Source organism: Leucopleurus acutus, assembly GCF_964270905.1.
Source record: "Leucopleurus acutus genome assembly, chromosome: 14".
Lineage (NCBI taxonomy): Eukaryota > Metazoa > Chordata > Mammalia > Artiodactyla > Delphinidae > Leucopleurus > Leucopleurus acutus.
In genome coordinates this window covers 25881061-26087626 of record NC_139156.1, presented here as the reverse complement: position 1 = coordinate 26087626, position 206566 = coordinate 25881061, and the positions used below count along the sequence as shown (strand labels likewise).

Sequence of the window (206566 nt, the reverse complement as noted above, 5' to 3'; positions counted from 1 at the left end):
CTTAAAACAGAACAAAAAAGAGATTGTCATCTTAACCATGTCATTTTAACCATGTATTAAATAATCACCAAGTCCATACAGAGTGAAGTCAGAAAGAGAAAAACAAATATCATATAATATCGCTTATATGTGGAATCTAGAAAAATGGTACAGATGAACTTATAGGCAAAGCAGAAATAGAGTCACAGATGTAGAGAACAAACTTATGGTTACCAAGGGGGGAAGAGGAGGGTGGGATGAATTGGGAGATTGGGATCAACATATATACACTACTATGTATAAAATAGATAACTAATGAGAAACAATTGTTTAGCACAGGGAACCCTGCTCAATGATCTGTGGTGACCTAAACGGGAAGGAAATCTAAAAAAGAGTGGATATACGTATACTTATAACTGATTCACTTTGCTGTACAGCAGAAACGAACACAACATTGAAAAGCAATTATACTCCAATAAAAATAAATAATCACCATGTCTATTTAACTGATCCTAGTTTAAGTCTTGCTACTTTCTAACAGAACTCCAAAATAGGTATTTCAACATATGACCCCCGAATTTGGCGGTGTTAGTGTCAGTCAATACGGTCAATGGATATTCAAAGACGGTAGGAAACATTTACATTTATAATCTATTAAAACTAACGCTACATGGCCGAATGAATCAATCCATTGTAAGACATTTTTTTAAGGTTTTTAAACAATATTTATTTTAGGCTGTGTTGGGTCTTCATTGCGCTTGCGGCGAATGGAGGCTTCCCTTGCGTAGCTGGGGTTCTAGGCGAACAGGCTTCAGTAGTTGTGACGCACGGGCTTAACTGCTCCACAGCATGTGAGATTTTCTCGGTCCAGGGCTCGAACCTGTGCCCGCTGCACTAATATGCGGATTCTTAACCACTGCGCCACCTGGGAAGTCCCCGGCAAGTATATGTTTAAATCCTTCTGAGCAGCGTGTCACCATAACAGTGACAAGCCCTTTGCGCACTTCCCAGTGCTTTCATGGGACCCTAGCACTTCAGAACGATGCCCCTATATCTCTATTTAAACCTGGGTTCCTCCTAACACTAGGGGGAGGCCAAGAGCCTTGGGACACCCCCGCAACCCTGGGAGAGGGAGGCGGGACCTATTGTCAACTCATGCCTTACCCACCTGTGACTGGCACAGACACTAGCCAATGGGTGCCTGAATAGGGCAGGCCGGCGCCCCGCCCCCTGAGCGCCCCGCGGCCCCCGAGGCACCCTCTGGCCGTCTCTGCCGCGGCTACGGCCTGGGCGGACGGTGCGCCTTGCGCAGGCGCGAAGCCTAGACCTCGCTGCAGCCCCCCCATCGCCTCCGGGAGTCGCACCCAGGGAGGTCGCCTGCTGGCGCGTCAGTGCTCTCCCCCTCGTCTGCCCTCCCCGGTCCCCCTACGCGCCCCGATGGCGGAGTTGCGGCCTAGCTGCGCCCCCGCTCCCACCGCGCCCCCGGCCCCTGGCCCTACAGCCCCTCCGGCCTTCGCCTCGCTCTTCCCCCCGGGACTGCACGCCATCTACGGAGAGTGCCGCCGCCTTTACCCAGACCAGCCGAACCCGCTCCAGGTTACCGCTATCGTCAAGTACTGGTATGCCTTGGGCCGCGGGGAGACGGACAGGGGCGGGCTGAGAAGGGTTAAAGCGCTGGGGCCAAGTCATTTGTGCGGGAATAGGAGGGGGAAGGAGAATGGTTAAAGCACTTGGAAGAAGGGCTTTCTGCTGCGAGGGAAGAAGTTAAGGCTCAAGTTAGGAATGGGGACAAAGGGGTTAAAGAAGCCTGTGGGTAGCGAAGGGTTAGCGAGGGAGGAGGGGAATGAAGGGTTAATTGGGATTAGGAGAATAGAGTGAATTGGGGGTGTGAGTAGGAGCGGCGGAGGGAACGATAGGAGAGAAGGAACTGTAAACGTGGTGAAAGGAGGGGGCGCCTGTAGGGGGTCATTAGTGGGCGAGGGGAAGCCGTGGGGGGGGGCGGCTGCTGAAGTGGGATGGGGGAGGCGAGGCGGGGCCTGGGGAGCATCTGAGAAGGCTTTGGAGCCGCGCGGCTGGAGGAGCTCAGAGGGCACGAGACTGCACAGGGTAGTGACGGGTGTGGGTCTGTGGGTTAGGAGGGGAGCAAGTTGTGAGCGTTGTGCTTGTGAAGGGATGAGGAGGAGGCCTCTTTTTGATCCCTTCCCGATGAGCTCAGACATTGATATCAGTGCAGTGCTTTTGCGTTTGAAGTTTGGCGGAGCAATTTTTCCTGATAAACTTTCTGCTTACTCTGCACAGTTCTGTTTCTCCATGCAGAGCTGCTTCTGGCTCTGCAGCTGCTTTGCTTTAGGTCACCGGCTAGAACAGAGGCAGACAGGGTCAGGGAGATCCATGGTTTGGCTCAGAATTGAAGAAGACTGCAGTAAATGATGAAGACCTGGGACTTGGACACGGAGGATCCTGCAGTGAGATGTTAAGAGGAGCTTGGTGGTCCAGAGCTTCCAGATTTAGGCAGCAGTTCCTCAGGCAAGCTGAGGGTAATGCTCAAGTAGCTCTGTTAAGATCAGACCTGTGTACAGATGGGCTGCCCCTGGGGAGGGGATGGTCTTTTCTAGTTTCACATTTCTTTTGCAACTTGTCTCTTCCTGCCCCCTCTGGGCAAAACGTGTTATAGGGACTCTTCTTCATGGTGTTTCTGGACCAAAAGTTGACTGAGAATTAATTGAATCTGTCCAAAACCACATTCGTGCAGGCACTGTATTAGATGAGCCCCTTCATTGACTCCTGAAATTCTGTTCAGGCAGCTGCTTGGGATGTGGCCAAAGGGGAGGTACACTCAAAGGGGGAAGTGAATAGAGTGGATGTCTTCGCTGGTTACCTTTCCCTTTAAGAGTGAGTCTTTTTCCTCTGTGACAACCTCTTTCTTCTTCTGGAGATGGCAGAAGCTAGGCTGTGTAGGGCTGAGGCCAGCTCCCTGTGTCTATGGGAGGATGTGAAGAGGCTGACCGTGTGAAGGGCCTGGGGAGCAGCCACCTGCTCCTTAGGGAGAGCCACGGGAGCAGCCTGCCTCTGTCTGGTAGCCAGGAGGAGGGGTGGCCAGTGGTACAGTTCTCTCCGGCAGGCACACTGTTCTTTGGTTGAGAGGAGTTTTTCAAGAGAGCTTCTGAGTACAAAGCAGTTCTTGATAACTTAATCACCCATATTTAAATATATTGTACCACTATATTTAAATATGTATAGTGATGGACTCTATTGGGATGTGTCATGAGAAAAAGGGGACCTGCCACTGCCGTGCTGTTTGTTCAGGCCTCATTTGAGTATAAGGAGAAATCCCTACGCAGACTTGGGCAACAGTTATTATGTCACTCAAGTGGCCATGAAGGATAGAGTTGTGTGTAAAAGGTATTGAACAGGTGCAAAGGACTAAGACTGGTTTGGGAACCCTTTATTTTCCCCCCATCCCCCCAGGAACCTTTCTTTTTTCATCTTGTTGCAAGTTTCTTAACCAGGCCAGGACTTATCTTAAAAGATGGGCCAGCATCTAATGACAAATAAAAAGGATTGCATAGCACTTTGTGGAATTAGAAATGCTGCCTAGATGCAGAATTTTTGAGAGGGAACAGCTCAGTGACTGGTTCTTTCTAAGATTTGGAGGGGGTTGCATAATTAAGATCCTGAAATTAATTTACTGATAACCTCACAATTGGGATCCCACAGTCCCGCTTCAATTTTCATAGCAGGATGGCTGACTGAGGCTGCCTCAGTTTGGCTGTGGCCCAGGGTACCTTGGGATTCTTTTTCTTGTGACAGAAGGGTGACTCTTTGACTAGTGGTCCCTAGCCAACCGGGACATCCTGCTTGAAAGCTGAGACGTGAGTGATCAGGTTGCTGAAGTAGAACCAGTGCCCTAGGGCCAGTTCACTCTGGCAACCTCCCTGTGGAGTGAATGAAGTCAGGTGTTCAAGGACTTAAGTTGAGGGATGATCTGGGTCCTGGGATAACATCTTTTTCTAAGATGTATTTTCCACATACTCTTCTGCTTCCCATCAGGTCTCTGAGTGAGTATAACAGAACGCTCTGTGCTTAGAGATGAGGCTGATTTTGTCTGACTCTTGGTCATTCTCTGCAGTTGGAGTTTTAAGGTAAAGCCTCTCTCTTTGATGAAATACCCTCTGGGAGACTTGGCCACAAAGAGGGCTGCCAGGGGTGTGGTAGATGGAGCATGGAAGAGCGGATGCAGTTTTGCCACTTGTTGCTGGATGGACCTAGGCTGAAGGATGGGCAGATATGGAGCCTGTAATCATTCCCACCTGTTCCAGGGTTCTGCAGTTATCATGAGGTCCTTGCAGGGGTAGCTGTCCTTTCTTTCCTCTTTTCCCCGACAAACTTTTCTAAATCTAACTGGTTGTGGAATTAGTCAGACGAGTTGGCGAAAGCAGAGTTAAGGAAAGACATGGAGATTTGTCCCTTTTCCTAATCCACTCAGTTGAGATCCTAAGCTATTTGTAGCAACTTTCTTACAAGTCCTATAAATAACTTAGCATTTCCTAGCAGAGACTAAGGATTTCTACAAAGGCAAATAACATCCTGCCAAAAGAGGGTGAAACCAGACCTACTGGTTTTAAATAGTGTTTGAATTGCATGGTACTGGCATGCTTGCTGGGATCACATACATGTAACATGTCTTTTATTTGGTTGTTGGCATTCCTTCAGCATATGATCCCAAATGTAAAGTGTACCCCATCCTTGTCCCAGGAGCAGGCAAAGTTTTTGCAGTCTGTGGAACAGTCAGATGTCCGAGGCAGCTCAAGTGCAGTGTTTGTGGGCTAGATGCAGACTTCCTTCTGCTGATGGTTTCCCTTTAGTCTTGTTTCTCAAGTCTACCAAGTTTCCCTATCCATTCTGAAGAAAAGCAGGGTTTTTTTTTTTTTTTTAAAGAACACTAATTACTCTACTAAAGGGAACCCTTATTGAATTAAATCCTTAGAGTGAGCTAATGGCTGAATCTCTTCCTCAACTGCCTCTCTGTTGGAATTATGGGGGAAGTCTAATGTGGTTCTCAGAGGCCCCAAATCATTTAATGTTCCAGCTCTACCTTAGAGGCAGCTGTGTCCTGGGATCATCTTCCAGATGCAAGAGCTCATAGGGCTCTCAGCCTGGCTCCTGCTTCATTTCTCTGCAGAGCCGAGCTAGCCTAAGTTTGGCCTTTGTCACTTCCATGATAAAAGACCAGCTTTGGTCTGGGGGGTGCGGGCTGGGGTCTGGAGGCATTGGGTCTGTTTAGAACAAACTGTAATTAACATAGGGCACAATATAGTCTTTCAGGAATTAGCTGTCTAAGAGGCAGGAGTGGAGCTGAGCCTCTGCTTCCAGTAACAATGCCCATTGGGGATGATCAGGATGGTATTTCAACAGAGGCCAATTGATTGACTGATGCGCTTCTTGCCTTGAAGCTTGGCGTGTTTATAGGCACCATGGAAGAGAGATAATCCCTGCCAATCCCACTTGGGGTTGGTAATTTGAAACAGAAGGAAGCCAAAGGGTCAACCAATCAGTCTTTTTTATTTCTTTTTTTTTTTGAATTTTATTTTATTTACTTTTTTATACAGCAGGTTCTTATTAGTTATCCATTTTATACATATTAATAAGTCTGTTTTATTTCTGAAGGAGGTTCTACCTGTTGGAGATAGGAGAAGGGAGTCTCTTGTGCTTATGGAATTGGGCTGCCTCCAGATGCCCATCCTTTGGTCTTATCCTGGAGAGGTGTGGCCTCCCTTTAGTTATCTTTTACCCCAGGTTCCTCTAGGATGGGGTCTTTAGGTTTGTAAGGTAGAGCCCCTCAACTTCACATTCTCTGATTTCAGGCTCACACTGACACTCCTGTGTTTTGTCTTTTGCAGGTTGGGTGGCCCAGACCCCTTGGACTATGTTAGCATGTACAGGAATGTGGGGAGCCCTTCGGCCAACATCCCTGAGCACTGGCACTACATCAGCTTTGGCCTGAGTGATCTCTATGGCGACAACAGAGTCCATGAGTGAGTGTGTACACTTGCCCTTCCATCTCCCTGTTCCTTAGCCTTGAGCCTTATTTCTGAGGTTTTCCTGAGCAGGGATGATAATGTCATTGTCCCTTGAGATTGGCATTTCTCACATGGAACATCTGGGTTTCTGCCTTCTGCCTGTACCTCCTTGTGCCAAGGTGGTCCAGGTCATCACCTGAGCTCTGCTCATCTGGTGCAGGAAAGTGTTGGTGAGCAAGAGTTCCAAAACCATCAGGTTTTTCCAAGCTTTTTCTGACGTTTGAGCTCAAATGACAGGCAGCACAGCTATGACCCAGATGTTGGGCTGATTCCTCTAGGTCTACTTCCTTTTTTCCCCTCTAGCTTATTATGAAAAATTTTAAACAAGAAACAACGTTGAAAGAATTTTACAGTGAACACTCATGTACCACTACCTAGATTCTACCATTAACATTTTATTCTACTTGCTTTATCATGACTATATCCATCTCTATCCCTCTGTCGATCTTACCTACTTCCTTTTAACCTGCGGTTATCTGTGCTCAGATCAGCTGCAGTACATTTATTTATTTCTGGCTGCGTTGGGTCTTCGTTGCTGCGCATGGGCTTTCTCTAGTTGCAGCAAGCAGGGGCTACTCTTCGTTGTGGTGCGGGAGCTGCTCATTGCAGTGGCTTCTCTTGTTGCGGAGCCTGGGCTCTAGGCGCGCGGGCTTCAGTAGTTGTGGCTCACGGGCTCAGTAGTTGTGGCGCATAGGCTTAGTTGCTCCACTGCATATGGGATCTCCCCGGACCAGGGCTTGAACCCGTGTCCCCTGCGTTGGTAGGTGGATTCTTAACCACCGCACCACCAGGGAAGTCCCTGCAGTACATTTTTTATCCTAGTCTTTCTTCCATTTGCTGCCCTGTAATACTTATAATTCCTACCTGCCTCCCCTACTTCCCTCTATAATCACTGAATTTAAACACATTCTAATATTAAGTTAAACATTGTCAGTTGAAAAAATAGCAACAGTAATAATAAAAGCTAACAGTTAAGCATTGGTTATGAGACAGGTACTCTTCTAATCACTTTATATATATATGTATTAACTAATTTTATTTTCACCACAACCCTAAAATACTGGTAGGTACTAACATTTGCCCCATTTTACAGTTGAGGAAAGTGAGACGCAAAGAGATTCTATAATTTGCTTAAGGTCACACAGATTGGAAGTGGTGGAGCCAGGATTCTAACACAGGCAGTCTGGCTCCAGAGTCCATACTCTTTTTTTAAAATTAATTAATTAATTAATTAATTAATTAAGGCTGTGTTGGGTTTTCATTGCTGGACGTGGGCTTTCTCTAGTTGCGGCGAGCAGGGGCTACTCTTCGTTGTGGTGTGCAGGCTTCTCATTGTGATGGCTTCTCTTGTTGAGGAGCACGGGCTCTAGACACGTGGGCTTCAGTAGTTGTGGCACGCAGGCTCAGTAGTTGTGGCTTGCAGGCTCTAGAGCGCAGGCTCAGTAGTTGTGGCACATGGGCTTAGTTGCTCCGCGGCATGTGGGATCTTCCGGGACCAGGAATGTCCCCTCCATTGGCAGGCGGATTCTTAACCACTGCGCCACCAGGGAAGTCCATGATTTCTCTTTCTGTTATGTCCTTTTCTGTTTTTTGTTTTGCATACTATCTTTTTTTTACCTCTTATACTATCTTTTTGGTATCTTGGTGGTGGCTGCTTAGCGTGTGTAGATTGAAAGAGTAGCAGGGCTCTTCCTACCTTGCCTCAACATTAAGAGGTTGATTCTAGAGATGATGATGCTATGATGAGGAAGAAGATGATAATAGTCTTTTTCTTTTTTTTTTTTGTCTTTGTTTTCGTTCTTACTATCTTTCATCATCCTGTCAAATGCTTTACAATCTTATCAGGTTCTTTTGTTATCTCTGTTTTATATGTGGGGAAACTGAGTCCCTTGAGGGGTTAAATAAATTGTCTAAAGTCTCGCCTGTAGGCTGTAAAAGAGCTAGGATTGAATTGAGCTGTTCAGAGTCTGAGCTCTTAACCACTAGGCTATACCACAGCTCTGATCACAGGCCCAACCCAACTTCCTCTTTTCTCTTGTTAATCTTGGAGGCCCAGGCCCCATCTCCTCACTGATCACGTGTCAGGAGCAATTCCTGGGCCTGCCTTTATAGCCTTCCAAACATATCCATTGCAATGTCAGCCTAAGGCTTTGGGAACAAGGAATTAATCTTGCGTGAATCAAGACCCTGCATTACATTATTAATAATGGAGATAGAATAGCAAACAGATGCAGGGAGTAGAGGGACTATGCTGGACTTTAATTTATATTTTTAATAAGGACCTGCAGAGGATATTTAGTGCAGCTAGCCTGTACCTTTTTGTTGACAGATTTATTCCAGTTAAAAGAATACTGTTTTCTATGTGGCCTAAAGATTCTTACAGTCTACCTGCTTATGAGGTATGAGTCTAAGGCCCAAATGACATGAAGAACATAATTGAGGAAGTCCCATATTTCACAAAGGGCAACCTCTGAATTTGAAAAAGGGCCTTTCTTTGTTTAGCAGTACCCTCATATATGTGTGTCATTTCTATGTGATAAAACACTTTGATATTCAGATGTCATTCATGACAATAGTGAGACCTCCATTTGAGGTGAGGTCTCACACTCGAGCCTCGTATTTTCTGGTATTAAAACCTGCCACTAGAAGGATGTGGAAGGAATGTTCTTGGATATTTACCCAGTTCTGGTCTATGTTGCAGAAGTCAAAAGTACCTTTGTAATTGGCCTTGTGCTGGTGTGACTGGTCTCTTCTCGATCCTGGTAAGTTTCTTGAAGAAAAGTTTGCTTTTCCAAACATTTCATGTGGTGAGCCCTCTTTAAAACTGATTCATTGATTCTCATATAATTTAGGGCTTGAAACTGAGGTCAGAAAGATGAGTGTTCTATCACCCAGCTTAAGTGCTAAGAGGTGTTGAATTGGAATTATGGCAAATGACTCTCTGGCAACATTCTTCTTACACTGCCTTTGACTTCTCATTCAGTGAAAAAAAAGGGCAGAAGCCTTGGTTCATTTATTCAGCACTTATCAAGTGCTGAAGTCCTATTTTGTATCGGACACAGAGCACCATAATAGATGTCTTGGGGATAAGATGCCAAGACAAAATTCCTGTCTTAAGGAGCACATGTTGTAGAGGGAGGATAAATGTAAAGAGATAGTTACAGTACTGGGTAAATAAATGCTGCAATCCATGATGTAGAACATGTTCTGGGAGCACAGTGGAGTGAGTGACTTATAGTCAGGCTGCTGGTTTGGAAGAAGCTCCAGGGAGGAAGTGAAGTTTGAGAGGAACCTTGTAGGAAGGGGCTGGGGTGAGATCTGCAGTCTGACACCTCTAGGGCACAAACATTCACTTTTGGAAAGGAGAGGAGATTTCAAAATCTTCTAGCCCAGTATTTCCAAAATTTTTAGTGCTGCCTTCATAACCTTTGCCACCTGTAGTATATTATCTACTTTATGTTTTCTTTAAATTAACCTCCCCTGATATAAATATATTTTTTAAAGTTAAATCAGGGCTTCCCTGGTGGCGCAGTGGTTGAGAGTCCGCCTGCCGATGCAGGGGACACGGGTTCGTGCCCTGGTCCGGGAAGATCCCACATGCCGCAGAGCGGCTGGGCCCGTGAGCCATGGCCGCTGAGCCTGCGCGTCTGGAGCTTGTGCTCCGCAACAGGAGAGGCCACAACAGTGAGAGGCCCGCGTACCGCAAAAAAAAAAAAGTTAAATCACTACCATATATGGAAACCAATATCACTTGCTGTAATTTAAAGGTAGTTATGGAAGTAAACACAGTGATAACAAAGCAATATTATTAAATTCTAGCTTAATACAGTGGCCTGTCACAGAAGATTCTGAGCCTGAGGCCAGCTTTCTCTTTGTTCAAGAGATTAGTAAGTACGAGCGAGGTATTAAAAAAGACATGCTAACACCAAATAGAACCTGGCCCTAGCTATGATTTAAAAAATTGAAAGACAGTTGAGAAGGGAATTTTTTTTAAAGTATGATTCAGTATTATTTCTTGTCGCAGACAAATGGGAAACACTGATCTAGTCCATCTCCCTTAAATTGTGCAGTTTAGAAAGTACAGTAGCCTGCCAAAGGCCATACAGCAAGGTAATGAGAGCAGCAGGGTCTCCTAACATCTAAAATGTTCTATGCTAGATAAACAACAAGGTCCTACTGTATAGCACAGGGAACTATATTCAATATCCTGTAATAAACCATAGTGGAAAAGAATATGAAAAAAGAACGTATATATATAAAACTGAATCACTTTGCTGTATACCAGAAACTAACACAACAATGTAAGTCAACTATACTTCAATTTTTAAAAAGTGTAAAAAATAAAATGTTCTATGCTTTCTTTCAATGTACAGGGCATTGTTCGTCTTTAAGGTAATAATTTAAGCAAACTTTTTCTTTTTAGTTTCTTTTTAGTTTTTTTTTTTTTTGCGGTACGTGGGCCTCTCACTGCTGTGGCCTCTCCCGTTGCGGAGCACAGGCTCCGGAGGCGCAGGCTCAGCGGCCATGGCTCACGGGCCCAGCCGCTCCGCAGCATGTGGGATCTTCCTGGACCAGGGCACGAACCCGTGTCCCCTGCATCGGCAGGTGGACTCTCAACCACTGCGCCACCAGGGAAGCCCTCTTTTTAGTTTTTACTATATTGCAGGTTAGTGCTAAGTTCTTTTTTTTTTTTTAATGTCTTTGTTGGAGTATAATTGCTTTACAATGTTGTGTTAGTTTCTGCTGTATAACAAAGTGAATCAGCTATACATATACATATATCCCCATTTTTCCTCCCTCTTGTGTCTCCTTCCCACCCTCCCTATCCCATTCCTCTAGGTGGTCACAAACCACCGAGCTGATCTCCCTGTGCTATGCGGCTGCTTCCCACTAGCTATCTATTTTACATTTGGTAGTGTGTATATGTCCATACCACTCTCTCACTTCATCCCACCTTACCCTTCCCCCTCCATGTGTCCTCAAGTCCATTCTCTACATCTGTGTCTTTATTCCTGTCCTGAGTGCTAAGTTCTTTATATAAAATTATCACTTTATATTATCCTCATAGTAATTCTATGACATAAGGAATTCTTATTACCTCTTGCTCATAGATATAGAAATTTAGGCTTAGAGAACTTACTGCACAGGTGGTAAATTGACAGTCAGTTCTAGCAACCCCAAAGCCTATATTCTTAGCTACTGTTCTGTATTGCCTTTCCATTTTAATCAGTCAACAGCATTTATTAAATGCCTACTGTGTACTTCTTCCCATTAAGATCTTTCTTTATCCTCACAGCTTGTTGAGGACAGGGACAGGCAGAAGCCTAGGGGTCCCCTGCGTTTCTTCTTGCTCCTGGCAGGCTTGCTTCAGCGAGCAGAAGGGGAGCGGCCCCACCCTGGTAGCCCGGAGAGGGGAGAAGGGTAAGCTGACTGGATGAGCCCTGGTTTGGCCAGTTCCATCCAAGTTCTTTCCCTATTCACAGTCACTAAAGGAAATAGGGCAAGAGAGCACTTGTTTGGATTAAAGGTTCTTAAGAGGCTGTTTCTAAAGTTGGAGAGATGGAGCAAGTTGCAGTTCGGGGCAGCCACACGGGAGATCAACGTGCTTTTCTAGGAACCCTAAGGCCACCGCCAACTGACTTCAGCGGGAGAGACTGTCCTGGTGCTCTTCCCCCCAGCTTGGGAGGTGTGAGACAGCTGAGCTTCAGCTGCCAAGTGCTTGTCGGAAGACTGCAGCTCTGGCCCTTCCCTTTGTGGCCGGGCAGCTGTGGACTGGAATGTGCGGATTTGCAGAGCTGTGGAAGAGGGGGGCTTCAGCACCACTCTCCGTGAGGATTTCTGGCTGTCCCCGGTCCTGCCAGCAGCCCTGGCTAGACCCAGACTACAGGGGGCCTAACCAAGGCACAGGAGGCTGGCTAGTTGCAGAGTGTGTTTGTGATCTCAGGCAGACTTCCCTGGTGGGATCCCACTGCGCAGGTCATCTGCTGTATGCGCCAGGCTGGTTCCAAAGACAGCCTTTGTGTGGTGTTGGCCTGCAGGCTGGCAGCTCCACAGGGTAGAGCCCACACCTCAGCTCTACCTCCATGGTCGATCTGGGCTCTGCCCCACAAACGCTGGCCTCTTGGCAGGTATGTCCACGGAGTGTAGAGTAGTTCTTGCTCCCTTGGGGCCTGGAACTGCTGCTGACTGGCTCCCCGTGGCTGCCTCTGCTGGGCTGGTGGATAATCTCTTTTTCCCTTTGGGTTTCTCCCATCTGGGCTCTGCACTAAATGAGTTATTTATTAAAACACTGGATACAGATTAACTTTTCCACTCGTTGTTTTGTGTGGCCTTGGTCCCCTGCAGTTGGGAAATGCTAATTTGCCTTCCTCAAAGCTTGGTTGGCAGGAACCTTTTAACATGCCATTTCATTCCCTGGGGTTTCCAGTGGAGATTTTGCCTTTGCCATAACATACCTGCCCAGGAGTGTGGTCTCTCCTCTGGTTGGCCTTTGCTTTCTTTCCAAAGCTCTCTGGAGACTGACAAGTGGAATTCCTCTCTAAGCCACCCACAGATGGCAGGTCCCAGCCCTCCCCCTAGCTGGGCACAGCAGGCCGAGGAAGAGCTTTGTAGGTTCACTGGAAGGCAGGCCTCCCTGAAGCTTTGGTCCCTCCCTCTGTCTTTCATCTCAGAGGGTTTAGTTTCAGGATGATTGTGTGAATTGGTGGTGCTCTCTGCTAAGGACACGTGGCCTGGCCTACCTAGAAAGAGTGGGGCATCCTTGGTCTTGGCCTGGGGTGGGAATGAGGGCCAGGAGTGGGGATAGAGCTCTCCCTGAGGCTGAAACCACCACTCTGGGCTGGATTTCAGGCCCCCAATCTCTGAATTTTGAAATGTTGAGAATTCCTTTTCTTTTGTAACCACAGGAAGACCTGAGGCATTGTGGGGTTCCTAGCAGATCTGTGTGGGTGTGTGGCCTCATCCTTTGTAAAGCATTTCATTTGCAGCATGGATTCTCTCTTCCTCCATGGAGTAGAGATGCTAAATTCTCCGATTCAAGGAGTCCTTCGGCAGTAAGGGGGCAGTTGGGAGGAGATTCCTTGAGCTGGCCCAGTCAAACTGACTTAAAAGTCCGAGAGGCCTGGTTGTTCAGGAGTGACTGCCAGGCTGTCAGCACTGGGAGAGTTCTTCCTCTTCCTGCAGAGAGAGGCAGAAACTTGGAAGCCTTCATGGGTTTGATGTGATCAGATCTCTCAGCCCCAGGATTCTTCCCTGCCAGCCCACCCTTTTAGACTCCCATCTTCCACGCCGCAGCTTTTCCCATGCGTGCTCGTCCTCACACCTGCCGTGTTCTGGGTCTGGGTTTGCCAGCATCTCCTTTGCCCAGCATTCTGACTCAGAGGTCCTGACTCAGGACTTTGGCCTTTGGCTCCTAAATTCATTCCTCTGTCCTGCCTTTGAGGTCTCCCAGTCAACTACGTTTCCTGTTTCAGTAGCTCCGTTCTGATGTCTGGTCCTAAGAAGTGTGTGGAGAGGTCTTGTCCTCTCTGACCTGAGCCCCATGGGAATGGTCTCCTCACCCCTGCACATACTTTCGAAGCTCGCTGACCTGCTGCCGAGCTCTCCACAGAGCACCAGGCTGCGCGGCACACCCCACCAGCAGAGATATATTGAGTCCCAGTACAGGCAGAACACTGGAGAAGGTGATGTGTTTGGGTGGGGGACAATGAGAAGTCATACCGAGCTTCTGTCCTTGAAAAAACCCAAGATCTGCTTGATAAGAGATGGCAGAGTCCCTGGGAAAGAAGGCGACAGTGAGGATTGGGGCTGGAAGCAACTTAAGGCTTTGCCTGACTTCTGTGACTTTGTGGCTGTCTCCCCTCACCCTGTGGTCCTCAGTGCTTCATTAAAACATGTAATAATAATTGCAAACTACTCGTAGCTCTTACTGTGTGCAAGGCACTATTCTAAGTGTTTTATATAAATTCATTTCATCCTTACACCAGCTCCATGGGGTAGATATTATTAATCTTATTTTACAAGGAAACTGAGGCACAGAGATGTTAAGGAAATAATCACCCAGCCAGGGAATGCTGGAGCTGGGCTATCAACCTGGGCAGTCTGGCTCCAACAGTCCTCACCCTTCCCTTTCTCTACCTGTGTGGGCGTGTGGAGGAAGGTCCCTCCTTGGACCTCTATTACTATCGTGCGCCTCAGTTCAAAGGTATCTTGGATTAATGGAGTGTGAATAGTTAAGCAGGAAGAGCTTTGTAGGGGAAATGTTGAGCTGGGTGTTGAAGCAACTTTGTAGAGAAGAAAGAGTTCTGTCGGGAATTGGCAAGAGGGTAGGTGATAGGATCCTGTGTCAAATTCAAGTCAAGGCTTCTGCAGCCTTACTGTGGTCATTTTTAGTAAGTTGCCAGGAAAGTCTGCTCTTAAGAGTACAAAGGTGATGCTTCTGGCTTGGATGTTAAGTTCACACGGTCATGCTTCCTATGTGGTCAAGGATGTGCCCCAGCATTCCCCCAACCCAGAGCATATGTTGCCCAGAATGTGTGGACTATCTGATCCTTCTCTCTGGGGAGGAGGTATAGAAATGAGGAACACTTCAAAGCTGGGAGTACCCATACCTTCTAGCTGAGCTGTCTGTAGGGCCAACATGGGAAGGATTTTTATTCTGAAATAAAGTTGTCTTGTCATCCTGCAGAGTGATATAACCAGCAGAGGATATATTTTTCCTCTGTCCTTATATCGATGCAGACTGTCACATCATTTTTTTTTTTTTGCGGTACGCGGACCTCTCACTGTTGTGGTCTCTCCCGTTGCGGAGCACAGGCTCCGGATGCGCAGGCTCAGCGGCCATGGCTCACGGACCCAGCCACTCCACGGCATGTGGGATCCTCCCGGACCGGGGCACGAACCCATATCCCCTGCATCGGCAGGCGGACTCTCAACCACTGCGCCACCAGGGAAGCCCCACATCATTTTTTAAAACATTTTAATTCCTGTATAGTAGGTCCCCTACATATGAACGAGTTCCACTCCGAGAGCACATTCATAAGTCCAATTTGTTTTTAAGTCCAACAAAGTTAGCCTAGGTACCAAACTTTTACAGATAACACCAGACACGTGAACTAACTTACATGATCAGACATGCAAACACACGTTCGCATCTTAGAAAGTTCACAACTTGAAGGTTCGTATGTAGGGGACTTACTGTAATGGTTTTTTAAAATTAATAGGCTTTATATTTTAGAGCAGTTTTAGGTTTATAGAAAATTGAACAGACAGCCCAAAGAGTTCTCATATACCCTTTCTCTCCTCTGCTTATAGTTTCCCTTGTTACTAATTACCTTGCATTAGTGGTATATTGGTTACAATTGATGATCCAGTATGGTACATTATTACTAGCTAATGCCTTCTAGTTTACATTATGGTTCACTCTTTTTTTTTTTTCTTTTGCTGTACGTGGGCCTCTCCCGTTGTGGAGCATGGGCTCCGGACGCGCAGGATCAGCGGCCATGGCTCACGGGCCCAGCCGCTCTGCAGCATGTGGGATCTTCCCAGACCGGGGCACAAACCCGTGTCTCCTGCATCGGCAGGCGGACTCTCAACCACTGCGCCACCAGGGAAGCCCTATGGTTCACTCTTTTTGTTACATAGTTCTGTGTGTTTTGACAAATACATGTCCTGTATCCACCATTAGAGTATCATACAGAATAGTTTCACTGCCCTAAAAATGCCCTGTGCTTTTTATTCTTTCTTCCCTCCTCCCAGACCCCTGGCAACCACTGATTGTTTTACTGTCTCTTTAGTTTTGCCTTTTCTGAAATGTCATGTAGTTGGAATCATACAGTATATAGCCTTTTCAGGTTGACTTCTTTCACTAAGCAATATGCATTTAAGTTTCTTCTATGTCTTTTTGTGGCTTGATAGCTTATTCCTTTTATCACTGAACAGTATTCCATTGTGTGTATATACCATAGTTTATCCATTCACTTATTGAAGGATATCTTGATTGCTTCCAGTTTTTGGCGATTTTGAATAAAGCTGCCATAAACGTTCATATGTGGGTTTTCTGTGGACATAAGTTTTCAACTCATTTGGGTAAAATTGCTGGATCACATGGTAAGACTATGTTTAGCTTTGTAAGAAACTACCAAACTGTCTTCCAAAGTGGCTGCACCATTTTGCATTCCCATCAGCAATGAATAAGAATTTCTCTTATTCTGTGTCCTCACCAGCATTTGGTATTGTCAGTTTTTTGGATTTTAGCCATTCTAACGGGTGGAGTGATATCTCATTGTTATATCAATTTGCAATTCCCCAGTGACACATGATGTTGAGCATCTTTTCATGTGCTTATCTGACATCTGTATCTCTTCTCCAGTGATATATCTTTGTTTTTGTTCTTCGCCTCCTCCCCCTCCCCATTCTACCCCCCGAACACAAAACCCCTTTTTCTTACATCATGGGTTCAGACAGTGTTTTCTGGCATATTTTCCTTTTGGTCACTTCTCAAGCCATTAAGTGAGTTAGTTCCCCTGAGTAGGTACTGAGTCCACATCTGAATCCCTCCATCTCGGTGGGTTTTAACTGGGGTTGGCCCGTGTGTTCTGTACCTTCTTTTCCCTAGTGGTGGTGTCTTTCATAAAGTCTGTAGCTGGTACTGGGTAGGCTGGTAGCCTACAACTTCAATCCCAAGGTTCAAGATTGATATGCCCTCCAGTACAGACACTACAAAGACTGGTGTGCAAGCTTGTCCAACAGCAGACCCTGGCAAGCTTAATCTTGTCTTAGATGAGAAATGAGTACATCAGGCTCCTTAAGGCCCCAGCCAGACCTCAAACTCTGTTTTAGCTGAACCAGCATCAAGAAGACTCTTTAAAGTCCAAAACTTTGCTGGCCTGTACTTTTCCTGTTCCATCCATTATTGTTGTCACTTTTTAGTTATAAATTTGCGTTTTTTCATTTACAAAGACAGACAGTTGAACCATTTTACCAAAAATGTTGGAAATTAGAGAAGGAAGAAAAAAAATCATCCATAATCCTATCACCTTTTGTTTGCGATCCTGCGTCTGTCCTTACGATGATTTCTGTAAGCAGTTCATTGTGAGTGATGCTGTGCCCAGTGTATGCAGGGCTTCTGTCTTATGTGAGTTTCTCAGTTTGAGACTAACATCTTCCAAGGCTTCCCTAGTACTTGGCTCATGCTATTTTCTAAATTCATCTGGCCCACGGCTGCTAGGATTTCCAAATTCTGAAAACAGCACTTTTGCTTGGGATGATGGCTCCTACCCATTGTCATGTTGCATTAACTACATCCGTTTCTCTTGCTGCTTGACTTCTCATGGAAGTGAAGAGCGGTTGAGGTAGTATATGTACCAACTGTGCTGGCCACCCACCTCTCAGTTAATACCTCCATCCTTTTAATGCAAATCACCGTGCATGGTGGTGGTAGTCCTCAGAGTGTGTGCTGTTCCTCTTGTTGTTTGCCCCTTAGAAAGTTGATCAGTGATTAGATTTGGTGATCACTGTCACCTGGAAATTAATACCGGAAGCCTCCTTGTCTCTCCCTTTCTCGGGTGTGTGGATACAGAAGACTGAGACTGGGCTTACAGAGTGCCCCAGGTTCCTGGTACCCAAGTTATACAGAAGGTTCACAAGTATAAGCACAATTGCCAAGAGACAGATAAGATCCTTCTCAGGTAATTGCCTGAAATAAATGAGCTACCATTTAGGACTTTTGAGGCTTTCTGCCATACATAGGAATCAATAATATAATAATACTGTCTGTTTGCAGCAGGATCTGATCAGTGGATCTAGGAGAAAGGATGGCCTGCTGTCCTTTCCTGGCACTGGGTCTACCAGGTGATGGGTGGGTACACTTGGTTCCCATCCAGCGTTAATCACTGGTCTGTCTTCTTCATTTGGAGGGTCAGCCGTTCACTCATTACAGGGTTAGTTGTTATTGGGGTAGTTCTGGGTATGAGGTATGTAGTAATGAAAAGCATACTCCTGGTTTGGTCTGGTCTTCATGGGGCCTCCAGTCTTTTGGCTGAAGTGTCCTTGAGCAGGGAAACAGTGCAGAGAGGTGGGCTGGTTACCGCCTCAGAACCTTAGGTATCACGCGGAACCTCCCAGCCTCCTTTTCTGCAGTCTGTCCCTTGAGGCCTAGCGTGGGGCTCTTTGCGAGCAGGAGTCCTGAGGCTCAGAAATGAGGCCAGGCCTATGTTTGGGTTTGGGCCATTTCCTCATTTGTAAGTGAGAACATGGGTTCATAGCAGCTGCTCAGAGGGATGTGGTTCACTGGACTCCAGGCCCTTAACTAGCAGGTTAGTATGAGCTGGTGGCCTTCAGAGGTCCTTTACCTTCCTACTCCCTCCCGTGTTACTCAGGCCTCTTGAGTCCCCGTCATAGAACCAGCTTTGCCATAATGAGGCCAGTCAAGATGTTTTTGTTTCTCAACTGCTGACCTCCATGTGATGCCTGGAGGTGCTTGGAGCCTTGCCTCTGACCAGCAGTTTCCCTTACTCTGATCTCAGGCCTTTCAGCATGAGGTAGGAGCTCAGGAGCCATGCCTGTGGGGAGGGGTAACTACTAGAGAATGGGGCCTGGCCCAGGCTGCCGGTCCCAGGGGATCAAGCTGGCTGGCTGCACTTTCTGCCTGTGATGGATCTGACTCCTAAATGCTTCTGAAAAGCTTGATTGGTTAGAGGACAAAACAGTGAAATCTGACAGACAACACCATGGCTTGCCCTAACCCCTTCTTCTTCCCGTTCTAGCTTTTTCAATATATCGGATTGCAGACGTGCTGGATTCCCGCCCTCCTGGAGCCAGTCTGGCAATTTTTCATTCCCGTAGCCAGGGGTTTTGCACAGAGAAAAGGCCCAGAAGGAAGGCAGTAGATGAGCAGGGAGCGTTTGGGGTTCGAGCTTTACAGGAGCATTGCTAATGTGGATCCCTTAGTTCTATGCCAGCTCTGTGGCTGGGGGCAGTGTCCACACCATGTCCCTCCTCTGCCATCCAGTGGCCTCCAGTCTCACTTTAGTAATAGCCAAAGGCCATTGCTGCCAAGATTCTTTTATCCACCTCATCCCCTGCTGCTCTCCTTCCTCACTGTGCTCCACCCACTCTAGTCTGCTGCTGTTCCTCCAAAGTGCCAGGCAGTCTCCTGCCTCAGGGCCTTTGCACCTGCTCTCCCCATGTCTAGAAAGCTCGATTCTCAGATAGCTTCATGCCTTACTCCCTCACCTCCTTAGGTCTTTCCTCAAATATCACCTTTTAGTGAGACCTTACCCGACCTCCTTATTTAGAATGGGAACCCTGAACCCCCCTCCATGAAGCAGTATCACCTGCTTAATTTTTCTTTAAAGCACTTATGACCATTTACCTTATTTTACTTAGCTGGCTTGTTTGTTGTCTGTCTGCCCTCCTTCCCACTAGAATGTAAGCTCCCTTAGGGAAAGGATGTATACCAGCTTTATGCATTGTTTCCCCGGTGCATCAACAAATATTTGTTGAAGGAATGAATAAATGAAAAACTAAAAAAACCTTGCTTTGGGATTTCTCTGGCTGCTGGGAAAGCATTCTCACAGCAGAGGCAAAGAATTCTTCTGGTCCAGCACCAAGTCTGAGCGTTTAGCTCACTCGGGGATTTCTTCAGTTTGGACCCATGTACTTGTAATAGGGTTGATACTCCATGGGCATTTTCATAGGAGTCAGAGCCTTTCTCTGGGAGGAGGTGTGTGATTTTGTTAAAAAGGTCGGAAGTTTGCTTTATCGGGGTGGGGGAGAACCCCCAGCACCTAGCACGGTGCTTGGTATATGGTAATCCCTTAATTGATTTCCTGAAGTGTGTTTAGTGCACATTACCTTTTAAATGCTGGGGCTGTCATGGGAGCAAGACAGGCAAGATTTCTGTTTTCATGGATTTTACATTTTAATAGGAAGAACATGTAAAAATAAGTACAGTTTTAGATAGCGCAGGTGCCGTGTTGAAAATAAAGCAGGGAGGATGTGCTGCAGATACCCAGGGAGAAGTAGGGGTTGAGGTGGGTGGAGAGGTTGCGTTTAGCAGGTAATCAGTGACGGCTTTTCCTTGAAGACACATTTGAACTGAGACTTCAGTGACAAAGTGGCAGCCAGGGCTGTCATGTCTTGCAACTCTAGGGGCACCGTTCATATTATTCAGGGCAATTTGTGCTCCCTGGAGTTGTACAATGCTCTGGTCGCCCAACCGTGTGAAGATTGTAGGCAGTGAAAATTGTTAGTTCAGAGGCCCTGAGGTAGGAAGGACCTTGAGGTGTTCAAGGAACAGAAAGAAGGCCAATATGCTTGGGGCTTGGTAAGAAGAGGACAGCGGAGCAAGACGAGGTTGGAGAGTTTGAAGACAATACAAAGAACGTGACATTCAACAAATTATCTGTTATCTGTTGACTGATGAGGGAAGCAAAGGGATGATATTATGGGGGCAGGAGTGGGGTTTTAGGAAACTTTTCTGGTAATTTGGGAACTCAGCACTGGTGTGAAGGCAAGAGAACAGAGTTGAGTGATGGTTTTATTTCCCTAAAAAGAAAACAGCAAAGTGGCTCAAAGGAAATACCATTAAGACATTTGAGTCTAATTTTGGCAGTGACTAAGAGGAAAGCTCATTGCTTTTTAATACTGTCTTATCTTGTTTGTCATTGAACGTCTCAGCCTAATTATCTCTTTGGACAGAAATGGGAATATTATTATCATTTAGCATTTGCTTAGCTGTGACATGATGTGCCCATGTACAGAACACAATAAGTACAATCCTTGCTCTTGGGGAACTGAGATGCTGAAAAAGATTTGTTTCTTCCCATTACCCTCTTTCAGGTGTCTCGATCTGGGGTGGCCGACTTCCCAGAGTCCTGGAGGCTAGTGGGTGGACAGAAAGTCCTTGGACAGAATGCCCTGGCTCTTGGGTCTGTAAGAAGCCCCCAGGCTGTACACCTGTGTGCAGACAGCACCTCGCTTCCCAAATCAGACTGTGATCTTGATGTCATTGGCCTAGCCTGTCTTTTTTTTTTTTTAAAAAAAAGATCTTTGTATAGATGCTGCTTTAGCCCAAAGCCAAGAGTGGGGGCTGTCATAGTGATGCCAAGAAACTCAAGCACCAGGCTCTTCCTTGGCCCAGAATTCCTATAGAGCCCGGGGCGGGCTTGGAATCCCTCTGGGGACTGACCATTGGGTTCTTTGGTGGTGGACAGGAGTAGAGGAAAGAAGGTACAGTCGGTCTCCAGTAGGGTGGGGTGATCAGCTTTCACCATTCTGCAGAGAAAGCGTCTGCTGCTCTTAGCTTGGTGCTTTTCTTAGATTCAGTTCTCAGTCTGGGAAGCTCTTTGCTCACTGAAAGCCCAGGATAGAGTTAAGCCACCCTAAGTGTTGGGAGCCAGGTAGTTTGTTTAGCTGGGTTCTCAGCTAAATCAGTCCTGGGAGCCACTGTTTTTAAACTCGAGGAATGCTGTGGGAACATGGTACTTGGCTCCCAGCAAGGGATCTCAGGAAACATCTACTTGAGTAGGCAAATGCATTCCACGAGTCTGGTTGTAGTAGAAAGAGTATCTGCTACTCAGAGTTAAAACTCAAAGGTGCCTGCCCCACATTGTAGACTCATGAGAATCCCAGCTCAGTGTGAGGGTGCAGAGTCTCAACTGATATGGTTTTTCTCTTTCTTTCTTTTTTTCCCTTCCTTTAAGATTGTGCAAAATTAATATAATATAGCTGGAAGTGTTTTAAAAATCTTAACTATCAGAATATTACCATATAAACATACTGGAAAAGAATTTTACAAAGTTTTATTAACCTCGAATAGTACTTGTATAGTCACCAAACACCATTCAAAAACAGCTCATGAAGTATCAGTAATTGTGAATTGTTCAAAATAAAAACATAATCTTTGCAAATGTTTATTTTGTAATTGTTTACTGAATTCTGTTGTAATGGCTTCACTCAAAGCATGGAAGCAGTCAGGAAGAATCTTGGGCCTGGTTTGAGGGATCCAAGGTCAGGAACTTGGGCAAAGCTGGAAGATCCAGGCAGCTCTTGAAGGATGGAGCTGATTAAGCTGCAGAGTCTAGAGGGTAGGGAAGCTAGAGGCATCTGCTGTTGTTCTCAGGGAGAAATGATGAGCAGGACTGCTTCTACTGAGCACTAAGCAAGGGAAGGATGAATACTGGCCTCTCTGTTTGTGTACTTGCTGGTGCTGGACACTGTGCCATCCATTAAAAGCCTCCCAACTGCCCTATGAAGCAAATATTCTTCTCCCAGTTTAATAGGTGAGGAGACTCCAGGGCACATGGAAATTAACTTGCCCAAGGGTCAGCTAGCAAGTGGTGGAGCTGGGCTTTGTGTCAGCTCAGGTGACCTCCACTGCCCGTATGCTTGCCTATGTCACTGGACTCTTCTCTAGCATCTTATTAGGACCCTAGGGTAGTACAATTTTATGCAATTTCTTCCCTAAGTCCACCCTGGGACCTCCAGAGGGTTCAAAGAGCCCAAGAGCCCAAGACTAAGAATCTCTTGTGTCTCCCTTCCTCACTTCCCAGCTTCCCTGCACTGCTGGGCCGGCTCACCACTCTGCCTAAGCCCTTCAGCTCATAACCTTGGGCTGGCATTTGCCTCCTTATCCCTTGCCCAGTATTCTAAATCTTGTAAAACTTTGCCTCTTTTCTCAGATTTAGTCTAGTTAGTAAATATTTCAGTCTCACTCTGTTCCCTTGTTCAGCAAGCCTTCACTGAGCACTTCTTTGCCAGTCACTGGTGGTGCAAAAAGGGGCAAATCCAGTCCTAATGGGAGAGCTAGGAAGGCAATTACAGTACAGCAAGGAGGGTCCTGTGATGGTGGTTTGCACAGGAGTAAGGAAGAGTGGTAGGTGCCCTATATGGGTCAGGGACTCAACAAGAAAGAGTTTGGTACCTTCAAAGTAGGATGACTGGGGGAGGGTTTGTTTATAAGGGAAGGGCACCATAGAGGATAGTGCACTAATGCAGGGCTAGCGGTTGGCTTGGCTGCTGCTCTCCTAGCGCTGAAGGGACCAGAGGAGGGAGTGAGGTTTGAGAACCTAGAAGGAAAGAGTTGTGTAGAGTGTCCCTCCTCACAGTGACCTTTAGCCCTAACCTTCAGTCGAGGAGCATGGCCAGCCTCAGGTAGTCTCAAAGGGAGGGAGCCCTGATCTCTCTCTCCTTCCTCCCTCTGATTTCCTTTAGGGCTTCCACTGGCTGAACCCAAGTGGAAGCCAGAAGGCTCAGAAGCCCCACAGAGGTCAGCCTTAAAGGGCAGAGAGCAAGGTGGGTGTGTTGGTTTTCTATTGCCGCAACACAAATTACCACAAATTTAGTAGCTCGAAACAGCACACATAATCTCACATCTCCTCTGGGTCAGGGGTCCAGGTGTAGCTGAGCTGAGTGTTCTGCTTAGGGTCTCAGAAGGCTGCAATCAGTGTCAGCTGGCCTGCATTCTCATCTGAGGCTCCATTGGGGAAGTATCTAGTACTTCCAAACTCCCTCAGGTTATTGGCAGAATTTCTTTCCTTGCAAGAGTCCTGGAAAGTTCTTCAGAGCCAGCAATGGTGATAGCAACTGCTAGCAAGACATGGTCTTACATAATGTAACATAATCATGAGAGTGATATTCTATCACCTAGCCATGTTCTGTTGGTTAAAAGCAAGTCCCAGGTCCTACCCGCATTCAAGGAGGGGGGATTCCGGGACTCCCCTGGTGGTTCAGCAGTTAAGACCCCGCACTCCCAATGCAGAGGGCCCAAGTTCGATCCCTGGTCAGGGAACTAGATCCCACATGCCGCAATTAAAGATCCCGCACGCTGCAACGAAGATCCCGCGTGCTGCGACTAAGACCGGTGCAGCGAAATAAATAAATAAATACTTGAAAAAAAAAATGGAGGGGGGATTCCACAAAGGCATGAACACAGGAGGCAGAGGTCGTGGGGGCCACCTCAGGATCTGTCTGCCACGGTGGGGATGGACCTAGAAGAGCAAACCGAAGATACTCAGCACAGGTACCCAGCTCAGAGAAGGTAACACCTGAGCCTTCCTGAAGATGAGCAGAGGGCAGAGAAAAAGGGAACAACCTGTGCAGAGTCTCAGAGGTGAGGAAGTCATTAGTGTGTCAGGGATCTGCCAGTCATTCATTCATTGTGAGGCCGAGGAGGTGAGGGGAACCCAGTTCCCGGTGGTCTTGTTGAGAAGTCTGCACTTTACCCTGAAGGTTTGGAGTGGGGGTGGGCATTGGAGGATTTTTTAGCAGGGTAGAGGTACATCATATCCCATTTTGAGAACATCAGAGTGAAGAACTGAATAGGGCAGGAGGCAGGAGATCAGTGAGGAAGAGCAGTGTTGGCCATCCAAGTGTAGGATGAAGAGAGTATAACCAACATATTATAATAACTTTAGATGAAATATAACCTTTAGAAATTGTAAATCACTATGTTGTACACCTGAAACTTACATAATACTGTACATCGACTCTACCTTAGGGGGAAAAAAGGCCAGCCCATGGTGTGGCAGTGAGGATGGAGAGAAGAGAACAGATTTGAGAGCTGCTGAGGAGGGAGGAGGAAATGTCAACAGACCTCAGTGACTGCCAGCCTGGCTGCACAGGAGGACAGGGAGGGCTGGAGGATGACTCCTGGGATTCTGGCTTAGTGGCTGTACTAGTTTCCTATTGCTGCCATAACAAATTACCACATTGATTTCTTACAGTTCTGGAGGTCAGATGTCTGACATGGGTCTCACTGGGCTAAAATCAAGGTGTCAGCTGGGCTATATTCCGTTTCCTTTACCAGCTTTTAGGGGCTACGTGCCTTCCTTGGCTCATGCCCCGTCTTCCAGTTTCAAAACTGGCAATGCAGGCCAAGTCCTCATGTCACATCTCTTTGACCTACTCTTCTGCCTCTCCCTTCCACTTTTAAGGACTCGTATGGTTACCTTGAGCTCACCCAGATATCATCTAGCATCTCAAGATCCTTAATCACATCTGCAAAGTCCCTTTTGCCATGAAAGGTAACATACACAGGTTCCACAGATTAGAATGTGTATATCTGGGGAGCCATTATACAGGCTACCATAGTAGTACTCGTCTTCAGTTAGAGAAAGATGGAGAAGGATCACGTTTGGGGAGATACTGAGTTCAAATTTGTATGTACTGAGTTTGCGGTGTCTGGGTTTGGTCCTTTGCTTGGGGATAGATTTGGGAATCCTCAACACAGACCTGGTGCTGGAAACCATTTTATGAGGTTACCTGGGGAAACTATGTGTGGTAAGGAGGTGGCAGGAGCTGAGCCCTGGAGAAAGCAGGGCTCTGGCTTTTGTCCCTCTTTCTTCACCTAGAAAGTCCCCTAGGGGACAGATAGAGGCCATGCATGGGGAAATGCTCACGTTCTGTTTTCCCTAGTGAAGTGGTTTCCAGTGATGCCCTCTGTTTGCCAGGCAGCTCTTTATTCTCTGCATGGGTGTAAGGGGCAGAGTAGTGGCCAATCCCAGGGCGTCATGGGGCTTGGGCCAGCACTGAGGGCCTTGGAGCAGACTGACCTTCTCAAGAAACTTGGTGCAAATAGCAAAGGCAGCTGGTGCTCCAAGCATGTGCTGGAGTTTGGATATATGGTCCTTGCACTTGCTTGGTGTTGCCCTGGAAGGCAGAGAGCTTGTGGAGAAGAGATAGGCAGCCTCCTGTGCCGAGCCCCAGAGCTACTGGAGGTCTTCGTTTCAGTTCTTTCTGTAATCGCTGGGTCCAGCTGGGGATGTGCGTGTGCACTTGGAGGGAGGACACCAAAGGAAAAGCTTTTCTGTCTGTTCCCCTGGGACGGGACCTAGAGGCTCCATTCTTCTGGGAGAGAATATCCAACTCAGTAAAGCAGGGAACAAAGCCTGATCCCAAGGAGGAGGGCTGGTTGGAAGGGAAGACCAGCCCCAGGATAAAGGCCTGTTTTTGCCCAGTTCTCCAGCCAGCCTGGAACCAGTGGGTAGGGGAGGAAGGACAACAGGAGCTTTTTTTTTTTTTTTCGGTACGCGGGCCTCTCACTGTTGTGGCCTCTCCCGTTGCGGAGCACAGGCTCCGGACGCGCAGGCTCAGCGGCCATGGCTCACGGGCCCAGCCGCTCCGCGGTATGTGGGATCCTCCTGGACCGGGGCACAAACCCGTGTCCCCTACATCGGCAGGCGGACTCTCAACCACTGCGCCACCAGGGAAGCCCAACAGGAGCTTTTGTAGGGAATGAAGTGACATCAGTCTTGATTCTGGAATTGGACTGGGCTGTCCTCCTGTGCCATATGTCTCCAGAGGAAAATGGTCCCCTCTTCCTTTTCTTCTGACACCAGCACTGAGCTTGAGACTGAGCCACAGTCTGTAGACCTGACTTCAGAGGTACTACCTTCACAAGGTCAGTGGCATTCTTAGCTGGCCCAGCGTTTCTTGCTTCAGAAGTATCCAGGCCACCCCTAGAAAAAGTGGGCACTGACCACAGGACTCTCCTGTCATACCGTGAGTGTCCAGTATGGACACTTAGCCAACAGGTTCTGTGAGAAGCCTGGCAGGCTAGATGGGCAGATACAGTAGTGAACAAGACACAGTCCTGCCCTTGTGGGGTTTACAGTCTACACTGGAGGGTATAAATGGTAGAAAACTTTGAAAATACAAAGAAGTTTGAAAAAGAAAAATTGTATTGTGATAGCCACTATAATATTCAATAATTTTATTGCATTTTCTTCCTTTTTCTCGTATATTTTTACATTGTGTCGAATATTTTGGATCACACATTATAGTAAGTTTTGTTTCATGCTTTTTTAAAACCATTTGTTTCTAGTAAAATATATATAACATGAAATTTATCATTTTAATCATTTTTGATGTATTTAGTGGAATTATTATTACCACCATCCATCTCCAGAACTTTTTCAACTTCTCAAACTGAAACTCTATACCCATTAAACAATAACATCCCATTCACCTCTTCCCATAACCCCTGGCAACCACCATTCTGTCTTCTGCCTCTCTGAATTTGACTACTCTAGGGACCTCATGTGAGTGGAATCATATAATGTTTGTTCTTTTGTGACTAGCTTACTTCACTTAGCATAATGTCTTCAAGGCTCATTCATGTTGTAGCATGTGTCAGAATTTCCTTCCTTTTTAAGGCTAAATAATTTTCCATTGTATGTATATAGCACATTTTAAAAAATCCATTCATTCGTTGATGGACATTTGGGTTATTTTCACCTTTGGGCTATTGAATAAAGCTGCTGTGAACATGGGTGTACAAAATCTGTTCAAGTACCTGCTTTCATTTCTTTCGGTTATATACCCAGAAGTGGAATTGCTAAATCATCTGATAAATCTGTGTTTAATCTTTAATCTATGTTTATTTTATTTTTTTGAGAAACCGCTATACTGTTTTCCACAGTGGCCGCACCATTTTATATTCCCACAAGTAATGCACAAAGTTTCCAATTTCATGACCATTTAAAAAAGTTATTTATATTTTTATCTTATAGTTAGAAGTAGGTGAACAGCAAACAATAGAGGATATAGAGTGGGGTTCTGACTTATACTTCCTGTTCCTCCTCACCAGTTAGAGGCGGAAAACTCTTTGCCTCTCAAAACTCAGGGATTAGTCCTCCTGCTTTCAAGAAGTCTCATTTTGGGCTTCCCTGGTGGTGCAGTGGTTGAGAATCTGCCTGCCAACGCAGAGGACACGGGTTCGAGCCCTGGTCTGGGAAGGTCCCACATGCCACGGAGCAGCTAGGCCCTTGAGCCACACTACTGAGCCTGCGCGTCTGAAGCTTGTGCTCCACAACAAGAGAGGCCGCGACAGTGAGAGGCCCGCGCACCACGATGAAGAGTGGCCCCTGCTCGCTGCAACTAGAGAAAGCCCTTGCACAGAAACGAAGACCCAACACAGCCAAAAATAAATAAATAAAGTATAAAAAAAAAAAGAAAAAGAAAATAAACTTGTTAAAAAAAAAAAGTCTCATTTTTAATGACCATGTAATGTCCCACCACACAATGCACCAGAACTGATAATACCCCTACTTGTAGAATATTTAGATTGTTTCTAAATGTTTTATAAATACCACAGAATATATTTATAGAAAAGGCTTTTTCCAAACACAAGAGGGAAAAGCTGCTACCCCTCATATATACATAAAATAAGGAATTGGCTCATGTAATTATGGAGGCTGGTAAGTCCCAAATCTATAGAGCCAATGTTACTAGGTCCATTACAATCAGTATGGAGTCATGGATTTTTACTTCAATAGGTTATAATTTGTTAATACCATTTGTTTTGATGCTCAAATTGTCCTAGATTTGGCCAGTGGGAGCCCTTCAGTTTGGCTTCTCTCTACTTTTGACATGTTCCCATCATTCTTCAAGTACTTACTTACCTTCTGGCACAACGAAAAGTTCCAGGCTCATTTCGTGCTTTCCCAACCCTGGATTCAGCCATTTCTCCAGTGAGCTCTTTTCTTTTAATGGCAGATGGTATTTAGGCACCAAAATCTGAGTGCTAGGAGTTATCATTGCTTTTGGGGTGTCACTTAGTGGAGAGAGCTAGGAAATACACACACATATATCACACCCACACCCACATCTTTATCTATTTCTATATCTATTCCTCTCTTAAATAACATATTGATACCTTTAATTCCAAAATTATACCTATGAGGCTCATTCTGTCCATCCTTTTTCATGTATTTCTAACTTTGAAATGTTTACCAGTTTTTAACATTTCTGACAATGAGAGAAACCTGGCTCTCATTATCCACAGTACATTTACACAGAAGGTAGTTTCAGAATTACCAACTCATAACACTGCAAAAAGTAAACCTACTAACCAGGGTTCAGTATTTTACTGTACTTTTTGGCTTTAGCCTGATGACATATGGTCAACATACTGTGTACGTAAGGTACTTGGGTGGCTTCTTTTTTTCCCCTCTTCAGTGTGGTTATATTGTTCATTGAAGTACAGTTAAGTTCACTAATTTATGTTTGTATTACATTTAGCATTTTCCTCCATCCTTGTTCATTTTGAGTATGTGAAAGCATTATCATTGATCCAAAAAAATGTATATTCAGAGAAATGTCATACACTCATACATCCCACACCATGCAGTACTTTCCACCTGATTCCCTCCTATTGCTATTGCCTGTAGATAACCAATCTTACTTCTGGTTTATCCTTCCTGTGTTGCTTTTTGCAGAAATGAGCAGATACACATACATTTTCCTGTCTTCCCCTTTCTGTTCCTCAAAAGGTGGCATGCTATAGTACTCGTTTGTTGTTTTTACTTAACAGTTTCCATATCAGTTTGTAGAGCTCTTCCTCATTCTTTCTTATATCTGCATAGTACTCTTCGGACCACTCTCCTATGAATGGGCATTTAGTTGCTTCCAGTATTTGGGGATCACAAATTCTTAGAGTGGGATCGCTGGGTCAGAAGGTAGACAGTATGATGGGAGTTCCCTGGTGGTCTAGTGGTTAGGATTCTGGGCTTTCACTGCCGTGGCCCAGGTTCAATCCCTGGTCAGGGAACTGAGATCCTGCAAGCTGTGCAGCATGTCCAAAAAAAAAAGGTAAACAATATGTAATTTTGTTAGATGTTGCTAACTTCCCCTCCAAAGAGGTTGTACTAATTTGTATCCCCACCAGCAACATATGAAAATACCTTTTTCATAGCCTCATCAATAGAATGTAATGTCATAACTTTAAAATTTTTGCCAATCTGATAAGTGATAATGGTATCATTGTTTTTTAAATTTGCTTTTGAGTTGCAAATGAGTGAGATTGACCATCTTGTTGTATGCTTAAGGGGAATATATCTATAGCTATAGTTTGTGAATTTTTTTTACTATTAGTTCTTTGGGTTTTTTTCCCTTCAGGTTTTAAAAACAGCTTTATTGAGATAAAATTCACATACCATGCAGTGTGTGGTTAGTGGTTTTTAGTATACGGTTTAGTGGTTTTTAGTATATTCAAGAGTTGTGTAACCATCACCATAAACTAATTTTAGAACTTTTTTTATCACCCTCAAAAGAAACCCCACACCCATTAGCAGTGACTCTGCATTTGTCCTTAGTCCTCAGCCTGAGGCAGTCACTGATCTACTTTCTGTTCCTATAGATTTGCCTATGCTTGACATTTTATGTAACATAAATATATAATAGATTACAAATTATATTATTTATCATATCACATACATGGATTCATACAACATATGGTCTTTTGTAACTGCCTTCTTTCACTTAGTGTGATATAATGCTTATAGTGTTCCAGGTGGTTTCTGAATATTTAATCCTCACAACAACTCTGAAATAGTTACTGTTATTATCCCCATTTTATAGATGAGAAAACTGAGGCATGGAGAGGTTAAATATTTTGCCTGAGGTCACACAGCAATAAGAAGATGGGCTTTGGAGTCAGGCAGACCTCAAGTCTGAAGTCCACCACTTGCTTACTGGATGACTTACAGAACATTACTTAAACTCTCTCAAGTGTCTTTTTCTCATATGTTAGTTAAATGAGGATAACAATGGCTGAGTCACAGGTTTGTTGGAGAATTAAATAATATGACATCAGAAAAGTGCTTAGTACAAGGCCTCAAACTTAGTAGGTATTCAGTTAATTGTAGTGGTTATTAGTAGATAGAGCCAGGTAAAGGCCTGGCATACTTGACATGGTTGGCCCTGCTTCCCCTAGCATTTAGGTGTATCTGAGATGCCAGCTTTTTTTTTTTGATATAATTCACATACCATGAGATTCACCCTTTTAAAGTGTACAATTCAGTGCTTTTTAGTATATTCACAAGGTTGTGCAATCATCTCAATTATTTAATTCCAGAACATTTCCATCACTCCAAAAAGAATCTCTATACCCATTAGCAGTCATTCCCCATTCTCTCCTTCTCCAACCCCTGGCAACCACTAGTCTTTCTGTCTCTGTGGAGTTGTCTATTCTGGACATTTCATATAAATGGAATCATACAATATGTGGTCTTTTGTATCTGGCTTCATTCACTTAGCATAATGTTTCCAGGGGTCACCCATGTTATAGCAAATAATCAGTACAGCATTCCTTTTTATTGCCAAATAATGTTCCATTGTATGGATATACTATGTTTTGGTTATCCGTTTATATGTTGATGACATTTTGGTTGCTTCCACTTTTTGGTTATTATGAATAATGCTACTGTGAACATTAGTGTACAAGTTTTTGTGTGAAAAATGTTTTTGGTTCTCTTGGGTATATACCTAGGAGAGGAACAGCTGTGTCATACGGTGTATTTAACTTTCTGAAGAACTGCCAAACTGTTTTCCAAAGCAGCTCTGCCATTTTACTTCCCACCAGCAAAGTGTGAGTGTTCCAGTTTCTCTACATCCTCGTCAACACTTGTTACTGTCTGTCTTTTATTTTGGCCATCCTAGAGGGTATGAAGTGGCACCTCACTGTAGTTTTGATTTGAATTTTCCTAATAATTAATGGTGTTGAGCATGAGATGCCAACTTTTAGGTCAGCTTTTTCTGCTTACCCACACTCTAGAAAGTCTCTCCCAGGTTCCTGTTTGTCTGATTGGTACCTTCTTAATCAGGTGCTTTGGGGGAGACCTTTGGGCAGGTTCCAGTGGTTGCACAACTATGTCAGGATTCAAGGCACATGTTTTTCCTGTTGGCAGGTTTAATGTTACTCTTGAGGCTGGCACAGCCATTGCCTAGGCTCACTAAACTGCTGGGACAAAGCCAGCTTCTCCCTTGAGCACCTCAGTGAGCAGGATCAGAAGTTCTTGATCTGGAAACAATCCTGAGAGGCCGTCTCATCCATCCTTCTGCAACAAGACAGTTAGAACCCCTCCCTGCCAGACTGGGGGGGATCTGTAGTATATTCCTTTAAGAATCTCTGTAGGAAGAAATTCCACTGGGCCCCTTTCCCACCAGCCAGTATTTTAGCAGCCTTTGGCGTTAGAAAGATTCTTTGCTCTGACCCAGATCCCACCTTCTGCAGCACGTGCCGATTTCCTCTCATGCTTTCCTTTCTTGGAGGATGCACGAGACAGCCGCTCTCCAGGAGGGGCTTCATCGTCTGGTCAGATAAATCTGCTTTGGCTGGAGAAGCCCTCACTTGAGGGAATGCAGACCAGGCCAGGCCTCTCCAGGGGACCTTAAAGACTGAATGACCTTGTCACTGGGCTATTGCCTGAGCAATCTGCTTTGAAGAAGAGGCCTTCTGACAGGCTCCAGGTTGTGTGTTTATCCTGAGGCTGGGCCATTCCAAACTCATGTTTCAGAGTTTAGAGGTTGCATCCAGCCAGCCTGGTGGGTGGTAATCAAACGCAGGTGGAGACCATCTGGTCAGACCTGTCTGTCTCAGCCAGCCGAGTGAGGGCCGGCCTGCCCACCGCAGAGCTGGCCCAGAAAGCACCCCGTGTGGAGGCAGATGGCGTAGAAATGCGTGTGCGTGCATGCACACCCATGCACGCGTGTGGTGTGTGCACAGCCCTCGCTGCTTGGATGCATGTGGCTACTCTCTCTGCATCTGAGGGTTCACCCCATCGCACAGTCTGAGGAGCATGTTTCTTTTAGTCTGTTTCTCAAGTTTTTGCGGTTAGAAATCATGTATTTTTCTTGGCCTGAGATGAAAGCCCTGGGAGTAATGGTCTAATACATTTTACAAAGCTGCCTCTAATTGGCGGCTGCTTGAAATCTTCCCTTTGCCCTAGTGACCCATCTCCCTTTGTAGGGTTTTAACTACTCCAAGTCAGTCTTGCATTACCCCAGGTTTTCATACCCCTCGTGAGCCTATAGCCCTTGGGAGGCAGCTCTTACAGCCTCAGCTTGCTTAGCTATTCCCTCAGCCTTTCTGCATAGAATTGCCCCCAAACAGGGCAATTCAGCAAGGAAGGAAAATAGCTTACACTGCATCCTGCCAAGCATCTTCTAGCCCGGTCTCCAAAATTCTAGGAGTGTACCCCAAAATGGAGTGTGCCTCCCACAATTATAGATACTCAGAGAAAATAGTGATTCTAAGGCTCCTTTTCAGTCCTTTAGAGGACTTAGCTTATCAGAGGTGAGCTCCTCACTGCAGCAAGTGCAGGAGGGCTGGACTAACTCGGGTACACAAGCAGGGCTAGCCCTGATGTCAGAGCTTCTGAGACGTTAGCACCTCTTTCTGCCCAGTCTCCCGGCCCGGCCCCTTGGGGACGATGGTGGTGATGATGGAGGAAAGATGCCACGTGGAATCCCAGGGTTGGGCACTGACTGCATCACTGCCCCTTCAGCATTCTCCCCTCTGACCGCCTGTTCCGGTATCTTGGCGCACAAGGAGGTGTTGGCTGTCATCTTATTTTATGGCTTGTATTCGTATGCTGAGGAGTTTAAATGTGTATAATCATTGTGGCTCATGTTTGTACAAGATATTATTACTGAAAATTATATCATGAACATAGTTTAACTTTTAGTCCTTCCCATGCTGGCAAGCCTCCTGTAACTCTCAGGAGCCCCTCCCTGAATGCTTCCCTCACCCCAGGAGGTGCCACCACCAACCAGCATTGCTCTCTCGTCCACATCATTTCCCTCTCTGGCAGAAGTCCATTTCAGGGACTCCTGTGGACACTCAGCCTCCTGGGCGTTTCCTAGCAGACAGCGAGGCAGGCACTGCTCCCCCTGCCTCATCTCCCTATGATGTTTGTGGCCATCATCATTCTGGGCCACTTGGGGATGGGAAGGGAGGGCAAACTCTGCTTCCTCAAGGTTCCAGTGATTGAAGAGTACACACAGAGTGCCAGGTTTCAGGAAGAGCATGTGCTGATTGATGAGTGCATGCGGGGTGCTGGCTTTCAGGAAGATCATGGGCCCTCCCAGTATTTGGGTATTTGGAATCTGCTTTGGGACCCATCCTCAAATGCTGAGTTTGGAGGCCAGCCAGTTTAGCCCAAGGATTGTCCCCTTGTGGGGCAGGGTGGAGGTGGGAGTGGAGGAAGGGTCCCATCCTCATAGGGCATACAGTAGGACATATATCCTTAGCAAAGTAAGTAGGTGCGTATTAATACCTTGAAGGAATAAAGAGTGTAAGGGTTATTTTCAGTAATAGAAATCTTCCCTTTGCCCTAGTGACCCATCTCCCTTTGTAGGGTTTTAACTCAATCATACAGAAAGGAATGTTCCAGAGCCACAAAACCTGGAACTCGTAATTCAGAGTACCAGCAGGGGAATTTGATTGGCGAGGCTGAGGTCACACACATGTGCTGTAGCTGGCAGGAGGGCAAGGCTAGAGTTCTTGTTCCGTATTGGCTATCGAGGTCCTTCCTCCCCTCAAGGCTCAAGATTCTTCCGACTAGGGGGTTTGGATGCCGAGCCTACCCAAAAAGGGAAAGAACTTTAATTAGACAACAAAACAGTGTTTTCCCTAAGGTAGTTAAACAAAAAACATTTGCTTTTTATTCCTTCCAGATTCACAGGAGCAGATGGACCTAGTGGTTTTGGCTTTGAGTTGACATTTCGTCTGAAGAGAGAAACAGGGGAGTCTGCGCCCCCAACATGGCCAGCAGAACTAATGCAAGGCTTGGCCAGATATGTGTTCCAGTCAGGTAAGAGCCCCAGGAGCTGGCTGGTGTGCTTGTCCTTTCACCATGAGCCTGCTTGGGTTGGGAACCTGAAGGTATATTTTGTTGTCCGTGGAAGGACCTTTCCTGGGAGTGCTATACCGCATTTGTACCATAAGGGTGGCTTGTTTCCTGGCGTTTCCTGGGTGGAAAGCTGCCTGGGCCATGGGAGGGAAGGATATGTCATATGACCTCCTGCAGCGGGAGTCCCTGACACCCTGAGCCTTGGTTGCAGTCTGCCAGCCATACTTCTGATTCCCAGGGAGCCAAAGGCCAGCTCAGCATGGAGCTGACCAGCACTTCCTCTGTCTCCCCCTTTTCCCACAGTTAGCACACTCTTTCCTCCCTGATGCCAGTGGCCTAGCCACCTCCATTTCTGGGGCACGAGCACACATGTTAATCTTGGCTAAGTCTAGTGTTCACAGTAGAGGATAGGGCAGAGAGAGAACGAATTACCTTGAACCTGCTCCCTCACAGTGTGAATGGGACGTTGGAATCAGGCAGGACCTTGACAGTCAGAAATATTGTTTGATTCACATGATTCAAGTGCCCTCCAGGGGATGGTCCTGTGCCCCTGGTGCCCTTCTGGAGACTGCTAATATGGAACCGGAAGTGGGGACTTTTGTGCTGGGAGCCTTGGTTGCATGCTCTTGACTCAGCCTGCCTCTAGTCCTCAAGTGGGATGAAATGTCGGAGTGGAATTCAGTACCTTTTATGGAGGGTTGCATATCATCTGAATGTTTCTGTGTGGTTAATTAATTGCTCAGAAACATTTCCCATATGACTTTATATTTTGTGTCTTTGGTTTGGTAAGTAGTTTTCAAATGAAAGCCAACACAATTTTATCCAACTCTTGCTCTTTGACTGTCATAGATAGGAGCAGACTAGCATCTAGGCCAGGGTCTCTCAAAGTATGGTCCATGGACCCCTGCATCAGAATCAGCTGGAGAGCTTGTTGCAAGCACACATTCCTGGGCCCCAGAGGAGATCTCTGACTTAGAATCTTTGGTGGGTGATGTTCCCAGATGCTCTGGTAGAGACTAAATTTGGAGAACCATAGATCTGGCAACTTCTCTGAGTATAGTGACTTTTTTTTCAGCCTTGAGTAGGCTATAAATTGGGGGTGCAATTGACCATGTAGGTTGAAACCCTCTGTCCTCGTTTCAGACCCCTGGGGGTCAGTTGTTGGCTGGTTGGCCATCATGTAATGGGACTGATCCTTAACTACCATCTATCATTGTGTGGCCTATGGGATAGTACCCTTTTGAAGGCTACAGTGGATCTTCTGTAAGCAAGGGTTCCCAAACCTGGCTGCTCATGAGATCCTCTGGGATCTCAACACACTGAGTCCCAAACGCTCCCGGAGGGCTCTGATTCAGTTGGTCAGAGGTGGGACTGGGGCATCTGTTTCTTAACCAGCTTCCCGGGGGATTCTAATGCAGCTGGTCTGGGGATGTTGTTTGGACTCTAAAGGACTGTTGATGGGAAGACGTATCATTCACAGGGGCAGGGGAAGCAGGCTGCTTGAAGCAGCTGGCTCATGTGATTTGGTACTATCCTAGCGTCTAGGTCTGCACAATCTTTTTTTTTTAAGATTTATTTATTATTTATTTTATTTATTTTTGGCTGCATCGGGTCTTAGTTGTGGCATGGGGCATCTTTCGTTGCGGCATGCAGGCTCTTTGTTGTGGCACGCGGGCTTCTCTCTAGTTGTGGCGTGCAGGTTTTCTCTTCACTAGTTGTGGCACGCAGGCTCCAGGGCACGTGGGCTCTGTAGTTTGCGGCAAGTGGGCTCTAGTTGAGGCACACAAGCTCAGTAGTTGTGGCACATGCATGGGCTTAGTTGCCCCGTGGCACGTGGGATCTTAGTTCCCTGACCAGGGATTGAACCCACGTCCCCTGCATTGGAAGGCAGGTTCTTTACCACTGAACCACCAGGGAAGTTCCCTGCACAATCTTTTAATGTTTTAAGATTGTGCCAGGAGTCTACTGCCTGAACCCACTGTGTCCCCTTCTCTCCCTTCTTTGATGCCTGTAACTGATGCCGATATAGAACTGTCTTTGAGAAAACAGACCTTTCTTCAGTCTAATGCTCTCCCAACTGACCTATTTCAGCTCCTGGAAAATAGACATTTCTTGACATGGAATTTGATCTACTATAGGAAATGGGGCTCTAAGGACTAGGCAACCTCTTGCTTGTATAGACAGGTAGCTTCCTGCCCAGTGCTTAAGCCAGTACCTTTATATGTTTGTTTGCACTTAATGTACCTGCTCATGTGGATCAAGATCAGAGAAATGTAGAACAGGTGTTATGAATCACTGTCAGGTGGAGTCAAGCAGATGAACCTCTGAAATAGTTCTGATGTTATAGTTCTGAAATAATAACGCAAGTGGGGAGAAAAGCGGGATTTGATTTGCAAGGGTTCATTTCAGCCACACAGTAAACATCACAGTGGCTGTTTTGCAACACTAATGTGATCATTGATTCAGGTACATTATCAACAGATGTCAAAACTATCAGATAAAAAAGATTGTTGGGGTATAACATAGTCACAAGGACTCAAAGAATCTCTCCACAGATTACTTATGTGCTACGAAGAGAAAAAGAATACCTTTACAATGGAAAAGTTTGGGTGGGCATCAGCTTAACCAAATAATCAAATGTAGCAACACAAAAATGGAACAAATGACTACTATGTACCTCCTTACATGTTACCCTGTGAAATATAAAGCACCAACCATGTAACACTTTATTTATTTATTTATTTATTTTATTTTTGGCTGCACTGGGTGTTCGTTGCTGCACGTGGGCTTTTCTCTAGTTGCAGCGAGCGGGGGCTACTCTTTGTTGGAGTGCGTGGGCTTCTCATTGTGGTGGCTTCTCTTGTTGCCGAGCACGGGCTCTAGGTGCACGGGTTTCAGTAGTTGTGGCACGTGTGCTCAGTAGTTGTGGCTCACAAGCTCTAGAGTACAGGCTCAGTAGTTGTGGTGCACGGGTTTAGTTGCTTACGGCATGTCGGATCTTCCCGGACCAAGGACTGAGCCCCTGTCCCCTGCATTGGCAGGCGATTCTTAACTACTGCGCCACCAGGGAAGCCCCCATGTAGCACTTTTCCAAAAATGTTTCACCTGAATTGAATCCTGAGCATATAGTCAGGTGAATCCAGATTGTGGGATATTTTACAAGACAGCTGCCTGGACTCTTCAAAAATGTCAGTGCTCTAGAAGAAAACATGGCAAGGGGCTGGAGCTGTCCTAGATCAAAGAAAACATGACAGTTTAAATGTATGCATGATCCTTGATTGGACCCTGAATTGGAAAAAAAAGGTTATTTTTAGGGCAATTAGAAAAAATATAGACTGTGTATTAGATAACAGTACTGTGTAACTGTGAAATTCCTTGGGTGTGATATGGTATTATGGTTATAAAGGATAGTGTCTTTGTTCCTAGGAGATAAAAGCTGAAGTATTTCTCAATAAAATGACATGATATCTGCAACTTAACTTTCGAATGACTTGGCAAAAAAAAGTGTGTCGGGGGGAGACAGAGGAGAAAGCAAATGTGGCAAAATGTTAAAGGGTGAGTCTAGGTGAAGGATGTATGGAGGTGAAGGGTATATTGTACTATCCTTCTAACTTTTCTATGGGACTGAAAATTTTGAGAATAAAAAGTTGTGGCTGTTTCTTGAGTGTATGTTGCCTGGTGCGGCTCCATAGTCCTGTCTGCTGCGACAGGCCCTTTTATGGTGTCTGTAATGTAACAGCTATAGTTTGTGCCTGTAGATCACTTCAGGCGTTTCACAGCAGCCGCAGGATGACTACACTCCCAAAAGTATAATACCTGATTTTCTGTTTTCCAGATTTTCATACTATGATTGTACTACTTGAATAATAACTAAAACAAATCTTCCTTAAATTCTTTTTGAAACATGGCAGGGAGTAGTAATTATTTAAATAATGGGAAAATGATGAAGAAAAGTGTATGGCAACTGATGTAAGAGAGAAGACCATGGCTATGAGCCTGGATAGTGAGGACAAGAGCTAAAATTTAGTGGTGTGTTCTATGTGCCAGGTGCGGTTGTAAGTGCTCGTTCAATGTGCAGTAAAGCCCTGTGAGTTAGGCGCTGTTATACCAGCTCTACAGCTGCAGAAAGGAAGACAGGCAGAGAGGGGAAGTAGCTTGTTCAAAATCACACAGCTAGTAAGTGCAAAGGACAGCCGTTGTAGTTCTTAACGCCGCTCTCTTAACCATGACACCACGTTGCTGGTGGCCCAGCTGATATTTGGGCTGCTACATGTCTCAGGCTGGACCATGAGGTTTGAGAATCATCCACATGGGTGATTGCACTTGTGCACATAGCCTCTGAGCTCCAGCATGCCTTGCTCGGGTATTCTGGAACATTTGGAAAATACATAGAGGAGGGCTAAAGCCATTCGTAATATTACCCAAATCCTCTTAAACCCACACTTTCGTCTTTTAACTCTTGTTCATGAAAATATGCATATAAAAAGTACAGCTTGCTGAGAGTTAACAAACTAAACACACCCCATGTAACCAGCACCCAGATCAAGAAACAGGCTAGTTCTCCAGAAACCTCCCTTGTGCCTCCTCTCAATCACCTTCTTACCTTTTCTTCCCTTCTCTCTTTCTCTCTTCCCTTCCCTCCCTCCCTGCCTCCCTTCCTTCCACCTTTCCTGTTTCACTGCATAGTACAGGTCCTCAGCCCAATGTCCCTGAGCTCGTTGGTAAGTTAGGTAGGTAGCTAGGCTACATAGCCCCCGTTTCCACTTCTCTCCCTGGCACTCTTCACCATCTTGCACATTACTGCTAGATCAAGGAGGACAGAATAGTATCATGGTTAAGAGCATGGCCCCTAGGCCCAGACTGCCTGCATTTTTACCTCAGCTCTGCCAGTTACTGCCTCCTGACCTTGGGCATCATAACTTATTTGCTCAACTATAAAGCAGAGATAATAACAGTAACTATACATGAAGTTCTTGAGATGATGAAATGAGTTAATACCTGCAAAGCACTTAGAACAGTGCTTGATACATAGTAAGTACTATTGATATATAAGTATCACCCACAATTATTATTATTATTCAGTCTTCAAAAACCTTATGTGAATAGAGAAGATGGGTACCTTGGTCTTTTTTTGCAGTATTAGTAAAGACCCCATTTTACAGGAAACGCTGATAGGAAGGAGAGGCATTGCTTGTCCCTGTATCAGATGCCTGCCTCACCTGATATGATAATATTTGGTGCCATTATCTTTCTCTCACACAGAAAATTAATAATAGTGACACAAATGAGGTAAAATTACCTCATTTTGTATATCACAGTGTAAACGCAAAAAGCAAATTCAGTTCAACTGTGGCTCCTTGATTTATGTAGTTGGCAGTGCCGGTAAAGTCTTATACAAATGAAATCCTATTCTATATGCAATAGAGCCCATGCAGTTTAGTGGGACCTTGTAAGTAAATCCTTTTTTATAAGGTGAAGAATCTTTTTATAGTGTGAATGATTGCCCCTTTTCGTAACTCTTTCGTAAGACTGGATTTAGGCCTTTCCAGTTTTGTCGGAGCAGAGCACACTCTCCTGATGCTGCAGAGAACCTCCCTTGTAGGCATTGCTCTGTCCCAACTGGTTACACTCTACAAGGGTTACACATATGTTATTATACAGAACATGTATTTTATGTTTGATGTATGGATAGACAGACCTACACGTGTATACCTAGCAGCATAGTTCTGTGTGGTGGTCTTGCCTCACCTGGGCTGTCCACCTTAAACTCAGTGACTTACATGGAGTACCCCGCCCATTTGCATGTGAGAACATGCTGAGCAGTATCTAGTAAGTGGAATGCTTAGACCTGCTTTTCCAGGTCTAAACAGCATCCACAGCTTTGCCATCCAGACTTAGAAACAGCATCAGGGCAGTGGGAGGCAAGGGAAAGAGACGACGAGACTCTGGGGGGTGGTGTGATGGGGAGTGGTGATGCCCACGCCCAGCCTGGGTCTGCATGAGGCTGCCTCTGACGCTTGCTCTGAAGAATGACTTGGACAGGTTCTGTAACTTAGCCCCGACCTGCTGGAGGGCAGTCACTTTTTGGTTGGTTTGCTCAGAGGTAGGAAGCTGAGCAGTAGAGAAAAGAAGTGGAAACGTGAGAGGCCTGGGAAAGAAGAGTATCCAGAGAAGGTGAAGGAGTCAGGATGTGGGGGTGAGACAGGTTAGTGTTTATTTGAGTCGGGATGCTCCTAATCATGAGCAAATGACAGAAGCCCAACAAAAACTACCTGAAATAATAAAGACTTTATTGGTCAGGTTACTGGGATGTCCAGGGTTTCAGGCATGGCTTGATCTATACGTTCGAACAGTGTCCTCAGGGCTCCGACTTGTGTGTTGGTCTTGTACTGTAGAGTGACTCTTCCCACGTGCCAGGAAAGATGAGCACCACCAGCCAGAGTTTCCAGTTCTCCCAGTTTGTAGTCCCAGCAGGCAGAAGGCTTTTTACTTCCAACATTCCTCCATCAGTCCTGGGGAAGGACCCAGATAAGTTCTGTCTAGATCAGTAGGACACCCCCCTGGTTGGGGGTGGTGGTCCGGATGGAGCACCATGATTTATGTTTAAGGTCTTCCCCCTCCTCACTTCCAACTACACGGAGTGGGAGAGAAGTCCTCTAAAGCAAAGGGTAGAAAGCACTGGCAGAAAACATGTAGGTATAGCCCTTGGTAGGCAAAATCAGTTGCTCTCACAAGCTTTAGGGGCATCTACTGCCTCAGTAACTGTGATGTGCAGTTATGCTTGGAAGTCAAATCATTAGAGAATGCATAGGTGGAGCGGACACCTTTTGTTCTGTCTTGTATCTGTTGGGATGGTTTTGACTACAGGTAATAGAACACCCTAACTAAAATGGCCTAACAATAAGGGCACTTATCTTACAGAGCGAGCCATCTGGAGGTGGGGCGTTCCAGGGGTGGTTGTCATCTGTTCAGTGGTGCTGTTAAGGACCTGAGTTCTTTCTAACTTCCTGCTCTGCCTTCCTCAGCACTTTGGATTGACTTTTTAAACGTGTTCCCTGATACTCCAAAGATGGCTGCCGCAATCCCTAGCATCCTAGAATCACACCTGACAGAATCTGCAAGTAGCAAAAAAGACACTTCTGTCCCGAGTCTCTTTTTTTTTCTTAACTGGAGTATAATTGCTTTACAATGTTGTGTTAGTTTCTGTGGTACAACGAAGTGAATCAGCGATATGTGTACATATATCCCCTCCCTCTTGGACCTCCCTCCCACCACCACCCCATTCCACCCATCTAGGTCATCACAGAGAACCGAGCTGAGCTCCCTGTGTCTTGTGTGTCTTTTCAAGACCAATCAAAGCCTCCACAGAACCGCTCTCATTGATCTCCTCTTGCATCTCATTAGCTAGAGATATGTCAGAAAAGTGAGACAAACATGTTGGCTTACCGATCAGTATCCACCTCCTAGGGCTGGGGATGGGCCCTTGTTCCCTGAAAGTCATGGCCAAGGAAAGGCAGAGGAAGAAAAGTGGGATTCTCTTAGTAAGAAGGGGAATGGCCACCAGGTGGGCAAAACAGTATCTGCTCCCCTACCCAAGAAGCCCCAAGCATTACCTGGGGTCAGAGGATCCTTGCATACTGATCAGGATGCTGGGCCGGTATAAAAGTGTCATGTGGAAAGAAAATGTGACAGGGTAGCTGTCATTGTTTCACCTGCTACATAGATTTAGAACCAAATCCAGCCACTGTCATGAACCATTTGGTAAGTTCTGCAGTAAATACATCAGTAACTTCACCAGTAGACACTTCAACTTCTTTCCTTCTTGTTTGGCAGCCAGTTTCTCTTACTTCCCCATTCCCTTTTAATTTTATTGATCAGCTCACTTGTTCTTCTCAGATTGCCAGTGACTGTTCCCCTGCCCCCTACCCTCTGGGTTTCATTAGAAATAAACCATTCCCCAGCTCAGCAGGGCTTGATTTCTGAGCTGTGCTTTAGAATTCTGCTGGAGAGGCTGCCTGCTCTCAGTTCTGCCATTGGTAAGCCTTAACCACAAATTCCAAGGCAATTTCACTTGAGTTTCAGGAGAAACATGGCCCCCCAATCTTGTAACTGACACTGTGTGGAAATTCAAGTGCCTTCGCTTGCTGCTGTTTAATGGCAACCTCATGCCATGTGCTGAGTCGGCTCACTTTGTGATTCAGGCCCAATCAGGGAGATTGGGGGGAGGGTGCTGCCTGAGCATCCTGAACTCTGTGGTATGGACAGACTAATGACAACAAGAGATTTTTTTTTTTTTTTACATTTTCTTTCCTTTTCCCGTTTATAAAAGAAATATTTGCTCATTATAAAACTGAAACATAGGGACTTCCCTGGTGGTCCAGCGGTTAAGACGCCACACTCCCCATGCAGGGGGCCCGGGGTCGATCTCTGGTCAGGGAACTAGATCCTGCATGCCGCAACTACGAGCCTGCATGCTGCAACTAAAGATCCCACACGCCACAGCGAAGACCCCACATGCTGCAACTAAGACCCAGCACAGCCAAATAAATGAATATTAAAAAAAAAAAAACCTGAAACATAGAAATATATGACACAAAGTTAAAGTCCTTCATAATTCATTCCCCCGCTGAGGAAACATTAGTGTTCTATATTTCGACTTTCTTTTCAATGCATATATCTTTTATAAAAATGGACCATGTTTTTCATAGTTTTTCAACTTAATATCTTTTGGACATCTTTCCATGTTAGTATATTCTTTCTAACTGTACACTTCATTATCTAGATATACTTTACTTTAATCACTCTCCTGGTGTTGGGCATTTGGGTGGTTTCTAATTTTTCCCTACCACAAACTTGCAGTGAGCATCCTTGTAGATGTATGTCTTTGCACTCTTGCCTAAGTATTTCTGCGGGATAAATTCCTAGAAGTTGGATTGCTAGGTTAGGGGAAATGAACATTTTACATGTTAACAGCCATTGCAGATGAATGATTATATTATTGTAACAATACTTTTGTGATCATCCATAAATGTTATAATTGTTTTCAACAAACAACAAAATGATTGTTACATAAAATTGTTTTTATAGCAACCAAGTTGTCTTCTGAGTCCTTGAGAATTGATCCCCTTTCTTAGGTTACTTGGCCTGAGGAAGCTTGTTAATACATGTTAAATGGCATGCATTTGGGGTTAGGAAAGTGAGCAAGCTCTTATGTGGTTCTCATACTGTTCAGATTTAGCACAGGAACCCATCCATCATGCTTCCTGTGTCTGAAGCTGGAAGTGGTGAGGGACACACCCTGCTGCCTGAAGTCAGAGACTTTTCCAGATACTGACAGTGGGTCGAATTTTATTAAAGAACCCCAATGAATTATGGAGTTTTTTTGAGTTTTACCTCCTCCTACCTTTTCTAAAGTTAAAATTACTAATGCAGTTAGTCTTTTCCTGTTGAGGTCCTTTTTTTTTTTTTTGCGGAACGCGGGCCTCTCACTGTTGTGGCCTCTCCCGTTGTGGAGCACAGCCTCCGGACGCGCAGGCTCAGCGGCCATGGCTCACGGGCCCAGCCGCTCCGCGGCATGTGGAATCTTCCCGGACCGGGGCACGAACCCGCGTCCCCTACATCGGCAGGTGGACTCTCAACCACTGCGCCACCAGGGAAGCCCTCCTTTTTTTTTTTTAATTTAATATTTAAAAGTAAGTAAATAAAACAGTAGCTATGGAGCACCAAGCCATCCTTAGCACTTACATTCTCTTATTTAACCTCTGCAGTAGGTGGCTAGATGAGGAAGATACTGATGTTGCCACCTTTCAGATGAGGAAATGGGCTCAGAGAGGTGGTGGGCCTTGGAGAATTTCCTGCAGCTGGTGAGTGGCAGGAGCTAGTTTCCAGGGCCACCCTAATCAGTGTTGGTTTGAGTGCTGTGGCCTCTGAGCCTCCAGCGATCCATTTTATCTATTTATCTATCTATCTATCTATCTACCTATCTATTTATTTAGGCTGCTTTGGGTGTTGGGTCTTCGTTGCTGTGCAGGCTTTCTCTAGTTGTGGCGAGCTGGGGCTACTCCTCATTGTGGTGCGTGGGCTTCTCATTGCAGTGGCTTCTCTTGTTGCAGAGCACTGGCTCTAGGCACGTGAGCTTCAGTAGTTGTGGCAACGTGGGCTCAGTAGTTGTGGCTCTTGGGCTCTAGAGCCCAGGCTCAGTAGTTGTGGTGCACGGGCTTAGTTGCTCTGCGGCATGTGAGATCTTCCCAGACCAGGGCTCGAACCCATGTCCCCTGCATTGACAGGTGGATTCTTAACCACTGTACCACCAGGGAAGTAAGTCCCAGTGATCCATTTTAAATAACAAGAGGCCTTGGGGGAAAGGAGCACTTTTTTATTAGTTGTGTTTTTTATTTAAGTACCTGCTACATGCCGAGGACTCTGTCGGATGCTGGGTAAGCCCTGTGGAACAAATAGATAGGATCCCTTCCCGTAGGTAGTGGAGAGAGACACTGAAAACACAGGTGAATAAATATTTGATTCCATAAGATCGCAGAACGGGAAAGCTCAGGGTACTTCAAAAGAATAAAGTGGTGGACTCATTTTAGGTTGTAGAGTTGGGCAAGGACAGGACTAAAGGCAAAGAATGAGGAGAAGAATTTTTTGGCAGAGGGACCAGCACGTGTAGGCCCCTGAGGAGAGAAAGAGCTTGAGGAATATGAGGAACCGGAGGGAGAGAGAGGAAAGGGCTCAGGAAAAGCTGGAGGCTTAGCAGGCATGGAAAAGTGCTGGGCTTTGTACTTGCATTTGGACTCAAAGTCTTGAGGAAGAGTCTGGATTTGATTCTAAGGGCAGTGGAGAGCTACAAAAGCATTTCAAAGAAGAAGGGGAAATGACCAGTTTGGGGAGTGAAAACACTTTTAAAAAAATTAAGATGTGTTTGGAATTGAGGTGTTCTGAGCTTTTTTTCTGCCTGTATTGTTAGAGTGGCCCTTCCCTAGAAGGTGCTGGGGCCGCTGCAGTCCTTGGAGCACAGCGTCAGAGTCATGGATTCTTCTCAGCCCTGCCATTCTAGTCCTTGGGACCTTACTGCAGTGTCATCCTGCCGCCAGCCTGCCTCTGCTAAAGCTCCCCAGCCTAAGGAGGGGAACCCCTCTTCTCTCTCAGGGGTTGTCAGCAGCCTCTGCCTCCCTGTGCCCAGCAACACACCACAGGGCTCTCTTTCCAGGTTCAAGAAGTGGATCAGGCCTTGCTTCCTCATCCCTTCTCGGCAAGTGAGTGAAGGAAGTCAGAAGATTGAGTGAGGCACTTGGAGCGTGTCCCCAGGTGTGAGACGTTGCTAGGCTGCAGTTCAGTTTCCCATCAGCAGCTTGCTTCTCTCTAGATGTCCCAGGTGTATTCCATCTTTATATCTTTGCCTCAAGTGAAGTTTTCTGAAAGGAGATGCTCCATCATTACCAATGAGAGCTATTGAGTTCTCTCGTTTCCTGGTTCCATTGCCCCAGTTAGCTAACTGAAGCCAAATGGAGCTGCCTGGTTTTATTAATATCATTTTTCTTCCTCATACTCTTTTTGATTTTCCTGACGTTTTCTTTCCCTCAGCCTGATTTATCCTCTTTTCTGGTTGCTATGGATCTGTAAAATATTTTCCCTTTCATCTGTTAGTAATACTTACCAACTATAAGGCAAAACAATCTCTGGTTTCTCTGTACTTTCTCAAGATCTTCGATTAGTGATTGAAAGATTGTATTTCTATTCCACTGAAATAAAACAGATCAACCCCTCAGAAATGGTCTTATGGCCTAAAATTTAAGTGGTTTGCATGTAAATTATAATTTATCCAATATTTAAATCTAAGTGTTTTTAGGGAAGACTTAAATCCTAAAAACAGAAGCTGACAAAGTATAGCCTGTGGGTCAAATCCTGATGGACACCTGTTTTTGTAAATAAAATTGAATTGGAATGCAGACATGCCCTTTACGTATTATCTATGGCTTTTGTGCAGCAGCAGCAGAGTTGAGTAGTTGTGACAGGGACTATATGGCCCTCAAAGCCTAAAATATTTGATATCTGGCCTTTCACTGAAAAAAATCTGCCGACCTCTGACAGAGTGTTTTCCACTTCTGAATAACTATCCAAGTAGAGAGGTGACCATCCTTCCATCTCTGTGATAGATCCAGAGGCCCTGTGAGGTGCCTCGCTTTAGCTGGGGCCTGTGCGGTGGCCCAGGACAGAGGGATCACAGTACCTAGAGGTTTGTTGGGGGAGGAAGAATTTGAGGCAGATCCCTTTATCTTCCATGGGTCTGTACCTTACTTGGAGAACTGCATGAAATGTTTTGAGCTTCTTCTCAGAAAGGAGTTATTTGATAAAGGTGGTAAGCTAGGATATTCACCCTCAGACTAATTCTCTCTTCTCCGGCCCCCTAGGGAGTCTTAGTTGTTTAGCTCTTTCAGCAGAATGCGGCTCTTTTGTCTCTAGCATCTGCATTTCAGGGACGCTCCCTGCAGGGGGCAGTGAGGGCTTCTGGCCAGTAGAACAGAGCAGCCGGTGCGTCAGGAGTAGACCCAGCACCTCTGCAGGAGGTGAAGCCTTCTGGTAACTTGAAGGGGCTCCTAATTGAATGTTCAGTGAAAGGGCTGGAGGACAGCACAGATAGGGGCAAGAGCCCAAGAGGCAGCTTGCCAGTTTGGCCATGTGGGACCTGTGGCACCTGTGGGTCAAAACGGAACATCTCTGAGACTTGGTTACTTCATCTGTGAAATGGGGTAATCAGGATATCTACTTCATAATATATTCAGTGTCCCTAGTACAGTACCTGGCATAATACATGGAAGCAGTTAATATTATTTATGTGGTCATTTAAGAAGAAACAGGCTTAAAAGAACAAAAAAGATGCACATTACAACTCTATATAGAGTTGGGTCCTAACCCTGTTAACAATATGTACATGTCCATATAGATGCCTGGAGGAGATTCATGAAGATACTCACAGAGGCCATCCTAGGGTGATGGGGTTATGAGTTATTGACATTTTCCTTTTGGTACCTTCCAGCCATTTTAGAATTTTCTGCACAGAGCATGGATTTTATGATCAGAAAAAATGAGAAGGATAACTGTGACTGAATTTTTCAAAGAACTTCCCAGAGTCGGGAACGGTGAGCCCCGAGAAGCAGTCCCAGGCCAGTACCACAGGGCCAGTCACCACCTCAGAGTGTGCTCCCTGCTGCAGTTACTGGAACACCTTTAATGCCATGCCCTGATGGACCAGTGCAGGGGTCTGCTTTCTTGCTCGGTTTCTTCATAGCTCTCTCAGTGGGGAAAAAAATGACTCTCCTAAGCCAGACACAGCTCTGCTCTGGCCCCTCTGGCATTGGGTCTCCGCAGCCAGGCCTGTCTTCTTGCTTTTCAGGGCAGACATGGTGACAGGCTTGTTGTTTGGTATCTCTCCAGGACGCAGGGGCCAGGCAACTGGCCTGCTCCTCCCTGCGGAGCTCTGATGAAGTTCCAGCAGCATTTCTGACCCCTCACAGAGCCCTTCTCCAGGAATATGACAGTTGAAACTAGAACTGGAGGAAGAAAAGAGCAAGGAGCTTGGGTGCTTTTCAAGAGTGGTTGCAGCAAGCCCAGGCCGTACGTGGCTGTGTTGCTGGCATCAGTGGGGTAGCCATCCTCAGCCTTGTCTGGCCTGGCCCAGTGGAAGCTGCAACCTGGGGCACTGCACTGGTGCAGGGCAGGCATCTCAGGGACAGGCTGCAGCCCAGTGTCTGTGCTTTCCTGAGCCCTGGGCCTAGCTCTAACAGTCCCTCTTTGGGTTTGAAGATTTAGGGAGAACAGGACACTTATCAACTTCCTGGGCCGACTGGGCACGTCTGGGTACGTCTGGATCCCCACCCGGACCGGCCAGCCTGGTGACCTGAACTTGGGAAGCCTTTGTCCTGTGCGTCTGTTTACTGGGCCACTCAGATCATACATGCATTGTAATCTGTTTTGGCTGATGCACTTTCATTCCCCCAAACAAAAATAACTTTATTGTTTTTCCAGTTAAAAAGTAATGTTTAGGGCTTCCCTGGTGGCGCAGTGGTTGAGAGTCTGCCTGCCGATGCAGGGGACGCGGGTTCGTTCCCTGGTCCGGGAAGATCCCACATGCCGCGGAGCGGCTGGGCCCGTGAGCCATGGCCGCTGAGCCTGCGCGTCCGGAGGCTGTGCTCCACAACGGGAGAGGCCACAACAGTGAGAGGCCCGCGTAACGAAAAAAAAAAAAAAAAAGTAATGTTTTAAAACATGAAAAAAGCAAGTCACAGAACAGTGGGTAGAATGGGCTTGCATTTTTACTTTAAAAAAATAAGAAAAAAGTGTGACTTTGATTATATATGCTTAGAAGAAAATTTGAAGAATGCAAGTCAAACATGAATAGTGGTTATATCTGAGAAATGGGACTGATGAGAAAAGAGAGTTTCATTTTTCACTTTATACGCTTGTCTGTTGTTTGAATTTCTTATTAAAAAAAACCTCTGTTGCTTTGTAATTTAAATAAGTATATAATCGAAAATGAAAAATAAACATTATCTGAATCCCAGCCCCTGAGATAGCTACTCTTAATATTTGCTTACCATCCTTCTAGAGATGTCTCTACACATAAAATAGACAGTTTTACTAACAATACTGTACTGTATTAGTATGCTTTCTTCACCAGCATTATGTCATAGTCTAAGTGAATAGAGATCAGTAGCAGTGTTTGTAGTGGTTGTATGGTGTCCCACTGTATAATAGTGCAAGGAAAATGCATGGTTTTCCTCTACTACCCTACTTCCTTATATGACCAGATGTCTGGGTTTTTCCATACCAAGCAATTCTCCAGTTTTCTGCAGGCACCAATTAGGTATCCTACAATTCCGTTCAGTTCTGACACTTTTTTTTTTAAAGCTCTAACTGGCTTTATTCAATGATTAATTAATTGGGCAGCATCCCATCTAGTAAATAGAAGTGTGTTCCCAGTTCTGGCACTGTTTACCTGAGTTAATGTCAGATCCCACAAGTCAGGGCACAGTCCCATAAGACTGCTCCCACTTCAGACACCAGTCACAAGTCCCAGATTGTCAACTGTCCTTCTGACCAACTATCTATAAATTGGAGTTCCCATGACCCCCTCCTAGGGTTTGATAATTTGCTAGAACAGCTCACAGAACTCAGGTTACTGGTTCATTGTAACAGAATACAACTCAGTTGCAGCATTATTTACAATAGCCAAGACATGGAAGCAACCTAAGTGTCCATCAGTGGGTGAATGGATGAAGAGAATGTGGCATATATATACAATGGAGTATTATTCAGCCATAAAAAATGAGGAAATCTTGCCATTTGCAGTAACATGGATGGACCTTGAGAATATTATGCTAAGTGAAATAAATCAGACAGAAAGACAAATAAAAGTATGATCTCACCCCTCTCCCCCCAAAAAACACTCATAGATACAGAGAACAGATTGGTAGTTGCCAGAGGCAGAGGGGTGGAGAGTGGGTGAAATGGGTGAAGGTGGTCAAAAGGTACAAACTTCCAGATATAAAATAAATGTCATGGGGATATAATGTACAACATGGTAACTATAGTTAATAATTCTGTAGTGTATTGATATATTTGAAAGTTGCTAAGAGAGTAGATCTTAAAAGTTCTCATCACAAGAAAACAAATTTAGTTACTGTGTATGGTGATGGATGTTAACTGGACTTACTGTGGTGATCATTTTGTAATATATACAGGTGTTGAACCATTATGTTGTGCACCTGAAACGAATATAATGTTATATGTCAATTTTATCTCAATAACAAGAAAGAAAGAAAAAAAGGATACTCATTGGGAACAACCATATGGAAGAGATGAATAGGGCATGGTATGTGGGAAGGGGTGCAGAACTTCCGTGCCTTTCCAGGTGTGCCATGCTCCCAGCACCTGCACATGGTCACCAACCCAGAAGATCTCTGAATCTCATACTTCAGGGATCTTTATCAAGGCTTTATCACATAGACATGATCATTTATTAACTCGGTCTCCAGAGCCTCTCCCCTCCGTGGAGGATGGGGGCAGTGAGGCTGAACATTCCAAGCTTCTAATCATGGCTTGGTCCTTTCAGTGACCAGCCCCCATCCTGCAGCTATCCAGGAGCCCACCAAGAGTCACCTTATAAGAACAAAAGATGCTCCTATCAATTCAGGAAATTCCAAGGGATTTAGGAGTTCTATGTCAAGAACTGGGGTCAAAGACCAAGAACAAAAGATGCTTCTAGCACCTTTATCACTTAAGAAATAACAAAGGTTTTAAGAGCTCTAAGAGCTGGGGACAAAAAGCAAAATATATATTTTTTATTATATCACAGTATCAACATAGTAAGATAACAGACCCCTCCAGTATAAATAGACCCTTCTTGATGAACTTTCAGAGAGTTTCCAGCTTTCCCCCACTTTCAACAATACTCTAAGGAACATTTATGTATGTACATCTTGGTGACCATGTTCAATTATCTCAGAATAAATTTCTTTGTTTTTTGGCATAAATCAGTGTTTATTTTTCTGGCTAACGTACATATTCCTCTGGCGTTTGCCATGGAAAAGACCCTGCCTAATCTTTAGGGTACAAGAAATCATTCAGTCATATAGAACTCACTTAAGTGTTTTTCTAAACCTTGCATTTTCAGCTTCTGTGATGACTCTGTCCTCACCTTCTCTGTGGGCCTTTCCTTATACATGTTTCTTGAGGCGGGCCAGAGGAGTATATCAGATTGGACATTGTCAGCAGCAGAGATTTTTCCAAATAGGAAAAATCAGAAGATAAAATAAAGGAGCCCCTGGGCTTCCCTGGTGGCGCAGTGGTTGAGAGTCCGCCTGCCGATGCAGGGGACAGGGGTTCGTGCCCCGGTCCGGGAAGATCCCACATGCCACGGAGCGGCTGGGCCCGTGAGCCATGGCCGCTGAGCCTGTGCGTCCGGGGCCTGTGCCCCACAATGGGAGAGGCCACAGCAGTGAGAGGCCCGCATACCGCAAAAAAAAATAAAAATAAAAAAATAAATAAAGGAGTCCCTTCAGAGTTGGTGAAACAGCTGCTTTTACTGGAATTCATGTCTAGGCTGGTTTTGCCTGTGCTGCCTGGAACTGGTTCTTCCAAACAGTCAGGTTACCCAGCTAGGCTTATTGGGAATTTCAGAATCCCTGCACACCCTGTCCTGGAGGAATTTGGACTTGAGCTCTGTAAAGGATAACATTGGCAGTAGAAGTGTTCAAGGTCCTTTATGCTATTGACACATTTGGATATTGACTCTTGATGTTGATGAATTTGATTATTTTCTGCTGGTCTTGGAGGGTCTCTGGGGGAGGCGGGGGGCAGCTGTGGCTCTCCCTGGGGTCACAGAAGCTGGTGGTGGAAACAGTGGGGTGTGTTCATCCGTGTGAACTCTGGCAGGAGGCAGACATCTTGGGTCCTTGGCACCCAGAAGAAATTTCTGAAGTGAAATTTCTGGGTCACAAGATCTGCACATTTTGTAGTTTGGTACATATGCCCAGCTATCCTCCATGAAGATGATTCCACAAGGCTGGGTGGCCCCTGACCATCACTGCCACTGTGTTCTCTCACCTGTAGTTGTGGTCATTTGGCAGCCCAGGCACTGGAGAAGGACTTTGTAGCTTCTGAGGTCCACAAAGTGAATCACAGGAGTCTTCCCGTTGTTGGTAACTTCAAGGCTGGCTTTATTCTAATGTTAAAGGAGTTCTTTGACACTGGGGACATATAGGCTAAGCGGACACCATAGCTCAGAAAGCCCAGCTAAATGCACTTCCAAGCTCACTGTCATGACTGAGTCCCTATTCCATCCCTTCAAGCAGGAAGAGATGTCCTGGCAAGGAGTCTGGCCTAAGTACCAAACTGTTATCACTCATAATTTATTGCTGCCTCTTCCAATAACCAGATCACCCAAAATTGGTTATCCCCAGCCCACTTTCTGTATCTGATGGGTAGGGAACTTTGGAAGTACTTGGGCAGACACTTGGATAGCTGGAGGTCTGGTCTTTACCCTTGTACTCAGAACTAAGTTTCTGTTTCATGTTCCATCTCCAACCCAGCAGTCCCTCCTGGGTGCCATATGCTATAGGGGACATTGACAACTCAGAGAGTATCCAGAGAAGAGTGACTTTCAGACTGGCAAAAGCTCGCTAAACTGTGGTCTGTGAGGAATGGCTTTAAAAGTGAGGAAACTGGAAGGAATTCCCTGGCGGTCCAGTGGTTAGGACTCAGCGCTTTCACTGCCGAGGGCCCCGTTCAATCCCTGGTTGAGGAGCTAAGATCCGGCAAGACAATAAATAAATAAATAAATAAAGTGAGGAAACTGGAAACATTTTTGGTTTGAAGAGGAAAAGACTTAGGGATGAGGTGTGGAGAGTGGTGAACTACATATGACCCACACAGGTGTTTTAAAAATATCTGAGGTCTTGCCATGTGGAAGAGGGATTTGACTTTTCTTTGTTATCCAGAGGAGAGAATTAGAAAGGTGTTGACTACTCTTTGAGATGTGGAAGCATTTCCTAACATGGATAGGCCTTGGGAGGCAGTAGACCTACCATCTCTGAAGCTGTCCTGGTCAAGTCTGGCTTTAAGAAGAGAGGCTTCAAGTGCTGGGTATGGGGTTGGTGATCTGGGAGCTCAAACCACTGAACCCAGAGGCCACTTAAGACATGCTTGTTTCCTTCTAATCCAGCTTCCAGCTGGCTCTGCTGTGCTCTGGTCTGGCTTCCTGCAAACGGCCTGCCTCCTCCCTCTTTGTGCTTTCTGTCCCAGGGCCCTCTTGGTCTGACCCAGCTGGGCGATCTCTGAGAACGCCATAAATACTGTAGCTGTGTTTCTTGATATAAACTAAGGAAGAGGGGGGGTTCATTTCCTGAGCTGAAAATTAGAATCCTGGCTCCCTGAGGAAGTTGTCTGCTCTGCCACAGTGGGTAGACTCTGAGTGTCTCACTTCCCACTGCGCCCTTCTGCCTTCATTCTTTTTCTTGTCAACAGTGGTCGTGTTTTCCAGCGGTAGAATCTTTCAAATGAGTAACAGCTACTTAATTTGTACAGTACTTTCATCTCAAGGCAATTTTTACATATTTTAATTCTTTTATTTAATTCTAGAAACTACCCTGCAAGGTAGATAGTATCATGTTTTGATACATAGGGAAACAGATGCAAAGTTAAGTGACTTGTTTAAGGTTACACAGCAAAGGAAAATGCATCAGAAATTAAAGAGAAGTACGATTACACAGAGACTCTTCACTCGAGACTCTGTTTTTGCCTTGGACAGAAGGGTAGATATAATGCATTTGGAGTGACTCTTTGTTCCCATGATCTGGTAGAAGAAAAGCAATGAGTGCTGAGTGTTGCTTTCACCTTACACCATGGTGGCCAGTGACAGAGCTAAGAGAAGTCAGTGTTTTATTAATTTATCTTTTTTGGGGTTGCCAGAGGTGAAGCCAACCAAAAAGCTCTCTGGGTTAAAAGTTGATGTTTCAAGCAAATGCCCCATAAACACATGAAAGGAAAGATGTTCGTCCCATAATAAGAAAAATGCAAGTTAAACTACCCTGAGATACCACCTCTCACTTGTCAGATTGACAGAAATCCACGTTTGGTCACATACCCTGTTGCCAAGCTGTGAGGAAACAGGCACTTCCATGCATTCAGGGTGGGATGCAAAATGGGGCTATCTCTGTGGAAGAGAACATATCACTGTCTTGCAAAATGCTTATCTATTTACCCTTTGATACAGCAATCTCACTTCTAGGAATCCCAGACATATGAGCAAAAATATGAAAAGATATTCACAAATAGCTACTAATTGAAGCATTTTTAAAATCATATTTGAAACATTACCTATTTGTAATAACTAGTGCAGGCATCTTCTCACAACAGCAGTGGGTCCATGGGAAGATGTGGAAATGTGTGCATGCTTTGTCAGGCCTCTGCTGTGTTTACTGCTGTCCCATGGGCCAAAGTAAGCCTCCTGTCCAAACCTAGGGTCAGAGAGGGAAGGGTCTACAAAGTTACAGGTAAAATATATGAATTCGGAGAGGGTATTAATTGGGGCTCCTAATACAGTCAGTTTACCACAGAGTAAAGTACAGTTACAATCTTTCTTGTAATTCGTACAGCATGGTTTATAGATTTATGATCTTGGTTATGTAAGTAGAATACACTCTGTTAACAAGATGTCTCTTAAAAATGTATAAATCCAACCATTCTATTTCAGATATTTCAATATACATTAAGACGTTATGTTTGGGAATATGAATACTCATCATTCTATCTGTGCAGTAAAAGATTTGGTGGTAATAATGATAACGTTGATGAGGATAAGCAGTGGAACTGCCTCAGTTCCTGTGCAGTGTCCTCAGAGTTGTTGCTTAAAATGCGGGCAAACGAGTCAAAGCAAAAAAGTTTCTTTTTCATATAGCCTAAAAAGTTGTTGAATACTCAGGGATACAGAATCAAATATACGGTAATGTTGTGACCAAAATAAAACTATGGCCATTGCGATCTTAAAAAAGAAAGAAAAAAAAAAAGCAATGTGGACTTCCTGGCCGTCCAGTGGTTAAGACTCTGCACTCCCAGTGCAGGGGCCACGGGTTCGATCCCTGGTCAGGGAACTAAGATCCCGCAGGCCGCACAGCGCAGCAGCCGAAAAAAAAAGCAATGTGGAGAAAAGTATGTAACGTAAGTTATTTGTATAAGAAATCATGTTTTTTCTTTATATTTTTAAGTGGAAGGGTAAACCATATTATTTTTAAAATGGTGATCTATGGGAGAAGGAGGGAACAGAATGCAGAGGACGGGAAGCCAGACTTCTCTGAATATACTTTGTTTTTAGATTTATGACTTTGGAGTGATGTAAATTTTATATAATTATAAAACAAACAAAAAAGACTATAATATTACCAAAATAGTCCTTATAAACAGATTGTGATTGATCTATATTTCACATTGTATAAATTTGATAGTTTATAACCAGATGTATAATTTGGTCCTCATTATATTCTACAAAAGCATTGAGGAAATTTGAGTAAGAAAGTGTAATAATATAGAGAAGATTTCTAGATGAGAAGATTGTCTTGTTTGTTTTGTTTAAAGATTACTAATGCATATCAATAATGGAGCAAATGACATTACTACCTAATATTGAAAAAATAAAAGATGTCTTACTTCTGAAAAAAAAAATTATAAAACAAAAACCAAAATGAACATTTTTCCTGTGTTAATTTTCTGTGCTATAAAACTGATTATCACAAAATTAATGGGTTAGAACAACACACATTTATTATTAGTTTCTTTGGGTCATTGGTCTGGACACAGCTTTGCTGGGCCCTCTGCTTAGGGTCTCACAAGGCTGGTATCGAAGTAGTTGAAGGCTGCATCCTTATTTGGAGGCTCTACTGGGGAGGGATTGCTTCCAAGTTCCCTCAGGTTGTTGGCAGAATTCCTTTCCTTATGGCTGTAGGATTCAAGGCAGCTTGCTTCTTCAAAGCTAGCAGTGCAGAAAGAGTCTCTGGGGTGTGTGTGTGTGTGTGTGTGTGTCTGTGTGTGTCTGTGTGTGTCTGTGTGTGTGTCTGTGTGTGTGTGTGTGTCTACAGTCCTTTTTTAAGGGTTTTCACCTGATTCAGTCAAGTACACCAAAAATAATCTCCCTTATAATTAACTTAAAATCATTGATTGGGCCTCATATCCATTAGGATGGCTACTATTAAAAAAAATAAAACACCAGAAAATAATGTGTTGACGAGGATGTGGAGAAATTGGAACCCTTGTGCATTGCTGGTATGAATGTAAAACCACTGTGGAAAACAGTACAGTGGTTTCTCAAAAAATTAAACATAGAATTACCGTATGATTGAGCAATTCCACTTCTGGGTATATATCCAAAAGCATTGGAAAGCAGAGTCTCCAAGAGATACCTGTACACCATGTTCATAGCAGTGTTATTCACAAGAGCCAAAAGATGGAAGCACCCCAAGTACCCATCAACAGATGAATGGATAGACAAAATGTAGTGTATATGTACAGTGGAAAATTATACAGCCTTAAAAAGGAAGGGAATTCTGACACTCTCTACAACATGGATGAACCTTGAGGACATTATGCTAACTAAGTGAAATAAGCCTGTCACAAAAAGACAAATATGGTATGATTCCACTTATATGTGGTACCTGGAGTAGTCAACTTCACAGAGACAAAAAGTAGAATGGTGGTTGCCAGGGGCTAGAGGGAGGGGGGAATGGGGAGTTGTTGTTTAATGGGTACAAAGTTTCAGTTTTGCAAGAAAAGAGTTCTGAGAGGGAAGAGATATGGGGACATATGTATATGTATAACTGATTCACTTTGTTGTAAAGCAGAAACTAACACACCACTGTAAAGCAATTATACCCCAATAAAGATGTTAAAAAAAAAAAAAAGAAAAGAGTTCTGGAGATTGGTTGCACAACAACGTGGATGTACTTAACAGTACTGAACTGTACACTTAAAGATTGTTAAGATGGTAAATTTTATTTTATGTATATTTCAACACAAGCAAAAAGTAAAAATTTAAAAATCAAATGATTAGGGATCTTAATTATCTGTAAAATCCCTTCACTTTTGCCATATTCTCTCGGCAAGGAGCAGGGTGAAGGTCTTGCCCATGCTCAAAGGGAGAGAATACAAGATGTGAACACCGGGAGGGTGGGGAATCACAGGGGCTGCCTTAAAGTTGGCCTGCCACATTTCCTAAAAATTAAAAGCAAAATGAAGCAAATGAAATTCACAGCATATCCAAATGATGTCATAACAATACACATAGGGGCTTCCCTGGTGGCACAGTGGTTGAGAGTCCGCCTGCCGATGCAGGGGACACAGGTTCATGCCCTAGTCCGGGAAGATCCCACATGCCACGGAGCGGCTAGGCCCGTGAGCCATGGCCGCTGAGGCTGCGCATCCAGAGCCTGTGCTTCGCTACGGGAGAGGCCACAACAGTGAGAGGCCCGTGTACCGCAAAAACAACAACAACAACAAAAAACACAATACACATAGATTTTAAAACAGACTTTATATCCCTAATAGATATACCACAAAGACAAAAAAAAAAGCTGTTTTCAGTATCATATTGTTCATAATACTATTGGTACTATTATTCTGAAACTAGTATATGTGTATAATAGGATAATGCAAATAATTACGTTAGAAACCAATATTTTCAGCATAAGAGAAAAAAATATAAAATCAAATAAATTAAAATGCTGTATTCTGAAATTTTAACTGAAAATACCAGGATAAACTTGAGATGTGCTTTTTTAAAAAAAGTGTATTTTATCTCTTCATTAACAAAGTCTTGAAACAATAATCAATCCAGTAGCAGTAGACACTTCTAGGTCCAGATCTTGGTCACTATATATTATTTCCCATTAAAAGAAATCAGGGCTTTTTGGAGAAGTGGCTGATTCCAGATCTGGGGCAGAAAATATACAAGACGAGCCTACAACATCTTTTTATACTAGAAAACAAGGAAGCTACCAAAGACTGTGAAGGTCATATCAACAGACTCAGGAGTCTATTGTAAAGACTTCCACCAATCAAAGAGGGGACAACATAAGTATTAATAACAATAACAACTGCAGTGATTAAAACACAGCAGATATATTAAAATCTATGTGTTCATAGTAATACTTAAAAAGGCAGACAAACAAACAACAAGGTCCTGCTGTATAGCACAGGAACTGTGTTTAATATCCTGTGATAAACCATAATGGAAAAGAATATGAAAAAGAATATATATATGTATATATATATACATGTATAACTGAATCACTTTGCTGTACAGCAGAAATTAACATTGTAAATCAACTATACTTCAAAAAATAAATTTTTAAGAAAAGGCAAACAACAGAAAAACCTCACTGATCATCTTTAGAAGACACAACAATTTATTATACTGAAAACTGGCAAATAAAGGAAAAGAACCACACATTTACTCTGCCTTTCCTGTAAAAATTACCTCAAGGTAACTTTAGAGACAATTTGCGGCTTACAAACTGTAAAGAATGATAGAATAGTTTTTGGAACTTTCCAATGAAATATTAGATCTAGGCAATTGTCATCATTGGCTGCTAACCTCACAACCTCTAGCTCTAACCTTTGGTATTTACAGGAAACACCAAGGGACAGAGCAGCATGGGGATGCAAACAGCGAAATTCAGACTGTGGGAAATTCTACTGGACAAACAACTCATTTCCTTCAACAAGGAAAAAAAAAAAGAAAGAAGAATACAATTTTGAGATTAAAAGGCTTAAAAAGTAAACCATCCAAATACACGGTGTGATCCTTGTTTGAATAGTAATTTGAACAAACTAACTGTAAAAGACATTTATGGAAGGTCAATTTGAACAGTAACTTTGATATTTGATAATATTCAGAAACTACTGTCAAAGTTTTTAGGTTTGATGCTTATAATTGTGGTTATGTTTTTTTAAAAGCATCCTTACCATTTAGAGATCAATACTAAAATATTTATGGATGAAATGATATATCCGAGGTTTGCTTCAAAATAACCGTGTGAGGTTAGGGTGGGAAGTTGGGCGGCGCGGGTTATAGATGATTTAGGACTGTCCATGAGTTGATAATTACTAAAGCCAAGTGATGGGTATATGGGAATTTATTGTATTATTTTCTCTACTTTGTTTGAAAATTCACCTTAAGTTTTGTTTGTTTCTAAAGCCTAAGTTTCAGACCAGGAGTGGCAAAAAAAATTTTTTTTTAATGTACTTTGGAGAGGTTTGAAGTACAAAGCTGTATGGTGGGCTGGCCAAGTCCTAGTGGATTAAGTAAGAGAATTCCTTGGAAACTGTGTTCTGTAGTACTCAGGTCACCTCTATACCATATGCTTTCCTTTTACCTGTTTCACCATGGTTGGTGGCTGGGAAGAGGGTGAAGTTTATTGGTTTGATTGATTGATCCATCAGTTTCCCCTGCCACCAGACTGAGTCTAGTGATTCACTCGGTGATGGCTTCTTCTTGAGAGTATTGGGGTGAAACACTGAGCTCCACCCCCGGCCTGCTATTGAATGGGTGCACTCTCGCTTACATTTGAACTCATAGTCTGGATTAGGGTAGACATTTTCTTTAATGAGGGTAGCACTTGAGATAACGTTCATTTACTTAACTTCTTACCTGGCTCCTGAAAGTTTCTCTCTTCATATTCGTTGGAAACCAAATGCTTTATGTACGTAAGGCCAGGGCAGGTTCTTCCCGTGAAAGGTTCTGAAGCCACATCCTGTCTTCACCATCCTCTCTCCTGAAGGAAAAACAAAGATGATTGTTTTGTCTGCATCTCCCTAGCCTGTATGTGCCAAGAGTACAACTCTCTACTCCCAAAGCAAACGCAAAACGACAACAAAGCAAAAAGGTATATCCTAGAGTAGTGTGTCCCTCCAGATTTCCAGACTTCTGCAAAGGGGCAAAATGCCCTTCCTTTTTGGAATTTAGGCAAAAAGAGGGCTGTGCTGAAGTTCTTTGGCTCAGAAATGCTCGGAGATACGAAGGCAGCTTTGTTCCAGAGCAAAAGTGCATCAGCTCTGTCTACCCTAAAAAATGAGAATAGCAGGTATGTGTGGTCATCTTCACCTGGGCCTATCAGGTTGTTGGTCTATAGCTATGTCTACAGATCTTAGATTTTAGATTTTTCAAAGGCAATGTTAATCCTGAGCCGTAAGAATGCTAGAAGTGCTCATAAGAAACAATGTACAGTGTACAGAAATAGGACTAAGAACAAAAATTGCAAGGGAGAGAAAGGGGATTGTTTTTTTTAATTAATTAATTTTATTTTTGGCTGCATTGGGTCTTCATTGCTGCGTGCTGGCTTTCTCTAGTTGCAGCGAGCGGGGGCTACTCTTTGTTGCGGTGCGCGGGCTTCTCATTGCAGTGGCTTCTCTTGTTGCGGAGCACGGGCTCTAGGTGCGCGGGCTTCAGTAGTTGTGGTGCATGGGCTCTGTAGTTGTGGCTTGCGGGCTCTAGAGCACAGGCTCAGTAGTTGTGGCTCGCGGGCTTAGTTGCTCCATGGCATGTGGGATCTTCCTGGACCAGGGCTTGAACCTGTGTCCCCTGCATTGGCAGGTGGATTCTTAACCACTGCGCCACCAGGGAAGCCTGAGAAGGGGGATTGTTTTTATGTAACTGACCATAACCACCAAGAGAAGAAGAAAAATAAAATAACAGCAGAAGTTTGAAGTCTATGGCAAGCGGACCAGCATCACCAGTCTGATTAATTTAGGAGAAGGTGGGGCATTTAAGAACTTAAAAGCTTGGATGGTGAAAGTGCCACTGGTGATATGTTAGATGTGAGCCAAGGGTGGCCCCCTAGCTTCCTGGCCAGTCCAGATCTGTATCACTGCACCCAGAGTGAGTGGCATGGTAGCCAGTATGGTGGCTGCCGGAGCTGCTAAGGAGTTTCCGCTGCGTGCCCGAGGTATCAAGGAGGAGTTCTTTCTAATTTTATTTTTTAAAATATACCAATAATACATAAATACATTTTGGAGGTTAAAAATTCAGATTCTACAGAAAAAGTCAAGTCCTCCTTGACCACACGACCCAATCTCAGGCCCCTCCCTAAAAGGAGCAACATATCTGTATGACCATCCAGACATTTTTTTCTGTGTATCCACCTTCTTCTAGATACCTAAAGAAATGGTTTGGGTTTTTTTTTTTCCCTTCTTTAATGTAAGTGAAACTGTACTGTTCTTCACAGTTGGATTTTTCAAGTAACAGTATGTCTTGGAGATCTTTCCATGTCAATATATGAAGCTTTATCTAATTCTTTTTTTACTGTTGCCTCTGACTTGGTAGTATGGCTAGGCCATCATTTAACCATTCTCTTGGTGATGCACATTCGGGTTGTTTCCATTTTTCCATTATCACAAACAGTGCACAGATGCTGTGAGCATCCTTGTTCATTCCTCCTTGTGCACGTTTTGTTCTAGGATAGATGCTAAGAAGTAGAATGATTGGGCTTCCCTAGTGGCGCAGCGGTTGAGAGTCCGCCTGCCGATGCAGGGGCCACGGGCTCGTGCCCCGGTCTGGGAAGATCCCACATGCCGTGGAGCGGCTGTGCCCGTGAGCCATGGCCGCTGAGCCTGTGCGTCCAGAGCCTGTGATCCGCAGTGGGAGAGGCCACAACAGTGAGAGGCCCGTGTACCACAAAAAAAAAAAAAAAACAACGAAGTAGAATGATTAAGTCAAAGGCAATGTATCTTTTTTTTTTTGGCTGTGTTGTGTCTTCGTTTCTGTGCGAGGACTTTCTCTAGTTGCGGCAAGCGGGGGCCACTCTTCTTCGCAGTGTGCGGGCCTCTCACTGTCGCGGCCTCTCTTGTTAAGGAGCACAGGTTCCAGACGCACAGGTTCAGTAGTTGTGGCGCACGGGCTTAGTTGCTCCGCAGCATGTGGGATCTTCCCAGACCAGGGCTCGAACCCGTGTCCCCTGTATTGGCAGGCAGATTCTTAACCGCTGCGCCACCAGGGAAGCCCTCTTGTGGATTTAAATAGTAGTCTCTTTAGGAAAAAGGTGGAAGGAGTAGAAGCATGTGCTTGATTTTAAAGCTCCAAATCATCTCTTGGCATTTTGAGGGATTGAAATGTACGTAGGTACTGCAAGTTTAAAACCTTTTTAGTTAATTTGGCTTTCAGAGCAGAGGAGCTTGGAATCTTCCCTGCGTGTAGGTGGCAGGCCCTCTGTGCTGGTTCAGGAGAGTGAGAGGAGCGTGGGCGGGTGTTGCCCATTTACAGGCCTCTGGGCAGAAGACTCTTCCTTTCCATACTGACAGGTGTCTAAACAGATGGAGCTGCTTTAAAAGAGAAGTGGAAGCGTCTGCCAGCTTAGGACTCAAGGCTCCCTTGAAGTGGTGAGCAAGGCCCTGAATTCCTTACAGGAGGGCATGGCCCATAGTGGGTGAAGGAACAGGCTTTGACTAGTGACAGCTGCGAGCCGTGGCGGATAAATCCCTACAAGCTCCCTTTGCAGTCAAGGTCCTCACCATCACCGGCGGGGAGAATGAGGGTGTCTGGCCAGGGCCCTGTGCGTGCGGACACAAGGCGAGTGTCTGGGATCCACAGTCAGACTCTGGGGGTATCACCACTGCCAGGTAGAGAGCCAGTCCTGAGATTCGCTTTTGGGTTAGGCCCCTGGGGGCCCCAAGCAGCCTGCCAGCCTCCTGCCTTCCCTGCAGTAGCTTTGCCGAGCTCTGCTTATAAAAGGGATCTTCCTTCCCCTGAACCATTTGCCTTTGTGTCTGTGGCTTTGAGGGAGAGGGAGGAAGGTGGAGAGACAGAGGTTGTTGAGAAAATACATAGGGAAACAATTTTGAGTCTCCTTGGACTGGCTTTCTGATCCTTGGCAATTCCTTTGTTTCTGGGAAAAACCTAGAAGGAACATCCTTTCAGTTCCCCTTCAGTTTTGTAAGAACAAACATGTCTCCTCTCGCTCTTCTTTACTTAATCAAGTGGTACAGCACGCCCACTTCCCGAGCTGTGTCTTGCAGCCACATTGAGCCAGATTGATATCACACAGAACTAGATGAGGGATGCTCTCTAACCAAACAGATTCACTTTTCCAGTCATGAAACTGCCTTCAGGACTTTTAAAAGGTGGGAGGGGGTTTTAATCCTTGCTTCCACCACTTGCCTGGGTTGGAAAAGCTTGGCAATGGGCCACCGTCCACACCATACCCTCAGCTACGAAGAGCTTTGCCTGCTAGCCACGAAGGCCCATTAACACACGGACGGAGAATCTGTCTCTCTCCCTCCTCCACATGCTGTTTGTTTTGTGGGTTTTTTTTTTTTTTCTTTTTTGAAGAAAGAATCCTGTCTCGGCCTTTCTTTGGGAGAGTTTGATTTGAAACGCTGCAGTGGGGCGATTGTGTAATCACGCTCCTGAGATCTTCCCTACAAGCATCTTGTCTGCTGTGCATGTGTGTAGAGAAGGGCAGGGGCGCCAGATTCTGCTCTTTTGTACCAATTGAAGCCTCTAAGCTCCAGAACATCCCACTCTTATTCTCTCCTTACAGCACTCGAGTGTTAAAGGGGAATTACCTGGGACAGATTTGTATTTTGCTCCTATGTGATATACATACATGTTGCTCTCAGCTGCCGTCCAGCGCTCCTAGGGTGGGCCATGCCTCACCAGGCTGCAAGGCTCTGAACCGAACTCTTAGCTTTGGCTTGGGGCTGGGGAGTCGGGGCAGGCGGGCGGGAAAGTGTTCACTCACGGCTTTATTTGGATCCCTGGAGGAAGGAGAGTTGCAGTTACCAGGGGAAGGTGAGCACTGATCTTAACCGGCAAGAAGGTGGTCTGTGCCCTTCCTTTGGTGGGTGCTGTCAGGTGGAGTTAGAGGAGTACTGGCGCTAGACAGTGAGAGCAGTGCCCTCTGTGTGATGCCTCAGGTCACTCCCTCCCCAGAATGAGCATAGCATCTCATGAGTGTGTTAAAGGCTCCAGAAATGTGATCTGTGGCAGTGACATCAGTCTGTCTACACCCTATGACCTCTTAAATTTTGTAGGCTCTTCTTTTCTGGAAATATACCATGAAAATTTGTGAGCACCAAGAAGGTGAGAGGGATGGAGACTGCTTCTTGAGAGACGGTGATGGCTACCCCATTGTTGAGAAGTTTGACCTTAAAGTTGACAGACTCCAGGACTTCCCTGGCAGTCCAGTGGTTAAGACTTCGCCTTTCAGTGCAGGGGGTGCGGGTTTGATCCCTGGTCAGGGAGCTAAGATCCCACACGCCTTGCAGCCAAAAAACTGAAACATAAAACAGAAGAAGCACTATTGTAACAAATTCAATAAAGACTTTAAAAAAAGAAAGTTGACAGACTCCAATCTACCAACCTGCTTTGATCCACCTTCCATTTTCCTGCACTCCCTAAAACACTTCTTGCAGACCCACCACCCCTTTGACACCTGGCACAGTTCAGCTGGGTTTCCTGCCCTTGCTCTCTGTCTCTGGAATGCATGTAGCCATCTCCAGACACGGGCCTCCAAGCGTCAGCCATGAGAAACCCTCTTTTTGGGGCTCCAAAAGACAACGTTAACCCTTTCTCCTCCAACCAAGTATATGGATTCTGACCACGGAGATGGAATGTTGTGGGTGGGACATTGCTTTCTGAGGTATTGTGTGAAACACCACTGGGCCTGTCCTTCCACTCAGAATGGAGACAGACAGTCACTCTCCAGAGTTGGGATGAATTAAGAACTCTTGAAGAATGCACTTGTTTCTCAGTGTTTCAAAGGCAGCACTAATTATTTTGCGAACAATAGCTGTTTTCTTCTGCAACCCATTTCCCTAGGTTTTGCTAACTTTTTATATCCGGCACAGTCCAACTTCAAACCACCATGACTAAAGCTGGATGTTTGGGAAGTGGGGTAGGGTGACAGCCAGTTCGAGGGGTCAGTTAGGATCGGCACAGCCATACAGCCCCCCACCTTTTAAGAGTTCTTGCCAGGGAGTTGTTTGTTAATGGGGAAAGAGACATTGAGTGATGAAACCTTTCTTTAAACAAAGCAAGGGGCAGAACTGAACCTAGTAGTTTTTGGACTCTCTTTGCCACCGTGGAATGGTGTGAATTTGCCAAACAGGCTGCAGCCAAGGGAGGCTTCTCATGGTGCTGGGAGGCAGAGCTCAGAGGAAGAGGGAAGAGAATGGGAAGTAAGCCTGCAGGCCTCACTTGGAACAGCCCTTGTGGCCCCTCTGCCGTGCTGTTTGGGTTGGGGTCTCAGGGACTTGCATCCTAATATCCTGGTAAGGACCCTTCAGGGAACCAGAGAGAGGAAGGGAGAGGGAGCGAGCGCCTCTGACCACTGGACTGAACAGCTGGGCCTCCAACCGAGGCAGTATTAGCATTTGAAAACCCCTCTGAAGGGTCTGAGGGCTTCCTGGGGTGGGTGCTGGGCCTGAGTGCTGAGACCCGCGGTGGCTCCGCACAGAATGGGGCTGAGCATCCGGGGCATAAAGACCAGGCTGGACTCAAGAATGAGCCCATTGTGGCTTTGTCCCAGGCTTGAAAACTGTGACCAAGGCTCTTTCATTGTTAAGAAAGACCATTTCTTGGCCATATAGCAGAGCTAATAAGTCTGGTTCCCCCACCAGGCAGGGCTGGGAGGTTGTTAGCTACATGCTCTCTGAACCTTTCTGTGGAGAGTTAACACTGTCTCCTCCCCCTCCTGCCTTAACTCACTCTGGATCCCGCAGGCTGGTGTGTTGGTCCAAGAACAGCGACTGGGACCTGTCTCCCAGCTGCCTAAATTAAGCCCCTTCCCAAATTGTCTGTACATAGGAGCTTTTGGTCATTCGTATTTCATTTCAACAGTGTGGGTTGGTACAACATTTATTTTTAAATCGATGTTATTTATGGTTAATAAAAGGTCATGACTCCAAACCTTTGTAGCCTCTTCCGTTTCCAGCTTAAGTCAGCTAGAGGTGGGGGGCGCTGGAGGGAACTAACTGGCCCAGCTCTTCCTTAAACCAGGAGCAATGGTGCCACCTACTGGCAGTTGCTGTTAGCTACAGGTTCTGTGGCCGGTCCTGTTTTCTGGTAAAGGGACTGGGACCTGGATGGGAGTAGCTATACTGTATTCCAGTACAGGAGTAATAACGTGGAGCACACACTGAGTAGGCACACTATTTCCTGCTTACAGATGAGGAAACAGGCTTATAGATTGTGATTGGGTAAGTTGCCCAGGGTCACAGCTAGTAAGGAACAGGGCCTTCCCAACGCAAGGTTAACCAGTCGGCCAGGGTTTGCCAAAGCCAGCAAGAGATTTTAAGTGATAACTGGACAAGGCATTCAGTGACATGAATAGTGAGGACTGTCTTCCCCCTTCTGATTCAATCCTGCTGAGTTTGTCATGACTCTTTAAACCTCTAACAGCTCTTTAACCCTTGTTCATTTCAGTTTTTAACAATGTTAGGTAGGCAACAGTATCAGTTATAAATTAATAACATTGTTTTTCATTGAATTATTTTGAAGTTGTTATCTTCCACTTTACGGTGAGCAACACTGATTTTCTCTCTATTTCCCTTATTATTTAGTACAGTGATATGAAGTTTCCGTTTATTTTTAATTTTTTTAAATGAATTTTCCTTTTAAAGTAAGTTTGTTTAGGTTAAAAAAAAGTGAGTCAATTTTAGGGGGAAAAATATATGTAGGTGACAGTACAGGTGTACATAGATATGTCAAAAATCCTAACAGGTGTTATGGATGACTCAAAAGTTTGGGAGGCCCAGAGAAAACCATAGTTCATAAAGACACATGCACCCCAATGTTCACTGCAGCACTATTTACAATAGCCAGGTCATGGAAGCAACCTAAATGCCCATCGACAGATGAATGGATAAAGAAGATGTGGTACATATATACAATGGAATATTACTCAGCCATAAAAAGGAATGAAACTGGGTCATTTGTAGAGACATGGATGGACTTAGAGACTGTCATACAGAGTGAAGTAAGTCAGAAAGAGAAAAACAGGTATTGTATATTAATGCATACACGTGGAACCTAGAAAAATGGTACAGAGGAACCGGTTTGCAAGCAGAAATAGACACACAGATGTAGAGAACAAGCATATGGACACTAAGGGGGGAAAGCGGGGGTGGGTGATGGTGGTGGGATGAATTGGGAGATTGGGATTGACATGTATATACTAGTATGTATAAAATAGATAACTAATAAAAACCTGCTGTATAAAAAAATAAATAAAATTCAAAAAACAAAACATGTTTGAGAGGTGTTACACTGTGCCCATCCTCACTGGCTTGCTCCCTGACGTTGGGCAGTCTTGAGGATCCTTTCCTCATTTGCAGAAAATGAAAATGCTGGAGTAGGTGATCATTGAGGTGATTTGGACTATAAAATGCTATGATGTCTGGGCATTACGACTTAGGTTTCTCCTGGGCCAGCCTGCTTAACCTGAACTGGTAGTAACAATCCAGGGCCTTGCTTCTCCCACTTTTCCTCTCCTGCAAAATTCTTCCCTTTCGCCTACTGCATTTTCTTTATTCTTTTAATATATCACCTTTACTGAGATATAATTCACATATTTTATAGTTCACAGTTGTGACACCATCACCCCAAAAAGCAACTCCAGACCAGTCACTTCCGATTCCCCCTTAACCAACCCAGGCCTAGGCAACCACTAATCTGTTTATCTCCATAGATTTGCCTACTCAGGACATTCTGTATAAATGGAGTCACACATGGCCTTTCGTGACTGGCTTCTCACTTAGTATAATGTTTTTGCTATGTTATTCATGTTGTGGCATGTATCAGTACTTCAGCACTTTGTGTTGCCAAATAATATTCCATCGTATGGATATACCACATTTTATTTATTCATTCATTAGTTGATGGACATTTGGGTTGTGTCCACCTTTGGGCTATTATGAATAATGCTGCTGTGAACATTCAGATACAAGTCCTTGTGTGGACATGTCTTCATTTCTCTTGGGTATATACTTAGTGGAATTGCTGGGTCGTATGGTAATTCCATGTTTAGTATTTCATGGAATCACCAAATTGTTTTCCAAAGCAGTTCCACTGTTTTACATCTCTACCACTATTGCACAAGGGTTCCAGTTTTTCTGCATCCTCACCAATACCTGTTATTTTCTGGGGTTTTTTGTTTGTTTTATTTTTTTATTTTTATAATGGCCATCCTAATGGATGTAAAGTGGTTATTTCATTGTGGTTTTAATTTGCATTTCTTTTCACTTTCTTGTAGCACAACAGGTTTTGATTTTAATGAAGTCCAGTTTATCTATTCTTTGTTTGCTTGTGCTTTTGGTATCTATCTAGGAACATTGCCTAATCCAAGGTCAGAAGATTTACTCTTATGTTACTTCTAAGAGTTTTAACTATTAGAGTTAGGCCTGTGATCCATTTTGAATTAAGTTCTATTTATGGTTTGAAGAAGGGATCCAACTTGATTCTTATTTTAAAATTTATTTTTATTGATATTATTTATTTTTGGATGCATTAGGTCTTTGTTGCTGTGGGCGGGCTTTCTCTAGTTGTGGCGAACGGGGGCTACTCTTCGTTGCGGTGCTTGTGCTTCTCATTGCGGTGGCTTCTCTTGTTGCAGAGCATGGGCTTTAGGCGTGCGGGCTTCAGTAGTTGTGGCACACGGGCTCAGTAGTTGTGGCTCACGAGCTCTGGAGCACAGGCTTAGTAGCTGTGGCACACAGGCTTAGCTGCTCCGCGGCATGTGGGATCTTCCCAGACCAGGGCTTGAACCCATGTCCCCCACACTGGCAGGTGGATTCTTTTTTTTTTTTAACATCTTTATTGGAGTATAATTGCTTTACAATGGTGTGTTAGTTTCTGCTTTATAACAAAGTGAATCAGTTTGGCAGGTGGATTCTTAACCACTGTGCCACCAGGGAAGCCCTGGCAGGCGGATTCTTAACCACTGCATCACCAGGGAAGTCCCTGGAATTATTTTATAAATTTTATCTTCAAATTGTTCTTGCTAGTGTATAGAAATACAAGTGACTTTTGTATATTATTCTTGTACCCTGCAATCTTGCTGAACTTGTTTTTTCTGATAGTTTTTAAGTAGATTCCTTAGGGTTTTCAATGTATAAGATCATGTCATCTTTAATAGAGATAGTTTTATTTCCTTTTCAGTCTATCCAGATTTTTATTTCTCTTTCTTGCCTTATTGCCTTGGTTAGAACCTCTAACACTACATTGAATAGAAGTGGTGAGAGGCAGCAACTCTGTCTTGTTCTTGATCTTAGAGGGAAATCATTCAGTCTTTCACCATCAAGTATGATGTTAGCTGTACGTTTTTTGTAGATACACTTAACAGGTTGAGGAAGTTCCCATCTATTCCTAGTTTGAGTGTTTTTGTCATTAAAATGTATCGGATTTTGGGACTTCCCTGGTGGCGCAGTGGTTAAGAATCCACCTGCCAATGCAGGGGACACGGGTTCAAGCCCTGGTCCAGGAGGATCCCACGTGCTGCGGAGCAAGTAAGCCCGTGCGCCACAACTACTGAGCCTGCGCTCTAGACCCTGCAAGCCGCAACTACTGAGCCCACACACCACAACTACTGAAGCCTGTGTGCCTAGAACCCATGCTCCAAAACAAGAGAAGCCACCGCAATGAGAAGCCCGCGCACCGCAATGAAGAGTAGCCCCCGCTCGCCACAACTAGAGAGAAAGCCCCACACAGCAACGAAGACCCAACACAGCCAAAACTAACTAAATACATAAATAAATTCATTAAAAAAAAAGTATTGGATTTTGGTAAATGCTTTTTCTGTGTCTATCGAGATGATCATGTGATTTTTAAAAAAATCTCTATTCTATTGATATAGTATGTAACAATTGATTTTCTTATGTTAAACCAAACTTGCATTTCTGGGATAAATCTCACTTGGTCATTGTGTATAACCCTTTTTATATGTGGCTGTATTCAGTTTGCTGGTATTTTTGTTGGAGATTTTTGTGTCTATGCATAAGTGATATTGATCCATGGCTTTCTTTTCTTGCAGTGCCTTTGTCTAGTTTTGGTATCAGGGCTTCATAGAATGAATTAGTGTTAGCTATTCTTTTAATTTTTGCAAAAGTTTATGAAGAATTGATATTAGTTCTTCTCTAAATGTTTGGTAGAATTTACAGTGAAGCCATTGGGCCTAGACTTTTTTTGTGGGGGAAGCTTTTAATTACTAATTCAGTCTTTTTACTTGTTGTATTGTTTTCTTACTTGCAGATCATGCATGCTGCTTGTAGACACACACTACTGTAAAAGGAGAGAAAATCTGGGAGGAGTGGGCCAAGCAGAAATTGGGAAATTTGGGGGTTTATGATTGGCTCTGCCTGGAGCTGTGCCTTACTTTAAATATTGATAAAAAGTCAAGAGATCTCAACAGTTGAAATTCCCAGATCATAAGTAATAGACCAGGGACCTCCCTGGTGGTCCAGTGGTTAAGAATCCACCTTCCAATGCAGGGGACGTGGGTTCAATCCCTGGTTGGGGAACTAAGATCCCACTTGCTGCAGGACAACTAAGCCCATGCGCTGCAACTACTGAGCCCATGCGCCACAACTAGAGAGCCCGCGTGTGCCGCAGCTAGAGAGCCTGTGCACTGCAACGAAGAGCCCACATGCCACAATGAAAGACCCTGCATACCACAATGAAGATCCCATGTGCTGCAACTAAGACCCAATGCAGCCAAATAAATAAATAAATAAACAAACAAATATATAAATAAAATAAGTGACAGACGATAATGAACTACTATACAGCTATATGAAAGATGAAGTAGTTGACAATTTCAGCTATTTCAGGATGAAAAATACAAACTTACTTCATGATTATTAAAAAAAAATATTGAGGTAGTTACAGTATACAAAACTATAATAACCAAAGCAGTATGGTATTGACATTAAAAACAGACATATAGGACTTCCCTGGTGGTACAGTGGTTAAGAATCTGCCTGTCAATGCAGGGAACACGGGTTCGAGCCCTGCTCTGGGACGATCCCACATGCCACGGAGCAACTAAGCCCGTGCACCGCAACTAAGCCCGTGCACCACAACTACTGAGCCTGTGCCCTACAGGCTGCGAACCACAACTACTGAGCCTGCGTGCCACAACTACTGATGCCCGTGTGCTTAGAGCCCATGCTCCGCAACAAGAGAAACCACCACAATGAGAAGCCTGCGCACTGCAATGAAGAGTAGCCCCCACTCGCCGCAACTAGAGAAAGCCTGCGCACAGCAATGAAGACCCAACGCAGCCATAAATAAATAAATTTATTTAAAAAGTAAAATAAAATAAATAAAAACAGACATATAGATCCATGGGACAGAATAAATAAACCCAGAAATAAACCCACACATATGTGGTCAATTAATTTACAACTAAGGAGCCAAGAATATACAATGGGGGAAAGGATAGTCTCTTCAATAAATGGTGTTGGAAGAACTGGACAGCCACATCCGAAAAATTGAAACTGGACCCCTATCTTACACTGTACACAGAACTCTACTCAAAATGGTGTAAAGACTTGAATGTAAGACCTGAAACCATAAAACTCCTAGGAGAAAACATTAGGGGTAAGCTTCTTCACATTGGTCTTGGCAGTGATTTTTTTTTTTTGATTTGACCCCAAAAGCAAAGACATCAAAAGCAAAAATAAATAAGTGGGACTACATTAAACTAAGAGCTTCTGCACAGAAGAGGAAACCATTGACAAAATGAAAAGACAACCTATTGAATGGGAGAAAATATTTACAAATCATACAGCTGATAAAGGATTAATGTCGAATATATAAAAATAACTCATACAAAAAAATTAAAACTCATACAACTCAGTAGCCAAAACAAACTATCTGATTTTAAAATGAGCAGAGGAACTGAATAGACCTTTTTTCAAAGAAGACATACAAATGGCCAACAGGTACATGAAGATGTGCTCAACATCACTAATCAGGGAAATGCAAGTAAAAACTACAGTGAGATATCACCTCACACCTGTTAGAACAGCTGTCATCAAAAAGACAAAAGATAACAAGTGTTGGTGGGAGCATGGAAAAAGGGAACACTTATGTACTGTTGGTGGGAATGTAACTTGGTACAGCCACTTGGAAAATAGTATGGAGGTTCCTCAAAAAATGAAATACAGAAACTACTATGTCATCCAGCAATTCCACTTCTGGGTGTATCTGAGGAAAACAAAAACATTAATTTGAAAAGATACACACACCCCCATGTTCACTTCAGTGTTGTTTACAGTAGCCAAGATATGGAGACAATCTAAGTGTCCATTGGTGGATGAATGGATAAAGAAAGTGGTATATATACACAATGGAATACTACTCAGCCATAAAAAGGAATGCAATCTTGCCACTTGGGACATGGATGGGCCTTGAGAATGTTATGCTAAGTGCAATAAGTCAGACAAAGACAGACAATACCATATGATATCACTTATATGTAGAATCTAAAAAATATATAAAACAAATGAACAAAAGAAAACACAACAAAAACCAAGCTCATAGGTACAGAGCAGACTGGTGGTTGCCAGAGGGGAGAGGAGGTGGGGGAGGGGTAGGTGAAATGGGTAAAGGGGGTTAAGAGGTACAGACTTTCAGTTATAAGTTCTGGGGAGGTAATTATACAGCATGGTGGCCTATGGTCAACAGCACTGTGTTGTATATTTGAAAGCTGCTAAGAGAGTAGATCCTAAAAGTTCTCATCACAAGAAAAAAAATTTGTAACTATGTGAGGTGATGGGCTTATTGTGGTAATAATTTAACAATATATACATATATCAAATCATTATGTTATACACCTTAAACAAAACAGTGTTATATGTCAATTATAAATAATAATTTCCCCTCAATAAAACTGGGGAAAAAAAGGAATGAGGTAACTCTTTATGTGTTGATATGAAATGATCTCCAAGATACATAATTTTAAAAGAAATGTGCAAAATGGTGTGAAGGGAAAAAAAAATGGAGAGGACCTATAGATGCTTATAGGCTAGTAAATGCAGAGTACCTGTGGAAGGACACCCAAGGCGTTGTTTTTCCCTTGTGGCTGTGATACCTTAAACATCTTTCTTTAAAGCAGCGGGCCTGTGTGAAGGGCAACAGTGAGACTACAGGGTGGCCATATTTGCACATTTCTCTTGGGCAGCCTGGGTCCAATGCCTGTGTCCTCATGGGAACAGCTGCCCCTCCAGGCTGCACATCTAGGCCGAGATGAGTGAGGCAAAGTCAGACCTCCATCTAATGAGGAACTATTCCCTGAATCTGTCTACCTGTGAGAAACTGGTGACAGATCTCAAAAGCCCTCCAAGGAAGGAAGTTCCTGTTTGAACACTGTTTCAGCCGCACAGAAATCCTGGTATGTTTTTCCAAGGTGAAGGGTTTTATTGCCCTCCAGCCTTCCTGTGGGCTTCTGGCCAGCATGGTCCCACAGTAAAGCACTTTATTCTTTCTTGGCAGACCCGATTGTGGCTGCCCCCTGCCTCCCGAATAAGTGAAGGTGCTGGGGAAGCAAAGATGCCAGAAGTCTTTGGACTTGTCAGGCCAAGCACGCAGCCACACTGGTAGCCCGTCATCTTCCACTGAAGGCTGGCAGAATTGGCGAGCAGGAACGTGTTTGGTTTGGGGGCAGTAGCCATACTCTTTGCTCCCATCCAAGTGAATGCGTCCCCTCCTTCACAGGGGCCACCTTGGAAGTCTGGGGAGCCTCCCAGCCTGGGCTTCTGAGACCCCGGGTCGGGCTCCAGGCCTGGCTGCAGGGCCTCGGTCGCTGAGGACCCTCACGTCTGTCCACAGAGAACACCTTCTGCAGCGGGGACCACGTGTCTTGGCATAGCCCTTTGGATAACAGTGAGTCGAGAATTCAGCACATGTTGCTGACAGAGGACCCGCAGATGCAGCCCGTGCAGACACCGTTTGGGGTGGTTACCTTCCTCCAGGTGAGGCACAGGTTGGACTTGGGCTTGAGCCTTTCCTGGTAGGACAGGAGGGCTTGGGTGGGGCAGTGAGGGAACAGAGATTTCCTGTGGTCTCCTTCCACTTTCTAGTCCCTCTGATGGTTTGTCGGGTAGATTCGGATGGCCTGATTTAACCTGCTGAGATGGGGTAAGGGGGCAGGGGCAGGGGCCATTTGGGTAGGAAAGGATGGCTGTACTGAGTGGATAGCAGGGAGGGTATTTCTGTGAACTCGTAAGACCCAGATAGCCACAGGCACAGGACCTCCCAGCAGGCAGCTTTGGACTGGACTTTCCCTTACCCGGAAGGGACGACGTGCACCTACCCCGGCTGCACCCGGGCTGCTTGTGATCATGGTGGGGTCTGTGTGGAAGTTCAGTTGTTTCCTTTGAGATTTACTCAAAGGCTCGGCCCCTGATAAGGAAGGGAGCTTCTCTGCAAGATGCTGGTGCCCTCTGGTCATCGTGCTAAGCTTAAAGGGTCTCAAAATCTCCTCTGTTTACAACCCCCATGATCCTAGACTGGGCAGGAGCACCTCCCTGGACCTCCCCTGCTTCCAGAGACATGGGCTGGGGACCCATCCTGAGTTGGCAGGGCCCTGATTTTCTCTTCTGCAGTCTAGGGCTAGGCTTTGTGTCGCCCAGACCCCTGAGCCATCACAGCAGGGAAAGGGTCAGACCTCAGTGCCCTGTGTGTGGACCCATCCATCTGCTAGCCAGGCCACTGTTCCCTCCTAAGGGAACCATCCCACTTTGGACACATCAGCCCCTGAGCACAGATCCTGCCTGTGGTCCCCCAACTTTGGTGATACTAAGAGAGCCTGGGTAGTTGACCTTCCAGGTGGGTTGGAGGAATGGCCATTAACGCACAATGGCATCTTTGTCCCGGGGTCTCAGATTGTTGGCGTCTGCACCGAGGAGCTCCACGCAGCCCAGCAGTGGAATGGGCAGGGCATCCTGGAGCTGCTGCGGACAGTACCCATGTGAGTACATCCCTGCACTATGAGATGGGGGCAGGGTCCCTGGGCCTGGACTTGGGAACCCCTCCTTCTCTCCACATGTGGGTGCCCCCTTACATTGCTGCTCAGGCTCTGGGTTTTCAGACTGGGGCTTCCTGATCACTCTCCCTGACTGTCTCTGGCCACTAACCGATCCCCTGTGTTCTGGGCTGGGGGCAGCAAACAGGGCAGGATGTAGACCCAGCCCATCAGCCCCAGACCCTCAGTTACCATCCTGTCCCCTTTCCTTGTCCACAGCGCTGGCGGCCCCTGGCTGATAACTGACATGAGGAGGGGAGAGACCATATTTGAGATCGATCCACACCTGCAAGTATGTCTTGAGTGAGGAAAACCTTTCTAGCACACTGTGCCTAGGCTTCTTCCAAATAACACTGGCTTTCATCCTGGGAAAACGGAGGAGATTTATTTGTGAGTGAGTAGAAATATGGCATGATTTGGAATTTGTCCTCTGAATTCTGCAGAGCACATAAGGGAGCAGAGATTTCCGGCCAGGAAAACTTGTCTTAGACATATGTTTTTTTGCATTTTAAAAGGATTGATTTTATTGAAAGCAAATTATACATCAATAAACCTGACCAGAAAATCGGATCACTAGCAAGGAAAGAAAATCAGTATAGTGGATATTTCTTGCCCAGTACTCATCCTGCCATGTTCCCCTTCTTAGAAGAACACAGAGTTTCTTTCAGGAAGCCACCCCACTGCCACCGCCACCCTGTAACAGTAGGACAGGTGATAGTGACTCCACAGCCCAGCTGCAGGGAGAAGCGCTGATTGGTCTAATGATCCCATCCCCCTTTTAGATACATTTTTCATCTTGGGTAGTCGGATACCGAGCTCCTCCCCTGGCTAGGTTGGCATCCCTTCATATATAAAAGGAAGTCTCTATACACACAGGCTTGCAGTTCTCACTCACTGTGGCCCACCTGTACAGAGTGTCAGTATTGTCTTTGGGTTTTTTAGAAGCAGCACTCTGTATGAAGGTGAATTTTGAAAGCCACGTAGAGCATAACTTCCTTTCTTATTGGCAGCTCCTGAAGCAGGAACCGCAGACAGCTAATAATGTGCCTGACATGTGCCTGCCTCCTTCTCCTTTGCCCCTGCCCATTGCGGGTCATTGCCATCTCTGAACATTTTATGCCTCTGCAAAAATCTGGTAGGCCACAGGCTGCTGCCAGGAGTTATATGTCCTTTAGGAAGGGTGGGAGGTGGCCAGGAGAGGTAGCAGGCGGACATGTAGCCAGCAGTTCCTGGGCTGTTTACTGCAGACCTGGGAGTTCTTGGGCAGAAGCCCTACTCATTCACAGATGGTGCTCCTCTGTTTTCCTAGTGCCTTGAACACTGCAGCTTTCCAATTGCTGCCAGGATATCCTCTGTTATCTGTACTTTAAACTTGGTTTCTTTGTAGCTTCTGCTTATGCAAGAACCAGGAACCACAAAGGCTATGTTTCCCTAAGCCCTTGTTCTGCAGCCACACTGGGATCCAGCACGGGGCACCATGGGCTGTTGTTTGGCCCCTGTCCTAGGTGCCAAGTGCTAAGAAAGCACCTGATCCTTTAAGCTACTAGGGTAAGCAGCCCATCCTTTCTCTGTGTGCTGAGAACAGTTCTCCTCCCTAGTCTTCAGGCGCCCCTGAGGCCAGCCAGCAGGACCCAGAGCGCCTAGTGTTCTTTAAAAGCAAGCAGGGGGGGCTTCCCTGGTGGCTCAGTGGTTAAGAATCCACCTGCCAATGCAGGGGACACAGGTTCGAGCCCTGGTCCGGGAAGATCCCACATGCTGTGGAGCAGCTAAGCCCGTGCGCCACAACTACTGAGCCTGCGCTCTGGAGCCCGTGAGCCACAGCTACTGAAGCCCACGTGCCTAGAGCCCGTGCTCCGCAACAAGAGAAGCCACCGCAATGAGAAGCCTACGCACCGCAACGAAGAGTGGCCCCCGCTCGCCGCAACTAGAGAAAGCCTGCACGCACCAACGATGACCCAACACAGCCAAAAATAAATAAATAAATAAATTTATAAAGAGAAGGATTATATTTAAAGAAAAAAAGCAAGCAGGGGCACCTTGGTGAGAAAGTCCAGCTTCCTTTCCTGGGCGCTCTGTGCACCCGTGGGAGCTCCTGTGTGCTCGCTTGTGTCTCCGGGGCTTGCTTGCAGGCCGTTTGTTTCAGAGCTGCTCCTGGTCCTTTGCTCCAAGCTCTACCACTAGCCAGCTATGTGCGTGGACAAGTCTCTGAACTCCTCTGCGTCTTCACCCTTTCTTGTTTACTCGTAAAGTAAGTGGGCTGAGCTTGTTGAGCCAAGAGGTGTCCTGAGCTCCTTGCTTAGGTGAGACGCCTCAGGGTGGCCAGTAGAGAGGGAAAAGCGTAGACTCCACCCCAAGCAAACTAGGGCTCACACGCCCCTGGTTAGAGCACAGAGAGCCACTCCCTGTCATCAGCCTCCCACGCCTCTGCTCAGAATCCCCAGCTTTGCCTAGGCTGCTGGTAGCACTGGAGAGGAGGAGGATGGGATTGATGGGAAGGAGGCATTGGACCAGGGCCACCTGCTGACTGGTCTCAAAAAATAAGGACCCTCTGTAAGCTTACCTTGTGCTTCCCTGGATGGGCTCCCTGGCCGAGCAGCAGGCCTGTTCGGAGCCTGTGGAGCCAGAAGGTCCCCCAGACAGGGAGGAGCAGACTCTTACTGAAGTACTAACTCAGGAGCTCTATTTGGCCTACATGACTGTTTATGAACAAGGTTGCGGGAGCCTCCCAGATGACCTTTCATCCAAAGCCCAACATCACAACTTTGTTTTACCAGAAATCCCAGGTGTTTGTGTTTAGCTCTTCCTTGAGGCCATTTGGAGAGTGTTTGGACTCAGAAGTGTCAAGGCCTGTGCGAAGGCAGGGCCTCTGGTGGGGTCTAAAGATGGTCACTGCCCTCCAGGCCCCCGTTTCAGTCTAAGAAATGGAAAAGAATCTCCATCCAGAATTCTTGGCCAAACAAGTCAGCAATGCAGCAAGGGGAAGTCCGGCCCTTCTGCTCTCTGGGGACTCTTCCCTGTGTGACCACACCCTCTGCTGTTGGAAGAGAAAACTGCAGGTATGGAGTTGGAGAAATTGGGCTGAGTCCCCGCCTCTCCCGCCTGTGGCCGGCGTCCACCCTGGCCTCTGGAGCAGCGACCGGGTGATCAGTTAGGAGAGGAAGGACTGTGCCTTTCCTCAGGAGGGTGGTTCCTGGCTCTGCCACATCAGCTCCACGGGCCAGCACAGGGTGGGCAGAGTCGGAGCTCTGAAGCGGGTAATGACAGTCACTTTACTGGAAGGCTGATGGGAGAGGAGACGCTTCCCTTGGGATTTTCATTCTTCCCGGCTCCCCTAATTCCTGGTTCCCCTGGAGGAGACCCGTGGCTGGCAGAGACCGCCACGCGTTAGTAACCAGGGCAGAATAAGGTCAGAGACCCTGCTCTTCCGGCCCCTGCCCCGTGCTCAGCTCTTACCAGGGCTCAGTAAACATGGGAAAGGTGGTGGTGACCTTGGGCCACCGGTTCGCTGAAGGAACTCCGGCTCTTTGACTCTTTCCAAGCAGGAGAGAGTTGACAAAGGCATTGAGACGGACGGGTCCAACCTGAGCGGTGTCAGCGCCAAGTGTGCCTGGGATGACCTGAGCCGGCCCCCCGAGGACGACGAGGACAGCCGGAGCATTTGCATCGGTACTCAGCCCCGGCGGCTCTCTGGCAAAGGTGGGAGCCGTCGCCTTCCCTTTCCCCAGGCCGGGTTTCAGTATTTCCTGGCAGGATTTAAACAGCAAGTGAGGTCTTCAGCAGGGTGGAATGAAGGGAGCTTTACTGACCCGTTTCTCCTGTGTTTCCTGTGTGTATTTCAGATCGCACTTCCAGCAGTGACCATTGTGTGTTAGATTTGCCCCTTGCTATCTGAGGTCAGGGAGGTGAGTGGAAGCCCTAGAACAGTTACAGGAAACAGCCATAGTCCACCCAAATGCAAGAGAACAAGCATCGGCCACCCACAGAATTGACACAGGGCCCAGCTCTAGCCTGAAAGCCATGCCAGACCTGCGGATCACTCTGGCCTTGGGCCCTCCCAGGCCTCAGACAAGAGAGGCCTGAGTGTAAGGCCAGTTTGCACACTTCCCCACCCCACTCTCTTGCAGAGATAACGTAAGGGGTGTAGGCAGGGCACCCTTACCTGCTGCATTTTGTCGGGGGGCCTTGGGGAAGGAGGATATGGCTCCCCTGTTGGAAGCTTACCATGCTGGTCTTGGTTAGCGAAACAGTTGTGGTTTTTAAGAAAGGGCATCCCTAACTCACTCCAAAAGAAAAGCGGCCATTTACACAGACGAGATTACAGCTGCTCTTTCTACTTCCTTTTTCAATTCTTCCACCTTTTCTTAACTTTTGAAGAGTAAGATACCTAGAATCCTGAATAAAATACCAGCGCATGTGACCGCACTTATAAAAGGTTTTCTTTCCATAAAAAACAACTTAAACCCCTAGTGCAAATATCTGACCCCTTTCTTTCCTTCCTGCTTATTCTAATGACGTGCCAAGCCCTGGGGAGATTCTGAGAGAGTGTACAGTTATTAGAATCATTCAGTTGCTTTTGACAAAAGAGCTAATTTAAGGAGGGATTCGCAGTTTTGTCCAAAATTTCAACCATCATTGGCTATTTTTAAAAAAATTATAAAAGTAAGATCCATGCCACTATAACAAGCCAAACACTAGGAAAGTGAATAATCACGTCTATCCTCAAAGCCCACCCTTTAACCAGCAAACGTTAATTTGCTTTTTTGTGTGTGTTTGCTTGCAGAAGTAAATCTTAGATGAAAATCTCAATATAGGGGACCAGACTAGTAAGCTTCACCCCAAAGACCAGAAAAGCACCTTGCAAAGAAATAATTCAACCAGGGGACTCCTTTGTCACCTCCTGGCCCTTGGCAGACCCGTGGAGAGGCAGGGTTCCCTGGGACAGTACCAAGGTGGGGAGATGACTCAGTATCCCACTGACCCGGCCCAAGGGGAAGGGGTGGCAGGGCCAGATACCAGCCGACCACCCAGAACCCAGGAACTTGTGCAAGGGATGCCTGCTCACTCATGGCAGAGCACTCGCAGCCCTTACTGGCGTCCATCAAGTGGGTAGAATCCCTGGGTGGTCTTGGGCAATGGCTGTCTTGTGAGCCACTGTCTGGAGCCATGTTAGGGGTAAGCCTAGGGCCTGTGACACAGGATGGGAAAGGACAGTGGAGGAGAGCCCTGCCTTGGAGAGTGCCCTTCTGCAGTCCAGAGGCCATTCCTTGTCTTCCTCAAGAATGGTGCTCTTCAGACCAGATGTTTCCAGAGCACACGATGCCTCGTCTGCTCTGTGTCCTCATGCTGCACTCAGATCGCACAGCTGATGCCTAGAGTGGCCTCAAGACCAGCCTTCGTGGGGGCCTTTCCCCAGCCCATCAGCAGAGCCAGGGTCCAAGGACAGGGATGGGGATGCTGGGGGCCCAGAGGGCCATCAGGTAACTTAATGGTGTCATTGCAGACACGGAGCAGATCCGGGAGACCTTGAGGAGAGGACTTGAGATCAACAGCAAACCCGTCCTTCCGCCAATCAACCCCCAGCGGCAGAACGGCCTCACCCACGACCGGGCCCCGTAAGTGCCCTGCCCACAGAGGGGTTAGTCTAGCTTCCCGACAGCAGTGTCCCGGGACTGGGACGAGGGGGCAGTTTTGTCCTTCAGGGCCTGTCCCTGTGGCTTGCATGAGAGAGAACAATGCCCAGAGGCCTTGCTGGATGGACTCAGGGTCTCTGGGGCACACAGATCTGTGGGTTGTAAGGGCCTCAGAGGGAACGCAGCGGACCAGAAATATAAACAACAGTAAATATTTACATAGGCTGTGTAAGCAGATGGGAGGCCAAGTTGGGGCAAAATCTGACTTGGGGCCTCCCAGCCTTGTGGGAGCCCATTGTGCTGAGCACGATTCCCCTCCTTATCTCGGCCTCGGCCAGAGTTGCCCTTCCTTCCTTCCTGGAGCCTGGTCTCCGGCTGATAGCTGCAACCCCAGGGGCCTCCCTGTCTGGCCAGCCCCGGACTGGACGCCTGCTGCTGAGGCCCTTCTTCCTGCCTCCCTTCCATGGGGCGCAGGGAAGGGAAGTCCTCTGCAGGCCTCTGCTGTCTGTCCAAGAGCCCCTATAGCTCTTAGGAGAGATTGTGACCACCCCAGAGGTCAGATCCACTTCCTGCTGACCTCTCTTCCTCTGATGGGGGCGAATGGTGGGCAGAGCTGGAGCTGGGCACCCCCCTCTGCCCTTAGTCCCAGGGCAACTCTAGGGAATAGCTGCTGGCAGGGGATGCCTGGGAGCTGGCAGCCCAGAGCAGGAACCCTGCCTGCCAGAGAGGAAGTTGCTGTGCCCTGGGCTAACAGGGAGGCGGACCACTCATGCAAGACCAGGGTGATCCGTCCTTCTTCTAAGAAGTCTTTATTACACACTTGCTGTGTGGCAGGCTCAGGACCCAGAGGGCCATCTGAGGTGTAGGCTCTTTTGGGGGCACATGAACTGAAACAGTTAATTAATTGGCATGATTCTGGCTGTGGGTGTAATTTGTTGGAAATAGTTCCTTTGAATTCTAGCTCCAGTTGCTCATCCACGATCCCCAGAAATGGTAATGATCTATTGTGCTACAGAAGGGTCAAGTCAGCATGATCTGGAGTAGTTAGGGAGGGCTTCTTGGAGGAGGAAGGACATGAGACGGGCCTCGAAGGAGCCCTGGAATTTTAACAAGCAGGTGAAGAAGCTGACAGGGATGGAACAGGGGAGGCCTGGCTGGTTAAAGTCGAGGCTGTAACCTGGGAGCAGATTGTGGAGTAGGGAGAGTTACTCCAGCTGCCCAAGGTGGCCAACCTGAAGAATCTGCCATCCAGAAGCCATGAGAGTAGAGGCCTTTTGCAAGAGCCTGGAGAAGCTTCCACTGCCACCTCCAAGCAGCTTTCAACTCCAGCCAGTGGATTTCTGCAGCCAGCCGCCTTGAAGGAGTTGGCTTAAGGCACCATCTTCCCCTGGCAGGAGCAGATGGCCAGGCTGAGTCGTGGGGCATCTGGAAACTCTCCACCTGTGAGTCTGGACCCTGTCCCAGGGCCATACTCCTTCGCGTGCCCTGAGCTTGGCCTCTTCCTCTGAGCCCCACTGGTACTGATGGGAGGTCGGGAGGTAATTGAAGGCTTAAAGGCTCAAGCAGATTGCCCCATAACTTGTAGTCTCAGTCCAGATGGCCCTTCCACCTCCAAAGGTCTGGGTTTCTGGGCAGAAGGGCAGGGGCTCCTGTGGAGGCAGCCCACTTGCCCCTACTATACATCTGGGACAAGTCTGAGATCTCACTCCCAGTCTAGGGCGTACTTCCAGCTGCTGCACCCCCAGACATTGTAAGGCACACAGAGTTCCTGGATGCAGACGTCCAGCCCAGACTCAGCCCACTGGGCAGTGGGGCATCGGATCTGGTCCAAGGGCTATCTGTAGACTCAGGGCGGAGGCTGCAGCCTCCTCTCTTTGGCCTGAGTTGGCTGAGCTGCAGAGAGATGGATGCGAATAGATCAGAGGTGCAGCCATCTGGGGTCATCTCCCCTCCCTGCAGCTCAAGGACCCAGTTGCATCTCCAAGGTGCTGGAATCTGCAGTCTGAAGGGAATCGGAATGTCTCCTCTAAGGTTGTCAGTGCTGGTTACCAGTTTGTTAGCAGTTGGTTGAGAAATGGTTCCTTCTTTGCCAAGAACATTTTCCAACCCTCCCTCAAGTCTCCAGCTCCCTGTCACCTCAGGATCGATGACGGCGGCCTCAGTTCAGATTAGCACGCACGACTGTAATATCTGTGCTGCCCACCCTGGGACCTGACCCGGTTTCAGATAAACCGCATGGATTGTGACTGAGAAAGCCAACCCAAAATGTGCTGGCACTAGTGTTTGCTCCTCTCCCTGTGGGGGAGTGACCGGCATGGGCCCTATTGTGTCTTCGTGTCCGATTTCCTTTAGTCAGGCTTTCTGGGCTGGGGCTCTGATGCATAGTCTTATGGGCCTGAGCGTGGTTTGAGAAGGCTGTGGAGATAGAACAGAGGTTCAGAAGAGCCAGTGGAGCCTGAGTATTAGCATCTGGGCTCTGGCCTACCTGAGAGAATCAGGCACTTGATCTTTTCCCACCTTAATGGCGACTAACACTGATCAGGTGCAAGTGCTTTATACCATCCTCATAGTCACTCTGTGAAGTAGATAATCTTATTATCCCCCTTTTATAGATGAGGAAACTGAGTGAGGTACAAAGAGGCTGATAAGTAACTTGGCCAAGGTGAGAAAAGGGTGGCACTTAGGGCAGTCCCTCAGCCATTAACATGGTGTGGTCCTCCTTACTCCATTCTCAGGGACCGTGTGAGGGACACCCCAGACTGTGTCTCTCACCCTCATAGGTGGACCTCCTCTAACTAGTCAAAGATGAGTAGAGACTGCTCCCTTGGCACCGAGGACAAGGCTAAAGCCCCATGTTAGAAGCTTGCCGTTTGTATTTAACTCTAGGGAAGACATGCCGCCAGGCTCAGTGCTTCCAAATCCGAGATAACAAGATGTGTCATAATTGTCTCATTTATACCAGAATTACTTTTTAACACAAAGCCTTGTTTTCTTCATGTTCAGAAACAAAATCAACCGTATGTCTCTGGCCCCTCCACCACTTCAGGGCTAGGGGATTTCTTTCTTTTTTGCTTGAGGCCTCACTTCCTGCTTCCCAGAAAGGCAGGGCCCTCTGGGTAACTGCTCCTCTCCCACTCCCCCTGCCAACCCTCCTCCCACCGCCTTCCGCCTTCCCGGAAGGGGAGTCCTTGGCCCTCTTTGGGGCTTCTTCCAGCGTTTCACAACCCCTGCATTCCAGCCGTGAAATTTGTATCTGGCTTTTCCCAAGATGATCAGTTGAGAAAAGCCTCCTTCGGCTTGCTGGCGCCTCCCTTCCCACGGCCTGCCCGCGTGAGTTTGGGAAGCAACTCCTCTGTGCCACTGAGGGGAGCCCGGCTTAAGGGCTGTGCCTGCCGACATTTATAAGGACCTGGGTCGAGGGAGAAAACGTCACTGGCATCCTCTGTCTGAGGTTGCCTGGTTAGACGTGGACTGTTCTGTGGAGTCTGGCCTTTGCTTCCCAGCCTCCCCACAGTGACCCCGGGGATGTGCATGGTCTGGTCAGGTGCATTGCGTGGGGAGGTTTGCATTTGTGTAAACTTGCTCTGATGCTGGGAACCTGCATCAGTGTACCAGGACCTCCTCCTCCTTTTGCCAGTGAGTCACTGATTGAGGTTGGGGGACCTTTAGGGAGCTCTCTGGGTCACATAACCCCCCCCCCCCAAAGAGGGGCAGGGCCCGTGCATGTGTGTGCACATGTGTTGGGGGGGAAGGTTCCTGGCTGTGGGAGAGACACTTTGTAGTTGAGACACCTTTAAAAAGCAAACTAGGGCTTCCCTGGTGGCGCAGTGGTTGAGAGTCCGCCTGCTGATGCAGGGGACACGGGTTCCTGCCCCGGTCCGGGAGGATCCCACATGCCGCAGAGTGGCTGGGCCTGTGAGCCATGGCTGCTGAGCCTGCGCGTCCAGAGCCTCTGCTCTGCAGCGGGAGAGGCCACAATGGTGAGAGGCCTGCGTACCACAAAAAAAAAAAAAAAAGCAAACGAACCGTCATCGCTGAGCTAAGTTTCTCAGTCTTCTGGAATTGCACCAGCAGCTTTTAAGGCTTTTTTTTTTTTTTTTTTGCTTGTTGCCTTAATTTTCTGGAAAATTAAGGTTTTGTAGCATGATTTCTCCTGTTGTGACATTTTCAGCTGCACCCTTCCCCCAACATGCACACAAAACACACATGTATTTCTCTCCACTTTTATGAGTGTCTCTGCTCCCATCTCTTTAGCCTTTTGGATGGGTAGCCGTGCTGCCTCTGTTCCCATCGTGAATAGCTTGCGGCCTGGCCAGAGTCAGCCTTTAGAGAAAATTGTGTTTTGTTTTGCTCAGCCCATGAGACCCATGAAGATTAATTAGAAGAAGAAAATATCTCGTTTGCATCCAGTGAATTGGGTGAAGGAAGGTGAGTTTCCATCTGGGAAAACAGCTGGGCTATTGCCATCACTTCCTGCATGCAGGGCAGTCTTGGGTAACCCTGCTCGAAGGGCTCTATCATGTCAGTGCAATGGCCTGCCTGGAGCCCGAGTGTGTCATGTTGGCGCCCCTCACCGCTCCCACGCTAGGGAAGTACGGTTGTTTCCACTGGAGAGAAAAACCCAAGAAGAAACAGCCCTGCTCTCAGGGCCCCAGCCAGGCCCCACAGGGCTGATGGGAGGAAGGGCCCAGGCCTCTGTGATCCACATTTGTCTTGCTAAGTGCCTGCCTTTATGTGCCTTTCTCGGAAATACACACTTGAAAGGGCAGAACAAGGGCTCCACAGCAGTCCTGCCTGGGTGAATTTCTGTTTGAACTCCATTCTCTGCTCTACTTCCCCAAAGAGGTGAAGCAGTGGCCATCGTTAACACCCCAGCCTCAGAGTTCATGGCCGGCACATTGAATTCTCAATCCAAACTGCATCTCTCTTCCTCAAGTTGCACAATCAGGAGTATTTTTATCGCCCATCCTTGATCCTCAGTGTCACCCAACACTTCAGTAGTGAGTCACTTCTCCAGGGAAGGGAAAAGGAAGGCTCAAAGGTGAGAGCTGGAGAGAGGAAATGACTCAGTGTCTCAGAAACCAGGAAGCCAAGGGCTCTGGCTAGAGCAGGCTCGTTCAGGAGAGCAGGGGTCCTAGTCTCCCACCTGAGTCAGACCACAAGGCTGCGGGTGGCGGTCCCTGGTGCCCAGAGGAGTTAATAGTTGATGAAGGAATCCACCAACCTTAACACAAGTTTTCCTCACTCTGTCTTCTTCACCCACACTCCGTCCCACTGTTCTATCATCACGTTCCATCCTTGGAATATTCACAGTGAAAATACTGCGTTTCATCGTTTGGTTGTTGGTGTTTACCAATAACCTTTTAAGGCCTTTTACTCCGTGTGTCATCCTCATCAGATAATTTTTCCAAATTCAGATGGTAGCAGTAACTGTGGAGGTGAGCTGGTGCTCTCACCCATACCCACACCCTGTCCCAGTCCTGCTCTGAAGGGAAACCTGCAAGTGGTTCTTTCTCTGGAAAGTTCAGAGCTTTCGTCAGCAATCTGAAAGCAAAAGGAATAATCTCCCAAGCTAGCGGCAGAAGCCAGAGGTTGAGCTGGGCTCAGCAGGCCAAACCCACTTCACTTCTGAATAGTTGCCAACCCGGGTGCCCTGGTTCCTGCTCCTGGGCGTCCCCAAGGAAAAGGCCCCAAGTCGTGTGGCCAGTGCAGACGTCATCACTGTCACAGGACTGGGATTGTGGCTAAAAGGAGTCTCGGTGGTTGGGCTCCTCTCCTTTCCACACCTGCTGCCATTGATAGAATGTGACCAATACCCTGAGGCTAAAATGGAAAAATTAAGACTCTTCAGTCTGTAGAGACCAGGGTGGAGAGGAAACATGGATACGGTTCTGTCAATCTGTGAAGTGTGGGTAGGGTGAACAGGGGCCTGTACTGTAAACTGTGCAGCACTAGAAATCAGGAGTCTGTCCTGACACTGGAAAGAGAAGGCGTGTTAGGATATGTAAAAAGTCCCCTTAAACAGTGGAAAGTGTAAATATAGGATGTGTTACATAGACAGATAGTAAAAAAGAAAGACATGGAAAGATTTAGATCAATTGATGAATTATTGAGGTGTGCCTCTGAGCCATCCACAAACCAGTCCTCAGTGCTCCCAATACAGGAAGAATCCTGGGCTGGACAGCTTCTGTGACCAAGCAGGCAGGTTTTTTTGTTTGTTTGTTTTTGTTTTTTTGGCCGCGCGGCACGTAGGATCTTAGCTTCCCGACCAGGGATCGAACCCCTGTCCCCTGCAGTAGAAGCACGGAGTCTTAACCACTGGACCACCAGGGAAGTCCCAAGCAAGCAGTTTTTATTAAGTATCGCCATGTGCCAGGCCCTGTGTTGTGGGCTATTTTTGTCCCCATTTTACAAACAAGAACACGGAGGCTTAGATAGATTGTATAACTTATTTTGGGTCAATGAGCCAAGATTAATAAAGTTCAGAGCCAAAATTTGAACCTTGGGTTGTTTGAATCCAGATCCAGACCTCTTCACCACTGGGTACTGCCTGTAAAAGAAGATAAAAGTGGAGGAGTTGCCTGCCAATTCACAGGAAAAAATAACGAAAGAAGGCCTTGGAAGTCTCTATACCAGTGCACAGAGTAAAGCTGGTGTTTTAATTTGCCTGAAAACCCCTGAGGGTGGCAGGTCAGAGAGAAGCATACTAAAAAAGTGAAATCTGCTAGAGGATATGCTCCATCGAAATGAGTGAGGAAGACATACGGGGAGCAGGAAATAGGATCCAACATGAGAAAGAGGCGAGAGGAATCACCAGTGTGAAGGTAAGGGGTGATCCCATGACGACAGTTGTGCTGCAAAAACGGAAGGCAGACAGTTCAGACTAGAGTCTTTTGGAAGGATCCTCTGGAGAAATGTCTTTTTTTTTTTTAATGATATTTAATTTATTTATTTAATTTGTTTTTTTTGGCTCTGTTGGGTCTTCATTGCTGCAAACGGGCTTTCTCTAGTTGTGGCGAGCAGGGGCTACTCTTTTTTTAAAAAAATAAGTTTTATTTATTTATTTATTTATTTATTTATTTATTTATTTATAGCTGTGTTGGGTCTTTGTTGCTGCATGTGGGCTTTCTCTAGTTGCAGCGAGCGGGGACTACTCTTTGTTGCAGTGCGCAGGCTTCTCGTTGTGGTGGCTTCTCTTGTTGTGGAGCATCAGCTCTAGGCCCGCGGGCTTCAGTATTTGTGGCACGTGGGCTCAGTAGTTGTGGCTCGTGGGCTCTAGAGTGCAGGCTCAGTAGTTGTGGCGCACGGGCTTAGTTGCTCCGCGGCATGTGAGACCTTCCTGGACCAGGGCTCGAACCCATCTCCTCTGCATTGGCAGACAGATTCTTAACCACTGCACCACCAAGGAAGCCCCTGGAGAAGTGTCTTTAAAAAGATAAAATTGAGGGACTTCCCTGGTGGCGCAGTGGTTGAGAATCCGCCTGCCAATGCAGGGGACACGGGTTCGAGCCCTGGTCTGGGAAGATCTCACATGCTGCGGAGCAACTAAGCCCGTGCACCACAACTACTGAGCCTGTGCTCTACAGCCCACGAGCCACTACTACTGAGCCCGTGTGCTGCAACTACTGAAGCCCACGCACCTAGGGCCTTTGCTCCACAACAAGAGAAGCCACCACAATGAGAAGCCCGCGCACCACAACAAAGAGTAGCCCCTGCTTGCCGCAACTAGACAAATCCCGCGCGCAACAACGGAGACCCAACGCAGACATAAATTAATTAATTTTTTAAAAAGAAGATAAAATTGATAAATATTTGCTCTATTTGAAAGTCTTGGGAGAATCTATAGGCCATTGGTCATTAGTTTAGGATTGAATTAGCAATAAACACATAGAAAACCAATACAGTTATTAAATACAAGGAAAATAGAAAATCACACTAGGGATTTCCCTGGTGGTCCAGTGGTTAAGAATCCGCCTTCCAATGCAGGGGATGCAGGTTTGATCCCTGGTTGGGGAACTAGGATCCCACATGCCACAGGGGAACTCAGCCCACACACCACAACTACTGAGCCCGCGTGCTCTGGAGCCCATGCACCACAACTAGAGAGAAACCTGCACGCCACAATGAAAGATCCCACGTGCTGCAACTAAGACCCGATGCAGCCAAAAATAAAATAAATAAATAATTTTAAAAATCACACTAGAAAGGAAAAGTAATCATATTATACTACATGACTCAGTTGTAAATAGCATTAGTATAATAACGTAAACAATACTTAGCCAAGCAAACTTACAATATAGTTATCTTGGGAAGGTGGGAGGGTGGGATGGAAGGGAGCTAGAAGCTCATCTTCTGTAGCAGCAAGTCAATAGATAAAGCCTGAAAAGGGAATACCAGGAAGTAGAAAGAAAGTATATTAGAGGTATTGAGGAAAATACCAAAAGAATCAGCTAACAGAGATGACAGTGGTTGTCTCCAAGGAGTGGGGAATGGGAAGACTGCTGACTATTGTAATGAACCTTATAGAACTATTTGGCTCTTTCAACTTTAAAAAAAGAATAGTAAAAAAAAAAAGTCAAAGAAGTGATATTGTAGGAGCTGTTACAGCTTGCCCTGCACAGTAAAAAGAAAGAATGACACAAAATTCCAGGTAAAAATCACAAAATTGGCACCAAGGTAAGCCCTGGTCACTCAGAAGAACTTCAGCTTCCCCGGCATCGGGCTGAGAGCTGAAGGTGAGCATCGTATAAGTGTCTGACAGGCCTCCTGAGATCATCTGTCTTGGGGTAAAGAAAATGACGAGGCGCCTCGGCTGTGCACCTGACTGACCGGCAAGGAAGCTGATGGAGTGGGAGTGACAGGGCCTTGGGAAAGAGCGCTTGGGCAGAGCAGGGTTCAGGAGGGACAACCCTGGGCCTTGTCAGAGCACTGCCTGACCAGTGGTCCCCAGAGGGAGGGTCCCCACAGCCTTTTAGGGAGGTCGGTTGGGGATTAAGTGAAAAGGGGTTCCTGTGGCTAAGGTTGGAAGAGACTGGCTTACACAAAATGAAACTGGTTCCTTTGCCCTCTGTAGTCCTCCTCAGAGTCTTCGAAATGCCAACATTTTATGAATCTTTAATCTGAGATGCAGTGTATTGCATCCAGCCTTTGCCACATCTGCTCTTCTAGAAGCTTCTCTTAAATGAAAATTCCATCAAATACCCTTTGGGAAGCCCTGCCATGGCTTCTAGGAAGCAATTCTTTTAAGAGTTCAGGGAAAAAAAAAAAATAGATGTGTCTTCATGGACTTTGAAACCCCAGAAGAAAAGACCACTCAGAGGGATGGGAGGCTCTTAAGGAAAAATATTGTGGTTACACTTTAGCTGGCGTCAGGAAGACCTGGGGTGTTTGTCTCAGCCCTTTATTTGCCCATTGTGTGATCTTGGACTAGTTATTTAAGTATCTGAGTTTTGGTTTCTTCATCTGTAAAATGGGAAAAATAATACCTATTTATAGGGTTGTTATAGAAATGAAAGGAATAAAGTATATAAAGGGTTTAGCATAGGACCTGGCATCATAGTGTGCACTCAGTTAAAGGTACCCCTTAATACTATTATTGCAGAAAGTCCCCTGAAAACTAAAAAGAGGTGTAATACCTCTGGGGACCAGTAGAGATATGTAGAGAATTCTTTACATAACTCAGAATATTTTTGAAGAATTTGAACAAAAGCTGGAGAGAGAAGTATGTTATACCAACAGACACTTTAAGGAACAGGATCAAGAAAATCTGAAACTCAAGAAGAATTAAGTCTTGCAAAAAAGGGCTATGATCAGCAAAAAGGACTTTGTTTTTCATAGTTCTGTTTGGAACAAGAAGAAGAAAACCTAGGCCCCATTGTTTGGACAGAGTAATGTTAATCAGAGGCAGAGAGGCAACAAAAATTTCCTCTACTTATATTGTGCTTCCATCTCAAAAAGAATGGTTATTAGACTAGGAAGAGTCATACAGGCATCGATAAGAGGATTGAAGCCATGATTGAAAGATCTCCTGGTCCACATGTATTGCACCCCAGAATACCAGTCAAATTGGCAGATGAGATTCAGGAAGCTGTTGTCAGTAATCTCTGAGGGAATGGGAGAGAGGTGTTGACAGACTGAAAGCACTCAAAAATTTTAAGATGCAAAAAGCATCTTGCACTCTCTAGACTAGTGAGCTTGGTGTCAACTCACAGGGAAAACTCTGGGCTAGATTATTCAGCGAGTAGGCTGTGAACACTCTCTAAGGAAAAACAGTGAGGCCTGAGAGACAGCATGCATTCACAAAGAGTCAGACCTGCCGGACCATCCTCACTGCCTTTTTAGAAACACTTAACCTATTTCTATTTGGTAGATAAAGGAAATGCTGTAGACCTTGTATAGGTGGGGGGTTAGCAAGATGTTTTGAGAGTGTCTTCTGACATCACTGCTGGCAAGACAGAGAAATGTCTATACAGAGCATCCAGGAGGGTGAGGGGCTTAGTGATGGAATGGTTGGGTGGATTATAATCAGTTGGATGAGCATACCCAAAGAGTGATGATGTCAGTCTGTCAGCTTGTCTGCCTGGCCCTGTCCTATTCACTATTTAATCAAAGCCTGGGATGAGAACATCGATGGCAAGTTTATCAGTTTTGTCAGTGATGTGAAGTCAGGGGGGAGTGCCAATATGATGGGTGCCAGAGTCAGGTTTCAGAAGTATCCAGACTGCTTGACACCCTAGCCAGATAATGCAAATCCTCTAGAGTACATACAAGCTAGGGCGGAAGAGGTCTAAGCTCAGTCCATGCGAGAAAGCCTGAGGGAGATCTTGTTGACAGAGGGAGTGTGGTATAAGTTGGTAGTATGCTGAGGTTACAAAGAATAGACAATTTGATGACAGTTTTAATAGAAATAAAGTATCCCAAACGAGAAAGCTCACAGTCCTTCTGTGATCTGCTGGTTAAACCACATACTGTATTTATTTCCACACGTGACACTTCACTTCTGGACATGACACTCGGGCTTTGACAAGCTAGAGTGAATCCAAGGGAGAGTGACTTGGATGAATGGAAGATTTCAGGACCTTATCTTAAGAATATAGTTGAAAGTTGGGGCTGCAAATACTGGAGAAGAGAAACTCCTCTTGGTCTGTGAGAGCCTCGGGGATTTACAAGGCTGTCATGGAGGATGGATTAAACTAATTCTCGGCAACTTGAGGACCAGTAGATGAGAATTGCAGGAAGGCTGATTGTGCTGATTGTGTAGGAAGGCGGTCCTGCCAGCGTGTCTCTCAGCAGAACAAAGGCCTCAAGGGGTTTTGCTGGCCTGTAGTTGGGCCTTCCCAGAACACCACCGGTTGCCTGGGGCCCACAGTGGCTGCTTCCCCATCTCAGAAGTCCCCTCTTCCAAGCCCAGGGCAAGGACCTTTGCTCAGAATGGGGGACTGGCTTGGCCAGAGGCAGTTGGATTCTGGGCCCAGGGGAAAGGCAAATAAGTCTCTATTAAGCTATCAACATTCCTGCATGAGGAGCAGGTAGAGTTCTAGAGGCAGCCAGCTAACGTTCTGAGCACCTACTATATCCCAGGCACTGTTTGATGCTTCACCTGGGTCATCTCATTTCATCCTTATAAGGAAAGGGTATTGTTATTCTTCCCGTGGAGAGGACAGAGAAGCTTAGAGAGAGGCTAAGTTATCTGCCCAAGGTCATATGGGACTCAGACCCCAAACCTATGTTGTTAGCCATTCTGCCTCCTGGAGCATCCTTCATCCCCTGGCCCCATCTTCCCAGCAGCCCCCAGCGGTTATGGGCCTCCATGCCTCCCTAGGAGCCATTCTCCCTTCCAGCCGTCTGCCTTCCCCTCTGCTAGGAACTCAGGGAGAAAACAGCCCAGCTGAAAAATTAGGCCACGCTGGCGAGCACACTACTTATTTTTTTATGACTAAGATTAAGCTGACAACCATGCAAAACATTGCAAACCTGTGTCGGCTGCAGATTTAATACCTCACCCAGCCCACACAAATAATTCATGCTTCTGCATCGATGTCCAGAAAAAACAAATCAGCAAAAAGCTGGGCTCCTGCGTGTGTGTATGTGGAGCAGCCGCGTTTCCATTGAAGCAGCATGCCGGAAATACCCAAGCTCCAGGACGGCACATCTAGCATTTTGCAATTTTTTTTTTCTTTTAAAAGATTAAAGTACGTTTTCAAATGATTGAAGGTTGGTGGGAGGTGTAAATGTGGGCACTTGTCACATTAATTCTTCAGATGATTAAGTTCTTTTCCATTTCTTTAAAGCTGTTTGCACTTGGGTTTGATGTCCTCGTTCCGGGTGAGTGTGTTGTAGCAGTTACCAAGGTGACTTTAGCTGACTTTCAACAATTTATTTTTCCCTCCAGCTTGAGACATCTCTAGCCCTGTGTGCTGTTGATTCTGCTCTCCCAACCCCCCTGCTCCCACCCCCAGTTGCTATTCATCAGCACTTTTGCCTGTGTCAGAGAGGCCCACCGGCTCGGAGGCCCCACCTGGCAGCCAGGCCTTTTGGGAGCATGGTGGTGTGTCTCAGAGGTAGCACAGGGAAGTGATGGTGAGAGTCACACCCTGGCTTTTCCTCTTAAGCTCACTCTGTGACTGTAGGCTTATCACCTCACTTCTCTGAGCCACGGGTTTCCTGACCTGTACGAGAAGCGTTAACTATAGAGGAATCTACCTGGTGTAGAGTCCTTGCTGTGAGGACTCAGTGAGTGAATCTATGGACTCCTTACTCTGGAGGAGAGTAAGGGCTCACCAAAGAGGGCTGCTGTCTTTCTTGAGTCCTGCTCTTGTCCAAGCCCCGAGGGTGGTGTTTGGTGTTGCCCTCCTCAGAAGGGAGGCGTGGCAGCCGGGGTGTAAGGGGAAGAGAGCTGGTCAGAGGTCCTAGGCTCCCACGATGGCCTGCCACAGCCCAGCTCTGTGGCCTTGGGCACATTACCGGCTCTCTTTTGTAAAGGAAAGAGGTAGATTAAACAACCTCAGAGTTTCCTTCCAGCCCTGAAATTCTGTGACCCTCTTGGCCAGCATGTTTGTCTCCTTCACAGGTCTTGTGAAAGGGTTTGTCAAAGGAGACACTAGGGCAAAGGGCAGTTTCAGAATTGGCTTTGGAAACCAGAGGAAGGGACCACTTTGTGAAAGATCAGTCACATGTCACATCTGAGGGTGGATCCCCCCAGCTGGTAGGAATAGTCCCTGTTACCTCGGGAGCTTTATAGACCACTGCCTCAGTAGGGCCCTGTGCTCTCTGATGTCACCCTCCATCCTGCCTGCTGACCTCACATCCTCCTCCCTCTGGGGAGGTGCTCTGAGTGTTGGGGTGCCTCACTGGGCCACAGGCCCCAGTGCTCAGCCCCCCAGTGTGTAAGTAGGTTGGGCCCCCACTGGCTGTGCGACTGTCAAGCCCAGATCAAGCCCGGACATCCTGGGTGGCTATTGCCGCTTCAACGATAAATAACTAAAGCTTCTCACCCAGTATTTTGTTCACTTGGGGAATTGTTCTGAGATTCACAGTCCAAACCAGGATCTGGCCTTTTGAATGAGATCAGTGGGTAACCCTCACTTCTGGCTGAGGCAGATTTGAGAGGTTGTCAGTGGGGGCAGCTGAATTTGAAAGAGCAAATCTTAGATTGTAAATGGGCCCCGTGGCCCAGCTGTGGAGTAAGCTGTGGGTGGGAAGCAGGACAGGATGGAGCGTGAGGCAGAAGCGACAGTTCGCCATGGCTGGGGCCACAGTCAGGAGGAATGTGGCCCAGGGTTCCTGGGGCCTCGTAGCCCAGCAGGGTGGTGGCCCGGTCCTGCTGCCCAGCCAGGCTCACTGATCTGACTGATGAGAGCCTGGTTTCCACCCCTCGAGGAGGACTGTGTCATTTCCTGTTGGATGAAGGGTGTGTATGTCACGGCAGCTGCGGGCCATTAGCAGGAGTGTGCATGCTCTGAGCCTGCTCTGATGTCAGCCTTTTCAGGGTCAGCAGGAAGGAAGCTCTCGGAGCCATGTCTTCTGGCACTCTAGCACCCCAGCCTTAGAGAACTTGGGGTCTGAGGCTCTAGGGCAGGGGAAGAAGGGCTCCCGGAAGCCCCTGCTGCTATCTTAGGGAAGAACAAGCCACTGTGACATAAGCTTTTATACAGAGTGTTGGCCAAAGATGAGGCTTCAGAGCCAGACCTACCTGCGACCAAATCCCAGCTCCACAGTCCCCACTTTGCGACCTGGACAAGTTAGGTCACCTCCCTGATCCCCGGCTCCTTATCTGTAAAAGGGCCATAATAATAGTGCCCACCTCACGGGGGCGCTGTGAGGAGTAATCAGCGAGAGGTGCCTCACGCAGGGCTGGCACTTGGCGAGCGTGTAGTGAGTAAATGGTGGCTGTTGTTATCTTCATCATCAATCACCATCCTTGTCGTTCCTCAGGAGCCTGGCCTGAGAGCCTTCTGTCCTGCGGTTTTCACCTTGTGCTGAACCTGTTCCTGTGCTTGCTTTGCAGGAGCCGCAAAGACAGCCTGGAAAGTGACAGCTCCACGGCCATTATTCCCCATGAGCTGATCCGCACGCGGCAGCTCGAGAGCGTACATCTGAAATTCAACCAGGAGTCAGGAGCCCTCATTCCTCTCTGCCTAAGGTAAGCCCCACAGCATACAACCTGGCCTCAAGGAGCCACCAGGCCTGTGCTTGCCCCCTACACCGAGGCAGAGTCCGGGGCCCAGGTGGGGAGGAGAGCTAGTCAGCCCGCTCCGTCTTGGGCCTTTGGGGGAGCCTGTGGACCCTGAACTCTCCAGTAGTGCTCACCGCACTGGTGAGCACTCCTTTGTCCAGAGAAGTGTCCCCCAGCCCTGCTCCCTTACGGAGGTGCAGTGACCTAGGGAGTCTCAGATGCCCTGCCATCCCACCAGCCCAGAGTCAGGGGTGGCAGGGTCCCCAGTAGCACTGGGGTAGTAGGGCAGGGGAATCTGATGGGTGGGACTCTATTTTCTCCTCCTTGCTGCTTTTCCATGCAGAAACACTCAGTTCTCCAAACCCCATGGCCCGCACAGCAGACTCCTTGAGGGACCCAGAAGCCCAGCTGTGTCCCTCCTGCTGCTGTCCACAGTGCCAGAAACCCACCCCTGTGGCCAGAATTCAGCTCTCTGCATGGGGATGCTGCACAGGGCTGAACCTGTTGCAGCTGTGGCTTCCTCCACAGCCCTCAGGGGCTCCACCCTCACTTTTAGAGCAGGAGAAGCAGCAAGGATAACTCTAAACTCAGACAGCAGTGACAAGGAAGAAGGGGGTTGCACTGGTTTGGACCGTCTCCACTGTCCCTGGAGCCTGAGGAAGGACCTTGTGTGGTGACCAGCCTTGCCCAGTAGGGCAACGAGAGCAAGTGGCCAGAGCGATCAGGGTCTGGCCAGGCCCCCGTACCCAACCCCCCTGCCAGGACCCCAACGATTTCCTCTCCAGCTCCCTCTCTGGCCCAGGCTCAGGGCCTTTAGGCTGGTGAAGGGTTAATCTGAGGCAACGTGAGAAAGCCAAGAGCAGGTTTTGCTTCCTTTGCTGACTGGCATCTCTGCCCCACTGGTTGCCCCTGCCTGCCCTTCCCCCAGGTGTATTTCCAGACTTGGGATTAACAGTAACTTCTTGTGGCTCCCTCAGAGTGACCCCACTTGGCTTCAGCTTTTTTTAAAGATGTGGCCTTGGTAGCCATTTAAATCTCGTGGGGAGCCAGGAGGAGGTGGAAGACTGTGCCCCGGACACAGGATTGTGCTGTGAGGGCACTAGGCCGTCATCCCAGGGTGTGGGAAATTCGTTTAGGTGCTTCTTCACCCCTACCCTCCAAACAAAGGTGGGGCACGATCCGCCTTTTAGCCTTGGGCCTGACCTTGGGCACATTACTAACCGGCCTCTCTGGCCTCAGTCTCCTCACCAGGACACGAAGGAGGTGGACTCCCATCCCCTTTCAGGCCCTTTGAATGCTGCTCTAGTATCTGCTAGCCTTGAGCACTTTGGAAGGATAACGGTAGAGAACTCGTAAGAGGCTTCTCTTGGGAGGTGTTGAGATGAACGTGTTTAGTTCCAGGCCCCTGTTAGTGGGCAGATGGTCGGTCAGGAGGGCATTTGCCAGACAGCCCATCCCGGGGAGTGTAGCCTCCACAGTCCCTGAGCCTTGGCCAGGCCTGCTCTCACTGTCTCATGTTCCCACCCCCAGGGGCAGGCTCCTGCACGGACGGCACTTTACATATAAAAGTATCACAGGTGACATGGCCATCACCTTTGTCTCCACGGGAGTAGAAGGCGCCTTTGCCACCGAAGAGCACCCTTACGCAGCTCATGGACCCTGGCTACAAGTGAGAAGGCTCCTTTTCTTCCCCCTCCCTCCTTTCCGTGCCCGCCCCCTCTCGGTCCTCCCTTAGCAGCTCTTGGCGGCTCCTCTTCCTGAGGGGCTGGTTGTGAGATGCCATGTGGAGTGTGGATGCTACTGCCTAGCCCACCAGCTCCAGAAGCACTTCCTGGCCTCTCCCCCAGACCCTGAGGCAGGAGCGCTAACTCTCCAGGCCCTGGCCGTTGATAATTCTGTTGGCCATGGAAATTCAGGTTTGAGGGATGTGAGACTTTCTGCACACTGGGTAAACCAAGGAACAGGAAGCGGGAGGGTGAAGCAGGATGGGAGGAAGTGTGGAAGCCACTCTCGTGCTATATGGAAAGCCCACCAGAATTCCTAGAAAGTGGGCATCTGGACCTGGATGCCTCAGCTGGGCTGAGATGCGCAGGCGTTGGCACACAGAGCCTCCCCCGTCTAATGGTTCTCCTTTTCCTCCTGATGGACACCCAGCTTCTCTGTGCAGAAACCTGCTGGCTTTTCCGGAATACTTTGTCCCTCCTTTGCTGTTCTGGCTGGAGCACAGCTTCAAGCCATTGCCAAGCGGGGTGCTGGGGCCTGAGAGCCATAGGCCTCCTTCCAGCCCCGGCCCCGTCCAGGTCTCTAATGGGTACTCGGCCCAACCCTGATTCCCACTCCCGGATGTATTAGAGGAACAACATCCTTTTCTGTTTGTTTGTTGGGGGCACGGGAGGAGGAACTCTACCTTACCTCTCTCAGAAAGGGCATCTGACCCTGATCTAACAGGTGACTCTGCCTTGTTTGTGGTGTATGGTGGAGGGTGCGGGTGGGCGGAGGGATTACTGTAAAGGGGAAGAGAATTTTGCCAGTTCTGTGGGTTTAGCCTGGTCTGTGGGGGTCTGTGAAGTGTGTATAGCATTAATGTAGGCACATTTTTAGTCTTTGAGTGTCTGTGTCTCTTCCTCAGGCCAGCTCCTCCCTGCCCCTCCCCACCAAAATACTAACCCTTAATTAAAACAAACGGCAAACAAAGGACACCAACCGCGCTCCCCAGACTAAGCTGAGGTAGAAATGGAAGCCGGTGCTTTAGGGATATTGTGTTCCATAAATTATCTTGCCTTTTTCCACTGTTGTTATTACATTGTTTCATAACAAAATTACTTTGAACCATAAAGTTATAAATACATTTTAAAAGTCCCACTTGGTAACATTAGATTTCTGTCCATGTGGTGTTGGTAGTTGCTGTAGCAAAAGCTCTGAAGTATAACATTTGAAATTAGCCCAGCACAAGTGGAAAGGGCCTCCCCCAAGCCCCAGCGTGTCCCAGGGCACCGGGCTGCCTCTGTGGAGAGCAGGGAGGGGGTAGACCTTCTGCCTGGGCAGAGCTGGGAAGGACTGGGGAACGAGGGACCGTGTAGGAGACCCCCAGCCCCTGAGAGGTCACAGGTCCTCCTTCCTAGCAGGTGACAGTGTGTTGACAGGTCTCAGCAGAAGTGTCCTCAGATAGCACTTTTGTGTATTGAAGGTTAAGCACATTTTCTTGGGAAAGTAGGAACTAGAGTCTCCCCAAACTCAAGAAGAAATTTCACCCAGTTGCCTTTCACATGCTGAACTCTGAACCTGTCCTTGGAGCCCCGCCATCCCCCTTGGAACATCTTCCTGCCCCCAGCGGAGATGGGGGGGGAGTCAGCGTCTCCAGTTCTCAGCAGCCTGGGGACCTGGGCCTCCAGAGGACTCGGCAGATGTCACGTTGCCCCCCAGTCCCCACAAAGGTCTGGGCCCAACCCTGATTCCCAAGCCCCTGATCCTCCGGCTACTGGTGTTCCCTTCCAGCCCTGCTCCCCCTCGCCTCCCTGGCAGCCCCTCAGTGAGCTTGAGCACTCGCCCTGCTGACTCCCAGCACATGGTCCCCTCCCAGGCGCCGTTGCCCCGGGAACGGGAGCTGTGGGAACCAGCCGCTGGCCTCGGCATGTTTCAATAAAGTTGCTGTGCTGGGAGCTGCTTAATCAAAGGCCTGTGTTATGGGCTCATTAGTGTGGTCCACCACAGGGGCCAGCTCACAGGGGAGCTCCCGGGAAGGCTGGCTGGGGCCCGCTCCCCAGGCACGCACCCTAACTCACCGAGGGGTTTCTCAAGGCCCTTTCCAGGGAGCCCTGGGAAACCCACTGCCCCTGCCCCTGCCCCCAGACCAGCCTGTCCTCAGCTGTGAAGCCAACACCCACACCAGCTCTCCTCCCCGCCCCGCCCCCAAAGCAGTCAGCACTTTCTGCATCTGACTGGCAGCCCGCCTTCCTCTTTAGGGTCTTGCCACTGTGGTCACAGGCAGCTCCCTAGCCTGTGGGAACCTGGGCTTGTAATTACTTGTGGGCCTCTGAGTCTCCCTGTGGGGCTGCCTGTCTCCCCGGGGAGTCTGAGGACCTCCTGGAGGCCTGGGGTCAGGCTCATAGTCACCAGTGAGGGCCCACTCCACTGGGCCAAGAGGGACCCCAGGCTCCTCTGGAGGGAGACCCCAACAGAGAGGCCTGCCCTCACCTCCTACAGGAATCTCTCACTCATGCTTCCGGGATCCAGGGTGTCTCCCTGACCCCTGTGTACCCAGGCCTGCTGGGGGCAGAGCATCAGGACGGAACTGGATGCAGCAGCCCCAGAACTGAAGAGACCCAGACTTCTGTTCTCTTGGCTGCTGCTTGAACACTCCCTGTTGGTCCCAGAGGAGTTGGGAGGGGCTAGGATGACTTTCTTGCATCAGCCTTCAACAGCCTTGGAAGCCCTCACTCCCAGCCTTGGCACCTTGTTCTGGCCTCCAGCCCAGGCCTGTTATCTCTTGGGGAAGTGGCATGGCAGAGACACCCCACATGGGAGAAGAGAGACAAAGGAGAGCCTGAGAGAAAAAGGCAGAAAGTGAGGGAATCTGGGCCCTTTCCGGAGCTTGTGGAGTGGCCCCAGACAGGCCTCCACACCCACCTGCTCCTGGGCCTGCACCTGCCCTCCAGGCTCCTCCTTGCCCCATCTCTCCAGCCCCAGGAACGTCAAGGCCCCGGCCCAGAAAGGCAGGGCTGTCTGCAACCCCAGAGTAAGCACAGTGGGCACTCCCTGCTTCCTGGAGGAGCTGGAGAGGCAGGAATCCTCCAATTCCTTAGGCTCTTCAGTTTCCATAGGTTGACGCTGGACTCCTCCGTTTGCCCTACCATTTGCTGTTTTTATCTTTTCTGAGATGGTAAAGGCTGTCCACCAACTCCAGGGTTGTACAGGAGGGTCTTCAGACCGGGGGGATGCCTGCCAGCGTCCTCTCCTGCACTCCTTCCCCCAGCATTCCTCATCCCAGTGGCTTTAACAAGCCTCTCTCCCTTGAGTCTGTCAACACCGGGCTGTTAGCCTCTGAGTGGGAGCCTGGCCCAGAGCTGAGTCGTTCATCCGTCCCCAGCCAAGGTTGATCTGAAGGGGGAGAAGTCGGCCCCAGAGGTCACACAGGGGTCACATCGCCAAATATGAGAATATTTTTTTAAGCCCTGCAATGCTTTCTCAGCTGTGTGGTGTCTGACAGCTCACCCAGGTGGCCCCCCGTTCCCAGCCATTCCCTACCAGCCCTGATGGGAGGCCCAGGGCTTGGGAGAAGACACCCAGCAGCTGTTCAAGTGGGCTTCGCTTCTCCAGGCCTGGTTTGGGGAGTCACTGCTGGGCTCTCCTCCTAGTCCAGCGGCTGACTCACCACTGTCCTCTGGACAAGCCGCTGCCTTCTCCTGTCCCCATGCACCCATTTGGATGTTGTGTGGAAGACACTTGGCGATCCCTGGCCCAGGCCCTGGGCAGCTCCTCTTCCGTGCCTCTGCTGTTTCTCCTTCCACTGGTGAACCTGGCCACGACCTGGTCCCCCTGGAGACCTTTGCTTGGGCTGCCATGGGGACCTCAGTGTCCAGGGTACAGCCGTTAGGGTTGAAATGCCAGCACTGTGCCTAGGGAGGTACAGCAGCCTCCCTTTCGGGCGAGGACTGTGACGGCCCGCTCTGCCCTCAGCGGCAGCCAGCCAGAGCAGGGGGAGTGTGAGCCTGCTCCTGGCCGCCTCAGGCAACTCCTCACCACCCAGCAAGGACAGGAAATGAAGGTGGCCTCCCTGTGCCACCACTGCAGTGGTAGCTGCCACACATACCTCTGCCCCCGAGCCTGGGGGATGGGGGTCATCTGGGCTGTTTTCTCACTTCTGTCTGGCCGGTCGGGGTTGGGGGGATGCAGACTGGCCTGCTTCCTGGTCTTGCGTCCCCCGCTGCCATTGTGAGTGCCAGAGCAGCTCCATGGCAGGCTCTGCCCCGTAAACAGCACATCTCCTTCCCTGAGAGAAGGAAAGGGAAGGAAAAAGAAAGCCAAACTTGTTGGGAAGCAAGAACAACGTGTCAACACTAAGAGCAAACAAGGCCCCAGACAAAGTGTGGCTTGTCATACTAAGGGGAAGGAGTGGGCATTGTCAGTGCTGTTTGCAGACTCAGAAATATCACTGACCGCAGACATTTGAATCAGATCTACAGCAGCTGGGCCCCTGCCTGTCCCATAGCCAGGCCTGCCCAGAGCAGGCATTGGTGAAAGATCACTTTTCAGGTTCCTTCTGGAACTTGCTGGGGCCTGGGGAATTGGGAGATTGTTGACAATCCTGCATCTTCACCAACCAGCCAGGCTGTCCTAAGGCACTGGGTGTGAGCACCTTGGAGTAAGCTGCTGGCCTGTGTTCCAAGCCTCATCAAAGGTGGAGGTTGGGAGTGGGGGGCAGGGAGCCACTGCTCCCCTCCCAGCTCTACCAGTTAGAGCTGGTAGTAGAGCTGCAGCCACTAACTCATCTGTATTGGTTAAACCTGTGCCCAAACCCACTTCCCCTGTGAGTGTATTTCCCCAGCACTCCCGCCACCATGATCTCCTGGAGGGAGGGGTTGCCTTTTAAAAATGCAGATGCCTTGGCCTTGCCTGAGCTGTTCAGCTTCAGAGGGTCTGGATTCAGAAGGTCTGGATGGGGCCTGGTATCTCTGGGTTTTCAGAATCCTTCTAGGGGAGTTTGCTGCTCAGATTGCTTGGGGGGCTTTCCCGTCTCACTAGAGAGTCTTCTCCCTCCAAGGGTTGCTTGTGCACAGACATAAGCATTTATGCCCAGCTCCTGATGAGTACTACCATCGATGAGTGCTACTTTCATTATTATTATTATTTCTACTGCTGTTTCCTGGACTAATGCAACTGTCGTCTTATGTACACATTTACCAAGCTGACCTGGAAATTTGACCTGCTGTTCCCACTTGGAAACTGTATTGGGGCATGGTTTGCCTTCCTTTCCAGTTGGCCATCCTGGTTTTTGAGCAGCTGCATGTCTGTGACGCCCAGGGTTCCAGCCCTCTTGAGCTGAGCAGGTGGCCGGGAGATGTGTCGTTGGTTTTCCAGGCCATTGGTTGAAGCCAAAGTCACCTCCACCTCCCCCATCAGAGGAGAGAGAGGAGTCAGCTCTGAGCATACAAGGCTTCTTGAATTGGGGTCCTTTCCTCAGACAGGAAAAGAGCATCTTCTACCACCATGAGGTCAGATCACTGTTCTTCTAAAGTCCAGACTTGTCTCCTCTCGACACCCGCCCATCTGCACAATGGGAATGCTGGTTACCTCCCTTGCAGGACTGCCCTAAGGATTCAGTGAGATGATACCGGTCAAGCACTTGGCCCAGTGCCTGGCACACGGGGGAGGCGCTGCTTCTGCTGTTGGCGGTATTATTACCACTCACTGTCACTATCATAACCCTTCCTGTTATTATTTGTGGCAGAGCCAGGCAGCTCCATGGGGACCCAGGGAGCTTCAAGAGCCCGAAGCCCCAGAATTGCACAGGCTTTTCCCACAGTTGCATCACAACGGCGAGTCTGTTCCTGGTGAGAGCGCCCAGGAGCTGCTCCATCATAGCTGTCTATCTCCAGTGTCCTGTTGATAAGATCTGTTAACATTCTCAGCTCCAGGTCTGAAATATACAAAGAACAGGGCCTGTTTGTTCAATCCAAGCTTCTAAGGTTTAACTCCCAAAGGAAATTAAATTAGGTGCCTGGAGCTATGACAGTCTGTCGTGTTTCTTTGCAGGGAATGTCACCCTTAATATCATGCAGATCTCATGTATAATTTTCCCCGTTTAATTCTTTTAAAATGCGAAGTTTCCAGCAGGAACCAACAAATCACCAAAAGTGAAAATTGAGGAGTGACTAGGGTTTGTCCCCTTTTTCGGTCTTACCATCCCCTCCCCCAGCTGAGTATAAAATGAGTCCACACACAGATCGTACCAAAGGCCACCATAACATACCCTCTCTCCGCCACCCGTTCCAGACCTTTGTCAGAGGAACTGGCTTAGGACTGAACTCAGTGTTGGTGGGTTTACCTTTACCATTTCTCCAGCTGTTTGGAGTCTCTCTGCGTGGTCACCGTCCCTGTGAACCCTCCCACAATCCCATCTCACCCCCAGCACTAGCTACAGTGCCAGGCCTATTTACCTCTCTGGCAGAAATGTCCTCCCTCCGAAGTATCTGTGGGTTAGAAATCAGTTCAGCCTGGCCCGGACTGGAGCCACTGTAATATAATTGGGTTTTAGGTATGCTTGTGTTTGTGCTAGCATTTGCAGAGATGGCAGCAGGCCCCGGAAATGCCAAAAATGTGAATGTGACTTTTGTACTACTCAAGCAGACTGGTGATAACTGGTAGAGAGACTCTGGGCTTTGGGGGGCAGTGGGGAGGGGAGCCCTGGGATAAAAGCAGGAGGAGCAAGGGTCAGGGTGGGATTGGGAAGGGGTCTCGGTAGTCTGTGAGAGGAGCCAGCCAGTCCTGCCTTGGGGAACCAGGAGGAAGGTGGGAGGGGGCACCTCAGGTGGGCATTTCCCTGGACTGGCTTTGCCTGTCTAAACCTTGTCTCTGTCTCCACTTGAAGCCTGAGCTCCTCAAACAGAAACCTTGGTGAGGAGTTGTGGGCCAGTGGTTGGAGCTGTTTTGTCCCTGACTGTGGGCTTGCAGCCTGAGAAGGAGATGACCTTTGGCTCCCTGTCAAGCGCGGGAAGGTGCTTGTCCAGGTGGGGAATGGACTGCCTTCATGCTTGTGTTCCTGAGGCTCCACCCAGGGCCAGGCCTAGCAGAGGCACCCAGGGAATGCTTATGGAATCAAATAGATGGATGGGCAGACGAGTGGAAGGACCAATAAATGAGGGCAAGACCTTAGGATTTGGAAGCTGTGCTCTGGGCGCTAACTTTAGAGTCCAGGCAAGACCGGGACCTGATCTTGTCTCAGCCGCTCACAAGCCACGTGACATTGGGCAAATCACATAACCCATCTGTGTCTCAGTCTCCTCATCTGGAAGGCGATAAGGTACATGAGCGGTTAGCACGGCGCCTGATGTGGTGGTGCTTTACCTGCTCACTTGGGGTAGTCTTCTCATTCCTTGCTCACACCTCCAGCCCATCAACTTCCTTCCTTCGGAGCCCTCCGTCCTGTGAGGCGCCCAGTGATCCTGCTTGCTCGCCTTCCTTTCTCTGCCATTTCACTTGATCTCACAAGCTGACTCTGTTCCAGATGTTGAAACTTAGGTTCTCGTCAGAGTGGACAACTCCCAGGGGAAACCTGATGGGTATTTTCTCAAGTCCTGGATCCTCCTCCTTGTCATAGGGGACTTTTCCTCAGAGGAGCCCCTCACCTTGGTCTTCAACTCATTGTTCTCTCCCTCCGTCCCCCCCACCCCCACCCCGGGCGTTCACAGGCTGCTGGAGAAGGCAGAACGAGGCGGGGAGAGCCACAGCCCGGGGGGACAGAAGGGTCTGCTGCAGAGGTCAGGGGGCCCCGTTGACCAGCACGGGGGTAGAGGGGTAGCGGAAGGGGTCAGGCTGGGCAGAGGAGCCAGTCGAGAAGACGGCCCACCAGGCTGAGGAAGCCCTGGGTACCCTTGAACATTGCTGCTAACTGTGAAAACTGCTTTAGGGGGTGAGGGTTTTGGTTGTGCCTGCCGCATAGTGGGAACAGGTTGTCCTCTACATCAAAGCGTGAAGCCACAAGACACCAGACTAGAACAGCAAAGTGGGATAGCTGGGAGATGCCCTGGAGAAGAGGTTTCTTAAAGGAAAGCTTGAAGAACTCAGTGGCTGAATGGGGCCAGCAGGGCAGGGGTTTGGGAGCTTCCAGTCTGGGAGGAGGTGGAGGCCACGGATGGAAGTGGGAGTTAAGGAGTCCCTTTCCCTTCTGTAAAATGAGAGAGGTTGGTGTACAATCTCCAAATTCTGCAGCTCAGACGTTCTTGGATGTACCTTCCGGGGCATTTCCAGATTCCAGACGAGGCTTGTATTCCAAATCCAGACAGATCCCTTCTGTCCTACCAAGTGAACCTGGTTGGGCAAGGACAGTGTTGGAATCTCTCTTCTCTGCCCCTCAGCTCTTCTGTCTCCCCACTACCACACTGCAGCACGCAGGAAGCCCGAACTGCCAAAACAGGGGTTCCTCCCCACCCGTTCTCGTGTCCCTTCTGGGAGCAGCACCGCCATCTCTCCAGATGTCCCCCCCTGCTTCCCATTGTCCTCTGATGTCCTTCCTCCTCTGCTCCAGTCCCTCTGATGTGGTAGGCAGGTGGTGGTGGGCATGTGGGCGACAGGCCCTTCCCTGTGTCCCTAGAACACATTGCAGTGGCCTCATAGCTCCTTAATGGCCTGAAGAAAGGTCCATAGCTTGGCAGTTAGCAAAAAGACCATATATTTTAAAAAAATAATAAAAGCCTGTCTTGTGCCTTCTTCCCAGATTCTGTTGACTGAAGAGTTTGTAGAGAAAATGTTGGAGGACTTGGAAGATTTGACTTCTCCTGAGGAAGTAAGCTGTTTGATTCTCTCTGACGGCAGGTTCCAGTCTCCAGGAGCGTGCATGTGTGTGTGTGTGTGTGTGTGTGTGTGTGTGTGTCTGTGTGTGTGTGTGTCTGACGTGTGGAGATAGGCTGGAAAGGAGATGTTAAATGACTTTACTTCTCTTCCCTGAACCACTCCCTACGCCACCGCCAGCCCTTGTAAGGACACCCAGCAAATTGTCTGAATTGCCAACTCCTGAGAACCTCATTGAAGAGGCAGCCAGGGCCTTCAGGCTCCTCATTGAGGAGCACAGAGTTCTCCTCAGTCCCTGCTGTTCCCTGGCAGGTTCTGAACAGAAAGCCCACGCCTGCTGCCAGAGAACATTCCACGGGAGAGTTCTGGTGGGCAGCGAGGGACTCCTGCTCTTGCCTCAGGCCACCCAGGAGCCACTCTCCTTCCTCCCTTCTCTGGCCATGAGCTCTCCCCTCTGGTCCATCTCTTCCAGCCCTAGCCGAGCTGGCGGGCCAGGTGGGGGCCTGTGCTTTCCCTGGCTGTTCTGCTGGGGTATAGGAATGGAGCCCATAATCCCCTTTGTTTTTCTTCCTTGTTCCCAGCATCCTCATTTGTGGGGATTTACCTCATCCTGGAAAGTCCCTTCCCCTCCCCCGGCCTCCTACCAAGCAGCACCCCAGGGTTGAGCCTTCCTGGCCTCAGTGCCCTGCCGGATAGGTTAATGGAACATTAACAAAGCTGGCTGTCCTCCTGCTCTTCTGGGCCTCCCCTGCCCCGGGGCAGAGACCCTTCCTTCGTCCTTTGTGCCAGGAAGTGTGTTTGGGGGAGAGCGCCTTCACCTCCCAGGGGCCAGGCTTCCAAGCTAGAGCGAAGTCAGGCAGGAGCCAGCTTTCAGCCAGGGCTGGAGCTTCCAGTTGCCGGGGCTTCCAGGGCCGAGTCAGCCAGGACACGGAGGGCTCCGACAGACGTCCACGGGGCGGAGGACAGTGCACAGGGCAGGACTGGCCCGTCCAGGTCTCCAGGTGAACAGGAAGTCCTCAGAGCCTGAGGTCACCCCCAAAGGGATAGTGTCTTCTCTCTCCTCTGGGATGTGGCTTAGTAAATTAACTCATGTATACGTTCAGAAGTCACCAAGTACCCAGTCTGTGCCGGCCAGTCAACCCCCGCAAGTCACCGGTCCCTGAAGCCTGGCTCCCATTCAGTCAGACCAGAGCCAGCTGCCCAGAAGTGCTTCCGGAGAGGCCATGTCGCACAGGGACGGCACCATGCCAGACTGCTGCTTTCAGCTCGGGTGCTGAGGGGGTGGAAGGGGGGTAGTCCAGGCAGGAGGGACAGGAGCCAGGAGGAGCTTAGGAAAGTAGGTCACTAAAAATGACTTTTTTTTTCTTTCCTGTCCAGAGGCTGTCCCCACACCCTGCCCTACTCTCCACTTTGGTCCTGGCTTGGACAGTCCCCCATCAGAGGGAGGGAGAGGGAGCCAGCCAGGAAGTGTCAGGCCCACCCACTGCCAGCACCAGCTCTAGGCAGGCTGAAGGCCCTGCTCTTCCCTCCTTCCCAGCCTGGCCTGCCTTCTTGCCTGGCCCTGGGGCAGCGGGAGTCATAAAAGGCAGACCCTGCTCCTAAATCGGGGAGCATCTATGAGCACCATAGGACCCATGCAGGGTCCTAGCATACAGAAGGAATAAGATAGGTCAGCCTCTTCCCTTACCCCCACCAGAAGCTCGAGAAACACAACTGTAGGCAAATCAGTGATTCCGGGGAGTCGGGTAGGAAGACCTTGGGCTCTCCTTGGCCACTGCTGGCACCTCTCTCAGGCTGGTAACCCTGGGAAGCAGGTGAGAATGGACAAGGGGGAGCAGGATGGGGGTTTACTCCACTCGAGAATGCACCAGGCCCAAGAATTCACCTTAAGCCACACTAGCCGTGCTTCTCAGCACCCACCGAGGCCGAGCCAGGACCTCCTTCTCTGGGGACCCTTTGGCAAAGGCTACAGAGGGGCAGTTCCAGCGTTCTTCCCCACCAGCCTCAGAAAGAAGCCATGGCAGGGGCAGGACCGCAGATTTCCAGACCTCAAGCCACTTCCCTGTAGCATCTGCACCCTCCCCTGCCCCCCATCCTCTAGCCCCTGGGCCTCAGGGAGCAGATTCCTTACATGCTTGAGGCAGAACCAAGGAAGTGAGCTGGAGGGAGGTCAGCACAGTCAAGAAAGTGTTAGAAAACAAGCCTCCTCCAACCCCAGTTAATTATTGGCAGGGCAAGGGGAAAGGAGGGGTCAGCGAACTCCAGCAGCTTGACCCCAGCCGCCCACCTGGGTCTAGCATTGGTGACTGAAGCCAGGCAACCAGTGGCCTGTCTTGCCCCCAGCACCCAGGGGACGGGGCCTCGGTGAGGGTCCTGGCCTCTCTCTAGGCAGCGTGGGAAGAAGGCAGAGGGTTCTGCTAACCATGTATACTCTGGCTCTGTGCTTGTTCCCCCTCCACAGTTCAAACTTCCCAAAGAGTACAGCTGGCCCGAAAAGAAGCTCAAAGTCTCCATCCTACCTGACATGGTCTTTGACAGTCCGCTGCACTAGCCTGGGCTGGGCCCTGCAGGGGCCAAGGGAGAGCCCAGCTGCTCCCCGGTGACTCCAGTGTAACAACTGCGTAAACAAGACTCCCACAAAGAAAAGGACAAGTGTGAGGATGACCACGCAGCCACTGCACCCGTAGCCCGCTGGGATGCCACGCACAGGCCACAGGCCCCCCCCCCCTCACCTGCAGCTCGGGGGCCTCCCCCGGCAGCCGGCCAAGCCATGTGACCAGGCCCTGGCCCCAGTGGGCCACAATTGGGCAAATGCCAACCTTCCCTTCCTGCCACTGCCACAGGTTCCGTTTTGAGATTTGCCTCCGGACCTCTGATGTGCTCCTAGGTGGAGACAGGCCTGGTTCTCGCCTACCCTCTGCCACACAGCCCAGCAGCAGGGAGGCGGAGTGGCCACCTGCGCTGCCCAGCTCAACTCTGGGGAGCCTTTGTTAGTCAAGCTCCTCTGGCCATGGAACGATTCCTTCGATCGTGTTTGGTTTTCTTCCTCCTTATTTTATTTTGTAGAAACCGGATGGTATTTTATTGCTCTTCAAAGATGCCCAGAAGCCATCTATATAATGTTTTTTAAACAGAACTTTATTTCCAGATGAACTTTCTCATTCTCTCAGACAAGGGCCTGGGGCCGTCTCCGCCTGAGCTGCCCCCAGAGAAGGTGCCAGTGTTCGCCTGCCAGTCCGGGGCCCTGGAGGATCCAGCTTCGCGGAGAGGCTTTTCTTCCCAGCTGGGCCTGGTGGAGCCGAGGCACTCCCCCATGCAGCCTTGAGCCCAGTTTAGCTGGGGCCAGGAAGGGCTGCTGCTGGTTCCCAGCTGGACTGGGTCCCCACAAAGTTCAAGGATCATCAGGACCTCCGAGACTTGGTGACTGCAGCCTCACCTTCCAGGCGTTTTCCTCCCAACCAGGCGTGCCTGAGAGAGGGCGAAGCCCAGCGCTTCACAGACCATCCCCACCTGCCACTCAGGGCCTGGGTCTCCAGCTCTCTGCCACTCCCATCCCATTTCCTCATCCCCTGGGCCTCCCAACCTCCAGGCTGCAGGACTCTGGCTTATTAAAAACAGAAAAATCAACCTCTCAACATGTCTTTCATTTTGGTTTTGCAAACGCTGCACTCTCCCGCCCTCCCGCCCTCCCTGCATCCATTCATTTCTCATCCTTCATTCTCTACCCCTTGTCCTGTCTCCTTTCCTGCATCCTGGCCTCTCTCGGTCCTTGGCCCCTCACCCCAGTATTGCAGATCTCATGGTCTTCCTATCTCATAGCCAGCCTATCTCTGGCCCATGGTTTTGGGGTTCTTCTTGGGTTGTCTCCCACTTTCGACCTGGAATCAGCAAAGCCCCTTTCGTGCCCTCTTAGCCCCAACTCCAGGGACGGCTATTCCGAGATCACCCTTCAGGCCTTTCCAAAGCAAAGTCCTTTTGTCTGTCATGGACCACACAGGCCCGTGCCCTGTCCCTGTCTGCAGCCACCATACACACAGGCACCACCGGGAGTGCCAAGGAGGTCCACGGGGTGCAGGACGCCTCTGATGAGCAGTCTAGCCAAAGAGCTGCCTCCAGGGGCCGTGAGGGTAGTGGCCAGGCTGTTGGACTTCCAAGGGGCCACTCGGGTCTGGTTCCTTCTCTGCATACACCAGCAGGGCTGCCTGGTTAACCCCATCAAACTCAGCGCTTCACGGCGGATCAGCCTGGCATTTGGGAGAGACGCCCCCACACGCACACAAGCGCCGAAGATGGAAGCCCCTCGGGACCTGATGTTGGCAGCAGCTGTGCCTTCTGCTCTGAGGACTTTTCCAGAAGGACGTTTCCTGGCCTTCACCCACCACAGCATCCCTGCCTTTAAAGCTCTTGTCTTCAGACACTTCATGGCCAAAGAGGTGCCACTGGCTTGCCTCCCTGCTTGCCATCCTGACCTGCCCCTCCACAGACTCTTTCTTTCTGGGGACCTGCCTCTACCTGCCTGGTTTGGCTTGGGGGGAGGGGCTATTTTCTGAGCTAAGTTTTGTTGTCAGTGTGGGAGGCAGAAGGGAAGCAGGGGAGCTCTGAGACAATGAGCCTGTGAAGCCCATGGCCCCTTCCTGCCCTGTCAGTGTGGGGAACCTCCAAAATTTGGCTGGGACCAGCCTCCATCTCCTTTCCCTACAGTGCATGGGCTCTGGGGGAGTGGTAGAACATTCGCCATCTCTGCCCAGACCTCCTTTCCCTTAGGCGGTGGTGCCTTTCAGAGGTTTCTCAGCGAGGGGGCCCTCCACTGAGCTTCTGGCTGGTGAGAGGGGACCCTCACTAGGGATGAAGCGAGGCTGACCATGGGGCATGCCCAGCACAGCACTTGGCATATGACGGACGCTCACTAGATGGACCCCTTCTTTCCCTCCCTGTAGCTCTTTGGGAGCCCTGACCTCATTCCTCCCTCCCTAAATCTGCCTCTTCCACAGGCTTCCTCGAAACTTGCCCCATCCTACCCCGTCCCTCCAGGTCCCCGTGGCTGAAGCTTCCGAGAAGAAGGGGTTCCCCCATGCTGTTTGCCAGCTATACGAGGCAGACGCCCACGGCCCCTCAGGTCCAGTGTGGGCTGCAGGAGGACCACAGACCCCGCTGCCATTCTGTGGGGCTGGAGAGGCTCATGCAAGGTCTCAGGTCTGGCTGGGGAGCTGGTGCCTCTTCCTGCCCTTCTCTTCCCAAGGCGAGGCTTCAGGGCAGGGGCTGGGAAGCCTTGGGGAGAGTCTAAAGGGCTAGGACGTTTTAAAAAAATAACACAGGGTCTTGAGACTGGGTTTTGAGATTGCGTTGAGAGCAGGGAAAAAACCTGAAGGTCGGCCCCTATGGGGCAGACCAAGAGAGAATTCCCTTGACTGTATTTTTTTATCTGGTTGTCTTTCCTCTCTGGCTTCCAGGTCCCTGTGCCAGGTGAGGTACCTGGGTCCCTGTTGTAAGTCAGGAGCCCTGTAGAAAGAGCCCTCCTTTTGTACAAGTACCTGAATGCTGCAATGAGCAGACTTTTGTAAAATTTTATATTAGTTTCTAATGTCAATGGTGACTCGGTTCCTGGGGGCTGCAGCCAGCCTGGGACTTTTGTAAGAATTTTTGGGTGACTCACTTAGATGTCGTTTCCTTCCTGCCCCCTCTTCCTCTGTGTAATCTAAGTGCATTAAACGTATTTGCAGAAGTGCCTGGGTCTTGTGCTCCTTTCTGGCTGCCTGGAGTAGGGGAGCAGAAAGCCAGGGCCCCTGCCAGAGGGGGTGGGTTGGACTCAGCCACTTAGAAGAAGCCAGGTGGTGGAAAGGCCCTGAAGACTGATGTTGGGAGTAGAGAGGGTGCCAGGGAAGCAGGATCACATGGCCTGTGACTCTTCAGTCATGCAGAAATGACCTCACAGGTACCGGCTCTCTTTCACTGGTCTTGAATGCCTGTAAGGTCAGGGGGATAGGAGGTGGAACACAGTCTGGGGAGATGAGTGTGTGGGTAAAGACCCTCTCTTCTGCTTCATTCTCCTACCCACCTCTCACCAAAAAACCCTTTTCCCTTGGGAAGGCGGGCCTTCCTCAGGTCCCCGTGGCTGAAGCTTCCAAGAAGAAGGGGCTCCCCTATGCTGTTTGCCAGCTATGCAAGGCAGACGCCCACGGCCCCTCAGGTCCAGTGTGGGCTGCAGGAGGACCACAGACCCAGCTGCCATTCTGTGGGGCTGGAGAGGCTCATGCAAGGTCCTTATGCCCCTTTCCGCGAGAGCAAGAGACAGCGCTCCCCTCACCAGGCACCTAAATTCAACCTCCTAATCCAGGGCCTGTGGGGAGGATGGAGGGGCAGCTTCAGAACTGGCGCACTGGGTGACACAGAGGCCAGCCTACCCTTCCTGTTAAATCCTCTGGGCCTGGTCTGGGTGAGGAGGCAGGTGGATCTTCCTTCCCTGGATCACCCAGCTCCTATCTCTCCAGGGCCTGGTGTGGCAGAGCAGAGCCTAGTGCTAGAGGGGGAGAAGGCAACAGCCGGGGGCCTTAGAGGCAGGCAGGAGTGGGTCTACACCCAGGCAGGGTCCAGGAAGCCGCAGGACTGCTCTGGGCCCAAACACATTCTCTCCCTTCCCACTAGGCCTGCTTGTCTGTCCTGGGGAATAGCAGGGCCCTTTTCTTCTGGTCCTCAGGATGGAGCTGTAGCACTGAGGGGGTTCTGCAGAGGTCCTGGGGGCACCACAAGAGGGTAGGGGGCAGAAGGAGTCATCTCCTGTGAAGGGTCTCTTAGCTCCCCTCCCTGTCCTCTTTGAGACGCAGCTGTATCTGTGGGACCTGCCCCAGGGGGAGGTCACTCCTCCTTCCTCTGTGACCTCCTGCTGAACTATGGCTGCCCCCCCACCCCACCCCGCCCCTCCTCAGCAGTGGGGCAGGTCCTGTCTGGGGCCCTCAGTCCCTCTGGCAGTCAGAGCAAGGGAGCTGGGAGGGTCTGGAGCCAGGCTGACTACCCCAGGGTGGCCCAGGCCACACCCCTTCCCCTTTCTCCTTGGAGACTGGGGGCAGGTTGCTTATCTAATCCTCCTCATCTGACTAGCCTGGAAGGACCCAGGGTCAGGGTGAAGTTCTTGTCCCAAAGAAAACAGAATAGCGAGATTCTGTGCTTAGGTGGTTCCGGGAGACAGGAGTAGGCTGGGGTTGTTTCTGGAAAGAAAAGGGCTCCTGGACCCAGAGCAGAGACTCTGTCCCTAGGTTTAAGGAGGGGAGAAGCCGTCCATGTGATCTTTAATGTCTCCTCCGAAAGCCTGTACATTCCTCCAGGAGTCTGCTCTGCCCTATTTGGGGGATCAGGGGCCCTAGGGAGGGGGACCCACAGGCTCCAAGGCCATGGGTCTGGGCAGCCTGAGAGATTTGCCAAACTGGCCTGACCAGAAGGAGAATGCATGCTGGAAATGAGTGACTCAACCCAGCCTGCCAGGCTCTGAGGTTGGGAGGCCAGCGTGGGGTGAGGGGAGGGACTAGCTGGGCAGCAGAAGGGAGAGGAATGTCCCGAGACCGTAGGGCAGGGCAGGATGTGGCCTGGGAGGGGTGGCCATCTCGGGACCCTTCCATGGGCTATGGTGGGACTAACCAGCCCCTCCTCCTCAGTGCAGGAAGTCTCCGCGGGAGAGCTGAGGGCAGGGTGGGGAAAGGGCAAAAAAGACTGCTGGTGGGTGTCCATGGTTTGTGTGAGCACAGCTTTCTGAGGAACTTGAGGGGCAAGGGAGACTTTGAGGGGGTTGTGAGGTGAGCAGTGGCCTTCCTGGGGCCAGAGAACTAAAAGAACCGACGCTGTTCCTCTGTTTTGCCAATTTCACCCACTACCACCCCACATGCCGTCTCAGTGCTGAAAGCACCAGAAGGAGGGAGAATGGAGCTTCTGGGTCTTAACCTTGACAAGTCAGAGGAAGGCCACCTGAGCATTATTGAGCCAGTACGATAACACTGTGGAAATGGTAAGAACTAGAAAATATGTTCACTTGTCCTTTCAACAAACGTGTGGCAGGCACTCAGCTCTATGCTGGGAGACTCTTCACAGGCCTGGCCTTAAGGAGCCCATAGTGCAGTGGGGGAAGACGGGCCGGGAAACAATTGCAAGAGCCCTAAAAGGGGAAGGCAGTAAGCTGCTTTCAATCCTACCCCAGCTCCACCACTTGTTATCAGTTTGACTTGAGGCACGTTAACTAATCTGTGCCTCAGTTTCTTCTTCTAAAAGTGGATATTCGCTTCACAGAGGTTTGGCAAGGATTATATGTGATAATACACATGAAATGCCTGGCACATAGTAATTGCTCAGTTAGAGTTAACACTTTATTAAAGGGCTATGCTAGGATATGAACACAGAGAAGGTACCCAACCCAGTCTGGGGAGATTTATAAACCTTCCTGAAAGAAATGACATCTAAGCCAAAACCTGATGCTTAAGGATGAATTGGGCAAAAGAAGGTGGGGCTATACTTTGAAAAGCTCTCCAGGCAGACAGAACAACAGGGACAAAGCCCCAAAACTCTTCTTGGGAACTGTGGAGTTCCAATTGCCTAGAGTACATGGCTTAAGTCATCCAGCTTTCACAGTAGGACCATCCCCCTGCCTGCTGGATGGAGAACATTTTGAAAGAGAACTAGATTGGAGGCAAGGTGACCAGTCAGGCCTAGATTAGGGTAGAAGTGGTAGGAATGGAGAGAATGGGGTTCATTCATTGATTCAACAAATAATTATTGAGCAGCTGCTATGTGCTAGGTCCCACTGTAGGCATCAGGGACACAGCATTAAAGAAAACCCCTTTCACAGATCTTATATTTTGGAAATGGAAGATAATATTTTTTTAAAGTAGAATACATAGTACATGGAGCTATGTGCTATGGAGGGAAAAAAACGCAACAGAGGAGGGGAGATAGGGCTGGGGGAGGGGCACATTTTAAATACAGAGGTCAGGAAAGGCCTCACTGCCTAGGCTAACTTGAACAAAGGATCTCAATGAGAGGAAGAAGGGTGCAGTAGGGATATCTAGGGGAAGACTGGTTCAGGCAAAGTGAGGAGCAACTGCTAAGAGCCTGGAGGGGTGGGGCATGGGAGACACACCAGGTGTATTTGAGGAACAGCCAGTGGGGCTGGAGCAGAGTGAGAGAAAGGGGATAATAAGAGATTACTTACACAGAGGCCGGATCCTGTAGGACCTTGCTGGCAATTATAAAGTGAGCAGAAGAGTGACACAATCTGACATACTTTTCAAAGATGACTCTGGCTACTCTGTTGAGAATTGACTCCAGGACATAAGGGCAGAAACAGAAACCAATTAGGACCTACTGAAATAATTAGGCAAGAGTTTGTGGTGAAGTAATGGAGAGGTTAAGAAATAGTCAAGATTTGCAAACATTTCGAAGGGGCAGCAGGCTGGAAAGCGAAGAGGATGAAGATTTTAGTTTCCAGTACATTGAATTCAAGGTATCTGTGGGACATCTGGGTGGACAGCACAGTTGGTTTCATGGGTTTGCACCCAGGAGGGTGAGGATCTAAGCTGGAGACTGACTGGGGAGTCATCAGTATATAGACAGTAATAAAGCCTTAGGAGTAAATGAGGGAGCAGGTATAGGTTAGTAAGAGAAGAGCATGGAGGGCAGCCAACATTTAGGAGATGGAAATTGGAGAAGTCTGTGGTTAGAAAGATATGAAGAAAATCAGAAGAGTATGATGTTTAAGTCAAGGGGAGCCGTCTAGAAAGGTGATAAATGAGTGGAAGCCTTTAGATTATCCTGGAGGTCATTGGTGAGGAGGCCAGAGAAGGACGCTCCAATCTAGACCTTGTTTCTTTGAACTGTCTTTAGAGCATGGAATTGAGGATTAGGGCTAGAAAACCACTTTCTCCTTGTTTATTCACTCAGACATGCATGCATGCGTCATTCATTCAGCATAAGACCTTCCATGTAAGGGGATGTAAAGTACTAAAAGACACATGCTGTGTCCTTGAAGGGCCCACATTAACACCTCCACCCCCCAATCAGGAATAAGGAGATTGAAGGTCCTGAAGCAGAGAAGCTCACTGGTTTTATGGAAGGATCAGGGACCCATGGGTCATTTTGAACCGAGTTTGAATCTCAGTTATACCTTAAAAAAAAATTTTTTTTTTGGCTGCATTGAGTCTTTGTTGCTGCGCGCTGGCTTTCTCTAGTTGCAGTGAACTGTGGCTACTCTTTGTTGCAGTGCGCGGGCTTCTCATTGCGGTGGCTGCTCTTGTTGCGGAGCATGGGCTCTAGGGCGCGCGGGCTTCAGTAGTTGTGGCTTGTGGGCTCTACAGCACAGGCTCAGTAGTTGTGGCACATAGGCGTAGTTGCTCCACAGCATGTGGGATCTTCCTGGACCAGGGCTCGAACCCATGTCCCCTGAATTGGCAGGCAGACTCTTAACCACTGTGCCACCAGGGACGTCCCTACCATTCAGAACATAATCGCCCATGATTCTGAAATCCATATTCTCCAGCACAAACCTCCCCTCTGAGTCTGTATATACAATTGTCTCCTCTAGGATTTCCACTGGGATAGCTAAACCAACTCAGATTTAACTTAGAACTGTTAAAAATGTCCCCACCCAAACCTAATCCTCTCCAATTGTCTCCTTCTGGGTAAATGGCACCACCACCCAGCCTCTTGTTGAGGCCCAAATCATAAGTTCAGAAGGATATACTATATATATATATACAGTGATAAGCACATCTTGATCCCATTCCTACCCCATTACTATTATGTGTTGATTCCTCTTCACCCTATGTCTAAATCCTATCTAGTCCTGTTGGCTCTACTTCCAAAATATATCCCAAATCTAGTAGCTTCTCACAACCAGCTTCAGGTCCAAACTCCTTACCATGACCCTGTGTGTTCTGGTCCCTACCTGGCTTCTCCCTCACCGCAGGCCTTCTTTCTGCCCTGGAACATGCCTGATTGATTCATTGCTTTTGCATTTGTTTTTCCTCCTGACTGAAGCACTCTTTTCCCAGGTTGTCACTTGCCCAACCCCTCCTGAACATTCAGGTCTCAGCTCAAATGTCACTTTTTCTGAGAGTACTGTGTGAGTCCCGTACTCTCTATCACAGAAATTATCCTACATATTTAATTTTTTTAAAAAAAGTTTGGTACGTGTTCTCCAGGGAATCCCCAGGGCCTAGAAAAACGCCTGGGACATGAGGCTTTTGTTAAATATTTGTTAACTGACCGGTTGACCCCAGTTTTTTAAGCCGCCATTTCCTTATTAACTGAAGAGAGATAATGCATATTTTGCTTGGTAGTTCTAAGTTAGAAATGTAGGGAAGGGAATTCCCTAGTGGTCCAGTAGTTAAGACTCCGTGCTTCCACTGCGGGGGGCATGGGTTCGATCCCTGGTCAGGGAACTAGGATCTCGCAAGCCGCGAGGCCTGGCCAAAAATAAATAAATAAATAACGTATTTAAATATATATATATATATATATATATATATATATATAGGGAAAAGTATTGAGGATATCGGGAAATTGCTGCACAGTGAACCTTTGTAATTCACTGCTCAGTTCCATCTGACAGATGAGCAGACTGACAAACCCTCCTTTCCCTCTCAGGTAAAAAGAGCTATGGGTGAAGAGGCCCAGAAAGATGTGGTCCCACCCCGCAATGTTATCATCTCCCTTTTAAGAAGCGCGGAAACTCAACCCCCATCCCCAATGTTTAAGGTAACCGAAGTTAGTGCAAGTCACATGATGCCCACGGCTTGCCCCGCCTTAAAGAGGCGGAGCCTCAGCTTGGAGACCAATAGCAGGAACAATCTCCGGAATAGCCCCCAACTCCAGATAGGGAAAAGGGGAGGAGCCGGGCGCCCCAGCAGCTGTAATAGCACTTCCGGACAATACTCCCCGCCCCCTCCTCCCCCCTTCCGCGTCTGCTTATTTCTCCGGTGCCGGGTGGGCAGAACCAGCGGGTGCTGATTACAGGCGCCGCTGTTGCGCTGCTGCTTTCTCCTCTCCTCCCCCTCCCAGTCTCCCCGCCCTTCCCTTGCAGAGTAGCGGGACCGGCCTTGATGTAGGGACACCACCCTCCGCCTCTCTCCGCCCTAGCTCGGGACTCCGGCTCACCGCAGCCCGCTGCCCGCCCGCTTCTCCACCCTGCCAGCCGCACTCTGCTCCGAGCCCATTGTATCCTCCCTATCCCCGGGCTCAGACTCCGAGGCCAGGCCGTGGCGGGAAGATCGGGGACCTCTGTGCATCCCTCCAGCCGGTCCCGCGAGTCGGGGCCCCTCCCCCGCTTGCCGTCCTCGCAACGGTGCGGTAGCTGCGAGGGTGCCCTTCCCTCCCTGCTAAGGCTGAGACGGCCGACTGGCGGGCAGCAGGGACGCACCCCCCCACCCCAGCCCCAGCGGCGAGCACCCCCCACCCCCGTCCCCTTCCTGGGAGAAGGAGAGCCGAAGCCCGAGCGAACCGAGGCAGGAAAAGGCAGCCGTGGACTGCCCGGCTCGCAGATCATTTTTATTATCGAGATCATTATTAAAAGGGGGCGGGGAGCCCAGGATGCGGGGGAGGGGGCTAGAGACGCAGCTATTTTTATTAAACAGATTATTCCTGAAATAATAATACGCGCAAGATGGCTGAAGGTGGCTGTGATGAGAGTGTTGGGGGGTTTTTTCTTCCTTTTTTTTTTTTTTTTGATCTGAGGATAAAGCTCTGAGGCGACAGCCGCTGCGGAGACCCTGCCCGGAGTGCCCTCCCCAGATGAGAAGCAGCGGGCGGACAAACGGACCTACCGACGGAGCAACTGGCGCGGGCCCGCCCCGGACGCGTCGCCTGGGCAGCAGCCGGGGGCCGCGGGCGCTCGCCTTTCTGCCGACTTCTTCCAATTCTAATCTTTTTTTATATTTTGGAAAGAACCGGGGTGGGTGGAGCAGAGGTGGAGAGAAATCGGGACTTGGCATTTTCTCCCTTCTCTCTCTCCTAATTTGAGGGAGGCTGCCAGCCCTCCCCTTAAAAAAAAAATCCCACCACAAAAAAAAAAAAAAAAAACAACACAGAGAGAGAGAGATAGAAAGAACGCTGCAGGACCCTCCAGCGAGCGCGCTCGAACCCCCGGCCGCCACCGCGGCGGCCGCCGGGAGCCCAAGATGGCTGGGCGCTGAGGGAGGCAGTCCGGCTCGACTGGCTTGGCCTGGCCCCGCCGCCGCGGGCTGGCTCCGACCGCAGCCCCGAAGGCCGGAGGAGAGGCCGAGAAGAAAAGAAAGTGGGGGGGGAGGGGGGCCGGGGTGGCGAAGGGGGAGGGCCGGGGGGAGGGGAGGGCCGGGAGCCGAGCCTCCTGTTCATTAGCAGTTGAGAAAAATTCCTTTCTAGTTTGATCAATCCTTGTTTTCCTCGGCAGAGCCGGGGCGCCCGCCCAGCGCGGAGACGGAGAGCGGGGTCTCTCGCGGCGGGGGCGCCCGGCGCCGGGCCTCGGGGGAGCGCAGAAGTAGCGACGAGGGGGTCAGGCCGGAGCACCGACGGGGCTTCTTCTCCCTCCCTTTCTGGTTGGTTTTTTTTTTTCCACTTCTCTCCCTCCCCCTTCCGTTTCTATTTGTGAAGGGAGGAGGAAGGCAGAGGCGGGCTGGTGTCTCTGGCCGGGGACTGGAATTTCATCTGAATGACTGCCCCTGCGCTCACGCAGTGCCCCGGAGTCGGCCCGCCTGCGCCCCGCAGCCCGCACCCGCAGACGGCCGGCCAGCCGGGGGGCGCCCGCGCCGCGGCCCGGGGACCGGCTTGCCTCGCCCTCCTGGTCCGGATCTAGCAGTCCTTGGCGCGGCCGCACTCGCTTCTCCGGCCTCTCAGACCCTGGACGAGGCGAGGGAGGCGCGGCGCCGGCGAGCCAGGAGAGAGCCACCATTGCCGCCGCCGTCGCTGGAGGAAGTGTGCGGCTCCCGGGCTCTGTCCGCCTTGGGGCGCGCCCCAATGTCAGCCGCGGGGCCGAGTGGAGGCCGTGGGCCGCCGCTGCCCTAGCCGCGCCGATCGGGAGGCGGCCTCTTATATGGAATTTGGACCCCTGCACTCCCCTCCAGGGCTGGTGCCCCGGCCGCGGCCCTGGCGCAGTCCGCGGTCTCCCGCTAGGCGCTCGGGAGGAGGAGGAGGAGACGCAGCCGGCTGCGCGCGCTGCGTGAGGACCGAGGCTCCCTCCTCTGGGGGGCGGGCGCGCGGAAGGCGCTGGTGACTGAGCGACTCTCGGGGCCGCCGGGGCCCGGAGCTCGGGGCTTGGTGGGCCTGTAGTGGCACCGGACGGACCCCCAGAGTTGGGGAGTTGGGGAGACCTGCCCGGGCCCCCTGCCCGCAGCCGCTATGGCGGAGAATTGGAAGAACTGCTTCGAGGAGGAGCTCATCTGCCCCATCTGCCTGCATGTCTTCGTGGAGCCGGTGCAATTGCCGTGCAAACACAACTTCTGTCGGGGCTGCATTGGCGAGGCGTGGGCCAAGGACAGCGGCCTGGTGCGCTGCCCAGAGTGCAACCAGGCCTACAACCAGAAGCCGGGCCTGGAGAAGAACCTGAAGCTCACCAACATCGTGGAGAAGTTCAACGCCCTGCACGTGGAGAAGCCGCCGGCGGCGCTGCACTGCGTGTTCTGCCGCCGTGGCCCCCCGCTGCCGGCGCAGAAGGTCTGCCTGCGCTGCGAGGCGCCCTGCTGCCAGTCCCACGTGCAGACGCACCTGCAGCAGCCCTCCACCGCCCGCGGGCACCTCCTGGTGGAGGCGGACGACGTGCGGGCCTGGAGCTGCCCGCAACACAACGCCTACCGCCTTTACCACTGCGAGGCCGAGCAGGTGGCCGTGTGCCAGTACTGCTGCTACTACAGCGGTGCGCATCAGGGACACTCGGTGTGCGACGTGGAGATCCGGAGGAATGAGATCCGGGCAAGTACCCTACACACAAACACACGCACAACACACACACAAACACACACACACACACTCTCTCTCTCTCTCTCTCTCCCCCCCCCCCCCGTCTCTCTCTCTCTCTCTCTCTCTGTCTCTCTGTCTCTCTGTCTCTCTCTGTCTCTCTCTCCCCCTCTCTCTCCCTACTGCCTGGGGATCACCCATCCGGACAGGCTGACTCTTGTGACATCAGGCCAGAGGTTCCCTTACAAACTCCTCCTTAAGTTTGGAGGCAAGGTCCTGGGAAGTAGGATCCCCGATCGGTACTTGATATTCCTGCACCTGTGCTCATAGGGGGCATCTTGTGAGGCATTTATAGAATTGAGGTGTGGGGCTGTCAGGGGTAGAGTTTGGCTGTTGCTTTTCTGTTTTGCGCGCAGCTCCCTCCCCTGGCGTTGTTTCCGTAGGCCCTACGGGAAGTCACTAAAGGGAGTGACCCAGGTCCTGCTTCTCCAGCTGCTGTTTATGTAATGAGTGTCCTGGTGCCGCTGCTGTGGCTGACATGATCCATGATGCTGGCATACCAATGAGGAAGTAAACAAAAGCAGCCATGTTAGTTTCAAGCCCTAGTGGAAACACATTGTGGGGGGCGGGGGGCTGGAGGGGGAGCTTCCGGAGGGAGAGCAGAACTCCTGGTATCTATCTGGCCAAGGCCTGGACAGCCAACAGCATCACCGGACAGCATCTCAGCTATTCGGATTATTCCCCGTAGCCCGCTCTCCATGTGTGAGAATCGCTGCCCACTGTGTGCCTGTGCGTATTGCACGCGTCTGCATGAACACACCTTAAAGTATGTCTTCATCACTCTGAGCGCTTTTCTCCCAGCCCAGCTCTCTATCACAGCCCTCCCACATTTGGGGAGGAGAAGTGGAAGATGGAAGAAGAATCCTGTGGGTTTAAGGTTGAGCCGCCTTGCAATCTGGTTTCAGGCAGCTGGCTCCCCTGGGCTGCCGGCTGGGTGATTACGGAACCGCATCCCCTCCCATTGTATACACCCTGTAGCAGCAGCCAATGTCAAAACCGCCTTCCCCCTCAGGCCTCTGGGGCTGGCCTGGCTTTGGAGCTGGACTGAAGCAATACTTCCGTCCCCTTCAGTGGAGGGGGGCTCCTCCTGGGTTCCTCCCAGGTCCCCTGGCTTTCAGGGTTGAGTCATACCAGAAAGAAGGGGTTGGCCTGAGACTGTCTGAGCCATCTCAAGCCCCAGCTTGGGGCCTGGGTGTGATATCATGGGGGTGAGGTTGGGCTTTGGTAGGACTGGGAGTGTTTATGGGTGGGGGCCCCTGGAGGCTAGTGGAGGCCAGTGGGGAGCTTGGTTATGAGGAAGCTCTGAGCAGGGGACGGTTGTAGATGGGGGCTGTTTCCTGTAGGGGGACCAGTCAGAATGAGTCACTGTTCAGCAATTAAAAAACATACACATACCACTAACAAAAGGCAGGAGGGTTGCCACAGGCTGAGGGCAGGGATAACAAATAAAATTTGCTGTATAATTAGTTTCTAATCGGATGGGCTAGATCTGGGGTTTTGTGCCAGGACAGAGCCTCTGGTTTCTTAAAGGAAGTGTGGGTGGGGGATGGAGAGAAGAGCCTCCCCCCACCAGGGTTGGAAAAGGCAGAGGCCTAGGGGAACAAATGAGCCCCTAGTGTACTCCGCCCCCCACCCAGGGCAGGCAGAGCCCAGACTTTCCCTAGTATTGGGAAGCTGCTGCTATTAATAAAGATGCAAGGGCTGGGGAGGAGGCTGGGAAAAGTGCAGAGGCAGGAGAAAGGAAGGCTGTCCAGTTCTCTGTCCTGGGATTGACGGTGGAAAATGAAAGGAAGGGAAAGGTGGAGATGGGGCTGAAAGGCACAGAAGAGGGGACAGCAACCAGGGTGATGAGTGAATGTGTGCCTGCACCCGCGGCTTTGCCCTTAGTTGTATCGGTGGTTGGTTGGTGGGTGTGAGCTCAGGTGTCTTTCATTTAGGTGGGGGAGAAAACACAATTTTACCTGATTTGGTAGTAAGAGGGTGTCTGTAGATGTGGGTCTGTGTTTGTGAGTGTCTTTGAGACTGTCTGCTTTGCCCTCAAATGCACCTGTCTCCTGTCTGTATAGTTGGGGGATGGGGGGTGGCACACATACGCAGGGTATACCCTGGGGTTCCTACCGGCAGGTCCCTGATCCCCCAGCTCATGGAAGGAACTGGATGGAAGCAGGCCCTGAACTTTGTCAGCAGCTCCATGTGTGTGCGTCTGCGTGCGTGCGCGTGTGTGTGTGTGTGTGTGTTCTTGTGTTCGTTCCTGTTCCTGGTGTGGGCAGGCTCAGAAGTAGTGGGTTGCATCACAGCCAGATGTGCAGTTCTGTGCGCTCAGCATCTGTGCCCCACAGCCTGAGTCTCGTCCCTCTCCAGGCTCCCCTACCCCAGGCCCTCCAGATTCTCTCTGGTGTCCCAGGGCACTGGAGTTGGAAACCCTTCAATGGCCCAGTGTCACTCACTGTGAGTTGGACTTATTGAACGAGTAGGAAGAGGGGCCCCACCCTCAGGGGAGGGGGTGAGCCACAAAGAACCTGAATGGAAGAACCCTTTGCACTCCATCCTCTCTAGGCTAGCCATGGGGAGGGGTGTTTTCCTGGGCTTCTTTTCCCTTGTGGGAGGGAGTCTGTCTTAAAGGGCCTCTGCTGGTACCACGGATGAAGGCAACAGAATTATCCCAGATGCAGGAGCAGAAGCATGGAAGCGTGGCACACATCTTAAGATATAGCTCTTCCTCTTGTGCTTCCTCTTCCGTTGTCCCAGGGAGGGGCAGGGGCTGCTGAAATGCCCTACTGGCTAGGAATAGGAAACGCTGATCAATCTCCCCCTGGTGGTCCTCCACACGCATACTCAAAGCACCCACCTGTGCAGCGGCCTAGAGCTGGGGCCCAGCAGGAATGCAAGCAGGGCTTCCGCCTAGCAGGGGACTAGCCGGCGGTCTCAGAGTCAGGCCTTCGAAGTCCTTGCCCCACTCTGCCCTTGGGAAGCCAATGTGTAAGCCACATTGCCATGAGGCCTGGATGCCCATTGGGTAGACCACAGAGGACACTCTAAGACATGCCTAGACCCCAAATGTGTTCTCCCTTGGGGCTATGGGAGGCTAAGGGCCCAAGATTGGGATATCCAGGTGGACTCAGGTGTGGCGGCCCTAGGTGGTCAAACCCTCTTCCAGCCCCTGGGTTTAGGGGTTCATGTGAGGAACTCGGGACTGGTATGGGCTGGGAGCACCTCTATCTCATGACCTCCTTCAACATAGAAAGAAGGTCCAAGATAAGGCCTAGTTATATCTGTGAAGGGCTATGCAGGGTGTGTGTGTGTGTGTGTGTGTGTGTGTGTGTGTGTGTGTGTGTGTGGGTGTGTGTGTTCAGGTCATAGTTGTGCCTCTGTGTCATTCCTAGTACCCCAGACAGGTTGGAAATGTGCGCAGGACCCTGTTCCTTGCATTCTCGAAGGTTTAGAGTTGAGAGGAGATGTTCTCTGGGGACAGGATCCCACTTCTCGGGCCAGTTTGGGGTTTGCAGCTGCTGGGGGTGAGGTCATCCTGCTCACATTGTCCATGGCCGGAGGGGCTGCCCTGGGACCCTGGAGGGGATCCTAGGTCTCCACCCCACGTGTCTGTCTCCGGGTGGGCTCTGGGAGTGAGGGCCGCCCTGGCCCAGCTATAGCCGGGCTGTGGCTGCAGCCTGGCTCAGGCGGTACGGACCCCACTGCTCTCCGCTGCCCCCGACCATAATCCTGAGGTCTCAGGTGGGGTGGGAGGTGGGAGGGTCAAGTGGCTGCTCCTTCCTTGACCATCTTGAAGGATCGGGAAGAGGGGGCCTGACTTGGCCTTCCTCCCTGGCCCCGGGCAGAGGAGCCTGAGGCGGAGGCCCAGCCCCCCACCTCCACCCCAGGATCCTGCTGACACAGGCAGACCAGACGCCTGTCATGCACGCCCTGCTGATGACTGCGTGCTGCAGCTCCGGGTGCCTGTGCATCCAGGTCTGTCTGCAGGTGTGTGTGTGCGCGTGTGTAACCAGTGCGTCTGGTTGTGCATCTCACATGGGACTACTTTTTTGTATCTCAACGTGTGTATCTCTGAGAAGGTGCAGTGTGAGTGACTGACTTAATTACGGAGTTGTCTTGTGTGTGGCTGTGGGGTCGGGAAGACATGCACGTGTGTGTGTGTGAGCGAGAGGAGGGTGCCCTGCTTGCCGTTCACCTGCGAGTTGAAGTTGAGTGTGCACACGTATCTGTCGTTGACAGCGCTAGTGTGTTCCTGCCTGATGGTGGTTGGTTGGTGGGTGCGAGTCTTGTGTGACTTTCTCACCTGGTGGAGGTGTTGGGGAGGGGAGGAGACTCACCTTCGGTGAGCTCGTTGCCTGTAGTGGGCTTTGGAGGTGGAAGCCCGGGTGGGTCCTGCGATGCTGTGTTGTGGGCATTTGGGGTGGTCATAGGAAGAAGGGGAGCCCGGCTTGGGCCCCAGCCCTGGACGGAGCAGGCAGGCTTGGCTGGCCTCGTCCCTGGCTCTGGGAAAGCCTTCCTTCCCGGCTGGCCTGGCATTCAAACACAGACGAAGGGGGGCTTTCTCTCTCGCCTCTTTGTTCTGCTGCCCCAGAGCGGTGCCCTCTGCATGGCAAAAGCTAATTCCGCTCTGCAGCTGGGAGACCCTCTCCGGGGCCTGCCGCGGCCCCGGGCTGCGGCCTCTCTCCTTGTCCCTGGTTCCTGCTCTGTAGCCTCTTCTCTCTGGGTCTGTGATTGCCCGCAGCCTGGGCATCCACATGGCAGCCCCAGGTAGGGGCTGAGGCATGGGAAGGGACAACTAAGGCTGAGACCAGGAGGGAGCGCTGTGGCCCAGGGAGAGGGGAGGCTGACGTATTCTTGGGACAAGGGCTTATGTGGGAGAGTGGGGGGCGGCTTTGGCAGCTGGGGAGGAGGTTAGGAGGGGGTAGCTCTGAGCGGGGGCTTCATCCAGAGCTGGAGCTGGCATGAGAGTCATCTGGGCAGGGATCCCAGCAGGCAGAGGTACTCCAGCAGCCCAGCGCCCTCTTCCCGCCTCCACCCCATCACAGGGGCTGCTGGTCCCAGCCCTGGTCCCATCTACAAACTTGAGGCCTGCCTCTGGCCCAGATCCTGGGGCCCTGCTCCCTCCTGACTTTGCTTCTCTTCAAGGTTGACTTGAGGGTTTTATTATTATCATTTATTAACTTTTATACAGCCTAGAGTCCCAATGGCCTTACCCGTCTGCCCAGTCCAGTCTGGCATCAAAAATGCCAGCTGGGCCTGGCCAGTCAGTCTCCAGAGGGCTGTGAGTGAGGTTTTCCCAGGGCAGGAATGTGAGGGGCTCGTGATTGCCCCCCTCCCCAGGCTGGGAGGGGCTTTGGAGGAACAGCTCAAGGCAGAGTCTAGAACATTAGGCGACAGATATGAGGGTCCTGGAGGGGTGGGAATGGTGTGCCCCCAAGTCTTCCTGATGCTTTTGCCCTCACAGACCCAGGAGCAGACCGTGGAAGGCCTTAGGTCCTTAGGGAAGGACAGGGACAGCAGTAAGCAGGTCCCACCTGGGCCAGCAGGTGTAGCGTGGGGCTGGGCCTCCAATTGCCCCTGCCCCTGCTGGAGGCCTGGTCCCTCAAGTGCTCCTAGTCTAGACCATTCTAGTCTCCCCTCTGTCCCTGCACACCTGAGGTGTGCCACAATCCAGAGCCACTCTGGGCTGGGAGCAGGTTGTAAGGTGCCCTCCCCCACACTGAGAGGCCTTGCCCTGAATCAAGCTGGGAAATCTCTCAGCTGTGGGTTTTCCCAGGTGGGCAGTGGAGCCTCAGCTCTCAGTAGTTCTGGGAGGTTGGGATGGAAAGGAGGCTGCTGGTAGTGGGGAGGGGTCCTTGCTTCCTCTGTTCTCCATCTCCCAGCTTCTCAGCAACCTGATTCATTCATTGGTGGAATCGAGGTGAGGGGTACTAAAGGGGCAGCAAGTGGATATTTCCCTTCCTCCCCACCACCCCGATTTTCCAGTGCCTGAGGTAGCAGTGTCCCCCCGCCCCCTGCTTCCCCCCTGGTGTTGGCTGTGTCAGGATGAAGAGCACCTAGCCCTGAGGGATCACCGTTCCTGCAAGGGTGAGCTGGCCATGGTGGGCCCCCCGCCCAGCCCTCCCTGGCTGGCATTCCCTGGCCAGTTTCCTTCCTATTCCTGGCCCTTCCCTTCCCTCTGTAGTGGAGACAGAAGTCCGATGGCCTCTGAGCTGGGGGAGAGCCAACGAAACCCAGCCACCTGCTAGGCAGTGTGGCCACTGCCTTTGCTAGACCTGGACTGGGCTCCACCCCAGAGGGCTCTGGGCAGGCAGGAACCAGGACCTGGACCTGGAAGCCAAGGGAAGACACCTCAGGGTCCCAGCGTGGCCGTGCTGCCAGGAAAGGATCTGAGAAAAGCCTAGATGGCGCAAGGGGCTGAGCCCCACTCCCCAGGACAAGACAGGAAGTGCCTCCCTTGGCTGTGCCCTGAGGGGTCAGCCATGAACTCCCTGAACGGGTTGCAGGGGAGTGGGACAGAGGCCTCCCACGGGCCTAGAGGGTGGGAGTGAACAGCCCCATTCCAGGCCTCTGAGGGAAGTGGGGCTGAGATCCTATCTGGGGCTGCCTCTCTTCTGCCCCTCGTCTGGGACTTAGCTACAGGTGCACCTCTACTCTGATACCAGTGGGTTTGGTCATGAAAAGTAGTTGGGCCAGGAGACCGTGGTGCACAGATGTGTGTGTGTGGCTGGGGCCTGGGCTCTCGGATATCCTGGGCACTGGGAAGGCAGGAGTGGCCTGGAGCCTGAGATGCATCCAAGTTGGAGGGACTGCTTCCCGAGTGTGGGGACGAGGCAGCCAGCAGGCAAAAAGTTGAGGGTCAGTTGTAACAGGGGAGGTAAAAAGGTCTCATATCCTTTGGTGGTACCCTGGCCACCTTGCCTTCAGGCAGGCCTCCCTCAGTCATCGGGGGCCTTCAGGAGGGCCAGCCTTCACTGTGCAGGGCTGTGTGTGTGTGACAGTGTGCCCGAGGGGGTCTCAGGGCCCAGGTGGTGGCCTGTGCTTGTGTGTGTGCGTGCAGTTGTATGCATGTGGGTGGGCCATACTGTGGGGTGCCGCCTGCCCTTTTCACGTGACTGGGGGCAGTTTCACAGGAAGGGAGGGTGTGTGACTACCTCTGCTCCTGCGCCCAGCCAGCTGTGTTTCTCTACAGGCTCTGACTCTCAGGCCGGCAGCAGATCCATGTGCATGTTGGGCTGGGGGTGGGGGGCAGGGCAACATCTCCTAGGGCTGTCTCTTAAGGTACTGTCCTGGGTCACTGAAAGGTCAAATTGTTGCGGGGGGGCGGGGTGCCCCAGGCTTTCCCAGCTCAGAATCTGAGAGCCTCACCCCCTGCCTCCTCCTGTCCCCAGGGCCCTGGTTCTAGGGTAGCACCAACAAAAAACAGGGTCGCTGAACTCTCCTGGCTGGCCTTGGTTTCCCCATATGTAAAGGGGTTTGGGGGAACAAGGAAGGGATTGGTGGCGGCTTGTCTTTTGGAAGCCAGCTGAGTGTGGACAGGAGTGGGGGTCATGGGTCAAACTTGAGGGTCACTTTGAGGTCCACACAGAGGAAGAAAAAGAACCACTTCTTGTTGAGTGGACACTTACTGTGAGCTAGGTTCTGTGCAATCTGCTTTGCAAACCTTGTTTTGTGTGCAAAACCCATGGGTTTATTCAGGAAACACATTATGCATCTGTAGGGTGCTGGGGCCTTTGTGGGTCCCGGCTAGGAAGGGAAGTGGAAAAATGCAGCAGCAAAGCCCTGTTTTCAAGAGGTCTTGAGTTTTGTTTGGAGATTAGACCACAGTTGGTCAGACTATAGAATAGTGTTTTCCTATAGCTTTTTCTGTGAGATGGTCACATTTTGTGTTTGTGGTGTCCAGTACATTAGCCACTAGCTGCATGTAGCTATTGAGCACTTGAAATGAGGCTGGTACAACAGAAGAACTGATGTTCAATTTAATTTATTTTTAACTAACTTAAAATGAAATAGCCACATGTGACTAGTGGCTACTGTATTGAACAGCACAGCTACAGAGGGAGAGCAGAATGTGACAGCCCCTTGTATGGCCAAGACAGGGAGGGTCCTGCACAGACTCCGAGCAGGGGCCATGGAAAGTTTCCTAGAGGAGCAGGACCTTAAGCTGGGCTTTGAAGGATAGACAAGGGATGGGGAGAAGGCACTGTGGGCTGCAGAAAAACACCAGCTGGGTACATGGAGTTCAGATTTGCAGTGTCAGGGACAGGATACCAGCCCACCTGGCTGGGAGAGTCAGGTTGTAAGTAAGAAAGCCTACAGAGTTTGGAAGGAGGGGTCATCGAGGGATCTTGGGCAGGAGAGAGACCCTGTTTGAAGAGGTGTATCTGGCAAGGGAGGATGACAGGGCGGCTGGAACAGCTGGGATAGGCAGGTCTGGGAAGAGAGGGCTTGTAGAGACAGAAGATTAAGGGCTGAGAAGAGCAGCATTGTTCCGAACCTTCCAGCAGACTGACCTTGGGTCTTAGGAGGGCCAGAGTTTCCTTTCCACCCAGGGTCCAACTGAGGGGCTGAGGGAGTTAGCAAGGACTTCAGAGGCCTAGCTCTCAGCATCAAGAGCAAGCAAGGGGGCAGCTGGCTGGCTTTATGCCCCCCAAGTGTAAGGCAAACATCAGGTGAGATCTCTGGACCGGGCCAGAGGGCCTGTGAGACCCGGGAAGGTTGTGTGACCCTCTGCATCATTTCTGAGATGGTGCTCCCCAGAGAGAGGCAGCATGACTTGGATAAGAACAGACCCTACTACCTGGCCATTTAGGTTTGTATTCCAGCTCTGATACTAGCTGTGTGACTTTGGGTGAATTACTTAACCTTTCTGGTTTCCTCTTCTCTGAAATGAGGATAATAATAGTATGTATCTCATAGCATTACTAGAATGATTAGATAAGTCTATACAGGAAAAGTGCTTACAACAGAGGCAGGCCTGACCCTGCCCTCAGAAAGTTTATGGTTTAGATATGTGTGGGAAGCATTCCAGGATTTTTCGTCCTGGGGACAGGCTGGCCAGACAGTTGCCACCAGGCCCCTGGGATTGCATGGGAGCCAGAAGGGGTTGGGGGGGCAGAAATTTCAGGTCGTCTGGGAAGAAGGATCCAGAGGATGAGTCTGTTCTGTAGAGGTAAGGATGGTGCTCACCCATTCCTCTGATGCCCCTACCCCAACTGTCTCTGCAGAAGATGCTGATGAAGCAGCAGGACCGGCTGGAGGAGCGAGAGCAGGACATTGAGGACCAGCTGTACAAACTCGAGTCAGACAAGCGCCTGGTGGAGGTAGCTAAGCCCAAGCCCATGGTATGAGGTGGGGGGCGGCTTGGGTACTGGGCCTTGGGCTAGGATCTGTTGCGTGGTCGGCTCTATGCCGGAATCCCTTGGTCAGTCATTCAATGAACCTCAGTAGATGAGCCCCCCACTGGTGCCAGGGTACCTGTCCAGAGCCCTGTGCTACCAGTGGGGGATTGGCAGGTCAGACTTTGCCTTTGGGAGCCCTGGGCAACCTGGGGCTTTGGGGTCCCAGACTCCCCCATCCAGTATGTGAGACAGGCAGGAGCAGCAGCCTGAAGTCCCCAGTACTTACCTGCCCACCCACTCTTGCCCCGGTGCCCGCAGGAGAAGGTGAGCCAACTGAAGGAGGAAGTGCGGCTGCAATACGAGAAGCTGCACCAGCTGCTGGATGAGGACCTGCGGCAGACGGTGGAGGTCCTGGACAAGGCCCAGGCCAAGTTCTGCAGCGAGAACGCAGCGCAGGCGCTGCATCTCGGGGAGCGCATGCAGGAGGCCAAGAAGCTGCTGGGCTCCCTGCAGCTGCTCTTCGACAAGACGGAGGATGTCAGCTTCATGAAGGTGGGCTGGGCCTGGGACCGGCTGGTGGGACCCAAGGGGCATTTTTAAGATTTTTTTTTTTTTTTTTTTTTTGTGCCTTGGGTCTTCGTTGCTGTGCGTGGGCTTTCTCTAATTGTGGCGAGTGGGGGCTACTCTTCATTGAGGTGCGTGGGCTTCTCATTGCGGTGGCTTCTCTTGTTGTGGAGCATGAGCTCTAGGTGTGCGGGCTTCAGTAGTTGCAGCTTACGGGCTCTAGAGCTCAGGCTTAGTAGGTGTGGTGCACGGGCTTAGTTGCTCTGCGGCATGTGGGATCTTCCCGGACCAGGGCTCGAACCCGTGTCCCCTGCATTGGCAGGCAGATTCTTAACCACTGCACCATCAGGGAAGCCCCAAGGGGCATTTCTAAATTGGAGTCTGTGATGCTTTGCTCCCCAACTGGTTCCCCCCACCAGTATGCTCACAGGGCTTTGGAGCCAGCCTTCATGGATTCAAAACCCTCCCACCCTGTTCCTTCTAGCTTTGTGACCTTGGGCAAGTCATATATGTTCCCTAGGCCTCAGCTCCCTCACTTATAAAATGGGGTTGATAATACAGATCTATGATCTGTTACCCGCAATGCCAGAGTTTTAGAAATCTCTGAAAACAGAAAGAAAAAAGTTCCGGCAGCTCATTTAACAGCAAAAATTGACCTGAACTGATGCTGACAATTTATGGCCTTTATTGATCTTTACTTGGTACAAATATTGAAACATATTGCTGGGACTTCTCTGGCAGTCCAGCGGTTAAGACTCCGCTCTTCCAGTGCAGGGGAGGGATTTGATCCCTGGTCAGGGAACTAAGATGCCACATGCCACGAGGCGTGGCCAAAAGAAAAAACAACAAAACATATTGCTGCAGAAACATTGATGTGTTAGATTACAGTGTCCTACGCTGTAATCACATATTATGATACGGGCATCATATTTCCCTTCTAAAGTCCAAAAAATTCCAAATTCCAAAAGACATCTTGCCCCAAAGATTTTTTGGGGTAAAAGATTGAGTGCTTGCAGATCCTTCCTCCTAGGGTAGTCGTTTAGATAAGGTGATAGATGTATAGAAAGCACTTACAGTGTTGTCTGTCACATAGCAAGCGCTCAATCTTCTGAAAATGGAGACACCCCACCCCCTGCCCCGCCAGACTCTGGCCAGAATCAGAAGGTCAGCCCTGCCTGGGGAGAGAGAGGATGGGGCAGCTTCCATCTTCCCCTCTCTCATGCTGCCTTTCCCACTGACTAAACCTTTTCTCTCCCTCTAGAACACCAAGTCTGTGAAAATCCTAATGGACAGGTGAGCAGATGGCCACCAGCCCTCAGGGGAACACATGTGGGGGAGGGCAGGAAGGGCCAGGCCCACTGCGGGGAGGTAGGGCGGGCTTACCGGTGATACCTCCTCACAGCAGATGCCCCGTCCACTGCCCCCAGGACCCAGACCTGTACAGGCAGCAGCCTTTCTCCCCCTAAGATCGGCCACTTGAACTCCAAGCTCTTCCTGAACGAGGTGGCCAAGAAGGAGAAGCAGCTACGGAAGATGCTAGAAGGTGAGGGTGGGATCCTCAATCAAAGGGAGAGAACCCTTTGGGCAGGGGTAAATGCCAGAACCTTCCTTCTGACAGGCAGCCTGGCCTAGTCAGATAGACCTTTCCTCATATCCCTGCTTTGCTACTTCTAGCTGTGGGACCTTGGTCAAGCCGTAGTACCTCCCTGAGCCTCAGCTTCTTCAGCTGTAAGATGGGAGAGATAATAGTATCTGCTTGCTAACGGAGTAGTGAGCATCAAGATGGTGCATGATGTATTGTGCTTGGTCCTACAGATGGAAAATGTCCCCGGGGGAGAGGAGGCCTGGGTTGCCTGGGACAGGGGCTTTAGCGACTTTTGCCCAAACTCTCCACAGGCCCCTTCAGCACACCGGTGCCCTTCCTGCAGAGCGTCCCCCTGTACCCTTGTGGTGTGAGCAGCTCTGGGGCGGAAAAGCGCAAGCACTCGACGGCCTTCCCTGAGGCCAGTTTCCTAGAGACGTCGTCGGGCCCCGTGGGCAGCCAGTATGGGGCAGCGAGCACGGCCAGCGGCGAGGGCCAGTCAGGGCAGCCCCTGGGCCCCTGCAGCTCCACGCAGCACTTGGTGGCCCTGCCGGGCGGCGCCCAACCAGTGCACTCAAGTCCTGTGTTCCCCCCATCGCAGTATCCCAATGGCTCCGCCGCCCAGCAGCCCATGCTCCCCCAGTATGGGGGCCGCAAGATTCTCGTCTGTTCTGTGGACAACTGTTACTGTTCTTCCGTGGCCAACCATGGCGGCCACCAGCCCTACCCCCGCTCCGGCCACTTCCCCTGGACAGTGCCCTCACAGGAGTACTCACATGCGCTCCCGCCCACACCTTCCGTCCCCCAGTCCCTTCCCAGCCTGGCGGTCAGAGACTGGCTCGACGCCTCCCAGCAGCCTGGCCACCAGGATTTCTACAGGGTGTATGGGCAGCCGTCCACCAAACACTACGTGACGAGCTAACGCTACGCGGGCGGTGGGGCGCTGGGGAATCTCCCCGCCTCAGCCCCCAGTGGCTCGGGAATGACGCATCCAGAGACCTGCCCTTCTACCTTCCTGTCCTCCCTCCCTTCCTCCTTCATTTCCCCAAGTCTTTTCCTTTTGGATTTTGTTTTGTTTGGGGCTTGTTTTGATTTTTTTTTTATCACGAATCTCCTGGACTCGGAGGTGACAGTGGGAGCTGGCCTGGGCCGGGGCTGCAGGTGGCTCTGGAGTTGGGAAAGCGTCTACCTCAAGGCGCTGAGCTCTCTCTCTCTCTGTCTCTCCTCTTTTCTTCCACTCCTTCCCCTACCCACCCCCGTGGCTGGAAGGAGCCTCAGCTTCCCCTAAAGCCTTGGGGGTAGGGGCAGTTTCCAACTCTCCTCAGCCAGCCCTGGGAGGAGGGACCAGTGTCCACTGGCCTGCTTCTCCTCTTGTTTTTCTTTTGGGCAGTTTGATCACTGACTAAATAAGGAAAGACCTGTAGATTGTGGGGCTTTTTTTTTTTTTTAATTTTTTTAAAACCAAGAATGATTTCTCCTGCTTCCTTCTCACCATCCTCCCAGACGGAGTTCAAAGGCCACTTCTCAAGCAGCGTTTGGCACCTTCAGCCTCAGAATGGAATCTTAAAGACAGGAACCCCCATGTCCAGGAAAGGGGAGAGGAACCTTGCCAATGATAGTGACCACAGCAAAAGCAAATAATAATAATATTAATAATAATAAAGAGAAATAAAAGAAATAATAAAATAAAAAACCATAGCACAGCCCTTGTTGAGGTCAGCGGGAGAGGAGGGGCTGCCCGGAGTTGGGTCCTTGCCTGGATTTTGACACAGCGACTTCCTGTAGTGAGCACTTTGTATGAATCGTGGACTTCCTGTTCTCAAGGCGCAGGTATTTATTCTGTAATCTGTCTAGAGCACACACCGAAATCCAACCTTCTAATAAACATAATGGCGCAGTCCCACTCCCTGCCTCGCCTCTTACCCCTAACTCCCCCAGGCCTGGGGTCTTCAGGCGTTGGTGTGGGGAGGGGCCCCTCTAGGGATGGAAGCCCCTGCCCTCCTTGCCTTGATTCTCTCCGGGGTTTAGCCTGTTCCAGGCCTGTGAACGTCAGTTCGTCAGGCACTAACTGCGTCTGGTCTCAGCCTTGGGTTCATTTGGCAAATATTTGCTGAGGGCCTCCTAGGCCCAGCCCCCGGCCGCATGGGCCCCGGTATCTCTTTGAGTTTCTGCCAACATGCTCTTAGCAAGGACAGACAAAGGAAGAAATACCTTTCTATGAGTCTTGCAGAGTTTACCTCCTTCAGTCCACAAATATTTATTAAGCACATGCTAAGCGTCAGGCACTGTGTAGGGCCAAGGGCACAGAAGTAGAGAAGACCTTATCTTGGAATTTAGTCTAACTGAGCCTTGGCCCCCATTGGGGGAGGGGAGCGGGGAGGGTCACTCAGCTCCACGCTTCCTTTGGTAACTTGGGCTCTAGCCCCTGCCCCTGAGCATGGAGGGAGGGCAGGCAGGAAAATCCTGTGCTCTGGGAGGCACAGTGCTAGGGTAACAAGGTGAAAAAGACATCCTACCCTCATCCCCTTTGGCAGAGCTCAAAGAGTAGCATGCTTGGGAGCTTGTTAAAAGGGCTGAATCCTGGGGCCCTACTTGGACTTGGAATCACTGAGGGCCCAGGAACCTGTTTGTTTTTTTGCCACGCCACACGCATGCAGGATCTTAGTTCCCCAACCAGGGATCGAACCCATGTTCCCTGCAGTCCTGCAGTGGAAGCACAGAGTCCTAACCACTGGACCACCAGGGAATTCCCAGTAATCTGCATTTTTAACCCCCTGGTAATTCTGACACATCCTGGGGTTTGAGAAGTGCTGCCATGAGGGACTGGCCAGGGACCTGCTTGTCTCAGGGACCCGTGGGCCGGAAGGAGGGGCTGGGGCACACCAAGCCCTCCTCTGTTGGAGCAGGAGTGGTGTGAGGGGGTTGCTGGATCTCTGATTTGTTGCCCAACACTTTGCATGGATCTGCTTATGTGTAAAGTAGGAGGGTCAACCTTTCCTGGGTGCCTATTTCTCTTTCCCCTTGCCTGGGTAGAATCTGAGCCTGAATGCCTCCCGCCCCAGAAAGCCTAGAGCAAGACAGGGAACTATGGGTAAGTTCTGCACCAGGGGTCCAACCCTCACTGACTCTTAGTTACCCCTCTTCTCAGAAAAATAAGCACCCAAGTTGGAGGGCATGGTCAGTCCATGTCGCCCCGCCAGTCGGGCTGGCCAGACAAAAGTGTTGGTCTAGTGCCTCCATCTTCCCATCCTGTGGGAGTAGAAAATGACTCAGTGTGGGGGTGGGTGGACCCTTGATTCACTTCTCCCCCTTCCCCACTTTGGCAAGGAGCCAGAGCCAGGAGCATGATGACAACAGCTGGCCTGCCCCTTTCTCTTCCCCTGCACCTGTTTGGGGCTATTGAGGGGAGGCAGATGGCTGGAGCACAGTGCCCTTCCAACCCAGGGTGGAAGGATGCCTGGGGCCAGGTGCTGGTGGACAGATAGACATTTAAGTCCACTCACATCTGCTCCTGACTCACTGTCGCTTTCTCTGGTTGTCAGGAACCCTGGGACATCTTCTGTGCCAGGAGTTGGGAGCCAAGACAGAAAGCTGCCCAATTTCTTTCCCACTTGGCCTAGTTTTGTTTTAGCTGATGGAAGAGGTTCTTTCTCCAGGTACATCAATGAAACTGGGATATGGAGGGGAGACTGGTGGTAGCGCGATGAGCTTGAACCCCACCAGGTTCCAGCTCTGAAAGCCCACCCCAGCAAATAGACACCCAGGCACATAGGCTGTAGGCCAAGCAGCTAACTGTGTAGTATGGCCTGGAGTGCCTGGGCAGCCAGGGAAGCCGGGAAACGCTCACCCCATCCAGCTGTCCCCAGCTACCCAGCTGTCCCTGGCTTTGCAGGAGCAGCTGTCACCCACCTCCCAAAAGGGTCAGGGGCAGAGGAGGCCAGGAGAGCTGGAGGTGCCCCAGGAGCAGGGCCAGCTGGAGAAGGCGTGGGGGCCTTCCTCACCCTGCACACTCAAGATACCTCTCACAGCCACAGGCGCGCCCTGTGCCTCCTTCGGCTAACCGCTCAGACTCCGAGATATTGCTCTCACAGCCCCCGCCCGGCCGTGCCCTCCCGTCCCCGCCCTCCGGGGAGGTGATCGCTCCTCCCCATTCCAGGCAGGGCTGGGTGGTCAGGAGCGGAGCGCGTCTCCCCTCCCCACTGACGGCTCCTGTGGGCCAGATGTGCGGAGCCCGCAGGGAGGCAACCGCCTGGGGGCTTCCTTCGCCCGCCACCCCGGCGGGTCCAGGCTCTTTCATGTCGCCGCCCTCCCCGGTCCCAGCCCCGGAGCCGAGCAGCTGCGCCCCGCTCCCCGCCCCCAGCCTCTCTCCCAGCTGTCTTTGGGGTGGGGCCGGGCAGCTGGGGAACAGCTGCAAGGCGTGGAGTCGGGGTGCTCGGGTGCCCTCCTGCAACAGCCGGAAACAGTCTCCTTGCCCGGGGATGGGGGGAGGGGGCGGGGTGCAGGGGGCCGGGGGAGGGGGAGCCCCGGGGGGATGGTCGGCCCCTCCGCCCCTCCCCCAGCGCACCTGGCCGGCCAGCTGAGAGTCTGGCAGACCCCAGATCAAAGCCCCCTCCCGGCTTCAAAAGGCACCCTGGGGGCGGGGGAGGCAGATGGGGCAGCCGGGAACACCCTGAACCGGGAGGCCGCTGTGTCAGCGTCCCAGGGCCCTCTCTGGAGGTCGAGCCCCTGCGTTCTAACCTAATTTCTGGATTCTTTCAGGCGCCGTTCACATCCACCCACTCGGACCCTGTGGTTGTCACCATGCCCTTTCCTCAGACACCTTCATTTGCTCCCATATGAGGGTGGGTGGGGAGAGGCCATGAACACTTTCAGGACCAGACTAGCCCACTAGGGGATTTCCTACCCCATCCCACCTCTGCCTTATGTAAATTAGGTGTGTGTTTGGGGGACGGTCTAGGACACGTCCTTCCCCAACCTAAGTGCTCTAGACCTACAAAGAAACGGGGGCTGTGGGATAAGGGGAGGAAAAAAATTATTCCTGGGTATCCCTGGACATACCCCACCACACTCTAGCCCTCTTCCGAGGTGAGGCTCTCCCTGCTGGATGTTGGAAATCTCTTCCTTGGAGGTGCTTTAGAAACGGTGGGCTCTGGAACCTAGGATCCTGGTACTGGTTCTAGTACCCTCTGAGTCCAGTTTCTTACATTTCAAGGGGCAAGGAAGGAAATAGAGGGCACCCTTGGATTGCCTCTTCCCTATACTCTGCCAAAATGCTGGGACAAGAGCCTGGGATTCAGGGCTAAGATTCTAGAAACTTCATTGGAAGCTGCAGGGAATGGGAAACAGATCAGTGTGAGGGCAGAGACAGCTGGGGTTGGGGGCTCCTGGTGGGAGGTTTATAGACCTGGGTCAGGAGGGGACCTGGCCTTAAGAACATCAGCTTCTTCCTTCGGCGTCTCTCTTTCTCCCCCCCCCCAATACTCTACCCTGTCCATCTGCACCCCAAAGGCTTGCTTCCCTTCCAAGGAAGGATGATTTCACTCTCTGCTTGAATTCCTCCAGTGACGTACAACCTCGAGACACCCTTCCACAATGAAAGCTCTTACAAAGAACCAACAGAAATCTGGTGGGTAGAGCTTTGGCCTCTACCATATTCTCCTGCGTATGAGAATCACATCCCCTGAGTGAGGGAGGCCTTTACGAGCCCGGGGCTTCTTCCCTAAAATCCCCTGTCCCTGGCATTTATGATTCAGGGACTTGGCAGTGGACTTACCCCAGAATTCTGCACTGGGAGTCTGAATGTTTCCTCCACAGGCAACCAGTTTTCCTTAACTGCTGTGTGGTAAATTCCTCTCAACTGCAGCAAACTGGGATATTTATGACTTCTCCTTGCACTAGATCTTCAACAATTGGGTCTTTCTTGAGAGAGAATCCATCGGCTCAGTGCCATAGGTTATTTCCCACTATTTACATTGAGGCAAGAAGAGGGTGATGTGGGGGGTAGGGTGTGGCATAGTTTTCAACAGTTTGTAGAATGGGGTCTAGAGGTGGTATGGGCAACATCTCAGAATTGCAGGTAAGAAGTGGAAGGAGGGAGCAGGCTTCCAAGAACTAAGCATTAAGGGTGCTGTGGACTTCTAGCCCACCTGGAAAAAATGGCAGTGAGTCACTTGACACGTGGGTGCCCTGGCTGCCTGGTTGTGAATCGGATGTTGTCATCGGACACTCTCCATACGTGTGCCTGCTGCAGGGCGCTGAGCAAATGGGCCGCTCATAGCCTAATGGATAGGGACTCTCCAGCCACACCAAATGCCACCTCTACCAGCTACAGCTCCCCGGGCTCCACCCATCAGATCATAGGCTTAGAGTCAGTCCCCCAGCAGCCCATGTGGTTCCATGCCCCAGTGGCTCTGCTGATCCCTCTGCCTGGATTGCCTCCCGAACCTCAGAGTCTCACTTCCTCTGTGCATTCTTCCCCACCCTCTCCAGAGGGGGTATGAAGAGTAATGAATGATGCATGTGAGATGCCAGGATGGTGATGGCATAGGCCGCTTTCAGGCACTGACAGCTATCACGATATTCGTGTTCCTTTGGGCCAACCTCACTCCCATGCACTTAACACTCTCACTTGGTATTTTAACTAATTGTGTCAGGTTACAGGCTGCAGGCCCAAGTAGCCTGTGTGCCCCTGGAGGACATGAAATATTAGTCATTTTTTATTTTTCAGAGCGTAAGACGTTACCTGTTTCATTCATTCACTCATTCATTCATTCAACTAATAATTATTGATGTCCTTCTAATGCTGGCCTCTATTCCAATGCTGGTGATATACTGGTGAACAAAACAGACAAACTCCGCCCTCTTGGAGCTAATAACTTAGTGGGGAAGAGACAGCTGACAAACAAGAAATCAATAAATGTCAACTGATGATAAGTACTATGAAGGGAAGTAAAGCAGGGTGAAGGGGGTAGGGCTTGTCAGTAGGGGTGAGGGGGCATGGCAGTTTTTATAAATGGAGGTGGTCGGGGAGGGCTTTGCTGAGAAGGTGACATTGAGTGGAGACCTCGAGAATGTGAGGAGGCAAGATCTGGGGATATTTGGAGCAAGAGTGTTCCAGGTAGAGGGAACAACCACGAAGGCTGGAGCCAGAAGATGCTTGTTTCAGGAAGAGCAGTGGGCGAGTGGCTGGAAAGGTGGGTGAGGGGCAGAGCAGGGAGTGGTGAGGTCAGAAAGGCATGAGTGAACAGGCCAGGACATGAGGCACTGTAGATGCTCTGCCTCTGCTCAAGAGATATCTGCCGAAGGAATGAAAGATGGATGGATGAATGAATGCCAAATGCCTGGGTTGTCAGGGGCTCTGAGTTTTACAGGGGAGCCCTGTGGGCTAGAGGCTACCGGGCTCTCTTCCTGGGGAGGCAGGACTTGAATCATGCCCTAAAGGAGGGGTACGCAAAGCACAGGAGGGAGGGTAGTCACCCCAGGGAGGAGGTCGCTGTGAGGGCAGGTGCAGAGATAAAATTGTGGGGGACTTGTAGCGGGACAGCGAGGGTAGCTCATCTGGAACTCAGGGTATGTGTGAGAGCCCATGATTGACAGGTCCACAAAAAAGATTTGAGGTTAGACCAGAGTGGCCTTCAATGACAGGATAAACAGTTTGACCTTTCGTGTTCCACAGCAGCGGTGCCTCTGCAGGCATCTGAGCAGGGGAATTGAGTTTTAGAACAATGGCTCTGAGCATTAAGGGCCTGAGTGGCCAGGCAGTGGAGGGCAAGGGGACCAGCTAGGAGGCAATGGGAGATCCAAGTGAAAGAGGAGGTGGAGTGGGGGCATCAGGGTGCAGGTTGGCCCCAGCCCCAGGAGCAGGAAGGACCGTGGCTAGGCTTCCAGGTCCTGCTGCTCAGGCCGAGGGATGGAAGCCGGGATCGGGCCTGCTCCTTCCCTGCCAGCCAGCCGCGGGCCCCGGAGTCAGCAGAAAACCCTGGCCCTGGGGAGGAGGCGGCGCAGAGCCAGAAGCTGCTGAGGGAGCACTGGCAGCAAGATGCCATTGTACGTCCGCAATCAAGATACTTCAGAGGAAATCAAAAGCACCAACTGGGGAAATGATGTGTGCACTCTCTTCTCTCTCTCTCTCTCTCAAACACACACACAAACTTCTGCCTCCAAAATGGGTCAAGTGAAGGCTGTGGGCGTGGGCTGGGGAGGGAGGGCTGGGAGGAGAGGAGGCCCAGGGCCCTGAGCAGCCTAGGCGCTCGTGCCCACTCACCCTCCTGGCATAGGGGTTGGCAGCAGCTGCAGGGTGGGGTGGGACGTGAGGATAAATATACACCTCCCCATGCATATGGATAATGCACACAGCTGCCCTGCCTGCTTTGCGCTCATTAGGACCAACTGTTTCAGGAGCGGTGGCAGGCGGGTGGGAGGGGGTGATGTGCCCATTCACAGACCGGGGGTAGGGGGGCTGCTTGCAGCTGTGCAGACACCTCCCCCCGGGCCTGGATCAGCATCCCAGCCCCTGGATGCCCCTTCCTCCCTCTTTTCCTTCCTCCCAACCTGCTGCTCTGGCAGATCTGGAGGTCTCAGGGTAGGAAAGGGGCCTAGGGAGTGAGTCAGGATGAAATCCAGGCTGAACCCACACCAGAGCTGGGGGAGTTGAGCGGAAGGTGGGGCTGTATTGCATCCGCTGGCCCCGGGATGGGCTGCTGCTTATAAGCCAAAGCTCCTTATCCCTCTCTCTCCAAAGGCCATCTGTAGCATCCAGGCAGGAAAAGTGCTTCGGCTCTGTCATCCGGAGGCTCCAGGGAAGCCCCCATTCATACCCCAGACAGAATCTGAGGGGCTTGGGAGTGATGTGTCAGCGCCATGGCACAGGATCCTGCCTTGTCGGCGGCCAGGGAAGCTGAAGAAAGGAGGCTGATGGGCACCAGCTCTCCGGAGTAGGTCGTGCAGGAGGGACTGGGGACTGGGTTGGGGATGTGAGTGTTGAGAGCCCGGCCCAGGGAGAGGTCTGGATGTAATAGGCAGGGCCACCAAGTATGGCTGGACAGCTTGTGCGCAACACAAAGGCACCAGGCTGAGAGGCCCTCAGCTAGTGCCACGGCTTGTACCCCGGTGCGGGGCCTCCTTTCCCATATGGGTCAGCAGTGGCCCGGGTGGCAGGCTTGTCCAGTCTTAGGAACACGCATTTCGTTAACAAGGCAAAGAAAGACAGGGCGGACATTGTCGGTGTGTGACTCAGCAGCTGACCCTTCCTTTCTTTCGCCCCTCCAGCGGTGTAAGTGGGCTCCCAGGGCTGCGCCCCTTCGCTGCAGCCCTCCCTCTCCTCCTTTTGGGCCAGGGCACTGGTGGGGGCTGCAGAGCCCTGGGGGAGAAGGGAGGCCCAAAGGGCGACCGCTTCCCCGGCCTCTTTCCTTTGTTGCCAGGGTGGAGCCAGCCACCACCTGCGCCCCCTGCTGGTGGCCTCCAGAGCAGCAGCCACCTCTGGGCTCTGCAGAAGGGTCTGGTGGATCGTGAAGAGGCGGGTGGCAAAGTGAGAGGGAGAGGTAGGCCTCTGGCCCGGTCTCCGGGAGTCCCGCTCCCCACTGCTCCCTGCTGTTCGCGGCCCTGTGTTTAGTCAAGATGGTGCCCTGGGGAAAGATGGTCTTTCTAGTTGATGGGAACCCGAGCTAAGCCATTTCCTAGCTGTGTGATTCTAGGCCAGTGACTTAACCTTTGAGAGCCCTGGTTTCCTCAACTGGGAAAGGGGTAGAAATGGTTAACTTGTAGGACTGCTGAAGGGATCCAATCAGTGAATGAGCAACAGGAGTAGCAGTTCCCTGAGCTAAGTGGTAGTCCTGCCCCCGACCCTTGCAGCTCTCAGCTGCAGGTATCCACACAAGTTACCTCACAAGACTTGCCCCTCCTTGACTCAGCTTGCTCTCTGCATTTCTGTCATTAGGACTTCACTTCTTTAGCGAAGGCTTTTTGTCCCTGGGATACCGCTACTCACTCTGGGAAAAGAAACCTCTCCCTGCTCCTGTGTGCAGGAGGATTCCTTAGCTCCTTTTCTGAGCTCAGAAGCCAGAAGGGGAAAAGGTATCATGGTATGAGCTTGGGGCCCAGCAGTCAAACTGGCCCAGGTGAAAATTATGGCTCTGCCCCATTCTTCTGGTGTGATCCTGAGCAAGTGATTCAGATTCTGTGAGCCCTGTCCTCAAACTGAGTGGTAATGCCTACAGTTATCCATGTTGTTACAAGGATTAAGTAAATGGTAACTGCCAAGTGACTGGTACAAGTGGGTGCCCTGGTCTGACCCTGCAGGGGCCTGGTTGTTGGCTGTATCCCCACATACCCATGTGTGTCTGGTTCTAGACACACACACACACACACACACACACACACGACACAGTGCTGGACCAGCAGTTTCACCGCAGGGAGCAGCAGCTCTCTTTCCCTCCTCCCTGCCCGGCTCCTGCGCCGCAGCTTCTCTGAGTTCTGCAGTGTTGGAAAAGGAAATTACCGAACAGATTGCAATTAAAGGGGGAGGTGGAGGGGAGAGAGACAGAGGCCCTGAAATGCAGCTTGACTGAGTGCTAAACTGTGTTTTTGCCTGGAGCCAATCAGGAGCCTCTGACAAGAGCCTGTTCCCACTTACAAATCTAATTGCAGGAGGTGTGGCTGCAGCGGCCCTGGGAGCCCCCAGAGAGAGGAGGGGGCTGCCAGCACCGCCAGGAAGGCTGCTGGCCCTTGCAACATGTGGGAGGGGAGGTGGGAGGACAGAGGTCTTGGGGCCTGGGAAGGCCTGGACTCCAGAATGTCTGCCAGTTATTATAATAGCTACAAATGATTTAGCACCTACTCTGCACTGGACATCCATAACTTCATCTAATCCTCTGAAAAACGCCACAGGGTAAGTGATTACTTCATTTTACGGGTAAGAAACTGAGGTGCAGTGTCCCTACTATGTGCTAGCCATGGCCCTACATCTACCTTTATCGACATTATATCTCTTTTTATTTTTTGCGGTATGTGGGCCTCTCACTGTTGTGGCCTCTCCCGTTGCGGAGCACAGGCTCCAGACGCGCAGGTTCAACGGCCATGGCTCACGGGCCCGGCTGCTCCGCGGCATGTGGGTTCTTCCCGGACCGGGGCACGAACCCGTGTCCCTGCATCGGCAGGTGGACTCTCAACCACCGCGCCACCAGGGAAGCCCGACATTGTATCTCTTTTAAATCTCCCTACGGCTTTAGTCCCATTTCACAGATGAAGAGGCAGGGAGACTCCAAGAAAGGAAGCAACTTGCCCAAGATCACAGAGCTGATTTACGGATGGGCAAAGATAGATCTCTGGGTCTGACTCCGGAGAACACAGTTTGATTGTATCTCACTGTGCCTTTATTCAACAGAGCATTCTGAGTAGAGTTGCCAGATTTAGCAAAACAACAAAAACAAAAACTGGGATGGCCAGTTAAATTTGAATTTCAGATAAACAATGACTTTTTTTTTTTTGAGGAACAAGAGCCTAGTTTTTTTATTTGATCATTTCTTGCATTTGAAGTACTCCTCGATGACATCCTTGGCCTGAGACTCTTTGCCATAGTCCTTAACCACCAAACAGCTGCAGCCAACCACTTTACGGGGTTTTCCCTCTCTGTCAATTTTACAGAGGCCTACCCATTCCCCTAGTTTCTTGTTGTCATCAACCCTAATCAGGTTGATTTGGTGCTCAGCACAAAGGGCCTCCACTAACTTGACACACATAGGCTCATCACAGTTGGATGCAAGCACACAGGGATGGGCTTGGCGCTTGTCTAAGGCTTTGGCAGCTTCGCGAATTCCACGTGCTAGGCCATCGTGGGTGAGGGCGCTCTTCAGCACCTCTTGCAGAGCAGTATTAACGTCCATTACACCTCCAGCAGCAATGCCTTCCTCGGCCATGGCGGTGGGTTATGGGTGGAGCCGAATCTTGAATGCACCCGCGCCTCTGCCTCCGCGCGACTCCGCGGCGGCAGGGAAAGAGAACAATGACTTTTTATGAGTATTATGTCTAAAATTTTTTTTTTTAATTTATTTTTGTCTGCGTTGGGTCTTCGCTGCTGCGTGTGGGCTTTCTCTAGTTGCGGCGAGCGGGGGCTACTCTTCATTGCGGTGCGCAGGCTTCTCATTGCGGTGGCTTCTCTTGTTACGGAGAACCGGCTCTAGGTGCGCAGGCTTCAGTAGTTGCAGCACGTAGGCTTAGTAGTTGTGGCTCACAGGCTCTAGAGCGCAGGCTCAGAAGTGGCTCACGGGCTTAGTTGCTCTGCAGCATGTGGGGTCTTCCCGGATCAGGGCTCGAACCCGTGTACCCTGCGTTGGCAGGCGGATTCTTAACCACTGCGTCACCAGGGAAGTCCCTATGTCTCAAATATTGCATGGGACATACTTACATTAAAAATGATTGTTTGTTTGCAGTTCAGGTGTGTGTCCCGCCATTTACCTGGCAGCACTGGACTTTCTCTCTCTTCCTGCCTCCAGCTCCCCTCTATTCTGCCAACAGCTTGGCCCTTGGGGCCAGCCAGGCTGGTATGTCTCTAAGGCCACTGAAGTGAGGCTGCCAGAGGGGAAGACAAGCTCTTCTCCTGAGAGAAGAGCCCTGGACCGGAGCCCACTCTGCCTCCTACTGTGTGGCTCTCTGCACCCTCTCTAAAAGGAAAATTCAGTATTAGGTACTAGGTAATTGCCAGCATCCTTGCCAACCGCAGTTTTCCTGACTTCTCCCTTTTTTCTGTCTGTGCAAAGCACGGTACAAAGTCTTCAGCTGTGCCGCCGTGAGGACAGAGGACACCCAATGCTTGGGACAGAGACCCCCGCCCCCCCCCCCCCCCCCCCCGGCGCCTCCCTGAGGAGCGGCATTGATCAGAGGAGACCCCTGGTGTGGGCTCGGAAGGCCGGGGACTGAGATGCCTGAGAAACGGGCCGTTATTGTCTTTGCCCTCCAGAGGAGGCAACTTGCCGCGGCCTTCAGACCCAGGGTCCTGCCCTGCTGGCACTAATGGCTCTGTGATAGTGGGTGAATTCCTTAACCCAGGCCCGTGCCTCAGTTTGCTTAACTGTGAGGTGGGACTAATACTGCCCCATGATGTAGATGAGAGGTCTGGTATGTAGGAGGGGCTTAATAAAGGGTTATTTTTATCGCTGGTAGCGGTGTTAATGTTACATCCTTTTGAAGAAAGCACCTTGAGGGATGCTAACCTCTGAAAGGACAAGCACACCGCAGGCCCTCTCCCCTCTCCAGCAAAGGACACGACACTTTCCAGGCTGCCTTGGTTTCAGCTAAATTTTATTTGTCGGATTTTTGACAGACGTCTAAATTATACATTGAATTTTCCACATGACCAAATACCACGTCCCTTCCTTTGACTATCATTTTCAAAAGAGACTATAAAAAAAAGTACTTTTCGATGAGCAGACTGAACCCTGAAACCACATGGAGTGCAGAGCTAAAAATAAAAGGAAGTAAGAACTGGCCCCTGAGAAGGAAAGAGAAATCAAAGCAAACTCTGACGGGAATCAAGGGACGAGTCCTGGCGAGGGTGACATGGTGTCACCCTCCAGGCCAGGCCGGATAAGGCGCGGCCGACAGCGAGGGTGGGGCATAGAGTGGCGCAAAAATAGCCATTGCTTTAGCCCGGAAGGGAATAAAGGAATTCGTCAAAAGCCAGGAGAGGGAGAAGCGAGAGGGAGGGAGGGAGGGGGCAGGACGGCGTCCTTCCCGCAGTTTGGGAGCTGCGGACCTTAACCCTGGTACATTTCTACCCGCCGGCATAATCGCTGACTCTCAGCTGTGCGCCGACATGTTCCCCAGCTCAGCCCACATCAATGACACCCTTGTTTCCATAGTAACCAAGGGAGAGTGAAGGGGAAAGGGTGTGCTGCCCTGGGCACGGGGAAGCCAGCCAGAAGGAGCCGCACGGGGGAAGTCGGGAGCAGGGGACGGGAAGGAGTTTTTCCCACAACTGGTCTGAGCACACACCCTGGGGCCCCTGTCCCAGGCCTTGCCCGCCCTCTGGCCCCCAACCCTCTTCCCGGCACATTCAGATGCAGTCGTGCCCAGAGCAAGTCTCACCACTAAGACTCACTGGGAGTGGGAGGATGGGAGACCGGGAGTCCCCTTTCTAGCTTCCAATTCTGTCCTCCAAGTGCGGGGGGGCGGTGGCTGGGGAGAGGAAAGGAGTCTTTAAAGCATTTTGTTTTTACAAATGGGAGCTTTCAAACTCTGCATTTTTCTGGCTCCTCTCATCTACCCTGCGAGCCCCGGGAGGGTTCAGTAGGGCTGAAAGGGAAGATGAAAGCGTGTGACATCCACAATGTCTCTGTGTCTTTAGCTGAAAAGCAAATCTGAACATTCACAGAGGCTGTTATCAGAGGAAGGCAGTGGCTTCTGCCTGCTGGCTGAGGCCCTGGGGGGCCCTTTCAAACAGTTCCCTAAGTTGGTAGTAAAAGAACAAAGATATTTCACAGACCATCCACTGCCAGAGTCCGAGTTCCACATCTCAGTGTTCCCCAATCACAGACCTCAAGGCAGGCATTTTGCCCCTCAGATAACATCCCTGATGCACTATTTGGAGGGGAAAAAATATTTTCAAGCGCTAGAGCCGCATTTCCAGCCGGATAGAAGGGGGATTTCTGGTTTCTTATAATTCTGTTTTGCCTCTGTTCAAAGGGCGAGAGGCGTCTGGGTAAGACAGACAAGCCGGGGGAGGCTGCAGGGGGCAACTAGCTCACAGTGGTTTAAAAACCCTCACCTTCTTTTGTTTTGCACGTACTTACAAGTCTGTCCCTATAAGTACTTGCAACCCAGGGCACCTTTTCATGTCTGGCCTTGTTAATGACTTTCACCCCAGACCATCTTCGAAGCGGACCATGCTTCAGCCTCACCGGCACAACTTGGTCCAGAAAGGCTGGGTACTGAGGGCCAGGGCTGGAGTGACCCCTTCAGTTTGCTCACATGCCTTGGTGGGTTCGGGAAGGGCCACCTCCTGGGAGGTAAAAGTAGCTGCCCTCCTGGGACCCACCAGCCACTTGACAGTCTCTTATTCAGTCTCTGAGAACCCCACTGCTCAGGCATCAGGACATAGTTCAGTTCAGGAGCCAGGGATGCTCTGGCCTGCCTTCCCTTGCTTGAAGCCGGGGATCTCTTAAGGCTCAGGGAAGCAAGCTCTTTTTGCAACACGGGGCAGGAGAAGTCTCCCACCATTCCTCTCCAATCAGTCACCAGAGGACACATTTTGCTGGAGAGAGGCAGAGGGGACCAGAAGCTGGGGTGACTCTGGCTTCCCCGGGCACGGCCCCTGCGACCATACACACCCACGCTCTTCCCAGCAACAAGCCCTGTCCCCCTCGAGCAGCCCACACCACCAAGTTGCCAGCACTGTAAAAATTGATCGCTTCTAAAAATCGATCTGCCTGGCTTTTCTCAGTGGAGCAGGTTCACGGTAAAGTTGCATTTATTTTTAAAATCTGATAGCAGCAGCCTATTGTGATCATTTAAACACAGAATTCTTTGAGCTTTAGAAATCCCTTCTATAGGACAGCCGTGGAGAAGCCAGCTAATTTCAGAGTCGGCTGCTCACTGCTCCACTGAACTGGAGAAAGCCTGTTTACGCTAGCCTGAGCCCTCCATGTGAGGGCTTTTTAAGGACCTTGTAATTTTTCTGGAATTAAACCTCCCACCTCTCCTTACATTCCAGATGTCATTACAGTCAAAAGTCGTAAGACTCTGATTCCCTGTGTAGCTGGTTGGGGGCTGGGGACGGGGTATGTTTCTGTGGTGCGTTGTTTGCAAGAAAGGCTTTTTTTTCCTTTCCAAAGGGTGAGGATTACATACAGTCTCCTACCTGCATGACAAGATGGTTTAATCATCTGCTATTCACGCTTCACCCCCCCCAAGCCCAGCAGCTCCCCACCCAGACAGGCTGCAACCCTGGCTCAGTGGATGATGGTAAAAATCACTGACCAGCACCATCAAACACTGTCTTGGTTTCAACACCATGGGGGAATGTAAGGACAGGTCAGGAAATGAATGACCGCAGCCTAAGCTGCTTCTTCCTCTTCCTCTCCCCAGCACCCCCCCCCTTTTTTTTGAAAGAAAAAAGCCCACTGGAATTGCCTAAACTGCAATGCAATCTCTTGCTCATTTAAAAGATCTCATTTTCTAATCATGTGCTTTGAGACATTTAATACTATTTCAATTATGCAGAGGAAATAATATAATTCCTTTATTTGAAAAATGATACTGAACCTCAGAGATCATGTTAAAACTACTGCTGGAATGGGGATTCTTTTTAAACTGTGTTGTTCCCTCTCTTCACACAGCTGTAGCTGTACACAGATGGAAAAACATTTGGTCAGAAAGCAGCAAATTAGTGTTTTTCAGGACAGAATTCAGCTCCCGCAGCTCCTGCGTCTCCATGCGTCAAGATTTTATTTCTTCTTTGCATTGACGTTTTTGCAGACCCAGTTCATGCCGTCCTTTGAGGGAAATGGTCAGAGAGAGGCAGCGTTAGTTGTAAGAAAGGCACCACACACTCTAGCCCCAGAGGGGAGAGGGCGAGGGTCCTGGGTCCTCCCTCCTCAACCACCAGCTCAATGGAGCTTGCCTTCCCCAGGGGCCCACCTGGGTGACCAGGGACAGTGACCTCCTGGGGAGGAGGAGGGAGGCCTCTGAGAGCACAGGAGGGAGAAGGAAGGGGGAATGTCCAGAGCCCAAACTTGAGATGGGTCCTCAGGAACTCCCTCTGAAAAAATAAACACATCTGCCTGGATCCAAGGCCTGATTGAGGAGCTATCAGGACAGATTCCAGCCATTTTTGGCTTTTTCTAAAAGCTGACCTTTGCTAGGGCATTAAATTCAATAAGCCACCTTTCTGGTGCCCGGTGTGTTTACAGTGTGGCAGTGTACACTTGCGCTAAATTAAATTTCTTTTTGGAAAAACAAACCAACTGCAGTGCATGTTACTAGACACACACTGGGGCAATGTGCATTTATTTCTCTTCGCGCAGCACCAGGGAAGGTTTAAAGGGGCCTGGCCTGGTTCTTGCGGCTTTAAGCGCTACCAAGCAGAGGGACTGGGGAGAAGGTTCCCTTAAATGCACAGCGACCTTGAAAGTGTCCTCTCTTAGAAGGCTGGAGGACAGAGGTAAAAACCACACAATACCTACAGCCACTTGGCAGGTGGCATGATATCTCGTGGATGCCAGGCCCGCCAGAGATGACCTATTTCTCAACGCCCTTTGCAGCCATCCCTGAATGCTCACCCTTTCCCCAGAGTCTCTCTGACCCCCAGGGGTGTGCAGAGGTCTCAGAAGCCCAGAACAAAATCAAACGAGGCTCCTGCAACGCACCGCACCCCTTTCCCCTGCATGTGTCACACGTGCACATCTCAGGGCATACATGACATTCAGAGCCCCGCATTTCCTATGACCAGGGAGCTAGCTGTTGAACCTGAACAGCTGAGACAGCTTAAAGTAATAAACATCAGCTGACACCCTTGGCCATTAGGAGCATTAATCCCATAAACAATACATCACTTCAAAACAACCAGCAGGCATCCTATCTCCTGGCTAATCTGACCATAACCTGAATTTACAGTGATTAAAACTCCGCCAGTTGCCATCAGAGCACTTGGGTGGGAGAATCAGATAATCTGATGGCTGTCCCAGAGCATACCTTAGGGCATGTGCCAAGAAGAGGCTGGCCACAGCTGAAGGCACAAAGGTGGACAGCACCTGGCAGCAGTGGGGATGAGGGTGGGGGAATGCCGAGGTGGGAGAAGGTGGACTCCGAATGCATCTCCGATTACAACTGGGTCAGCTACTTACTCTGAAAAGCTGAGGCCAATTTTAAGACCATTTTATGAAAAGGAATAATTTAAAGAGAAGCATGTTTAATTTTAGGAGCTAATTGGTTTCCAGGAAAAAAAAAAAAGATCACCTGCCAGGAGACAAAAAAGATTTTACAAATAAAAGAGGGATGAATAAGATAAGCATCTTCCCTTTGCATTCGAAGCTGAATAGCTCAGCACTTACGTAGCACTTTCCATTTTCAGGAACCCGCACAAACACCATCAAAGGTGCGTACCTCAATATTTCCTCCTCTGTAGAGACTTGCAACATTTTATCAAATCATCTTCTCAGAGAAATCAAGAACAGTGTTCCCACACTATACGAATACCATTTTCCCTCTTGTTTTACGGCTGATTATAGAGGGGGGTGGGTTTCTTTTACTGCATGTAACTCAACATGAATGCACTCAAAGAGATAGGAAAAATATTTACTCAGCTGCAGGAACCCAAAGCAGAACATGGAGGGTGAGGGGCAGTTTTCTCCTGGGTATCTGTTATGGAGGCAGAGGGAATTTAAATGGGGGAGCCCTGACGAGGGTCAGTGTCCTCCAGATGTATGTGAGGGCCCGCGGTGACAAAACCCTTCCAGCCACAGTCCTGCCAGCAGAGGGCGCTCAGAGGTCGGGCCCCACCAGCTGACCCGATGGCCCCGGGGCTTTGCAGCTGCGCCTGCAACCCGGAGTGTGGGAAGCCTAGGAGACTTAAGCTGCTCTGGCTCGGGAAGGCCACCCTGATCTGGTGTCTGGAGGCTGGGGATTGTGCCTTTCCTGTCATTACCTAGAGGAGAACCTGAGCTGGAGGTGGCGGTGTTGGGGAGGCAACAGTCAATGACGATGATAGCTCTTCAATAAAAATCAGGCACAAGCTGTGCCAGGGTGCCCACTGGCAAGGAAAGACTCCTGAGGGAAGGGTCCACGCCAGGCTGGCTTGAGGTGGTGTTTACAGAACTTAGCATGGTGGTGGCCACACACTTAATTTATATCTTTTAAATTAATCCTTGTAACAACACTGTGAAGTAGGTACTCATGGATGAGGAAATGGGGGCACAGAAGAGTGTGTGGCAGAGGCAGGCTGTGAACCCAGGCCATCTAGCCCCGGCATCTGCTCTCGATGACCATTTCTCAATGACCGCGGGCAACTGCTCGGGGAGGAGCTCTGCCTCAGGCTTAGAGAGAAGCTGGGGCTCAAGTTGGCAGAGGGAGCAATTCCAGTTTTTTCTTATGACTTCCAGCTGAATACAGGGGCATGAGACAGAACAGCCCTACCCAAGCACCCTGCGTGGCTTTGCTGCAGCTCTGAAGGTGCCAGAGGCTGTTTCTGGCCACTCAGCTCTCAGGATTCCCGGGCTGCCAGGTACCGGCGTGTGTGGAATCCTACGTGTTTACCTCGCTCCCCATGTATTAACTCTCCGCAAGCCTGCCACCTCCAGCAGGATCTCTCTCTTTAGAGACGACATCATTGCAAGAGGAGGACCCTTCTGCTTCTCATGCTTAAATCAGCAGCCACGGCACTCTGGCCTTAATCTGAAAAGGCTTTGATTTTTTAAAAACAGATGACTGGGGCTTCCGTGGTGGCGCAGTGGTTAAGAATCCGCCTGCCAATGTAGGGGACACGGGTTCGAGCCCTGGTCCGGGAAGATCCCACATGCCGCAGAGCAACTAAGCCCATTCGCCACAACTACTGAGCCTGTGCTCTAGAGCCCACGAGTCACAACTACTGAAGCCCGCACACCTAGAGCCTGTGCTCCGCAACAAGAGAAGCCACTGCAGTGAGAAGCCTGCGCACCACAACCAAGAGTAGACCCCGCTCGCCGCAACTAGAGAAAGCCTGCGCGCAGCAACGAAGACCCAACGCAGCCAAAAATAAATAAATAAATTAAAAACCCCCCAAAAAACAGATGACTGAGAAAAGGTGATCATTTACTTGAAGTAGGTTATTGCTCTGCCTCCAAAGAAGGAAATGAACTCATAGGTTCGTTTAATGGTTGAACCTTTATTGTCAAAAACTGGTTTGACCAAATTTCTGCGTACTGGATCTTCCTCACGCTTCCTCACTACTTATGCCATAAGGTTGTCAGGTTGTGCTGACAACCTTATGGCATAAGTAGTCCTCCCTTTCGTCCTCCACCGCACCTCCCCTGGCCAACCTCGCTGAAACTGAATTTGAATTGATTAGCTTCAATTCAATACCGGAGACTAAGGAGAGACACTGAACCTCAAATACTGAGCTTTGTTTGGCCTTCGGGAGAGGAAATACATTTTACCATGTCATGATATTACTCCCTACTAACTGCTGGGAAAAATATAAGACGGCCCCTAACCATATGGGTGAAAACCTACTGATCACAGATCTCTCCGTTTCGGGATTAAAGGCATGATGCCCTTTCTATGGGAAGAGTGGTCTCCGACTGCACTCCTCTTTTTTTTTTTAACATCTTTACTGGAGTATAATTGCTTTACAGTGGTGTGTCAGTTTCTGCTTTATAACAAAGTGAATCAGCTATATGTATACATATATCCCCATATGCCCTCCCTCTTGCGACTCCCTCCCTCTCTCCCTATCCCACCCCTCTAGGTGGTCACAAAGCACCGAGCTGATCTCCCTGTGCTATGTGGCTGCTTCCCAGTAGCTATGTATTTTACATTTGGTAGTGTGTATATGTCAATGCCACTCTCTCACTTCGTCCCAGCTTACCCTTATCCCTCCCCGCGTCCTCAGGTCCATTCTCTACATCTGTGTCTTTATTCCTGTCCTGCCCCTAGGTCCTTCAGAACAATTTTTTGTTTTTTAGATTCCATATATATATGTTAGCATACGGTATTTGTTTTTCTCTTTCTGACTTACTTCACTCTGTATGACAGACTCTAGGTCCATCCAGCTCACTGCACTTCTCTTAATTTGATCTCTCTGCAATGCATCCATCACTGCTTGATGGTTGGAACTGAGCAGTGGCAGCCATGGTTGGGTGGGCCTGGTTTTTAATGCCATGAGGACTACATGGTCACATCAGTAATTGCTTTAAGACGACAGAGCTCAGACCCTTGCTGAGCAATGCAGCCTATCCCATTGTGCCACTGGGCCCCCAGGGTCAAGGAGCAGCTGGAAGCAGCATACATAAAATATTGCTTGCTATTAATACTTTTTCTGGTGACAAAGGGCACTGCACCAGAGAGGCAGCAGAATCGCACGTCCCAAGCTTGCTTCCTTAGTCTACAGAGAGATCTGAAAATTTAAAAATAAACCTGAGGTCTGACTTGCAGATAAGCAGTCCCATACACACTGGGAGTTGAAAATGACTGATTCAGGCCTAGAAAGAAGTTGTAAATGTCATTTAAAAAATATATTGAAATTCTGTTGGCATATTAAGGGAAAGGTCCCCTGGATCAAGGAAAAAGAAACAAAAACAAGAACCTGGGCTAGTGAATGTTTACTGTGCACCTGCAAGGCACTCTGAAGGACAGCTCACACGTCAGGGCTCAGACTGCTAGAGGCCCCTTCTGTGTAGGTGAGACCTCTGTGAGCCGGATCATGGCTCCTGCTTGGTGAAGGAAGACAAGGAATGTGGAAGCGATGTGAAAAGAAGGGATGAGCATGAGGTAGGGGCATGGAGAGCAATACCCAGGAGAATCTTCTGCTAGCTCAAAGCTACTGGTGTAGGCATGTCTCTGTTATGACTAAGGTTAGAGACCAGGTTGAAACTGCTGATCTCTGCTTTGAAAGGAAATTCCAATGCAGTATAATTTTAATTAAACACACACACACACACACACACACACACACACACACACAAAGTTCTAGGGAGGAAATGTCTTCAAGCACCTGAAACTACAACAGCCAAGGAAAGCTGTGGTTTGGGGTTCACATTCAGGTCTGCAGGTGGAAGAGGGATTGATTTCTCTCTATCTTTCTCTGGCTCTAAGCCAGATCTTTGTTCACTATTTTCCAGACACCCAGGGAAAAGAAGAGAAGAGTCCCAGGCTAGATGTTGTGCACTAGGAGAGGCCCTAGCAACCCTGGCCTAGCCCCAGGGTGCAGAGGGAGGCCGCTCCATGTCTGCAAGGCAGTCTGCCTGCAGGGGCTGCAGGTTTTCCCTCCCAAACATTGTTCAGTTTCTCCTCTTTCTGCCTTCATCTACTTGACATAACTGGGTCTCCTCTGATCACTCCTCTGGACTATGGGGCTCTCCATAGCCCAGAGTTTCCACGATTGATGTTCTCCTTCAGCTTTTAGTGCCGTTTACCTATGCTCTGCTCTTGATAGTTTCCCATGAAAACTTGCTTTAATAACATGATGGGCTGCCTCCTCATCGCCATTAGTCAGGCAAAGAAAGACCTGTTCCAAACTCTTTTGAAGCCCTCAAAAGCCGATTTCCACACCCAGAGCAAGGGATTGCCTGTCCTTGTAAAGACTGCATGTATTTGCCATCAGAATATCAGGTAGAACAAGAACGTGAAATCCACCCCAGGAATCACTAACTTCCATAATGTCAAATCATATGTTTAAGCTACTTGGCTAAGGAGAAGTGATCTCCCTGCCCGACTACTCCAGAGGGCATAGCTCCCCACCTAGTGGATCTGTTCCCTTGACTCACCCACTGGATGGTTATTTATCAGTAGAGGACACGTCTCTCAAATGCATTTTGATTAAACACAATGTAAATAGAGACACTGTTTGTAAACATCTGAAACAGTAACAGAAATTCCAGGTCTTTTTTTTTAACCTTTGTACGTTTTCTTTCAGGGTCATTAGGGCTGTGGTGCCAGATACTTGACCCACGTCACATCTGATCATTTTAGCAGCTCTGCCCATTACTGACCAGCTTTCAGCGGGTAGTGGGTGGGGAGGGTGGAATGGGAGGATGAAATAGGAATTTAGGGAATTTCAGGAAATTTTTACACAGAATCTCTGAAAGTGACATTTTTCTAGTGAAGTCTTTCATTTTTAAGAATAGTTAAAGCCTTAATTAACAAGAATCTTTAAAAGGCCTGCTCCTGAACTAAGCAATGCAGGGAAAGAATTCCACCTAAGTGACTCTTTTTAAAATGAAAACCAAGAAACTGGCTGAGTGGGCAAGAGCTTAGGTCAAAGGTATTACCTGAGAGGGACTTGGTCAATCAGTGCCTCACAATGAAAAGTGTTTCCACGACCTTTCTCCAGTCCTCAAAGGTTACCATTAAAGGACAACAGACAGCAGACTCCCTTCTTAATTAACATTTTTATTAAATAACCCGTTTCAAATAATGGCTAAATTCTCTAAATTTATATCATTCTATTAACCATAATCTAATCTCATTAACCTTGAAATCCCAGTCTTAACTACCCAATTCTATACACCATGGTACTATCTACTAAACTAATTAAGTGACCTTCAAACTATTTCTTCTCCATACAAAACCATGATTTTTCTTGTTCACATTTCTTTACTGGATCTCTCATGATATCATTTCCTGTGAACCTGGTTGCTGAGGTCCCTGATCTGGGAAGAACTTTCTAACAAGATCAAACCATACAGGACTGTCTCACTTGATTCCTGCCTGCCCCCACCCTCTGTCTGTCTGGTAGCTCACAGCCTCTTTTTTGGCCCAAAGATCCTGTGATTTAAAGGGAACTTCATTTCTATGGCAGCTCAACAGCTGGCAACAAGGAGTCTGTCCTTGTCATCTCTGCCTGGCCGAGCGGGAGGGGTGGGGACTGGAAAGACAATGACCAGAGCTCCCTCCCAACTCCACGCTCCTCTGAGGAAGCACCCTTGACTTGAATGCCATTCCTCTAAAGAGATGACCCTAGTCCCTCCTTTTTATATCCCTAAGGCTGGCTGAAGAAACAAGAGCCTCACTGTTAATTCCAGCTTTGCTTTTTCTTCCTTTTGACACTCTGGCCACGAGTGAAAAAAGATAATAGAGCTGTCAATTCCTACTTTCTTAGGAGTATGCATACAGAATGCATTTATTTTATTTTATTTTTTTAATGATTTAATTTGCTTTTTTTAAAAAAATCTTTTGGCTGTGCCACATGGCATGTGGGACCCTAGTTCCCTGACCAGGGATTGAACCAGCACCCCTTGCATTGGAAGCGCAGAGTCCCAACCACTGGACCGCCAGGGAAGTCCCTGCATTTATTTTCTTAAGGCCCCATCTTGAGTCCCCAAACTCAAGATGTTCTCTATTTTCTATATTTGGGTTCTAAACCATTTAGAGAGGCAGAGTCCTCTTGCTGAAGTGGGTTGTACAAACACAAGAAAGCTACTCTCTTTTCCTGGGCCTCAGCCTCACCAAAATAACCTGAGGCCTCATGAGTACCATCTTTGGCACAACTGAGGGAAATACCTTAGGCAGAACTTGATTTTTGTTTAAAAGTGAGAAGCTAAATAAAATGATCAGAGTTTACCTACTCAAAAACATTCTGGGGCTTCCCTGGTGGCGCAGCGTTTGAGAGTATGCCTGCCGATGCAGGGGACATGGGTTCGTGCCCCGGTCCGGGAGGATCCCACATGCCGCGGAGCGGCTGGGCCCGTGAGCCATGGCGGCTGAGCCTGCGCGTCCGGAGCCTGTGCTCCGCAACAGGAGAGGCCACAACAATGAGAGGCCCGCGTACCGAAAAAAAAAAAAAGAAAAAAACCATTCTGGGTTGTAACATACTTGTTGGACCAGCTGAAAATCGCCCAGTTAATTCAAAACCTGATAAGATATACATAATCACATAAGTGATTGCAATTTTATAGAGGAGACCTGAGAAGAATAAAACTATTAATGGTAGTTAGTTTCTTTCTTGAGTGGGATTAGAGGAAATGAAAGAACTTTTTAGTTTTTAATTTTATGTATTATTTTGATATGATTAAAATGAGAATATATTGCTTTATAACCACATGCTAGGAAAGAAAAAAGGAAACAGATGAGACTTAACACCTGCCCCCTCCGTAGGCCTACAGCTCACAGAGACTCACAGGGCCCCAGCTTCCCTTCTGGGGACACAGCCGAGGTAATCTATGGCTACTTGGGAGCCTGCATGACACACACACGCGCACCAAGAGCTTCTGAGGGGCAGGTGTCAAGGAGTCTGGAGCAGGGGCGCTTGTTCCGTGCTGACTGGTCTGCCCTCAGATCAGAGGCCAAGCACAGAAGGGGCCCTGGCTCTTTGTGTGACAAAGAGGGAAAAACCAGGCAGCAAACAGTTGGAACAGGTGAGATAATTCTAGGAAGTGATTATTTGCTTGAGATAAAAGTGGTCAGGCAGTTTTAAGACAAATCAGTATCAAATGTCTGAGAGAGGGGGAGAAGAGTATTAGAAGGGAAATGGAAAGAGGCTGCCGGACAATGATGGAGAATCAAATCTCGGGCTCATCCCCCAACACACCAAGTTCACAGAAAAGCAAACTGGTCGTGCCACCAGAGACACATGTCCTACGGCAATGAGGGGAGATGCCATTTTTCTAGATGCTGTTGATCCCCCAAAGCATCCTAGAGCAGTGCTGTCTGGTTCTCACAGCACTGGGTCACCTCCCTGGCAGGTACACCAGACGTTGAAAACGAGGTGTGTAGAGCACGCTGGGGGCTTCAGAATCAAGAAGTGGTCCTAGGGGGCTGACCCCAAGGGTCAACAGGTTTGAGGCTGCTTGGTAGGAAACATCAGAGCTGAAACTGGTGATCATTCTTTGAGCCTTTCAGGTGTCTGGATTACAATCGTTTTCTGCCCTAAATTAAGATCAAATGAGGGGGAGCTGCTCTTCAGTACACAGTTCCTCAGTGTAAAGCCTAAGGCTTTCGGTCGGCAGAAGCTTCTCCATGGGAAACAAACCTGAAGTAGCATGAAACAGGCCCCAACCCTGACAGCAGTGGAGACAGCCAACAGAAAAGACAAAACACTTCTAGGATAACTAGTGTGTTGTTGATGGCTCTGTTACCTTGGGAGTACAAGTATTTAGCATCCGTAATACAAGACGCAACACAAAACCCCCAACCCAATCACCAAAGAACCCTAGAGTCGGAAAGCATTTTTGAATTCTTCCATTCCGAACCTCCTCCCCAGTGGGGTAGCTTGTCACTCGTTGGGGGGGGGGGTGGTGGTTTATCTGTGGCTTTCTTGGAACAGTTAATGATATCGGATTGGTTGCTAAGTAGAAAAGAATCAAACTCCTCCAGGCCTTTCACATCCTGGAATGGTTCATCTGCCCATCAAAGGCTATTTGTTTCATATCTTTTTCTATCTAGATCCGCCCAACCAATGAGACAGGCTACCTCGGCTGGCTGCCGTGTTGCCAGGTGACCGAGCCCTCCAGTAACCTCACCTGAACGCCCTCTCCCGTGAGAGCTGAGCAAGACTGGATCTGCCAGACTCGGTCGCGGATGGTGTGCAGGTTCAGTCCTTCTGCAATTTCAGAGGCAGGGGCTGCTGTGAGTAGATCCTGCTTATTAGCAAAGATGAGCACGGGCACACAACTTAGCTTTTCTTCTTCCAGTAATTCAGCTAGTTCCTGGATCATTGTGGGAATATATGGGGAGGGGAGGATGAAATCTATGATATTTAACCATGCATTTCTAATCAGAAATAAATAAGTTAAGCTGATCAACTAGCAACTTTCAAGGGCAGTGGTTCTCAAACTTAAGCTTGTGGAAGAACCCCCTGGCAAATTCCTGGGCCTGCCCCAGAGATGCTGACTTTGGAAAGTCTAAGCCAGGGTCCAGGGATTTGCATTTTTAACAAGTTCCCCAGGTGGTTATAGGGGATTCATAAATCGTACTTTGAGAAATACTGTTCGAGGGAGAACACAAATTGTGGTTAGACATTTTAAACTTACCCAAACGTCACTATCTGCAAGTAACTTTCAATGCATAGATACGCATACATATATATGTATGTATATGTACATATACATATATATTTTAAAATTTGAACTAAAAATGACAATTGCTTTAGAGACTATAATTCTGTTTCATCAATCTCTGTCTCCAAAACATGCACGCATGTGCATTACACTTCATTAAACCCACATCCTAAAGTAACTGCATTAGTCCATCTGGCAAGGTCTCTAATTATTAGGTTATTGGTTGGGATCTAAACTGTATGTTGATTCTGCCTGCAATAAGTACAGGAGAAGGTATATACTTAGCTAAATGCCAGGATCCACCTCTTCCCCACTCAACCCACATTTTAGCTACTTAAGACACTTGGGCTGTCAAAGAGAACTGGATGGTTCAAGAGGCAGATCTCCATCTGACACCCTTCACTTCCAAACTCATGTTTAACATTGCTTCACTTGAGTGAAGTCTAGAAATCATCAAGGTATAGAAGGGAGAGGGGCTGTCTCCAGGAGTCTGGAGAGTTCTCAAACTAATTTCCAGGGAAAAGGAACTTAAACATGGGGACTGCTACCTTTGGAAGGCCACGTGCAGTAGTTCAGGACACAGGCCAAGGACTCTGCAATAAAATGTAAAGGTGCTTCTCCAAAGAGGTCCACGATACTACTCACTTCTTATCAGTGCACTCAGTCTGGGTAAAATGGTCTATGCCCACTGCTTCTCTATTTAAAACTGCATACACAGATTGCATTGTGTAATCATGTTGACATGCACTCTGCATTTGAAGTCATATTTGGGTTCAAAGTATACCTATCTCTTCGCTTGGCAAGAAGAGCAGCTTAGTCTTGGCTTGCACATTTCTTCCCATACCTTCTAATTTGTCCAAGTTACCCTTGGATCAATTAAGTTGGTATTGAAAAATGTACACAGAAATGATAAGTGAATTGTTCCTCAGGTTCATTTCTATGTGGCCTGGGAAGAGCTTTTGGGCATGGTGGTAAGTTCCATTTGCTTATACCTTATTTATTTAATTTGATTAAAACTAAAAGACTTTAAACGAAAAATTGTTTAAAGAATTCTCAACTAATTTCTTTTTAGGCAAGCGGTATTTTGCCTGCTTGCCAGAATGACTGTTTTGTTTAAACTGCACAGGTTAAACAAAAATACTTCCCCCACTCTTATACATTTACAAAGTAGATTAATGAATACCCAATTATTTGGGAAGTATCTCAACAGAACAATTTTTTACCTGACCCGTCTCTTCAAATCTTTTTCTGTCTGCGCTGTCAATTACATATATCTGTAAAGTAAAAGAAGAAGGCTACTTCAATAAGCAAATATGGAAAAAGACAGGGCAACTTCTAGGGAAGGAGCAGATGATTCCCAATCAGCAGATTTTCACATTAGCACAGCATCCTGAAACTGAGGTGGTAATTCTTATCTACGGATGCAAAATAAACTAATTAATTAATTAAATGGAGAGGCCCAGAAAATACCTCCAGAAAAGCTCCAAAGTAGGAAGTCAGGAGAGCCAAGCAGGATAAAAATAAAAATCTTACTAGATTTACCCTATTAATCCTCGTTATCACTCCGTGAGTTAGATTTCATTTTTATCCCATTTTATACATAAATAAACGTAAGCCCGAAGAAGTTAAGTAATTTACCCAAGTTACGTTTGGTACATGACAAAATGGGGATTCAAACTCAGGCATACCTGACAGTAAAGTCCCTGGTTGCTCTTAAGCACTCTGCTATACTGTGTCCCAAATTGTCAGGAAGGGATAGTGTTTTGAGGCATTTACAAATCCTATAGACCTCGAACATCATCATTCTGAAAGTACCATTTTCAGTTATTAACTGTATGCTGTCTTCAGGTGCTGGGAGGTTAAGATCAAGTACTGGAAATAGCAGGGGCATAGGCTTTGCCAGAGTAAGAGAAGTTTTGAGATTTACCGTAAATTACAAATCCCAAGCTGTCTTTCCCATCACTGAATTTTATTTATTGTATAAATAACATCCTATAACAATGATAAGGGAAATTAGATAAGACCAAAGAAAGAATAATCGCCTATAGTTCCAGAACCCAAGCACATTAATTATTTTCATTTCCTATGAAAGTTCCCTTCTAATTCTTCTTCATATGTTAATTTAAAAAGAAAATCTGAGGACTTCCCTGGTGGCACAGTGGTTAAGAATCCGCCTGCCAGTGCGGGGGACATGGGTTTGAGCCCTGGTCTGGGAAGATCCCACATGCTACAGAGCAACTAAGCCCGTGCGCCACAACTACTGAGCCTGTGCTCTAGAGCCCACATGCCACAACTACTGAAGCCTGCGAGCCTAGAGCCTGTGCTCCGCAACAAGAGAAGCCACCGCAATGAGAGGCCCACGCACCGCAACGGAGAGCGGCCCCAGCTCGCTGCAACCAGAGAAAGCCCATGTAGAGCAATGAATACCCAATGCAGCCAAAAATAAATAAGTAAATTTAAAAAAAAAGAAAACCAGAGATATCATTTTGTAGTCATTAAAAAAAAACATCAGTGTATTAAATGTTCTTCCAGTTCCTAATCTTAAAAATTATCAAAATTTCAAACTTTCTTTAAAGAAATTAGAATTGTTACTAAACTAATGGTATAATGGAAACGCTCTTTTAAAAGAACATATCATTGAAAAACAACAATGAAAAACAATCTTGAATTCCCACCTTTACGTGCCTTAAAATTCTGTTCTACTCTGAAAACTTGCTCTCTTTTGAAAGGAAAAAAACCGCAACAATTAAAATTCCTTTGCTTAAGTTAATGCACTCTCATTTAGAGTCACTAGTGCTGGGACTTCCCTGGAGGTCCAGTGGTTAAGACTCGGCGCTTCCTCGGCCCGGGGCAGGGGGCAGGGGGCAGGGGGCACGGGTTCTATCCCTGGTCAGGAACTAAGATACCGCATGCCACGCAGCACGGCCAAAAATAAATAAATAAATAAATAAATAAATAAATTTAGAGTCACTAGTGCTAAATATGATACCAGGGACCACCTCACCTGTGTTTCCTTCATGGAGAATCATAGGAGAAAGGATGGATGTGTTTGGTCTCAGTATTTTTTTGTGGCCTTATTATTGTTATTGTTAATATTACTCTGACTCAATGCACACCACAGAGACACAAAATTCGATACTGTCTGATAAGTCAGAACATGGTGGTGGCTTAGTTTTCCACTGGGTCTCACATTATATAGTAGCAGGCATAGTATAAACACAGATGTAGAAAGAAGGAATGCAATGGAAGAGTGAACCTGAATACAAAGGACGGGATTAGAACTATTTGGTAGGCTATAGTGGATTAAGATGATCTTCACTCAGGCAAGACTGGGAGATGATGTGAGGGAGGGGAGAAGGGTCAGGTGATCCCTGGGAGGGTATTCTGGGCTCAGATTACAAAGCAGGAAAAAATGTGCTTGAGAACAAAGGGTATGAGTGAGAAGGTAAATGTAGAAGAGGCTGAGACAAGGCTGAGAATACAATTAAAGATAAAGTTAATGGGAATTGCCTGGCAGTCCAATGGTTAGGACTCGGCACTTTCACTGCCGGGTCCCGGGTTCAATCCCTGGTCGGGGAACTAGGACCCCATAAGCTGCGTGGCGCAGCCAAAAATAAAAAGAAAAGAAAAAGATACAGTTAAGAAATTGGTGTTTGATATGATGAAAAATAAACAGTTGGGAGAGAATAATTAGGAATGGAAAGATAGTTTTAATAGTAGACAAGAAAGATGATGATTGAAATACCAAAGAATCCAGAGGCTGAAAGTCAATAAGAAAGTTTTAACTTTTAATTACTTGCTACTTATTGCTTTGACATTAAATTTCACAAGGAACATTTTCCATTAAAAGAGTCAAAAGGGGGCTTTTCCTAAACTGTACATAAATTCTTCCTATCATTTAGTATTTTTCTCACATAACTTTAATAGAATTTGAAAATTATTGTAAAATAATTCCAGGAGGAAGGCTATAAAACAACTGCCCCATTTATTAAAAGGGCCAAGTGAAAAAGTCCTAAGCACAAACCAGTCTCTGGTGATCCCACAGATCTGTTTTCCTATAGTGGCACACGATTCTCCTGGTTACCCCCTCCCCAGCGCTGCCCAGTTTCTTCCTGCAAGTATCTGTTTGCTTGCGGTCAATAGCTAAGGATAAGGATAGCCTCTTTTTCTTCCTTTCTTTTTCTTGTTAATAACGTAAGTGTTAATCTAGTCATGCAAAAACCATTTTTTTAACTTTAATTTTTTAAAATTAATTTTTATTGGAGTACAGTTGCTTTACAATGTTGTGTTAGTTTCTACTGTACAGGAAAGTGAATCAGCTATACGTATACATATATCCCCTGTTTTTGGATTTCCTTCCCATTTAGGTCACCACAGAGCACTGAGTTCCCTGAGCTACAGAGTAGGTTCTCATTAGGTATCTATTTTATACATAGTATCAATAGTGTATATATGTCAATCCCAATCTCCCAATTCATCCCACCCCCGCCCCTTCCCCCCTTGGTGTAACTTTTTATTTTATATTGGAGTATAGTTGATTAACAATGTTGTGTTAGTTTCAGGTGTACAGCAAAGTGATTCAGTTATACATACACATGTATTTATTCGTTTTCAAATTCTTTTCCCATTTAGGTTGCTACATAATACTGAGCAAAAAAAAGAATCCAAAAACAGATTATCAAATAAAAAATACTCAGAAAGTATTAAAAAAAGTTAAATATAGTGCTTTTGACTGGTCTTAAAACACTATGGATCTTCAAAAATTAAGTTTCATAAACCTATTCTAAAATAAACTTATAATCCATGGCACTCAGAATGAGAATGATGTTTTAAGCAGAGCCAATTCACACCTTCATTGGCAACTGCTTGGAAATTTTTATTTGGTTGTGGGAGGAAGACCTAGAGAAAAAGATGTTTTCTGGATGGAAGTTCAGCCAACTTTGGATTATCCGGAGACTGATTATCCACCATGTGAATGAAGGCTCTTTGTTTCTCCTCTTGCTTCTGGTCCTCCTCCCTCCTGCTGCCACCTTTTGGCCATTTTATTGCTCTTAAGTATTTCTCCACCAGAGGGGTAGACGGAGACAGAAGAGATGACACTAAAAAGTGTGGCTTTTTATTGATAGCTTGAGCAAAAGTCTTAAGAGGAGGGTGAAACTGACAAGTAAGTTTTCTGGATGACCTGTTTTCAGTTATTTGTGCTCTAGCAGTACTGATGCTCAAGTGTGAGTGATATTATGGAGATAATATAAGAGATGGTTGTTTGAGCTCTATCTCACTTGATGTCCTTTGGATATGGAAATGATGGCAAATTACCTTAAATTATGTTGTGTTTAGACACAAAACTAATAATGATAAAGTAAGTGGAGTTTGGTATTAATATTAATATATACCTTGAAAAAAATGATGTGTTTTTATCTATCAAAAGGCTGTTATTTCCTGGCACAAGAGAAATGGAAGACATCCTATCCCCTCCCTTCTATCATATCTCAGGATTAATTTCTTAGTCACTTCCCCCAAATTAATAAAGCTGAAGTCATGTTCTCAGTGTCATCATCCCTGAGAATAACTGCACTTTTAGGAGTTGCTCTGATTCTTTCCAACCTCTAGAGAAACATATAATTTAAAGTGGGGGTTGGTACTCTTTTTCTGTAAGGGGTCAGGTAGTAAATATTTTAGGTTTTGTGGCCCATACAATCTCTTTCACAGCTACTGAACTTTGCTGCTGTAGTGCAAAAGCAACCATAAAAAAATACATAAACAAATGGACGTGGCTGTGTTCCAACAGAACTTTATTTACGGACACTGAAATTTGAATTTCATATAATTTTCATGTGTCATGAAATCTTATTCTTCTTTTGATTTTTTGTTCAACCATTTAAAAATGTCAAAACCATTCTTAGCTCACGAGACACAATAACAGGAGGCAGGCTGGATCAGTTTGTCGACACCTGCTCTAAAGCAAGACTGTATTTTGGCACTCTAGAGAGAACTGAAAAGAATTAACCAGGCAACGAAATGCATCAAGCCTCAACCCTGCTCTTCTAGGCAGTGTGGAGTCTAGTGTAATAGGTCTTTTCAACCAACAGTGGAAGACTATTAAGTACAGACAAACAAACTAATGTAACCCATCTACCACTGTCACTCCAAGCTGCTACAAAACGGGCAGATAGGGCTAAAAGCCCCAAGGCCTTAGAATCTAACCCTGGGTACTCAGCTGCTCCTCAAGACTTGTTTAATCTCAAATAGCTTTGGAAAATGAAAAAAGGTTTGACTCAATCCAAAATATTGTCTGATACTGGCAGCATAATATAGCTGGAGAAAGCTCCTCTAGGGTTACTGTGAACTTAGTTTTGCTGGATTGTCCAATAATTCCTAGGTGCTCTCAGCTAATGGGAAGTGTGGAATCCAGGGTCATACTACAACTACCTTGCAGTCTACCCTCAAGATGTTAGAGCTTATGATTTAAAATTACCCTGATCTGTAGACCAGAAAGTTTCTGAGACCTCCTCATGGAGCCTTAAGGCATTAATGTCCTTATATACAGCTCTTTTTAAAGGAATTTATTTATTTATTTATTGTGGCTGTGCTGGGTCTTAGTTGTGGCACTCGGGATCTTCATTGTGGCATGCGGGATCTTTTTTAGTTGCGGCATGTGGACTTCTTAGTTGTGGCATGCGAACTCTTAGCTGCAGCACGCATGTGGGATCTAGTTCACCGACCAGGGATAGAACCCGGGCCCCCTGCATTGGAAGTGTGGAGTCTTACCCACTGGACCACCAGGGAAGTCCCTATACAGCCCTTATTTGGACATTTCTTTCAAAGTACCTAATCCAGTAGATGAACAGATAGAACTGTGATTTCTCTCAATTGCCTGCTTTTTCCCAATTCTTGCCTCAAAAAGTAAAGGAGAATCTATAGCCTTTTCTTCCCCCAGTTTTATTGTGATATAATTGACATACAGCACTGTTTAAGGTGTATAGCATAATGATTTGGCTTGACTCTATAGGTTTTGTATATTAGCCTTATAGCCTGCAAATTTGCTGTAATCACTTATTAGTTCCAGGACTTTCCTTGTTGATTTTTGGGATTTGAAAGACTTTTTTTTTTTTTTTTTTGCGGTACACGGGCCTCTCACTGCTGTGGCCTCTCCCGTTGCAGTGCACAGGCTCCGGACACGCAGGCTCAGCGGCCATGGCTCACGGGCCTAGATGCTCCGCAGCATGTGGGATCTTCCCGGACCGGGGCACGAACCCGTGTCCCCTACATAGGCAGGCGGACCCTCAACCACTGCGCCACCAGGGAAGCCCTTGAAAGACTTTTAATGTTCAGTTTTTCTAACACGTAGTTTCATACAATTTAGAGACTCATCTCTACATTTCAAGGATTCGTGAGTGAAACAATATGATGGCTTGGATTTCCTTTAAAATACTTAAAAAAAAAAAAAGTAGTGGTAGGGGAGATGAAACAAGATTGCTAAAGCTGAAATTAAGGAAGCCAGATGATGGGTAGGTAACTAGGGTTTCATTATACTATTTTTTTGACCTCTACATAAATTTGAAAATTTCTGAAATTATATTTCAAAACCAGACACATTATTTGAGATTATAGAAGAAATTTCTGTATTAAAGGGAAAATTTTTCTTTTTTCCCAACATTTCTCTTCTGTTCTCCTAGAAGGTATATAATACATTTTAGAAGAATAACTGGTTGAATAGATGGATAAATGGATGGATGGATGTGTCTCATCTTTTTGTTCTCATCCATTTAAACCTTCAACCTGGCACAAGGAACATACTGGAACTTACCTTCACTATGGGCCAGAAACATTATGAGCCCTTGTGATGGCCATCTTGGTACCTCACATGTGTTTATTGATTTGATGATAGTACAATTTTATATTTTGGTATTATTCCCCATTTAAGAAACATGATAAATAAATTCACTACTTCTCATAAACCCTCTGTGAAGTAGATGTTCCATCCAGTTCATAGAATTAATAAGCCTCTGGACTTGACCACAATGATACAGAATCATAGAACCTTAGAGTTGGAAGGGAATTTAGAAGTTATAGAACTCCACATTCTACCTAATGTTGGAATCCATCTGTAACAATTATCCATTTCATTTATTTGGTACTTTTCTAAGCACTGGGGATACAACAGTTAAAAAAGAAAAGCAAAGTTCCTGTATTCATGTAGCTTACATTACAGTGGAGGAGAAAGGTAATAAAAGTATGTCTGAGGTGAGGGACTACACCATGAGAATATCTAAGAAAAAAGAATTCCAGCATTGTAAATAGTGATGACAAAGGCCCGGAGGTGGGAGCATGCCTGTGTTCCAGGAATGGCAAGGAGGCCAGTGTAGGTGGCACCAGGTGAGAAGGGCTTGGAAGAGGAGTCAGCAGGTAGGGGGCTTCGTGGACCACTGTAAGAACCTTGGCTTTAACTCTGAGCTGGGAAGCTTATGTTTTAATAGGATCAATATAGCTATAGTGTTGAGGAGAGACTTGAGGGAGGCAAGGCAGAAGTTAGGAGGCTAGTTAGAATGATACTGCAATAATCAATGCACGGGGGGCTTCCCTGGTGGTGCAGTGGTTAAGAATCCACCTGCCAATGCAGGGGACACGGGTTCAAGCCCTGGTCCGGGAAGATCCCACATGCCGTGGAGCAACTAAGCCCGTGCGCCACAACTGCTGAGCCTGCGCTCTAGAGCCTGCAAACCACAACCACTGAGCCTGCATGCCACAACTACTGAAGCCCGTGCGCCTAGAGTCTGTGCTCTGCAACAAGAGAAGCCACCGCAATGAGAAGCCCGTGTAGCCCCCGCTCGCTGCAACTAGAGAAAGCCCATGCGCAGCAATGAAGACCCAACGCAGCCAAATAAATAAATAAAAACAATAAATAAATTAAAAAAAAATCAGTGCACGGTAGCAGTGGCGATGGAGAGAAGTGGGCAGATTCTAGAAATATTTTGAAAGTAGAATTGACGGGATTGGCTGATGGAGAAGATGTGGGGAGTGAAAAGGAGCCCAGGATGAGTCCAGTGCTTCTGCATGAATGGGACTGTCATTTACTGAGAAGACTGGAGAAGAAGATTTGGGCAGGGGTGGATGAAGATAGGAATTCGGTTTTCGACATGTTGAGGTTGAGGGGACTTACTAGCCACTGGTGTTCAGGTGTCAAATAGGCAGCTGGCTGTATATGAAACTGAGTTCCAGGTTGGAGATAACAGTTTGGGATTCACCGGCATGTAGGTGGTGATTAACGCCTTGAAATTGGATGAGGTCATCTAAGCAGTGACTTAGAGAAGAAAAGCACAGGCCTGAACTCTGGGGCACTCCAACATTTGGAGGTTGAGAGATAAGAAAAAATAGCAATGGAGATTGAGGAGGAGTAGCCAGTGAGACAGGAGGAAAACCAAGATAGAATGGAATTCTGGAAGCCAAGGAAAGACAATGTTTCAAGGACAGCACGACCAACTCTGTTAAATGTGCTAACAGGTCAAGTGAGATGAGTAATGAAACCTGAACATGGGACTCGGCACTGTGGATTCTCGGTGAGACTGAATGGAGGGTTCCGAGTGCCTGCGGGGAGAGGAAGTGAAGACAGAGAACACAGAAAATTCTTTTAAGGAGTTGTAAAGAGAGGCTGAGGAATGGGACAGTATCTAGAGGAGGATGTACAGGAAGCCAAGAGTTCTTTGTTTTAAACAAGAGCAACTACAGGATGTGTGCATGCTGATAGGAATGAGCAGGTAGAAAGAGACACCTAGGAAGCAGCAGCAGAGAGGGAAGCTGTCTGAGATGCAAGGTGAGTTCTACTGGCAACGAAGATATCGACGTGTTTTTGCAGCTTACTGTCTATGGTCATAGTTAAAGTAAATTCAAACTTTCAGTTAGAGGTTAATGGAGATATTATGCAACATTTTTTCCTATCCAAGTTCATGAAAGGCCCTGGTTTTACGGTACGACCATGAGTGAGTGGCTGAGGTGGGGCGGATGGCAAGCTTGCTGGAGGGGAGGTGAAGGAGCTGAGAGGCTGAGGGATTGGAGAAATCATGCACCTGGAGAGTAAAATCTCCAAGAATCCTAAAACAGTAGTCCTAGAGAACTTGGCAGTGAGCTGGGAGCTCAAGTCTCAGCCTCTGCCTGCGTGAATGCTGCCTGAGCCAGGAATCCCAGTGCAGAAGGAATCCCAGAAGCCTGAGGCGGCTTCTTCTACTTCTGGACAGTTACGATTATAGGAAACTTCTTCCTTATTCTGAGTTAAACCCTAATACTCCCCAAACTGCTCCTTGCCTGGTCCTCTAGAACTATTCACAATGAAGCCAATCTCTCAGACTTAAGATAGGTCCTGAAGCAACTAGAGACAGTTCCAAGCATTTTCTCTTTCAGGAAGGACATCGTCAGGTCTTTCAACCATTCCTCATACATCATGGTTTCCAGGACCTTCACTATCTTGGTTGCTCTCTTTGGGATATACCTGATTTGTTGATTTCCTTGGGTTGATGGAGTCAATGGCACAATCTTCTGACTTCTCTTCTGCTGTTCAAATCACTATGGTAATTAATAAATACTTTATTTGCCAAGGTGGGTGTGGGCACAACATTGTTACTGAGCAACAGAAAAACATCTTATGTAAATTACACAAAGCTCCACAATCTGTCTGCTAGCTCTAAATTCATAGTGATGAAGAGCAATGTTACGGCAATGGAATTATTGACAAGAAAGACAATTATAGTGTAAATGTTAGTAAGACAGGGGAGAAGAGATTATGAATTGATGCATCAGAAGGAGTACTTACGAGAATATCAGTGTTTTCAAAATAATTCCTCCAGTATGGTCTGATTTTCCTCTGTCCACCAATGTCCCATACATTCAGTTTAAAACCTTGTGATTGTACACTTTTGATGTTAAAACCCTGAAACAAAAAATATCAAGTTTTACTAGGCTTTGAGATCAATTTCTGACAAAGTTACATTTACCAGCTATGTTATTTATTAATTCTGAGGTACTCTGCCAGACGTGACACAGATGATACTGAAAACAGTTTGCTCTGATAGGGAACAAAAATGTATTTACACATGCTTCTGTCACTCAGGTTGGGGTCAGTGTTGATGATGTCATGCTGAGTGCACACATACATGGAACTGCTGGGGATGACTTGTTATGAGAACAGCTCTGGTAATCAACACAGACCCCCACCCACCCCATGAGTCCTCAGCATGGTGAAATTTAACAGGACATTACATGTAACTAACAAAAAAACAAAGCTGAATCTGCAGACTCAACACAACAGAACAAATGTTAAGTTTAAAAAGAGGCAAGGGGCTTCCCTGGTGGCGCAGTGGTTAAGAATCTGCCTGCCAATGCAGGGGACACGGGTTTGAGCCCTGGTCCGGGAAGATCCCACATGCCGCAGAGCAACTAAGCCCATTCGCCACAACTACTGAGCCTGTGCTCTAGAGCCCAGAGTCACAACTACGGAAGCCCACGTGCCTGGAGCCTGTGCTCCGCAACAAGAGAAGCCACTGCAATGAGAAGCCCGCGCACCACAACAAAGAGTAGGCCCCACTCGCCGCAACTAGAGAAAGCCCTCGTGCAGCAATGAAGACCCAATGCAGGCAAAAAAAAAAGAGGCAAGAGCTACAATCTGGAAGACTGGATTCTTTAAGAGCAGCTCAAAATGAAAGAAATTGCCTCATATGCATTGATCAAGAAAAGGAAGGACCTGAATTCAGGACACGAAGCAGGAGGCTGGTTTGAAACTGGAGTAGCACCCCTCATACAGGCGGTGATGAAAACAAACAAGTGGGCATTTGAAACTGTTCTTTAATAGGTATCTCTGATGAACTTGAAAAGAAAGTATTCATTTTCAGGACAGTGACTCAAGGTGGAACTTTACGGAAGGTAAGCCAATCAGGGGCAGGAAGAAGGGTGAGCTGGGAGTTCATGTGCAGAGAAACAAATTAACAAGACCTTTGGGGTTCAAAGAGAAGGCATTTTATGAGCAAGATTTAAAAAAAAATCTTCTTGCAAGAATGACATAATGAAATAAGGATTTGAAAAATCCCATCAACAGCCTGCTCCCACAGAAGTGACATTTCATCCAGAATCGCTGGAGTTAAGTGGGTCTGGGGATGCCTCCATGAACATTTGCTTCTTCTGGCAGCTCCCCAGCACTACTGCCTCACGCAGAAGGAGAAGGCACAGGGCAACAGTATGGGAACACTGCCACCCAATTTCCACTGAGGACAGTCACTAGAGGACAACAGGGGATGATGCTTACTACTGCTCCTCTAAAATGCCAATGACTGAATAAATTGGAAGTTTTAGAACTCCTAAGGGAAGTGGCTTAAGCTTATTGTAAAAGCGCACTTCATTCTGACTCATTCACAAAACCCCTTTTATGCGTTTAAAAATTCTGCACTTAACTACAGTAGTAAATGTCAGACCCAGCAACAACAAATCCTTTCTGGGATGAGGGAATAAATAAGTATAAATCCTAGAATTTGACCATATGTGTCAGCTGCCTTAAAAGTCTGTAAGTCACCAGACCCAACAAATCTACTAAGAAATTATTCTAAGGAAATAATAATGAATGGGTGCAAACATTTAGAGATGTGTACTGTATAAGTATTTACATACAGAACAAAGTAGAAATATGTTCAAGATACGTTATTAAGTGGAAAAGATGATGCAAAACAGTATACTCTGTATGAGCCATTTTTACTTTCTATTTTAAATATCCCCACCACATATGGGCAAAGAAAAAACTTGAAAGGATACATGCTCAAATGTTAACAGTGGTTATGTCTGACTGGGCATTATAGGTGATTTCTAGTTTCTCAATCTTACCTATTTATATGTTCTAAGTTTACTACAATGAGCATCTATCACTTTTTTTAATATAAAACAAGAACACAATAAAAGTGTGTTTTTAAAGACTAAATACGAAACCTTGACATAATAACAGAGTCACCTATAACATAACAAACAGAGCCTGAAAGTTAGAATTGGAGCTTTGGGTCCATAACTAGGATTTCATTTCCCTGCTCACAGTGTGGACGTCCTCATTTTAGTGGTGCTCTTGAGAGAGACAGCCTCTCACTAATACGAAAAAAAAACCCTAGCCCTTCTTTTTCTGGCAGAAATCCTGACACACTAATACGTGTTTTCAGCCCTTCTAGGCTAGACTACTGTAATTTGCTCCTCCTCAGGCCATACATTAAATTTGTTCAGAAGCTGTCAAATTGCTCATTTGGTAGCAGTTGAAATGACTTTTCTGCAAAGAGCTGCGAATCAGTAAGACTCGCTGGCTGTGAAGTACGCACACCAGCACAGCCATTCAAACCCGACACCAAGTTCTTATCACAGGACAGTGACAGAAAATGGTAAATAACTCTGGTTTTGCTAAAACCTCTAACGCTCAAACACTTAAAAAGTAAGACCAACAGGGCTGCCCCTAGTTAGGAAACCCAAAGGCCTGGCCAAAGGTCAAGCTCTCTCAGGATTTCCTGCAGGGAAGGAGGCCTAAAGAAACCCACTAGAGTTCTTCCAGGCAGGACTTCTCTCCAACATCCATGCTGGGAGCACCACCATCCTTGTGCTTTGCTTGCTTAGCCCTACAAAAGAGGAGGGTTGATGAGGCTGGATTTAAAAATACAGGTAGGGCTTCCCTGGTGGTGCAGTGGTTAAGAATCCGCCTGCCAATGCAGGGGACATGGGTTGAAGTCCTGGTCCAGGAAGATCCCACATGCCGTGGAGCAACTAAGCCTGTGCGCCACAACTACTGAGCCTGCGCTCTAGAGTCCACAAGCCACAACTACTGAACCCGTGTGCCACAACTACTGAAGCCTATGCGCCTAGAGCCCGTGCTCCACAACAAGAGAAGCCACGGCAATGAGAAGACTGTGCACCTCAACGAAGAGTAGCCCCCGCTCGCTGCAACTAGAGAAAGCCTGCGCGCAGCAACAAAGACCCAATGCAGCCAAAAATAAATAAATTTTAAAAAAAATAAATAAAAATACAGGTACAGATAATTAGGCTTCCCTGGTGGCGCAGTGGTTGAGAGTCCGCTTGCCGATGCAGGGGACATGGGTTCGTGCCCGAGTCGGGGAAGATCCCACATGCCGCGGAGCAGCTGGGCCTGTGAGCCATGGCCGCTGAGCCTGCGCGTCCAGAGCCTGTGCTCCGCAACGGAAGAGGCCACAACAGTGAGAGGCCCGCGTACAGCAAAAAAAAAAAAAAAAAAAATTGAGGGACTTCCCTGGCAGTCCAGTGGTTAGGACTCCACGCTTCCACTGCAGGGGGCACAGGTTCCATCCCTGGTTGGGGAACTGAGATCCCGCATGCATGCCGTGTGGCGAGGGCCCCCAACCCCCGTCAGCCCCCACCCAAAAAAATCTAAAAAGTTGAGGGAGTCCCCTGGTGGCCTAGTGGTTAGGATTCTGGACTTTCACTGCTATGGCCCCAGTTCAATCCCTGGTCAGGGAACTGAGATCCTGCAAGCCACATGGTGTGGCCAAAAAAAAAAAAAAAAAAAAGACATATATTTGTATTTATTAAGTCTGAAAAATACACACTAGAAGTGGTTTTTCTCACAGTACTGTTTTTTTTTCCTTTATGCTCTCTCTGTATTTTTCTACATGTATTAATTTCAAAATCAGAGAAGATAAAGCTATTTCTAAAAAGGAATTACTTAGATCAGAGGGAAGTGATTGTATCTTGCTATGTACAGACATATAAATTTATATTATTTCTTTTTAAAAATTATTGTAAAATATACGTAACATAAAATTTACCTTTTTAACCATTTTTAAGTGTGCAGCTCAGTGGCATTAAGTACATTCACTCTTGTGCAACCATCACCGCCATCCATCCAGCCCCTGGGTAACCACTGTTCTCTCTCCTGTCTCTATGAATTTGACAACTCTAAGTATCTCACATAAATGGAATCTCTTGATATATTTTGAAATCTGAGATTATTTTAAAATTGTATAGACTTTTCTCAGTAACAAAACTTACAAATGGACAAAACTCTATCTCCCATTTTGTCTTTCATATTGCTATTACCATCTTCCACGTGTCACACAAGCATCGGGGGCAAGGCAGTGCTCACCTGTGTAGGTGTGATGTGGCTGATGTCTTCAGATGCCAGCTGCTTCAGAAGAGTAGTCTTACCAGCATTATCCAAGCCCAGGAGAAGGATTCTCACCTCCTGGTCTGGTGCACTTTTCAATTTGCGCAAAATTGAGAGTAAGCCCTTGAACAACCATGAAGAACAGAGATTACTTTGGAGGCACTGACTTTGATATTACTGGGTATCAGAATGCCTTCTCCTCCTTGAAAAAAGTTCTTGGTTGTGGAGAGCTTATAGTACTATTTTCCACTTTAATGTCATTTATTCCATTTGCTTATAAGTTTTGGCAGAAATACTTTAGTAAATTCAGCAACTTAATAAATAGCCTGGCTTATTCCTGCTCCTTCTATTAATCCAGCTTAACAGTCACCCCAAATCTCCTGGAAGTATGTACTACTAACCAACTCCCATTCCTGAAGCCCTTTATATATATATATATACCAGAGCACCCTACCAGAGCACCCATCATATCTGACTGTAGGGAACTGATTTTTGTATTTTTCTCCTTTATACTAGAGTGAAGTTTCTTGTGCGTAAGGACTATAGATAGCTTCCATCTCCCACAATGCCTGGCGCTTATTAGACACTATATGATAGCTGTTGAAATAAACAGAATTACCCACCTGAGTTAATGTAAGATTTTAAGGTACTAAGGTACTATTCAGAAGGTTGTAGAAAATTGTACTTGGGCTCTCTTTTTAAGACTTTATTTTAGCTCTTGTTTAAGACTCCATCATTCAAAATACTCTATCATCTTCTAACTTTCACATGACCCTTACAGTATAGCTGCACGGTATAGATTATCTATGTTTTTCAGATGAAGAATCTAATACAACAGAGAAATTAGGGAATTGAAAGGTCATTCTGGAAGCAAAAAAACATTAAAGTTTAACCAGGGTATTTTTGACTAGTAATCTAATATTTCCGTTTCTTGTTGTTATTATTCTTTTAATGGATGGAAATAAGCCATGCTGCTTTTTAGCTAAGAACATAAGAAAAATCTTACAAGATAGTTATTTGTTCTGTCTTGCGGCTGACAATCATTTTCCAATGAGGCATGGTTACATCAAGAATCAAAGAATCCCAGAGTTTAAAGGGCATATAATCTAATCTCCCAGCCCAAGTGGAAATTCCTTCAAACTGAGTCTTAGAATTATATAAAATGGTTATGTTTTTTTATCCGCATCGCACCAGGAAATAACTCAAACCAGTCTGTTCACTAAGATCAAATGATAATTCTGTGAAATAATTTTCAAGAGTTGAGACAATGATATGCAAATATGCATAATTGTAAGAATTCCCTTCTGCTTCAGAGGCCCTTTGTTTACCCCTTTTAGTACTGTATTCACACTGACCACTTTAACCTCTCTATGCCTCAATTTCTGTCAGCAACAAAATGTAACGTTTAGTTTAAGACAGACAAATTCTATTCCAAAAGATTTGGAGAAGAGAGAATGAATAGATTTGAAACAAACAAACAAAAAAAGATTAAGCAAGTCTTTTTTTTTTTATGGCATATTTTTTCTTTTGTTTTTTATCTTCTCCAGCCTTGAATTATTTGACACCATTCCTTTTTAAAACTCTGTTTATGAGCAATCTCCCTGGCTTCTATTAGCTACATTGCAATCACTCATTTATAATACCACCTTTCAGAACAGTTAAAATTAGAATTCTGAGCTCCTTAGGGGACTGGTGATATAAAAAGGCTAAGAACAGGCAAAACACATTGTACTACTCCTCCTGGGTTCCTGATTAGATGTCCTCATTATCCTTTCCAATAAAATTCTAAAACAACTGGAATTTATCACATTTGTACATTGAACAATGGTACAGGTTAAGAAAGTTCTTCTCATGCATCATTTACTAGTGTAGACATTGTGAAAGAATCTGTTTTCTATAAAATATTTTCAAGGTTCAAAATAAATGTTTTAGGTTTTTCCTCATGTGTCTCTTTCAAAAAAAATCAGTATATATAAATACTGCTTTCTGCAGGCTGAGAGCTTCTACACACTCATTATATTTGAAATTGAATGATTTAAAAAACATAATTTCTATTCGTCTTAAAAGGAGAAAAGCAAAACACAGATGAGAAAGAAAACATTCTAACTACAACTAAACTTTATAAACCTAATAGTATAAAAAAATAATACTTCTACATTTCCAGTGAGCAATTTTCCTCATCAGGAAACAATAACTTCACATGTTGCACCTTGAAATGAAATTACAGAGAAATGGAAAGTTCAGCTAATATTTTCTTCCAGAGAAATAACAAATGGCATCTCAAGCATGGTCTAGGCAAGACAAATGCAAATACAGTACAGCATCACATTAACCCAACTCCTGAGGAGAGGGGATCACAGGATTATTAGCGTTTGCTAAATAGGGAAGAGGATATTTATAGATATCAGGGTTCTGCCTGAAAGGTACAAAGTAAGCTGATTTAACAGGCTGGACAAAAGAGCAGAATAAGTCTACTCTATGCTTCTACCCATATATGTCTATAGTTAATGTCAAACGAAGGGAGACAGCCATTAGAAGTTAATTTTATTATGGGGCTGAGTTTTGCAGTATAAATACAAGGAAATGAATTTTTAGTGTATTTTTGGTCAAAACATCCATTCATTCATTCATTTATATTAAACACCCATAATATGCTCCAAGTACAATGGTGAGCAAAGCAGATATGATCTCTGTGTAGGATGTGTACTCCTATGACATTAAATAGAGGCAATTTAAGAAACAAGAATTTTAGTTAATTGTGCATCGTGCGTCATCAGCATGCATGCACACAAGTTATCTGCACCCTGGTGGACAGAAGTGGTCTGACTCAGCCACAAAACATTTAAACAAACTTTTCTATAGGCAAATCATGACTAGACATGCTGTTGACTATGGACATTTTATCTGCCTCAAAATCAGCTTAAACTCAACTACCGGCAGAACCACGGTGCACTGACCTAAAATGATACAAACTAGGTCATTCAAAGAAACTAGGGTGTTGGAGAGGGAGAGGGGAATATGTTGGTATATGGAAAATATATGTGACTGGGAGGAGCAGCTAAAATTTAAGTATTAAAGGGCTTCCATGGTGGCGCAGTGGTTGAGAGTCTGCCTGCCGATGCAGGGGACACAGGTTCGTGCCCCGGTCCAGGAAGATCCCACATGCCGCGGAGCGGCTGGGCCCGTGAGCCATGGCCGCTGAGCCTGCGCGTCCGGAGCCTGTGCTCCGCAACGGGAGAGGCCACAACAGTGAGAGGCCCGCGTACCGCAAAAAAAAAAAAAAATTAAGTATTAAAATTAGTAAACCAGCTGTCAGGTACATGCACTCCCCATACCTAGCTTAAATGGAACTGACTTCAATTTACTTTTACCTCACCAAAAAAACCTGGTGCTGCCCAGTGAGATGTTATTAATTTCCAGGAATTCGTATAGCTGTGTGTGTGTGTGTGTGTGTGTGTGTGTGTATGTTTACAGTTCAAGAAATCCACAAGAGAATCCTTTATTTGTATGCCATGAATGGTCCATTCGAAAAGAAAAAAACTTTCTAGGATGTTGTTTTTCCATTTATTGTTCAGAACATCATTTTTATACCTCTGCATTTCTTACTAGTCAAAGCCAAGTCACGTGAGGTACAGGGAAGCAGCTGATTGATTTAAAGTTGGGTCATGTGATTTAAAAACGAGTGGCAGCTGATTTAAATCTTGGTCATATGACCTGAGGAGGGGGTGCTAAAAACTGCTTTTTTATCTCTGGCCCAGAATATCATATTTATAGCTTGGTTTTTCTTATGATTTAGAAAACTTGAGTTGTCTCTCCTTGGAATCAGCAGGAGAAAAATACAGTATTTCAGGTTAATTCTTTCTTCTTTTTTTTTTTTTACCTGCATATTCGTATAGCTTTTTTTTGTGGTGCGCGGGCCTCTCACTGTTGTGGCCTCTCCCATTGCGGAGCACAGGCTCCGGACGCGCAGGCTCAGCGGCCATGGCTCACGGGCCCAGCTGCTCCGCGGCATATGGGATCTTCCCAGACCGGGGCACGAACCCGTGTCCCCTGCATCGGCAGGCGGACTCTCAACCACTGCGCCACCAGGGAAGCCCCTCGTATAGCTTTGATAGGGAGAACCTCACCCAAATTTTGTCTTCTTTCTCCTTATATCTCTACTAAATAGATACAATGTTTCCTGAGGAACAAAATACGGGCACCTCCTCAGGAAGAGTGGGTTCACACTTCATCAGAGTCCTAATGAAAAGAACATTATGGGCTTTAGAGTTTCATAGACTTTTATTCAACTTCCCTATGTGTAACCTCCGGCACAGTTCCATCTAGAAAATGGGAACAGTATTTATATCTCAAGAAAAATGCTATGAAGATTAAGTGAGATGATGTATGTAAAGCATGCACATAGGGGGCACTCAAAACAGTAGTTGTGTTTATATTTTTCACTGACAATTTTTGACTGGAAAACATAATCTTGGGAACAATCTTCAAATGTTAAACATGCTAGATAACTACCACTAGGTTCATATATACAGAAATTACTCCATAAATAATTCCTAAATGGAGGACTCATCTATTAAATAACAGTGATTAGTTATGCACAAAAATTACTGTCATCTTAGTATTTCACCAAGGACTTGGTATCCTAAGGCAGGGGTAAGACAACTGAACCTCTAGGGGTTCAGAGAAACCAATAATGGGTTTTTGTTGCAGTTCTCCAAATTAAAAAAAGAATAAATATGTATTAGTCATAGCTAAAGGACTAAAAAAATAAATAAACCTGGGACTCACTCTTTACTAGCACAGTTACCACGGGGGCTCATGGGATACCAGATGTGGCACACTTAATCACACCACTGACCGTTTAAATTCCATGTTCCACTTACAGTTCTAAGAATAGCTCACACTTTTGGAGACGGAAAAAAAAAATGCATTTTGGAAATCAGATAAAGAATCCTGAATAATTTGTCTTAATTTCTTATTGTTCATGGTAGGAAAAAAATAAAAAAGAAAATCTCTCTTGATCACTGAATACAACAGTCGTATACAACAGTGTTGTATACACTGTCAATTTGTTGTATGCAGTGTCAATCTGCACCTGGAAACAGGACAGTGGTTAATTTATTGTGACTTGTAATTATAAATTAAACAATCATAAAAATTACACAGTCCACTACATTGATAAACAAACTGGGAAAAGTTAGCCAACTGTTTCTCATTTATGATGCAATCTCTTTCTCTCTTGGTTTAGCATGCCTTTTTCATTTCAATTCTAGTTATTTTCTGTGTAAATATTTATGTTTGTACTCATTTGTTGAGAAAAAGTTAGCCTTTAAATGGACAGCTCATGTATAAACGATTAATAAAAAGCAAACATGTAAAGATCTGTTTAGCCTAAGGTTAACAAAACTGCAATGTAGCAAGTGTTGAAATATGATTGGCAACTTCCGATCAAATAATTCTACTTCTTAAGCGATCTGACAATGTTAAATCAATTGCAAAAATTTTTTCCTATCAAAATGTACTCATTGGATTATCTAACCAAATGTACATGTATGTTTTCCTTGTGAACATCTAGCTTTTTCTTACTTCATAAGTCAACAGAAGTGGTTCAACATTTCTAAAAGTCAAAAAGGGTCTGGAGTTGGGGCAGGGAAGTAACTATAAGCTTGAGTGTTAGCTCTTTGCAGCTGGTAAGCCAACCAACCTGCTCTAAACGCTCCAAAATCAATTTTTTCTTTGACTAGTTCTAAAACCACTCAATTCCATTTTAACACCCTCCAACTAACTGCAGAGAAATCAACAAGGAACAGAGTGTCAAGAATCAAATATGTCACGTATCATAATTTACAATTTGGGATTTAATCTGATTCGACAGAGAAAAGGCTTGCCCCAAGTGAATGGCCACCCTCCAGTTTTAATCTGCTCCAAACTGACATTAAGGCCTTTGGTTCTGGTGTGGTCAGATGCCAAGGAAGGTTGCAACAGGTCCGAAGGAAATACTAAGAACCAGGCAGCAAATCTGCCTACACCGACATGGATTAAGTATTGAACGGGAAACTGGTCATCACCAACAACCAGACCTTGCAGAACCGTCAGCAAATAAATTACTCGGGACTGCAGAAGCGCGCCCGCCACGCAGACACCAAGACGGCGTAAAATCCACTAGGCACCCTTTCCAAGCGGCACCTCTTTGTGTCCTGGGATTTGCACCCTTCCCCCCAGAGGCCCGCACATCGCGAGGAAGAGGAGAGCTAGGCTACCATCTCCCCTGGTACCGCCGGCGCGACCTCAAAGACAGTAGCGCTGGCCCTCTCCCCGCTTCTGGCCGGGCACTGGCGAACCCCACTTTACTGCGGCACGGGGAGGCCGATTCCCCGGGAAGATCTAAGCCTGCGTGCAGAGGCTGCTCTCCGTAGCTCCTCGGATCCGCCCTCATCTCATCCCCAGAGTAATGATGGAGCCCTGGCTCCGTACCGGGACAACCACGCACCCTTCCACAGCCCCTTCCAGCCCCTTCCCCTAGTTTCGGACCGGTTGCAAGCCCCGCCTTCCTCCTCAGGCCCAGATTTCCCTCCAGGGCCCACACTCGGGGCTCTCCGCCGCCCCCCGAAACCAATCCAGGACCCAGACAGCAGGCTGAGCGTCAATCCATTCCCTCCTGTCTTTAAGCGCAGTGCCCTGCCTTGGGCCTGGGGAAGGGAGGCGGGTGACCGACCAGCTCCGGAGGGACCCAGGCCCCACACTCACCATCCTCCCGCCGAGTCCCTCCTCCTCCTCCTCCTCCTCCTCCTCCTCCTCTTGCCTCCCCCGTTACCAGGGGCAACTCCTGCGGCACCGCCCCCGACGTCCCCTGTACGCACAGCGGAGGAGCAAAGCAGCAGGACGGGGCGGGGTCCAGCTCCTCTTTTCCCAATGTGCGCAAGCGCGCCAATGTGCCCTCCCACTGCGCAGGCGGGCTGCTGGAGCGGCTGGAGGCTGTGGCAGGCTGGTGAAGACCCAGGGAATGGTGAAAACTCGCTCACGTGGCTGGCGGGGGCCACCCGGCCTGTGATTGGTCCAGAAGGAGAGGCGTGGGGGCGGGGCGAGGGGCGGTTCCCGGGCCGAGGCCAGAAGTGCACCCTGGCCAAGCTGCCAACGCGGGGTGCATCTGGTAGCAGTTGTCTCAGTGCGTTCCTCCCGGGACCAGGTAAGGGGTCTTGGGAGGAGTCCGCCTGCCACATATACCTCCAGTCCCCACATCCCGGAGGGAGCTTGCATTTCTGTCCTGACTCTGCCCAGGAGGGGCTGCAGCGCGGGCTGGGCTTCCACCTGCCAAAGCCACGTGGCAAGAGAAGGGTCTACCTGTGGACCTCTCCTTTACGGCCCCCAGCACCTTCGTGTGACGGGCTGAGGGGCAGGGGAGTCATGGGTTGCGCACCCATCTCCACACACCTGTGTTAGAATCCGGGCTGGAGGACTCCTGGTGGTGGGAGGCTGCCTGTCGGAAGGCAGGAAGCTGCTTGAGGACTGGCCCTGAGGGCTGTGGTGAGCTGATAGCGGGGATGAAAGACGTTTTGGGAAGGATAGTTTCGTTGATCTACGTTGGACCGGTCGGTGCGCCGTCTGCAGCCCCGGAGGAGGCAAAAAGGGGCCTGCACTTACAGGCAAGAAACAGTGGGAGGGATTCTGGGTGTTACCTCCCACCCCTTCCCCGTGCAGAGGACAGAAAGAAGAGTTATAACATTTGTGCCAGGTCCTATTCCAGACCCTGGAGACACAGCAGGGGGCTAAATCTGCCCCCATGGAAATTACATCCTTCCTGGTGAAATGCTTTTCATACAAGATTCCATTTCATTCTCACAGCCCCAGAAATTGGTTATTTTAAGCGATAAGAGTGGGGACTTGAACCTAGTACTTTCTGACTCTTGAGGAATTATTAAACACCATATTGTATTGTCCATGTTGGAGGAACAGAGTGATTTATACCTGAGATGTAAATCCAGAAGTTTTTAAGAGCAGATAAAGTGTGGGCATGGATGATACATCTGGAGGTTTACAGATGTGTGTGTGTATGTGCCTTTTACCTACCTCATTGGGTTCTTGTGAGGATTATTATATGTCAAGTACATAGAACATTGCCTGGCACTTAGGAAGTGCTATATGGGGCTTAGTTTTTATTATTTTATTTTTTGGCCACGAGGAACGTCATACGGGATCTTAGTTCCCTGACCAGGGATCGAACCAGTGATCCCTGCAGTGGAAGCAGGGAGTCTTAACCACTGGACCGCCAGGGAGGTCCCATGGCTTAGCTGTTGTTAATAGCTTCATCCAGGTTTTGGGCTTTGCTGCTTTTATGAACAGCAGCCTTTTCAGCCTAGTTAAGATCATTGGAATGAAGGCGGATTTTCCCTGAATGGTCCTTAGCTTTTTATGCATTCAAGTAAAGTATTTTTAAAAACATCTGCTACCTGCATACCTGCATCAGATGCTTGGAGAGAAAACTCAGTTCAGAACCTTGACTAAGGAGGTGCAAGGTGAATGGTTAATTCAGAGTATGTACTCTTTTCAATCCACCCATCTCTAGCCTGTTGGTTCTTTTGTGAAAGAGGCAAAGCAGACTTCTCTTTCTAAGTTGCCTGGTGTCTAACATCATGGTTGCCTCGGAGTCACATGATTGTACAAAAGTATATACTACCAGGGTCTGCTGGTTTAATTATTAGTCTCATTCTCCAACTTGCTCTAGGCAGCCTTGACACCAGCCCTCGCCATCTCAGTGGTCTTTGTGTCTGAACTTCTTTTATTTATTTTTTTGGGCTGCATTGGGTCTTTGTTGCTGCACGTGGGCTTTCTCTAGTTGTGGCGAGTGGGGGCTACTCTCATTGCAGTGCGCAGGCTTCTCATTGCAGTGGCTTCCCTTGTTACGGAGCACAGGCTCTAGGTGCTCGGGCTTCAGTAGATGTGGCACATGGGCTCAGTAGTTGTGGCTCGCAGGCTCTAGAGCGCAGGCTCGGTAGTTGTGGTGCACGGGCTTAGCTGCTCCACGGCATGTGGGATCTTCCTGGACCAGGGCTCGAACCCGTGTCCCCTGCATTGGCAGGCGGATTCTTAATCACTGCTCCACCAGGGAAGCCCTGTGTCTGAACTTCTTGAGTCTTTGACTCCCATCTTCCTCTGATGGGAGTACAAGCGATGACATTTTGTTTTTCTCCCTACCTGGGGTTTCAAATGGGAAGATCTTGGGTACTTCCCCCGCACTTGCAAAAGGATACAACAGAAGAGGTTCGGAAGCTTGTTTTCCAGACTCTGATACTGTCTGCCAGAGAAAATCAGCTCTCCCTGGAAGAACGAGCATTACTTCAGGAGAGGTAAGTAGGTTATATCATTTTTTAAAATCTTTTCCCTTCTTCCCTCCCTCTCTTTTTTTTTTTTTTTTTTTTTTTTTTGCGGTACCCGGGCCTCTCACTGTTGTGGCCTCTCCCGTTGCGGAGCACAGGCTCCGGACGCACAGGCTCAGCGGCCATGGCTTACAGGCCCAGCCTCTCCGCGGCATGTGGGATCTTCCCGGACCGGGGCACGAACCCGTGTCCCCTGCATCGGCAGGCGGACTCTCAACCACTGCACCACCGGGGAAGCCCCCCTCCCTCTCTTTCTTTCTCTTTCTCGAGACAAGCACCCTGTAGTGGATAGAAGACCTATCTAGGTGACCCTAAGCCTTGTAACCTGTGGTCTTTTTTTTTTTTTTTGGCACCGCACCCTCAGCAGTGAAGGGCAGAGTCCTAACCACTGGACCTCTAGGGAATTCCTGTCTAAGCCTTGTAACCTTGGGAAAATATGGCCCTAGCTGTTGTCAGATCTTTGGATAAACAGGACTGGATCTATTCACATTTATATCTGCCACAGTGTAGGACCACATGTGCCACAAATGCTCACCATGCTGGCTCAATCCATGTGAACCTTCCTAGGCATCAGTTTCCTCATCTGTAAGCTGAGATCCCTAATGTCTGTGAGCCGTGACGTTCTCTAATCCTGGAAGGAAAGGGAGGTATTGGTTAGTCACCTGTCTGATTTCCACCTCCCCCTGTTCCCTGTAGCAGAACCCTGGATGTAATAGTCACCTTTTTAGGAAGCATTAGATATTGTTCGTGTAGGAAGAGGGATCATAACTGTTGAAGAAAACTTAAGACCAGTAGGACTCAGTATAGGAGGGGTAGACAATTTGCAGCTTCGTGAAAGAAAGCTTCTGTAACCAAGGCAGGTTCTTAGTTTGACAAAAAAAAAAAAGGGGGGGGGACATCCTTGTTGCCCAGAGAACCCAAGAATAAGTTGGAATGTATTTCAGGCAGGCAGTAAGTGCTTTTAGAGGGCAGATGAGGGCTATAGCATGAACCTTATAGTCTGTTAGGGGAGGCAAATTTTACACTGATAACTGTAAATAAAAAGAAAGTGACAATTACAAAAACCCAGCTTGCTTCAAAGGAGGACAGGATGCTATGGGAGTATGTGACAGAAGGGCTTGAGTTTGCCCTGAAGGAGTCACGGAACTGCCCCCATTGGGGGCCATTGCGTGGGGGGAAAAGTTGAGACATAGAATTTAGATTTTTTTCCCTGTATGTTTTACATAAGACAGGACTGGGCAGTTCCTGTCCTGACCTTGGTAATGAAGGCAAAGGTTCTTGCATGATTTAGCAAATGATTACTCCCTCATGGTAGAAATGCTTCCATTGTGAAAGTCAGAGGACTTTCCAATGTTGGATTGTTGGGTTGAGGGTGGAGAGGGTTGGCTGAGAAGTGTGTGTGTGTGTGTGTGTGTGTGTTGGGCGGAGGCATAGCATTTGGGACTGTCTGTATCCAGTGGGAGTGTGGGTCTCTGTAAGCCAAGGCCAACTCCTTTTCCTTTCTGTCGAGTGAAGGGAGGTGAACTCTTTCCCCTCCTCCCACCCCTGGCTTCAGTTGGGACTGGGTGAAATGTCTTTGGTCTTTGGACCAGCCTGCAGGAGCCGAGTCAGTCTGTCCCCAAAGGGCAGAGCCCGGAGCTTTCTCGTGGGCTCTGTGGTGGGGTGGGAGAGGGGGAAGCCGGAGTCCTGGCAGTGGGCTCTTGCTGTGGGCCGTCTGACTTGCCCCGAGAGGTTGCCACTGAGTCACGGAGCCAGGACCTCCCAGGGGTGCTGCGGAACCACCGCAGTGGGCCTCTCCTCCCTCCTGGGGAAGTGGCTCACCCTGAGCCATCAGCTTGCCGAAGTCTCTCCCACCCTAACAGACGATCTAAAACTTGATCGCCTCTCTCGCTCTGCCTCATCTGTTGGCTTCTCCTGCTTGCCACACCTTTCTGGTTGTTCTTTCTCATCTTTTTGTTGGGTTACCTCTTAAATATAGTGGTTTTTCAGGGTATGTCCTTGGATCGCTGCTCTTCCTAGTCTGTGTATTCTCCTTGGAAAACTTTATCTTAAACTACCCGCCACCCCCGTGCTGCTCCCTCACTGTTTTACTCCTAACCCAGATCTCCATGCTGGGTTTTAAGCCTAAATATCCAATTGCTGACCAACTGGACCTCTTTTTTAGCAAATACTCGAACTCTTGTGCTAGGCGTTGAGGCAACGGTGGTGAGCAAAATGGACGCAACTCCTGGCTTCAGGGAGCTTATGGCCTAGTGGGGGAAGGTGGGCATTAATGTAAAACCACTGAGTATCATGACAGACTGGCATGGCTCTGAGGGAAAAGTATGGAGCCAAGAGGGCTTATAGCAGAGCAGCGGATCTAGTTGCATGGGAGGGAGGAAGGGGGTCCTTCAGAGGATACTCTGAGGAAAGGAGGTGTGAGCGAAGATATGAAGGACAGGTAGGTGCTTCCTTGCAGGTCACTCAGACTGTCTCTGCAGAGCAAAAGGCTACTATTTTTGGGGGTGGGGGGAGCCCTTGAAATTATTTGCTAATGCACCTGCTTTTAAGGCTGCCGTTTATTCTGAGGTGAACTTCCTTTGCAGCCGTAATAACCCATGGGTCTTTATTGAGGTAGTGGTCTTGGGTAGAAGTTTCCTTTCATTCTACTACTTAGTATAAAACATTTATTTTTTACTAGGTCTGCAGCTTCCATCAGCGATATGTTTCCTTTCCCTAATATGAAACACTGGCTCTGTTTGCTCAAGTCTGTGAGTGCTTTTGGATTTAGATGATTGTATAACTCAAGAAGATAGCTATTTTTTTTTAACATGTTAACCACTGTCATTTTCACTTTATATACTTTGGCACTGAACTATTACAAAAATTACTTCTGTAATTTAAAAAGACAATGTTTTCAGAATGAGAAAAACAAATGGCCAAAAACATATGAAAAGATGCTTAATCTCATTAAGAATCAAGAAAATACAAATTAGGGACTTCTGGCAGTCCAGTGGTTAAGACTCCGCACTTCTACTGCAGGGGGCACAGGTTTGATCCCTGGTTGGGGAACTGAGATCCATTATGCTGCATGGCGCAGCCAAAAAAAAAAAATTTTTTTTTTAATTAAAAAAAGAAAATACAAATTAAAACAACAATATTGTTTCTCCCCATCAAATTGGCAAACAAAGAAAAGATTTATAATACCCATTTTGGTGAAAGTTTGACTAAAGCAGCATTATCATACACAACTCGTGAAAAATCAGTTTGTATTATAAAGACTTCATTTAAAACATGTATATCCTTTGATCCAGCAATTCCACTTCTAGAAATCAATCCTAAAGATATAGTTGCCATGGGGACTTCCCTGGTGGCTCAGTGGTTAAGAATCCGCCTGCCAATTCAGGGGACATGGGTTCGAGCCTTGGTCCGGGAAGATCTTACTTGCCACGGGGCAACTAAGCCCGTGCGCCATAACTACTGAGCCTGTGCTCTAGGGCCTGTGTGCCGCAGCTACCCAGCCCAAGTGCTGCAGCTACTGAAGGCTGCGTGCCTAGAGCCCGTGCTCCGCAACAAGAGAAGCCACTGCAATGAGAAGCCCGCGCACCACAACGAAGAGTAGCCCCTGCTTGCTGCAACTGGAGAAAGCCCTCGCACAGCAACGAAGACCCAACACAACCCAAAATAAATTTTATTTAAAAAGACAGCATTAAAAAAAAGATACAGTTGCCATATACACAAAGTGATGTGTGTAAGGGTGCTTACCATAGCAGTGAAAAACTGAAAATAACCCAAATGTCTATCAAATAATGAAATTAAGGCACATGGAATATTATATAATCACTAAAAAGAATGATAGAGTTGTATATCTCAAATGGAGAATTCTCTAAGATGTTAAACGAAAAAAGTAAGTTGTGTATCTGTGCCAGATAGGTTATTGGTCCTTAGCTCCAAATCTACCCTTCTTTGCCCTGTTTTATGATACTTGGTGTTGTAAACATTTTTCCTTTGCCCTCTGAGATGATTTTAAGCTCTACCAGTAGAGGGCGCCAGAGGAACACTGATGAGGAAGGGGTAGTCTTCCAGGTGTCTGGGTGCTTGCCTATTATCAAGTTTCAACAGCACCCCACCAGGCAGCTTCCCAGTGAGTTTCAGCAGCACCCGTGTGGGTGTCTTCCCACTGAGTTCCCTCAGCATCCCTGTGAGCAGCTTCCCAGAATCTCAGTGGCTTCCTGGTGAATTTCGTCAGTCCTGCAGCTCAGCATTCCAGCACATCCAGTTTCCTGCCTGCCAGCCCTTCAGTGGGCAGCAAACTTTGAAGAGGTAGCTTTCTAAATCTTGCTCAAGCTGTGCCTGCGAACTTGTAATTCAATATATGTGGAAAATCCTCAGGTGATTTTTTTTTCCAAGGAAAAAAAGACAAATGACATAGTAGTAGAAGATATAGCAGTAAATCTGAAAATTATTCCTTAAAAAAAAAGGATGAGCAGGTGTTATTTAGTGAAGAGGGGAAGGAATAGCACCCTGGACTAGTATTTACAAAGGGACTGAGACAGATGGCAGCCTCTTGTGTTTGAGAATGTCTCATAGCACTTGAAACTCAACACAAGGAAAGCCAAACTCACTGTTTTCTCCCTTAAAGCCTATTTTTCTATATTCTGTCTCAGCACGTTATTGCCCCAGTCAGAAACCCTGGTATCACTCTAGGTATTTGTGATGGGTCAACTGGGCTAGACCAGAGAAACTCCCCAGGACCCCCTCTCTGCTATATTTCCAGTTGGATGGGCCTCTGAGGGAGAAGCAGCCAATTTGTAACAAACACACACTTTCTTTTAGTTATTAGACCAAACACTGATTTAGGTACTGTGGTGAAGGGATTTTGCAAATGTAATTAAAATCCCTAAGTGGTTGGCTTTGAGTTAATCTAAAGGGAGATTATCCTGGGTGGCCTGACCTAATCAGATGGAATCCCTTTAAAAAAGGTCTGGGGGGCTTCCCTGCTGGCGCAGTGGTTGAGAGTCCGCCTGCCGATGCAGGGGACACGGGTTCGTGCCCCGGTCTGGGAAGGTCCCACATGCCGCACAGCGGCTGGGCCCGTGAGCCATGGCTGCTGAGCCTGTGCGTCCGGAGCCTGTGCTCCGCAATGGGAGAGACCACAACGGTAAGAGGCCCGCGTACCGCAAAAAAAAAAGGCTGGGCCCCCGCCACCCTGAGGTTAGAGATTCCAGGAGGGAGGTAGGTGGGTAGATAGATTGATGGGTAGATGGATAGATAGAAAATCTCCTATTGGTTCTGTTTCTGTGGTTGAGCCCTGACGGATAGAATATTCCTCCTATACCCTATCACTTAGCAAATCTTCAGATTCTGCTGCTTTAAAAACTTCTCTTCTTTTGATCCTCCTCCCAGTTCTGGTGCATCTGGGTTCATTTGAGCCCCACTTCTTGCGTGGATTGTTAGGGGTTCGCTTCCAGCTGGTATCTGCATCCTGTGAGGTCCTGCCATACCCTGTTTACTTTCATATGATTTCCCAGATTGTTCTTTCTTTTTTTTTAGTAAATTTATTTATTTATTTTTGGCTGCATTGGGTCTTCATACTGTGCGCGGGCTTTCTCTAGTTGTGGTGAACGGGGGCTACCTTTGCTGTGGTGCGCGGGCTTCTCATTGCTGTGGCTTCTCTTGTTGAGGAGCACAGGCTCTAGGCGCGTGGGCTTCAGTAGTTGTGGCACACAGGCTCAGCACTTGTGGCTTGTGGGCTCTAGAGCGCAGGCTCAGTAGTTGTGGCACACGGGCTTAGCTGCTCCGCGGCATGTGGGTTCTTCCCGGACCAGGGCTTGAACCCATGTCCCCTGCATTGGCAGGTGGATTCTTAACCACTGCACCACCAGGGAAGTCCCCAGATTGTTCTTTCTAAACTACACATCTCACCTTGTCACTCTTGAAATCTTTTAATGGCTTCCTGAAATTTTCAGGCAAAAGTTCAAAAGCCATAGCTTTTTTTTTTTTTCGGTACGCGGGCCTCTCACTGTTGTGGTCTCTCCCGTTGTGGAGCACAGGCTCCGGACGCGCAGGCTCCGGATGCGCAGGCTCAGTGGCCATGGCTCATGGGCCCAGCAGCTCCACGGCATGTGGGATCTTCCCGGACCGGGGCACGAACCCGTGTCCCCTGCATCAGCAGGCAGACTCTCAACCACTGCACCACCAGGGAAGCCCTGGCTTCTTTCCTGATTTTCTGCAGTTTGAATATAATATGCCTGGGTGCAGATTTTCTGATAGTTGTCCTGCTTGATGTTCTCTGAGCCTCCTGGGTCTCTAGTTTCGTTTCTGTCATTAATTTTGGAAAATTCTCAGTCATTATCACTTCAAATATTTCTTCTGTTCCTTTTCCTCCTCTTATATAAGAGGAATTCCTCCTCTTATATATTATATGGGGCGACGTTGGTGGGTGCCCTAGGGACAAGGTGGAAATTCCTCCTCTCATATAAGAGGAATATAAGGTATTCCTCTTATATGTATGTTGCAACTTATGTAATTGTCCCAAGGTTCTTGGATATTCTATTCTGTTTTTTTATAAATTCTTTTTTTCTCTTTACTTTTCAGTTTGGGAATTTTCTTTTCTTTTTTTTAATAGTTATGTATGTATGTATTTATTTGGTTGCGCTAGGTCTTAGTTGCGGCTCGTGGGCTCCTTAGTTGCGGCTTACGGGCTCCCTAGTTGTGGCATGCATGTGGGATCTAGTTCCCTGACCAGGGATCGAACCTGGGCCCCCTGCATTGGGAGCGCAGAGCTCTATCCACTGTGCCGCCAGGGAAGTCTTGGGAATTTTCTGTTGACACATATTCAGGCTCACTGATTTTTTCCCTGGCCATGTCAAGCCTACTGATGAGCCCATCAAAGGCACTTTCATTTCTGTTACAGTATTTTTAGTTTCTAACATTTCCTTTTGGTTCTTTCTTAGAGTGTCCATCTCTCTGCTTCCATCATCTGTCTGTTCATTCATGTTGCCCACTTTCCCATTGGAGTCCTTAGCAGATTAATCATAGTTATTTAAAATGCCTGGTTTGATAATTCCAAAGTCTCTGTCATCTGGTTCTGATGCTTGCTTGCTCTGTCTCTTCACACGGTGGGGTTTTGATGTTTGTTTTGTTGCCTTTTAAGATGCCTCGTCCTTTTTTGTTGAAAGCTAGATGTGTGTGAAGTTTTACTTTTTTCTGGCAAGGAGTTAGGTTGTGATTACTGTTTGCTAAAGCTGTAGGGGTCAAAAGTTAAATTTCCTCTGGTGTCCTTGTTTTTGTCTCCCCTGTTGTCTTTGGGTTTCTAGACACCTCTTCTTAAATAAGGTCTGAGACTCGCGGTTCCTTCTGTTGTTGGTTCTCCCTGTTATTATACGGGAGCCCTGTACCACCGACAGTGTGAGGGGAGGGGGTGTGTTCTATAGTCCTGTGATTAGGTGCCCCTGGACCTTCACAAGTCCTTCTCAGGTTCCCCTTACTCCCTTTAGGTGAGATAGGAAAGCTAGAAGGGGTGGAGTTGAGTGTTTCTCTTCCCCCAAGTCAGTTAGGTTCTGGTGAGACCCAAGGTAGTTAGGCGCTGGTGAAACAGGCTAGGCTCCTTTGAGGGCAGGCCTTGTTAAAAATCGCAGAGGCCTCTGGGTCTACTTCAGAATGGCCACTTTTCCCATCTCCCTGCCCGAAGCACTAAGGAATTTTTCTCTGATCTGCAGCCTGAGAACCTGGTGGGCTCCTGGAGGTAAAACTCACAAAAGTGTGTCTCCTCACACCGCCACCAAAGATTGAATCCCCCTGGAATTTTTAACTCTCAAGCTTGTCCACACTGAACGTCCAGCAATTTGTCAGTCACAGTTTAAGTTTCCTATGGTACTGGCCCCAAGGGGTGGGCTTCTGTTCCCACTAAGCTGTGATTCTCTGTACCTGCCTGTCTCTCCAAGTTCAGGGGCAGCCCTGTGACCTCAATTCCCTCATGGTTCTAAGAAGAGCTGTGAGTTTTCAGTTTGTTCAGCTTCTTTTTGTTGTGAGGACAGGAGTGACCATTTCCAAGCTCCTCACGTGTCAGACCCGCCTTAGTTTTTCAAGTCATGGATTCCAGAACCTAATTATAGGCAGGGGTTCTGAAGTTAGTCAGGCTGAATTAAAATCCTGGCTCTGTTATTGGCAAGTGCTTGTGTGACTTGGCAAAGTTACTTACCTGTGCCTTGGTTTTCTCGTCTATAAAATGGCATTAAACATAAGAGTATCTCTATCTTATAGGGTTACGGTGAAGATGAATTCAGAAAATGCACGTCAGGCACCAAGCAGAGTGTGTAGCATCAAGTAGGAGCTCAGTAAGTGTTAGTGTTGTCACCATCATCATCAGGTCCCCATGTGCACTGTGTGCTTTAAACACTGCCTCTTCTTGTCTGGGGTACCTCTCCTCCATCCATCTGACTTTCATGCATCCTTCAAAACATTGTTTATTTCTTGTTCTCACAAAGCATGTTCAGAATCCCTCATCCATTTTAGATAAGGTGATCTTATAATTTATCATCCAGACTGGGACACTTTTGAGGTCGAGGGGGTGCTTTTAATAATTACCACAGGACGACAAGCCCCGGCAAACCAGGAGATGCAGAGTCACCTCAGTTTTAGTACCTCTTCTCTGGCTTTCTGCTGCTCCCCGTGTCCATCAGCAGCATTGTCACACTACTGTCCTTGTTGACTTACTTGTCTCTCTCCTGTTCTGCAACGCCTTGAGGGCGACAACCATGGCCCGGGATCTCTCATAGGGCCGGCATGCACCCTCCCCGCCCCCCCCCCCCCCCCCCTGAATTGAAGGTGATCATGCCATTGTCCTCTCCATCTTTATCAGTGATTGTTTCTACTTTCAGTGTGATCCCATGCCTCTTCCTCCTTCAGATAGATCTGTCCTACCTTCTGGGGCTTCACTCACATTCCACCTCTTCTGGGAAGCCCCCCTTGATTTTTGTGTCCCCCCTTCTCAGCTTCCTCTCATCTCCCGTGCTTATTGTTGCTGTATGTATTATCTGTTGTTCCACAGGTGGGCTCTTGCTCCCCAGTCAGACTCAGCTCCCCAAGGACAGGCACTGTACTGTCCCTTTCCCCAGCCTCGCCCACAGCACGATCAAGCCCCAGGCTGGCCACCAGCAGGCACTCAGGAAACACACGTTGGTGCCCAGTTGCTCAGACTGGTGACCATTCACTGGACCCTTCCTGAGCTGAGTCAGATGACGCTAGCGGCTGGTGAGAGCCGTCAGTCTACCATAGCGGGAGGTGCTACGGGCCTCCAGGGCAGGCTTTGAGGGCAATCTTCATTTTTCCTCTGTTCCTGAAGTCCACAGTTTTATGTGTGAGCAGGATGGAGGCTGACCTGTCTGGCTTTAATATCGATGCCCCCCGTTGGGACCAGTGCACTTTCCTAGGGCGGGTGAAGCATTTCTTCAATGTCACGGACCCCCGCACCGTCCTGGTACCAGAGTGGGAGCTGGACTGGGCCAAAGTGATGGTGGAGAAGAGCAGGTGAGTGGTTAGGGGAGTGGGCTGGGGGCACTGGGGCGACGTTGGTGGATGCCCTAGGGACGAGGTGGAAACGGAAGACGAGGGGCCAGGGGTCAGGAGGTAACACCGCCTGTGGTCCTTGGTGGCAGGATGGGGACTGTGCCCCCAGGCACGCGAGTGGAGCAGCTGCTCTATGCCAAGAAGCTGTACGACTCGGCCTTCCACCCTGACACCGGGGACAAGATGAACGTCATTGGGCGGATGTCCTTCCAGGTCCCCGGGGGCATGATCATCACAGGCTTCATGCTCCAGTTCTACAGGTGCGACCCGGGAGCAAGGCAGCGCCAGGTGCAGCCGCATGGACCTGTTAGGCAGGGAGCCACAGTAGGGTGATAGCAATAGCCGTCTTTATGGATCCCTGACCAACTACCAGGCACTGTGTTAAATTCTTTGCATGTTATCACCTCATTTAATCTCAACAACCCTACAGAGAGGTACTATTTTCATCTCCATTTTATAGATGAAGAACTGAGGTTCTGGAGAGGTTATATGACCAAGTTCATACAGCCAGGAAGTAGTGGTGCCTGGCTGTATAAACTGAGGCAGGCCTCTCAGAGTGCTCAACGGATGAGCTATTCTAATTCCCTCTTTAAAAAGTACTTATTCAACAATGAATTTAATGTATTTTTATAATGTAACATCCAAGTAAAAATATTGGGATACCCTTTCAGCCCAGTTGGGGAGAGAAACTTTCTCTGTTGTTCCCCCTTTCTCTCTTCCCTCTCCCCCCTCTGTCCCCCACGCATTCAGTTACCCAGCTGTTGATCCAGGCCTTGGGCCAGGTGTGGGGAGTATAAAGACTAGTCCCTCCCTTCAAGGGGTGCCCAATTTTGTTGAGACCAAGAAGTAAATAGTTACCACCCAGCTTGCCAAGTGGTAGGTTAGGGGTAGAATATGGGGTGGTGGGAGCAGAGAGCATAGAATGACTAACTGTGTCTCAGGAAGGGCAGGGGAAGGGTTGGGAAGGTTCCAAGGAAGAAGAGATCTCTCCACAGAGCAGGATTCAGCCATGTATGGAAAGGTTAGGGGGTGCGGATGCTCCAGTCAGAGGGACAGCCTGTGCAAAAGAGCCCAGCTGCAGGAAACAGCATGGGAACAGCTTGGGGAGCGGCAGGTAACATGGTTTGACTGGTGTGCCCCAAACCCTCTTTCCATCCTCCTCTCTGCCTCTCCGGGCCCCCCTCCTGGTAGGACGATACCGGCAGTGATCTTCTGGCAGTGGGTGAACCAGTCCTTCAATGCCTTAGTCAACTACACCAACAGGAATGCAGCTTCCCCCACGTCGGTCAGGTAGGAGACCTGAACCCCAGGCCATCCATGTGGGCCTGGAGCAGGTGGCTGTCCTCTTGCCTCCAGGGGAACAGCCCTTCTAAAAGGTTCCAGGGCCGTCAGTCCTCCCTGGGTGGGACCTGCCCTGGGCAAGTGACCAGGTCTCCCTTTTCAGGGTTTGGAAGTATTAGGCTGACTAGGAGAGTATCTTCTTCCTAGACCAATTCAACATTCATTCATTCACTCATTCATTCATTCATTCTACAAATATTTCTTGAGTGTGTATTAGGTGCTGGGCATGGTTCTAGGTGCCAGGGATACATTTGAGTAAGACATGTGTGCTCTCTAGAGTTGAAGGTCTTTTTTTTTTTTTTGCGGTACGTGGGCCTCTCACTGTTGTGGCCTCTCCTGCTGCGGGACGCGCAGGCTCAGCGGCCGTGGCTCACGGCCCCAGCCGCTCCACGGCATGTGGGATCTTCCCAGACTGGGGCACGAACCTGTGTCCCCTGCATCGGCAGGCGGACTCTCAACCACTGTGTCACCAGGGAAGCCCTAGAGTTGAAGGTCTTTTAAGAAAACAAGCATAGGGACTTCCGTAGTGGTCCAGTGGTTAAGACTCCATGCTCCCAATGCAGGGGGCACGGGTTTGATCCCTGGTCAGGGAACTAAGATCCTGAATCCCACATGCCGCATGGCGCAGCCAAAAAAAAAAAAAGGAAAACAAGCGTAATAATGTCAGACTGTGATTGCTGCCATTAAGGAAATAAATAGATAACAAGACAGAGAACAGCACAGGGGCATCTGTGTAGATAGGCTGTTCAGGGAAGTCCTTTCCGCAGAGCTGGCATTTCAGCTGAGTTTTGAAAGAAGGATTTAGCCATGCAAGAGCCCAGGGAAGAATTCCCGGGATAGGGAGCAGCAACATGCAAAGGTTCTGAGCAGGAAGGCATTTGGTGTGTTTAAAGTACTGAAAGGAGGCCAAGGGGACTGGAGCAGCTGAGTGAGTTGGGGGGAGATCACAAGGTGATGCTGGGGACAGATCACATGAGCTTCTCAGGCATGAAGCCACATTTCTAGCCTTTATCACTCAAGCCATCGTCCTGCCCTCAGCCAGCTAGGGTCCCCGCTCCCAAACATCTTCTCTCCTCCACTAGGCAGATGGCCGTTTCCTACGTCACTGCCACAACCGCTGCGGTGGCCACTGCTGTGGGCATGAACACGTTGACAAAGGTACCGTCTGGGGTTGCTGTGGGCATGGTGGCCACTAGGCGGCAGCAAAGCCCTAGGGAAAACTTTTTTTTACCAGGCAGGGGCCGTTTCCGGTCTGGATGAGTTGGGTTTGGCCAGAGCCCAGCCAAGTAGTGGGAAATTCAGCAGGGCTGCGCCCATTTGGTCTTTCTCGGGCCTTTGAGGGAGTTTGGGTTCCCCGACTGAGTGTCAGGATGCGTGGCAGTAGCGAGGGCTGGTTTCTTGCTCTATCTTCCTGAAGCCCCTTCCACCCCCATCTCCAGGGAGCCTGACCTACTCCCATTGTTCTCTTCTCCCACAGAGAGCCCCGCCCCTGGTGGGCCGCTGGGTGCCCTTTGCCGCTGTGGCTGCGGCTAACTGTGTCAACATCCCAATGATGCGACAGCAGTGAGTACAGGGATCCCTTTTCCTCCCTACAGACCGTGAGGCTAGCAGGGGAAAGGCAAGAAACCAAGGCAGTGGAGGGGCTCGTTGGGGCTGAGGTGGGTGTGGGGAGGGCAGCCGAACTGCGCTTCTGAAAGTTCCCTGAGGACTGGCGGCTCCAGCAGTGATGGCTGCAGGAGTGGCGGGTGACTTAGGTTTCATCTGTGATGTGTGTTGTGGGTGATGGGGAGCAGGGGTGGGGCATTAGCGAGGACCTGTGGGGTTTGGCACCAGCTCATGTCCTTTCAACTGCAACTGTCTTTAAGTTGTGGACTCGGCCTACTTCTAAAGCCCTGGGGATGTCTTACAGAATGAAACGCAGCAGAGCGAGATGTCCAAAGATATAACAGAACCAAGAAGCTTTGAGGAAGCCAGAGGGGCAGATAGATGTTTTCCAGGCACCAGGCTGTAAGCGTCACAGCAGGAAAGGTGAAAGGAGAAACCAGCTGTGTCTCACAGCTCTTGTTTCTTGACTAGAGAAAGTATAGATGTTCCTCTGTTATAAAATTTAATGATGTAGTAGAGGTAAAGCGCCCCAAATAGCGCCTGGACTGTAAGAAAATGCTGCATTAAGCGTTAGCTACTGCTGCCCCCGTTTCCATCAGTGCCTTCCTCGTCATCACCAGTATCTATAAGGCACATTTTCTTGGGATTAGTAGCAAATGGAAAGTGATCACAACTGCCCTTGCAGAAAGAGCACACCACAGAGTAGTCCCGCATGCACACTGCTCGCCTCCTCTTTCCCGCCCCCCCCCATCCAGTTGCTCCTTCCAACGAATGAATGAGTCCCCACCACCCACCTGGTCTTGGATACAGTGCTGTCAAGCACTGGCCTGAGACCAACAGCTCCTGTTTGGGAGCAGTCACTGTGTCAGGCACTGGACTTAGCACTTTGCAGGCATTATCTTGTTTAATCCTCACCAGGTCCCATGAAGTGGGTGCCATGATTATCCCCATTTTGCAGATGCGGATAACTGTGTCTTTAGAGGGATTAGGGAACTTGCTCAAGTTCATACACTTGCTCTGCAGTTTCCGGATTCAGCCTAGGCCGTTGGGGCCCAGTGCTAGCTCTCTGAGCCTCTGCCCTAGGTCACGGCTGGATACCACTCTCTGGAGTGGGGAAGGGCGCTCCAAGGGCTAGCTGCAGGAGGTGGCTTTCTAGAGCTTGAGTGCCCTGGCCTCGGTCCCCTGGTGTGTCACATCGCTGGCAGGCTTCCAGCACCCTTTTCCCATATCCAGCACCTCCTGTCTGTGTTTAGGGAACTCATCCAGGGCATCTGCGTGAAGGACAGGAACCACAGTGAGATTGGTCATTCCCGGGTGAGCAGAGGCCTGCCTTTGGGGTGGGAGGAGGGAGTTCCCTCTCAGACCCTGTCCTGTTCTTCGTGGTCAGAGCAGGCCTGGGCTCTACTATAGGGTTGAGAAAACTTCTCCCTGACTCCATCCTCCTTCCCCATCGATTTTCCCTCCATATCTCTGTTCATGTCTTTTCTCCATCGTTTCTGGTCCTGAAGCCATAAAAACGTGGCTGGGTGGGAGAGGGTCAGGTGAGGTCACTCAGCCCCTGACAGGTCCATCCCTTCCTCTTTACCAGCTCAGACTTGGCCTTGACCCTGACCCTGACCCTGACCCAGCCCTCTGGTGCAGCCTGTGGATACTGGATAAGCTCATTCCTGACAACTTACTCTTTTCTGCCCTCAGAGAGCTGCGGCCATAGGCATCACCCAAGTGGTTATTTCTCGGATCACCATGGCAGCCCCTGGCATGAGTAAGATGGGGAAGCCCTCCCATCCTGGGGGACCCTGGAACAAGTGATGGAGACCTCATCCACACTTCGGGTGGGGGGTGGGACCTCAGCCTTTGTAGACATGCTTCTCAAACTGGTTTGCTTGAGTGCCAAGAGCCACGGGAGAGCCACACTGTAATTCCTGGAATGTCAGTTAATCAGAGATTTGGTGGAGAAAGTTATTTTCATTTAACAAATATTCCTTAAGTTCCTTCAATGTGCTGGACACAGTGTGGGGTGCTGGGGAGACAGTGGTAGAGAAAAATAAGTCCCCTGCCCTGGTTTTGCTGTCAGCAGGTGCATGTTACAGAGCAGGATACAAAACTTGCTTCAAAGATAGTTTTGAGAAGGGTGCTCTGGGCCTGCGGTACTTGTCCTCCTGTTGTTATAGGTGTGCAGGTTGAGGAGTTTGGGAAGCACCTTCTGTCAGGACTTGGGGGAGGGGTGGGGCGTGGCCATGCCTACAGTCTTCCATTCTTCTCACAAATGAAAAGTATTTTCTGGAACTTCTTTGGAAGGAGGGAGAATCAGTCTGTGATCCGACTTTGGAAAGGGATCTGGGGGGCAGTCTCACAGCCTTTCCCCTGGTTTCTTCCAGTCCTGCTGCCGGTCGTCATGGAAAGGCTGGAGAAACTGCGCTGCATGAAGGTGAGCGGATTCTCCTTTGCATCTTCCCTGCCCAGAACACATACGTGCTGGGGGCTCCTGACCGTCTTACCCTTCCCTCTTGCTCCCACCCTGCACCTCATTCAAGTAGGGCCCATCCCGGTGCCCGCTGGCTGCCCAGTTCTCGGCCTTGTCTGCTGAGAGCAAGGAGAGCCCCCTCCCCACCCTGCAGAGCCAGGGTTTCCCGCCTGCGGGTTTCTAGCTGGGTGACCAGCGTGGGTTTCACCTCGAAGTATGTAAGTCCCACGTGGGTCTCTCTTTTGTCTGTTTCTGTGCAGAGAATCCGGGTGCTGCACGCCCCACTGCAGGTTCTGCTGTCCGGGTGTTTGTGAGTATCGTATTTTCTCGGTTTGGGGTTCTATGGTGGGGTGCCCAAGATCTGTCTTCTTGTGTCACCCATGTTGGAAAACATGTACTCCTTTACCTGACTTCAAAAGCGCCCGGACTTTCACGTCTGTGGCCCCTCTGGTGCGCTCTCACCCCTTCTTTCTGAGGGCACCAGGCTGGCACTGTGCACACACTGGAGTGGAAAGTGGAACCCTTGGGGGTCCTTCTGTCCCAGGGTCTCCCCTCTGACCTTAGGTCTTCAGTAGTTTTAGAGAAGAGACAAAAATGATGAGATCATCCCCCCACAAAAACGAAATGAATTATGTGACGTGATAGAGGGGTTGGCTCACGCCGGTGGTAAACTTACACAGTGTTACATGTCAGTTATATCTCAATACATCCAAAAAGATGAGCCATCGAAAATGACAGCACAGCCTGGGCCCGTTAAGTGTCCCAGCCTCGCACGGGAGGGAAGCGCCATGAGTCCTGGCAGCGTTCTTAGGTGCCTGCCCTTGACCGGACATGTCCCAGCATTACTCATGCTTTGTGAGGCCATGAGGCTAATGACAGCAACTAAAGCTAACATGCATTGGATGTTTTCTGTGTGCCACCACTGTGTTGATGTTTCACGTCTATATTTCTGCCTATTCCCTCGGCCCTCGAGGTGTACATACTGTCATCATCTCCTTTCCCAGATGAAGAAACTTGCCCATGCGTCTCTAGCTGGTAATTGCTGGCGCTGCAGTTGGATCCTTAGCAGGTCTAACATTATGCCAGGCTGTCTTCTGCTAACTGATTTCCCACTGAGGGCGCAGTTACCATGGGCTGGATGTGTCACACATGTTATCTCATTTAATCCTCACAGTAACCGTGCAGAGTAAGTACCCCTCTGCCGTCTCAGAGGGAACTTGCCCAAGATTGCACAGCTAGGAAGTGGCAGAGCTGGGACACGAACCTAGGTCTGTTAGATTCTCAAATCCTGTAAAACATGGTCCTGGATCCGCATCCTCTGAGAACTTGTCAGAAATAAAGACTCTCAAGCCCTTTCCCAGACCTACTGAATTAGCATCACATTTGAACAAGCTCCTCGAGTTCCTTGCATGCCCAGTGAAGTTTGAGAAGCTCTGCCCTCACTGATCTCCAGCAGCTCGGGCATTCAGTGAGGACAGGAGCAGGACCCTGCGTTCACGCCCCTCGCTGCTTTCCCTATACGTCAGGGATTGCCTGTGGTCATTAGGGCTGCTGCCCACACTCCCTGGTGACTCCATTACCTTCTTCATCTGCTTGAGTGACGGGTGGGTGGGGTGTGAGGGGGAGTGTAGGGGGGGCTGATTCTGTCCTGTGCTAGAGTGAGTCTCCAGGCACCAAGAGACCAGGAGAAGGGTTGGAGGGAGAGGAGCTTTGGCGCCGGCTCCCCCTTCCTTTGAGGGGCTCAGCGATGGGGTGTGGGTGGCTCTGTGAGATGCCAGACACCCCCTAATGCTTTGGTTTCTCCTTTCTTCCAGCCTCATCTTCATGGTGCCAGTGGCATGTGGGCTGTTCCCGCAGAAATGGTATCAGCTGTTCATTCCTCACTTGGTTTTACTGAGCACCCTGTCCCTGGTCTCCCTGACCTGCCTGGTGTCCCGAAGGAGAGAGGGAGGGGCAGGCAGGGAGGCATCTGTCCAAGGACAAGTACCTGTCAGTCTAAACGCTGGGCCTCTTGACCCCAGGTGAATGGTAAACTGAAACAGAGCTCCAAGGGGCAGAGGGATGAGTTGCTCACTTCCAGTGGAGCAAAGGCTGCCTTGGAGAGAAGGTGGGGGAACAATAAGAGACTTTCTGTCCCTGCTGGTTGAGTTACTAGATCCATCTCCCTGGCTGGATCTGGTCTTTGAAATTGAACAAGAGGGTAGGTACTCACTCTGGCTGATGTTTGCCAGAGTGTGGACGGCTTCGACCTCTCCGCTTCCCTTGCATGTCCTGGGGGGTGGGTGCAGAGAGCAGAGGAGGTGGGTGAGGAGAGATGACGGCAAAGGGAAGGTAAGCATCAGACTGGGGTGGTGGGGGTGAGGCGGAGTACTAGCTCCAGGAGACCAGGCATAGCTTGAATAGATACGGAGAAGATGCCCGTTTCCCTTTCCCTAGTACTCTCAGCTCCGTAGTCACCTGCTACACATCTCCTGTGTTCTGAGCACCGAGCTTGTAATCTTGAAGAAGATGGAAGTTTAGCACCAGGGAGATGAAGTCAGGGCTCAATAGAAGTAAAAGCAACATACTGTAGTGGACGGAGGTCATTAATAATTCTGATGGAAAATGGGCAAGGGCTGCTTAGAGGTGGCATCTGAGTTGGATTTTATCTGAGGGTAATTTGCTGCTCGTCCAGGTGGCACACTTATAAGCCCCTTCTCTCTTCTCAGTGAATTGCCAGTTTCCTATCTGGAACCAGAGCTCCAAGACACTATCAAGGCCAAGTATGGAGAACCTGTGCCTTATGTCTACTTCAATAAGGGTCTCTAAATGCCCCACCCCAGCAAGGACCAGTCCATACCCATATTTACCAGCTCCTCCTTAGCCACTGTGGATTCCCGTGCCTCATTCCTCTTTGCCAACAGGGCCTGTAGGCCAGGGTGGATTTGGGGGGACGAGGGTGGGGGTGGGAGGATGCCTCATGCTTCTACCCAGGCACCTGGGTTTATTGGACTCCAGGGGATAAACGTGAACAAGGGGAGAGGGGCCAAGTCTTCTATCTGCTCTCCCCTAACCCCTGTCCCCTGGAGACCAGGAGCTGAGACCCCCTCAGGGAGAAGGTGCTGAGCCCTGGGGATGACACTCAAGCAAACCGTTTGCAAAAGTTAGGAAACCTTTAGGATTCTGGTTCCAGCCAGGATTGAGGAAGGGCCCCTCTTCTCTTCCTCCTCATCGGCTCTCAGGCAAGGGAACCTTTCACCTGTGTAGTTCTGGTTCCTTCGGGAAGCGGGAGGGAAGAGGCCGGGTCACCTTGGGGCTCCTCTTTGCTCTTCCCCACTCTCCTCCCCAGGGCCCCCTGGTCAGAAAGGTTCTCTGGGAGTCTTGCTAAACTTGGGTTTATCAGGCACCCAGGAGTTTTAGTGCAAAAAAAAAAAAAAAGGACATTGTGTGAGGCAGCAGAGTTTTGTGGTGCTTCAAGCCCTACCTGTTGACACTGGCTTTGTTCTCCTGCCCCTAAAATCATATCCGATTCTATTTCTCTGGGTCTAAAAGATAAATCCACTGACCGAGTAAAAAGGATGTAGGTAGGCATTAACTGCACATGTTAGTGGGTATAATTTCCTGGCTACCTCCCTTCCTCAGCCCGTTGGGTTAAACACCAAAGAAAGACTGGTGTGTACTGAATAGGAAAGGGAAGTTTTATTTGGATGCCTCTGAGAGGAAATCAACCAGGACCAAAGAGCCTTAAAGGACACACAGCAAAGCGCAGCTGCTCGCCCTTCCCAGCCTGGCTGCTCTAGGTGATTTCTCAGGCCCTTGGGGGAAAGGGGGCTGTTGTGGCTGACCTGGGGCCATGTCTGTATGAGTTTTGTGTAGTAGAATTTACTGACTGATCAAAGGATATCACTGTGAATCGAATGCATTTCATGAAAGAACACAGCGACTGTCTGCACACTGAGTTAATAAAGCCTGGATGGAAAGCAGGATCTGGTTTTACTTTGGCCTTGGCGTGGAGGAGGGTATCACACCTATAAGGGGAACCTGTCTGGTGCCCTGAGGCCACTGTGCATCTCCCTTATTATGGAGGAAAAAATCCACCTGTCTTTGCTTGAGGCTCCAGAGATCTCCCAATGTGGGAGTGTGTTGCTCCAGGGGAGGGGGGGCAGGGAGTTGGCAAACCACGGCTCAAGGGTCCAAATCTGCCTGGTATCTGTTTTTGTGTGTTTGGGAACTAAGAATGGCCTTTACATTTTTTAGAAGTTGTGAAAAAGAGAAACAATATGTGAGACCCTGTGTATGTGGCATGCAGAGCCTGAAATATTTACTGTCTGGCCCTTTACACAAAGAGTTTCCCCTACTCTGGAGTAATGGTCCTTAAGAACATGCATGAGGTTCGCCTGGAGGGCTTCTCAAAGCATGGATTATAGGGCCTCATTCCTAGAATTTCTAATTATGTGGGTCTGGGATGGAGCCGGTGAATTTGTATTTCTGGTAGTTTCCCAGTGATGCTGATTCTGTCAGTCTGGGGACCCCTTTGAAGGACCACTGCTCTAAAGGGAAAGGGCCTCCTCCCTGAGGTCAGGGTACCGGCTGCAATTTGATTTTCCCCCCATTTAAAAAAATTAAAATATAATTCACGTGACATAAAATTCATCCTTTTAAAGCGTACAGTTCAGTGTTTCTTAGCATGCTCACGATGTGCAGCTGTCATTACTCCCTAATTCCGGAATATTTTCATTACCCCTGAAAGAAACTCTGTACTCCTTAGTAGTCACTCATTACCCTCATCCCCCAGTCCCTTGCAGTCCCTAATTTATCTTCTGTCTCTATGGATTTACCTATTCTGGACATTTCATGTAGATGGAATCACACAGTATGTGGCCTTCTATGTCTGACTTTTTTCACTTAGCATAATATTTTCAAAGTTCATCTATTCTGTAACGTGTACAATTTAATTTTGGCTGATGTCTGAGCAGAAAAGTCTGTGTCTCGGAGCTGGCTTCCTTAGGACAGGAGATCTGCCTTAAGCTTTGCTCATTTCCAAAGGCAAATAGGAAAAACATTACCAGAGCTAGCCGGAGCTTGGAAGCAATTCTGAACTGATGTTCTCTCAAGAATCCACAATCTTCTCCTTTCTTTCCCAGCTCCTTAAACCTCCTGGCATTCCTCCTCTCTTTATAGACAATTACCCTTTTGGAAAAGTCTGGAGTGGATAGTGATTGCAGTTCAGAGGCAGATTAAAAATAGTTCACTCAAACCGCATCTCAGCTCTATCTTGTAAGACCTCTCTGCTTTCTTTGATTTGACTCCTGCGGGATGTGGAAAGAAGTGATTAGGGTGACTAAAATGCCTTGGTGTGAGAAGTGCTCATCCAGACTGAGCACGGTGTAGTGTTTGTCCTGTCCAGTAGCTCAGTTCAAGCCCTCGGGTAAAGGGAGTAAATAAAGGAAGTCAGGACAAAATTCCCTCTGTTTTCCAAATTGAAACCATTGGTGTTTCCTAATGATGATGATACCTGGCTTTTTCTTTTTTTTTTAAATTTTTTTGGAGAATAGTTGATTTACAGTGTTGCATTAGTTTCAGGTGTACAGCAAAGTGAATCAGTTATACATATACATATATCCACTCTTTTTTTAGGTTCTTTTCCCATATAGGCCATTACAGAGTATTGAGTAGAGTTCCCTGTGCTATTAGTTATCTATTTTATATATAGTAGTGTGTACACGTCAATCCCAATCTCCCAATTTATCCCTCCCCACCCCTTATCCCCTGGTAACCATAAGTTTGTTTTCTACATCTGTGACTTGACTTCTGTTTTGTACCCTTCTGTTCATTTGTACTCTTTTTTTTTTTTAGATTCCACATATAAGCGATGTCATATGGTATTTTTTTTTTTTTTTTTGAGTGGCTTGAACAAGAGACATGTATTTTCTCATGTGCTGTAAGTCCATAATCAAGGTTCTAGCAAATCTGGTTTCTGGTGAGGGTTCTTTTCCTAGTTTTTGTCCCAAAAGTCGCTGAGGTATAGTAAAGTTCTTCAATCTTTTTATTTTTTCTTTCTGTTCTTCAAAGTAAATCAATTTAAATAATCTACCTTCAAATTCATTAACCTTTTTTTTTCCTTATTTTCATTCTTGTGTTAAACCCATCAGAACTTTTTTTTTCTTTTATATCAGCTATTGTACTTTCAGTTCCAGAACTTCTAATGATTTTTTTGGTTGTTTTAGTTTTCCTTTCTCTGCTGAGATTCCTCAGATGTTTTCTTATTATATCTATCTTGTCCTTCAAGATTCATACATACTTTCAATAGCTGACAAAGTTATTCGTAGCTATTTATTTATCTAAATCATCTTGGTGTCAGTTATGTTAACTAATTTTTCCTGATTATAATATTTTCCTGCTTCTGTACATATCTAGTAATTTTTTACTGTCTGCTTGACATAATGTATGTTAACTTGAAGGCTATTTGGATTATGTTGCCTTCCATTAATGGGTATTAAATTTTTATGTCATATGGTATTTGTCTTTCCATATCTGACTTCACTCAGTATGACAATCTCTAGGTCCATCCATGTTTCTGCAAATGGCATTGTTTTGTTCTTTTTCATGGCTGAGTAAGATTCCATTATATATATATATATATCGTGTCTTCTTTATGCATTCCTCTGTTGATGGACATTTAGGTTGCTTCCATGTCCTGGCTATTGTAAATAGTGCTGCAGTGAACACTGGGGTGCATGTATCTTTTCAAATTATGGTTTTCTTTGGGTATGTGCCCAGTAGTGGGATTGCTGGGTCATATGGTAGTTCTATTTTTAGTTTTCTAAGGAACCTCGCTACTGTTCTCCATAGTGACTGTACCAATTTACATTCCCACCAACAGTGTAGGAGGGTTCCCTTTTCTCCACACCCTCTCCAGCATTTATAGTTTGTAGATTTTTTTTTTTTTTTTTTGCGGTACGTGGGCCTCTCACTGTCGTGGCCTCTCCCGTTGTGGAGCACAGGCTCCGGAAGCGCAGGCTCAGTGGCCATGGCTCACGGGCCCAGTCGCTCCGCGGCATGTGCGATCTTCCCGGACGGGGCACAAACCCGTGTCCTCTGTATCGGCAGGCGGACTCTCAACCACTGCGACACCAGGGAAGCCCTAGTTTGTAGATTTTTTGATGATGGCCATTCTGACCGGTCTGAGGTGATCCCTCATTGTAGTTTTGATTTGCATTTCTCTAATAATTAATGATGTTGAGCATCTTTTCATGTGCTTTTTGGCTATCTGTGATACCTGGCTTTTATATAGAGGACTTACAACTCCTTGAGGCTGGGATTGAGACCCTGTGCTAAGAAAATAATGTGGCCCCTGCCTAATACTCAATCTTTTATTCTCCCCTAGGGAGCTTGATTGTGGAATGGATGAAATTCTAAGAAATTTAAGACTGGCAAAAATACTTGTCACCCTGTGCAGCACTTGGGAAAGCAGGATCAAGACAGAGACAGAACCGATTTTTTTCACTCTTACCTGTTTCTCACTTTGCCACCATTTAAGCCAAGAACAAACTTCCTTTGGGTTCAGCTATGGGCTAGACTGGGCTCGGCTCTGAAATGCTTTGGCGGGTTTTTGAGGGGAAATTGGCAGCTACAGGCAGCTGGCTTTTCTGCAGCAGTTCTTCATCTGTTCGTTTATTTTCCCAATATTGATTGAGCTCACGGTTGGGCCATGTACAGGGTGTAGGGATTTGTTTAAAAAATGAATCAGACCTGGTGCCATTCAAAAAGCTAAAAATTTAGTCGGAGGGGTCAGGCAGGCAGAAATTGTAGATTAGATACACTGTGTGATAAGTGTTATGTGAATTCAGAAGAAGAAACCAGGGGATGAGAACTAGGAATTTTAAACGGGAAACTGTGTAATGTGTAAATGAAGTTAAATGTATTGTAT

The 206566-nt window shown here is 48.4% G+C and overlaps 5 protein-coding genes across 8 annotated transcripts; 3 read left to right on the top strand and 2 right to left on the bottom strand.

The window, feature by feature from the left end:
- The first annotated feature begins 1408 nt into the window (after window positions 1-1408).
- On the top strand, window positions 1409-109677 carry SUFU (SUFU negative regulator of hedgehog signaling). 2 transcript variants are annotated; one of them, XM_082854909.1, is made up of 12 exons: window positions 1409-1598; window positions 5880-6014; window positions 34518-34654; window positions 74061-74203; window positions 75116-75201; window positions 75475-75547; window positions 78798-78951; window positions 80756-80867; window positions 95392-95526; window positions 97090-97228; window positions 105992-106060; window positions 108527-109677. In XM_082854909.1, the coding sequence occupies exons 1-12, from the start codon at window positions 1417-1419 to the stop codon at window positions 108614-108616; spliced, it is 1455 nt and encodes a 484-aa protein (XP_082711035.1). In that variant the 5' UTR covers window positions 1409-1416; the 3' UTR covers window positions 108617-109677. The 2 variants fall into 2 exon arrangements, with proteins under 2 accessions (XP_082711035.1, XP_082711034.1); XM_082854908.1 differs by having other exon boundaries at window positions 78795-78951.
- A 9717-nt stretch (window positions 109678-119394) lies between these two features.
- On the top strand, window positions 119395-134519 carry TRIM8 (tripartite motif containing 8). Its single transcript, XM_082854570.1, has 7 exons — window positions 119395-119612; window positions 119750-120981; window positions 130245-130340; window positions 130677-130910; window positions 132184-132215; window positions 132350-132465; window positions 132819-134519. The coding sequence occupies exons 2-7, from the start codon at window positions 120412-120414 to the stop codon at window positions 133424-133426; spliced, it is 1656 nt and encodes a 551-aa protein (XP_082710696.1). The 5' UTR covers window positions 119395-119612; window positions 119750-120411; the 3' UTR covers window positions 133427-134519.
- A 9377-nt stretch (window positions 134520-143896) lies between these two features.
- On the bottom strand, window positions 143897-144711 carry LOC309971816 (small ribosomal subunit protein eS12-like). Its single transcript, XM_082855202.1, has one exon. It carries the CDS (start codon window positions 144414-144416, stop codon window positions 144018-144020), a length of 399 nt encoding a protein of 132 aa, XP_082711328.1. The 5' UTR covers window positions 144417-144711; the 3' UTR covers window positions 143897-144017.
- Window positions 144712-148708: 3997 nt separating this feature from the next.
- On the bottom strand, window positions 148709-181082 carry ARL3 (ARF like GTPase 3). Its single transcript, XM_082854987.1, has 6 exons — window positions 181072-181082; window positions 174304-174447; window positions 169987-170103; window positions 160406-160456; window positions 158646-158831; window positions 148709-148988 (listed from the first exon to the last, which is right to left on the bottom strand). Exons 1-6 carry the CDS (start codon window positions 181072-181074, stop codon window positions 148941-148943), a joined length of 549 nt encoding a protein of 182 aa, XP_082711113.1. The 5' UTR covers window positions 181075-181082; the 3' UTR covers window positions 148709-148940.
- A 342-nt stretch (window positions 181083-181424) lies between these two features.
- SFXN2 (sideroflexin 2) lies at window positions 181425-203373 on the top strand. Of its 3 annotated transcripts, none has more exons than XM_082854201.1 (13): window positions 181425-181510; window positions 183537-183668; window positions 193047-193208; window positions 193337-193507; window positions 194439-194537; window positions 195671-195746; window positions 196066-196151; window positions 197447-197507; window positions 197889-197955; window positions 198572-198621; window positions 198918-198967; window positions 200472-200519; window positions 201366-203373. In XM_082854201.1, the coding sequence occupies exons 3-13, from the start codon at window positions 193048-193050 to the stop codon at window positions 201463-201465; spliced, it is 969 nt and encodes a 322-aa protein (XP_082710327.1). In that variant the 5' UTR covers window positions 181425-181510; window positions 183537-183668; window position 193047; the 3' UTR covers window positions 201466-203373. The 3 variants fall into 3 exon arrangements, with proteins under 3 accessions (XP_082710327.1, XP_082710328.1, XP_082710326.1); XM_082854202.1 differs by having other exon boundaries at window positions 181431-181510; window positions 193024-193208; XM_082854200.1 differs by lacking the exon at window positions 181425-181510 and having other exon boundaries at window positions 181542-183668.
- The last annotated feature ends 3193 nt before the right edge of the window (window positions 203374-206566 follow it).

Excerpts from the sequence above, each read along its gene's own strand:
- SFXN2 (XM_082854200.1), top strand. The coding sequence starts at position 183,478 with ATGGGAGTACAAGCGATGACATTTTGTTTTTCTCCCTACCTGGGGTTT. Across the intron at positions 183,669-193,046 it reads CGAGCATTACTTCAGGAGAG|GATGGAGGCTGACCTGTCTG; the intron begins GTAAGTAGGTTA and ends ATGTGTGAGCAG. Across the intron at positions 198,622-198,917 it reads AGAAACTGCGCTGCATGAAG|AGAATCCGGGTGCTGCACGC; the intron begins GTGAGCGGATTC and ends GTTTCTGTGCAG.
- ARL3 (XM_082854987.1), bottom strand. Across the intron at positions 160,457-169,986 it reads TTGAAAACACTGATATTCTC|ATATATGTAATTGACAGCGC; the intron begins GTAAGTACTCCT and ends TTTACTTTACAG. Across the intron at positions 148,989-158,645 it reads TCACGGGAGAGGGCGTTCAG|GACGGCATGAACTGGGTCTG; the intron begins GTGAGGTTACTG and ends TTTCCCTCAAAG.
- SUFU (XM_082854908.1), top strand. The coding sequence starts at position 1,417 with ATGGCGGAGTTGCGGCCTAGCTGCGCCCCCGCTCCCACCGCGCCCCCG. Across the intron at positions 75,548-78,794 it reads AGATCGATCCACACCTGCAA|CAGGAGAGAGTTGACAAAGG; the intron begins GTATGTCTTGAG and ends ACTCTTTCCAAG. Across the intron at positions 95,527-97,089 it reads CTCATTCCTCTCTGCCTAAG|GGGCAGGCTCCTGCACGGAC; the intron begins GTAAGCCCCACA and ends TCCCACCCCCAG.
- LOC309971816 (XM_082855202.1), bottom strand. The coding sequence starts at position 144,416 with ATGGCCGAGGAAGGCATTGCTGCTGGAGGTGTAATGGACGTTAATACT.
- TRIM8 (XM_082854570.1), top strand. The coding sequence starts at position 120,412 with ATGGCGGAGAATTGGAAGAACTGCTTCGAGGAGGAGCTCATCTGCCCC. Across the intron at positions 130,911-132,183 it reads AGGATGTCAGCTTCATGAAG|AACACCAAGTCTGTGAAAAT; the intron begins GTGGGCTGGGCC and ends CTCTCCCTCTAG. Across the intron at positions 132,216-132,349 it reads GTGAAAATCCTAATGGACAG|GACCCAGACCTGTACAGGCA; the intron begins GTGAGCAGATGG and ends CACTGCCCCCAG.